General features: G+C 36.2%; 5 protein-coding genes, 1 non-coding gene and 1 pseudogene across 8 annotated transcripts in view; 4 read left to right on the forward strand and 3 right to left on the reverse strand.

Moving 5' to 3' along the window:
- The first annotated feature begins 56,499 nt into the window (after positions 1-56,499).
- LOC149078941 (transient receptor potential-gamma protein-like) lies at positions 56,500-197,240 on the forward strand. The gene is made up of 18 exons (XM_089240470.1): positions 56,500-56,808; positions 116,797-117,072; positions 134,706-134,940; positions 135,083-135,427; positions 143,337-143,507; positions 145,177-145,411; positions 147,600-147,752; positions 149,862-150,001; positions 158,206-158,321; positions 158,971-159,228; positions 159,395-159,590; positions 159,698-159,892; positions 160,724-160,765; positions 169,418-169,601; positions 171,820-172,712; positions 178,944-179,064; positions 181,409-181,899; positions 196,374-197,240. Exons 2-18 carry the CDS (start codon positions 116,870-116,872, stop codon positions 197,046-197,048), a joined length of 4,653 nt encoding a protein of 1,550 aa, XP_089096596.1. The 5' UTR covers positions 56,500-56,808; positions 116,797-116,869; the 3' UTR covers positions 197,049-197,240.
- On the forward strand, positions 90,715-90,786 carry TRNAV-GAC (transfer RNA valine (anticodon GAC)). Its single transcript has one exon. It is a non-coding gene; the product is annotated as a tRNA-Val (tRNA).
- Positions 197,241-201,034: 3,794 nt separating the features above from the next.
- On the reverse strand, positions 201,035-201,589 carry LOC149078943 (dual specificity protein phosphatase 3 pseudogene; annotated as a pseudogene).
- Positions 201,590-205,397: 3,808 nt separating this feature from the next.
- On the forward strand, positions 205,398-217,605 carry LOC149078944 (major facilitator superfamily domain-containing protein 6-like). Its single transcript, XM_089240525.1, has 4 exons — positions 205,398-205,505; positions 208,045-208,189; positions 210,765-212,243; positions 217,275-217,605. The coding sequence occupies exons 2-4, from the start codon at positions 208,072-208,074 to the stop codon at positions 217,418-217,420; spliced, it is 1,743 nt and encodes a 580-aa protein (XP_089096651.1). The 5' UTR covers positions 205,398-205,505; positions 208,045-208,071; the 3' UTR covers positions 217,421-217,605.
- A 3,784-nt stretch (positions 217,606-221,389) lies between these two features.
- On the forward strand, positions 221,390-229,828 carry LOC149078945 (uncharacterized). The gene is made up of 4 exons (XM_089241165.1): positions 221,390-221,622; positions 223,112-223,264; positions 223,344-224,987; positions 229,384-229,828. The coding sequence occupies exons 2-4, from the start codon at positions 223,171-223,173 to the stop codon at positions 229,614-229,616; spliced, it is 1,971 nt and encodes a 656-aa protein (XP_089097291.1). The 5' UTR covers positions 221,390-221,622; positions 223,112-223,170; the 3' UTR covers positions 229,617-229,828.
- Positions 229,829-233,804: 3,976 nt separating this feature from the next.
- On the reverse strand, positions 233,805-234,386 carry LOC149078946 (dual specificity protein phosphatase 3-like). The gene has a single exon (XM_089240471.1). The coding sequence runs from the start codon at positions 234,384-234,386 to the stop codon at positions 233,805-233,807; it is 582 nt and encodes a 193-aa protein (XP_089096597.1).
- Positions 234,387-246,088: 11,702 nt separating this feature from the next.
- LOC149078947 (major facilitator superfamily domain-containing protein 6-like) overlaps positions 246,089-255,214 on the reverse strand; it is an 11,876-nt gene continuing 2,750 nt past the window's right edge. Inside the window, exons 2-4 of one of the 3 annotated variants that reach the window (XM_089241166.1) lie at positions 251,011-251,126; positions 248,417-249,877; positions 246,089-246,750 (exon numbers count right to left, since the gene is read on the reverse strand). In XM_089241166.1, coding sequence (XP_089097292.1) covers positions 246,608-246,750; positions 248,417-249,877; positions 251,011-251,126 — 1,720 coding nt within the window. In that variant the 3' untranslated portion in view covers positions 246,089-246,607. The remainder of the gene's footprint in view (positions 246,751-248,416; positions 249,878-251,010; positions 251,127-255,214) is intronic. The other 2 variants (XM_089241167.1, XM_089241168.1) reach the window with 2 other exon arrangements.

Consider the following 255,214-nt stretch of genomic DNA (forward strand, 5'->3'; position numbering starts at 1 on the left):
CTGCTACACCACATATGCACCCCGCCCACAACCCCCCCCCCGCGGAACCCCCAACGAATCGGTACATGCGGGAATGTGCGTGTACGTGTAGTGAAACCTGACGTGAAGTTTTTTGTTTCTCTGTAATGCTTGTTATGTGTAGTGCTGCCATCTGCCACCAGTTTTTCAAACTATGAGTGAAGTGTTATAATTGAATGATTTATCGTTGTAGGACTGTTGCTCTCTGTGGCGAGACTTTTTAACGGGGATATCGGCTCGCATTTGTGCCTTGAAGTTGGGAACCACAGAAAACCACCTTCAGCCGATCACCACTGTGGGGTTCGAACCCGGATCCTCGCATCGCGAATCCCATTGGCTTCCTCTCTATTCTGTTTTTTCCAGTCCATGAACGGCAGACATGAGATTTGGAAAAATAAAGATAACGGAACAAAAAAAAAAAAAAAAATAGAGAAAAGTTAGAATGAGTATTTTTTCATCTTTTCTGCTTTTTCTGTCTTATCTATTTCTTTTGCCATTGTTATTATTATTTTTTCGCTTCGGATTCATTTAAGTACCCCCGCTATACCTTTTTCTCCTCTCCACTTTTTCGAAACAATAGCTTCCAGAAACCTCTTTTATTTTATATATTTTTTTCTTTGTTTCTTATGATAGCTTAAGAAAGTGGCTCTTTTGACGGGTAATGTGTTTTGGAGCAGAGCCTTAACAATTATCGTTGCAATGATCAGATCCCATATCCTTTCAAAACTAATGCTACAGAAAAACATCAATTAAATATACGTGTCATCTCTATACCGTTCCTGACCGGATTAAAACTGGAATAGTTGCACTTTTTACGTATTAAAGGCGACAATTTCTAATAAAAGAGATAAACTAAGTTTATTGTACACCATCAAATTTGGGTAATGGGATTTTTCTCCTTCAGTATGCAAAATGGAAGCCTTCATTAACAAATGAAATAGTTTTTTGTTTCTACTGCAGTTATGCAATACTTGATTAGCATTATCTATCATTACGTAATTACAGGATGCTCCAAAATACATGGGCGCATTTGAGAAATGAATAAAAAGTCAAGAGGAAGCTGTAGAAATTTCTGTGTTAGCGACTTGCATTTTATTTGTGAAAAAATTGTAAGTACATTTTCGGTCGGAACAACACATAGTACGCATTTTTGCAACAGATGGCGTTTTACTATGAGGAAAACTTTAAGTTTGATATTTTCAAAATGCCCACCATTTGCAGCAACAACATTGGCACTTTGTGACACTCTGTAGTCAGAATGAATAAGTATCAAAATTTAAGTATTATTTTTAATGTTTTCAGTTTGTGTGCCAGATATTCACGCATTCATGATACGAAATTATTACAGTCGAATCCCGTTATAACTAACTAACTAACTCCAAGAGACCGGAGAAATTACTTCGTTATAAAGGAATTCAATGTTTTTGCATTATTCGTATGTAAACTTATCTGGGGATTAGAAAAGTGTTAGTTGAAGTTTCGCTATAGCGTATTTTTTACAACGGCGTTCGACTGTAGTCTCGAAAAACATTCACTTACTGTTTTTTTGTTTACTCACTTTCTGGGCCAAGAGAGCGGATTCATTTACACGGAAAAAAAATGTGTTATAAAGCTCCAAGTTTCCTTCCATATCGGCCCAGGTCGATAAGATACTCTCCTAAAGTGCCAAAGGATGTTTGGGATTAGTCCTTGTCAGAAACTTTCCTGACACAGGGGCACAACAGAAACGGTGACACGACCACAGAAAAAGATTGGTATCGCAGAGAGTCCCACATCAAGGGGTTAGCGCACCATCCTCTCGTCAAGTATTAAAAAAAGCTGCCGTTCGGAATCGCCAATAAACTGTAGGTCCCGGCCTACCTCATGTGCAGGAAATGTCCGCGGTGCGACAAAAATGATCAAATGATCCTTCCCATTTCGTACTGCTAAACTTCAGATAAAAGTATTCTCTAATGTCAGCACGCTTCTAAAAGTCTCTTCTCTCTGTAATGTCTTCCTTGACCTACAAATCGTATTCTGGGCTATCGAAGGAAAATAGCTGTTGCAAAGTTTCATCGTAGGACAGGAAACGATTGTCTCCGTACCATTTGTTTAGCGGACTATTCTGGAATCAACCTGTCGGTTACCTTAGACGACAGACAACAACAGATGGTATCTGGTCAACTCGACACGAACATTACACTCAAGAACCTTGAAAATTGACAGCGAGAAATTGGAAAGCCAAGCGAGATGGCCGATGACTGCACTATTCCTTGTCATTTTATTCGTGAGGATACATGTTTTCCTATTAAATCAGATAGATAGAGAGATAGAACCGCTCACACACACAACCCCTGATTTATTGCTATTGTGTTGCTGTATTTAGACTATGACAATCATATTTTCATGGGGCTTTTTCCATTATTATTCAGTGTTTACATTGATGTTTCTCATTTTTTTTCCTTTTTAATTTTTTTCCAGCCTACCCCCGGATAATTTGTCTAATGCGGCCTCTGATTTTGTTTTTAGATTTGATTATATGAATGTGTTTGTAAATTTACTCTCCTGAAAGTTTAGAAGGTTCAATAGATACTTTACCACCGTGCTTCAGCGTTATTGAAATAACTGGTTATAATTCCCGACAATATTCCAAGCTCGAAAGGCTTCAATGACTGAAAAACCACTTTGACGGAGATTTTATACCAAGGCATTATTAAAATTTTATCATATCTAATTATAACGGTAGTCAACGAAAAAACGCTGTCGTACTCATTTTCCACTCGTGTACCTGCCTCCATATCTGTCCACGAAATATCCCGGTTATACATCCTTATTTATAGAATGAAAACGGATGTCTTCATGCTATCCCAGCAGCAGTTTATTAAAACATTCCGCGCTCATCGCATAGCTTTCTTTGGACAATTTGTCCGGGAGAGGAAAACGAAAATTATATTAAAAGGGGGGAAAAAAGGACCAGGAGAGATAATTGTGTTTAACGTGGAATTTATTTTTATTTCCAGTTTCATATCTTGTTTTCGCCGACAAAAAGGAGAGCCAGGAAAGCGCTCTCTTCAAGGCGATAACTTTACCCGACTGACTGACTTCTATTCAATGTGGAAAATATTTTCTGGTTCATCGGCGGCGAAGTTCGTAAAGTAATCAAAAAAGGCTTCGAAATGGAATAAAACGGAAGCGCTCTCTTTCTTTCTCTGAACTTTTACTATCTTCCATGAAGCTAAATTAAAGAAGGAGAAAGATCGTATAAATAAGAATGGATAAATAGTTAGAATATTGCTGCAGCATTCGGAGATATTATTTCCCCCCGTTAAAATGAGAAATATTTTCTGATTTGGAAATAATTAAGCTATTGGAAATGGATCTTAAATTAGTTTTAGTAAAAGAGGAAAAGTCAGTGGAACGATTGGTATTTAGAACAGTGTTTCTCTACCTTTTTGAATCCAGGAACAGTAAAATGTTTCGACGGACCACTATGAGTCCATTGCTGATTTTATTTTTTGTAATCACAGGACCCGCAATAAACGGGACGTTCCCGCATATTTGGTTACACCGACATTTCATATAATTGTACCGTTTTTTTAACGAAGTATTTTTTTGCCATAGTCGTGGACTACCTCTGATCCACGGACCATAGGTTGAGAAACACTGATTTAGAATATTCGTGAAGCAAAACATTTTCATTTCTAGACAAGGGGATGTTCGCTATAAATTCTCTAAAATTACAATTCTCGTTTGAAATACATAAACGGTGTGTAAAAGAATTGTAGTTTGCAAAATTATAAATAAAGCTAATTTTCATATTTTATAAACTATGTTTTGATGATAATGACTAGAAATATGAATATTCATCTCATATTCCACATGGAGTTTTTTTCCTTCCCCGGGAAGTACTTTGCAATGCGCCCAGCAGCCCTTTATTTACTCCCCGATTGAAACCATTAATCACTTTCAAGCAGTTTAAACAATAATTGGTGATTTTGCCATCTTAAGGCAATGTTTTTGGTGACAACTAGTGATGTACCATGTTTTGCCACATTTAAGATCTCAATTTTCCGTATTTTACCATATTTAGAATTCCAATTTCCCGTATTTTGTTATACACTCATTGCCATAAAAATTTGCGCACCCAGAAGAAGTCATCAAAATGAAACGAAATTTTACACACGTAAGTACTACGTTGATATAAGTAAGTGATTAGAAAATCCAAGAAAAAGGATCATTTATTGCAGAAAAAAGTACAGATGAACAGAAGTTTTAGTACTCTGTTGGACCCCCCTCTAGCGCGAATGCACGATGCGATACGAACGGGCATTGAGGTATACAAGTTCCGTATGATGTCCTGAGACATCTCGTTCCACAGTTGCTGTAAATGCGCCTCTAGTTCGACCAACCTCGTAGGGTGTCCAACTTGCCGTCCCAAATGATCCCAGATATGCTCGATTGGTGACAAATCTGGGGATAGAGCAGGTCAGGGAAGGGTGGTAATGTGGCGGAGGCAGTCTTGTGACATCCTTGCTGTGTGTGGCCTAGCATTGTCTTGTTGAAAAATGGCTCCTGGGAGCTCTGCCATGAGTGGCAACACATGTGGCTGAAGGATGTTATGGACGCACCGCTGGGCTGTCATTGTGCCATGGATCAATATTAGGGGTGACCGTGTATCGTAAGCAATGGCACCCCATACCATGACACCAGCTGTGGGAGCGGTGTGTCGCTGTAAAGCGAAGGCAGGATTGAAGCGTTCACCACGGGGCCTCCCCACACGAACACGATTGTCATCACTGCTCAAGTTGAATCTCGATTCGTCGCTGAAGACGACCGGGTTCCATTCCGTTGCAGTCCAATCCCGTCGTGCTCGACACCACTCCAAACGGAGGCGTTGGTGGGTAGGTGTCATTGGCAGCACACGTAATGGCAAAGCCGCTTGTAAGTTTAACTCCATCATTAACTGCATTAACTCCATCTTAGAGCTACTACCACTACTTAACCGTACTTGCACCTGGTACTCATTCCCCTACGGAATTTCTAATTTGTGTTCCACAAAATGTGATCAAATGCCAATTAAACCACGTTTGAATTCCATGTATTTAGCGTATCTTCAATTCAATAGGTGTTTAATCGGAAATATAGGCAACTTTTTTGGACCACACTGGTATAATTTGTCAACTATGGGATAATGTGTGATTGCATTTTGACGTTAACATGCGTATGCGGCATATAAGCAATAGCATCAAAATAGTGTGAGATGAAATATACCCTTAAAATAAATGTTTTATTGCTTTCTATTGAATGATGCTTCTTCAGGGAATTGGTGCACGCAAATTTTCTATGAAATACTTTTTTGAATTCTTCAATTTTCAAATACTATAAAGTTTTCTGCGTCTAACTATGTCCGAGATTTTTTTCTACCTGAATTGGAAGTATTTTTAAAGTATTTCAATATAAACTGCCGGCAGGCATTATACTGTACTGCATGTATATACTAATGTTTTCCATTAATATACTGAGGTTTTTCGTCAGACAAGGAACATTTTTTCAAACATCACTTTCTCAAATGTCTTCAAACTCTGTGTGATTCTCGACCCTGAAGTGTTACATACTTTAACAGGAGGATTTCTCATTATAATGATTTGGAAAAAAAAAAAATTACGGCGCGAAGTAGCAGTAAATATCAGTGATTTTCGAAAAATCTTCATGTTGTGGAAGTTAAAACTCAAGAAAAAATAATTAACAAAGAAAATCCCGAATGAGCTTGTACAAAAATATCCATAGTATTTGAGAAAAAAAAAACCCGAGTGCCTAAAATGAACAGAAAGTTTTTTTTAAATGTTCCATAAAAAGGGATTTTTCCCCATAAGAAAGCATGAGAAGCCAAGATCGTGCACTAACCCCCTATAAGTAGAGATACTCTTAATTTTTATAAATCTAAAAATTTATTTTCTATGTTGAGTAGAAAGTAATCTAGTGCCTCTTTAAACGTAACTTAGTATTTCAGAGCATTCCTTCTATAACCATAATGAAAATTCCAGTAAACACAATAGAAATTTCGGAATTCATGCATCGAATCTAATGGATTAGAATCAGAGAAAGAAACCATACAATAGTTTAATTAGAATTCTGAAAAAGCCATAGAAAGAAGAGGTTATTAAACCACAACAGTAAAAAAAAAGTTTTTTTCCCTCTGGGAATTCCTACGGTTTCTTCTTTTAATTTTAAACTTTTACTCGGATACAAATTAGGCTGGCATTATACTAGACATTTTGTATATTCAAAAACGGTTTGTTAGTTGCGTAGCATTTTTTAATTAGCCTTCATCTCCCGTTCAGAGAATTATAATTCGGATAATGCACACACGTACACAAAAAGACTTTTTTATTTATTATAATTTCTTGAGTTTTTCATTGAAATACGTTTTTTTTTTCAACATTATCTTGGCATAAAATCTGATGGAAATTTATTCATCACTTTATAGATATTTCATTATACATTCAGAAAACTATGAAACAGATTTTACTATGGTTTTAGAAAGTGTTTATAAATGTATTTTTTCCTCCCATCTTTCCCTAAAAAACATGAATAATCTCAGTCATTAAAATTCTCATATAGAAAAGCCGGAAGAGTGAAACAAAAAAGACTTCAACATGAATTGCGTAGCAATTTTTAAAGAAGTATAAATAACTTAACAGAATTTCCTAGGATGACCATACATTCTGTGTACCATAGGAGACTTTTTTACTTCTATTTTGATTGTAGAGTGCATGTCACTTAATGTGATCACATAGGGACCCGTTGTTTCTGATAACAAAAATCAATGCATAATTACATCCGAAAAAAAAAATCCCTGTTGTAAGTACGTTGACCACATGTCACGTTTGATCGAACAAGACGTATAAAAACAGGACAACTCCATTTTTCTTTCTCACATAATACTCCCAGAAATCTTCATGTGAACACTCCCAGAAATCTTGTTGTCCGCCATGGACCTCATTTATAACAGCAGAAACTGCACCCATCTAACAGCGAGAATGTTCTCGAATAATGGAGAACACTTCATCCACTAACTAGTAAATATGATGTGATAGCAAAGCCATCTACAGGACTACTAAAGAACCAAAATAGTTAGAACAACGTTTCGTACTCCTATCGAAAGATGTCACCACAAGTACAATTTTTGTCCAATTATATAACAATGTTACTACTGCAGTCTACCAACGTTGCCACGGTCCTCTCTCTTTTGTACGTTAATTTAATTGAAACTTTTTTTTTTTAACTAAATTATATTATTTATTTATTTTTCTAACTTAGCATTCGTTTTTTTTTTTACAATTCCACAACTGGGCCGTGGACCCTTGGGGGTCCGGGTACCTCCATTTGGGAACCGCTGATATGCAGTATGTTCCATAGATTCCTTTGTGAAAGTTAAGCCGAGGAAATGTGTATGTGGTCAGTTGAAAAAAACTGACAATGAACTGAATGCAAGACCTTTTATTTCATTTTATTCATTACTTCAATATAGGGGCCAGCCATTGCAAAAGCAGCGCTACACGTAAATGGGTCATAGTGGCAATTGCGGCTCGATTAAGGCATCGTGAACTTAATACAGAGATTTTTGTTAATAAGGAAGCCCTCTGACATTGTCTTGCAAATTGATAACAATAACTTAAAGAGAAAATGACTCTGGTCTACAATCTTAGCTTCAAAACGTGCATGCAGATAAAAGAAAAAAAAATTATAATGAACTGTAATCCTTATAACAACAAATGAATTTTTTCCATGTTATGATATTGGTCCGTTCCATACTTTGCGAAAGCGATAACAATGCCCGAATGACAACATTATCCGTCCGTTGTCTTCTATACTAATGAAAGGTAATTTCACGTACTGATGGTCATTATGCAAGGATGACGTCCCTCCCCGCTACCATAAGAAGGTTTTTAACAACTGTCTGTTGCGAAGATGAATTTTTTTTTGTAAAGAGAGAAAATTCAACTGCCTTTGCGGGAATTGAACCCACGTCCTTTCACTTTTCGGGTGATTGCCTTACACTACAAAGGCAATGAATGATGGTCATTGTCGCCATAATTGCTCTCCATAATTGACGACTGTTAAAGAGAATTGGCTTGATGTCTATGAAATATGGCAACCAATATTTCTTGATTTCATGGGCTTGCTGACGCAGAGGGATGTGGAGTGGGACGAGGGTTAGCGACTAATGCCCCCCTATTCAACGGAATCAAAAGTAATTTCACAAATCCCAGGCGCCAGGTCAGCAAGGCGACTAAAATATTGGTATTGGCGCCTAAATTTTCTATGTGTGATTACTGAACAGAAAGTCTTCGGACAAAACAAGACTTTCGGAATTTATATTAGCATGTCTCTCGACTTCGAAAGGAGAGATCGAGTCCCTGAAAAGTGGGAAAATAATATTATTTTTACCATTGTTGGCGACAAAACATTATTGGCTCCTAAGAAATTGGACTGGCATTTGAACTTTATTACGATTTGTCAAGCCCTGACGTACATACCGTATTATGGAAACGAACGCATACATGATACACGTGCAAATGAAATGAATTATAAATAAAGTGTATGCAAGCCTATTTTCCAGTCATTCACTTTTTTGCAAGCATACAAATGAATCTGATATTGCTATATATATATAAATGCTTCTTCTAAATAAAATCTTCTATTGCTATAAATGCTATTTTTTGAATTTTGTCATTCCCGAAAACTTGGACTTAAAGGGAGAAAACTTCGAGTTAATTGAAAATTTTAACACTAAAACACAGAAAAAGTTCTGGGGGTGAGTGAAAACTTCAACTTAAACAGATGTTCGAGTTAACGGAGTTTGACTTATAGCGAATTGACTGTAATTGATTTTGAAACTTCTTATATGGTTCTATATCACGCATATTATTTCGTCTGAAGTGTGTTTAATTTTAAAATTTCCTTGTATATGGATTCTAATGAAGAGTGCCATCATTGCAATTGGGAAGTCTGCGAACGGTGTTTAAAGCTGACATGTTTGATACGCGGTAGTGCATGTGACGTCGGAGGTTTACGGTACCTAATTCAATCCTTCAATTACGTTGAAGGCTCCTTGAGACGCAGTTTATCAGCTTCAGTTGTGTCTATAATTAGCGGAAGGCCAATTTCACGGGCCAACAAAACTCAATTAATTCATGGGCATGAGTTGGGCAATAACTCAAATCGACTGATACCACTTCACGAAAATTGCGCAAAATTAAAATAGGGCGAATCTAGAAGTTGTAATCAAAACTATGCCTAACTAACTCAAAATTTAATTTAAAAAATCAATTCATGTTTTAGACATATTTCCACACTGTAACCAATTCATTGCAAACAAACATTCCTACTAATTCATTAGAAGTTCCCAGAGGAATGTGTACGAGGTGCATGTGTGGTTAAAGTAGTAGTAGACATATTTTCACGTATGAAAGTTTTTTGGAGAGTCACTATAAAGCATGCTCAACCCATGGCTCGCGAGACAGACGTGACCCTCGAAGGCAACTGATGTGGCTCGGGACACCGAACCTAATTTTGCAAAAAAATTAAATAAGTGGCATATTTTCATATTAGTTAAATGACCCGAGGTGTAGTTTCACATCACTTAAGTGGCCTGCGGTAATTTCCAAATTACTTGAGTGACTCGTGGCACATTTACAAATCATTTGAATGACTTGGGACACAGTTACAGAACACTTCATTGTCCCGCGACACATTTTCAGACCACTCAAGTGACCCATGGCTATTTACAGATCACTTAGTGTTCCGCGGCGCAGTTCCAGAGCACCTAATAGACCTGCGTCATATTCTACAGATCACTTAAGTGACTCTCGGTACAGTTTCAGTTCATTCAAGCGGCTCACGCAAATTTCAGACCATTGAGTGTTCTGCGGCACATTTCCCATCACTTAACCGTTTCACTCCCACCGACACATATTTGTTCAATACAGGCTCTAAAATTGGCAGTGAAAGGGTTAAATAAATCGCGGCGTATTTAGAGAGTGACCTGCGGCACATTTACAGATCACTTGATTAAGTGGTCACGATACGTTCACTAATCAGTGCAGTGTCCCCGCGCTCTCCTAAAGGTTGAACATCCTTGCTATAAAGCATAATGCTTTGCATCGTACAATACACAAGTGTATCATGAACGTGAATATTTATTTGACACTGACTTTTTTAATCACAACAGAAGATGCGATTCTCCGATGGCCTTCAAATACAAATTTTTATTATTTTGTGAAATGGAATTTACGAAAAATTACGCTTGTGAATGGATTCCCATAAAGTAGACGGCATCTTCTCTTTATTACGCGAGAGTAAAAACGAAGAATCGCCAATTCCCTAATCGAATGACTGTAGATATAGAATAGCTTAGGGATCTGTGGCAAATGAAATTTTCTCGTTCACACAAACGAGCTAGAAGAACATTTTTAGTCTGAAAACGAAAAATTGCAGCCTCAGGGTATATAAATGTATATATTATTGTTACTTTTGTTTTGCGGAGAATGTACTACAAAGTTTTGGTGGAGTTTCTTCCTGTTTATGGTGAAATGTATTTTTTTTTATGTAGTGGAAATTTCATTTGTTTCTCAATATATATTTATTACAATAGAAAATAGTCTGCTTCTTTATGCAAAATTTTCAATAAAATATAGTAATATTAAATTAGAAATTTAATAATTAAAACAAATTACCTACCTATAAAATGAGCTTCTATTTGAGAATATATTTGTCAAAAAAAAAAAAAAAAAACCATGGCACACAGATGTATTTAACCTCAGCATATCACGATACTGAGTTGCTTTACATTCATGTGTGCGAGCCAATTTTAGTACGTATGTGCATCACCGAAGCGATGTACATTCGCGTGTCTACGAATACATATCGCGTTAATACACGATGCATACAGTTATACAGTATTATGCATACTCCATTCATGCTTCATGGAAGACCCAAAACTACTGCCAAAATAACTATATTTCATGTGTTGCTGTTCAAATCGAGATTGTTACATGCATCCGCGAGTTTTGGTTAACAAATATGGCATATTGTGGATATGTTGGAAGTATTGCTGTTGTAAAAAAAGACAACCACGCATACACACCCCCTTCAGACTACTACAAATCATACATGAACCTCGTCCATATTTCTCTATGAAATTTTTAAGGAATGAGTACATATGAAGTACAGGTGACTGGACACCAAGCGAAGATAATTGGGAAGAAAAGTCACATTCCTCTGTTGGGGAATCAAACCACCAACCTTGCACTTTCCGGGCTCTGCCATTAAGCTAAGGAGGACAGACACATTCTTTCCTAAGAATAACTATGTTGACTTTAGGCTGAATGGTACTGCGCAATAGACAGTCTCCTAACTCAGCTCGTAATGAAGTTATCTCCCAGAGATAGCGACATAGAACGAAACGATGAACCTCTCCGCTTGGTATCCAGATGACTGGATACGTGTATGCGTTGTGAACTTAACGTAGAATTTGTTTCTTTGAAACACTTGTTATGTCTTCAGATAGTGCTGCCATCTGTCTTCAAAAAATTCGGAATCAGACAACTTGGCAGATTAAGTTTAGTTTGTTGTGTCCTGCGTGCATTTTTAAATGTTGTGGTGTGGATTGGTCTCGGTGTGTGGTGACTATTTAAAATTTGAGATCGGCTCACATTCACGTCTGTGTTGTAAACCTAACGTGAAGTTTGTTTCTGTATAATAATTGTTATATGCTGCTTGTGAAGTCCTGACATCTACTTTCCGAATTCGGAAGCAGATAAATTGGCTGGTTGTTTTCTGATTGTGGCATGCTGTTCCGTAGAAGAATATGGGTGAGGTGCATGTATGGTTTACTGCAGTATTAATCCGGGTAGAAAAATTGATGGCAGCACTACACATAACAAGCATTGCACAGAAAAAAATTTCACGTTAGATTCACATTCCAACATGCAGCACCAACTTGTCAGAAGTTCCGCAGAAGAATATGAAGGAGGTGCATGTGTGGTTTAGTAGTAGTGGTAATCCGGGGGCTTGGGATGACTCTTGTCATTATTTATTTTTTCACACTGTAAATTCACTATGGAGGGGTGCCCCCCCGTGAAAAATTTAGGGGACCGCAAAAGACCCGTAGTATACACAATACAAACGAATTAGTATATAAATGATGAATAACGACACAAAATAACTGTGACCTTCTTTCGAGATTGATGACCAAATGATCTTTCATCACCCGGTTTTTCTGACTTGCCCCAGAAATGTTTTTCTGTCCAATACAGTAGTTCGGTAATCCTCGACAACTACCGTCGAATATTAAAACATAGAAATACAAGTGCAGAAAAATGTATTACACGCTGACGCCTATCAGTAAGAAAATGTTCTTTGTCTTTGGTCGCAGTTTTTTCAGACACAATGAGGAATCGGTAGGCGTAAACTACGGGCCTTCATTAGCCTGATGTACGGAGCCAGCAGATGAGTTGATAAATCGCTTCCCGACGTCTCATACGAAACGTACGTTGTGTAGACAAATGTGCTTGTCCCGGACAGAGAATGAAGTTTTACCTCCCCCTCATTTTTCCTGTTTTTTTTCCCTCTTCTTCGAATTCTTCTCAAACTACCGACATCTTGAGAAGCGAGCGAGCGACCGACTGCGACGACGATGAGAGTCGTTGACACTGGGAATACTTCCAGCAACGTAATATGGTGTAAAAGAAAATTCCTTGAGAAAATAGGAAAAAAAATAATACACACACATACACATATATACACGTGTATACTTGAACGACAACGGGCAGAAGAGAAATTGTTCGAAACACGCCGGGAATCAAAGTACTGTATTTCGATATTTTGGAGTAACGTAACATATAGTATGTAGTCACTCTTTTTCAAAGTGGGATTTCTTGTATTCCTTTTTTATTTCTTTGTTTTGAAAGAAATAAACGTTAGATGGATGACCAGTAGAGAGAGAGAGAGTCATTTTTCGTTGTTGTTGTAGACCATATCCGTAAATATATGTATGTATACAACACATCTCACGGCAATATGAACAAACATATATCTTGTAGCTCTCTCAGCTATATCTAGATTTACTCTGTATTTTCTTCTATCCATAAACATTATGTAAAGAAGAATATTTTATTTTTTGTAAATATCTTTCAAATCTTTGAAACTTTCAATATTCACTTTGCTTGGTATATTCCTGTATTTTCTTCATGGACAGTCTTCAAAGAGATTTCATGCGTATGACATTTTAATTTCAGTTATATAAAGTCACAGTTATATCTTGCAATTATTCCAATTGTATTTCACACAATATACTACTTCAGATTACGCTAATGCTCAAAAATTAAGCAACGAAATTAAAAATGCTTATAAAAGCAAATGTTTTAGTTATTTTTTTGTTGTAGTTTACGCAGATCATAGGGTCAGAAGCAAAGGACACTCTCTGGTGAAATTACAATGGAAATAGAGAAAATCCAAAATCAAAAATAACTGGCGTAAAGAACAATCATATATTGAGCCGCAAAACTTCCATTGTAGGAGGTCGGCCCATATGGGATATGACCACCTATGCTGGATGCACAGGCTCGACAACGTCGATCCACAATAATAATAAGATTAATAATGGTGTTTTGAGGTTTCAGGGTCCATTTAAACGAAAGACTTGTTCGCAGAATACTGAGGCTTTGGGAAGGGTCTTGGAGAGCAGTTCAATGTTTTCCATGGATTTATTATACATTCTCTATTGAGTTCAAGTCAAAAAAATGACTGACTATTCCATACGAGTCAGCTTTTCAGACTGAACGTAATGCTCGACAACACAAACAGTGTTACCTTTTGTATTATTGTCCATAAACATGGCATCAGGTCCCGCGACAGAATGAAATGGTGCGAGCATATGGTGTAAGGATGTTATCTCAATAGCTCACTACCGTCTTTGAACCTCTAATGAAGACATGAAGGTCGATGAAGGCACCAATAGCAATTTCGTTAGCATACCGTTACAATGAAGAATTAGTCTGATGATTAACATTTGAGCATGAGTGTATCATTGTTTTCTTAATATAAATAAAGTTATAGTTATACCCTGCAATTATCCAAAAAAATATTATTCACGTTGTACGCTCGCGAATTATTATTATTTTCTATAAAAATAAAGTCAGTTATAGACCGATTGATAGTTTCAACTATCACTAAAATTTTTATTTCGTATTATACACTCGTATTACGGTCGAAACTCATCATAAGGTCAAGAAATACGGAATTGTTTTTTTTTTGTAAGGAAAAACCGGTAGAAAAATAAAAGTTATAGAAATCAAAATTATAGCTTGCGAGTAGCTTGAAAATTTAAGTTTGTGTGTGTCAAGTCATATCCTCATATACCTTTTATTTTTTGACCTGTTGGTGATAGAAACATACTTCCAGTTGGAAGAAATATCCAAATAACGTGTCCATTTTAATTTACATGTTTCATTAATTTTACTAAGAGCCGTACATGTACTAAGATACAAAGTTTAATTTTTTATACGGACTCCCTGTGTCCTCTAACTTTTAATAAAACAGCCTGCCCTGTATCTAGTGAGTTCAGTAAAAGAATTTTCATGTTTCTAAGTGCAATATTCGCTCAGATATTGCCGATTACAGGTTAAGAGGACATCGCAGAATTTAGAAAATATTTTTAATTTACGGCAACTGCAAAAGAATGTTTCGAATTTCTTCTCGAGTTTACCTCTTTATTTTTATGCTGTTCTTTCAATAACTTCCAGCTATTTTTGAATCCAAATATCTCAACCAATAGTGGACAGCCATCTTACTTATCATCGTTGAAGAATGCACAGCACCATGTATCCTCCACACATGGTATTTACCTTCCAAATGCAGGGGTTAGAGCCAGGGCCGTAACTAGAGGGTGGAGTGGGGGCAGGGGGCAAATATCCCGGTTGGTGGTTTTAGGTGGGAACAAAGAACGCAATTACAAAATTATAGAATTTTAAAGCTGTGGGGTTGGCAAAAATCCTAGTTACGGCCCTGGTTAAAACGCGTTCTTGCTTGGCTTGTCAAGAAATAAGAGACATGCGTATCTTTGAGTCATTCTGTCGGTGATTATAGAAACTTCATAAATAGCTCACAAGTGAAAATCGAATGTTTAGAAGTTGCTTAGAAGTATCAATGCCGAAACGAGCTTAAAATATACACAATGCCTTTATTTGAAAATATAAACTCATGTTATGCTTGAGAGCAACACTGCCAAATGAAGGGTAAAATAAGAATGAAGTCACAGTTGCCTCAAGAATTATAATTTACTATCTATAATCCACGGCTCTGCCCGGGTTTTCTTCAATTACTGGGATGATTGAAAAAAGTGACAAAAACCTTATAAAGGAATAAACTTTTATACATGTACTGGCAGCATTTAAGAAGTGACAAACCATTCTAAAGATATATACATGTCTGAAACGCAATATTTGGGAATCACGGTGGCCATAAGTAAACATTCGAAAAGTCATTTTTGAGGCCCAAAAAAAAATTTTTTGATCGATAGTTTTTTTGCTCATTTCGGGCATTCGCCCTGCTCTGACGAACTTTTAGAGTAGCCAATCGTTCAAGTCGTATTCTGTTTCGCATATATGTAAAATTTAGCGACGATCGGCTTAAAATTGTAGATTTTTATAGAGAACACACACACAGAAATCAATTTTATAGATATTGCATATACTCGTATTATTACGTATACGTGTAATGAATGTTCAACACACGTAAATGCTTTGAATACAAGATATAAATGAAAACACTGACATCAGCAGGCGTTCATTGAACTCTGAAGGTTAGATCAGAATCTAAAACAGGTGACGTCCATCTTTGTCAAATATCTCTGCCAGGTAATTATTTATGTGAGTGTCACATTGTTTCATCGGAGACCTTCGGTGGTTGCCAGACAAATGAGGTGTGGAAAAAAAATAGTAGAGAATATTCCCGAAATAGATTCTGAATGAATATTAATTTATATTTACCATAGTTATTCTATTTTTTAAAACATATATACCGTATATTTTTGTAAAAATCTTTAAAGAATGAAGGATATAATTTGAAAAATTGACACAGTCCCACGCCAATTAATATGATCACAAAGGGCCTCAGTCATTCTTATAGCAATAACCGAATGATAACTATATCCGAAAAGTCCCCGTTTGCAAATAGGGTGACCAAACATCCCGTTTAGATGAATGGTACGTATGGTAAACTGGTATTGGCAAAACGGGATAACACTTTTTCCCCCACATAATGGGTTGCAAAATGTTCAATCGTTAAAATTCTTTTCCTAGTTTAAAAAAAGACTTTTCACGAATTACGATATTCTTTTTTAAATGTAGAACATGTTTCAGATTCCCTTCAGAAACTCTCTCGGGAAAAAAAATGAATCTGGTTAATGAAAGAGACTGATTAAGAATTGAAGGGAAGGCTTATTTTTGCCATACATTTGATTTCACTATAGGAAGGCTATTGCAAAAGCATCTCCACACTCTCCACAGCGAATACTACGGATTGATTACGACATGAAGTACGAAATATTTGTCAACGTGGGGAGAATACCTTGTAGTTTCCTGCATAATATTGCAGCCTGACAACGATAACTTACAGGAAAATGAATAAGTTTGGTTCTTTCCTTAGCTTCAGTATGCGCAAAAAAAAAAAAACTTTCAACGGAAAAATGATAACATTATAATAAGTTCTGATTATGAATGAATTTTTCCTATGCTATGATATTGGCCTTTCCAAAAGTGATAACAATACACCCGAATTATAGCACATATCATCCGTGTGCATCACTTATAATAATCACATTATCTGTGATTATAATAAGCGGTGCCGATTGCAGTATATATTGGATTTTTTTTTGTTATTTCGATCAAGAAAAAAATGACTACAAAATGAAATGAAATGATTGTGTGAGCGTCAAAAGAAATAAAAATGCGGATGTGTTGGAGTATTTTCGCTGAACGTATTGTACGGGTGAAGGTATGCGATAGAGAAGAGCTGAACGAGCAGGATGCCTTTCATTCTAAGCCTCAAGCCCTTTTTACGACCCCTAAATAAATTACGTTATATCCTTTCAGATTCCGGTTCTTGATCCGGAAGAGAAGTTGGGACTCGTCCACTGGAATGTGATCACGAAAGGTTTATTTTTATTTCGCTGATTTTTTTGATAGTACATTTATTTATGATTTTAGGATGATAGAAAATGACTTCAAAACTGTATTATATTTGCGTTATTATAATAACAAAATAATTGAACTATTGTAATTTTTTTCCACATATCTCGGAAATAAAGATATTTCTTTTTCCACATATACTTTTATATATTTTTCTCATATGTACCACAATTCATCGATTACAGCTGGGAATTCTTCGTAATTACTGGTAAAAGTGATAATTGTTTTAGTATTTATCAAATTTACCAACGAGAGACTTTGGTATTATATACCATATCATAATCGCCGGTAAAAATGGCAAATTTTAACTTACCTAGATAATTGACAATTATGCATAACACGTATATACATGTTACGGTAAATGTGATAAATCGGTTATTATACATAATAACCAGTTATTTTGTATATATACCAAACGTCTTAGTAATTCTGATAAATTTATCACTTTTATCGGCAGATATGCATGATATTCAAGCGTCGTTAGTAAATTTGATAAATAATGAAAACAATCATTTTTACTACTGATCATGCATAAATAAACAAGCGATTTCGGTGAAATTTCCGGAATGTGATGCACATGATTATCATGTTAAGGCTGCTATCAGTGTTTTAATTGAACAGCAGTGAGAAATACGTTTGTGTCCCGTATTTAGTTTTTTAAATTTTCCATCCACTTCACATTCCAAGCTTTACACATTCAGAGGCGGATTTATGGTTTTGCCGCGTGTGGGCTGTACAAATTCTGCCCCTATTGACACACTTGCACGCAGTTTTGGTTATTCGCATGCTTGCAAGGCTCTCTAGGTCAGGCTTACTTTGGAGGCTCACGTCCCCGGTTAATTTTTCTTTGTGAGTGGAAGGCCCGGGCATACACACGACTAATAGAAGATAAATGGGGAAAAAGTCAAACATCGAATCACTCACGGCCTGGTACCGGGTCACAGCCAAGCGGTTTCTCTAGGTCATTTTTTTTGTCACTCAGTGACTTGGTCTCTCGCTCTCCAGGTTCTCTGTTTCTGCCGCTCACATGCTTATAAACTCTCTAGGTCACTCATTGACTTACGGCGCGCACATAGTGAGGCAACCAAGGGGTACGAGAATGCAGAATAGAGATTAGCGTCGAAAACAGGTGTACTATATTGTTTTGTTATACACCGCACATACTTGAGAAGCGAGACAGAGGACAGAAAGAGGCAACACTCTCCACGAAGTGCGCGACTAGAACAAACAAGTTTGTTTTCGTCTCCAACCTCTACCTGCTGATTGGTCTTTTTTCCCCCCCTCCCTCGTTTTTTTTCTCTATGTTTAAAAAGCTCTTCTGTGGAGGGATCGTCATCATCATCACACTCTTACATTTCAGAACCCCTCCGGTAATTTTCCCTATTCTTCTCCTCCTGACTATGTGCTGATATCTTTTCCTCCATCCCTATGCGATTTTTTCTGACTAGTCGCAATTCTCGTTGCCCATACTTCTTCGTCCCAGTATGTGCGTCGCCTTAGATTTTCGTTCTTCTGTCAGAGGTGGATTCATGGTGCGTTATACAAATTTTACCGGCTTCTCCCATTCTACTAATTTTTTTCACCACTCATTCGTCAAATTTGCCGCTTTTCCTAAATTGCCGCCTTAGGCAAAATTCCACTAAGCCCTTCTGCAAATACGCCTAAGTGTCTATTGCGTATAACAAAAAATAAACAAAACACAAATATTCCATTAAATGTCGATGAATCAAACCTATTCTTATAATGGACAGTCAAAAAAGATTGCGTAAAAGACGAATCTTGCTGAAACAATTGGAAAAAACACATAAACAACACGTAATATGGCATCTATACAAAAATAAAACGAGTCTTCAATCTTAAGATTGCATAAATACACACACATCTTTTAGCATTACGGTCTATTCTTTGAAAATCGTTTCCTTAAATCCTTTCTTCTTTACGCGCTGGAGTTGAAACATAAGGAACAGTAATTTCATTCTAGTGCCTCCTTAAATTTACTTTTTATTATTATGATTTTTTTCCTTTCTGTTCTCTTTACTCAGGCGTTCAAGTAATTGGATTGAAGCCATAAAAGCAGTTTGCCAGCAAAAGACCATCGGATTTCTTTCCTTTTTTTTTGTAAAAAGAAAACAAGGGAAAAAAACTGGATAACAGCGGCAAGTTCTACAATATAGAAGAATGTAACTTCTCTCATCCGCAAACTCTTTTTTTTTCTCGGTTTGTTTGCTCTATTAAAGGATTCATCCTTCTCGATATTCTCAACAAAGTGGCGTGTTGTATACTTCATTTTTTGTTTCTCCCTGATCGAAATAATATCATGTGAAAATAATTTGACGCATTTCTTACGAACATTATATTTTGTTTATGTTCGACATGATTTTGGCGTGAATACGTCCTTTAAATCGTCCGACGATACTGGGAGCATTCGCAAAAAGTTGCGTGACGAAATTCTTTAAACGCTCATATATCGGAAAGTACTTAACGCAATTCAAAAGCAATGATATCGTCAGATAGGCGTGGCAAAGGTGCGCCGAATGATATCACTCCGGTTTCAATATCTCTTCCCGTCTGGGCACTAGGCCCGCTGCCCTAATTCGTAACAAATATTTTTCCGCTATATTTCGAGCAGTTAATAACGAAAGTACACGACATTGGTGCCGTTTGCTAGCTATTCAAAATATAGATACCCTTTACGTTAGAGGTTCCGTAAGCCAACTTGTTGGGCATTTTGCCTGTTGTAGCGTTGTATTTGTAAGAAATATTAACGTGGATATCTGTCCGGTGGTTCAAGCTATTCAAAATACAAAGCCGATGATTACGACATAATTTCATTATGTTAGTGCCTAACACGCACAAAAAACGTATTCACGAAAGAACTTGTGAACTCACGTCTACGACACCGCCTACCCCCATTTTTTTTCGTTCGTGAAATTTTCTTATCTGCACTACCCCCTCATATCACACCCCCTCCCCCATCATGCCAAAAGTATGAATGTGTAAATTTTCACGTCTTTGGTTTGTCAGCTGGTTGGATATCTTATTTGGCTATCTATGTTTTGTCAGAAACGCAAAATTTTAAATCCTATTGAAATGCATGTTGCAAAGGTTTTTTAGGGAAATGACACTCATAGAGTAACGTGAGTAGAGTAAACATTCAAACGTCATTTCCCATGCTATGGAAATTTGCACATTCATGTTTATGGCATGGGGGGGGGGGAAATATAAATACAATGGCCACAACAGGCAAATTGCTCATTCATGTGGCGGAAAAAACTATGCTCATAAAAAATATGGATGTCAAATAACCAAAATAAAGCAACCGAATGTAAAAGCATGCATCACCAAAAAAAAACAATGTGGTTCATGACTAATAATAATAGTAAAACTAATTGAACAATATAGTAATCATAAGATAATTGAATAATAATAATCATAAAATAATTAAACAATAATAATCACAAAAATAATTGACTAATAATAAACAAAATAATTAAATAATAATAATCATAAAATAATTAAATAATAATAATCATAAAATAATTAAATAATAATAATCACAAAAATAATTGACTAATAATAACTAAAAATCATTTTACAAGTATATCTTCATATTCACTCTAAACTCACACACACATACAAACAAACAAGCACGGCTTCATTATTTTAAATTCAAATATTACAAGAAATAATTTCCAAGGTAAATTTTCTTGGACATCTTCTACAAATTCCTTACTGCAAATTTTATTGAAAATTCTGATATACTTGAACACATTCTGTATTTTAATAAATGCCGAGAGAGAAGCAAAACGTGATTTATACGGTACATGCATGTATGTTTAACGGAGTGTGAGAAGATGCGTCTCGTTAATGAGGGATTTTATTTCACTTAATTGCAAAAGTTTGCAAATTCCGTTAACTGTGTGGGAGATATCTAGAAATTTCAAGATAATGATACAAAATTTTGAATAGCCGGCCTCAAAGAATGTGAAATTTCAAAACTTGAATCCGGTTTGAGCTAAAATTTGTGTGAAGCAACGAATAAAAGTTTTTATGTCGCAGTAAAATATGATAAATCAGTGATATACCTGTTACGGTATATGTGATAAATCAAGTTATTATACATGGTAACCGCTTGTTAAGTATAATATCCGAGCACTTCGGTAAGTTTGACATATTTCCCTAAATTTATCACTTTTACCCGCGATTATGCATAGTACTCAAGCATCGTTGATAAATTTAATAAGTACTAAAAAAATTATAACTTTTACCGGCGGTTATGCGTAATACCTAGCGTCGTGTCGTTGCTAAACATGATAAATCTTACTAAATGATATGCTATACACGATAATTCACACATGTATCGTATCATTGTATCGGGGCACGATCGAAAAATTTGCTTTCATTATAACGGGGGTCCGATTATATTCATCATATACATTAGACTCACGTGGTATATTTTTCACATTTATCAAATTCACCAATTACACTAGAGTATTATGCATAATCACAGGCAGAGGCGACAAATTTCAAGTATTTATCTAATTTACCAACGGTTACTACGCATAATCACCGGTAAAAGTGATGAATCTATCAAACTTTCCAAGGTGATTGGTAAGTATGCATAATACCAGATGGTATGTACAATAACCGATTTATCACATTTATTGTAAGTATAATAAATGTATCACTTTTACTGGCGACTGTGGTAGGGTATATAATACCCAAGTGTGTGTTGTTGGTAAATTTGATAAATACTAAAAATTATCACTTCTACCGGTGATTATGCATAATACTTTAGTGTAATTGATGAATTCTGAATATGAGAAAAATCCCAAGCAAATATGAGAAAATTCCCAAATGAGTACCCCGATATAACAAACTCTTATTCAATGAATTTCACGATATAATGATTTTTTTTCGTATCTTGTTCGTGTGCGAGTCTGTTATTTCCGAAAATTTGTTAAATTGAGGAATTTATTAAATGGGAATTCTTAATATTTGGGTACGATCGTGAAATTTGTATGAGATCGTTATATCGTGGTCCGATTGTAGAATTCGTTAACTAGGAGTTTGTTATATTGGGGTTCTATTGTATACGTTACAAAGTTCAAAAATTCATTAAATCAAATAATTTGTTAGATGAGAGTTCGTTATATCCGGGTACGATCGTTAAATTTCTGAATAGGAGTTCATCATACCGAAATGTGATCGCAAAATATGTTAAATAAGAGATAATTACGTTGGGGGGTGATCGTTAAATTTGTTAAATATAATATCGGTGAGTGATCGTAAAATTTTAAAATGAGCATTCATTATATCGTGGAACGATTTCAGAATTCGTCGACCAACAGTCGGTTATTGGAGTTATTTCGGGGATATTAGGAAAATTTCGTTAAATCATTAAATCAGAATTCATTATATCCGGTTCAGACCTGTTTTTACCACTACGGAATGTCGATTATGTATAATAACCGGCAAAGGTGATGAATTCAGTTCCATCTTATCGTTTACCAACGACGCTTGGATATTGCCCATATCATCGGTAAAAGCGATAATATTTTAGTATTATTAAAGTTACCCATGGCGTTTGGGTAATATGCATAATCGCGCCGGTAAAAGTGACAAATTCAAAAAGAGATTTACCAAATCTAGCAAAATTGTCAGTGATTATGCATAATAACCGATTGTTATGTATATTAACCAGATTTATCACATTACCAGAGAGAGAAAGAGGGAGAGAGAGAGATACACACGCAGGGTGTCCTGTAACTACTAATGCGGCCTTTATCTCATCAACCGTACATCGTAGAGGTATGATTCCAGTTTAAAAATGTTCAAAAGGCGTTAAAAAATTACCCGGTACCAGTTTTGAGAGTGAAAATAGAGTGTGCAAAAAAAAAAAAATCTAAATTTTTATACATTCCCCCGTGCTATAACTTCCAATTAGAAAGTTGTTACCCTGTCTTTCCTGATGCTATCAGAAAAAATTCTATGTTTCTGAGTGCAATATTCAGTTAGATATTTGAATTCAAAAATCGCTGAAAAGTTATGAAAGAACAGCAAAAACTAACGGAAAACGCCCCTTTCTCTCATTTATGCTGTGCTGTCTTTTCCCAACTTTTCTTGTATTTTGAATTCGAATATCTCAGCGAATATTGCCCTTAAGAAACTCTGCGTTTTTATTACCTCAGGTGAGACAGGGCAACAACTTTCTAATTAGATAGATAGATAGAACCGCTCACAACCCCGGACTGATGAAAAGCACCTTACTTCCGTTACCTCAAAAGAGGCAGAGTTGTGTCGGAAAGTTAGTAAAGATTTATAGCGGTGGCTCCCCTTGCCCCGTGCTGGCAAGTTTCGAATTATTCGCGTCGTTCTCCCCATGAAGACAGCCATAAACTCGATGCAACGTACAAGCCATTTGACAAAAATGGGTGACTGAATCCAATGACTAGGAAGAAAAATTGCACGTGCGCCCAGTGGCACATAATGGCCGGAGACCGCAGCCTCAGATTTCGAAAGAAGTGTGGAAAAGACTTGTGAGCAAGAAAGAAGAAGCTGACATGTTGAAGTGGGAGAGATTTGAGAATGGTCTAAATACACAATGAATACAAAATATATATATATACAGCGCCTCGACTGTGACAGTAAACGAAGAAACAAGGCGTCCGTCCACAGTGCTAGGCAGTTTTGTTTCCCTTTCCTTTTACAGAATATGCAATATACACACACAGAAAACACACAGATCCTGCACTGCGACGGGAATAATCAAACAGGGCCGCCGTTGACAGTGCTGGACATTCACATTTGAATTACACGCATATACAATATTTACATTAAAAAAACTTCCCTTTTTATACTATTGGGAATGCACATAAACATTACTATGAAAGCAGTATTGGGTGCAAATATTACCATGAGCTGCTCATACAAATATATATTCAAGGTTACAAAATTACTATAATACTATAAAAGTGGGGCGGGAATAATCAAACACAGCCTCCGTTCACAGTACTGGGTGACAGCGATCACATTTGAATTACCCACACATATTTACATAATATATACGCTTTCTGATTAGAAGTTGCAGGACAAAGAAGCCGTATAAAAATTTAGGTTTTTATTATATGTCGTTACCCAATATATTTTCAATCTCAATCCTGTTTCAGGGTGATTTCTGAAATCATTTAGAGCGTTTTTCAAATTGAAACTACACCTCGACGACGGACGGTTGATGAGATAAAGCCCGCCTTAGCACTTACAGGACACCCTGTATATTGATACTAATTTGATATTCATTATTCAAGAAGCAGTGATAAATCATTGGTTAAATAAAAAAAAAGTTGGTGCTGCCAAAAAATGGTAACACGTTGGAAATCTGGTATACATACTTCGTCGTGTGTATACTGTATCCCCTTGCAGAAAGAAAATGCATCTCTCATTTTTAAGGTTCAGTGTCTCGAGATATAGAAGTGATTTCTTTCTCGGAAGTGATGAATGTACACTGAAAATTTCTTTCTATTTTTTGTTTGCTATTCGTCGTCGGTTTATGTTTTGGCAAACTCTATATGTGTCAAAATTCTGTCAGCTGGAGGAGCAGCAGCAGAAGGGCTTTAAAATTGACTGTAGGGAAGAGTTTTAAAAATCAGGATGATGTTACGATACGTATACACGTATATGCTAGAGAAAGGGGATTTTTCGGTGTTATAAGTTTTATTTTAGTTGATATAAAGTGTCAGCCAGCCAGTTTATAATGCACTGGACAAAGATTCACCGTTGTTCAGATATTAAATAATTTAAGGATCAGATGGCTCTCATAGAATCCTCGTTTCGTGTTTGTTGTGTTCGAAGTATTAGATGTTAGTAGAAATATGAGAGATAAATGGAAAGGCGAGAAATAAACAGAAGCATCTATATTTTTAAGAAATTTTTCAAGATGTTATCAGTAGGTGAAGAGAAAGAAGAAGTTATGAGCTTCCATATTACACCATGCATAAAATAAGTGACGCATATGCGAGAGACATTAATATGTTTGGTACTTAGTTTACTTCAATTATTTCTTCTTCACCTCTACTCTTTCCTTATGCATTCAATATGTGCTGCTTTATTTTATCACCGGATCTCATTAATTCAGATTGTTTTATGCCTTCACCGGGGTTATTTCGCAGATATATGCAGTTTATTCAGCAGTTCAGCGCTTAGAGGCATAGCATATAAAAGAGGCTATAGCTCAGAGTGTGGTTAATGTGTATGGGCAGGAAAATTTGGGTAATAGATAGCGAAGAAAACTAAAATGGGAAGGGAGAAAATTTGTATGGCTCACAGGTGGCATTAATCCAGCATTTCCATAAATCAGCTTAGCACTTTAATGTATGATTTTTTTTTCGAGCTGATTTTTTTCATAAATGCTGACACAAATAGAAAGCCGGAAAAATCATTAACATATCTATTTCGAATCTATTTTACCGCCTATGCAGGGCCTTAAAGAGGACGTACAGAGCCTCAAAAATTTCATATCAAATAAATGTATTTTGTGAAGTAATATTACTGTCCAAATATATATACAGTATAACTTTGAGATTCAAACTATAGTAAGAAAAAAAATTCGGATTGTAAACTTTACGGTAAAAAGAAAATGCAAGGAACATTTTAACAAATTAGATAAATCCCACCACACATGCTCTGCATCAAAAAAAGTGTTGTGGTCGTTAGTTGGGGGCATTTACCAGCAAATTGAAGATTTCAGATGGAAAGAATATGGCGTCATTTTAAGTGCAAAGGCGATTCTCTGAATTTTTATCTGCAAACTGGTTGCAGTAATGAATGTTTAAGGTCGTTTAACCTGCCTTAAAATCACGAACAAATTTGATTCACACAATTTCACAAAAATCTTTGAAATCTATTTTATGTGTTCATTTGAAAGGGCAGTTAATCTAGAATTCCAAACTGCTTCATTTTTGTCTCTACGATAACTAGAAGCAAAGGCCGATTAAGTAAAACGAACATAATATGATCTAAATCCGATAATGAAATCTTTGATAGCGTTTTCTGAAAACTTGTGTGTTTTAGGCTTTTTTACTTTACGAAAAAAACTCCATAGTTTAAACATTTTTCCAAAAATATCTTTATGAAACTTTCTTACTGTATTTTAGATAACTCAGGCTAAGCTATGAAATAAAAACTAAACAATATGTTTGAAACTTTCAGATTTACGTGGTTTTGAATTGAGAATATAAAATATTTTCAAAGAAAAATGTGTATTTTTCTCGTAAAAATCAAAAAATTTTTACAGTACACTGAAACTTTTGATTCATTTCACAGGAAAACGTCAGAGCAATAATCTGTGTGAGGAACATATTGATAAAAAGCAGTAGATTTTAGTGTACTATGTCTATATATATAGCAGAAGTGCTAAAAATATGATAATTTTACATATAAAATTGGTAATAAATTTTTTTGCCAAAATGTTGCAGAAGTAACATTTATTTTCTCAATTTTATACCATATCCACACAAAAACCGCATGCGTTTTATCCCAAATGACTTTTTTTTTAAAAAAAAGGTATCCCAAAATCAGGCAGTCACCCTAAAATACCCTTTGCACATAGGCAAAGGCATTCATTGAAGGGTCAAGTCTTAGCTTTATGTGTTTCATCTAAATTTACCATAATAACCATCAAACACAAAGTTAGATAGAATTTTTTTCCCGATGATATATATGAATTTTTTCAATAGTTCTATGTCATTTTAACAAGTTGGGGGTGGGGGTTTCAAATTCAAGGAATTAACTGCCCAAAAAAAAAATCATTTTCCCCAGGAAATTTTAGTGGTTTTAGGGTATAATGGGGCTGCTGATTTCAAAACTGGTGTTGACACTGAAATTTAATTCATTGAAATCAGCGCCCCAAAAACACCCTAAAATCACTGAAACTGTTTTGGGAACAAAATTCAATGTTGAGCAGTGTGTTACAAATGTTTCCCTACTTATTAATAATGATATCTCCTCCCAAAGCATTCAGAATTCCGTGTGTAATGGAGTATCAACACCATCTTGTACTTTCAGCGCCATTTGTTTCAGTAAGAAATGACGCTTTGAATTAATTCAAACGAGAAATTGACCAACAGTTAAGCGAGAAAAAAGCTTCATAAAAGTTACAACCTCCAGTGCGTTAAATTGTGAAACTTTTCATGCGAAAATATCACGGCAGTAGCATACTGCATATTTGCACTTGACTTGATAGGCAGATGGTATATGACATTCATGATGATATAAAGTTGCACACGTTCTACCAGTGATGCGTTTGGCATCACAAAAACGTATTTTGCGCTGAACTGACACTTTCTAAAATATAAAATTAGGTTTGAAGAAATGAACGCAAGTATAACGAGAGTGAGACACGAAAACTTCCAACGTAACATATTGAAACACGTTCACTGCGGGACTTAAATTGTTTGTCGAGTCCGTGGGGCGCATTTTTTTTTATAAATTGGTTCATTTTAATGTATAAAACACAATATTTAAGTTAAATTTGTATTATTTTAAATATTTCAATAAAAAATCGTGACGCATGGTGGCGTCACGAGCCCTGGCGAACAAGTTTGCAAATTTAGCTATGCAAAACCCGCAACACTTGAGAAAGAAATATATCTGTAGGTATCTGTAGGGTATTTGATTCACACACACACACCGTGTCCAGAAAATTCACCGCCAGCAATTCACCGACAACAATTCACCGCCCTGCAAGCTTTTGTAGCTAAGATTAAAACTAATTTTCTACATGATGCCACTATGGCGTCATGAGCCCCCTATTACAAGTCCTTCATGACTCCACTATGGCGTCATTAGCAGTGAACGTGTTAAGTAACAATATTGAAGTAAATAATAATGAAAGTAAATAATATTGAAGGTAATGATTATTTATTTGATCCGAAAATCGAGTATTTAAATAAGTACACAGCATTTTAAAAAATTGGAGATAATAAATTAAACTTCTTAAAGGCTTTTGGTTCATCGCAAACAGGATTATTCGTCTTTGAGTTTTCTAGTTAATTAAGTATTGAGATGTCATGGTGTTATTTAGTCAGCTTAATCTCTGCCACAAGTGACAAATTTGGAAATATATCCACATGAAAAAGTTTGTCTTTTACGAAGCAATCAAAAACTTGAAATATTACATAAATATCAACGTCCTTTCCGACTAAGAGATCGACGCACAGTCTCATCTAATGAATAATAACTTCAAACTCGTTGATGACTCCCGGAGAACATGATTAACGAACTGTTTCGAACGGAATGTTGCCGGGGAGCGACAAAAGAGGATTACATTCCATGCGTGTACAGTATTGTATGCGTATAACGTACAGCCTTTCTCTTAATTCCATCAACTTAATGAGTGAGCGACTGCTCTATTAATCATTTACGCTACTCGGTCTGATCTCTGTGTGGTCAGATACCGAAAACCATATCTGTGATGTTATGACTCGTAATCCATCTAGATAAAACCTTGACCGCAGGGTTAAGAACCAATGCATAGGACCACTGTTGCGATAGAGGAAACGATGAAAGATAATATATATTGATACGAACTAGTAAAGCCCAGATATTAGATTACAGAATATCCAAGACTGTATACATATCCATATTTCTACAACATTTAAAAACTCATGCATGGCACAACAAGCAAAACGTAACATGCTGAGTCGTCTGCTTCTGAATTCGGAAGAGAGATGATAGCACTACATGAACACACAACAAGTGTTTCTAAGAGACAAACTTCAAGTTAGGTTCACTACACACACACGCACATTCCATCATGCACTCATTCATGGGAAATTCCATGGAGTAATATGGTGGTGCATGTGTGGTTTAGTAGTAACAGTAGAGACTATCCGAGGGAATCGAGATCAAATTGAGTCGCGATTACGGGAGTAATCGCAGAAAAAAGTTTGCACAATGATCAAATAATTAGGAGTTTATCATAATCGATTAATTTGTTCCGTATGTCTAGTGATATTCTTATTCTGAATGAGAATAAAGTCTACAACTTAAACTATAATGGAGTTATGAAACTACAGGGTGTTTCAAAAAGAATCACCCGATTTCAAATGCGTATATTACGAAAAATATTGAACACATAGACAATTCAGCTTAATTTATATAACATGGCTAATCATAATTTATTTTTACAAACCAAATTAAAGGTGCTCAATATCTCCACCCTGGGATGCACGGCATATGTCTATACGGTAGTCAAATTCATCCCAAAATTTTGCGAGCATGTCTGCATCCACTGCTGCTGTTATGGGTATCTTCAGTTCGGCTAATGTAGATGGAAGAGAGGCACATAAAAGTAGTCTTTTATAAACCCTCCACAAGAAGAAATCGCACACTGTGAGGTCCGGCGATCTTCGATGCCAGTGATGTTTAGCTGAATCGTCAGGTCCCGAGCGGCCGATCCATCGTTCCAAGCTCCAGTGTGGTGGTGCCCCGTCCTGCTGGAAAATGAAGTCATCCGAATCGGTTTCTAACTGTGAGAAAAGCTTATATTAACGAACACTGAAGTGGCGGCCAAAGGAAGAGCATTAGCGCTACCTGTCGGCAACTGCGTGAAACTCGAGATTTCCCTCTTTCTACCTATATATTATTCGATCAGAACGGATTAAAAGCTGAATAGTTACGATTTTCTTTTAAATCGGATGATTCTTTTTGAGACACCCTGTATTTTGTAGAGCACTATATATATAAAAATTTACCTTCAAAGTCTTCAACCATTTGTATTTTATGCGTCGTGAATGTCTTTTGTCCCTTCCATCGACAGAATTTCCCAATAAGAGAATATGATTTAAATCAATCGGAATGAGGAAATGATGGGAAATGTCCCAATTCTTTTCTCTCCTTGTGGAGATATTACTCAGGCCGTGCACATAAGGAAAAAAACCCGTCTAAATATTGGCATGTAAGGCACTTGGGAATGATGCGATACCAATATATTTTTGCCCTTTTCTCGATTCCCAGATGCTACATTTCGCTTAGGACGAGGCTTTTCAATCTGAGCTCCCATGACTCTTCGTTTTCCGATATTAGTTGCCCGTATCTTAGCGATACTGGGATTATTCTTCTCCAGTGGGAATTCAGAATTGAAAATAAAGTATGAAAAAAATATATATATCGCGCATACCATGTGCACAAAAATCGGATTTTGTCAAGGCCATGTTGCAGTAAATGGGGGAATTATGGTGATTTTTTTTTTTAACATTATGCAAATTTCTTTTATGATTTACGAGATTTATTCTATCATTTTTCCAAAATCACTACCATTTTATGTATATAAGAGAGCTGATTAAACTAGACCTACGATTATAGTAGTGATTTAGGAATGACTGTTCTTAAAAATGCTACTAATCAAGTAAATAGTGCACTAAACACTATATGTGGGTACTTTCTGAGGTAGACACATGCTTGTTTAGACGTAGGTGGCATATTATTTTCACATGTTGAAATAGTATCTTTCTGACAAAAAATATTCTGATGGGACAAATAATGCAATCAGTTTGGATAACAAAAAAATGACTTGGCAATTAGAATATCATCACTAGACGTTAGCAAATTTTGTTTTAGTAACAGTCACGTAATCTTCACGTATTCAAGAGATCCGCATCACCTGTCCAGGGTATTCGATAATGTTTGTAGACATACATGCCCGAACCAGGTTTCGAACACAGACCTGCAGAGCCGAAAGTTAGAACGATAACCACTACTACAGCAGTCTTGCGCGTACACGCGACTTTCTGTCAATCGTAGTAACTTCCAGTAGATGAGCAGCCTTATAGTAATATAAAACCATTAAACATATTTTTATTTCTACAAGTATAACGCAGAATAACTATGCATTTTATCCATATATGCCTAAATACGTTCCTACCTACATTATTGCTACTTTTGTGTACCATATATTAATGCTAATATTTGCGCCATTATTTTAATATATTCTATTTCTTTATATAATTCGCATTAAAAAAGTACTCATTATATTATTTTTTCTGTAACATTTGTATTTTTATCTTTGTAATTTTACTCTGTTTCAAGCCCCAACAGCGCATGTTTCAAAGTACCCTTTGTTCTACATTGGAACATTTTTGTCTTTTCTAAAATCCATATTTTATGATTACAGTAAGAAAAGCAATTTAAAATTTCTACGATGTATGTGTTACGATGTTGCAAACAGTATACAGATACCAAAAATGAATTTAATGAAATTTTTACGGTAAAAATTTACTGAGCAAAAAACTTCGAAAAATAGTATGCCAAGGTGATAACATTCAACCCATATAAATTGAATGATTCATTTCGAAATTCAAATTAAGTATGAAAATGAGAAGTTTAGGAAACAAAATTGTTGCAACATTAAAAAAAATCAATATTTGACAGTAACTTTGATATTTAACAGTAATTTCAATATTTCCCATTCCAAAGGAGTTCAAACATCATAACAAAATTTTCTTCTTATTTTTCATATTCCATTTGATGTTTAAAACGAACCGTTGATATCTTATTCCTTTAGTGACTGATGACAACTAAACACATACCCGCGAATTACGTACATAAAATTTTTGTCACTAATTAACTAAGTTTCTTTCAAATTGAAATAATGTGTAGATGTAAAGAAATTACTTTATATATATAGTTCGAAGAGTTTTTCAAATTTAGCAAAGTATGATAATGGTGATGGAACTTCTAGGTCTTTCCTTTATTAGGGTTTCCGAACTTGAGGCGATAACAGGAGATAAAAAACGGATCCTATTTCCCAAGACATCCGTTAGATGAACAAGAAGATAAAAAAAAAGATAGGATTTTGCTTCTCTCCTGTGGTGATTCTCTTCATTGGTTTCCAGGAATCATATCAAGGGATCGCAATCAAAGGACGGATTCATCAGTAGCGATCAGCTTTTTACGGCCCCGAGAGGAGAAAAAGACTCTCTCTCTTGTAATCGCGGTGGATCCGCCATTTGCTTTTTCTTTTTTTTTTGCGCATGGTTTATTTTCTTGTATCGGAAAAGAACCAGAGAGAGAGAGAGAAAGTGAGCTCATGTGTGCGTGTGGTTCGTTCCTTTGAATATTGACTACACCTCGATACTTTTTCCGTGGACAAAAATTAAGTTTAGTGTCTTTGGGATCAGGAAAAGTTCGAAATCGTTAGACTATTCCCTAGGAGATTGAATAGATGGAGTTCTCAGGGTTATATAGAATTTATGCATTTTCTGAATCAGATAGATTTTACCTCTGCATTACAGTTATGAAAGTTTCTAACCTTAACGAGAGAAGAAATGTCTTTTGTCTAATGAGAAGAAACATGAATCTCCAGTGATGTTTGATATCACTGTTACCTGCGGCCAATTTCCCTCTATAGACTACGAGTTCTAGCTATAACCAGTGTTCCCAAATATTCCAACACGTTATATCCCGAGGGCATGAGAACTGGAGGGAAGTTTTCCAAGATGAATGTCTTACTCTCTCAGAATACGATGTAATGTTGAATTCAGATTGTGGAAATATTTTCAATGAAAATAATATTTCATCGTTGAACATTGGAAATATTTAAAGTGTGTTTTCAAGGGCTTAGTCCTTATTTTGACAGTGGCTCCCGCTCTCTCTCTCTCTTCAAAGGAGATGTTAGCGCTTGAAAGATTAGTGCGAGGCTATGAACAAAACAGGAAGTTTCTTGAAACAATATGGTGCTCATCAGTTTTCCTAAGCTGTCTCCAGTAATAGTTATTATCCTCCGCAGGTAGCAGGCAGACCTACAACAGGATACTTTATAACATGAAAATTCAAGCATTTACCATCTTTATCCCAAAATAGAACAACACGAAACAATCACAATTCTGACAACATAAACATGTTAGGGCCAAAAATTCACATACACTGAAAACACACATTCCGGCATGTACCGATTCGTTAGAAATTCCGCAAAAGAATGTGTATGGATAAGTAGTAGTAGTTATCACCCTGTTGGCCTTACAGTAGTGGTAATTCGAAAAGTCACTCCACAGAAAGCAGGTAGACCTTCAACACTATAGTTAAGTAACACGAACAATTCAGGCATCTGCCATTTTCAGTTCAAAATATAGAAGACAGAGGGCACCATCACTAGAACATGAAAAACGCATAACTCTGACAGCATAAATGCGTCACGGTCACACATATACACACGCAACATAACGTTCCGGCATGTATCAATTTGTTAGAAATCTCCCTGAAGAATGTTTACGAGGTTCGTTTATGAGGTTCGGCCGATCGCCTACAAAATCTGAAGTTGGAACTCCCAACGTGTTCCTTCAATAGGTCGATTGCCCTCAGAATAATAAAGGGTTTACTTGTAATTCTTAAAAATTTGGGTGAGGGCGAACGACTCGCGAGGCAATCGAACTACACACGCGCGTACGGTAAAGTAGCCGTAATTATCCAGCATAAATTAATAAGAACGTTTTACTAAAGGCATTGTAAAGAAATTGAAAAAACTGAATTTACCACTAAAGGGCACATCAAAGTTTTATACAGGAGTTCACGTTAACCCTTAAACTGGTCTCGTCGCTTTCAGATGATGAGCCCGAGCAGGAGATTGTTGCTATAATCTTCTGCAATTAGTGATATCTTTGCTTTCTTGAGAGCGAAATTCTGGAAATGCCTTATAGATGACGCGTGAATATTATATGTTTTAGTTCGTTCTTACTGTTTCCCTATTCTTTGACAGGTTTGCTTTTTTGTACTGCATCCTCTCCCTCTTTTTTTATCCTACTGGATCTATATAATGTGTGAATTTGAGTGCCATCTATCTTCCACAAAAGAAAAATAGATGAATTATTCGCTTGCGCAAAGGGAAAAGCACATCTTCAACTATTTGCACAGTTAAAGTGTTAAACAACAGTGCTGATTTCTGCAATCAGGGCAAAACATGCTCAGTATAATGGCCGCCGTTTCGGAGTTGGTATCAAAAATTTTAAAATAGCTTATTCACAATAATAGAGCAGTGAATGCCTTGAAACGCTGCACCCGTAACGTACACAATTATGTTATCTTACAGATGTGACTAATATTTTACGCTTTCACCAGGTCCTCTAAATATGCCGCACAGCCAAAAGACACTTGAATCAAGTTATGGAGATCGGGGATGACTGAAATTAGGATCAATTTCGTCTGAAAAAAAATTTCCAGTCAGAGCTTTACTTATAGAAGAGCATTATAAATGTAATTTTAACGGCTAGTGTTTGCGAAATTTACTTCATTTTAGAGGGAATTGTAACTATATGGCTACTTTTCTTTCGTGATTCTTAGTTGGTTTGGGGTCAAGAGATTCGTCCATTTGTCATTTCTTACCTTTCTGTAAATTCGATATGTAAATACGTACATTTTATTTTTTTTCTCTGTTGAGCTAATAGAGGACGCTGACTTTCTTCTAGTGAAAAGTAAAAATCTCAGGTATTAAATTAAATTAAATATAATTTTCATTTCATATTTGATGTCTGATTCATTTGAGAAGCTTCATTAATATTGATTCTTCATCAGTATTCAATACACAAACTATACTAACGTTGTGAAATGTCGATTAAATTGTTCCCTGCATAATCGGATATTGTGTGCTATAGTCGTTGATATCTGGTTAAGTGGGACCGACAGTATTTAGACACATTAAGTGACCATAATCATATTTAATTACTGTTTCTTTGCGTAATTATGCATCTGCGCTATTTATTTCGAAAGTGCACTTGAAATACAGAATACGTAGCCCTCATTCATCCTGAAATTCATCAGCAATCATTCATAATTTCGAAGAGAACATTAGTGTCCCTTAAAATTTGGAGTTTTGTGGAATGAAATCGTTAGAATGTTCTTTTTTAAATGAAAGAGGCTGTTATAGAAATTCATAATTTACTTCGAAGCCAAAGTTCGTTGAACTTCGCCTCCCTCGTTAAGATGGCGATTTCAAAGGAAATGAGGCGAAGATGATGGTTATTAATTCCTTGGACGAGTAACGCGAGAATGTTCGAGAGACATGTCAACTGAGATAGATGGACGACGAGTGGATGCAGACAGTGTCATTGAAGCTCGAAAAGAGTCGTTCTCGTCGTTTCTTCTCTCTTAAGAAATCGGTTTTCCCCTTCGGCAAGGACGAGATCATCCGTCAGAATCGATTTGTTCATTGTCACCCATCGTTGATTATTTGGTTTTCTGTAGATAGAGACTATTCGGTAATCGAGCAGTTGGATATTCAGCCGTAGTGTTTGCGGATCGACACACATACACGAAAAGAACACGATAACACTGCATTAACGATTTCCCAAGACACTGCAAGATAAATACACCACAAGAGGCACTTATTGGGTTCTGCTAATGAGAAAACCAAAGCTTTTAATTAGTATGATTAAGCATGCTATGCATTCGAAGAAACATATTGTCCTCCATAAACCAAAGTGTTAGAGAAAGAGGGTTGATGTTGAAGGATTCTCCGGGGTTGCGAAGACTCTGTTTTGGCGGAAAATGTTTTTTTTTTATCGCCAAGCCGTTTCTTCTGATTACTCAGTTTTGTTCTGTCTTGACATTTGGCACCACAAGCCAATTTTATACGAGAGTGTCGCTGCAGTGTTGAACGTTTGTTTTGGGCTGCCACGATTATTGCCAAACACGAGGGCAGGAAAAAAAAAACAAAAACGAGGAGTAGCAATCACCGCTTCTTTGTTGGGGATATTTGGGGAGTGTAACCTGCTTTTCCATAATCTTTTGCGTGGCGAATTGATCCAGCCGATCAACGTGATCTCTGACGACATCTGAAAAATGGGGTTCAAATGCCGGTCCATGTAAACGGGTTTTTTTGAAAATTCTTTTTTCATTTCCCCATGTAAACGGTGCTACTGGGTCCGAAAGGATTGAAAGATATATTCAACAACTGATCCATGAAGATGGCGCTGTGAGTATTTTGATTGACCAGTGCGTGTCGTCAATACTTTACGACCAGTTTCATGCTAGCATCAACATCGAAAGGTCTCAAATGTGTTTTTTATTGACAAACACTGGCCCATCCAGAGAAAAACGAAGCTTTAGATAAAAGCTCCTTACAACCTGGATGGGAAAAACCAAAAAAAAAAAGAGCAAATAAAAGGCCATGTTACGAGACAAAAAAGGAAGTAGTCGGAAATGGTGAAGGGACAAAAAGAATTAAGTGCATCCTTCTCGTGGATGTTTTCCTAGATTAATAGCTAGAAAGCAGCACACGATTTTATGGCAGCGAAGAAATAGAGGAAAATATGAAAGAAGCAGGAAAATGATATCGTAAGGGGAGACTCTGGAACATTTGATCCGTCAAGTCAACATTAATGGACACTCAGAGATCATTACAACATGGAATTGCATGTCGATCGGTAAAGTAGTACAAGAAAATAGCAAAATTATTTGCGTGGGTGTATTTACGAGAAATGGACATTCGAGTAGTTTGAACACGATCTCATTATGGTTTCACGAACTAATGTATGATCATCATATTATCTTCACTCGCACCAAGTCACCTCCCCACTCCGCTACATGACCCTCGATCCCCGCTTGCCATGGACATGTCCCTTCATTCCTCAGTAAATTAGGACCCGTAATGGTGATTCACGTTAGGTATGGATCAAATCGCCGTGACATTATAAGTCATGTGCAAAAGAAAATACATTTTTCTGACTTTTGTTCCATATGCGATTCGTAATGGCAAAAAATGTCTCATTACTCTCTTATACTTAAGGAGGAGTATTCTTAAGAGAAGTATGTGTAACATAGAATATTTTTCTCACGTAATAAATCTACTCCAATCAATTGAAATGTTTCACTCATTATCGACAATAATCTAAGTATAACAAGTAATTTTTAAATTTATGTTAGTATGATTTAGAGGGCAATAGAGGGTGTCCCATAAATTCGTTAATAGTTTAGAAATTCATAACAATCGAAGAATTGGTATATTTGAATGCGATTTGGAAAAAAATTATTTTCACGAAGGAGGATCTTTTGGTACAGAATGCTTTACGAACGTTTCAAATACAGAAGGAATTGAAGAAAGGTTCGGATTCAATCACTCCGTTGGACTCGTCCAGCGCCCTCTATCGACAAAGCTTTGGACTAAGTTTTATCCCGAAGCAAAAAAAAATCTCTCTTACTGAGAATAACTTTTTGCGGAAATCGTATTCATATGTACCGATTCCTTCAATTTTTAAACTATTTACGAATTTATGTGACAACTGAAAATCGAAAAAAATTTAATGTTTCAAAATTTTTTTTTACTCTAAAAATATTCCACTTCTCGTTGAGATTATTTGAGAATTGTGTTTTGAGAATTGTGAATTTGAGAATGTGAGACAAAACAAATTTTATTACATGAAAGCAGAATAAGGGGCTATGAGCTGTTAGAGTCTCATCTACGGTACCCCTATATACGAGTGAAGGTTCAAGGAAGGTTCTATAAAGTTCCACTTACGTGATTGACCATTAATATTTTGAAAAAAAATTGGATTCGAATTTTTAAAGTTCACCATTTTTTAAATTTTTTGCATTCATTTAATCCAGAAAAAATGGTTGGACATCCTAAATCGGGAAACATGTTGCGTGAACATTCTAGGAAAATTTCAGCAATTTTGGTGGTGTAATATAAAGGCCACAACACAGGCAAATTGCCCAACGAGATGGCTTAAAAAAAGAGACAATAAATATGCACAAAAACTGAATGGGACCACGGGAGTTCCTCAACTTCTTAAGACTACTCAGATATTGTATTAAATGCACGGCGCTACTAGTGAATATCTGAAGCTCACAATAATATAAATACCAAAATAGTGTGCTCTGCGGGCCTTATCGAACTTTTTCAATTTAATCGTCTTCCAATATTTGTAGATATTTTCTAAAAAGTGTTTGGCGGCTCATGGCAAAATGCTCCGAGGATACGAGTGTCCCGCGGGCCATGCGTTAGAGAACCCTATTATAATTAGTTCCAGTCTCAATAGTTACCAGGAGTACTCCCGTCTTAGACATTTTTGGTGTCTAAATATGATTGAAAATCTCTCTCTTTTCAATATTTTATCTTTTCATAAGAGCAACAAATCTTTAACATGGTGATTATATTCAATATTTAATTTTAGTATAAATAAAAAGGAATTAAAGGAACTGAATTCTTGTAAAATAAAGGGAATAAATAAAAATAAGAAATTGAGCAAGGAAGGAATAAAATTTAGGGTTGATAGAGACAAGAGAAGACAATGTCCCTGCAAGGAGAATTGTTTAAATAAATTTAAAAGAAACTCAACTTTATAGAATGCAGCTCACACACACACAAGAAAAAGAGGATATAATAGAAAAGCTGAAACACGTATAACCAGATAGAATAGGGCCTGAAGGTTCAAAAAGAAGCTTACGCAATCTCCTACTAAACGCATCACCAACCATCTTCACGGCAAATCGAAGCTTCGAAGCGTTGCTGGAATGGGCGTCTTGGAGAAAACCGTAGACCTATTATATAAGAAAATTCAAAGAATGTACTCTTCGGAAAAAGTCAATGCACCGATCCAAGTTAAAATATTAAAGATTGAAAAAAATAACCCAGATAGATAAAAACATTTTTTATTGTTGTGGAAAATTCAAGAGATTTAATCTCGTTACCAACTACTAACTCAATTATTTTGCTTTCAAACTTCATACACGGGTTGTATATACCAAGAAGTAAAAGATTAAAATTTCGGCGGATCAATAATTATTCTAGACTTTAAATGGTAAATAATTAAATGTAGTAATTAATGTGCTGAAGTGTAAGATGTTATTTTAGTTTTCTCAACCCATTATCAGATTAGTAATCGTATAAACATTCGAGTGAAAAAAATAAGGTATAGGATTTAATGTACGATATCAGAAAATTCGATGAGTTAAAATCTGATTAGAAATTCGAATAGAAATCAGATTAGAAAATTTATTCACGGTGTTGCCTCAAAATAAACATTAAGGTGCTTCCACTTTCCGTTTTTTATCGTAATTTTCGAGGCCTATACCTCTCTCCGTATGCGACATATATGTAAATATTTATTGTAAAACAAGTACAGTTCAAAAGTAAACTATCTGAAAATATTAATACTACTCATAAGAGAAGAACGTACTCTTTCGCGGCCATCGAAAATAAAATTCCATTCTAAATTTCCGTGGTCTGGAAAAATGTACATTTTCCGAACGCCTTGTTTACACCTCTGGAAGTCATTGTTATTGGGACGGAAAATTCATCACTGCCCCCACGGGGACTCTCTCAGCGAGAGACTGGAGTTCGAGTCCCGTGGGGGCAGTGATGAATTTTCTTCCTTGTAATCTTCATCTCCACAAATAACCGATCTATCAATGAATCTTGTATTGACAAGTGGAGAGGACGTTTCTAATTGCAAGTATGTGAGTGACCAAAACAATGTGTAAATCTGTGAGTGATGGAAACATTGGGCAAAGCATGTGAATAAACAAACTAGTGCGAAAGCATGTGAGGGCCCAAGACAATGTGCAAGCATGTGAATGTCTAAAAGAATGACTTTAGAGAAATGTGACTCGGAGGGCAACAGATTTGCAGGAGTGGGAGGGGGCGGTTGTAAGACAGAGCAGGTTGTATCATAGGGTGGCGAATTCGAGGAGAGTAGTCAAGAAAATTAGATGAAAATAGGATAAGGGCGGCAAAATTCGTGTAGCCCACAGGCGGAAAAACCATAAACGCGTCTCTGGTCATGTGTGTGTATATATATATACAGTCGAATCCCGTTATAACTAAACTCAAGTGACAGCAAAAATCACTTCGTTATAACCAAATTTCGTTATAAAGGAACTCCAGGTTTTTGCATTGTTCCCATGTAATCTTATCTGGGGGGGGGATTAGAAAAGTGTTCGTTAATACGCGATTTTCGCTATAACGGTATTCGTTAAAACGGGATTCAGCTGTGTGTAAAAACCGTATATTTTAAATAAAAGTACCTCAAAGCGGTGGTAGTGAGTACCTGTTAATTTTATTTCGAGGTACACAGTAATAAAACTAAGAAGGAAATAGTCGATAACAGTAGATTCAAGCCATCTATCACATACATTTTTGGAGTATTCAGCCAACTTTAAATACTCTATTGTTCCAGAAATTCATTTTACACTTTGATAAAGTAATAATAATAAGGAATAGACGATGTTTCTCCATAAACCAGGCACATTAAATCTTTCCAAGTATACCATTAAACGCAAAACTCCTTTGCAACATATTTTTTCGGTATAAAAATGGAATGATTCCGAAGTTGAAACTTGTATTCTACGTTAAATATTGACATAATCGAAACACGAGATTTTAAAATCTTTGAGAGAATGAGAAATAAATTTTTAAGTGCTGTGTGGGGGGGAAGGGGATAAATACGGATTCTTGTGTCGCCATAAAATGTGTGATTTTGTTTTATTCCGGGTAAGAATTTGTGCTTCAACGAATGTAAAAAGTAAATAAAGTTTATTACAATATTTCTTTTTTCGAATAAAGGAAAGTATTTTTTCAAAACTAGGGGAGACACATTTCTCTCATGGCGCACATACATGTAAACATCAGTAGACGGGATACTTCACGAAGAGTTACAAATATTGATAAATATTTGACAAATATATATGACAAATATTTTATTTATTTTATGCGAAGGTAAACTCGGAAAGAAAAGTCATGTGGTCTCTCCGCCGGGATTCTAACCCAGGCCTTCTCGCATTCCGGGCAAAACATGCTACCATGCACACCACTGTAGGCACGACCCTGCCCTTCTTATTTCACGCACTGTGAATTGAGGCGCTGAAGTAGAGGAATTAGTAGCTCTCTTAACTTTAGAAAATGGCTGTCAGGTGGGACGGTAGAGATAGACGGCTTTTTTCTCTGCCCAATATATCAAGGAAACATATTTTCTGGATTTGAAGCCGAGGTGAACTCAGAAAGGAAAGTCGTCTAGTCTCCACCGGGAATCGAACCCAGGCCTTCTCGCATTCCGGGCAAAACATGCTACCATGCACACCACTGTAGGCACGACCCTGCCCTTCTTATTTCACGCACTGTGAATTGAGGCGCTGAAGTAGAGGAATTAGTAGCTCTCTTAACTTTAGAAAATGGCTGTCAGGTGGGACGGTAGAGATAGACGGCTTTTTTCTCTGCCCAATATATCAAGGAAACATATTTTCTGGATTTGAAGCCGAGGTGAACTCAGAAAGGAAAGTCGTCTAGTCTCCACCGGGAATCGAACCCAGGCCCTCTTGCATTCCGGACAAGTATGCTACCAAGCAAGTTAACAGAGGCTACAAAAGCCTCTACTTCAGAGCCTTACGCCACAGTGCGTGAAATAAGGAAGGCAGGGTCCCATCTCCAGCGGTGTAGATGGTAGTATACTTGACCGGAATGCGAGAGGGCCTGGGTTAATTATAGTTAATTTATCCTAGAGTCCCGGCGAAGATCAGATGATTTTTCGATACCGATGATTAAAACTCTTGATTTTTTCCACTTTTTACAACTTTTCGCATTATTTTTTAGAAAACATACAGGGTGCATAAGAAGTTACATTTATCCTGAAATAACTCGCGAACCATTAATCATAGAAGCATACTTTTAATTATGGAAACTATCCAAATAATGTATAGCCTCAAATACGTCGTTCATATTGCCACTCTGTCTCAAAAAAACCCCCAGCCTCTCCTGAGTCCAAAAAAATTGTAAGTGCAATATTCACTGAGCTATTTGAATTCGGAAAACGTTTAAAAAGAGGGAAAAGAATAGCGTATGAAGCGTAAAATGAGAATGGCCGTTAGTTCTCATGGCCTTTCTGTCATTTTCAAAGATTTTTGAATACAAATATCTAAGTGAATATTGCACTTAAAAACGTGAAATTTTGTTTGTTGTGCTCAGGAGAGACAGGACAGCAACTTTCTAATTATATTTTTTAGGACAGTGTGTTGTGTCCGAATAAAACGTTTTTATTTTATTTCAAAACTCTACAACCATTTTCAATGACAATCATACGAATGACGTATCTGTGAGGCATATTTCCAATATGGGATTATGTGAGTAGATGAATAATTATAATCGGGGCCCGGACGTTGATGACATTTGAATTTTTTTGAATTTTTTGCATTTTCCTACGTATTTAAAGAAATTTTTCAGTTTTTAATACATTTTTTTGGCATTTTTAGGATATTTTTTCACTTTTACAATTTTTCAAAATAAAAAGTAGGTAAAAAATTTTTTAAACAAAAAAAATCCCTTACTTTCTTAACTTAAACTTGTATCTTCGTTTATAGATGACAAACAAAGTTTAGAGCAAATTCCAGATAAATTTTAGTTATTTAGTAAAAATTCCAAGAGCTGGCTACACTTAACCAAACAATAAATGAAAGTAAATTCAAGAAACTCTAATCCTATGTGGTATGTTGAGGGAGACGAATTTTTATTATAGTATAAAAGGGAACTGGTATAGTACTTGCGTGCACTGCAGAGGAAATTTTGAAATTGGCAAATTCATTTTGAATGATTTTGATCCGTAAGAATGCTGCTTGCAGTAAGATTTAGTAAGCTTCGTTTTGCCTTGAGAATATTGAAGAATCGATGGCGTGCATTAGATAAAAGTATGGAGCCTATTGATGCTATGGATAAAGTCAGTGTGCTAAAAGTGGGGCAGGCCTATTTATCATCATGAAAATTGTAAAAAATTATGGAAAAAAAAGCAGACTTATTGCCTGCAGAAAAATATTTGATGTCTTTACGGGAACGTCTAGAAGTTTTGAAATTGAAGAGAAATTAACACGGTGAGTGTAGTCCCAGATTCCCTTTTCCTCCAAATATCTTGAATAACATCTGTTGATGTTGGGAGAAGTTTCTATTGTCTTTCAGAACTTTCAATTTTGTCTTAGATTTCACAACCCACTCATAAATTATGAATTGCTTATTTAAAACATTCCACTGGCAATTTTTGGTGAAATCTAATTTTGAGAATGAATGTGATTTTCAATAGATATACTATAAGAATTTTCTTTTATTTACATGCGGAATGACTGGTTCAGTTTCTAAAGAAATTTGATTTGTTATAAAAATAGCGTTTTTTGACATTTTTGGGAAATTTTTCTTTAGTTTTTAAGGCATTTTTTCGAGTTATTTTCTTTTATCGTAATTTTTCGGGATTGTTTAGGTCTACAACATCTGTACCTTGATGGTAGTATACATATATAGGGTGATTCAAAACTCAATGGACAGACTTTTAGGGAAGGTAGAAAGCACAAAAGCAAAACAAAATCACATTGGAATGCATGATCGGAAGCCCCAACCAGATCAGCTGAAGGATAAACGAAGATGCAGAAATGACAAGCCAATAATGGATTCAAAATCCGCTCTCCAATGGATAACAGCGCCCTCAAGCGTGCATAACTGTGGATGGTAAGAACTTTTAGCACTTGTGAAACTTATCTTGCACACATACTGTCCTCGTGTAAAGTACCGTTAAATAAAGAGCTTTTTCACCCATTATTGGCTTGTCATTTTCTACATCTTCCTTTCTGCTCCAGCTGATCAGGGTAGGGTTTCAGGTCATGCTTTACTATGTGATTCTGTTTTGGTTTTGTGTTTTCTACCTGCCCTAAAAGTTTGTACGTTGAGTTTTGAACCACCCTGTCTGTATACAGCGTATATGCGTGTGTATAGATCATTCAAATAACTGTCACTAAGGAAATGTCATCAGCCACGAATCTCCCCAGAAACGTGTCCACTTGCAATCTCAATCCGCCTCACTTGAGAAGGGAGTATTTGAACGGATTCACTTGAATGGCTTGTTACCGTACGATATGTTTGGGAATCATGAATGAAGGTATGATGAGTTAGTTGCGTGATTGATTAGTATAAATGAACAGTGTAATCTTGCTCCAATGTATCGGCATGATTGGGGGTTGTTTGCAGAATCGTATTGAGAAGTTTAAATTGGTTTTTAAATAAGACAGTAATACCGATAATGATTTCATCATTTAATTACAAGTATTGGTACTGAAAAAAAAGTAGTGAATTACAATTTTTTTTGATCGGCTGGAAATTTTTTTATGGGAAAAACCGGTTAAGAAAAATTGCTTATATTTTGGTTCAATGGATGCCTTTTACAATCTGTGTTAGAAAACGAGTTGAGCATGTTTTTAATATTTGTCAAAGGAAATTATTAAAATAATTAAAAAATGATTTGCAGAAACATTTAAATTTTAATGATTCAAAAAATAAAATAGAGGGATTACGCTTTTGATATACAGGGTGATTATAAAAAAACTATCCCGACATATGGGCCCCTAACTATCATACCATTCACAGAAACTGAATGAAATTTTGGCATAAGGTATTTTGATGTATGCGCTCAAGAATGATATGGAAAACAACAGTGTCACTCTAACAGTTACGGTTACAGTGAGAAAATTTCGAAAATATCGAATGGCAACACCAAGTTTTTTGTATTGGAATGTGATCTCCATTGTGAAAAACCCTAAATAGCGTTCGAACGGCAACTGCAGCATGAAAATCAGAGGCGGTAGATAGGCTAAAAGTGAGGACAACCAATAAGGACAGAGAAGCAGCATAAAATAAAGCATTTTATTGTGTTTCACAAATTTTCCACATGATCTTGTGGAGGACTAATCAGGCTGGGATCTCAGCCGAAGAAACGGTGTGACGAATGAAACGAACATTAATGCTGTGGTGCACGGCAAAGTCCTTTTTACTTTTTCCTTGCCTAGCTCCGGGGATTTTCGTGCTACAGGTGCCATTCCAACAGTATGGAGATCGCATTCCAATACAAAAAACTTGGTGTTGCCATTTAATATTTTCGAAACTTTCTCACTGTAACCGTAACTGTTAGAGTGACACTGTTGTTTTCCATATCATTCTTGAGCGCATACCTCAAAATACCTTATGCCAAAATTTCATTCAGTTTCTGTGAATGGTATGATAGTTAGGGGCCCATATGTCGGGATAGTTTTTTTATAATCACCCCGTACTTTGACTGCACTTTTGTTACTTTTGATACAACCTCATTTGTGATTATTTTTGTCACATCACGGTTATTAGTCTAACGAGAGCTAATTAGACTTACAATTTATTGCCGATTTCGAACACGGCAGCCTTTTTTATACTCACCGAGAGGGTGCTGCGCTAACCCCTTCGTGTGGGACTCTCTGCAGTAGCAATCTTTTTCCGTGGTGATATCAATGTTTGTGATGTACTTCTGCGTCAGGAAAGGTTCTGACAAAGACGAACCGGGTATCAAACTCGCGACACCTCTACACATCATTCGGTACTTCAGGCGAGTATCTTATCGACCTGGCCTACAACGTTCATGGAAACCCTTAGATATAACGATACTTTGCGGATGCAGAAAAAACTATCGTTTTGAGCAATGGCTCTCAAAGTGTGCGCCGCGTCTCCTTGAGGCGCCGCCAATCGTTGTCATGGGCTTCACGATGAGCTATTCGCATAAGGTGAGCCTATTCAATACTATGAAGCGGTTCTTTGTTAGACTAATCTGGGGAGTCGCGGATACATGTCATCTAAGGCAAGGGAGTTGTGGGAGACAAAAGTTTGAGAACCACTGTTCTAGAGGGATTAACGAACATCATCACGTGCCACCAAATTTACGCTGTTATTGAAAATTTTCAAAATCTGCGTTATTAATACCACCAGTAGTACTCTTTGTATTTATTAGCATCAAATATAATTATTATTAACTAGTTGATTAATAAAATTCAGTTTAGATGCATCGCCCTTTAGAGAGCATTGAATTTTTATATTTTACACAGAAAATAGCAACATTAATAACTTCATAAACACCTTCGATGATAATGTGGCACAAAACACCGATGTCATAAAATGCCCTCGGAAGAATGAATACAAGTGACGAAGAATGATAAGTGACGAAGTTGAAATTAAATTCACGATGATTTTAAGCGAAATAAAAAATAGCTTTGTATTAGTTTCACAATCTCTCAAAAACTGTTCTGCAGACAAATTTATCGCGATAAATTCGAGAAACAATAGAGAGGAGCTGAACATTAAACTACCAACAATCCCCATTAATTTGAAGAAATACTTATCATTAAATTGGTTATCGATGCAGCGAGATTTTTCACTTATACAGTCGACGTCGCTTAGAATCACGGATAATGTTATCATTCGAGTACTGTGATCTGTATACTGTACTGTTATCACTTTTGCAAGGAACGGAAAGGACAAATATCATAACATGGAAAAAAAATAGTTTATATTTATCGGGACTTCGGATAATGTTATCTTTTTTCTGTGGAAAGTTTTTTGCGCATGCTGAAGCTAACATTTAACTAAACTTAATTAGTCTTCGTTATCAGGCTGCAAGACTGTAGGAGCCTAGAAGGTGTTTTCTACTCCAACCTCCCATGTTGGCAGACAGTTCCGTACTTTATTTCGTAAGTTAATTAATTAGTCCCTAGTATTTGCTGTGGTCTCCATATATGTGTGGAGCTGCTTTTGCGAAAGTGAAAGAAAATTTATGACAAAGAAAAAAAGAGCTTTCCTTCAGTTCTTGATCAGTTTCTTTCAGTTGCCCAGATTCAAATTTCTTTTCTCGAGAAACTTTCTCAAGAGATCTATGAAATATATTGTGCAAATTTAAAACAAATGTGATTAATTTAGTGACAGTTCCATTTTCCAACGCCTCACATTGGCTAAATAACATAAATGCAAAAAAGAGAGTTAACATAAATGCAAATGGTTAGGGAACTAGCTTCTCACTGAACAGGTCTGGGTTCGAATCCCGGTTCGGGCATGGATGTTTACAAACACTAACAAATTCCCTGGACGAATCATGCTGATCCCTTGGGAATACGTGTGGATCACGTTATTATTATTATTATTAAAAGAAAAAAGGGGGGAAGAAAGTCCCGTTTTATAGAGCAGAATAAAAATGGAAGCGATTGAACATTTTGCAAGCAACAGGGCGGATACCATACATTCGATAAGAACTCAAAATTTTCTCTTTAAGAAATTCATTGCGACCCACCCTCTAAGCCAGCTATCTTCAACCTTTTGTTAGCGTGCACCAAGAGTGCTCGGTGCTCGTGTCTGATTTCATGCTCGTGAGCACTTGATCAACGCGCTTCGATTGAACACAAAAATTTCATTCACAGATTACAATTTCGTAGATTTCAGACGTACCTATGTCAAAGCTGCCGTTTAATGATGGGCATATGCAACTCTCGCGACTCAAGAAAGGTTGAAGTCCCTGCTCTAAGGCCGGGATTACATTATAAAAGTTTGATAAAAGCTCTTTTATAGAACTTGAAAAATGCAACTAATAATCGTACCGGTTACATTCGCGCAAATGCAACCGATAGTTTTATTGGCTGCATTTTAAGTTTTATAAAAGAACTTTTATGAAACTTTTACAGTGTAATCCCGGCCTAAGCTATTTATGTAAACCCATGGCCCATGCACGAGATGTCGCCCTCTTCCTCTCAAACCTAACTTTGGGAAAATGAACTAAGTGGCACATTTTCAGATCACCAAAGTGACCCATGGCACAATTCCAGAGTATTTAACCGACCCGTGGCACATTCACAGATCACTTGAGTGACCAGCGACGCAGTTCCATTCCAGAACACTTAAGTGGCCCGTGGCACATTCACAGATCCCTTTAAGTGACACGTGGCATAGTTTTAGAGCACTTAAGTGGCCTGTAGTGAAGTTCTACATCACCCAAGTTACACGCGGCGCTTTCCTAGACAACTTAAGCTATCCGTGGCATAAATACAGAATCACTTGAGTGACGCGGCACAGTTCCAGAGCTTAAGCGGCCCACGACACATTTCTAAAACATTTCAGCCCTGACACATTTCCAGGTCACTAGGAAGCGTTTAGGGATAGCTAAAGTGGCTCTATAGAGGACCTATCAACAGGGAGAATGTTTCTCTCGTTTTTGACACACCGAGTAAGACGCCATTAAGAATATTTCATATTTTTATAAAGTGTGGTCGTTGACGTAGCATCATTCAACCCCCCCTCTCCCCCTTGTCATCGAAAGTCAGCAAACTCGAACCCCCCCCCCCCAACCCCATAAATGCTGACGTAATACTTGAATGACGCCCCCCCCCCCCCCGTACTGAAAAAAAGGTCTTTGTATGCACCCGTAAAAGATTCAGCTGACAGGAATATTCAACGGGCGATCGGCGAAATGGATTGGGACGTCTGCGAAAGGGTTATCATTGATTTCAACGATCGGATGACTGCCTGCAGAGAGAGAAAGTGGACACACATATGCTCGATATCATTTTTCATTATTAAATCGAAGTATATGTCCAATGAAAATTAAATAAAAATTATTTTGAATTTTGCTTTCCCATTTTGGCTGATTTATTGCATTTTTAAAAAAACTGCGTATTTTATGAAACACCCTTCATTCATTCCAGATATCACCATTTTTGTGTGAATTTACGTTAGTAGAAAGGGGTCAACAAACTGCTTTCATACAATTTTAATGAGAGCTTTTCGTATTCAGCATTTGGGCGGTGTATGTGAACATTAATAAGACCGACTGCGTTGCGAATTAAGCTGACAGATGGCTCGCATATATTTGACAGCATATTTAGAACTTGGTGGCGAGCACACATATATATACACAGTAAAGTTACTCCCTTTTCTCTCAGCTCGTCGTTGATCCGTCGTGTCATTTGCTAATTGCGTTTCGTCTTTTCGACGACACAAACAGGGCTATTACATCTCGGAAGAGAGCACTCATGTTATTGTTTAATGGTCTTTTGAAGAGAAAATTTTCAGAATATAGGACGAGACCATGGTTATCGTATTCTGAATACATTTCCGGTACATTGAAGACAAAAATGGTGAATGAAGCCTATCTAGAGGTTTTTCTCTCCCATCACGTGTCTGGTATCAAAATACACAGTGATTCGAATATCGAAAAACCTTTTAAAAAGCTATATTTCAGTAAATAGTAATGATATTGTGATGAAACAAGCCCAGGCATCATAAAACGCCGAGATGTGTTTCATTTGAAACCGAGATGAAAATTAATTGAAACTGAATCCATCAGATATGGAATTAACGGACTAAATTCGCGCTACGAAGGTTTTAACAACTGGCTGATGAGATGAATTCGGGAAAGAAAATTCAACTGCCTCTACGGAGAATCTAACCCATGTCCCCTCACATACCGGATGATCGCGCTAGACCACTACGTTATGAAAGCGACGAACTTCTTTCCTTAGAGCTTGTATGCACTGAACGGGACCGCACACTGACCGAGACCTAACACTTAGCCAACTCATGCAGCTCACGTTCCTAAATTAATCTTCGCATCGGATAGTTCATTAAAACCTTTGTGTGATGGTGGAGAGAGTGACATCCTCTTCTGTGCCATCTAGTGGAAGAATGGCAGTGTGTGTGATCTGTTGGCTGAGTTAGGCCTGATTATCCATGTACGATCTCGTTCAGTGCATACAATCTCTGAGGAAAGAAGTTTATTACTTTTATAGTGTAGTGGTCTAGCACGCTCACCTGGAATGTGAGAGGACGTGGATTCGATTCCCCGTAGAGACAGCTAAATTTTCTTTCCTGAGTTCATCATCTCATCAGCCAGTTGTTGAAACCTCCGTTTGAATTGCGGAGAGTTACATCATCTTCATAACATATGCAAATTGTAAAAGCTGAAAAATTTCATGTCCTCCAAAACTTTCTAAGGGTGTAGCGTCATCTGTAGATGTGATTTGAACTTTTTTATGTTAAAAAGAAAAACACCACACACTGGTGTGTGCGCACATACAGGTGTCATACCACACCTATTTGTAACTTATTCCGATGTTTTTTTATATAAATTATTATTATTTTCTAAAGTATAGCGTTTTTTTAAAAAAAATACTTTTTTTCCATCGAAGTAATAGATATTCATAGTGATTATTATTTGTATAGTCATAGTATTATATGGTAATAGTATTATTATTGTAAATTAAACTTACATTTAGGCAATAAAATTGTAGAGTTTTAATTATGTTCGCTTCATAAAAGTGAAAAAAATCTTGTAATTTTGCTAGCTTAGTGAATGATAAAACATTTTCTATGTTGAGTGTAATCAAGAGTTATTTTCGATATGAAATACAAACAGAATATATAATAATATGCTCTTAAATAAATACTCAATAAAAAACGAAAAAATCGATACATTTATAATTTAAAAATGTTTTAATAATCTTTCTGTGTCTCAAGAATGAAACATTTTTTTAGATCGCAAAATCCTCTGAATGATCGAAATTTCACGAACAAGGATATAATATATTCATTAAATTTATTATTCATTAAATCCTTGGATTTGTTGACTCATCTTGATCTCTCACTTTTTTATTCAGCATTCGGTTCTAGTGAATTACGAATCTCATTATCTGCTTAAATCATGAGATTCGTAGATCATGTTTAGCAAAACAGTTTGAAAAAAAAAGTGTCTGTTAAAACAAAACTTTCAATGCGATGTAAATATTCCAAACAAGAATTTCCGTTGAGATAACGTATTTTCAAATATATATTGTTGAGTCGCATTATTGTGACCACCTCTTATTTTTATTGTCTATAGCTAATAAATGACACATTGTCCAAGTTCACCGATGCTTCTGGAAGCCATTTTCCATTGTTATGATTATAAATTCACCCTTGAAGATTGCGTATATCAATAAATGTTTATTGCCTTTCCCGGGGTGCATTGAATCTTCAAGATCGGAAACATGACGTACCACGTGATTCTGAAATATCTGAACACTATACAAAGAGTCTCTCAATTTTCCAAACTTGAACCCAATTCAGCACATCTTGGACCACACTCGATTATTATCGTGTCCGGAAAATTCAACGCCAGCAATTCACCGACAACAGTTCACCACCGGAAAATTCACCGCTAGGTACCGCCACGCACCATTCAGCAATCATTGAACGGACAATCCAAGCAGAACTTAGATCTGAGTCTGCTGAAGTTAACAGCAACATAAATGAGTTAAGGGTTACTAATACATTCAGAACGAATATTCCGGCATGTACCGATTCGTTAGCAATTCCGCAGAGGAATGTGTTCGAGGTGCATTAGCAACCGTACAAGTAATAGTCTGCTTCGATCTAGGTAGATGTAGGAATCTTTCAACATGCAGTTTTGTCATTTCCATAATATCTTGATTCGGCTAGGATTGCAGAAATTCGTCTTATTGAATATAATCTGATGGTCATTTATGGTTACATTAGACACCTGATGGTCACATTAGTGCGACTTGACTATATACATCCATTAAAATATTTTATGCTTGTTTCTAAAACATATTTCTATATGAAAATAAACTTGGAAAATTTATTTGAAAGAAAGTATAAATTTTATTTACTGGCAAATTTATTTGAAAAACATACGCATGAATTCCAACATACGCGAAGCTGTAGAATTTTGGACACTGGTTGTAAAATTTTGAAAATTTTCATGAATGTTCATTAACGTTCCACTTATTTTACACACACATACTCTCATTGTAATTGTGTATATACTTCGCTCATCTTCAAAAACATCCTGAGAATAAAAGTGATTAAGGGAAACGGGAAAAATTATTATGATACGCTTAGATCATGTTCATACGTAACTAGAAGAGGAGAAATGGGGCTGTCACTGAATATTGCGCACGCACACACTATCATTCATAAAGTCATGTCTCCACCCTGCACAAGTAATAACAGCGATAATTTGTATGATGATTTAAGCTGAAAATAAGCACTATTGTTTCCTTGATGCGAATTTTGTACGTTGATGTATCCTTGATGCGGATGTGTTCAAAATAGAGGTTTTAGACTCTTCCCAGTTAATACGCCTGATCGTTCAAATAAACATTTTCAGAAATTCAAAATGTTTTGGAACAACTGCTTGCGTCAAGAAAAGGAGCGCAAAACTAGTTTTGACACAAGGTAAGTCTTTAAGAAAAATAATCAAAGTGCTTGATTCATTGTTGATCTAAAATTGACCTCGGCGATATAGAGAAGAGAGATAGAGAGAAAGAGGGAGAAGAGAGAGAGAGAGAGAGAGAGAGAGAAGAGAGAGAGAGAGAGAGAGAAGAGAGAGAGAGAGAGAGAGAGAAGAGAGAGAGAGAGAGAGAGAGAGAGAATATGTCTCCCGCAGAATGATATCTCTTCTCTTTTCTCTCAAAATATGTTTTCATAGTTTAATGTATTTTTGGATTTTTATTTCTATCATGACCTCAGATAACATTAGGTCAGGGTCTTCAACGCATGGGGCCGAGAGTCAATTGTGACCGAACTCTACGAAGAAGCCCGCTGATTAGCTTTAGCAAATGACTGAAAAAACATTTGAAATCGATTAAAATTTAAAAAATGAAGATAAATCGATGAAGCTTGCATTCAACTACCATTAACACTGCAGCGTGACTTGAGTTGTGAGTGACAGAAATAGTTTCATAATTACTGAAAAAAATAATTTCGGAAATACGGGGAGTAATATTTTCTGAATTAGTAACGAAAATAATTTCATAATTCGTAGCAGAAATAATATCAGAAGTAGTTTCAGAATAAGTGACATAAATAATTTCAGAGTTACTGAAACAAATAATTTCAGAATTAATGAAATAAATAATGTATCAGAGAATTATCTAAATTAATTTTAGAATTATAAAAAGAAATAATTGATATAAAAAATGATTTTCAGAAAGTGGTAAAATAAAAGCATTCTGAACAAATAAAAATCTTCAATTAGGTTTGAAACCCTTGTTTGTAATCCATACCGTGTTTGGCCGATCTGTTAAGTCACCAATGCACATTACAAGTTCTTGTTAATGGATTCTGTCTTACAATTACGAATACCGCTGTACTTAATATGTTATCCCGCGGGCTTTATGGAAATTCAGAAATTGCCGCAACGTCTGAAAGGTTGAAGACCCCTGCATCAAGTTATACCAAAGCGGCTCATCTGAAATGTGTGGTAACTTCTGAGTAAGTACTAAAATACTTTTACAACGTATACAGAAATCTTAAAAATATATTTTTATGTAATACACATGATTCCTCTGAAATGAATATATTTTTAAGCCTCCAGAACTCATAGTGTTAAATGAAGCCCCAAAAAGCCCTCATTAATTTTTTCTCCATGAAATCGTTCATATAACTTTGATGAACCTCTAGTAAATGCAGTTGCCTTGTTCGTAGAAAACCTTTAAAACGTAGAGGTCTACGAAAACCGATTCTTTGTGGCCCATAAACCGAAAAACAAAAGTTCTATTGAAATATAATAGATGTCTGAAACTATTTCATTATACTATTTAAAAACATTACGTCATATGCAATTTGTGTATATCAATTGATATGTTGTCATGCATACGATTCTGCACTAATCATAATACGCATGTTTAAATTTATTTTACTAGTCTCTTTCATGCATATTAACTTTTAGTAGAAGTACGTAATTTAGCCCCTATATGCCTACGTTGAGCATAAGGTAATCCTGGACGAAATATGGCCTTGAAGTAAAGTTTGTAAATCGATGCCTAAAAATTTTGAATCGATTTACCGTTGCTAGTTGGTGCGGAGATTAATTTGAATCGATTATCATAGACCAACAAAAATAATAACAAAATATCTCAACTTACGAATAATTATGAAATCTCCGGAAAAAGAAGTACGATAAAATTTGAAAAATAGAATTTTAGACAGATATCATATGTACGTATACAAGGTGTCCCATGAATTCGTAAATAGCTTAAAACATTATGAATATTCTGAATTTTAATTCATAAAAATTGAAGGAATTTGAACATTTTAACGCCGGCTTGCGAAAAAGTTATTTTCAAGAACAAGATTTTCTTTTTTAATACAGCAAAAAATGGTTAAAATGTTTGTCGATAGAGGACTCCGCACGGAAGCCAATACCTGGAAATATGCAAATCAGAGTTCTACATAGTGTACGCGATTAACAGCTCAGTTCTGAATTTTCCTGTTAATGGCGCTTACGTAAGGTTTTCATTTTGATGTTGAAGATTGGTGGATAAAGCATTTTATTTTATGTTTTATTTTATTTGCATACAATAAATACGGCGCGGACCCATAAAGTCATGCTCAGCAGGCACAATACAAAACTTCCATTTTTACAGAGATGACTTGGCACAGCATATTCTGTGAAAAAATCAAATCAATAAAATGGTCGTGCGATGAAAAATATATGAAAACGTATGCATTTTAAACCTTTGATTAACCTTTTAACTGTAACTGCCGTTATCCGCAAAAAAGAGGTTCTACTGTATTGCTCTTGTCAACTTTGAATATCCATTGTCCCTGTTTCTGATATGTTGTCTCTTTATTTATAATTTTTTCATCAGTATTTTTTAATTTGCTTGGACAAATTTTAATTTTTAAGAAAATGTCTTCTTCCTGGCTGTCTACAGCTCATTTTTAAAATGAAAATTTTCTATCTTAAAACAAAAATAAATCGTTAATTTTAATTATATGTATTTTTAAGACCAGTATACCTTCATATTTCATTCCTTTATATAATTTTAAATGTATTTTATCCGTGGTTTATAGCCAAATGAAATATTTTCCAGTTTTTTTCCCATTTGTGACATTTGAAAAACACAGGTGGCAACTGGTACTGGAGGAATTGAACCAACCAAATTTTTTACTGAAAAGGTAGAAAACAATGTAGGCATCCTTTGAATTCTCATTCAAATCAAGTAGAATTGAAATTACTTTACGAATTAGATTTATTGCAGAAAAAAGTGGCAAGTGTTTTCATAATATGTACATCTGATTACTTTTTTTGTGGGAAATATATATTTGAAAATTATTTCCACTCTTTACCACATGCTCTAGTAACTTCTAGTATTGCTGAAAAGTACATGTTTTCAACATGAATAGTCTTTTATCGGTCTTGAAAAAACATAAAAATGCCGTTTTACTTTCATTAGGTAGCCAGAAAGAAGGTTTGGTAATAAGTTATAGGGAATAAAAATTAAAAAAAATCCAGATTTCTCTCTCTCTTGGCTACAGTATCAAGCTGAAGTAATGTTTTCTCCGAAAACTCTTTGTGCTATGTCAGTGCCTCTCATACTCTAGCACAGTGATTCCCAACGTGGGAGTTATCGCCCCCTGGGGGGATATGGAATGTTCCAGGGGGGGGGGCGGTAGAAGCTATGGGTATAATAAATAAATAAAAAGTATGAGCGGAAATTGCATGAAACTCGTGGCAAAGGATCCTTGGGAAAAAAAAGCAAACCCGGAAAATAGGATCCTATGAGTTAGATTGCGTTGGGGTGCGATGGGAGAAAATAATTTCTGAAGAAGGGGGCGATGCGACAAAAAAGGTTGGGGAACTATGCTCTAGCACAGTGGTTCTCAACCGGTGCTCCTTGTGCACTCTCCAGGAGCTCCGCGGCCGCTTGAGGAAAATAAAAAAAATAACAATGGAATTAAAAAAATAATAATTATAAATATTTTTAAATAGAGTAAAAATAAATCAGTAACTTTGATGAATAATTAAGAAATGGGCCTACGGGGCTCCGTCATAGAATTTTTTTTTACTCAAAAGGGCTCCACACGAGTCAAAAAAAAGTTGAGAACCGCTGCTCTAGCAGAACGAATGTCTCCATAAAATTGACGAAAAAAAAGTCACGATAAGCACAGATAAAAAGAGAAATAAAATGTAGTTGAGAAATTTTTCGGAGTATTCTTGTCCAAGTTGAAAATGTGCTGCCAAAATAGATGTTGAATTTTAATTATTTTTACTATAACCATTTAATTTATCAGCAGATAAAAAAGTGCCTCTAAGAATTTATTGATTGACATTTGTTTTTGATAATTTTTTGCTCATTTTTGTGCGATCTCGGGAGAATGACCAAAGTACAAAATAATAGCAAATTGCTTCTTTTTTTTTTTTTTACGCTATACGAATAAATTCTAAAGTCGTTTGTTTTCCCACAAAAATAAATAAATAAAAAGTATGAGCGGAAATTGCATGAAACGCGTGGCAAAGGATCCTCGGGAAAAAAAGAAAAGCAAACCCGGAAAATTCATCGGTTTAGGAGTGAGATGGCGCTGGAAGCTGAGGTTTTGATTCTTAGAGGCGGAGGAGGAGGATCGTGTTGTTTGCTCTTGGGACTCCTCGTGCGAGCTAAACTAAAGAAAAAAGCCAGTGTGTGCGTGCGGGGAACAGAATCCTTCCAAGAAGTTTCACTCTCTCACGACACATCATGATGAAACACACCAACTAAATATGATAATAATAACAACTATATAATAATAATAATAGGAGAAGAAAAATTGTTCCTTTCGGCTCGTATGTTACAAATCTGTTTATCGCACGCTTTCCATCACTTACACAGGATAATATACAGACAATATGATTGATGCCTCGGATACATATAATATCATATTCTCATCTTGCATTTGCTACAAAATGGTTTGAATGAACCAGTTTTTTTTGAGACCTGTTTGATGGTAAGTGGATATATAAATATTTTTGCATTTTTATGTATTGTATATCATTTTGAGTTGTTTAATTACATTTTTAATTGTCTAAGAGGAGAAGTTTTTGTTTACAAAATGTATGAACATTTCACGGGGGAATTTTGCTAATCAACATGTGCTTCTTGTTATATACGAATCCACATGACTACTAAATGAATCTACATGACTACTAAATGAATCTACATGACTACTAAATGAATCTACATGACTACTAAATGAATCTACATGACTACTAAATGAATCTACATGACTACTAAATGAATCTACATGACTACATATCTATATGCATGGCTAAGTATTTTCCGAGAAAGATTTCAAATAAAATTTAATAGACTGCATTTATTCTTCAATAACAATAGTTATTTCGAAACTGTAAAAATAACGTATCATTTACAAATTTTGTATAAATAAAATTTCCGATATAAAATCTCGTGCTTAAAAAAAATCTTCTAATTTGTATAATATATATAGGATGTCTGGCACCGTGGGAATAATTAACAGGCCACTGGTAACAGGACTTTTTTTTCATAGTGCAATGCGTTGCTTACTTTTCAAAATTAAATTGTGTTCACTAATGTCGTTCGTAAAGTATTGAATCGCTTATGGAAATATGACATTTAGTTTATTTGTTGATTAGTTATGATCGACGGAAAAGCACCTATGTAATCGGTATATTTATATATTACAGTAAATGTGATTAAACGTTTTGTAAGTTTGATAAATAAATGCGAAGTAAAATTACATTTGCCGGTGATTATGTATAATCGACTACCTCATATTTGTGGACGTGATAACTCGTCAAAGAACTATTTAAAGCTTCCGGATTCCATTTGTTTCCATTAATTACACTATGTTTATGCATTCAGTATTCTATATTTCTAATTCAGTCTAGGATGGCGAATTTGATCGGTAATGTTACATTTACAAATGTTGATGAAAAGGTCAACATTAACAAGACTAATAAAATGTTTTTACTTTTCAAGCTTCTTCACACTTATTTGAATTTAATTTTTTATGAAAAAATGTGTAATGCATGCATCCAGCGCGGTCAAACCGATAAGTTGTTAAAAATTAAAGTGATATTTCTATATTTTTTCTATATTTACCACAACTTCCTTAGAGAATTTTGCAAAATCACCGGTGAAAGTGATAAATGTATAATTACCAATTCATTACTTCACGTAATATATATACCATTGGTACATTATACACATGTACATATTTATTACTTAATATAAACTTATTTAGTTTAGTGGCTAAATGCCTGTTTTGTGATAAAGAAAGTTAAAAGTAGTTTAAATGAAAGTTTTTATAATGCATACATGCTTTAACAGAAATCTGTCTATATTTATTAGAAATACCATCGTAACTAGCAGAAAAAATTAGATTCTTCAAAAACAAATTTCAAGTTGAAAGTATCGATTACTGTTGTTATTAAATTGCAAGGAACAAAATATATCACTGCGCATAGTGAAACCCATGTCGGATGGAAAAAAATAGTTTCTACATAAGATTATTAAGAGCTGTATGAAACAACACGAACCATTTTATAGCTTAAAGAAAGCTGCTTTTCTATGAAAAAATTGTTTTAAAATATTTTTACTGAAAATCACCACTATATGCAGGGTGATTACTAAATTCCTCTTGCCGCATTACATTTTACTGGCGAAGCGTTGATCCTAGAAACATAGTTCCAATTGGAAAAATTATCCAAATATCGTACAACATTCGCAAAGATATTAGAATTCAAAAATCGGTGGGAAAGTTGGGAAAGAAACGTTGTCCGTTAGTTTTTGTTGTTCTTTTCCAACTTTCTCCGATTTTGGAAATCAAATATCTCAGTGAATATCGCTCTTAGAAACGTGGAATTTTCTTTGTTTGCCCCAGGAGAGACACGGCAACAACTTTCTGATTGGGTTTTTGAGGACAGGGTGTCCGTATGAAAAGATTTATGAACTATACAATTCTTCGCAACAAGAACGACGTATCTGAGTTCTGTACGTTTATTGGGTAATATTTCTAATTGAAAGTAGGGTGCGGTTGCCCAAGTCGATAAGATGCTCGCCTTAAGTACCAAAGGATGTTTACAGGTGTCGAGAGTTCGATACCCGATTCGTCCTTGTCTGAGAAACTTCCTGACACTGGGGTACAACAAAAAAGGGCGACATGACTGCAGGAAAAATATGCTATCACAAGGAGTCCCCCATCGAGGGGTTAGCGCACCAACCCTTCGATGAGTATAAAACAAGCCTGCCGTTCGGAATCGGCAACAAATTGTAGGCCCCCTGTCTAATTAGCCCTTGTGTGCAGAAAATGACCGTGGGGCGACTCAAATCATCTAATTGGAAATATGCCTCTAGGATCGCGCTGCCAGTAAAATGCGGTAAGAGAAGTATTCACCCTGTGTATTTAAACTTATTTAAACGTTTTTCCGTATGAATTATATACATTAATTGCAGTGTAATATTACTTTAGTGAATACTTATACGTTTTTTTAATATATTTTAATGTGCGCGCGTACGATACTTGGAGAATAAACTAATTTCAGTGTGGGAAATTTTTGATATACGAAAAGTTTCTCGGAAATAGCTCTAAAAAAACGAAACGACAACTCGCAGATAGCTGAAGTCTATCCCTACATGGAAACAGGGTTCCCATCGATTTCAGAATAGTTCGCCATCTCTCTATATATATCCAGAATCAATGGAGACCCAGGTGGTCTGTTGAGCCGATCTCATTGTGTTTCATATTGACCTTTTTTTGTCAATTAAGAAACACTGTGCATTGAAATATCTAACTATTTATATTCAGTGCAAATCTTGAACCTTCACTCGTATATTGGGGTAGATGAGACATATATATATTTGGTTCAAATTTCAGTTTCTTAATTGAGATTAGTAGTATTTTAACAGATAGACCCTGAATATATACAATATTTACACAAGCACGAAAATTCAGTCATACTTTAAATTCAAATATGAAAAAGAGATGGCAGCACTTCTCGAACACTTAAAAATCTAACGTCATAACTACGTTAAATGTATACACATACACGCACACAAAATCTCCTGAATGCGCAAATTCGTCAGAAATGTTCCAGAGAAAACCATTTCATACTCGCATTAATGTTGTTTTTTCCAACTTTCCTCCGTTTGTCGAATTCGAATATCTCAGTGAATATCGCATTTAGATACGCGTATTTTATTTTGTTGGCATCGGGAAAGACAGGGCAACAACTTTCTAATTGAGTTTTTGGGCACACGCGGGGACGGTATAAAAAGTTAATTTTTTTTATTTTAATAGCCATACAACCCCTCGAAACATGAATGCTACATCTGAGTACAACACGTTGTTTAGATACTTTTTCTTATTGCATTTATGCCTCTAGGACCAACGGGGTTCTCCAGTGAAATCCAATACGCCCTGTTATCTATGCACCCTGTATACCTAGAATTAATTTATACATAGTTAATGCTAGTATAGTTCTCTTATAGATAGTGTTTCGATTTTGCTCGGCTCCTCGCTGTTTTTTCGTTTACTCGATTTATCGTTTACTCGTTTTTGCGGCCGGAAGTCGACGCTTTTAATTTTCCATCAAGCTACCGGTGGATTCGTATTAACGGATTCGAGTTGATAATCGTGTCTTGAGTTGGTGGTAAGACTGCTTCGGCCGGTGATGCCAAGAACGTCCATCTTTCTGGCATGTCAATCTCGCCGGAGGCGAGAAGATCGTTTGCACAGCGGATATCTCTCCAACCGTTGACTTTGGAAACATATTTTCAATTCCAGAAAGTTTTCAAATGACGGCCGGTAACTCAAAATGTCTGAAGAGGGTGGATGCGCGCAACTTTGCCAAAATATCCATTTTTTTTAGTTTTTCAATTTTTAAATTCTATAAAATTTTCTGCGTTTGATTCAAGTTCTACCTGCACTAGAAGCATTTTTGAAATATTTTAACAAAACCCTGATGGCTGGCATTATACAGGGTATTCTGTTAATGGACTGGAAAACTCAAAGGGTTGTTAGTAGGCATCAAGAGGAACAAAAATTGCAATGGAACATGGTGTCGCAAACCAGGTTGAGAGGGTGAGTCCAGAGAAGACGAAACTTGGATGTCAGTTGATCGCTAATTGCGTTCATCAATCCAAGTGATTTTTTCCTATGAGGTCACTTTAAATCACTCGTTCACGCGACGCCTATGGGCACATCGGAGGATCTCATAGCGCGGATTGTCGTCGCTGCGGCAGACATCAAAAGCATACCTGGTATCTTCGAGCCCGTCCGGGAATCGTTTTTACGTCGTTGTAGACTGTGCAATGACGTTAGCGGCCGCCACTTTCCAACAACTCTTGTAATAATTAGTCAAATAAATCTTTTTGTAGTTATCATTGTAGGCCTACTTTATGTCGTTCCAGCGTGACGTCGAAACCTGCATTAACCTGCGTCGAAACCGTCCGCGATTTTAACCCTCTCAACGTGGTTTGTGAAACCATGTTCCATGCAATTTTTGTTCCTCTTGATGCCTAGTAACAACCCTCTGAGTTTGTCGGTCCATTAACAGAACACCCTGTATATGCTAATATTTTCCACAAAAAATACTCTTTTCTCTAAACTGTTTTTAGTCAGATAAGGAAGATTTTCTCAAACACAACTAGTTGAAATGTCTTGAAACTTAAGTGTCTCTGTGAGTGCTATTTCAACTGAATTCAGTTTCAATTTTCAATTTTGTTCATCACATTAACAAAACGTATATTACGCAAACAAAAAATCCATCCAAGCGATCGTTGTCGATCCATACTGGTGAACACAATTATTGTTGAGTTAATTCAAATAATGACATGTTAAAATGTCATGCAGCACAATGTTGCAAAGCATGTTATGCTTTAACACGAGTGTTTCTTAACAAAATGATTTAAAAAACAATTATCACACAACATTTGGGTAAATTTTGGTGATTTTCGAAAAGTTAGTTACTTTTTTTAAGTTAAAATATCAAAATACACTAAAAAAAAGATAAAAAGAACCATCAACTAGAATAATAAAAACTTTCTTTAGGAAAATAGTAAAATAGGCGCTGTATATATCTGAGTATTATCAGCTTATTTGTAACCACACTGTATGTTTCTAAAGTGATGACGGCTGTACAAATAATTTGGGACAGCATGTATAGGAGGAACTAGTTTATAGTTTGAAATTAAGCAATGCAATATCACTTTTTGGATAAAATTGATTACAGCACGAGTGAAGCAAGGAAGGGGTTGCGCTTCAAAAAAAGTTTGGCAACCGTGAATTGCAGAGTTACAAAAATATATTTATGAAGTTTCAGAAATTCATGGGCTTATAAATCCTATGAATTAATTCTTCTATCAAATTTTTAATAAGAATCAAGTTTCTTCATTCGAAGAAACTTCGAAGCTTGGTTTATTTATTGATAAAATGTCCCAATTTCCGGAAACTTTAAATCGAATAACGATTTCTGAGACGACATCGCAGAGATGACAAATTTCTTTCCGAATGTGAAACGAATCGATTTTTACAGAGAAGCGCAGAAATGATATCCATAGAATATCAGTAGATAAACGTCAAATCAATGGATCAATCTATCGGATCAGTCTTTCGTGAAATTCCCGTAAAGATGAATTGGATCAGCAATTTCACGGCACGCTGACTGTCGAAAGTGTGCCAATACAGTCTCAAAACTACACCAGTTCCCAGACATTACTAGTAATTATAACTCGGGGAGAAAACTCAATTTTTTCTTTCTTTTTGATTGACTTTGCAAGTTAACAGGTTCAAAATTAATTGAATTTATTGTTGGATAGTTTCGTAAACTCCGTTGACCCCCCCCCCATTAAAATGGAAATAAGTTCAAATTTCTCTAGAGAAAATTTATGTAGGTTTGAGTGAGGAAAAATTGAATTGAGATTTTTCTGTTTAAAAACCAAAAAAAAACTTTTCTTCGTAAAAACGAGATTTATGGTGATTAAATTTATTCTTTAATGTCATAAGTTTTTTGTGTGTGGTATATAAAAAACTTAAAGCTTTTAGTGGGTTTTAAGAAGTTTTCGAAATGAGGTGGAAACTAAAATTTAATGGAAATTCCTGATTTCGTGAGCTGAAATCATTATTGTGAAAGCCATGCGGTTTTTACCTGCGCTAATCTTTCAACGTCTGAGTTTCGAATCGAATAATCATTTTTTTAATGGTATTTACTAGGAAAAAAAAACTTTTGAATGTTTATATGGGGGGTGTTTCACGAAGGGTGTCCGAAAGGACTGAAATGAAGTTATGAAAAGATATAAAAGAAGGAATTTTGATTCAAAAATGAATATTTTTTTTTATTCCGATCCCTATAAAAAATGTCAAAAAGTAATTCTTTTTTTACAAAACCGAAATAAATTTATCTCGTGGAATTTATTTCCGAGATGTCGATGATTGAAATTCTTGATTTTTGCACTTTTATGTTTCCGTATTCCATTTTTCATTGCAATTAGAGTGACAGAGTTGCGAAAATGAAGAATTTCCATCCCCGAATATTTCGACTAATTTTTATTCTAATGTTTCGGAATAAATTTCATTCAGAAAAAAAAGAAATGCATAGATTTTACTAAATTTTGATGGTGTTTTGATCTGAGGCAATATTAAAATATTAAATTTTCTTTACTTCTTTCTCTATTTTTATTTCATAGGAGGAGAACTATCATAGCTCAATATAATTATTTTACCTCTTCTTTTTTCGTATTTTATTTTATTTTCAGAATCATCCATTGTAATATTGTGCATTTTCATTGGCACAATTTTCATAAAATACTTTTTTTAAAATACCATTTCTTACACTAAAGTGGCCTAAATTAGGATTTTTTATTAGCGGTATGATATTGTTACTTCTCCATTTGAATACTTCGATTCGGGGGGACAGTATTTTCGGTTGGGTATGGATTTTTATGAAAGTATAGTGTGTTGTAAATCTGTGTGCTTCCTTTGAGAGACTTTTCTAAATGAGAGACAAGCTTGCATTTTCGCCTCGAAAACCAACTTTAGCTGACAACCAGTTTGTCGCCTGCGGGATCAGGGTCCTCGCTATCGGGTAGCTAAACGAGATTTGAAAACTTTTATACCAATCATGCTCAGCTTATGATCCGCGGGCAAATATGGAACTCGCAGAAATCTGATGTGCCCTGCGACCTCAAGCTCATTTTGAAAAAATGAATTAAATGGCATTTACAGATCACTGAAGTGATCCGCAGCGCTTTTACAAATCATTTAAGTGACCCATGGCACAGTGTTGAAGCACTCGAGTGACCCGCCACACATTTGCAAATTACTCAAGTAACCTACGGAACAGTTTCACAGAAATTAATGACCCACGGTACAGTTCCATATAACTTAAGTAACCTGCGGCACATTCCCAGATTATTTGAAGACCCACGAGTTAGTTTCCAGTTTTTACATATGGGGGAATATTTTCAGATTATTCTCCGTTCTCCGAAAATATTCCCGCCTCGCACATCTCTACACATGACACATTTAAAGATAATTTAATTGATCCGTGGCACATTTACAGATGACTTAAGTGACCTGCAGTGCTTTTGCAGATCACTCAAGTGTCCCGCGACACATTTTCAAACCAATGAAGTGGCCCGCACTCTCCTAAAGGTTGATCAACCTTGCTCTATACCAACAGTGCTCAACCTTTTATAAAGTGCAAGCAGTTTCATTGGTTTAGAAGCGTAGCGTTGGCCACTTAAGATACCTGGAAATGTGCTTCGAGTCATTCAGGTGATCTGGAAATGTGCTGCTGACCACTTGAGTGATCTGGAAGTGTGCCGCGGGAAATCCAAGTGATTTGGAAATGCGCTTGAGTCATTTAAACGATTAGGAAATGTGCCGAGAGCCACCGAATTGATGTATTAAAATGATGACGGCCGCTTAAGTGAACTAAAATATTTCGTAAGTCGTTTAAGTTATACACGTGAGTGTGCCGCGAGACCCGCAAGTGATGTGGAAGTGTGTCGTGGGCCCCACTCGAGTCATCTAGAAATGCGCCGCCATATACTTAATTAATCTGCAAATGTGCCGAAAACCACTCAAATATTCTGAAAATGTACAACGAGCCATTTTTGAGAAAATTGGAGGTGTGCCGCGGGTCGCGCTCAATTAATTTGGAATTGTGCTTGGGGTCGCTTAAATTATCTAGATATGTTCCATTTGTAGCTTAAACCTTAAACAATCTAGAAATATGCCACGAGCCACTTAAGTAATATATTCCATCTTTCTTGGGGAACTCGCATGATTTTGTAATTTATCGCTGCCACATTCGATGATTCTGATAGCCACATTTGGCCCGTGGAACGCCCATGACCTCAGCATGTATGCTTCTTACTGCACATGTATTGAATGTCGGGGCAGTGTTGCGGGCTATACACATGACGCACGGAGAAAAGTCTGGCCATAGACTTCCTCCACTCAAAAAATGACTACAGCTAAGAATGCCAAGGAAACTTCATTGCGAAATTCAGCCCGATTTTATAATTAACGAATATGCATATCTAGTTAACGAATTAACATCTTCATGGCCATCGAACTGACAATAATAATAGATGAACAGCGTTTTCTCAGGTGATTACTTATATGATTATACTTTCGAGACGCAATCATGATCTTTTTCTACAAAAATGTTGTAGAATAATATCGTGTTCAAACAATCCCCCTCCCTTTCCCTACAGAGAGTCTCGTAATTGAATAACGGGAAATAAGTTTTTCCAATTTCGCGACTGTTTTCAGAAGTTTTCTGCCGGGACTGAAAAATAATTGGTTATATGTTTTGTTATATATATAATGTGAAGATTGGTTTCATAGAAATTCTTGAGCCTGACATGGTCGTAGAAATAATTGGATTGTTGAAGAGAATCATCAGCAGTTATGAAACTAACGAACGCGTGGGTTTCGAGTTCTCGAAATTTTTGAATCTAAAAAGAATATCACTGTGTGTTGAATGATTTTTAGTCAAAGTACACAAATACTTGCCGTTTGAATCACTAAAAAAGGATGTGCACCCCTGTTGTAGAGTCCATGGGTCAGATATTTGTTGTTTTTTCTGTCGTTCATGGTCTAGAAATTGTGATACGGTACCAACCGCTAGTAACATCATCGGTCAATAAAATCAGCCACTTTATAAATTCAAATCCCAAAAACAAAATCAAATCAGTACCGATAACATGATAAAAATTATTTCTATGTTATGAAATCAGCACCACCGCTTTTGACAAAATCAGAAATATTTTTTTAAATGACTTTTATACAAATAGAAATTGTATTAAGTAAGTAACGCAGTTAAGTATTTGTAAAGCATACATGTTCAACCCATGGCCCGTGGGCTAAATGTGGCCCTCTGAGTAATCTGTGATCTCCACTTCAAACCTAATTTTGTAAAAATGAACTAAGGAGCACATTTTCCTAGATAGCTTATGTGACTCTCGGCACATTTCCAGTTCACTTGAGTGACCCGCGGAACATTTCTAGATCATTTGAGGGACCCGCCACACATTTAAAGGTCACTTACTTGGGTGAACTTCGGCACAGTTCCAATCACTTAATGGATGTGTTTAGAGTAGTAGTTTTTGAGAAAACTATTCTCTCTCTCTCTCTCTATCTCTCTACACACACACGCGCGCACGCACACACACAGCGGGAACTTTAATTATAATCGCCCTTTACTTCTGTGATAAAAATGTAGTGACATAATTAGTGTATGACGAGTATAATAACTCTATCGGAAATTTATAATGTTATTTAGTCTGGAAATTAGACCAATATGCAAATACAAGGCCAGAACATATGCAAAATGCCCAACAAGATGGCAGGTGGCTGATAAAAAGATGTCCATAACAAATGTGGATAAACATATTTTTGAAATTGAAGATTGGAATAAAAAAAGGCTGTAAGTGCCAAAATGTAAATTCTGAGGAGTATCGGTATAAAGGGGTAATTTATACATCTCCCGACACATCAAGCGCTACTCTAGTGGGAGCCACAACAAACTAACCAATCGTCCGGGAACTTTCAGCCTTATTTCATTGCATTGAATGGGTGCTTACCCAAAAGTGTGGGGCGCGGTAGCCCGGTCGATAAGATACTCGCCTAAAGTACCAAAGGATGTTTAAAGGTGTCGCGAGTTCGATACCCGGTTCGTCCTTGTCAGAAAACTTTCCTGACACAGGGGTACAACAAAAAAACGGCGACTTGACCGCAGCAAAAAATTGCTACCGCCGGGAGTCCCCCATCGAGGGGTTAGCGCACCAACCTCTCGACGAGTATAAAAAACAAGCCTGCCGTTCGGAATCGGCAATAAATTGTAGGTCCCGGTCTAATTAGCCCTCGTGTGCAGAAAATGACCGTGGTGCGACAAAAATGATCAAATGACCCAAAAGTGTACCTTCACCAAAGAATTTTTGACTTGGAGCACCTACATAACGGAGAACCACAAATTTGAAAATGTCATGACAATTATTTTTGGGAACTAAAACGTGAAGCTAAAGTGTGTGTGGGTGTAAAGATGGATCTCATAATTTTTTAAATTTAAAATATTATTTTAACTCTAATTTTATTCTCCGGGAAGCGTCCAGGTGCTTATCCAAGAAGTCGTTCAATTCTAAAATTAATATCAGTATAACAATAGATTTTTACGTTTTTATACAGACTTTAAGTAGTATTTTTCTCTTCTGTGAATATTATCAGAATGATTATTTTGTTGGAAGTTTTTTCCCGGTTTTCCAGAAAAGAAGTCTTTTTCAGAAGTGTTTTCCAGAAAAGCCCAGTTGCAGTATGTGATTCCATTTTGATTCCACTTACAGTATATGAGGGTCCCATGACGTATCCTGGGCTGCTAACTATTAGGACCGTGAAATATATATCGAAATACGTTGACTAAAAAATCATCATTGTTGCCAAAGGAAGCCTTTCTGGGGATTTTCACGAATGTGTAAGAAATATTTGGATCATTGTCGATGAAAATAATTAAAAAACGAAAATGTTAATTTTTTTATTGCTTGCGTTGGTCATGTGGTCGAAAAAAGAAAAAAATACATGCCCGGGCATGTCCGGTAATAGATTGACCAGCCCTGCTGTACAGTGGTATAGAATAATCCCTCATAACGGACACCCACCACGGTCAGCTCTCTTTTACGTCCAAATAATAATTTCCCCTTGTGAAATAAAAATATGCATTTGAAACCTCTGGTTAACGGCCACCCCTCTTTTACGTATGAATTTTTTTCGTCCCGTCGGTGTCCGCAAAAGAGAGGTTTTACTGTATTTTTCTTTTAAAAAAATCACGATTTCTTTATAAAAATGCTGCACGTATTCTTTAGTTACTTTTTAGAAGAGCTCTTTTCCGATCTTTTATTTTTCGTATATGTTGGGTTTCTTTTTTTTGCTTCACGAATAGATATGGACTTTGTGGAGACGGGAATATTTTCTTACAGCACCCGTGGGTCTCATGTTTCTTCGAGAAATAACATTTTGCGCACCACGGACAGTGGCTAGTCACATCTTCCAGGAAAAGGCGAGGAAAATATATTACGATACGCCGAAAAACCGTAAACCCTATGAATAGAAGCTCTAAAAAGCGTGATTTATATTTTCCTCTTTTACCATAGATAGCAGCATCGTATGAACTAGATATCAGTTTCTTGATAGCACGAGTCGTTAGGCAAGACGTGCGAATTTAAGGAAAGAATCACTTTCATTAGCAATTATCTGATAAGCCCCTCGATGGTTAACAGTGAAAATTGGTGTAATGGAAATACGGTATTATCTTGTATGATTAAATCGTTGAATCGTTGTTGGAAAGATACCGGTATCGATTCATTAATGATTAACGAAATTAAGAAATACACGTAAAACTCTTTTGTAATTAATTTTTCTCTGCTGATTTTTTTTTTCTGTAAGGTATCCGTAGTATAGTCGTTTCCCCTTTATAAATATGTGAATCGATTCTTGTAATTAAGATTAGAAGTTTATTCATTATATGAGCAAGAATTTGGCGCTTATGTTGAAGCTATACAGGGTCACCTGTAAGTTCTTATTCGGCCTTTATCTCATCAACCGTTCGTCGTAGAGGTACGGTTCCAGTTTAGAAAAAAATTCTTGAAATGTATTCAAGAATCATCCTGCACTTGTTTAGCGAGTAAACATATAGTGTCACACAGGTTGCTTTTTATTAAATGCAGAAAATATTTTTTTTACCTGTGACTTGACGTTTTTTGTAACCTTTATGATAATGGTTGGTATGCGCAGAGAAAATATCACAAACTGAGCCTTTGAGAGGAAATCTTAACAGTCAAAAAAGAGCCCCTGTGCGGTAGTGTGGGTATTGTAGATATTTCACGTCGCGAAAATCCGGGTTTGAACCCATAAAAAAATTTCCGCAGTAGTTGGTTGAATTTAGCTTTCCAACTTCAAGGCGCAAATTAAAAAAAAAAAATCTCTTCATAGCAAGTATATATAACAGACCTTTTATACATTCATTACTCAAGTAACCATTCTGTGATAAACAATAATTAAGTGCCATTTTTTCATTTTTCCAGTTTGGTGAGTGGATACAAACACGTAAGTTATACTGTACTTCAAAATCAAATCTATCCATTTCATATAGACAGAAAAATTTGAATGAATTCACGAGGACCATATTTGTCATTCAGAGGGCATTCCTCCACAAATAGATGATTGAAAAATTAGATTATAATTAAGGAATAAAAAAAATAAACGGAAACAAAAAAACGAACACATACAACATAAGGACAAAATTATTATTGCTAAATAAGAAATAAACAAAGGAAAAAAACACATACGCACACAACACAAAAAAATTATGATGTATGATGAAAAAATTAAATTAAACAAAACAAAGTAAAACAAATATATAAAAAAAATATAAAGCAAAACACATACATATACAACACAACACAAAAAACAAGAGCAACTTTTTTCTGACTTATAAAGCATACATAATTGTGAAACGGTCTTGCTTCTCCTAAATGCTGAAATAAGTCTACATCTTCTATTGAAATGAATAATTTGAATAATGCTTTCATAAATGCTACGTATGTGGGGCATGTTCTACATTTCCAGTGGTAATATTAAATATATAATACATAAATTATATACATATATATATATATATATATATATATATATATATATATATATACTTCATTCACGTAAATGCACAGTCAGGTTCCCCAATAAACAATTCTGACATCAATTATGGCGATAAACTGGGCTTTTTTTGTATAGTGAGTATATCACTCTTACGGAGACGCTTAAAAGGACTAATGCTATAATTTGTGTCTGATCGTAGTGCGTCATTAGACACTACACACTCTCACTTGAAGAATCACAACAAAGGACCCGTGAAAATTGAGACAGAAAATGTCTGGCGAATGATTGATGATGTCGATTTTATTTCTTTAGCAATGAAAAATTACTAGGATGAAAGCTGTGGTACATTAAGAGCCATCAATTATTATCACTTATGTAGACATAGGGGGTCATCGATGTACTATTAAGTATTTTTTTAAGAAGATACCTCTTCATTTATTAAATTTTATGAAGTTAGATGCTTAGTGAACAATAGAAATATTTCTACCATACATATTTGACAAGTTTACATAAGCTTTCACCCTTTCACCGTTTTTTAATCACTGATTTTGACAAATATCCATGTGCTGCATGTCCTTGAAGCAGGTTAGTTTTTAAAACCAATTGTAACTTATACAAATAGTTAGATACTATCGAATGCCCAATAATTACACACGTGAATTCTTATGAAAAACTAATACCAGAAAGTGTTTTCCTTTTTCTTGGGATTTTGACCAAAAATTATGGAGTTATAACACTTTTGAAATGGATTACGTCACTTTTAAAAATTCACCGAAAGCATAACTTGACGCTTTTGAAGCTAATAACAATGCTACAATCTTGAGAGAAATTCAACCCCAAGAAAGCTATAGATTGTAAACCTGTAAACCAGTTTTTATTACTTGCACTTTCCCTTAAAAGATTTGTCTTCACAGGAAGGAGAGAGAAATTATCACATTTTGGCAAAAAAGTGCTGATTTTGGGAAAAAAAAAATTCAGAAAGTTCTCATTTGACTAATACTTTACAAATCTGGAGATAAATTTGCCAATATAGCATAGCGAACGAAAGTAATACACACACAACGTGCAGTAAAACCTGTCTTCAACGGAATCACAAGGGACCGAGATTTTTTTCCGTTAAACACAGGTTTCCACTTAATAAAGGTTCAATTGATATAATATGTAGAATTATGTAACGATCTCGTGTGTGATTGAAATAAAATTTAAAAAAATTAATCGAAGATAAAGTAAATAATTTAAATATAGATAAAATAAATAAGTAATTAGTCTATAGTTACTTAATACTGTATTTAGATTTTTGACAGCATCTGTATAAAATTCCGACCTACACTGTTTTTCTTCTAAAATAATGACATTTACGTGCTTTTTAACTTCCTCAAAAATTTTCAATTAGGGTGTTAATATCTGTCGTGTTAGGTTCTGTTTGTACGTTATTGTCTATGTTTATGTAATCCTCAGCATCAGGGCTGTAACTAAGAATTTTGCGAGGGAAGAGAGAGAGAGAACAACATGACTTTGGTGCCCCTACCACTGTAAAATTCAATGATTTTATAACGGTGTCGCCACCTAAAATTTTCCACCCTCTGAATTTTGCCGCCAGGACAGTTGTCCTTTGCCTCTCTAATTAACTCCGGCCCTGCTCATCCTTGCGATAACGGAATTTGCACAGCTTGCACACAATTTTGTAAGTCTTCCCTATCATTTGGAAATTCAACATTTACTCTGATTTCTCCCGTGGAAAAGCGTGCTTTTCCGAAAAAGTTTGTTACAATTTCAGAAAGCAACTGCTTTACTATGTACGTATGGCTTATCAAAACCACAGCATCAAGTACAGAAACGAACTCACATTTGCAAGCATAGATTTGCGTAAATAATTTCGGTGTACCACTTTTTAACATTTTGTACGATCAAACAAACGGAAATTTCCTTTTAACGGAAGCATAATTTTCCTTTCCGTTTCCGCGTTAGATTTCTGTTCAATTCAGGTTTTCTAGTATGTATTTTGGCATTGAAATCACGGGACCACGATTTTTTTCCGTTGAAGACAGGTTTCCGCTTATACCGATTAGGTTAAAGACAGGGTTTACTGTACTACTTCACGAAGAGTAAAAGCGCCAATCGCGAGAGAAGATGGGCGATCTTGACGTCTAACGGGATTGAATATTTCAGTTCATTTTCAAAAAGTTGCAATCCTTGTTGGGGGAAAAAATTCACTTTCGTTGGTCGTTTGGTGCGTAACAACCATTACAAAAGCACGTCACAAACGTTAAAACGTTATAACTCCGGAAATATTCGTCCGATCTTAAAACGGAAAGCATTTTTCTATATTGTTTTTCGCAGAGAGTCACATGCGTAATTATTGCTCGGTAGATGGTATATCCACCCCGTAAACCATCTCTCACGTGGTAGGAATTTTAGGCTACCGAGATTTCTACGATGGAGCGATGGTCTAACTCAGGGCCGTCATTTCAACTTTTTCCAGGGGTGGGGTGGGGGGAATTTTGCCGGGGGGGGGGGCAAAGAGCATGTACTAAAGGTACGCATATATATATATATATATTTGTATGTATATATATACCATTTGTAGTGTATTTTCAAAAGCCGGGGAGGGGGAGGCAATGGCCCCTCCGCCTCCCCCCCTAAATGACGGGCCTGGTCTAACTTACATAATGTAAATACAATGAGAGATGAAATTGAAAAATAATTTAGGTTCTTATTTCTATGATGATACGAATAAATATTGAAAGCTGTTGAGTGAAATCTAATAATGATTATAGTAAAAGCAATAAATATTAATTACACTATCAAAAATTCATCAACTTTCAAAGGCAGTATTGAGATTCGACTCGGGAATCGATTTTATAATCAACATTTCATTAAGATCCGAGGATGGACTTGAATCTATATTGACGGTGAAAACTTTTCGCTTCGTTACGATTTGATTTTTCTTTCTCTTATAGCTCCATCAAATTGCGAAATCATTGGAAATTATAAATCTTTGACTGTAAGTTAAGATGAATAAGGTTCAATGAAAAAAATATAGAAAAAACAATATTTTTTAAAATGGGTGAATCATATTTTCAATGATTGTGAGACAAATCTTTGGATGATGGATGTAATCTTTCGTAATAAAAACATGTTATCAATTTATAACATTAAAACGACCATGCGTTATTGCGATAGTTTCATTATAACGACTACTTTACCACACACCAACTTCGGTTTATATCGCCATGCGGCGATTTCCAACTATTGGAGTTGGGTGGAAATGAAGACGCCATCTATCCGTGGTCACCCCAGGCTCGGTAGGTCATAACAACGACTGGTATAAGTCCCCAATGTTTTTTATCCTTTCCATGTTATTTTCCATCTAATGAAACTACCTACAAAGACCATTCAATCAAATAAATCACGCGAACTCGAAATTAGTTTTGCAAAGAAATGGTTGAAACACAGTGAAATAGCGATATAATGATATCGATATACTCTTCGGGCCAAGATAAAATATCGTTATAGAAGTTAAATATATTGTATCATTTTCGATACAACGACCTCCCAATACAACGCTCGTTTTCGATGGGGTAATGGAGTCGTTTTTTATGAATGTCGACTGTGTCGACATAAATATATTTAGGACTTGTTGTGGACTGACTGATTCTTTACTACTATTTAACCGTACTTGGACCTCGTAAACATTACTCTAGAATTTCTAAGCAATTGGTGTAAGCCAGAACGTATTGCGTGAGTATATGCATGGCCTATCGTATTTATGATGGTCAGAGTTACGTTTGTGTTATGTTCGTGAAGTTCAGCCATCTATCTTCCACATAAGAAGTAGAAAGGGCAGATGTCTGAATTTTCACGAGTCAACTAAGATATTAAAAAAATAATTTATTTTGTTGAATAATATAACACTTTTAACGGCCAATGTCCCCAATTGGAAACATCGGTTTTATTAATTAGAAAAAAAAATATTTTTCTTACATGAAAGCACTTGATTTTTTTCCCCGAAAGTGTGAGATTACAAAATTAATTTACAAAACAAAAATTTCATTTATTTCAGCACTTATTCCATAAATTTAATTATTTTAAATTTGTGGAAGAATATTATATAGAAATATATAGAAATTATTTCAAGCAAGAATAAAGTTAATTTCTTTTGTTTTTAATTCTAATGTTATTTCTATATACATTGACAGGTCCAGAAAAAATTAGGGAAAATGTTTTCCCCATAAATTTTCAATGATTGATATCTTTAAACTAAAAGAATAAAAAGCGGGAATAACAGTAAAAAATGAAGAAAAATCAAATCTTAATTCGGCTGGTAAAAGGTTAAACAATTTTTTTTGAAGAAAACGTAAGAAAACATGTGATGATATAATTTGAAAATAATATTTTTAAAAAACATTTCGTCAAATTCAACATTATGCTCTTCACATTCACATTTAATTAACTATTCACAGAGTATTTTATGATTGTCCGGTTGAATGTAATCTAAAATAGAATGACTAATTTAAAGTGTCATATGTAAATATTATGAAAAAAATTTAATTTATCTCTCCGTATTTTGTCTTATAATTACAAAAATGATTGTCGAAGTAGAAAAAAAACCAATTTTTTAATTATTTTTTCAAATACAGTTGAATCCCGTTTCAACGAATACCGTTATGGCGAAAATCTCGTTCTAATGAACACTTTTCTAATTCTCCCAGCTAATTTTACATAGGAACAATGCAAAAACTTAGAATTCATTTAGAACAAAATTTCGTTATAACGAAGATTTCTCCGGTCTTTAGGAGTTCGTTACAACGGCATTCGACTGCATAAGCAACTGATAATTTAAAAAAATAGTGCCATATAATTGTACATTCCTGGACAGTTGATCTATTGTTGGCTCTATTATATTATCATATATTATATATCATATTCATCATTCTCTATCACATTATCATATTCACCATTCTCTATCATATTATAATATTCATCATGTTTTACTTATTAGTTTCGAATTTCAGTGATAACGAGAATGAGCACATTCGATACGATTTTTAATTAAACCTATCTGTTCGAAAGAATTAAAAAGAGAAAATTTGCATAAACAAAAATTGAACGAAACAAAAGTCTACTAGAATCTTTCTTAGTTTAGAAAATTTGCATTTTCTTTTCTATTTTCGTGTTTCCCCAATGATCGTGTCATTTGAATGAGTAAAAATCTAACCTTTTTTCTTTTTGGTCTCTAACGACAAGATGAATGCATTTAATTGAACCTTGTATTGTAATTAAAAAAATGTCCGACTTTTCTTCAATTTAAAGAATTGTATTATCAATTCATGGATTTCTTTTCATCGTATTAATTGATTTTTTTTAATTATCAAGACTGGATTTTTTTTTTGGCGCAAGGATCTACATAGATCATGTTGCGCCAAGTCAAATAGATTTAAGATAAACATAGAGTAATAATAGTATATATATCTTTAGTCTATGAGGGTAAAGTTTAAGTTGCCTTGTATCGATATCGGTACTAATAACTCTACGCGAAAATTTTCACTTTCTTCCTTTGGTTTGTCACTTTGTCGGCGAATCTTCCAGCGTGGTAATGTCACGTCCGTGAATTGCGTGGCGAGGAATTTTCCACAAACGCTTGAATTAAATGATTTTAACTCTGTCCGTTCTCCACATTTTAGGGTTTCGGTTAGAAAAATGTAGAAACTTCACCAATATGTAGAGGCAAAACATTAATTGCATACATAAAAGCACAACACAAATACATAAAAAATCACAATAGAAACACATAAAAACGCAAATGTATTACAACACAATAGTTAATTTATCGGCGGCTGACACGTTACTTCTTTATGAAATTCGCTTGTGCTAGACATAAGGACCATCATTTACAATATCCCTACAGTATTCAGCCAGTATCAGGTTGATAATTTTCCCTAATAATAACTGTCGCAAAGTACTTTTTGGCTGTTGACATGGTAAAGCAAGTTCAAAAGCAAGACCAATAAAACGTTTTCATGGTGACATTCGTGTTCAGCAAGCTACAATAATTCAGGGAATTGTATTTTTAAAACATTTTCAAAAAAACATAATCCTCACGTATTCCCAAGAGATCCGTAAGATCTGTCCAGAGAATTTGTTCTGGTAGACATCCATGCTCGAACCGGGATTCGAACCTAGACCTGCACAGTTAGAGACTAGCTCCCAAACCACTGGATTGCCAATTCAGTGCATTTATACACAAATTTTCCATGCTCTAACTGTATCGGTGCACTAACCCCTCGGAGGGGAGCTTCCGGAGGCAGAAATGTGATCTGCGCTGGTTGTTTTTTGAAATTCCATTGCTCCGTATCTGCGAGAGCTAAGTTTTTGTTTTCTCTTCATTCTCAAGCGCATACTTTGAAACAGCTATACCTCGAATTTTGTTCGCATTCATTGCTTTCGGCGGCCGATAGTTCTTGTACATCGGGAAAATTATTTTATGATCACCCTGTATGTGCATATAAGTATTATGTTAAAAAAAAATAAAAAAAAGTTAATACTTGAGTTCAGAACTCCTGCTTCCTGGCATTCGGAGATATCGATTTTGCTACATAGAAATTTCTTACGAAGTCCCTCTAGGATAAGATAGAAGCAATATATCACCAGCTATATTTGGGGAAAATAAGAAAACGGTGCTTAGATAGTTACGATGTGGTTATCATCCAATATAATTTTCTTTTCCGTTGGCTTTCAAAAAAGTCTTGCGTTCTATAGATTCAAACGCACAGATACATCTAAAGAAAGCAACCTAAGAAAAATCAAAAGATCATCCATCATTATCACATTGAGAGATTTGCATAATATTAAGCATTAAAGCCAATAAATAACAACTGGTGTCTTCTATCTTTAATGTCTCGACTTGCCTGCCCAAGTGCTGTCTATCGTATCAACCAAAAAGAAATTTCACACAGAATTAAGATGAATTGGAAATTTTCTTGAATTAACAAAGAAACTCCAAAGTCCAAAATAGTAATAATATAAAAATCTCATTAATTACAGGATGAAAATTCCAACTGCTGTGAAAGTTGACAATAATAACTAAGAACAATGAAGCTCAAATACAGGGTGTCCCATAAATTCGTAAATAGTTTAAAAATTTCTAGTGTTTGTGTATCATTTTTTTTCTATGGAAATATTTGAGCTGAAAAAATGTCTACACTATCAAAATCATTCTGTTGACAAAACGCTGATGATATCATTTGAATAATATTTAAAACTTATATCCTATTAAATCGTTCGAAAATTCATAAAAATTGAAGGGATGCAGTTTACGTGAAGTTATTCTCACGAAGGTTGATTGTTTTTGGTACATGAAAAATTTCATTCAAATTTTTGTCGTTAGAATTCGATAGAAACCAATCCGGCATGAGTGATTGAACCTGAACCTTTCTTCAATTGGTGTCCGAAAAGATCGTAAAGTTTCAGCTGGGGACTCGTGACTGAGGTAAAACAACTTCACCAACGGTGTTTTATCCACCAATGTCAACGTCACAATGTAAACCTTATGTAAGCACCAAGAGCAGGGAAATTCAGAAATAAGCTGATAATAAGCATATAATAAATAATAATATATAATATGATAGTACACCCTGCACATTATAGCAGTGTTTCTCAACCGCCGGGCCTTGACATCAGTCAAACCGGGCCGTGAATCGCTCACTGATTCATTTTTACAAATTTATACCCCCATTAGGCGCGCGTCTGACCGCGCCCTCCACTCACCTAAAATAAATCAACCTTGGTTGAGAACCACTGCATTATAGGACGCTAATTTGCGTTTCCAGTGACTTGCTTTTGTGAAGCGCCCTCTATCAACAAAAATTCCAACTAATTGTTTTTCCTGCACCAAAAAAGGTCCCACTTCGTGAGGATAACTTTTTCGCAAATTGCATTCAAATATACCAATTCCTTCACTTTTTATGGATTTTTAAACTTTACGAATTTATGAGATACCCTGTATATGAGAGTTTATTCCCATATGTTACTTATTCTCGTAAAGATTTTTTCTTTCCTGGTCGCCAGTTCATATCTTCATGGAGAGAATGACTCGAGTGATCCGATACTTGCGATACTTCACGGTGCGAGGGGAGCCATCACTATAAATCTCTGCTAACTTTTCCGACACAACTCTGACTCTTTTGAGGTAACGGAAGTAAGGTGCTTTGCATCAGTCCGGGGTTGGGAGCGGCTGCATCTATCGATCTATCCTATTCTCCCATTCATGTATATTTTCAATTCTAACACTCTGTTAAAATGAATTTTTTTATTTATATAGTATATATAGAAAAATGAGATACGGAATCAGAAAAAAATTCCTTCAAACGACATTTTCTCGCGTAGTCCACCAAATATTTTTTACTTCGGAGAATTATCAACGTAAGAATAGAAATGTAATTCAATAACGGGCGGTAGATTTGATTTAATCTATTCATGCGTTTTCACATAATCTATCTTTTGGGTATTTAAAAAAAAAATTCATAACCGGATTGTATATAACATTTTTTTCTAAATAACCGTTTCATCGTGCATGAATAGAAACTTAAATCTCCGCCTTGAAGCAATAGAAAAGAAAATAATAAGATAAGAAATGACAATCAACAGAAAAATCAAGAACAAGAAGGTTTTTATCAACTATTTTATATGTTTTATATCATTTCTGAACTGAAAAACCAGAATTGCATTCTTTTAATAGACATGCGGTGCATACCTCGGCCAACGAAGATAGTTCGTTCCGCAATCACGTTCGCAAGCCGAAAAGCGATTTTCCGTAGGTTTCTATGGAAAAATCGTTAATTTCGTTCCAGAAACAGCCCAAAATTTGAAAGTAACCTTTATAAAACACTATGATGCACTGTAAAAGGACAAATTTACAATGAATGAAGGAAGATAAAAGAAAAAGAGAAAAACTGAACAGATTTTTTTATTTCACACTATGTACGCTATGCACTTGGGTTCGTGAGCCATAGTGAAATAAAAGTGTGTGAAGGACTGTGGGGTGGCATCCATCAGCCAAAGTTGTAACTAATATCACAACGCAGTGTATTCAAAATTTCGGGCCTGTCCATTAAACGAATTACTTGTTTAATCTTTCTATACTGTTAACCTGTTAGGGTCTTCTTCAACACTATATATAGACGTATATATGTTACGGCCAAAGTCTGAAGAGCGGCCAGTTCACGAAGTGTCTTTCTGAAGTCCGATTTTCAGAAATGACTAATGATTTTGGGCTTTGGACAGTTCACGAAGTGGAGATCCCTAGTTAAAGTTCAATGTGCTGATGTGAGACGAACTGGCAGGCGCAAAATAAATTTTTTTTCCATCGCCAACGTGTGATTACATGGATAAATATAGTAGCTATATTTTTTGGATTAGTTCCATGTGACGTGAGAAAAAAAGAAATAAAAATTTGGTAGGAAAATAAACTATTTATGTAATAAGAGACATATAGTTTTTTTGTCAAATTTTGAAGAAAAAAAAATGATATTACCGCAGACATGATATGATGGGTTGCCATAGCTAACACGTGGCCAAAATTATCACGAAAAAATACTCCATCTTGGCAATGACCCCGAATCATCTTTTCTTCTCGTGAACTGACTGTCCAAAGCCCGAAGTTCGGGCATTGACCGTGTCAATTTACAACGTAATTGGCCAATTCGCAAATTAGACGATTTCGGACTTTGACCGTAACACATACATAAGCCTAGTAATAGTCGTAAAAATGTTCAGTATTCAATATATTTATATTTATTTTTGTTTTCAAATAATGCGATTTCAAACTTAAGGAATCCTTTATGAAACACTTTGTACAAACAATGATTAAATCTTTTAATACTAGCAAAAAATAACACTTCACTAATATTCTCCATTATCTACAATTTTTAATAAATCTAAACAGGTGAAGCAGCATAAGCAGTGATATCGGTACTAAGAATCCTTAATTTTTGAAATAGAAGTTGTTTTATGCATAGTGGAATGATATATATAGCCTATATTTTTGCTTCCGTAATAAGTTATTGCACGAAATAAAATATCTTATCTTTTTTTTTAGTACAATTCTTTTATGGCTGTTTCATTTTATATCCGAAATGATGTATGGATAACCATGAAATCATGTTTAAAGAATTCGAACTGACACATAAAAATAGATAAGATATAAGCAATGTAAGTTTTCAAACCACAAAACCATGCAGTATATAATTCAAACCATTAATGCAATCACTTTTATTACCATGATTGAAAGATAAAAAAGTATTTATTTTTATATAAACCATTAACGTAACTTGTTTTCTCTGATCAGTACGGTAACCATGTTTGAAATGACTCTCTTGATCCACCTTCAGTTTTCGAAATCGATTCCGAATATATTATGATTTTATTTTTCTCGAATTAAATTCTCCACGTCTACTCAAAATAAATACATTACAATTCCGTGGACAGGAACATCAAAAACAACGGGGCAAAATAGCCTCGTTTCTATCTCATTCCCTTTTTTTTTTCCTGCATAAATGATTCGGGATCACCGAAATTCCATGCAGTTCACGCGCTTTGCATTTTAAATGCGCTTTCGGTACTACCGTCTTTTTTTGAATTTAGAAGAAAAAGTCTTATTAAAAGCGTTGGGACTTTCCTTTTACTTTCGGAGCCCCCGAAGTAACAAGATTTTTATTATAGATAAACTCCATCTCTTTCACTTTGAATTTTTTTTCGGAAACTGAGCATTTCGGCCATTTTGGCACGACCGATATTTCATCGTGAATACAGGACACGGATTCGTGAAATGGATATGCATAGAAGAATATAAATAAGGGGAAAAATGAATTTGTGAGCAGTGGAATGGGTGTTTTGTAGACAGGATATCGATTGACGTAAGAGCGGGTAAAAAAATAACAATAATCTCTACGTCAACAGAATATGCATATTTGACACTAGAATGTTGCGGAAATTCGATATTATAGGCAAAATGGTGCGATTGATATTTTTCATATGAAATAATTTATTCAGGAAAAGTTTTTCACTACTTACGGAAAATATGTCTAAAAATTGTTCTTTTCTCATAAGTTCTATAGAATATTGAGATTTATTTATCACTAGAATTAAATAGACTAGAATCTTTATTTCTTGATTCAAGACCATTGGCAAAAGAACCATGGGGCAAAACTCCGAAACTATTTAGAGTGCACATTCATAAATTTCGCATATTAGACCCATTATATACAAATACAAATTAATTTAGTACAAAGAATATATACAAATCGCATACATGCTCCGACGCTAACAAATACACGTACCAGTAAAACACAATTTACACAAATCAATTCTCTCAAACCTCAAATAAATTTGTAAATTTTAGAAGATCCGAAAAAAGAAGAAACTTTTTTCGTAATTAGTTTCATAGTGTTTAAGAAAATCTGTCACTGTTAATCAATGGGAATTTAAATCAAAATACTTTAATCTATAGAAGTTATAAGGGTCTCGGTGAAGAAGAAGTTTCAATAACATTTTCATTGCATAACGTACATGTCATTAGAAAGTAGTTCACTGTCTTACCACTAATGTAGATATTGTCCAAGCCTATTCTCAAATGCGCATATATTCTCTTAAGTTTTAATTTTTTATGAAGTAATAAATAATTATCAATGCCGAAATCTTGTTTAAGAATTTTGTATTGAGGAAAATCAATATGTCTGCTATTAACAAAAGCCTTATTAGAACATTTGAGACTTTCCTTCCCCGTTTTTTTATTATTACTTTCGAAGCTCCGAAGTAACAACATTTTTATTATAGGTAAACTCCATGTCTTTCACGTTGAATTTTCTTCGGAAACTGGGTATTTCGGTCATTTTGGCACGACCAATATTTCATCGTGAATATAGGACACGGATTCGTGAAATTGAGAGATATGCATAGAGGAATATAAATAAGAGAGGGAAAATTGCATTTGTAAGAACATGGTTGAAGCGGAATGGGTGTGTTGTAGACAGATATCGATTGACGTAAGAGCGGGTAAAAAGAACAATAATCTCTATGTCAACAGAATATGCATATTTGTTACGAAAATTCGATATTCGGCAGAGTGGTGCGATTGAAATGTTTCATATTAGATAATTCATTCAGGAAAAGTTTTTCACCTTTGACGGAAATTATATCTAAAAAACTTTTTCTCTCATAAGTTCCGTAGAATATTCAGATTTATTTATCGCTATCGATCAGTATAACATTCTAATATGTAGAATAAATAAATTAAAAAAATTAAAATTTTTTACAGGAATAGTACTTCAATATTTACTTTGAGTAATATGCATATTCGCCGGTAAAATTGATATATTTATGCAACTTACTAAGATGATTGGTAAGTATGCATAATAACCGAATATTATTTGTAATAATCGATTTGTCACTTTTACCATAACATATATATATTTATTGTTTTAATTTTTTACATAAATACAAGATGAGACAAAAAAAAATCAGCCAGGGGTCTAGAGACCCATACTGGATGATACATTACAAGTTTATAATGAATAATAAGGAACACAGTTGCTTACTAGTGAACAATATCAACAAACTAAAACGAAAAAACTAAATATTAGAAAAACACACACACAGTTTTACGAAAAGGGGGATTTCAAAAAAAAAAAAAAAAATCAAATGTCAAAACAAAACTTTCGCATAATTTGTAGTATTTTTGGCAACAGCAAGGAGTAAAATTATACGAAATACACATTGCATGATTTTCAGATAAGTACAAATAACAAAAATAATGTTGCAATGCTCAAGATCAAATAGATTCATAATTTAACTGATTGAGGAGCATAAGGCAAATCAAAAGAAACTTCCGATGTCACTGATTGAAAAGAGATATTGCTTCATGTGGCTTTTGAAAGGTAATAAATTAGTAATATTAAGGATATCAGTTGGGGTAAAGATCTACAAAATTTCGGGATGAGGTAAATAAAATGCTTCTTCAGAAGAGTTTTGTGGATAAATGGTAGAGAGTATATATTATTCAATCTATTTGAGAAACGGGAACTGTTCAACGGTAAAGCAAATTGTCGTTTAAAAATAATTACAGTAAATTTACAGAAATAAAGCTGACGTAGGGGAAGGATTCCAAGACTGTGAAAAAGTTGTTTTGAAGGAGTCAAATAGTCACTTGTGATGAGTCTTATTGCTCTTTTTTGGAGTTTCATTATTGGTGTAAGATTTGAAACGAAATCGCCACTCCAGATATCCAAACCATATAATAGAAGAGAATGGAATAATGAGTAATAAAGTGTTAACATGAACGAGTGATCTATATATGGTTTTAGGTAATATAGTTTGTAAATTACGTAACGAAATTTATTTCGCCAATATTTTACATGAGTTTTCCATCTGAGGTTATGATAAATATTAATATTCAATTATTTATATGTATATTAATTGCCCTTTTCTTTTATTTCTGGATCTTGGTAATTGTAATTGGCACCAAAACGTCAATTTTAACGTCGTCTTTTATTCGAAACTCACCTCAATAGGGACGATTCCAAGGATAATTTTTGGTTTTTTCTAGTAGATCTTGCATTAACGCTAACAAATACGTAATTTGAGAGGAAAAAATACCGCTTAAATCAATAACGTAAGAACCAAAAAGAGATAATTCGAATGGACATGAATTGGATTGAATGGACACTCTCAGCTCGTTCATGCTGTTATAAGTTGATTTCATTCACTACTTACTGCTGAGTACTAAAAAAAATGAATGCAAGGAAGAAAGAAAGGAATGAATATGAAGGAAGATGAACAAGTACATGTGTGTGTCATTCAAAGATTTTGCAGCGTGGCCGTAACGAAACCTTTCGTCTTCGGTTTTTGCTTCATTCTGTGGAATCGCTTCGATCAGCAGATTTCCACACGAACCCATTTTGTTTTTCATATTGGTTGCTAACCCTAGGGATTTTGTAATGATAAACGCACTTATTATACCTGTATTGTACTTTATCCAGATTTATAACCATACGATAAAAAAATTATTTTCTTTCAGCGAAAGATAATTTTCTTTTGTATAGGATGTTTCATAAATATTCACAACGTGATGAGGACCAATGACATTTTATAACATACCGACATATGTTTCGGCACTCATGGGTGCCGTTATTCAGATGGAAAAACACGTTCTGTCCCAACGAGAAAATGTGGTCAGAATGAATGACTGGTCAGAGTTGTTTCCTTCACTTCAGTATTTTTATTACAGTCAAATCCCGTTATAACGAACTCCAAGATATCGAACTAATCACTTCGTTATAACGAAGTTTCGTTATAAAGGAATTTCAGGTTTTTGCATCGTTCCTATTTAAACTTATCTGAAGGGATTAGAAAAGTGTTCGTCAAAACGAGATTTTCGCTACAACAGTATTCGTTAAAACGGGATTCGACTGTATCAGTTTTGATGTCACAGTTGTTGCCTTCTGCCGTTAGTCCAGCCATATGTCCAGCTTGGTCCCTTTGTATATACTTTAAATGTTTTTCAAAATGAGTTGTTCTTGAAAAGCCTTCATGTAAGTACCCTCAAAGAAGTCGAAAAGAAATGGTGATCGCGCGAGAACTGTTTTAGCCACTGGAAAATTGAATTTGTGATCTTCATCACTCGAGCAGTGTGGAACTATTGTGGACTTGTGGACCTAAGTCCACAATATAGCTGTGTTTTCGCACCTTGATAACGGAACCCATGAGTGCCGAAACATATGTCGGTGTGTTATAAAATGCCATTCGTTCTCATCACGTTGAGGGTAAATGACTATTTTTGATAGTTTCGGGCAAAGTGATTCTTTTGATTAATGTTCCATAAATTCGTAAGTAATTCAAAAATTCATTAGAATCGGACTCGGAAAAGATGAAAAAAAAAGTGAAAAAATGAAATTGTGATTTGCTTTCTTGTTTAGCGGCCTCATGAGAAATTTCTTTTTCTTCGAAAAAAAACCTTCGTGAGTGAAACTTTTCCGCAAACCGCATTAAAAAAACACAATTACTTCAATTTTTACACTATTTACAAATTTGTGAGACACATTGTATCCTGAATGTGATGAAAAGAAAAAAAAATTGAGAATTTCAAAATTTTATTCTAATACAAATACCAGGCCACACAACAAGCAAACTACTCAACGAGGTGGCTGAAACCTCTGTCAATGATATGATAGCTTTTGTAAATTTAGCGACAAAAATGCTGATATTTTTCGGAAAAAATAGTTTCTGCTTGGAGTTACCTATATGACAAAAGACTTATCCATTCTATCTTAAAGTATGACCGGAAGCATTTCATTATATTTTAAAATGAATTCTGATTGATTTTTTGAATTTATGTGAATGAAAGCAATATTTTTTTTCGTTCAAGCTATTTCCGATTGTTACGAAAGAAATTTTACTTAATATTACGTCTGTAAATGCTCGATAATACAAAACGCTCGCCAATTATTATTTTTTTTTTGTACTTTCATAAATTCCTTATATATATATGTGTGTGTGTGCAGTATATGAAAACTTGGCAGGTTTACAAAAGTCGAACTAGTATTTGGACCGAAAGAAAAGCTATCTCAGACTAATGTATATCTATTGTCTAATACCTTTCAATGCATTTAAATCTTAATTACATCAGTTATCTTGATTGTATAATAATAATTCCATTAGATATATCTGTTGAAGCTAATTTATATGTGAATGGTTTTTTTTTGAGATAATTATTTTATCAACGTACTGGTTGTTTCACGAAGAATACCCGAAAAGAATTAAAATCCTATTGTTCATTCTAAAATTAAAATAAATTATTAAAAAGTATCAGTAAAAGGGAGAGATAAACTGAGTTGTGTGTGTGTGTGTGTGTGCGATAGCTCTATACTACCATAGTCTGATATAAAAATTTAATAATTTTTAAAATAAAAATTATATTAAACCATAGTTTAATAATATAAAAAATTAATTTCATAAAATTTAATAATGAGAGTTAAAATTTAATTAATCATTTTTGATTCATTTTTATTATTCATATTGAATTTATTATTCGCTATCCATCTCAATATGAATAATAATGAATATGAATATGAATACGAATAATAATGAATATGAATATGAATACGAATAATAATGAATATGAATATGAATACGAATAATAATGAATATGAATATGAATACGAATAATAATGAATATGAATATGAATACGAATAATAATGAATATGAATATGAATACGAATAATAATGAATATGAATATGAATAATAATAGCTTCGCTATCCATACACTTGGATGAAAGCCACCATCCATACTTTTTGTAGGCAGTGCATTATATTTTTCTCATAGTTGTAGTTTTTTGGTGATAACTGCTCTTATTCTGAGTTGCAGATTTCTAAATTAATTTTATATTTTTATAGGCACCTGGTTTCAGCTCCTCCCGAATTTGGCAGTTTGTTTGTTGTGTCCATTTGTTTTTCTATTTGTATAAATGCCAATTAGTAAATATATATATAAAATTTTAGTTTTTTTTTCTTCTCTCTCATCTCTATACCCCTATCTGTACCTTTTCTCTATAAGAATTCGATCGTAAACAAAAAAGAAATATAAAATGTACTCAGTAAAATTTGGATGAAAACCCATCTAGATCAAAAATCAGAAATTTAAACTATTGTTATCTATAAAGAATTTTATCCTATAGTTGGAGACTGTTAAACCTTGGCATATTATTTTTCAAACTTTTTCCCTTCGTCAATTTTTACGGTAAAATTTCACTAAATTCATTTTTAGTAATTGCATACTGTATGAAACAATACAAATTTTAAATTACCCTTTTTTCTTATTGTAATCATGAAATATAGATTTTTAAAAAGTCAAAAATGTTCCACGGTACAACAAGGGGTCTGGTACCTTGAAGCACGCATGCACTGTTGTACCTTAAAACCGGGGGAAAATTACAAGTTACAAAGAAAAATTATAAGATAAAAAAATACAAATGCTACAAGAAAAAGTATTTTCCTTTTTAAATATAAATCACATACATTGAAATAGAAGCTATTAAAATAATTACACGAATATGGTTATTAATATACATATAAACAAAAGAACAATAATAGAGGTAGGAACGTATTTATATAGATGAATTGCATAATTATTCTTTATTGTACTTGTAGAAGGAAATGTTTCTAAATCTTTGGTTCTGTCAGCTTCTTTGATACTAGGTGATTGCATTAGAGATATACAATATCCGAGATGTCAACATTTGCTGTATTTGGCACTGATAAAACAATAAAATATTTTTCGACCACTTTTCTTAAGGTCGTTATCCGTTATCACACTATAAAAGTTTTGTAAAAGTTCTTTGGTAAAACTTGAAAAATGCAGCCAATAAGCGTATCGGTTACATTCGAGCGAATGTACACAATGGGATTATTGGTTGTTTTTCGTTTTCTAAAAGATCTTTTATCAAACTTTTATAGTGTAATCTCATCCTAAGGAAATTCATTTGGGAGAAGTTTTTGTTAGACGTCTCCGTCTACAGTAAACTTCATGTTTTTCACCAACAAATTTGACAAGGGAATAACCGAAAGGTGGAATGGAAGAGAAGAAATGGATGTACTGAAGTTTTCATGGGGAAAAGAGTATGGAATTAAAATTTAAAATATAAACTGTATTTAAAAGCAAAAAAAGAAGTATTTAAAATCAGTGTAGTTGGGAATTCCGAAGCAAACTAGAAAAATTTCAAGTGTTATACTGTTCCGTGGTACATGGCCTTTTTTTTTCAAGGTGCATGATGCTCTATCATTTGTGAAAAATCTTAATACATTTTTTCATGATGCTTGGTATCATTGAGCACCTTCAATGTTAGCATCAACAGGATAATTCCTTTCGGACACTGTTTGTGAAACACTCCGTATATTTTCCACGAAAACTTGTTATGCGTTGTTATTATCAAAGGATTAGTTTATTCCTATACGCTCATAACTTATATCTCTCTCTCCCTAGTTTGCCAAAGGGCGATAAATTATAATGGTCAAAATAACCATTATAGGTTGCATTACAAGCATTCAACTGCTTAGAGTTCATTTCCACTGGCCATAACGGTCAGCTCAGTTGATCAATATATGAGTATAACATTAATTACGAGTACTACATACATATGACCCATCCTATTTTACGCCATATGAGAATATACGAGTAATACAGTCAAAATCGGTTGTATTGATACCGAGTTATATTACGTTTATAATTTTCGGTTCGGGCTGATTCCTTCATAGAATAATGTAAATAAATCTTGTTTATAACTTCGAAGAAAATGCCACGACCTCGGATGTAACAACATATTTCTCATCGCTTCTGCTTCAGTTTTTATGATGTTTTCCAGAGTTTTATCACATTGAGGCAATGTTTGTCTGTTGCTCTATTGACGCGTCAGTGTTGAAAAAAAGATTTATTAAATTTTTACGTTGAAATTTCTTCCGTATTTTTCCGTAACTGTACCCTTCCCGACGTTTTTTCGTCACCAAAACGTCTCGTTTTTTCAGTGGTTCCTTAATTCACAATCTTCACTAGAATTGGGGTTGAAAATAATATACATGGCTTGTACAAATTGTGCTAAAATAAATATGATTATAAATTAAAATATCATCTCACAGATTTGTCGTGTTTTAATTTTTTTGTTTTCGTGAAATGCATTTTGAATCCATGCGGTAACACTTTACTTCTCCCCAAGAGTTGTTTTCTAAACAATACTTAATCATTCAACCGAAAATTAGCAACATTTTTGTCGAGAAAAATGGCTATATCCTGTATTTATGATCACTATACTGTATATACAGGGTGCATAGCTAACAGCTGGCTCTATAATTTATTGGCGAATCGTTGATCCTAGAGGCACACACCCAATTGGAAGAAGTATCCAAATTACGTGTGAATCCCAGGTACGTTATTCTTGTTGCAAGGGGTCAAAAAGTCATCAAACTAAAAAAAAAATCTAAATTTTTATGCGGACACCTCGCGCTCAAAAACCTAATTGGAATGTTGTTGCCCTGTCTCTCCTGAGGCCAATAAAAGAAATTTTATATTTCTAAGTGCAATATTCGCTGAGATATAATTATTCAAAAATGGAGAAAAATTGTGCAAAAAAACAGTATAAACTAACGTAAAATGCTTCCCCGCTCATTTATACCGGGTTATTTTACAACTTTTCTTTTTTTTTGATTGCTTATATTTCTGTGAATATTGCATCTAAAAACGTGTTTTTTGCTTCTCGGGAGAAACGGCGCAACAACTTTTTAACTGGGTTTTTGAGACCATTTTTATATTAATAACTATACAACCCTTTGCCGCATGAATAGCATATATGAGGTCCACACGTTATTTGTAAACTTTTCTGATTGGAAGTATGCGTCCGGAATCAACGGTTCTCCAGTAAATTGTGGTACTAGCTGTAAGCTATACACCCTGTATATATATTTCCCGTATTAATTTTTCGATCAAATGTGGTCACTCGAATCATTATGAAAAGCAATTTCATGCACAATATTTGATCCCATATGGTTACATTTTTCATAAAAAGAGTGTTGATAGCTTCAACCTCGGAGAAAACGACAAAATTGCACGGAAATCTTCTATGTCGTTATAACTGAGTTTGACCGTATATTTCATATGTCCAGTGACCACACGCTTGAAAACCGATTAACAAAACTCTTATTTTGATAATTAATCAATCACGCGCTTTTCATGATTACAAAAATTTGAGAATTCATTCTAGTAAAAATGTGAAATTTTCTCCTCGCATACAAAATATTCTCGGATCAGCAGTAACACACACATTTTCGAAAGGTTTTTCCTTAAGTAGTTTATTACAGATTTATGGTCGATGACCACTTCCATTAACCAAAAAGAATAGCTATATTACCGGTTATTGAATCGCGTTTGAAGTATCATAAGTATTTATCAGTAAAAATGGTAGAGGCGTTGAAGAGTATAATATAAAAATTGCATGTACGGAGACAGCTCGTTGCAGAATACAATAAATCTGGTTCCGTTAAAAAAAAAGGGACAGAATCTCGTAAAGTTCCATTAATCATGTTTCGCTCCGTTCAAAGTGGAAGATCGAAGTGAAAGAATAATAATAATAAAAAAGAAGTAATAAATACATTGTTGATAACGTTTCTTGTTGAAAGAACGTTTTACTTTATGATGGATGAGCTTTGATACCACGGACAATTTTTTTTTACGAAACTTTACCACGATAATAACGCATATATACCGCGGTATCTATATTTTCTTTTATGCTCCTAACATAAAAGTCTTGAGAATTTCAATGTATTACACCGTATTATAGTTTCTGATATCATTGGATTGGATGCGATCATTGCCCTTAATGTTACAAGAAGCATTAAGAAAATTAGCCAAATGATTTATAAGAAACGAAAATCACAGTAGTGGTTTTAGGATCAGCTGCTGCCGTTTATGCGACTTACCATTTTCTTCTGATTTTGTTTATGATTTTATTTGAATAAAATAAACTTGGACTTTTATTCGAAACTGAAAAAACTGGTATTAAATTTATTAGGGACACTTACCATGCATTTAATCAAGAATTCAATCAACTACCTCCGTTTATACAAGATATACAGAAGCGCATACATATATACGCTCTAGCGAAGAAAAATCTCTATCTCCTCTGTAGCTTAGTGGTCAGAGCACTCGTCCGACAATCGAGGGACCCGGGTTCGACTCCCGGTAGAGGCAGAGAAGAGTTTTTTCCTTCCTTAAAAAATTAACATCTCAATTACTAAATATCTTCACAACATCCAGTCTTCTGTATATCTTGTATTAACAAGTGGAGAGCGACATTCATGTCATACCTCCGTTTAATTTCAGAAATGAAATTAAAAATTCGGAAACAAAGCTTCATATCGATTTTTTCCCCGCATCATATTCCATCTACACGTACGGAGGCTAATCCGGTTTATAGTCGTTTTTCAAACGACGTTTTTTCAAAAATTTGGTATATTACAGGTCTATTTCCCGACATGCCTGGGGCATGTCAGAATTTTGACCGGGCATGTATTTTTTTTTTCACCATATACCAAAGTGCTGCACCCAAAGAGCAGCATTTTCATTTTCTTAAATTTTCTTATCAACGGTGATGCTTATTGTTATCAGATACGAAAAGTTAGAAAGAATTACGCCTGCGCACACTCATGCTGATGTCTTTTTCTCCAACTTTCACAATAGATGGCGCCATTAAATGGACGAAAAACAACCACCACTACCATAATAGCTTTTCCTCACTAAAGCAGAAGCTATATAAAAAAAGAATAAGAAAAAATAAGAGTAAATAGCGACCCGTGTCTCCGTACACTTTTTTATGAATTTTCCCAACCATGTGTGTGTGTGTGTGGTCAGTTTCATCGCTTTGCCTGGGACAAGGTGAGAGGCTTTTTGTGGCGAAGAACCTTGTCTTTTGTTACATTCATTGGCATTTTTGAAAGCTTTCATAGTCTTTTTAAGCTCTACTCTGAACACTCATTCCCCCCCCCCCCCTTCAGTACTGGGCATTAGCTCTTGATGAAACAATGGTATTCCCAAAATGGGTTTTGTGGCTTTCTTCTTGCAGAGCTGTTTTTCTGACTGCTATCACTATAATACTCAGGAGCAAGCTACGCCGTTGGTTAGAATAGCATCTGCCCTGCTAAAAGACAATGTGTGGAATAAAACACACTCAAACAGTCATATCAATGAAGAGATATACTACTCCGTTCAAAAGGTTCTGAGACTTATTTTATTACGGAAGAAGGGATACAGATATAACCTGTTTATTTAGTGTTTTCTTCGACGTAACCAACCTGAGCAATTTCGGATTTTGTCCATTGTTCATACAAAGATGTATACGCGGATTGAGAGCTTTCTTTTTTTTATTGTCACAATTCCCCTGTGCCTTCATTGCTGCTCACTGCACTTCTCCAAAACCTGAGGATCATTGCCTCTCAAGAAAATTCTTTATCCGAGGAAAAAGTCCTATGAGGCAATATCAGATTAATAAGCTGGCTGTGAAAGTACCCGAATGTGATGTTTTGACAGGTAATCTGACACCAGGAGGAACCTGAGAGTCCAAAATACAAAATACAAATACAACGCCACAACAGGCAAAATGCCCAACGAGGTGGCTGAGAAAAAGATGCCCATAAAAATATGGATGTCATATATTTCAAAAATACAGCAACCCAATTAAAAATGCAATTAACAAAAATTATAAACGTTTACAAGATTCGATGAGAAGCAAGCGACCAGACCTTTTGAAGGCCAAGTAGTGGGTATTTAATCCTAACAGTGCGCCGGCTCACAGGTTCCCCTCCCCCCCGGTTTCAGGTTACCTGTCAAAACATCTCATTCACATACTTCTTCATCCAGCTCATTTCCCTGATCTTGCTCCATGTGACTTTTTCCTCGGATTAAGAATTTGTTTAGGGAACAACGATTCTCAGGTTCCGAAGAAGTGCAGCGAGCAGCAACGAAGGCACTGGACGCTGTGACAAAAAAGGTTGCAATCCGCATTTACATTTTTATATGAACAATGGCAAAAATGCATAATTGAATTTCGAAGGAAACACTGAATGAACAGATTCTATCTGTATTCCTTTCCGTAATAAAATAAGTCTCGAAACCATTTAAACGTAGTAATATGTTTCAGAGAACAAAAAAAAGGAATATTTATATAAGGGAATTATATAAAGGAATATAAAAAATAATAATAATAATTCCGGAAATCTGAAAAGGAAGACAAAACGGCGAATTTTCCAAGACGTAGGAGGACGCTTGGAATGATCGAAATGATCGAAAAGGAGGACGTCTAGTAACCCTAATGATGCTACTATACACATGCATGAAATTTCACGGAAATGCTTTCTTTGGCAGTCATGATGCAAATAAGTAGTCAACGTATTTTGACGTGCTTTCACATTCGTAATATTTAGCATCCCGGTGAGAGAGAGATTATGGACTATCATTTTCTGCAACTGGGCTGTTCTGGTAAACCTCACTTCAAGCGAAATAGCATATTCTAATGGTATTCATGGAAAAATAGAAAATACTTCTTTGTTTGCACAAAAACGTAAAATATAATAGGAAAAAAAAAAAAAAAAAAAAAAAAATATATATATATATATATATATATGTGTGTGTGTGTGTGTGTATTATGTGGCCTTATTATAGGCCTACAGGTTTTTGTGTCCGAAAGGTATAAATTTTTTTTATTGATTCTAAAAATTGTATAAAATATTTATGCCGCATTTATCTTCTACAATTTAAAGCATGCTCTCAAAACAGCAACATAATTTGGATTTTATTCGGATTACACACAAGTACGTGATAGCTTAAAATATTTAACTTTTTTGTTGTTGTTCACAAAAACGTTAACTCAAATTACCTTGAGCTTTAGATAATTGGACAGGTTTTTTTTTCTGAAACATATTTCATACTGTATAACCAGCAACTACTAGTCAAAAATGACTAAATCAGATTTGGAAGATTTACTTGTTCTAAAATTATAAAATGAAATACTAAAATGTTTTAAATTTCAGTTGTTTCGTGAATAAAAAAAATAATAAACTTCCTGAATGAAACAGGACGGGAAATGAATGGTCTTGAAGACTTTTATCAGCGCGGAAGCTTCACCATTAAACGCAAACTAACTACTGCTTTTTGAAGTAAACGAAAGCGATGGGTTTTACGATACTTGGCCTGCAGCCAGCGAAAAACTCAGATGCACCTGATAGGGTTTTAAAGGTTAAAATGTTTTCACACGGTCTTTTGTTATCATCTCAGTGAAAACTAACGGCATTTAAACTGGAATCGTCGTCGTGCGAATTTTAAGCTTTGAAAGATGAACATGCTCGCCTTGAAATTGAATACTGTAATCTGTTCGTTTATATTTTCGCTTTTGCTGGTTAAATTGAGTGTTTAGCCTTTAGACAATCAAGACCTATCAAATAAAAGTAGAAAAATCATGATTTATAGTTTAGCTCTTCGCTGAGAAATACTTCTATACTTTTTTCTCCTTCGCTTTATTATCATTAATGAGTCAAAATACAGAAAATAAACGAAATAAATTTAACTGAAATGAGTTTTTTTCGGTAAAAATTAAGGGTGTAAGTCGAATTGCTCTCACACTTAATCGTTTTCCAGAAAAAATGAGTGGATTGCCCTCACCTCAATTTCAGAAAGACTGGTCTTTTGCCCTCGTGTCTCGATTTTTTAACGTGACACATGGTAAATATTCACTCTTCACTCAAATTATTTTTAGACAGATCATTCTTACTCGGACGGCAGGCGAAACATCGTTCATCCTGCTTTTTTTGTATTATATATAATATGTGACAGTCGATAAAGATACAAAGTTAGTCGACCAAATTTCATCAAAGATATTTTTTTGTTATTTCTCGGAGCCCTACTTATACCATAAAAAATACTGCGGTTTTATTCATCTTCATTTCTATGGATATAGAGTTTCATTTCCAGTAAACACGGGGGAAAAGATTATGCTCTATATTTATTATAAATTTATAAATGTAGCAAAATTGACAAATACATTAATTCGAGATATTCAAATGAAAAATTCACGCCGATGAAAAGGGTACAACAATTTTTCAACTCGGAATTGGCTCATAACTATGTAGCTCATAAATGGCCCAGACAAGAATAAGAAACAGTACTGGTTTCAACATACAAGGTTCCATTCCAACACCCCTTCCTAACTAAGACTTACAACCGCATATTGTCCCTCTACTGTCGTTCTATAGTTTTCCGATGACAAGCAGTGACAGAAAAATTTTAAGCAAAATAGATTGTGAAAATAGTCGAAATTTTTATAAAAGAAATAGACAGTTTTGAGTTATGGACGTAATTTCTTGTATAAAGGAAACGAAGATAAATCCGAAAAAGCTGTTTCTATATATTTTAGCGAGGAAAAAAAAAATCTTCGGCTGGCATGGGCGGTATTAAACAGTACTTTCATGTATCTTTATATCAAGATAACATGACGTAACGCTATTGTGAAGCGGCTACAGTATTGACATACAAGCTTCATACACCATTCATCGTAAGTATCAACCGTAAAGGAAAACAAAATCCGGGTATTAAAAAAAGTTATGAAACGATGTTTATTGTCCGGGCATTTTTGTATATTCAAGGATAAACACGAAACTTTACTTGAAATTTTCGAGATGCATTCTATTTAGTAGAGCGAACATTCATATATATAGTAAGATGGAAAGGAAAAAAAATGTGAAAATACGTGATTTCAGAGTTTATTTTTCTCTCCTTTTGATAACAGTTATAATAAATCTAAAAAAGAAAAAAAAGTCAAGAAACTTTATATTTTCTTCATCTTTTCATACCAGGTTCCCGAGAAAGTTTTCCATTTTCCTTTTTTTCCCCCCTCAAAGGGGGTTCCCCTTTGTTATATGATATTTCATTTTCACACCGCACCTTGCCAGGAAAAAGACTTGGTTCTTTTCTTCTGTTTTCATTTTATTTTCACAGAAAACTTTCGCAAGAAAAATGTAAATGAAAGATTTCCGAAATCTTATTTCTTTTCTTTTACTATTCATGAATATAAGTGAGCTCGAAACTCAAAGAAATATGAATCAACACACGAACAATTGCACATACATACATACATATACGCACACTCTAGTGTTGGTGTTTACTTTGGCTCGAGTTCAACGAATATTGATGAATATTTCACGGAAATTTTTCAAACATATAGTTTGAATAGAAATTTTCTGAAATAGGTATTACTTTAGAAATTCGATAAGAAAACTTCCATTAGAGTAAGTTTTTCGATTGTCACTCTTCGGAGTTATTCTTTGTCGAATAGTTTTAGAGAACTGGAAGGTCACGGAGATCACTGGAATGTCTTGATTATACCTCTTCAAAAAAATAACTTTTGGTTGTGTATGACATCTCTGTTTCACAACCTCTCAAATTTATTTGTTCCAACGCCCCTTTTCTCAGAACTTTTGCTCTTATTGTTCCTATAAATTCAGTTACATATAATGCATTCTATATACAGAGAAATTGAAACCAAAATTTTACCATATAGTATACACATTGCTCACCAGTACGCATCTAGACGCGTGATTCACGCAACAAAATTCAATTTCCCAAATTCGAATTTGGTTGAGAAGTAAAAATACTACTTCAAAAATTTTAGGTTTTTTTTAATAGTGTGATTTCTCACTGATTAAAATAAATACCCCCTTAAAATTTTGGAGAGGAGTTAAATTACTCTCCAAAATTATATTTTCGAATAACACTGCTCGCGTATAAGCCGACCCTTCACTTCAGCACCACCAAAATCACAATAAATTGAAAACCCGTGAATAAGCCGACCCCCCAAAAATCAGAACATTTTAAGGGGGTAAAAATCTTATGTTTTCATGTAGTTTTCAGTTTCGTCTATCGCTTTTTAGAAAATTTGATGATGATTTCGGTGGAAACAGAATTCCACGTCCCGTGAACATTGCACACTAAGCCAACGTCGGGTTTCGTTAAGGCACCACTTTTTGCTGTTTTTTTTAATCTTCGAAACTCATCCATTCGGTTAGTAAATTTCTTAAATAATCTTTAAAATATCTTTTAAAAGATTTCTGATTATTAGCTTATCTATAGCAACCAAAAATTACTCCACTGATTTTGTGACGCCATCTAAAGTAGGCTTACTCCGAAGACGTCGTGAATCTTCAAGCTAGATGTGCGGAGGCAGGCCATGTAGCTATAGGCCATATAGATTTTGCTAAGGGGGTGGGTGTCAATATTTTCTCCTCGAAAAATGGCCCATGTATAAGTCGACCCCCCCCACGAGCATATAACCTTCGGTACTTACATACATGATAAACTAATTTGGAACAAAAATCAAGTCTGATGTTAAATAACTCGCAAGATCCAATATTGTGACTCATATCTTAACATCTTAACATATAAGACGTGGCCTGAACGTATTTATGTTGTCAGCATCATGTTTATTTCGTGTTATGCTGCTGCTGACATCTGGCTTTCATATTTTGAAGTGAAAATGGCAAGTGCTTGAAATGTCGTGCAACCGTGTTTAAGGCCTTCCTGCTCTCTGCGGAGAGACTTCTTCAAATGGTAGTACGACAATTACTGTACGGCAACTACGACTATTGCGTTTTTTTCCAACTGAATTGCACGTTTTGGACAATAGAGCTATAAATAATACAGAACTATAAATAAACCCATTATGCGCCGTAAACGTTATGCGAAATTTTTATTGACCTGCTGGATGGCAGTAGTCCATAGAGGTGACAAAGTGTTTGTATTTGTGCATGTTTCTTCGTAATTGTTGTTATTGTAATGTATGTATTATGTGAATAATTTGAAAATTAAAAAAAAAAAGTACCGACCACAGAATTCAGTTCGAATCCGAATTCTTTACCTCCTTGGAATGGCTGCTCAGTGAGAACTTTATTCGCCCATTTACTCAAAAATTTAGATCCAAATCTTTGAAATAGTTCTGTTTGTTCACTGATTCTCCACGAAAATAATGACCATGAATAATGCTCATAATTTAAGTGCTACAAAAACTTTCTTCAGTTCTAATAGCCGAATATCGTCTCGTCTCTTCTATGAAGTCAGATACAAATGGCGTTTTTTCAACAATTCGATTACATATCTATTCAAACAAAGTGCCGGAGACTACCAATATACTACCATACCTAGTGCCGAAGATATACTTAATATATATATTACTTGACCCTACATGCACCTCGTACATATTCCTCTGCAGAATTTCTTATGCATTGACACATGCCGACCACCACTGTGGGGTTCGAACCCCACAGTGGTGGTCGGCTGAAGTTGGTTTTCTGTGGTTCCCAACTTCAAGGCGCAAATGCGAGCCGATCTCCCCGTTAAAAAGTCTCGCCACAGAGAGCAACAGTCCTACAACAATAAATCATTCAATCATAACACTTCACTCATAGTTAGAAAAACTAGTGGCAGATGGCAGCACTACACATAACAAACATTACAGAAAAACAACAAAACTTCACGTCAAGTTTCACTACACGCACATGCACATTCCCGCATGTACCGATTCGTTGGGGGGTTCCGGTGTAGTAGTAGGTAGGGCCTCCAAAAAATGGCTCGGGGATCCATGATGTTCTTAAGTCAGCCACCTCGTTGGGCAATTTGCCTGTTGTGGCTTTGTATTTGTATGTTGGAATGTGCGTGTACATGTTGCGAACTAGCTTGAGGTCTGCATCTTGCGGATGCTGCCATCTGTCTTCCACATTCCAAACCGAAGATGCTAAATGCCTGAATTATCATGTTGGTCTGCTCACTCTCTGTGGAGAGGCTTTTTCGAATGGGACAATGGGTCGCATTCTCGTCTCAAAGTCGGAAAACGCAGAAAACCAATTTCAGCTGACCGCTACTGTGCGTCACTACCAACGTGGTAAGTATGAAACACTAGATGCAAAGTGGAGATGAAGATTAACTTCGGAAAGGAAACTAACTAATCTTCATCTCCGCTTGGTATCAAGTCTTTTTACTCTGTATGAACAGCAGAGAGACACATCGCACGCGCGTTTTCCCTCCCCGTATCAATTTATACAGGGTGATTACTTAATTTTCCTTGCCTCATTTTACTGGCGAACTATTGATCTTAGAGACATACTTCCAATAAAAAAAAATCATCCAAATAACTTGCAGGACTCAGATACGCCATTTATATTGCAAGGGGTTGTATAGTTATTTAAATAAAAAAATTAACTTTTTACAGTCTCCGTGTCCCCAAGAACCCAGTTAGAAAGTTGTTGCTCTAACTCTTCTTAGGCAAACAAAAATAATCCCACGTTTCTAATTGCAATGTTTGCAGAGGTATTTTAATTCAAAAATCGGGAGAAGTTGGGGAAAAAAAATAGCTTAAAGTAACTGACAACGCTCCTTTCTCTGACAGGCTGTTCCTTCCCAGCTTTCATCCAACTTTGAACTCAAATATCTCAGCAAACATTCCACGTTGAAGTGTGGAACTTTTTTGGTTGGGCTCAGGAAAGACTGGACAACAACTTTCTAACTGGGTTTTTGAGGACAGGATGCCCGTATAAAAGGTTATTTATTTTATTTAATAACTAAACAACCCGTTGCAGCATGAATGATGTATCTGAGTTCTACACGTTATTTGGATAATTTTCTTAATTGGATTTATGCCTCTAGGATCAACTGCTCGCCAGAAAAATGCGCCAAGAGGAATTACGTAATCACCCTATATTATGACCGACCTCGGCACGCACATGGCCAAGTTCATATGACGTCAGAAGTATAACTCACGCATAATAACGGGTTGTAGCTTATGTAGCAGGCCAAACAGAAAGAAATATGAACTCCCCGGTACACAAACACTAAAACAAAAGAAGTATCAAGCGAGATTTCTGTGGGAAATTCTTCCAGTAATGCATTATTCATTTGGAGGCAAACTTCGTACTGAATCCCCGAAGAGAAAACACATACACTGGTATTTTTTGAGAGTTTTAATATAAAATAAGGGGAAGAAAACCAAAACACACAAAATGTTGGTCAAATTCAAAAATGTTGTTTTTCAAAATTTTTATTGATGCTGCCTTTTTTCCTTCGTCTTCTGGAAAACAAAACTCACAAAATTTGTTCCAACTTTGGGAGGCTTAATTTACATCGGTAGGAAATCTCATATGCATTTCGTTCATTCATATTGATGATATAGTCTTTATTTCCTTAAAATACCCTTTCTATACGGAAACGTGAAAGAAAACCTCGAACTGAAGAACCTTAAAAAAAAAACTTCTGCCCTTGATATGCGAATGAATAACGAGATGTAATATGCGGAATGTCTGTGCGGTGTACGCTGAAAGGAACGAGTAGTGCTATCTGGAATTTAGAGAACGTTCATTCATGAATGGAATTGTTTCAATCCTAGTATAAAACTCGAATGGCTTATTTTCGAGGAGAGATATGGCTGGAATCGGATGCTAAATCGAAAAGAAAGAAAATATTTCTTTCTTTATTCAAAATATCGTCGAGGGATTCGGTTTTCTCAATTTTCTCGAATTTTCTATTTTCAAGCCATTGATCAATAGTTTTTTTTTCTCCCATTCACTAAAGTTCACAGTGAATTATCATTTATTTAAATATTACATCATTGTTGAAATAAAGTAATTATTGATTATTTTTTGTATTAGATGCGAACTTTAATTAAAAATTGTCAGTGTTTTTCAAGTTATAATTCAAAGTTCAAATTTCAGCAATTGTTGTTTTTGAACTATGTACGATAACACGGGGAGGATACATAATTTTCTATTTACGAAATCGATGCGATAAATCCGATATTTTCCATTTTCGATGAATAAATACGAAAATTTGATGTCTACCACTTCCCGCGAAATCTTAAGTTTTGAAGCGAAAAAAAGGTGCTAATTTTGCTGAGCACTTGAACTCTAAAACATTACAGTGCATTAATACTTGGCTTCGGAATTGAATCATTAAAAAAAAAAAGTTGTATCGTTAGTTTAGTTCGTGTTTGCGGTTGAATGAAAAATTTTTTAATTGGAAAATATTTTTGTGAATGTGTGCAAAATTTTTGATTCGAATTTTATTTTTTGGAATAAAAGAAATACATTTTTTTGCTTCAAAAATATTTTTGTGGATGAATGCTAAATTTTTCATTTCAGAAATATTTTTGTGAATAAATGCGAAATTTTTGATTTTGAATATTTTTTTTTCGAAAATGGATGAAATATCTTTGATTTGAAAAATATTTTTTTTTTGTGGATGAACGCGAAATTTTTGAGCAAACAAATTTTTTTGAATGAATACAAAATTCATACACTTTTTTTAATACAAAATTCATACACTTTTTTTAATACAAAATTCATACACTTTTTTTAATACAAAATTCATACACTTTTTTTAATACAAAATTCATATAACTCGAATTTTTTTTTTTTTACATTTATTTTTGATAATGAATGTGAAATTTTGGATTTGAAATTTTTTTCTGTGACTGTGAAATTCACGTATCTCTAACGATAACTCACCCTCCAATTTTATGACGATACGTTGCTGGACCTGACATTCCCGCTTTTTCACGGTACTTAAATTGATTGGAAAAAAAGTTTCATAGGAACTTGAAAAATATTTGAATTCTTTTGTAGATGAAAATGAAATATTTAAAAGAGATAGACCTTATTTTTCTATACATCGATGAAATTCTCTCTCTCTCTCTCTTGCCTACACGTTCATAAATCTCAAGAAACTTCATCAGGAATTGGCAAGACGCATTCATGACGACGACACATTTATCACGCCGAAGTGGGAAGTCAGACTGAGAACAGAATGTCTTCAAAAGTCGTAAAATTTTGTGAAATATTTCCTGTCAGATGCATTTTACTCATTCCGGAAACTTTCTTTCTCTCTCTCTATCCGAAAATAGTGGAAAGCATAAGAAGAAAAAGAAAATGGTCATTCCAATATCCTAATAGAATTTTTTTTTTTACAATTGAATCTTTGTGGGGGGGGGGGGGAGAGGAGGAGCGATTTTCTTCGGCCCAATAAAACATGTCCAAAGGAATCCCCGATTCAATACTCCTAGAAGATTTGGGACAGCAAATAAATATGTCTCCTATCCAAGCGGAGATCTACTGATCTGGACAAGCGAAACACATTTCAACTGCAGTTCGTGAGCGAAATCAAATATAATAACTACATGAGTTATCCGGACAGAATCGACACATCACTTCATATCTGCGATCTGGTGCTCGGAATTGAATATAAATACAGTAGATATACTGTACGTACATATTTCGGGTAGATATCCGCAAAGAGAAATGTCTTAAAAACAAAGAATGGTAAGAAAAAAAAATGAGCATTGCCATGTTTACGGAGTAAATCTTCAATCCCAAGCGTGAGGTGACATGAAAATGGTCTAGTTTTCTGGAATCGACTCTTTTAAGAAACCATAGAAAACTTTAATCTGACTCGTTTCGTATGCCGCATCACGTATCTCGTTAAAATGCGCGGAAGTTTTTGGCGTTCGGATTCACGAGGATTTACAAAATATAAAATATGATTCCATGGATGTGTTCGAAATTCAATATTTTTTTCGAAATAATTCGATTATCACTACATCATTGAAATTCACTGTTGTTATGTGTGTCTATAGGAGGCTATCTGTTTTTCTTTTTAGGGAATCATGCAATTCTGCTTGGTTTCAAAATATGTAGATAGTTATTTCCGAAATATTATCTTTGTATTTATCGCATTTGAAATATTGTATAATACTCATCTGTATGTGTGTTTCTTCTACTGAACTGTACATTTTTTCCCAAATTGTTTGCACAGCCGATATCTCCGAAACCATTGACTTTAGGAAACATACTTTCAGCTACAAAAGTTTCCAAATTACATGTTAATATTTGAAATGTCTTAAATTTTCCAAGGGGGTCGTATCATGAAAAAATAAAAATAAATAAACCTCTTACGTGATTCCTGTGTGCTGAACCAATTAGTGAAATATAAATGCAGCTCTGAGAAGGCAGTTTTTTGTAAGTCATTTACAAAAAATTTGAAATTTTTAAAAGCAATATTAGTGGAGATATTTCACTTCGAAGTTTCCAACATTTATCACCAAATGACTCATGGTGGGGTTCACAAATTTCGAAACGTAAATTAAATTCAAAGTTGTGAAAATTTTGTAATTGTCAAAATAAATGTAAAAAAACGTAATCATTATTTATTGGGAATAAGAAAAGTGGTCAAGTTTCATTCTATTTTTGTACAATCCCTAAAAATGGCATCTTTGCACCAATAAAAATTTGTTAACACAATGATAGATTGCCAAAACGTATATTTTCATACATTTGAAATCTCGATAAATATTGCATTTCAAAATGTCAAATTTCTTGCTAATAACTTTTTAGAGCGGGCTTTACATTTAAATAATCAGAACTTTTAGCACACGGGGACTGTATAAAAAGTTAATTAATTTTTTTTATGTATACGATCCCTTAAACAAATTTTGAAATTTGAAGTATCTGCACGTTACGGTTTGGTCCGAAATTGATACTTCTTATTTGATTCTTCATAACATGAAAATTGCTATAAAGATAAATCTATATACCTCAGCTCAAATAGAACACATTTTCAGTTTCAAAGCACTATTTTTATCTTCTTTTTTTGTTATTTGCAACACCATCCAGCTTTTCGGCCTGGATAGATGGACCAAGCTCGTGAAGTCGTCAAATTCTAAATCCACAGGCATTGTCCACAATACTTGATCTTTCCGAATGTGGTTTGTCATCATTTGAAACAAGGCCATTCACCTTCTTTCTGTGTGCTGAAATAATCTATTTTGTTCCCTTGAATAGTTCGCAATTGACAGAGAGTATCAATCAAAGTTGAATGTTTCCAGCGCGGAGGAATTGCATACCTTTATTTCATACCCAAATCCATGTTTCATGTCATTTTTTTGTAAGCAATACTTCTGATGCTTTATATGTCGGATATGAACTTCCTGTATTTTTATATGAAGATACAAACTTGAATGAAATGTCTTGAAAATCTCTCTTTGATATCATGGTGAATACAGTTAAATAAGAAGTTTTCATTTTGGACGAACTAAGTCCTATTGAATTTTCCTCTCGAATAACGATTCGTGAGGATTGTTATGTAAATGCGAACATTGAAATTAAAAAATGTCACGCGTATACATTGCCTAATAACTTGGGAATCTTAAAGATTGAAGATTCTATATTATATACCATTTCATTAAGGCTGTTAATAATGAGAACTAATGTACGAACTTTAATTATTAAAATCGAATTTCACTGGAAAAAATTAAGTTTATCTGTCTTATTCACAAGACATATTCTTACATTCACTGTATACGTGCAAAATTTGTATTATTCAACAACTGGTCATGGTATCAATACAATCGCAATGAAAGTTACAAGTTATTTTACTGAAGAAAATTTAAATTATGTGGTTGATTCTAAAATAAAATAAATCAGTATGAAGAGTGTGATTGTGATACCTTCGTTATGTATAATAATTAAAGGTAGAAAATCAGCAAATATTAAAAAAATTAAAATTAAATTAACAAATTTAAATTAAACAAATTTATTACCCTTGCTCGAAAAGAATTCTAATTAGTAAAATTTTGAAAATTCCACATTTTGCGAAAGAAATTTAATCCGTGACACTTGAATAAGATTTCGTTGAGATTCGCGGTGCTCGAAATTCTTGATTTTTGCCACTATTTCATTTTTCGGTGATTCAAACCATCAAATAACAATATAAGTGCCAACTAATACGGAATTTCCGTAGTTTCTACGGTTTCCTACAAGAAAATACGGAAGTACGGGGAATCATGAAAAACTACAGGAGTCTTTATTTTTTTGTTCAAGAGTTTCTTTGAATTCCATTATCCTATCGAGTACAAAATGATGTCACGCAATGACCGCATCTCCAAAGAATAAATATCAACTCAAGCAAATATTGTTGATATTTATTCAGCAGTAGTTATAATAAGAAAAAGTAGTTATATACATAACTACCTTCTTTGTGACTCAAACTATAGTAAGAAAATACTTTAATAAAAACTTTATATGCATTATTATTATACTAATAAATAATTATTATATTAATAAATTACTTTATATATATAAAGTAATATTACTTCAATACATTTATTTATATGTGATTTTTAAGGCTTTTTGCGTCCTCTCTGAGGTCCTGTTTAAGCACAATTGCAATTACAATAGTACAATTTATTTATACAATATTATTGGCCCTGTAGGCCGATGCAAGGGAATGCCGTTGAATGTGAAATAGATGCATGATATTATACAAAAAACTAGTGATAGTGAGGGAGTCGACAATAGAACTGTGGAGTTTGTTCCATTCACCAATGGTATAAGGAAAGATGTCGTATTTAAAGCAGTCAATATAGAAGCAGAAATAGGTTTTAGTTTAAGGGAATGGTCGAGTCTTCTGGAGATGTAGGATGGCTTAGCTAGAATGCTAGAAGTATCAAAGTTGGGATGAAAATCTTATGAAACTGGGTTAGTCGAAAATAAGACGAAGAGTAGAGAGAGGGAGGAGATTAAGTTCATTTTCAAGTTCGGACACGGAAATTAAAGGTGACTAGCAGTCGTGGTGAATTTATTTTGGATTGATTCGAGTTTGTCTATATTACTGGAGGTATAGAAAAGTACTGGAGACATGAGTTTGGTAGCAGAGTGGAATGTTTAAAATTGCGGCGGAGGAACAAAAGTTTTGTTGAGACATTTCTGGAAGACGTAATTAGCATGTCTGTTCCAACATAGGCCAGTTGAGATTATGACGCCGAGGTATTTAATTTGAGAAACTTGGGATATTATTCAATTATTGACTCAATTATTCCTCTTGTGAATACTGTTACTCAATTGAGTAAGAATATTGATTGAATAAGAGTATTCAAGAGGAAGTAATTTACGGGTAACTCCCATGAGAACTGTTTTGAAATATTGATAGGCATCTGCCATGATGAACACCAGTCAGAGATAGAAGCTAGATTATGTTGGAGAAGTTCTTGATTGGACTCTTGGTGAATGATGAGGTAAATTACGCAGCCACCTGCAAAGAATCTAGTGGTATCTATAGCACTATCTAACAATAGTACAAAAAGGTACAACTACAAACAGATTTTTTTAAATGGCAGCTAAATTTAAGAATTGAAAGTTTTCGGCTTTCTATGCATGTCCGTAATTACTTATAGAATCAGGATTTCATGTAAAAATATCATCAAAGTTTTTTTTTCCTTTTAGCGCTATGCGTCCATAAAATGAAATCTCGAAATAACCCTTCCTCCGGCCACTTCTCCATATTCATTGTTAAACATTTGCAGAGACTATGTGGCGTTGAACTCGAGAAGCGGGCACCGTATAACGCATGACATTGTCTCATGTTGTTGCTTGCAACGCGCTTCTAGCGGATGGACACAACAACGGCTGACAGGGACACACTAACGCAGTAATTTATTCGCCTCTAGTTTACCCTCTCGCTACAACGATTTGCAGCATTTAACGAGAAATGGGAGGAAACCCAATCGACAGAACACAGTAAATGTTTGGCGGGAACGAAAATAGAATCGATGCCCTCAAACAGCGCTTTCTCGACCACTTCGATGGTTTCCCGGGCCACGATAAATTATCTCGACTGCGGAAGTCGGTGACATCTTATGTAAAGACAACGGTATATTTTTTCTGAGAACGGTACGCTCTTTTCTGGGAAGAATTTTTATAGGACACTAATAACTTTTGACCATGTTTACAATCACCAAACGGAAAAACAAATTACCTATACAATTCGATTCCATAGAAAAACACTAAATGCGCATTGTCAATAACAGTGGACTCACATTCACATGATGGATATCATATACCGTTTTGTGTTTTGAAGTGAGAGGGCAAAGAGAACTACAAGAACACTGCATAACCGCATAAATTTTGCAACTAAATATTAAAACAATTTATTATTATATTATTTGATTATTTTCAAATCTGACTTGTTTAATTCCAATTGTAATGTGTAAAAGCCGTCCATTTGTGAGAGTTTGTTGCGTGAAAACGCTTGTTGTCATGTTTCGAACATCGTTTGGGAGGTTTTAGCAAGAAAATAGCATGAAGTATTTTCCCATACATCCATACCAACCGGGAAAAGTTCAGGCTAATTCACCTTTATTTGTAATATCCACCTTTGCTTCTGCGCAGTAGCTGGACAGTCACGGGTGACATCCATTCTATAGACCAGTGGTTCGCAAAATGCGCGACGTGGCTACTAGGGGCGTCGTCGATACTGATGTGTGACGGTCCGGTGCTTTGAAGCGATTTTTTATTAAACTGTTGTGGGGAGCATGGAGCCTTGGACACACACACACAATCACACATTTATTATTAAATATTCCTGCCCTATAAAAATACGGAAAATTGGGGTAAAAGGTGCGGGAAATCCAGAATTGTCGCCAAAAATAATACCAAAGTTATCATTTATTGGTGAAATCACTTTGAAATTGTCAATGGGAAATTTTATGGGAAATGAAGCACTACTTGTAAATTGCAGTGGATTAAAATAAATTCAGTAGTGAAAAAAAAGAAGAAGATAAAACGTCTGTATATATGCACACAGGCTGGAAAAGCGTAAGCTGAGATCATTGGTCAGTTAGCTGTTGAAAGGTGTTGGATTTTCAGCAGAAAACGAATCTTCGAATTATAGATCAAGTTACGACAGCTCCTGATGATGCCAACCATTGGTATTGGGGAAACGTTGAGTAAAATGAACGATGACGACGGCTTTTTTTGCCCTGAAAAACCTCTCTTCCAATCTATCTTTGCTGGATGTATTACATCGATTAAATCTTTTTCGTTCATCAGGCGTAAAACACATCCTCTCGACCTCTTGCCCAGACAAATTAATTTCTAATAGAAAGTTCAATTTTCATAAGCTCATGAGCAATACGTACAGAAAACGAGCTCATTATTCATCGCCGAGTCCTTCGGTCGCTTATTAGTATCACGCCCATTAGCGGTGTAACATGAAATTAAACACTACAGTCTCTCCATTTCCCGATATGACAACGCTGCAGGCAGGCAGAGCAAAACTTCAAACTAATTGCGATATAAAGAGGTTTTCTAGGGATTTTCCCCGATAAATGACCATTAATATGCTGTTACCGGAGCTGCTCCGTTTAACTCCGTCATCTTCATATCCAGCGTTAAGTAAATAAGCTAGGCGACATTTACATTCTCTCTCTCCGGAATTCCACTTCCACTATTTCGTATATTTTCAGTACTTAATAATGAGGGAAGGAGTAAAAAGAGAGTCTTTGGAAGATCACTCTGCGATAATTTATCACGCTCTTATGAAGATTTTATGCGGCTTCGAATTTCGTGCCGATGCTAAAGCATTATTTTAAAGACGGCGGTATTTTGTAACGGGAGAACTCTCTCTGCTCTTATCTTCCTAATCTTTTCTCTTCTACCACCAGCAGATGATATTGAGCATCGAAATTAGTTTGGCTTTATGACAACTTTATGGACACTGGGTATGAAACCAGAACCAATTTATATGATATATCCCAGTAGCAATGGTAACTTGCCAAGTTGTGATAAGAAATAGTTATACGAAAGACATTCAATAATTCTCTCCATGCTCTTCAATTTGTTTTGGAGATTCTAATAAATGATCGGGATATGTTTAAATATCGATTTAAGTATAAAGATATATGGATCAAAAGCATTATTATTGCAATATCTTATTCGTAAGGGGGAAAATGAAAACTGAAATGTAAATTCAGGTTTTTATTGAGAGTTACTGAATCAGAATCGGAAAGAGCATACCTTATGAACCGTGAATAGTGCAGGCCACACGTGTACTTCGTCCACATTCATCTGCGGAATTTCTAACGCATTGGTACGTGTTGGAATGTGCGTATACTTGTTGTGAACCTAACGTGAAGCTTGTTACTGTGTAATGCTGCCATTAATTTTTCTATGAGTGAAGTGCTATAATTGAATAATTGTACCGTTGTAGGTCTGTTGTTCTCTGTGGCGAAACTTCTAAAAAGGGGGATCGGCTCGCATTCACACCTCGAAGTTGGGAACAGTGCAGGCTGCATCACCTATTGTTAATATTAGCTGTTGTCCCTGTACAGGTGCTGGATTTTATCAGAAGTTCATTTCAAAAAATTAAAAGAGGCATGACTGTGTGCCATCGCTGGGTGCTGAAAATATTGTACCGTAAACGCTGTCTACTTTGACCGAAAACGAAAAAAAAAAAAAAAAAAAAAGAACGATTGAAACATGCGTGTTACTAGCTGATTGCTTCAGGTTTGCCTAGCAGTCGGCGATTGCGTATCACTAGTTAGTCAAGCCCACCTTCAATAGAGTTCTAATATTCACCACACTAGGTTGCAGCAATGTTGTTTCCCATTAAATACTCGTGTTTTATTTTTGTCTAACTTCCGTTTGTGCAAGGAATTCAGTACAGCATATGTTTTAGTTTAGGTAAGTAGGCCTACCAATAAAATTATTTTGTTGAACTATCAAGGTTGGTAAAATGCATAGATCAAAAAATATTACTGGTATTCTCCAAAAAATGGGTTATTTTGTCCCAAAACAAAGAGAGAGGTTTGAACTATCTGAAAATTACCTCAAATCTCAGAATTTGTTTTATTCGTTATTTTCTACCATAAGATTAAACAAAAAGTTTTATAATAGTGGACCAAAGTATAAAACCCTTGTTACGGCACCGTATTTTAGCCTTTCTCTTCTTCGCGGAGAGTACATTTTAAAATATATAGTTTTCCCTTTGGGGGAGGGGGGGGGGGGGCTCACACTAAATTTTGCGTCGCTTACATTACCTCTTAGCGGCCGTTCAAGTATTACGTAAGAAAATTTTTATCCATTTTTGACCCCCCCCCCCCCCCCTTGTCAGCAAAATTTCGTCATCAGCTCTGCCCCTCTGAATCCTAACTCATATTTTCATAAAGGGTGATTGCCCCTCTTGTCATCAAAAATCAGCAAATCGGAAACCCCCCCCCCCCCATCGACGATGATGTAATACTTGAACGGCCCCTTATGTGTGGGAAAACCCGATAGTCAATAAATAGACTATGAACCAGACATTTTCTAACAATTATTTGTTCGTGGAATACTAGAAAACAGCGATTTGAATGAAAAGTAAAAATGCTAATTTCATCCTGAAAAATGTGCGGCACTTACGTTGAACAATTTTTGGCTTTTTCATGGGCTTTTTTCCCGTTTGTGGTGCCTATGCGGCGGATAGGTCAAGAAATTCAGTAAATGATCATTGTAAACTGTATACGGTTTCACACAAGAATGAAACTATTGATCCCTCCTTGATGTCTGTATGATGACTGTGATCTATACGGCGCCTTTTAGGTAGGCAACATTGTTCTGCGGCTCTTCAAATGGATCTTGGTTCTTTTTATGTTGACTCTGTTCATTGGCTCCTACGTTTCATGAGGAAAGTGTACTACTACTACCTTACCGTGCATGTCACTTGTACATAGAAAGTGTATTTTAAATGAATTCACGAATAGTTCTAGAATCCATAGATGACAAACCAAGTTGTATCTGTTATTGTTGAATTGTAGGCATGGTATATCCACCTTTGATTCATCAACCTCGACAGTTATACATTAAATATGAAAGATACTAAATCGGTCGGGCATCTTGATACGTCCAAATTGGATATAACATAGTTCTGATTTTTCTAAATTCCACAATAATTGTGAATGGAATCGTATTGTTCACCTTCCAAGCTTATCCGAAAGGTGGGACGTGATGTTTTTATGGCTCTGCTGCTCGAGGAATACTCATTTTTCAGTTTATTTTCAATCCATTGAACAATCTTGGACGTGCATCTTCACCAATAACAGTATTTTTACAATCTCATCTGATGTTGAGAAGTGGTGAGAGTCAACCCTATACTTGATATTTTGCAGCACAGTGGAATGGGGAATCGGAAACTCGAAGCTTCATCGATTTTAATAGAAATTAGCGTCTTACGGCAAGTTAATTAAGAAGTTAATGTTCTTTCCGATGGTTTTACCTAATACAGGAAATAAGTCATAAAACAAACGAACGCATTTCTAATAAAAAAAGGAAACTTTATCTCGAACTCCCACATTTAACAGCCGCAATGGGTGTAACGAACAAAAGAGAAAGCCAACCATTAACACAACTTCACACCCAGACTCATTATACCGATACATTAATTATCCACCAACGCTAATTAATAGAAAATTTTAATTTGCCCCAGTTTATTTATTTTTCTTCTTTCATTTCTTCGATTACTTTGATAGTTAAAATAGCAAATATAGCTGCTTTTATGACCGTTTTATATCCTGCTTGGTAAATTAAAACTTATCCACACGTGAAACTAGCGTTCAACAGGACGCAGAGCCGCCCTTAGGGGTTTGCGACAGGTGCGGTCTCACTTCGCCCAGTGGTTTGAGGGTACTCGCACTTATGGTAATAAAAATGAAAAATGTTTTAGTTAGCAATTTACTGTATCTGAACCTCAACTGATTCAATTTTGGAATTTTCATCGGTTCTGAACTTTCATCGATTCTGTAACAATTTCTTTCATCGGTTCAGAATTTTCATCAATGCTGGAATTATTTCTTTCATTATTCCCAAATTTTCATCAACTCAGGGATTTTTCTTCATCACAGAGTCTTGCCACAGAGAGCAATAGGCCTACAACGGTACAAGTATTCAATCATTAAACTTCGCGCACAATTTGAATCATAGATGGCAGCACTGAAACATATAAAACACTAGATACACACTCAGATTGCTCAGTCAGGTACATACAGTTTGCTCCAGACTCTGCCACTAAGCTGTGCTGGAATTGATCTCGGCAACGGGATAAGTCAGGTGGAAGAGCCCTTCATTCATTGGCTCCAAGGCCAAGGTTAATCAGATGCGGTCGCTTAGGAAGGGTGAGATCGCACCGGGCCGCTATATTTTTGGAGCCCACAAAAAGGGATAAAATATTTTGATCATTATTTATTTATTATGTTTGCATTATTCATTTATATTTTATCTTAAAATTCAGTTTAAAATACTGTACCTCTAACATTCAGACATTGAACCATGTGGTCTAGGGTTTTGACAAACTCTCTGCCCCCAAGCTAAGAAGGGTGGTGCCGGTGTATCTGGTGCCCTTAGGGGTGATGGACCAGAGTGCCGGGGGGGGGACTAAATTTTTCTTTTAACCACTTATTCAAAAGTACACGAAGGAGGTATAAAGCATGCTTGCCCAGGAAAAAAGACCATCCAGTTGAGGCCCTAGACAGATAATCGGTTTTCTAGCCCCTTTACAGCCTCATCAACATTTGAGTGCCTGCACTTGCAATTTTTTCCTCTGGGCAGCGGACACTATTGTCCATATGTATTGCCGATTGTTTTTTTTATGACCATAAAATAGTAGTTGGATAGTCATTCCCGTGTGCACATGTTAACCTAGCGTGCACCAAATTACCCATAACACTAGGCACCATGTTCAACGCCGCAAAGCTTTTTTTTTTTCACCGAAGCACAAAATACTTAAACACGTTGCCTGATTGGCTCTCTCAGAATATCCCAGTACCATAAGGGGGGTCCACATGGGTTCCAGGTTAAGAAGCACAGATCTATACCCAAATATGTCGCAAATAAAGCAATATGTTGCCTACGAGAATGTTTTTATGGCAGGAATTGTTGAAATCGGATTGCCGTTATCGGAAGAACTGAAGTGGTCTTTTGTCATTCTTGTCGAAGAAATAAAGAGTAGAATAGAATTCAGTTTTTTTAGAGAGCAAAGGAGAAAAGGCACGAAGTTTAATCGATTCACCACCAAAGTTGAGCCTCAATTCTATATCTAGGACATTGACCCACAGCCCGCACCATGTCTCTCGTATCTCTTCTCTTTTCTCCCTGCAACTTCTTGTCCCGGATATCTCGGAAAATCGGGAAAAATATAGATGACAGTCTTAAAAGGAACGAATTCCGGTTCGAGTAATGGTCAGGAAATTTTCTTTAAAAACCCTCGATTTGATGAAGATATAATTTTCGCATTAGGAGCACAAAAGCCGCGTGCGTTTAGGGATGAGACTGGAATGTATTCGATTGATAGGATCAATTACGAGTACGTACTTTGAAGGAAAAAAAAAATTTTTGACCACAATGTGTAAACATTTTGAATTTTTCTAATTTTTTTAAAATCTTTTTTTAGTTCTTTAATTCGATATCGATTTTTTTTATTAATCCTTTTACTAATCTAATTTTTAATGACTTTCAATCCGATTATTAACTTGGTTCTTATTAGTTTTCTGATTATTTTTCTTTTTTGGTTTCTATAGTTTTGATTTTTGAAAACCTACCAATTTTCTTTCGATTTTCACCTTTCAAGTTTTTTCTAATTTTATACGTTCTGATTTTTCTTAATTTTATCCTTTTAATTACTTCCAATTTCATCCTTTTTATTATTCTCAATATTATTTTTTTTCAGATTTTTTTTGAATTTTATCTTTTTTCGACTTTTTTTAAATTTTATCTTTTTTCGATTTTTTTTAATTTTATCCTTTTCATTATTCTTAATTTTATCCTTTATGTGACTTCTCTTAATTTTATCTTTTTGATTTCTCTTAAGTTTATCTTTTTGATTTCTCTTAATTTTATCTTTTTGATTTCTCTTAATTTTATCTTTTTGATTCCTCTTAATTTTATTTTTTTGATTTTTCTTAATTTTATCCTTTTAATTATTCCTAATATTTCATCCTTTTAACTATTCCTAATTTCATCATTTTAACTATTCTTAAATTTATCCTTTTGATTATTCTTAAATTTATCCTTTTGATTATTCTTAAATTTATCCTTTTGATTATACTTAAATTTAATCCTTTTGATTATACTTAAATTTAATCCTTTTGATTATTCTTAATTTTAATCCTTTTGATTATTCTTAATTTTAATCCTTTTGATTATTCTTAATTTTAATCCTTTTGATTATTCTTAATTTTAATCCTTTTGATTATTCTTAATTTTAATCCTTTATGTGACTTTTAATTTTATCCTTTATGTGAATTCTTTTAATTTTATCGTTTATGTGACTTTTAATTTTATCGTTTATGTGACTTTTAATTTTATCGTTTATGTGACTTTTAATTTTATCCTTTATGTGAATTCTTTTAATTTTATCGTTTATGTGACTTCTTAATTTTTTCCATTTTGATTTTTCTCAACTTTATCCGTTTTGATTTTTCTTAACTTTATCCGTTTTGATTTTTCCTAACTTTTAATTTTTCTTAATTATTTTTAATTTTTGATTTTTTAAATCATTTTTAATTTTTGATTTTTTAAATCATTTTTAATGTTTCTTAATTTTATTATTTGTAATTTTCCTAATTTGCTATTTTTATTATTATTAAAGTTTTTACTATTTGAAATTAATAAAACAAGTCTTGTCCAACTGGATTGCAAAAATAGTATATTTTACTGCTTTACAAAACAAATGACTCGAAATCTATAAGTTTAGGTTGAACTTGCATGTATAGTAGTAAACGTAAGGTAAAATAGTCTATAAAGGAAAACTTGACTTTGATCCAGTTTATCAATTCTCCTGATGATGCCAACCACTAGTGTTGGGGAAACGTTGAGAACAAACTCAAACGGACGACGGTCTTCGAACCCGAAAAAACAATTTTTATTTTATGTAAGGTAAAATGTTAAATATTTTGATTAATTGTCCATAACTGCCGGTTATCAAGCATAATCACCAATCATGTCAGTAAGTTTCTTAAAATTTCGCACATTCGTAACTTTTACCAGTGATTATGCATAACTCCCTAATGAAATTGGTAAGTATGATAACTATGAAAGAAATCATGCGTACTCCCATGATGCGTGCACTCTAAATATTTCGCCATGAAATTAAATGAAATGAAAGTAAGTATTATAAGGAAAAAAAAGTATATATTATTATGTCTCTTAACTTTAATTTTCTTAACATTTTTAAACATAATTATCACCGATCGAAGTTTGAACAAAATGTAGATTTCATTGATTAGATTTTAGTAGATCCATTCATATTGGCCGGTGTATTTCATTGACGACTTATCATATTTACCAATACAAGCTAGGAATTATGCATAATCACCGATACATGCGGTAAATTCACAAAATTTATCAAACTTTCCAAAATGGTCGGTGATTATGAGATTTTTTTATTTTCGAATGCTAAACCCTAAATTACAGTAAAACTCCTCTTGACGGACACCCCTCTTTTACTGCCAAATAATAATGTTCCCTAGCAAAAACTATTCATTTCAAACTCCGGATTAACGGCCACCCTTCTTTTACGGACGAACCTTTTTGTCCCACCGGTGTCCGCAAAAGAGGAATCTTACTGTATTTCCATAGTATTTTAGGTTCTATTTGCGATGGAAAAGCATTATCCCTGTCATACTGTGAATGACATTCGAGATACAGACGCTTCTTTCCAAGAGATATACAAAAAATCAATACGGTTTTTCTTTTCTGAAACTCTTCTTTTGCTTTTTTCTCGTTTGATGCCTAATCGGCTCTTTAGGCTATATTCTATATCGTCAAAGACGATAAAGATATAGCAATCATTCACTTATAAGGGAAAAAAAATCAAGAAGTCCGATACGATCAAAAGTGAAGAAAATAGATCATAAAATTTTTGGTATTCATATATCATTTATTCCTACTATAAATCTGTATATAAATCGACTGGATTCTTCTTTCATATTTTGAAAAATATTCTTCGGTAAAGCTTACTTTAGTTCAAATCAGAAAGCCAGTCTTCTGATTTCTCGGGGAATTTTTCACAAGTGCATATTTTCATTATAACGCTCGTGCAACTGATATCGTTGTCTAAAAAACGAGTTCTGTGCGATGCGAATTATTTGTAGCCACTGCATATTATAGCAATCATTGTGTAAAGTGCGTCTCAAAGTGTAAAGAATAATTTTTAAAAAAAGAAATGAGCGAAAGCGACATATCCAAAAAAGTTTTATAGCTATTATAAAACTTATTAAAATATATCTTCTTAAAATATGTTCAATAATTTTGATATGAATAACAATTTGAGGAACTGCGGGTATTATATGGAATAGTCGGATAATATGGAATACCGGGTTTTCTCAGCCTTCAAGCATGGTCGAAGTGAAGCAGTAATACAGAACTTCGAAAATGTCCCCGTTATGCCAGAGTCAGTGTCGCTCGGCTGTCGTCATCATAACGGCTGCTATAGCAAAATGCAGTGTTTGTTTTTCCACTTCTAGAAATGTACTTAAACAAGTTTTCAAAAGTGTTTATGAAATACTGCAAATGTGTCCAACAATTTGAAACTAAGTACAATAAGCATCATAAGTGTTTTATTTTATTGCACTGTGCTCATTTTTAGCTAGTGCTTCTCTCCGGTTAGATGGAGCGCTATTTTTTCACAGATGGTGTGTCGGGTAAATGAAATACTATACGGATTATCTGAATTGGGTTAGAATACCTCTTCACAAGATGGAAAGTTTGGAAAATAGAAAAGGAAAAAGGTCTAGAGAGAGAGAGAAATAGTATGTGTCCTGTTCGTTTTGTGGGCCTCCTACCCTGACTGTTTTTACGACGATGTACGTGTCAATGCAAAGACAAGAATCTAAATTTTATAGAAAAGCCAGTTTCAAGTTTCTATAATGTTTTAAATTGGAATTTATCGAAGAAATAAAAGTGGTGCTCCATTTTACTCGAACTTCCTATTTGAAGATTAACAAATTTGCATAAAGTTGGATTTCACAGACCAACTTTACAAACGAATTGCTGTCCGTGTGTGATCCAACTTTATGCAAATTTGTAAAACTTCTTTGGGAAATCACTATTTTACAGATTTTTTTCTATACTTTTGAGAAAACATTTTTTAAACGCTCACATTTATAACTGAAATTGTAATTTTGTTATTCATGTCAAAATTATTGCGACGGCGCATGTTAATTAGTTCTATGATCATGTATCAATACTTTTTTTTGGATGTTACTTTCGTTCATATTTCATTCAAAAAATACTCGTTATATATACTTTTAAAACACACTACATTTCGTAAGCTATAATTTCAATAGTTATTGATGGTTTCGGTTTGAATTTGTAGGATAACTACCGATGAGAATGTTTGCAACGATGATGACGGATACATAGGTTGCTGCGGTAGCCATAGAGACAGGATGGAAAAAGAAGACGCAGTGGGAGATGAGGAAGCGGCAATTGGCGACTGTTTGAATGGACACTGCCCTCCCCAGATGGCGATGGCCGGTGAGGAGGACGTCTTACAGTTGTTACCAGCCTCCAGATCTCACGGACAACTGACGTATGATGAGAAAAAATTCCTAATATCTGTAGAGAGGGGAGACTTGGCCACCGTCAGAAGGTGAGTCTCGAACCAGAAGAAAACAAAATAAATATAGGTGACTATTTTCCTTAGCTGCATATTTGGAATCACTTCCGACGAAACATCTTGACAGCAAAAGGATCCTGCAGCGAGTCATGAAGTCAATAAAACTCGTCATATTCTGTATGAAGCTTAATAACAAAATAACCCCAACTCGTCATTATTACATCTTTGGGCAAATGGCTATAGACTATTCAGTATAAATATTATGCGCACACAACCAATGTATTTCACGAACTTAAAAATACAGTATTTCGATATCCTTTCAGTCTTAAATATACATTTCCAGAGGTTTACTTTGTACCTCATATAGTACATGCTACCATAATTGGAAATACAGTGATATTCACAAAAAATATGTCTCGATATGTTAACTTAATTCATTATATAACCTCCAATTTTTTTTTAATGAAATTCGTTTTTTTCTTCCCCCCTCCCCATGCAAGGATTCCCCTAAAAGGAAACTTTAATGAAATGGGTAGGTAAAAATGACGTGTTCGTATATTATGGCTATTCAGACGACTGCGACAAAAATAGCATTGGTTTGTTCATGATATTCCATTATGCCATATTACATTTGAGTTGAAGTAACATGTTAGAATACTGGTGACATGACATTAAAAAACTTAAAACAACAATAATACTGCATACCGAAAAGTTAAGAATTAATAGAGAACTCGAATTTAAAAAGTAGTAAGAAACTGGAAGTTAAAATAAGCATAAAATGCACTTTAAACTCAGAAATTGATAATAAGAAATTCGCAATTGATGAAACAGTATTTCTGGTCGAGTTCTGAGTGTAATGTCTTATGGTCACAACTATTAATGCACGTCATAATCAGCCCTCCCAAATGGCGTGTTTGTCTATGTCTCGTTATTTGGGGGCTGCTGCCGGAAAGAGGAATTGACTGAATTAGCAGGCTGCCCATACGCAGTCCCATTCGGCGCAAATATACGCTGTAATGGAAGAGAATGTCGGTCATTTATAGCTCAATAGTAGAGCACTCACCCAGATTTTAATTGTTTGGTTGTTCGATTACCCTCAGAGGCATATGATATTCTTTCCGAGCTTCATCCATCTCTGCTTGGCATCCAGACTTTCGTGTATATCTATCATAATTCATCAATTTACTATTTTCTATCATAGTTTAATACTTTCTATCATAATTGTAGTAAAAATATTTCTAAGAATTTCAACAGATTGAAAGAAACACACGATATCAAATCTTCACCACATCTAATCAGTCGAATGACAAATTGTTGAGAGATCAAGGCAACATCCCTTTAATGTTTACCAACGTCAATGATCCAAAAGAATAACAACACGGAAAAAGACAATCCTTTTTTTTTCCTACGATTCCCGGAGCTGCGTTAAATATTGACTTATCTTAAAGAACAAAGAAAAACAAAAACCTCAGAAACACAAGAGAGAGATTATTCATCCTATATATATGTATTGAAAAAAAAATATATAGAAAAGAATAATTGTAGCGATGGAGTATGTTTTGATATAGCGTTCAGTGCTATATGGAGTCATTGCCTTCAATTCAATGAACGGTTCACAGGAGCGCATAGCGGAACAACAACAAATAGCGTAAAAAGGACGGAAGCTGGAATTCTTTCCATTTTTTTACTTGTTTCCGGGAATCATCCTAAACATTTAGCGTATCGATCTCATTTCCTTTTTCTTCAGATCCAGTAGAAAATCCTCCTGGACATTTTCCAAAGAATCCTCTCTCTCTCTCTCTCTCTCTTTCTCTTCCATCAAAGTGAATCGAGTCCTTTTCTTGAAAAATCGAGCTATTTCTTGTTAGAGAATAACTGCAATAGAAACCCTTCCTAGAAATTCGTGAAAAATTCAAAAAATTAAAAAATAAATAAATAAAAAATAAAATTGTATTTTTTTTCGTTTTTTCCTTCACTTATAGATAGATAGAAGAGCACGAACTATTAAAGCGCTTTCTAAGGGTTTAATTAAATTTCGGTTGAAGAGTGAAAGTGTGAAAGTGTAGAAGAGAGAAAGTGAGAGAGAGACGGAGCTTTTTCTCATCTCTGTGTATTTCAATGGAAAATTTTTCTCGTTAGTTCTTGATCTTAAATCGCATTCACGCTTTTCCCGAGAATCGTCTTTTTAAGCAGTATCCGCGAAAATAATTTTTTTGGCCTACTTCACGATGAATGGCCAGTTAACTAGGCTGTTAATGACACTATTATCTTTCATTTTAAGAAGAAACACAATGAAGCGAAGGCAGTTTTTTTTAAGACAGCTATACAGTGAACGCCGCTTAATGTGGTCACATTGGGACTAAAGGTTTCTGATACCAATAATCAATTGATAATTATATCCGAAAAAATCACGATTGTAAGCATGATGAGCATATATATAATGAGATATATATGGTTGAACGATACAAATGTAAACGGGGACAACTCCGTTTTCTCTTTCCCACATAACAGATTTCTAAATTTTAAATTGTGAATTTTTCAATTGTTTTAAAAGAAATTTTTTTTTTGGTTTAAGCTAAAATCCTCTCCTTTTCTTTTTAATTCAGGAATTGGGGGGAATCAGAATGCGAAAATATTGATGTGCATCACGAATTACGATTCTTTTTTTAATTCACGGTACATTTAATTAAATCACAAAAAGCAAATCATGATGCACTTACATCGTGACGCAGTTAATAATCAAAATGTGTTAATAGTTCTATAGATTTTATAAGTCTTCTGGCCGAAAAACTGCGAATGACGGAAATTTCTGTCAATAAAAGAGACTTCTGATGTCTCACATTGACTTGTATATTGATAACAAAAACTTACAGGAAAAAATTAATCTAGTAAAACCTTCAAAATATGTAAAAGGGAAAAAGAAAACTTTCGATGAAAAAAAAGAATAACGTAAACCAGATAAATGAATCTTTTCCCCATACTATGTCATTCCTCCGTTCCGTACATGGTTAAATTCATAACAATACCCAAATGATAACATTAACCGTGATTTTAATAAGCGGCGTTTACTGTATCTCTTTTTTTTTTTTGCTTGGTGCTATTGACTCTAAAATAGAATTTATATATCTATTTTAGATAAATTTAGTCTTCACATCCATTGTGTATTGGATATAATATAGATAAAGACTAATAATCAAAAATAGATAAAGATCTATTTTTTTCACTAAAGATAAATCTATTTATTTTTTAAATAGTTATATAGACATTATCTGTATAATTAATATATATGACATTAATATATAAAAATATATATATTTTTATTGATTATATTAAAGAGATCTAGATTCGTAAAAAAAATATATATTTTTCTACGATTTTTTTTGCACATTTTGTACAGCTGTATTAAAATTTAAAATCTTCACATTTATAATTGAATAAGAACACAAGAGTACTTGCTTTTTAACGGCATTTAAAATTAAAACGGGTGAAAGTTTTCTTGGAATTCTCTCCTTACCATACGGCAATTAGATTCTCGTTTTCGAAGAATTTTACGTTTCTTAAATGATATTTCAATGTAAGTGAATCTAGAAAAATCAATGCTAACGACGTACATTTCAAGAGTTCGATTTTCATTAAAAGAGATCTAGATTCTAGTTCAGACAGTTTTATTCGAGATTTCTTCTATTTATTTTTTATTTTTTAAGAACACTAATCTATAGACTTGCTAAGCCAAAATCACTGGGACCGAATGTAATAAAAAAGTCGGAATTAAAACTAAAAAAATGATTTTGGTCGATGGGATATATTAAAAAAATAATAATAATAAAAATGATTGAAAATGGCATAAATTAGTTCAACATTGTTGATGAATTTAAGTGTAATATTTCCTGAAATATTTAGATTCAAAAATCGAAAAATTGGGACAGAACAGCATAAATGAGGGGAAAAAAGCATTTTTATATATATATACTGTTCTTCCCCAATCTTTCTCAACTCAAATATTTCAACGCATTTAAATATTTCATATATCTCAACTTTTTTTGAACTCAAATATTTCATCGAATATTGCAGTTAGAAACGTGGAATTTTTTTTTTGTTTTCCTCAGAAAAACCGGGCAAAATTTTTCTGATTGGGTTTTTGAGCACACTGTATAAAAAGTTGATTTCTTTATTTTTCTATGTACACGATCTCTCAAACAAATGATTTTGAGTATCTGCATGTCATTTGAAAACTTTTGAAATTGAAAGTATGTTCCTGAAGTAAACGGTTGCACAGAGATATCTGCTGTGCAAATAATTTTTGGGCCAGCCTGTATAGTCATATACTCATATCAAAGAAAAAGATCAGTTTTATTCTTGAAATTTTGTCTGAATTAACTAATATTCATATGTGCATTTCTACGGAAATCTGTACCCCGACTTGCGTGTTTTCATCTTACTGGTCGTCACTGGTCCTACCTATCACATAACTTCGTCTAGTACTGTAATTATTCCTGGTCTGGAAAAAATTCTTGCATTTCATCAGTTACTTATTTGCAACTCAGTGAACGTTCAAAAATAATATCTCTTTAAACTAAATTAATTTTAGCTTTTATAAAATATTTGAAACGTGTTGGCGCATATTTTAACGAAGTTTATGAAGCAAATACTTTGTATACAAAAAAAATCGTCATAAAAAGTGAAAGTTTTTTTAAGCTTTAAAGCAAACTTTTTTAAGCAAACTTTAATTGGGAAACTTTTTTGAGATATGAGGAATAAAAAAGAGGAAAGTTATATATGCGTCAATAAAAAATTAGATTTTAATAGCAATAAAAATTCTCATAATTTTAGGTCTTGCTCGATCTCATCTTTTAGGGAGAGGTTTTTTTATGAGCAAATTAAAGTTAGAAAGATTTAGATTTCTCAGTGAAAATGTGGCAAACTACAACGTGATAGTCGTCACCGTAATGACGATATTCGTTCAAACTTGAATTTCAATTTCATTTCGTATCTGTTTTTTTAATTGTAGGCTTTCAATTTCTGTATTGGGATAAATTCGTCATTGATACTTCACGTGAAACTTCACATTGAATTTTCACGTTCTTAATGGAAACTGATACCATGCTCATGATGAACCGTCATCCCGCACAGAATCAACACAGGCTGTTCAAAATTGTTTTCACCGCAGTTACCTCTGCAACCATGGACTTCAGAAATATATATTCGATTACAAAAAGCTTTCAAATGACCTACGGTAACCCAGAATATCTTAAATTTCCCAAGGGATCCTATGCAAAATAATAAAAAAAAATTAACTTTCTTTGTAGACCCTGTGTTTTAAAACTTTCAGTCATTGAAATGTAAATGCGGCTGTGAGAATTCTACATAAAAAGTTAATTAATTTAATTTTATTATGTGTACGACCCCTTGGGGAATTTAAGACATTTTGAGTAACCGCAGCTGATTTGAAAGCTTTTTTCTTAATTGAAAACATATTACTGAAGTCAACGGCTGCAGAGATAAGCACCATGCAAAAAATTTGGAACAGCCGATATTGATTCTGTTTGTCATGACGAGTTTTGTCATGAGCAAGTGATTACTTTTCATAAAGAACGTGAAAGTTTATTGTGAATGTTCACGTGAAGTATGTATGATGTATTTCCTAAGTACAAAAATTACAAGCCGACAGTTAAAAAACAGATAAGAAATGATATTGAAATTTAAGTTCAAACAAATAACGTCATCAAAAAAAATTTCATATTTTTGAATGCAATATTATCGGAGACATTTGACTTTGATATTTTCTAGTATTAATTACCAATGCTTGAAGGTGCGGCCTACAAATAGCGAGACATAAATTAAGGGGTCTCCTAGCTTTTAAAATGGTAAAAAACTTTCTTATCTAGCAATATCATTAAAAATATTAATTATTCATTGATTTATTTCAAATTTTTCTCACGTATATTTGATTGAGTATGCTAGCCAACGAAAAATTTGACATATCTCTACTTTTTACAAATTTTCAAAAAAAATCCATTAAAAACAGCTGGCATGCATGATAAAATTGCATGAAATAAATGTAATTGAATAAAAAATTATTCAAAAAAACTGTTGAGTTCATAAAATGATGAAAAAGATTGAGATTTTATCTACTCAATCTTATTCAAATTCAAATTTTAAATTTTAAAATAAAAATATATAATCTAAGTATTTACGAATGAATCTCACATCTTTTTCATCATTTAATGAACTCAACAGTTTTCTTTATTTTGAATAATTTTTTATTGAATTTGATTTCATGTAATTTTATCATGCGTGCAAGCTGTTTTAATGCGTTTTTTCGAAAATTTGTAAAACATTGAGTATTAGAGATATGTAAAATTTTACATTGGTGTAGGATAGCACACTCAATCAAAAATATGTGATAAAAATTTGAAATAAATCAATGGATAATTATTATTTTTAATAGTATTTCTGCATGACAACATTTTTTGCCAAGTTAAAAGGTAGGAATCCCCTTAATTTCAAAGTTGTAAAAATTTTGAAACTGCCAAAATAATTGTCAAAAAATTTAATTGTTATTTATTGTGAATAAAAAAAATAAAATGGTTGAGTTCATTCTATGTGTATAGAGGCCCTAAAAATAGCAACTTTTGAGCCAATGAAAACTTGCCAACACAGAATAAGTTTCAAAAAAGAGTGATGTTATGCATTAAATACCTCTATAAATATTGCATTTAAAAATATGAAATGTTTTGTATAAGCGGGCTCTACATTTCAGTAATTAGAAGCTTTATCACACGGGGGCTGCATGAAAAGTTAATTTCTTCATTGTTTTATGTATACGATCCTTAAACAAATTTTGAGATGTCAAGTAATTTCGCGTCATTTGAAAACTTTTTGTTACTGAAAGTGTATTTCTAAAGTCAACGGTTGCAGAGACATTTGTTATGCAAACAATTTGGGACAGCCTGTATAGCTCTGCGGCGGATGGAATACTGCAAACGCAAATATAGCGCATGCACCGCTACAGCTCTGATGAGCGCTAGAAGTTTTAATCTCTTGTTAAAATCCCAATTCTCCTTTAACATCCGATTCGACGAAAAAAATCTAATGCTGAAAAGGAAGATGCTCATTGATTTTCATTCACCATAATGCCGATGCTCACATGAATTTTTGACACATAATTAAATACTCGCTCTTGACGCGTTGTCGTGTTAATCCGGTACACTATGTAATTGAAATTTCCTCTCTTGTCAAATATCTTAAGTACCCTACCTAGAAATCCTCCATAATGGAATTCCCGTGTAAATACCTCTTCATTATTATTACTACAAACATCACATCTTCCTCGGTAAACAAACTGTCGTCATAAGATCGAGGCATGAAGATCCACTTGAATGATCATTCTCGCAATATTCACCATCGCCATAGTTTGGGCTATACGATGAATTGAGGACTATAAATATTCACAATTTTCAATTAAGCTTCCAAATGGAATGAGAGCATAATGATCAGCAGAGAATTTATATCATTAATTTTTTTTAAACATATATTTGGTTTCTTCATAAATTGAACACAGTCGAGGACACTTATAACGTGCTCTGGATGTGACATGCGATTCTTATATTCCCGATTTTTTATCCATTCACTTCCCTAAATGTTTGCTTCTGCTATTACATACTCCCCGCTTAAAACATATACTGTGTGTGTGAGTGGATATATTATACCAAAAACATTCTCTTAACCTAGAAAATAGAGAGTTTGGATATAACATACTCTGTAAACAAAAACCTGGAAAGATGGAGTAAAAAAACTGACATATCTGTGCAACATGTAGTGTATGCAGGTGATATCTTGGTGTTATTATTTATTTTGTTTGGTGCTTTTTTTTGCATAAAATGCCGTGAGAAGTTTTATTATCTTGAAAAATTTAATACTAAAATAAAATTACATCAACTGCATCAGCACTGTGATGGTCTACAGCATAGTCTCCCAAACTTTTTGTTTCATCGCCCCCTTCATCAGAAATGTTTTCCTCTCATCGCCCCCCAACTCAAGTAAACCCATAAGATCCTATGTTAAATCAGTAGGTTCTATCGCCCCCTTGGACCATTCCATCTCCCACTTTGGGAAACACTGGTCTACAGGTAAGCGCCACCTGTTGGTAATAAATATAGTTATTCTAACAGTAAATTAAAAAAATTGTGTTAGTTTGAAAATTTTCTATGTATTTCCTAAGCTTTCAGTGAAAACTGCAAGAATTATGGTCTTCAGATTATTAACTGTTCACTATTTTCTCTTACTTTTTGGATCACTTGATAGATGGCAGTATTGTGATAGGTAAAAGCAGAAATTGCACTAGTTATATCCGGAAAATAACTGTTTCCTAGAAATTGCACTGTTTTACGAATTATGTAAAAGCATGATTAATGAGAGAGAGAGAGAGAAGTAGAATTCCCAAACATTAGTTGCTTCTTTTTTACTGCAGAAATACTCACAGAATGCCTGTTTGAATGAAAACAATTAGCATAAACTCAAATAATACCAGTGAAATAAATTAAATAGAAAAAAAATGTATGCATGTTCTATATAGTATATCCTGTATATGTAATGTATTCCAATAAATTTTCCAAATTCCTCAAGAGATATCAACCAAAAATATTTATTCAGTATTGAATTTAATTACGTGCTGCATAAATTTATTTCGTCCGAGAAAATCTCAATAATGGGGTTTTGCATACATACAGCTATATAAGCTAATTTCGAGGCCTTGCGTATAGCATACACTTCTTGAATCACCAATGGGTTATGTTATAGACGAAGTCGACTGTACTTAAGAAAATGATATTTAAAGTGCGGAAAATGTGCAAATACCATAGCAATTAAAACCTAATTTTCGAAGAAAAGTGTGATCTCTCGAGAATCTCAAGTGGAATAATATGCCACGTAAGCCAATTAAAAGCTTTGCCTTCACGGTTTCCGTCGACACTTGTGCATATTGCCGAGTAATTATTCTCAAGCTTTCAAAAAATGAAGTTTAAATATAGCATAGAGAGTGGAAAACGCATTTCCTGTGTTACAAATGAATGTTTTTTTTTTCCTTTTCTACAAACGTCATTGACATCTCACCGCAGATTTTGGAGTCATTTCAAATTAGACTTTGTTTTGACAGAAAAACACTTTTTCAAGGACTATATCATAACTGTATGTGTTATGTATCCAATTAAAAAGGGAAAAACTATTGCTACCATATTAAATTGAATTTAACTTTTTTGATTCAGGGGTAACGCCAAATATATATTTCCTTAGAATACCATTTTCCTGTTTTTACGTCTAAGATATCTGATGTTTTACTGACGTAAAATTACTTAAAATTATTGAAACACTAGTGCGAGGTGAATTACTGCTACTATATACATTTACAAATGTTTAAAAATGTCATAAAAAAGTAACCATTTCAATCTGAAGTTACAGTAATCTGGAATACTGTTTAGAATAATTTTCACAAAATTTCAAAATTGATAAAAATTTTCATCAATTCTGGAATTCTGTGAAAATTTTGATCAATTCTGGAATTCTGTGAAAATTTTGATCAATTTTGAAATTCTATGAAAATTTTGATCAATTTTGAAATTCTATGAAAATTTTGATCAATTCTGGAATTCTGTGAAAATTGTCATCAATTCTGGAATTCTGTGAAAATTGTCATCAATTCTGGAATTCTGTGAAAATTGTCATCAATTTCGAAACTATTTCTTTCACATTTATTCTGAATTTTCATCACAATTGTAAAATTCTGAATTTTTTATCGATTCTGGAATTTTGAGGTTTCATCAGATTTTTTAAAATCTATCAACTCCATGCCCGTTGTCACTTATTTCTGTATATTATATGTATACGGATTTATTTATTTTTTCCTGTTATTATTTGTACCGATAAACGTATAACAATCATTATTTTTCGGGGCTCACAAGCTAACTTAACCCTAAAATGCTTTGTATAAGTCTGACTTTTAACTGAATAAACAAATTATCTTATCTATATTGAAATATTTCTATCTTCATTAAACAATCACTTGGCATTCTGCCAGTTTGTAGTAAATGAATGGCTTGAGGCAGCTGGTGATACTCAAAGATTTAATTTATGAGAGTCTTCTTATTAGTTTATTGGAAAGAATGAGTTGGCCATTTAATGTTCTCGCTATGTGTCGTGTGTATGGAACTGATATAGTTTCAATTGCCTGACGATATAAGTATTTATTTAGTATAAAAAAATGGACTCATTCTTCCTCTAGGATGGAATTCAAGGTTAAATATCTATTTGCTCCAACTCACTATTAACCTAAATCATTATTTATCCCTTATGGCTGCAAATAAATAATAACGAATGTCAAGTTATTCGCAGATACACACCGAATAATACAATACGTATTTTGTGTCGAGCTCTAGATCACATATTTTTTATCTACTTTACTGATTGCGAAGGATATTACATCACCACCTTGCTTGTCATTCTAATAAAAACTTTATGAGTAATGTACTATTGATGTCAGGGCCATAAGTGCTAATACAGTAGGATACTGCTACTATTAGTTTTTATGTGAAAATTACAATTCTTTTCCATTTGGAGTAGCGATAATCCTTTGCTTGATATTAACAGAATGAAGAAGAAACTGTAAAAAATGACAAAGGTAAATAACAAGGAAAAGCCATGAATTCCTAACGCGTTCCGACATACTTTTCCACTTGAAAGAAACATGACTACTTACTCTGACAAGGCGAATGTTTTTCCATCAAATTTTAACAATACGGCTTTTTTTGTGAAAGAAGGAGTCAACATTTCGTTTGATTCTTACTTCTCTTATAACTGATTCTCCTGATTTCAACTAGAAAATTTCGAAATTTCTACTTTTATCTTACCATTATAATAGACCTGAATTGCTATACTTACGTGGCCATCTAGCGACAGTAAAGCCTTCGATAGATCAGGAGACTTGAAAATACATATAATGTAGAATAAATGTTTTATGCAGTTGTTGCACTAAGAAGACAAATATTTTCTCATCAAAATTATTTAGTACTGCCATAAATAACCCACAATATTTTCTTATTATAATTTTTTATAGAGCATAACAACACTATCGGAAATTTATAGTGTTATTTAGTCTTGAAATAATACCATTATACAAATACAAATCCAAGGCCACAATGCCCAACGAGGTGGCTGAGAAAAAGATGCCCATAACAAATATGAATGTCATCTATTTCAAAAATACTTCAACCAAATTAAAAAAGCAATCATAAAACCTAAAAACTATATATTATATATCATAAAATATTCTACAATGCCCATAAAAAATATTTGTGGGTGTCTTATTCTAAGTATGGATAGAGCGTCTCGATATACCCCAACATGTTTATCGTATTCCTTTTTAAACGTGTTAGTTGTGTTAGAATTTACTACCCCGGGGTAAGCTATTCCATTTATTAACAACCCTACTAGAGAAAAATTCCTTGCACACTGCAACCTAGACTTTTCCCTTACCAATCGATACTGGTGTTTCCTTCTCAAAGCAGTCGATTGAAGACATATATTTAATTCGCGGTCCATTCAATTTCCATCCCGTTGAAAATTTTGAACACTTTGATCATATCCCTTCCAACACCTGCGTTCTTACAATGTAAACATCTTTAATGAAGTTTCTCTTCGTAACTCAAGCCCCGTGTACCATGGACACGCGTGGCTCTCCTCTGCAACCCCTCAACCAAGTCTATGTCTCTCTGTAGGTATGGTTCCCAAAACCTTACAGCATACTCCAGTCTAGGATGAACTAAGCCTCGGGAAAACGGAAGAATGACTTTAGGAGAACGCGGAGGTGTAGAACGCGAATACAAACATTTGTAAGGATGAAACCGCGCGCGAACATTATATTCACTATTTTGACCACCGTTGTACAATGTTCAGGAAACCCAAGCCGCTCGTCAATGAGAATATTCCCAAACCGGTGACCCTAGTTGCATCCGGGATAGTGACACCATTCAACTCGTAAGAGAAACGTAGGTTGTTCGAATCAAAATGAGGAGTCTAAACCGATAACTGAAGCTGGAAAATAAGAGACCATGCACTTGTCAACGCTAAACGCCATGCTCCATTCATTTGCCCATGCGGCAATCCTGTTTAACTTGGTCTGGAGCTACTCACTATCGCTTTGATTCCCGACTACCCCTATTAGCTTCATGACTTATTGAACGACTAAGAAAGATAAACACTTCAAAATGATATTAGCTGAGAAACCCATGAAATGTTGCGTCAGATATTCTACTATCTGATGAAACAGTTAGCCCCTAAGTGAATATCCCTAATGTAAGATAGAAGCTATTTATTATTTTTACGTATATATATAATTTATAGGGGTAAAAGAAATTGATATTTTTTTTCTGCCTTCGTTTCCTGAAAAAACATTTCAGTCAATTGAGGTCCGTTCCCTATTTATGGACGTAGAAAGGGCGTTTCGGTAATGTTTTTTCTTCCATAAATCGGTAAGATCTAGAAAGTAACACTTGAATGGATATCGTGCGGGCGGGCGGGTGAGGATATTAGCCTAAAAAGGACATTAACAGCGTTCGAGTTGAGAGAGATTGCTCCATTTAATACTTTCTTCGCATTGGCGGAAAAACAAATTCATTTTCACTCTTAAATTGAGGTATTAGATGGTGTTACAAACCCTCACAGTAGACATTGATTTCATTAGAGTGAATATTTATCATTAAATACATTTACCCCAGTGTTTTATTTTTGTTTCCTCCTCGGGAAAATAGAATCGAAAAATTATTTTCGAAAGTTTTTACACAAAAATTTACGATTCAGAAAATTTACGATATATATCTAGGTTTATAAGATTTCGAAACTTAGTAATAAAGACGCACCTCTTTGCTACATCGCTTTCACATGTTTACAGATGGCGCCTCTATAACAACAAAGAACAATTATTCTCTAACGAAAACAGCTTCTTTTAATACGTACAGAAAATTTTTTAAGGGACATTTCTTAACGGAAGGTACACTAATGCTTAAAAGTTAAGCAACAAAGTCAAAAATGCTTATCAAAGCAAATGTTTTAATTATTATTTTTTTTTTGTTGAAGTTTACACAGATCATATGATGGGGCAAAGAACATACTCTGGTGAAATTACAAAGAAAATATAAAATCGAAAATCGAATAATTGGCGAATAAGAAAACAACAATCATATATTGAGCCACAAAAAGTTCAATGGAGAAGGCCAATATGAGATATGACCGCCTATGCTGGATGCATCCAGCATGAGTACCAATAATGAGATTATCAATGACGTTTTGCGGTATCAGGGTACATTTAAGGGAGAGATTTGTTCGTAGCTGACCAACAGGCTTTAGGAAGAGTTACGGAGAACAGTGTTGAATGTTTTCCCATGGATGTCTAATATATTCGCTATTGAGTTTAAGTAAAAAAATAAATAGGTGGGTATTCCATACACCATATGGCCTGAGTTAGATTCGACCGTCCATGTACGGTTCCGTTCATATCACACGAATTCAAAGGAAAGAGCGATGCTCGTTGCCTTTATAGTCTAGTGGTCTAGGGCACTCACCCGGTGAGTGAGAGGACGTGTACTCAATTACCATCAGGTCCCGTGACAGAATGAAATGGTACGAGTATATGGTGCAAGAATGTCATCTCGATAGTGCACTACCGTCTCTGCGGTAATTTCTGTCCAGATCATCATACCATTGAGATAGAGAATCATCAGTTTGTTGCTTAACTTTTGAGCACGAGTGTATTTATTAAGAAATCGAGCATTCAGTGTTGTTTCACCCATTTTGTTTATTATTGAATAGAAAAGGAAGAGGCAAATCTGGTCGGTCTGAACGCATGAGCTCACCCGGGCACCATTCCATGATGAGAATTGGTGCTAAAGGTACATTTCTTAACGGAAGGTACACTAATGCTCAAAAGTTAAGCAACAAAGCTTAAGTTGTTATAGTGGCGCCATCTGTAAACAACAAAGCTTTGCTAAGCAACAAAAATGCTTATAAAAGAAAATGTTTTAATTATTATTTTTTTTTGTTCAAGTTGATTTTGAAAAGTATGTAAATTGGTTGTTTGCTATTTCTAGCCAAGTAGAAGTCCCCTTTCCATGGAATATAACTTTGGCCACGGCCCATGAGGCTTTTGAGATGGCCCAGGGTAACCAACTCCCCAGTGCACAGCATTAGTTCTTCATAAGTGAACAATGGTTTTCTCAAAACGGATATTGTGGTTTTCTTCTTCCAGAGCAGTTTTCAAGTTGACTTCTTCATACTAGTACCATATAATGGAGACCTTGGTTAGAAAATAATTTGTCCTGTTAGGAGACAACTTAGGCTCTCGAATATCGACGATGATTGATCAAAGCGTGTAAATATGTGGAAGGAAGAAACATGAGATCACCAAACTGATGAAGCAATAATGTTCTGCTTTAAAATTTAATTTTCCTAAAAAAGGAAAAATAGTTCCGGAAACATTAAAATGAGAAATTTCAAAAACGTATGAGGACGTTCGAAATTACATAAAAATTGAGGACACATTCTCATAAGTCTGAGTACATCTGGTAATAAAGCTATTCCCCATTAGGGGATAGCTATTATCCCTGAGGAGATAAAGCTATTCCCCCATACATCCAATTATTTTACAGTGTTTCTACATCGTAAACCTTGACATTGACTGTTATAATTTAGTAACTCGTTGACGTAAGCGACCGTTTTCTGATTACATCGTGGAGTCTACGGCGAACGATGAAAATAAATAAACAGCCGAAGCTTCAAAACGTTCAAAATACACGCTAAACTAAAAATAACTTGAATGAGAAAAACAAGCAATAGAGTTGATATGGCTTCTGGCCTCCACAAGACTGTCTAAAGAGACTTTACTTTTTAAAGACCCTTTAAAAACAACGATAACAAGAACCAGACCTTAAAAAGCATGCATAAATAAAGAGGAAAGAAATGGAAATACTGACGTCGCGTATTTTTTGTTTGCTTTTTCTTAACTTCAAATTACGTCTGCACTTTCCGCAACATTCATTACAGGGAATTTACAGCAAAAAACGGCCATTGTAAACGAGTGTTTTATTTTTACGTAAATCAATCAATAAGGCCGAAGTTTTCTCAACAAACATGAATTTCCTCACACCATTTAGAAAATGACTGATCGTTTTCGGAGGGAATTAATTTCCTCTTTTCAAAATAATTTCATTTGATAACTTCTTCTTTTTTGTTATTGAGCGAGACTCGGGCAATTATGTTATTCCCTTTGGGAGAAGATAAGAACCGTCATTTTGAAGAAAGTTTCAGCATTACACATAAGAGATGTATTCTGAATCGTTTCCAGCCTGTATTTAATGGATACATTTTATGAAAGCTTTAGGATTTTCAGAAAACTCGAAATCACAAGAGGAGCAGTCAATGCGTATTCTCTCGTTTCCGCCTCTACATCATTAAGTTCTTTACAAACGGTAGCACGTGATGATAAATGTGGATTCCTCAAAAACGCTTAATCATAACTTCAACGTAAATTCTTTGGATTTCTACTCGAGAGGTTTGAAATTTCCGCATGATGTAGTCTATTTATTTAAAACCGGAAAAGCTTTTAATGGTCGGCTAGTAATCATCAGTATCTTCAGCTTAACTTAAGCTGAAGGCTGTAATTTCAAATAGTGAACATTCATTTCCAAAATGAAATGCTATAGAAATACCTGTTATTAATTTACGAGTGGAATTTTTTGTTCAACCGCCTGTCCTGAAGAAATAAAAAATAAAATGAACTAAAGAATTTGCACATAAAATGTAGGTATGACTCATTTTTCTACGCAACCGGACATTTTGATGAAGGCATTTATCATATCTTGACATACATCCCCAAAGAAAAAGTAACTGATTTTATCCTGGAATGCATAATTTTTTTTTCGAGCTGATAATTTTTTTTTCATAATTGATGACACGTGTAGAAAGCAGGAAAATTATTTTAAAAAATCTATTTGGAATGACACTGTTCATACTCAAGCCTTAAAGAGGACGTATAGCCTAAAAAATTGCATATAAAATAGCTATATGAAGCTATATTACTTTTCACATAATATGACTTACCTTGTTTGTGATTCAAACTATAGTAGCATAAAAATTCCGACTGTAAACTTCAAGATAAAAAAAAAAAAAAGGAAACAAAAAAATTTTAACAAATTATTGAAACCACAGCTAAACATGCTCTGCAGCAAACAAATAGTGGTTGTCGTTGATTCGGGCATCTACTAAGAAATTCAAAATATGAAATGAAAATATTAAGCGCTCACCTTATGTGCAAAGACGATTCTAAATTTTTATCTTCAAACAAGCTGTAGTAATGAACGTTTAAAGGACTATTTGCACACAAGCAAAGCTATGCATTTAAGGGTTAAGCTCGTTCCATATTGCAGAGTGGACGCGAGAACTTCTCCACCAAGTTCAAATGATAGTAGCCCCAAAGACATCCATTTGTGTACATTAGAGATTATAATTTGGTATCACGTATCGCAGAATTAGGACCCATTTCACTAAACACCAAAGGAACCCCCCCCCCCCCACTTGCTTTATCAAAAGGAAAAATATTGGAGGAGTCTGAGAGAGATATTATTTTGGACAAACTGATATCCTCTGCTTAGTTTCTCAGAATAACATCCATTGCAGTGTTTCATTCAACAGTGGTTCCCAAAGTGGGTAATATCGCTCACTAGGGGCTGATGGAATGCTCACAGAGCCGATCATTCACTTTGGTTCATTCTGAAGCGACTAACCTATCAACTGCAGCTTCGTTTGTCCGGACAAGTTGAATATCAGTAGGAACGATTTAGTGTTCCCATTGATTTTCTATTCGTACACCGATTGAACTATTTGGGGGATGTTTCCACTGGTCCCATTCGAACTTGTGAAGGAGTCCCTATATCTGTGCTGCAGTGAGTATGAGTACTGCTTGATTACTGCATGGGTACAAGCTTGTTTATGGAAGAAGACAACATCCCTCTTTTTTTGTTCAGTATAAACATTGGCGGCAACTTCTTCGGGAAAGTGTGCTAAAATATGATAAATGCCTTGATGGAAATGGTAATATGTAAAAATATGTGTATAGCAGAAAGTTAGAACTACATTTTGTCCAAAATAAAGTTATTAAGTTTACTTACTTTACTTTTAATTCCCTTTACAGGAATAAAAACACCTTCGAATTAACAAAAAATACAATTCTTTTATTTATTACAAATACAAATACAACGCCACAACAGGCAAATTGCCCAACGAGGTGGCTGACTTAAGAACATCATGGATCCCCGCCATTTTTTGGAGGCCCTACCTACTACTGCTACACCACACATACATGCACCCCGCCCACCCCCCCCCCCCGCGGAACCCCCAACGAATCGGTACATGCGGGAATGTGCGTGTACGTGTAGTGAGATGAGTGAGTGAGTACTTATGATATATTATTACATGTAACAACCAAGAAAAATTGACGGCTTTTGCTACTAGGCTTCAACTTTGGGATAAACATGAATGATCAAAAACACTGTATATTTTGAATCTGGAATTTAAATGATTAAAACCGGAACTAAATCATACATGTTTGTTTGATCTGTTTTTAGAACGCTGCAGAATAGGCACCAGACATGCTTGAACATAAACTGCGTGGATCCTTTGGGAAGATCAGCCCTTCTCATGGCCATAGACAACGAGAACTTGGAGATGGTGGAGTTGCTCATCGAAAACAGGGTCGAGACAAAAGATGCTCTGCTTCACGCCATAAGCGAAGAATACGTGGAAGCCGTCGAAGTGTTGTTAGAACACGAGGAGGCCACACATACCCCCGGAGAGCCGCACGTAATGCCAAGAGCCATAATTCAATTCATTTCATATTTATTCTCATTTTATAAACTTTTTGTTTATTATTTCACCCCTTATATTAACATATGGATGGGGGAATTGATAATAATAATACATATTCTCAAATGTCTTCTCGCAGAGCTGGGAAGCCATCGACCGAGATACGGCCACATTTACTCCAGACGTGACTCCTCTCATACTTGCAGCTCACCGTGATAATTACGAGATCATAAAGATCCTCTTGGACCGAGGTGCGACCCTCCCAGCCCCGCACGATATCAGATGTGCATGTTGCGATTGTGTCAAATCAAGTTCAGAGGATTCTCTCAGGCATTCGAGATCCAGGATAAACTCTTACAGGGCTTTGGCTTCGCCTTCACTCATCGCACTGTCTTCCAAGGATCCCATCCTGACAGCGTTCGAACTGGGATTTGAGTTACGGCGACTGAGCTTCCTGGAACACGAATTCAAGTGTGAATACCAGGTAAAACAAAATAAAAAATATATATATATATATGTTACAGTAAATGTAATAAATCCAGCTAACAATAATTAACCTACATAATAACTGATTATTATGAATAATCGTCGAGCATTTTGGTAAGTTTGATAAATTTCGGTGATTATGCATAGTACGCAAGCGTCGTTGTTAAATTTAATAAGTACTAAAAAATTATAATTTTTACTGGTGATTATGCATAATACCAAGTGTCGCGTCGTTGGTAAATATGATAAATAGTAGGGTAGACCGTGGAAGGTTTACACACTTTTTAAACTACTGTTTTTCTTCTTTTAGCCATTACACAAATTTTCTCATTTTTATTACTAATTAATTAGTTAGGCCTTAAGATACATTGGGCATAATTTTATTTGTCTTAAAATATTCAATTTTTTAATTAAATTATTTTCTTTACTATGATGTCACCTGTGTAAATTTGCGCCGTGACCGGGGCAAGATTACACAAAACCTGGGGTACATTTACACACCACTGAAAATGATGAAATATGAGGCTTACTGTGAATAAAATACAACAAATTAATCCCAAAGAAACTCAAAAGTACGTAGTAAGATTACCATAAGCGTACGCAGAATTCTCTGGGGGGGGGGGGTCAATTTTTTTTCTTCTCAGGGAGGGGGGGGGGGCTTTACGGTTTTTCCTGCAAAATAACACTATAATCTCGGTTTGGGAAGGGGGTATAGAACCCTAAACACCCCCCCCCCCCCCACCTTTGCGCACGCTAATGACGATTACAAACATTAATTATGGTGAATCCTTATCTGTTTCGAATTCGCTTTCACAATTTATACAAACAAAAAATTTTGAATTCCCTGTGGTAATACAATCCTCATGTGCCCGCTTCTTATATTGGGTCCATTGTACCCACTGTTCGGCAGGTTTTGAATTTTTGTGTAATCTTAAACAGTAAATGCACTCACAGTTTTCATCGTCATGCTCGTCATCACAGTCAAATGCTTCATTGGTTTTTTTGTTTCTTTTTGTGCTTGACATTTTCTACTTGCTGATTTGCTTCAACATTTCATTCCTGAGCTGCGAGGTTGTCCTCTCATCTTGTCACAGCTCCGGAAGACAGCACACCAGGTGTGCTAGACTCATTTGGATTTTTTTTTTATATTCATCAAATTTAACAACGAAACTTGATTATTATGCATAATCACCGGTAAAAGTGATAATGTTTTCAGGTATTTATAAAATTTACCAACGACTTTTGTGTGGGAATTATGCATACTCACCGGTAAATGTGATAAATTTATGGAACTTACCAAGACGATTGGCAAGTATGTATAATAACCAATTTATCACATTTACCGTATACACACATACATTCCTTCTAATATTTATTAAAATATATATACAGTAGTTACAATAACTATTTCAGTCTGTCTGTTCTACCAGTGAAACAGCGTGCCATATAATTATAATTTTAATGTAAACGAAAACATGGTGTTTTAAAAACGCATAATAATAACCAATTTATCACATTCACCGTATACACACATGCAAGTCTTCTAATATTTATTAAACTATACAGTAGTTATAATAACTATTTCAGTCTGTCTGTCTGTTCTACCAATGAAACAACGTACCATATAATAATAATTTTGATGTAAACGAAAACATGGTGTTTCGAAAACAAAAGGCGAAACCAAAATTTAAAAAAAAAAAGAGTATTTGTATATGAACCCCCCGTGTGTTAAAAAAACGGCAATATTTAATCTCGCGGTCTTCAACGCAGGGTCCCATGAAGCCACGTCTAGCATTCAAAGCTTCTTGCCATTGGTATTTTTAGAAAAAATAGCCCCCGAAAATTTTTCGAAACGGCTAAAAAATTGAAAGATCACCGGTAAAATTAAATTAGAAAAATAATTTAAGTCCGTGGACCACTGAGAGTTATACTGAAATCGTATAAATTGAAAGAGTGGCATAGAAATATGAAATGATTTCGTGATTCATCAGTAACGCTTTGTATTTGATATAGTACCAGAACTCTGGGGAAGTGGGGGGGGGGGGAGAGGTCCCGAGGCCCAAATGTAACGCCCGAGAAAGTAACGCTGTATATTTGATACATTACCAGGACTGTCTTGACAAGTTGGAGTGGGGGGGGGGGAAGTAACGCTGTGTATTTGATACATTACCAGGGCTGTCTTGGCAAGATGGGGGGGGGGGGATCTCAAGACTCAAACTTAACGCTAAAGGAAGTGACGCTGTATATTTGATACATTACCAGGGCTGTCTTGACAAGTTGGAGGAGGAGGAGGGGGGGGGGGTTTCGAAGCTCAAACAAATTTTTTGAGCGCATTATTTTTAATTTTCTTTTCAGAACTCAGAAGTCGGCATAAAAAAAAGTATACCTAATAGCGGAAATTATTATTGCAGAAATGTTTAAAAACATCTTAACGGGATGGGAGGGGGGAATCTGAATTTTTTTGAAATAAATAATTCCAAAATTTCTGAAATCAATTCATAATTGATAAAACTTCTAATATACATATTCTGAAACTATTCTAGAAAAATGATTCCAGAATAATGCATAAAGAAATCATTTTTAAAACAAATAGTTTAAAAGTCGATGAAAGAAATAAAAAAGAATCAATGAAAAAAATAATAATTAAGAAAACAATAAAAAGGAATCATTTTACGACGTATTACCCCCCTGCGTTAGAGGTTGTTGTGTTTTTAGTTTTAAAATTAAATTACCCGATCCGAAATCATACGTCACTAATATTCATATCTTTATTTGTGACTTTTCCCGAACACGGAAGGGAAATCGCATTATAGCTCGTTTATTGATCGAAATCCATAAAAAAAAGTTTATTAGATATCACTTATATACTCGTGCTTCAAATTTATGATCCATGGATTTTGAAATGTGTTTCAATTTTAATTCCTGTTAGTCATTCGAGACTGATTCATAATTGGAAGAATAAAAAAAGAGTAATTAACAACAGAAAAAATGTTAATGAATCACCTAACTGTTCCACTAATTAATGAAGATAAGAAGTAAACAGTGATTAATATAAGTGTACATTAATCGTGTCGTACTCATCGTTAAAACAGGAGTATTCGTAGATTGGAGAGGAGAATTAATGACGGGGATCAATGAATAACAATAATAATCACCAAAAACTTTCCTCTGGAGACACATTGCCATGTTAATTAAAAACGGGAGCTTTGGTAATGACGGTAATGGTGATAATAGTAATAATAATAATACATCTCTCCCCGAAACTTAATGCAACGATGGTATCGAGACCCTCGAATGATGGAGTGGATGCAGTCTCGAGCACAATCACCGTACGCTTGTGTTAATTCCATTTTCGTAATTGTGAAAAGTTATCGCCATTCAATTAAGTCATTTTGGGAATTTGCGATAGTTGTGTAGAAACGGATTCTCTAATTATTTTCACTAATTAAGGATCTGGTTTATAGTAAATCAGTTAAAATGATCAATTAAATAATGTAGTTTGTTTTAGACTCGTCAAGAATAATAATAGAAGATACGTCTTCTTCAGTTTGGGTTGAAACAAAGGAAAAGGGTGGAAAAAAAATAAATACAAACTTGTATGGGAGGTGGCTGTGCTTAGTACAGTATTCTCAATTGTCTAGCACATAGTTTCCCAACCTTTTTTGTCCCATCGCCCCCTTCTTCAGAAATTTTTTCTCCCATCGCCCCCCAACGCAATCTAACCCATAGGATCCTATGTTAAACCCGTAGCTTCTACCGCCCCCCTGGAACATTCCATCGCCCCCCAGGGGGGGTTAACGCCCACGTTGGGAATCACTGGTCTAGCACAAGCAATTTTTTTTTATTGAATTGTTGATCAGTGGCTACCAATAACCTGTCGAACAGAACCTCTTGAGTCATGGTGCATTTCTTAACTTGGCTATACCAACGCCATCTACAGATAGACTGTAGGAGGTATAGCTGTAGTTATAGGTGTTTGCTGTACTGACAATGACAAAGGGCAAAGAAATAGAGCATACGAATCTTCTGTGTTAACAGCAATGAGTAGTGCCCGGATTATATGCAGTAAAAAGTATATGCTAAACATTAAATGGTACAGCCACCTCGTTGGGCATTTTGCCTGTTGTGGCGTTGTATTTGTATTTGTATATATTTTTACATAGTACATATAAAAAAGAAATATGACCTAAAAATATGCAAATATGTACTTAAAAATACCCAAAAATGCACTAAAAATGTCAAAATATGCATTAAAATCTCCAAAATATGAACTAAAAATCATGAAAAAGTTAAAAATTACATAAGTATGTGTATTTAAAAGTGAGAAAATACTCGTATATGAGTTAAAAAATTCACCATGCAAAAAAAAAAAAAGAAAAAAAAAAGGCAAACATAATTTTAAAATGCATATTTTCTATACCTTAGTGCATTATTCATTCGCAAAAAATATCCTCGCACAGGGGCAACGGAAGTGTTTCGAAAATGGGGGTGCTCGTCTTTGATTTTAAATAGAAATTTTTGATTTTGGAATGGATTCTGGAATTGCTCGGACCCATGCTACAAATTACTGAGGGTGCTCGGGCACTCACGGCACTCCCAGCTCCGACGTCGCTGTCCTCACAGATGTACATAACATGAAAATAGCTTCTACATTTTTTTCCCAAGTATTTCTAATTTCTAGTTAGTTGCAGCTGCTGAGTAACGAAATGCCAGTAAATAATATGTTACTGGTATTATTTCTAGAAATAGCGTCACAAAAGTGGTAAATTTTTGTTCACCTCATATTTAACCTTTGACATTTGACTCAAAGAAAGAGAGAGAGACTGAATCCTACCTGCTTGAAAAAAAAAACCCCGACGTTATGAAAATATTATCAGCAATATTCGTTTCAGAAACTTTAAAAAAAAGTAATTAAGTGTAAAAAGTAATTAATTATTGTTGTGTAAGAAATGTGCACTTATTCTTTAAAAATTCTTTGATTTTATGCATTAATCATAAAAAAGTTAAAATATTCAAATTCATAGCCAATTTTTAAACGAAATCATTCATATCGTGATAAAGAAAATGATTACAAAGGCTATAATAAACAGTTAAAAAGAAATTAAAAGTTGCAAAGAAAGTGGATGCTTTTTACTGTAATAAATTTATAAACTGTGGTAAGAACGTCAAGAAACAGTGGAAAGTTACTAATAATATCATAAATCGAAAAATAAATAAAATAGTTGCTCCAATACTGACTCTAAAACATTAGTTGATGAAATGAATGCATTTTTTATTAATTCTGTAATAACTGAAGATTTTGAATTAATAGATGAAATAGAGCTTTTAGTACCAAACCAGTAATTCTATATTCGTTACTGAGATAGAGGAAAGGAATGTAAAGAATTTAATAAATAAATTTGAAAATAATAAGCGGTGGCTTATGATGGAATTACACCAAAAATGTAAAATACTGTCAGTAAATACCATTTAATGTTAGTAACCCCCATTATAAACTCTTCAATTCTCAGTGAAGCTTTCATTGATAATTTAAAGTGTGCTCTTGTCAGGTGAATGATACACATAATCAGGTAATGTGCACGAATTCAAGAAGTGTCGTCTGATCTCGATCTCGCCTATTTTTTCGAAAATTTCGGAAAAAATAATGAAGCACAAAATTATAAATTTTCTAAATAAATTTAATTTTTTTTTCGAGAAAGCAATTCGATTTCCTTGAAAACAAGAATACCGAAATGGCAATTTTGAAATTTTCAGAAAAAGTATTAATGCCAGCAATAGAATCCTTGCTATATTTTTAGACTTGAAAAAGCCTTTGATAGTGCCGATCATCCGATTATCATTCATAAGAGGCAACACTTATCACTAATTTAAAAGTTATTTGTCAAATAGAATGCAAGCGGTTAAAATAAATGATACAATGGGTACATATAGGATTATTAAAAATGGTATCCTTGTGTGGGATCCACAGGGTTCTGTTCTTGGACCAATTTCATTTCTAATCTTCGTTAATGAGATCAATAATCTGGATCTACATGGTGATTTGATTAACTATGCCGATGTCACAGCTATTGTTTTGTCAGAACCAGCATGCTGAAATCTGATACTGAAGAAGATTTAACATAAATTAACATTTGGTTGAGGCATAATATACGTTAACCTTGAATCTCAACGAAACTAAATATATAAATTTTCAATTATACAATAGAAATATTGAAACACTTATAATTCGATGTCATGAGTTTGGATGTTCTGGTGACCGATGTTTCTGCTCGATTGTTTTGGAAACTGAATTAAATATTTAGAAGTCACTATAAACAAAAATTTTAAATGGAACTGTCATGTAACTGTAATCAATAAGAATATAAAGCACACCAATGTTCGTTTATATTGCTTGAAAAATATTATATCTCCTCAATTTTTTCATTTATACACTTTATTTTGCTTGATTCTATTAAGTTATTCAGTATACTATAAATGTGTTTGGAGAGGTGATTATGAGTTAACTTGAATGTTATATTATAAGTGCCCTGAAAAAAAACTATAAATATTATTTCCTTTCATAACTATACCATCTGCCTATAATTATAAATCAGTCTACAGATTTAATATTGAAAAACTATACATATACCGAAGTCTGATGTTTATTTATAAAATAAACTACTTGGTTTGAAATCAGACAATGCCCAACAAACACACGTCTTCGTCGAGGTTATCAATATCTTTGCATGCAATATTTTTTATACAACCTGAAGAAACATTAACCCAAAAGCAAGTCATATATTTGGCCCCATTATATTTTAATAACCTGCCAAATGAAACAAAATATGAAAATGAATGCTGCCTGGCAGTTGAGTGGTTAGGGAACTGGCTTCTCACTGTGCAGGTCTGGGTTCGAATTCCGGTTCGGGCATTGATATTTATTAACACTAACAAATCCCCTGGACGGATCATGCTGATCCCTTGGGAATACGTGAGGATCACATTATTATTCAATTAAGAGCTTTCAAAAACTAATAATTAATTACGTTTGTCTTTTACTGCAATAAGAAAGTGCTTCTCGGCCACCAGTATACAGTGTTGTCACACAAAAGCCTCTATGATATTTGTGTTTATTTGTATATTTTGTTTAGTACTTGATATTATGAGTGTTTGCCACCGCGGAAAAATTTAAGTTGTATACTGTGGACGGATCAAGCGATCCCTTGAGTAGGACAATGTGTGCATACAGTCGAATCCCGTTTTAACGAATACCGTTATAGCGAAAATCTCGTTTTAACGAACATTCCCTAAATATCTTCTCTCTAATCCCTTAAATAAGTTTACATAGGAACAATGCAAAAACCTGAAATTCCTTTATAACGGAATTTCGTTTTGGTTTCATTAAACGAAAGTTTTATTTGGTCAGAATATGATGATGATAAGTATGTTGCTAGTTTTCTTTCATTTCTGCGTTTCATAAACACACTTTTGGGAACGGGTTTCCGACAGCTCAACAAAAAAAAAAATTCTTAATGAGGAGGGGGAATTAGGCAGACACAGCAAAGAAAATTTCTTAACTCATTTTCTCGAGTTATAAAATTTGTGCTGTGCACGAAGTAGAGGCAAATGTTTCAACGGTATATACGGTATTTGTGTATAATCCTGCTTCACTTGAACGCAATCCAAGAATCAATGGGATAATCTTTTTTTGATGCAAAGGTTCTTTTTCTGTCTGATCATTTTGTGAAATGTACTCAAGACTTGAATGTCGATTATTTCAAGTGCCGTGTATTGTTTTTTTAGGTTTGAACTGAAAATTCACTTCTCACTTTGCGCCCTAAGGAGAACTTTAAAATTTTCTATTCTTCTTGCCCCTGTGTTTCTGATAATACACATGTCTAATGCATAAATTGCAATATATCTTCCAGGATTTGCGCAAGCAATGTCAGGAATTCGCGACTGCTCTCCTGGATCATACCAGAAGTTCCTACGAACTAGAAGTGCTCTTGAACTACGACCCGACGGGCCCTGCGTTCGAACACGGCGATCGCATGCATCTCAGCAGGTTGAAATTGGCCATAAAGCACAAGCAAAAGAAAGTGAGTAGACTGACTATTTTAACTAACTTCGATGCTCTCAAAATCTTCAAAATAATATCGTGAGTTGTTGCAAATGAAATTGCCGTTGAAGATACGTCAGGTTTCTGCTGGTTGCAAAAGAAAACAGGCGTTGACGTATATGCAATAATTTTTATGCTATAGGACAGTCGCACGCGGGTATGCACATATATGTTTTGTTCACCGAGCATTGAATATTAAATAGTACCGATATCAAGTCAATTATACTTATAGAACCCACACCATTAAAAATGCTATGTACAGTAGGTAGAGTTCACATTGGAGAAATGTGCAGCAGAAAAAAAAAAAGATTTTACAACTTTGGGAGGAGCACATGCAAGCCGGTCTCCTCGCAGACCTTGAACATGAACATTCAAGCATTTACCATCTTCAATTCAAAATGTAGATGGTAGCACAAGCAAAATTCTGACAACATATAAATACGTTATAGCTACACATACACTCAGAGCAAATATTCTGGCATGTAGTATTAGCACTAATTAACGCTCAATTAATGTACAAATAAGTTGCCGTTGCTAGTTGGTGTGAAGTACCGAGTATTGAGATCTCGTCTTCTTTACTTAATGGAGATATTTAACAGTCAATGGCAAAATGGTTGCTTTAAAACAACCATCTCAGTATTTCATATAAATCAACCAGAACAAAATTTAATTTATTTCGTCGTTTTTCAGCCCAACGAGGTTGTCTGACGACTTACAAATAGCCTTTCTGAGGCGTTGTGAAGGACAAAGGCAAGTTTGTATATGCATGTGTAAAGCATGAGTGTCTGATTGTGTAAACTAAAATCCAGTCCAACGTCATTCAAACATGCCAGTTTCTTCAATTTTTATGAATTTTTAGACTGTTTACGAAATTATTAATATGTAGTCGAATGTATGTCAATCGAAGTAATGTGAAACAATGTAGGAAATTTTAATTTTAAAAATGTATGTTTAGGAATGTTCACAGAATAAGTTTTGGATTTAACTCTTTTAGACCCTGATGCCACAAATGTGTGGGTTACTTTTTTTCTCACTGTAGAATTTTGTCATTTGCAAATCAGGAACTTATGTCCTGACTTAAAGGATTGTGTAAGTTTTGAGTTAGAAATATGGTGAATATAAGCTTTCATCAGAGGACAACATTTAAAATTGAACTTTCAGGGGTTTTTTAGATGACATCCACACATGAGAAAGTACCTCCGGAAAAAGTGTGATTTATTGCATAAAATTTAGTAATAAAATTTTTGGAAAAAGTTGTATGTGATGAATATACCCTGCTTCATCTCGGTTGAAAAAAATCGAACGATGTGACTTATTTCTAAACAAAATTTTTTTTTTAATTTTAAAATTTGAAAAAGACAAATATTTGCTTACATTTATGCTTTTAATGCGTTTTTGAGTATCAAAAATGCGAAAACATTTCGAAAATTCCAAAAAAATGAATTCTTGGTTCTGAAAGGGTTATTCTATGAATCACACAAGTGCGTGATGGGTTTGTAAATGTCATACTACTCGATATTTCATTTCAAAATTACAGTCACTATTTTCATGTTTTGGAATGGTTCGGAACGGGTGAAGAAAAAAACGAAGTCAACTGGCGTTGAGATTTTCATTGCAATTTTTTATTTGATTATTTTTTTCTTCTTCAGTTCTGCGCGCATCCAAACGTCCAGCAACTCTTAGCTTCCATATGGTACGATGGACTACCGGGATTCCGGCGTAAGAACATAGTACTACAAACTCTAGAGATCTGCCGCATCGGAGCTCTGTTCCCTCTGTATTCAGTGGCTTACATCTTAGCACCTCATTCGACAGCTGGAAGAACATTACGAAAACCTTTCATCAAATTCATTTGTCATTCTGCGTCTTACGTGACTTTTTTATGTAAGATTTTGATGTATTTCTTAAAGCACACATTAAAGATTAAACATTCCTTTGCGGCATGAGTGCAACCACGAGTCCGCGGGAAAAATGCAGCTCCCCAAAGGGGTTCCATCCGGTCCTAAGGTCTTCTGGTAGAAAAATATCAATATATACACACACATACAATACGATAAATACTTAGATAAATACCATATTTCTTTCACAAAAATACGAGAAATCAAGATCCATTCACAATATCGCCAATAATAATCAAAACATTGTCAAATGCAAGTAAGATTGAAAATAATAGTACAAAAAAATTGTTTAAAAAAAACAAGTAAAGTTTACAACCAAAAAAATTGTCAAACGCTAGTAAAGTTGCCAATTACAGACAAAAAATGAGGAAATTCTAGTTAAGTTGCAAACTATCGCTAAAAAGTGCTAAAAATGGCAAATGGAAGGCTACTGCAAGTTACAGTGGGTAAAAATTTAGTTCACCAAAAATATTGAAATACTGTATTTGAAAAATATGTGGGATGAATATATTTATATGGGAATAATATATTAATTATGACAGAGTCATAATATAATTAAGAGCCATGAAAATAATCTTAATTCCTGATTAATTTCAAAAATATAAGAGCTCTTCGTTTAAAATAAGGGAAAAAACGGAACATTTTGTGAAAAAGTTAGTACTGCCAATATTACGGGAATGGCCTGTAAAATTCAGGGTCACAAATGGTCGCCCCATATATTGTTTTACATACAGGGTAACCCGACCGCCCAATATTCATACACGTGGTTCCTCATGAAAACTAATATGGAGAGGCAATTTTCGTTTTTTAGGATCAGATGAATATTTATTGACTTGTAACGTTTTGAATTTTTGTGACGGTCAGTTATGACGGAAGAATTCTCCACTCTTTGTTCTCTAAATATGGTTTTGATTATTGTTTTATATACACTCATAACATAAATGAGATGCCGTAAAAATTGTAAACTGTGTTTGTTAGACTTGATCGTGACAATTTGTAACTGTGATCGATTCCATTCAACAAGCTCAATCATGATTACAATCAAAAGCCGTAGCGCAACCATGCCCCTTGGCTAGAGCCCTATCAGCCCCACCCAAGGGCGACGTAAGCTAAATCTTTCCCATTTGTTTTGCAGTATATTAAATGACTAAAGGGGAAATGGATGACTTCAATGACGTCACGAGCTTTGCGCGGAGGCTTTCTGCTATTGAAGGTGTTGGTTAAGAGGACTGCATGGATTCAACATGTAAATCTTCGGAACTTCTAAATTGGAAGTGGAAAAAAAATCTCATCTGGAAGTTGTTAGTGATACTAAATTCATTTAAACGAAACAAATCAAATGAACACAGGCGTTGCTCAGAGCAAAAACATTTTTAATTTAGGGTATAACGAGATCGCGTAAAAATTTGGAAGTGTGAAAGTGCACGCACACAGAAAGAAAAAAAATGGTTTCCGAGTTTCTTTTTAGGGTTATATCGAATTGTTATCCAGTTAAAAAATGCAAAGTTGTATGTTTAGTGTACGTTCGGGGAATTTGGCAGGATTTTGAAGCAGCGTCATTAATTTTCAAAGCATTATAACTCATTAATTATGGGTCACATCAAAAAACTGAAAACACTTTCCATATTAGTTTTTCACAAAGAATCTTCCTTTTTCCTTTTTTTCAAACCGAGCACAATTCAGGTCTATCGCACGGGCAATTTACTGCCTAGTAAGTTGTGCCGGAAGTGTAAATGTGTACCTAACAGTCTGAGTGCGTATCCAGTATTGTGTCTGATTTTTTCAGCGCTGCCATCTATTCGTCGGAAGTGAAGTGAGTGAAGTGTAATAATTGGATATTTGTATCGCGTTTGTAGGCCTGTTGCTTTCTGTGGCGAGACCTTTTAACGGAGAGATTGACTCTCATTCGCGTCTGGAACCACAGAAAATCACGTTTGTAATTATTGGGTGGGTGATAGTTACCATCATGTATACAACGCTTCTGGCCCTCGAGCTGCAGAAATACCGCATATCTGTAACGTGGACTAAAAATGTACTGCTTTACAGTCTTGAACCTTAAACACCGTCGTGGAGCACGTAGATCTTCCTGGCTAATTTCATGTTCAAAAAAAAATTAGTTTTCATTTTTAAAAACCATTTTACCTCTGACGTGAGATTTTATACTTACATTGCAGGTTTGCTCATTCTTGCGTCCCAGAGGATAGAATCGGTGATCATGGAATGGTTTGGAACGGATGACTTGAAGAAAAAAATCAAGTCGACCGTCACCACAAAGAGAGGAGCCCCACCAAGTATCGTGGAATGGATGATACTAGCTTGGGTAGTTGGTGAGTCTCACATTCTTCATCTCCAAAAATAGCCATCGGAGATTGTGAAGATTTAAATTATGATAATCACGCAATCAGCGATCGACAGCTTCCGGGGGCCAATACGTTTTAGCAAATTTTATACATTATTTTCAGTCCTTACAGAGTTTTAAGAAATAATAACTTAGTATGTTTTCTGTATATTACAGTCACAAAAAAAGTTCCAGGATAACAATATTACTCCCGTGAATACCTACTCATACCTACAGAGGGATATAGACTTGGTTGAATGGCTGCAGAGACGAGCTACGCATGTTTTTGTTGGCACGCGGGCTTGAGTTATGAAGAGGGACTTCTTTTTTTAAAGGTGTTTACATTGGAAGAACGCAGGTGTTGGGGGGGGGGGGATATGATCGAATTGTTCAGAATTTTCAACAGGATGAATAGGATTGACCATGAATTATTAATACGCCGTGAGTCGACGGCTTTGATAAGGGAGACCCAGTATCGATTGGTAATGCACAATTCTAAGTTGTGGTGTCGCAGGGAAATTTTCTCTAATAGGGATGCTAATTTATGGAATAGCTTACCCCCCCCCCCCTTCCTTCTGATTTTTCCTTCTGATAAATTTCAAAAGTTAGAAATTATTTTCCCTCATAATTGGGGGAAAATGTCATCTGCACTATATCATCAAAATTTCGACAAAACACTTAAGAAGCAATATAAATAGCGTTAGGAATTCCCAGGATAATATGGATTGGACGAGATGGATCCTTGTTATGGCCACCTCGATTTCCAGAATTAACCACCTTTGATTTGTTATTGTGGGAATGTCAAAGACAAGTTTACGCTTCACGCGTAACCAAAATCGAGGAACTAGAGAAAAGAATCACGGAATTGTTCGAGCCTCTTCCGTAACCCATGCTAGCAGATACGTGGGTTCAAATTAAGGATCATTTAGATCAGTGTACCCCAACCCTTTTTAGACCATGCCCCACCAAAGCATCTCCGACCCCTAGTAGAACATTTGTGAGGTGGGTAACCCCGCTCCCGTGAAGCTTCATAATTTCAACAATAACGATTTTTTTTTGTTACGTAAAAATAATTTTTTATTTCGCAACCCGGGGGTTTTGTCCCCTCCCTCTCAATTTCTGTCTCTTAAGAGAGTTATTGTTACTTTGAGCTATTATTACCTGTAATAATACCTCACTATAAAATTTTCTGCGTCTGACTGTGTTCAAGTGTTTGTTCTGCATGTACTTAAAAAATATTTTCAAAGTATTTTTAACATAAACTGCTACAGGCAGTATATATATATGCTAATATGTTTTCCACTAAAATTCTCTTTTCTCAAAACACCACTCATTCAAATGAAAAACTTGAAACGTTTTCTCTCCCAACACTATGATGTTACATACTTTAACAAGAGAATTTTTAATTAAAATCATTTAAAAAAAATTTATGACAAAAAATATGGGTAAATTTTTGGGGATTTTCGAAAAAATATTTATCTTGTTTTGAAGTTAAAATTACAGAAAAAAAAATACCCAATGATTATAAAATCCTAAATGCTCGTGTTAAATTGTATAAAAAAATATCCGTAGTATTTGCGGGAAAACAAACGAGTTCAAACAAGCGAATGTAAATTTCTAAATGTTCTTTAAAAGAAGGAGATTTTTCCCCATAGGAAAGCATGGGAAGCCAAGATCGTGCACCAACCCCCTTAAAGCGTTAAGAGCATCAACTCCTACTGAGGATGACCGTTTTCACCCGGACACTCTCTTTCAATAGACGGAAGTCACCAAAATCTTATCAGTTCCTTGACTCATCATAATTTGTTTTCACGGTATGGTATTCAGTATAGCATCATTACAGCTAATACGCAAAATAAAAAAGGTGCTAAAAAGTCAACGAACTCATGAAACCACAGATCCTGAAAAAAATGAAATAAAATCTCGAATGCATTGAGTGTTTTTCCCGATTTGTAAATACAGACGTGCTTGTGTTTCCTCATGTACAGAAGCATCCGTCGTCCCCTGCTCAAATATTCATGCTATATTCACTTTTGTTGTTTGCTTCTGCTGATCCTCGCTGTGTTTGTATGGTCATGTTATTCCATGGATCTCGTAGGATTAATCTGGAGCGAAATCAAAGAGCTGTGGGAGCTCGGCTTGATGGAATACGTGGCCGACATGTGGAATATCATCGACTTCATCACGAATTCCTTGTACGTGGCAACCATAGCTCTCAGGGTGGTCGCTTATTTCCAGGTATACATACGCTCTATATGCCTTTTCCTTTGGTGCTTACTTTTCATCTTTCGCGCTTTGCTTAGTGTAATAGAGTTTCTAGTGTTACTGAGATATTTTTCCTGTTTGATATTTCTCAGTATATTTATATCTTGTAGCAAATAAAATAACCTGATGAAGGGAAGATGGTGCGTATACAGGGTGCGCCATAAATTCGTAAATGGTTTAAAAATTCATAAAAATTAAAGAAATTGATATATTTGAAAGCGGTTTGTGACGAAGTTTTATTTTCACGGAGGGGGATTTATATGGTACAGAATGAAAGTTATAACTTTTGTCGAAAGAGGGAGCTGCATGGAAGAAGATCACCGGAAATATGCAAATCTGTCCCATAAAACTCGGGGGTGTACGATTAAATTCTGTATTTCCCTCTTACTGGCGCTTACATAATGCTTTCATTGTGATATTGGAATTTCTGGGCAAAGCACTATTGGTGAAATTATGTTACTTCAGCCACGAATCTCCGGCTGAACCTTTGCGAGTATTTCAGTCACAGAAGAGATTGAAGAAATGTTCTGGTCAAAAATTCTGTTATTTGCTTTTGTACAGCGTCCTTTACCGACAAAAATTTGAACCAATATGTTTCTGTACAAAAAAGAAATTTCTCTTCGTGAGAATAAATTTTTCGCAAAAATCGCATTCAAATGTGCAAATTCTTTCAATTTTTATACATTCTTTTTTTTTTATTAATAATTCAAAACAGCACACATAAATACATGGACACAGATATACAAAATAAAATAAAGACAACAGAACAAAAAACAAAACATACACTATGCAGCTCTTAGGGACCCATTTGGTCCGTCCTAGAGCTTAATAAATATTATATATAATAAACGGCACGCTCGATTTATATTTATTTCATTTCATTCATTTTTTTTTTCTAGATATTTCAAATTTTTCCTTGGTTACCTATTTATATTTTCAATAAACCTTTCAAAAATTCGTTATAGAGTTTGAGAATGTGAAGATTTCTTTCTTGAGATGTTTATTTATTCTAAGGTCTGATAATTTTTTTCAGAATTTGTTACAAATAGTTGGTCCTAGGTAATTTATACTTTTTTGAACAAGGTATTTGTTTGTTTTTGGAGTTATATACAAGAAGTTGTATCTATTTGAGGTTCTATCGTTATTAGTTTTAAGAAATAAATTATGGTTTTTAGTCATAAAAATTATCATTTTATACACATAAATTTGTCTTAGATCAAGTATTAAAATTTCTGATTTCATAGATCTGGATTATTAAATAACATTACCTTACGTTTTATGCGATTATAGATGTTATTTAAGTTCTTAATATTGTCGTGATAGGCACCTCCCCACACTGTAATAGCGTAAGTTACTATTGATTGGATCCAGGCGTAGAAAATTGTTTTAAGGAGTTCCGGACTTACAATGTTTCTTAATCTATATAAAGCTGCAATTTGTTTTCTTATCGTATTACAAACATTGTTAGAATGGCTATTCCATTTTAGGTCGTCTTGTATAACTACACCTAAATAACTATATTCTCTTACTCTTTCTATGTGACTGCAAGAACAAATTTGGGAGGGGTATTTACAAACGTGTAATCTTAGTGATATTGGAGTTTCTGGTTTAATATCTCTAACTTTTAGACAGATGAATTTTGTTTTTTCTACGTTTGGAAGTAATTTATTTTTTGTTAGCCATGTGTTAATCTGTCTAAGGTCATCTTCAACTTCAGTTATCAAATGAGAAATATTTTTACCTTCAACATATAATACGGTGCCATCCGCGAAAGACACTATTCTACCATGCAAATTTAGAAGGCATAATTCATTTATATATATCAGAAAAAGTGTGGGGCCAAGTACTGTTCCCTGAGGTATTCCTTTTTTTTATTTCAAGGTAATCACTTTTTTCATTTTCTATATAGACTGCCTGTATTCGTCCATAACAGTACATCTCGAACCACCGCAATAGTTCACCACGAATTCCGGCATTCTCCATCTTATGTAATAACAGAGATGGATCTACATTATCAAAAGCTCTTTTTAAATCGATAAAAACTGCTATTGAATACTTTTTTAAACTATTTACGAATTTATATGGCAACTTGCACATGTACTCATAGAAAAATTCCGAAACAAGATTTTTCAACGTTCATCTCATGGAAGATGGACGGTATACTAGAAATTTGGAAAAAAAACATAAAATTTGTCTTTTAAAAAATTTTATTATTCATTTTTGTTATCATGAAGGCAGTTGCAATGATAACTTAGTAGATTAGGAAACAAAAAAAATTGAAATTTCCAATGCAGTACGTATATTCGGGATAAATACGGTGTTTTTGTGAGTATATTATTGTAATCAAAAAACTGCTGTATTGGCCGGAACCTAAAACAAACGCGAAATGTTCTATTTGAATACGGTTACCGCTCGCTGTAACGACCATTTGTTATACCGACCGTCTCATTTCAACGACCGACATGGTAGGTATCGAATATTTTCATTTCATTCCATGTTATTTATTATCCAGTCTAACAACTTGAAAGAATCATTCAATCTATTACGACATCCGAAATCAGCTCTTACCCACTCCCTGTATTTTGCGAAGAAATCAACGAAATATTGGAAAAATTCAAGTGGAAAATTTCGTTTTGGTTTTTTAGGTTTTTACCAAATATGGTGTTTTTGTGTGCGTGCAATGTACATACAGTATTGTGAATTTAAATTACCGTATATCATTTGCCAGATTATCATTACAACTGCTTTCCTTATAACAACAATGAATTATATTGTATAATTTTTATTCCGTTCCGAATATGGAATTATGTTTACAAAAAAAAAAACTTAACTTCATGATTTATTTTCAAACTTCCAAGATAACGACCACTCTATAGAACGTATGTGCGCCACATAGGGAATCATTATAACGGGATCTACTGTATTTCTAATATTTTGTTGATTTCGTGACATAAGATGGGATGGGAAAGAACCTGATTTCGGACGTGCGTCGTAATGGATTTACGATTCTTCCAGGTCGTTTTACAGTGAAACATCGCTACAACGATACTCGATAAACGATAAAACTCTTTAAAATGGTATTTTTTCCAATCTTGTTTGGAATTGCCTAAAGTCTAACGCTAAACTCCTATCAATACAATAATACCCTTTACTGCGATAAATCCCTCTATAAGGTTATTAATTTTTAGGGCATTTTGAAATCACTACAACGATACTTTTGATGTTTCGCTCAAAATCACCTTCAATATGTTTTTAAATTTCTCACCAATTTTTGTTCTTTGGAGGGTGTTTGATAACATCGACATTTCGCACTAGCATCGTCCTTCCAAAAGTATTAATGAAATTATCAAAAATCGACTTTCTGTGTAGTATATGGAAGTGTGATGCAGGAAACTGCTTTACACAAGGGTGGAATAACTGGCAATTTTATTCATGAACTAATAAATTAGAATTTTTTGCTGCGAATAAATACTTATGAATACATTTTATCATGGTACTACGACAATTCATAAGAGATGCCACATAAATTTGGTGGTGCCTAATGATAATGCTATCTCTCGATGTAACGATAACCCTTCTGAAATGATATTTTTTCTTGGTACGTAAAGCACCGTTATATCGATGTTTCACTGTATTGGATGAAAAAGAAACGTGGAATGAATAGAAAAACATTCCGGACGTATATCGCGTCGATCGTTTTAATGGGATGGAGCGATCGGTATAAAACACGGTCATTATAATGAGCGTACGACCACATTTTTTTTTCATTATTACTGCATTCAAAAACACACGAATTTATTTAATTTTTTTAATTTTGAAAACAAAAATGTTGCATAAAATCAAAATTTTCCAGTACACATGGAATTCCCACAAGTTGCACTATACATAGACCGCTCTTTAACACATACTCATTCAGCAAAATCATTTCTTGAACCAACTTCATCAATCTCATTTAAGTAGAGCGATTTCTATGATTAGAGTCGACATTGCCTAATTGAAATGTATACACCCATAAATAAGATCTTCCATCCAATATAAATTCATAGCTTGAATCTTGAAAGGTCCAAATAGAAAAGAAATGTTTTTCATGAAGAAATCAACTTATATTTGGCCAAAAAAAAGAAAAAAAGACAAACAAAGGAGCGATTCGTGTATCCTTTCCTTTAGATTCGATTCAATTCCCGAGTCAATTTATAGGAAATTCTTTTTCAGATAATACAGTATATACTCGACAGTTTTGTAACTTACTAGTTGAATGGCTTTTATTTTCTCGTCACTTCTACTTAATAGCTTGAATGAGGTTATATCGAAGAGGGATACGGCCATACGGCCATTTGTCTTTATCACATTACCATTCTCTGGGCACTTTTTACTCTTTTCTTCCGGGAAAAGCTGGAAAAAGTAAAGAACAATGGGAGAAATCTATAGGTTTGTCGTTAATATAGTTCAATACCCCCTTTTCTTGACAATTTCTCAATGATAAGCGAATTAAAAAAAAAAGTTTTTTTTCTGTCTCTCTCTCTCTCTCTCTCAAAGTAAGACAAATAAATATAATATGTACACATCAATAGTGCTCGATCGTTAGGAGAGTGCACTAGGCTACTCTTCATTGATTTGAAAACCTGTCGCGGGCCGCTTAAGTGATCTGTAAATGAGCTGGGGATCAGTGAAGACTTTAGTGATCTAGAAATGTATCGCGGGCCGCTTGAGTGCCCTGGAACTGTGCCGCTGGTCACTTTGGCGATGAGGGAAATAAGCCATGGGCCACTTGAGCGATGTAGAACAGCGCCGCTGGCCCCTTAGATGCTCTGGAACTGTGGCATACTTGACTTAAATGATCTGTAAATATGCCGCAGGCCACTTGAGGGATGTAGAACTTTCAACTGACCTGTTGATGTGCCGTGGGTCACAGAAATGAACTGGAACTGCATGGTGGGTCGCTTAAGTGCTCTGGAACTGCATGGTGGGCCGCTTAAGTGCTCTGGAACTGCATGGTGGGCTGCTTAAGTGCTCTGGAACTGCATGGTGGGCCGCTTAAGTGCAGGGCATCAATCAAGTGATCTGTAAGGTATGTCACGAGTCAGTTGAGTGATGTGTAACTTATGCCACTGGCCGCTTAAGAGCTCTGTAAATGTACCACGGGTCATTTAAGTGCTTTGTAAATGCGCCGTTTAAATCTGGAACTGTGCGACGGGTCACTTAAGTGACATGTAAATGTCCCACACTTTGGTTCATATTTACAAAATTTAGTTTGGCGTAGAGGGTCACATCAAACGAGTCCGAGGACCACATTTGGTCCTCGGTTGAGCCATTGGTTGAGCATATATGATGTACATTGTGCAGTTTTTAATTTCTACATTCCGTCTCAAAAGTTTATATATTATAGATTTTTAACTTGGCCACGGATACACTTTCTCAAATTTCACTTGTGATTAGACTTGGTTTTTGTCGAGAGAAATAAGTTATATATAAATTCTTTAAGAATTCAAAAATTTCAAAAAATACCTGACTCAAAAGTTTAGAAAAACTTCCGATTATATGAAAATTGCGTCTATATGACGTATCAGGGATGTGATAGTATAAAAAAGGAAAGCGCTGCCGACAGGTTTTTATTCAAAGAAAAAATACCGAAGATATTAATATCGCATATTCCGCGTATGATGGAATCATTTGAATATTTTCCCCGAAAGCAAAAAGAAATGCAATAAAAGACATACCAATTGCTATTGATAGCAGCACCGAAAAATCAGACACAACACTATATGTGAGGCTTCAACCCGTTGCTCGCGAGCACCACGGTGCTCCCTGAAGCACCGAGAGTGCCCGATTTTCATGTCATATTTCGTGCTCGCGAGTAAATGATCAACGTTCAAGTAAACAACTTGTACAAATAGCATTGTGGGTGCTCTTCTTTTGATGATGAGTAAAGGCAGTGCTCGTGACCAAAAGAAGGTTGAAGACCTCTGCTATACGTACTCAGACTGTTAGGTACACACACTCATAGTTCCGGCACAATTCACTCGGTAGTAACTTGGCAATAGACCGGAGTTGGTCTCGGATTGAAAGAAATGAAGATGCTCTGAGCATGTCGAAATACAGTGTTTATCGTGTACCGTAAACGCGTGCTACTTTGACCGTACTACTTTGGGACCCTTCTTTGGCTCGAAACGATAAAAATAATAAAACGTACCCTAAATACTGTAAAAAAAAAAATTTGGAACTCGTTTTTGAAGTTTTTGCTAACAGGCGGTACTAACCAAGGCATCTGAGTGCATTGGCCGACTAGACAGCAACAGTGGTGGTTGTCTATGATGTGAGAGATGCATGTAGTTTTCTCATCTCTCAAACTTTCATCTGTAACCCAGCTTTGTCAAGTTAAGTAGGTGCCTGATTAGAAACACACTATAATGCTTTTAACTGTAGTATGATTGTAACTTTGTTTAATCTTTTCATTTTTTCCGAAAAAAAGTAATTCAAAATTTGAGATCTGGTAACTCCAAAAATACGGCCTGCTTTGTCCTACCATTTTGATGGGAGGAAAGTAGGTAATATTTTATAAATCCTTGGTAGTTTCATTGTGAGTACACTTGAAAGTATAATTATGCATCGAACAATTATGTTTATTTTTTTAAATGTCCATCCTATTTCATGATTTGTTCCGGGACTCGAAAGATGGCGTGTAAATACAAACGTTAGCCTCAAAGCCGAAGTTATGCACACACTACGGCAATGACCACCTTCAGAACTGTTTAGATGCAATTAGATCTGTTGAAATACACCAAAGGCAAGCTGCAGATAACTTTAAACCATACTTCAGAGCACCATTAAAAAACAAACGTATTTTCTAGCAAACCAGGTCATTCCGAGGTTTTTAGTACCGACGAACTGCTAGCATTTGCTAGTCACTTTGATAAAATGTGTGATTATGCGTTCCTAGTAATTAACTTTCAATGTCTGTTAAAAGAGGACTTTTTTGGTCAATTTGTGAAAAATAAGATTGTTAAATAAAAAGAAGAGAAAAAATTTTAAATATTACTATTTTTATGATCAATGCAAATTTAAATAGGCGTTTTCTTTCAAAAATTGAAGTTTTATTAAGAGTCCAGGTTCAAGAAATACCCTAATTTTTCATTTAATGCTTAAAGATTAACATACAAGGGCACAAAAAGTTATTTTTAGTTAGCTTAAGATGAAAAAAATCTGTTTTTTGTTCACATATACATAATATAACATATCGATACACAAAAAAATTAACAGAACACAAAATTAGTAATGATTGAGATCATTGGAAACTATTTTTTGTTTTTAAATTGACAAGCTAGCGTTCACGTTATTGACTCAACGCGTATCCCAAAAGCTGAATCCTCGTCATGTAGACAACGCAATACAAATTTACGCGAATATACAACAGTTCGAAGTATATCGGAACTTCAATATAACCTTGTATATAATTACAAAAGCTGCTGACGTAAAAATTTCAAAAGATATGGTTCATAAAAAAGATTAAAGAAACTGGATATTTGATTAATAAAATTCAAAATAAAAGAAAAAAATAATCAATTATAGTGCTAATGTATACAAGAAAAAACGCTTTATACGCGATTTTGTCAGATTGATTTCATCGGTAAAGAAAAAACTACTGCACTTCAAATTCTAAAAATTTTCCGAAATGTTTATTCACGTATTAATAAAATGAATCTCCGATTGAGCAATAGACTAATGGTAGGTATAGTATTTTAAAAAAAATGTTGAGTTCAGATTTTTCAACTTTTTTAGGGTATTTTTCCTAGAAGTCAAATAACTTGTGTTTTCTGCGTTTTTATAACCACTTTAATTAGTAATTAGTAACGCTTTAATTAGCAAATAACAAGTATAAATCTTGAGCAACGAAAAAATAAAAATCAAAAGAAAATGTCACACTTTCTATATAAAATAGTTTTTTCAAAACTTTTTAGAACGATGTTCTTATCCTCTAACTTTCTTTAAAAGTTTAGAAGAAATCAAAATTTTATGATGTCGTGTGTCTTATATAAAGCGTTAGTTTTATTCGAGGTAAGTCTCCTAAATCGTCTCGATTTTTTCGGCGAGAAACTAATCGAAGTCTTTCTCTGTGTTCATTTGGTACTATTACTCCATGTTTTCCGTCTATAAAGACTTATTTTTATTGTTATTTTTAGGTGAGAAAAGAGATGATGTTAAACACGGGAACAGCATACCTTCCAAGAGAGAAATGGGACGCCTGGGACCCCATTCTCATCGCCGAAGGACTTTTCGCCGCTGCAAATATATTTAGGTGAGCGACCAGAGACTCGTTTCATTTTATATCTTTGTCCCCAGACCAATTCCTGAGAAACTTTATGATGAGATCAGAGTACATGAAATTGCGTCAAATTTTTCACGGAAATACGGTGAAAGAAATCCTTTTTCGTTTTTTTTTATCAATTGACAAGCATTGTCACTTACATTGTGTTGCAGGAGGAATACAATCGATCCCGTTTATAAGGTCCCACTTACAACGTTTTCCCGCTTAGTAAGACTTTACTATGTAATAAGACAATAAATTTTAAGTGGGTCGCAGTGCTCCAAAATATTCTCTTGACTAGAAATAATCATTATAGAGTATTTTGGGGGGTGCAAGGTATCTCGCTCTCTCTCGTACTTTGCACTAATATTTAAAAAATATATATATTTGTTTTTTCGTTTTTTGTAATGTGATATTTTTTATGGCAACAGTCCTGTTCTCACATTATTTTGGAACATACCATTATTTTCAAAAATCATTTTGCATATTTACTATGAATGGCATGAGTTTTTTTCCTATAAGCTCTCAAAAAACGGTGCAAAGTAGCCCCCCCCCCCCCGTACGGAACTATTTTTGATATTACTGTCTTACATACAAATGTGCCTATTTTTTTAAATTATCTCGTTTCTTCCAATGGTAGCTCTCTGAAACTTGTGTACATTTTCTCCGTAAATCCACATTTGGGGCCCCTACAGATCTGCCTTGGAAGAATGGTGATCGATATCGTGAAATTTTTCTTCGTTTACACCTTGGTGCTATTCGCATTTGCATGCGGTATGAATCAGTTGCTCTGGTACTATGCGGACATGGAGAAACAGTTATGCTTCTCGTCCAAAGAAACGCACAACATAATGAAGGCAGACTCTAGCGCTTGCCACACTTGGCGAAGGTTTTCGAAGTAAGAAAATATATATTGATGAGAACAAATCTTACTTTCATATGTGTCGTATCAATGCCATTTGCTTTTTTTACTATTAATTTCGTCTGAAATTCTTGAATCGTTGCGATCCATTATCTCCTGTTTTATAGTTAAAGTATATCTATGCCGTCTCTGATTCTTCTAGCCTTTTCGAATCTTCACAAACACTGTTCTGGGCGAGCTTCGGTCTGATAGATCTGGACAATTTCGAGTTATCAGGAATACAGAGTTATACTAGGTTTTGGGGATTGCTAATGTTCGGGTCTTACTGCGTCATCAATGTGGTCGTGCTTCTGAATCTCTTGATTGCGATGATGAATCACTCGTACCAGATGATTTCCGTAAGTTTATTGATCTCAGTATCTCCAGCATAAATTAATATCCTCCTGGTAATAGGTCTATACGATTTCTTTGATTCTCTAACTAAATTTTTTTTACCGTTGCTCAGGAACGAGCCGATATCGAATGGAAATTCGCCAGATGTAAACTGTGGATGAGCTACTTCGAAGATGGCGCTACTGTACCTCCTCCCTTGAATATTATTCCTACACCAAAAAGCGTTTATTACCTGCTAAGGTGGGGCTTTCGGAAGCTTTATGGAAACTCCAGAACCGCGAGGAAAGAGCATTTGAAAACTATTAGGGTGAGAATGCCTCATTCTCTATATACATGAATGATATTAGATATTGGCTGGGAGTGACATGCTTCCCGTATGCAAAAAAAGATGTCTAAATGTTCAGCTGTACTGTAATTACAAAATTTAAGCATAGCTATATTTTTGTACTCTACTTATCTTTACTCATACGGTGAGCAAAAATACATGCGCTGTATCGGGCAAAATTCCCAACGAGGTATGTAGAAAAGCCCATAAAAATATAAATATCAAATATATCTAAAAACACAGCAACCCAAAATAAAAGCAATTTTGATGAAATATACTGGTATGAGAAATATACTGCTCTCTCATAAAAATTACGATTGTCTTTAGTGGATACTTTCCCATGACTGAAGTTCCTCCATTCCCGAGACCTAAGCTTTCGAGTTAGGAGCACCAGCTCTGCCCAACAAGACGAAATGAGCTCGAATATGGCAATTTTGACATTCACACAAACTCAAATCAGCACGATGCCATTAATTGAAAGAAACTCGAACTTGCTCGATTGGGTTGTCGATCTGATATCCCGCGGGTACGAAATCAGGCACAAACACCTAGCTAGGGTACTTGAGTGAACACTGCTGGGATTTCGAGAAATAAGTTGAAGATGCCCACTGTAATAAGAATTTTTACGCAAACTCTGCTTAACTTTTTGCTCATCAATTAGGTAGGGGAATCACAATCAATCTAAATTTTGATTAAACATAAAAATCTCGATACTTATCTAATCTTAAAGGTGTGGAAATTCCTTAAAATATATTTTCATATTATTTATTGAAAATCCTTATGATTGTATACAAAGTTCTGTTTTTATTTTAGCGAAGAGCAAAACATGCCAGTGAACGAGATTTCCGTTATCAGGTACGTTTCAATTTCTTTCTTTCAATTTTGAATTCATTAATTAATTTTGTGGCACAAATTATGAATAAACAGATAGCTAAAAATGTGCATGAATCATAAAAATCTTTCATGACGATACATAACAATTAAAATATAATCTAACATGAACTTAGTCAAACTTGGTTGTAACAACACTTAGGCTGTAACGTCAATAACTGGCGGTCCGGAATGATTTCCATAGAAAATAATGTTGATATACCTTGCTTATAACGTGAATCAAAAGCAACCACCTCAGCTATTACGACGAATTTTTTGCCAACGACGTTTTTCCGAGAAACTGCTAATATTAGAGCGATCACATCCACGGAATGGCTGTCAGTTTTTACATTAATACCTTAAAAAGGATTGATTACATGTTTGAAGCTCCAAGAATTCCTCAATGACATGACCATTATACAAAAAATTTCCATATCTTGCCCTTCATGATATTTTTTTATGAAATGTGCCATTCTTTCAACGAAGTTTGCTTTAATTCCTAATTATTACTATAATCAGAGATGAAGTTAATTTGCAAAATTTATTAATTGTGTTGCAATGAATATGACTAAATGTTCATCTCACGTATTTGAATAGTTCTTTTTTCCCCCGTGAAATATATTTTAGCAGACTAGGTGTAGCACTGCATTTCCCGTCAACGGTTATTTATAAGCAATATTTGGCAATTTTGCGAACGTTTGGCGATATGTTAAGCGAGAATCGACGATGTCTTGTAATAATTATCACAATCACGAGTAATTTCCTTGATCAAATATGGTCAGACTGAACATAAGGAAATAAAATCTTCATGCACAGTATTTGATTGCCTCTGATTATATTTTTGGACAAAAAAAAATAATTAAAAACTTCAAACCGATAGCAGTTTGTGGTCCGCGGACGGTAACCATTTCTTATATCCGACCAGCATCTTGCACAACCATGCTTATTTTGCCCATGCTTTAGCCATTTGATACGATGAAAAAACGTTTTAATGCTGTCTCTTAAAGGGAAAAAAATATTTGAGAGGATTTTATATAAAAACATTTTGTTCCGCTAACTATAAAAAAAAAAAAAAAACAACAAAAAGCACTTTTATATATCTTAGAAATATACAGTGTTTTCTTCCAAAATATGTCCAATTTTTTGAGTTGCCTTATACACGGGTTTCCGATTTTCTGTCGTTTTGGTGGTCCTCAAGTTGTGGGTTTGGCTTATACACGAGCAAAGGGGGAGGGGGGGGGGGGTTAGGGTTCTAACCCCCCCCCCTCCCCTTCCCTCAAGCCAAGATGTGTTATTTTGCAAGTAAAAACGTAACCCCCCAATGAGAATAAAAAAAAATTGAAACACCCCTCTTGAGAAAATTCTGCGTACGCTTATGTGCACGAGTATATACGGTAGTAATTTAAATATATTTTTTTTTATTCTAAACCTGACACATAAATTATTCATCATTTGAAAAAACAATATTTTTACAATAAAATGTTGCGTTGTTGTTTTTTATTTTTTAGAACCAATATCGAATACCTGTACTAAAAAAAATATATATAAATTTGATATTTACAACGAACATCTCGCAAACTTTTGAACTTTACCGAAAATTCAGTTTATAAATTATGCAGAATTTTTTTTTAAGTTAAATATTTCGGTAAGTCATTCGATGTATATTCGGCCTGTAAGGTTGTTTTATCAAGATTCCTTAAAAAAAAAAATCTTTCGGAGAATCCATTTACTCTAAAGATTATTCTACGGACACAAAAAAAAAAAATTCCATTCCAGAAAGGGTAGAAAAGTCGCGTTTTAGGATTTAGCATTTATTATTTACTGCTAAAACCTGTTCGAGAAAATTCTTATCGGATAAAGACACCTGAACCGATGTTAAGACTCGATGTCCATTTGTATGAACGGAATAGAACTTATGACTCCAAATAAAAAGACATCAATGTGATAAAATGATTCGATATACGTTTCGTTAAAAATTAACTTTCTATTAATTCTATGGAATATCCGTTTATAGGATTTTTTAATGTAAAATCGAGCCTTTATATGCACACAATTCATGGAGCAGAATAGACTTTTCATAAGAAATGGGATTTTGTTTCGATTCTTCAAAGAATATTGCTTCCATCTGAGATCTTCGTGATTTATAAATTGGGTTACAATGAACATAACATGGCATCTTACACATATTTGCCATGTTCCTTTTTTTCTCCCGTGAAATAAATATTAGCGGTCATTCTGTATCACTATTTTCCTCAACAAGGGCAATTTATAAGTGATATTTCGCAATTACGCAGGAAATAGGTACGAGTAACATGTTTATCGAAAATCGGTCACGTCCGTTGTTGGTGATTCCAATTCACCGAATTTTTTTGATCAAATATAGTCATCGGTTATAACGAGAGAGGATATTACACGGAATCTTCTATATCCTTATAATAGTCTGACTTACTTACCGAACACGGCCAGCCCGTCACCTGAGCAATTTAAGCACATTTCTCCGGAGGGTGTGGCTATGTCGGAAAGATTCGATTCATTCTTACGATCTACAAACAACATGAATGAACATAGATAAGATACATAGATAATTTACATTACATTATTTGCGAATGCCAGGTTGGCACTTACATCACAAACAGGAAAAGACACAATATATATATATACTAGGGGGGCTCTGCCCCCCTGCCGCCTTTGGCGTCCAACCCCCCCCCCCCCCACTTCTCTCCCGGACATATCTTGTTTATTTCGTCCCACTTCATCAGCGTGCTATGGAAAAGGGGAAAGGGACGTGTGAAAGCACCAGCCTACTGAAGAAGCGAATTTTAATGAAAATAATAATAAAGCAACAAAAAACAAATGAGATTCATCAAGTATCCCCAGAAAACTTCCCCCATGGGGGTCCCCAGATTCAATTCGCTGAATTTCAGTGGGGCCCCACACTGGATATATCTTGGGCTACCGATGTGTTGCAAATTTTACAATGTTAAACCACAAAAATCAATGAGATACATTCAGGGGCACCGAATTACAACCTGCCAACATTTCCATGAAGCCCTGACCTGCAAGCTTGTCGGACACCCCCCTGTGAGAATTTTTCATTTTTATCAATTTTACAACGAATAAAATCCAGGGCCCCACATCCAGTAGCGGGGACACAATACGCAGATTTTTAGTGGGGCCCCAGACTGGCTATATCTCGGGTTTCGGCTGTGGCAAATTCTACAACAGAAAAGAATGAGATTCATCCAGGGCCCCCAAAATCAAACCTGTAAACATGGGGCCCCTCGACTTGGAAGCTTGTTGGTCATCCCCCGGTGCGAGTGCCATGAAAAATTTTCATTTGTATTCGTTTTACCAACGAATAAAATCCAGGGCCCCAAAATGAAACCTGTAAACATGGGGCCCCCGACTTGGAAGCTTGTCGGTCATCCCCCGGTGCGAGTGCCATGAAAAATTTTCATTTGTATTCGTTTTACGAACGAATAAAATCCAGGGCCCCCAAACAATTACCCGGGACACCAATTCGCATACTTTTGGTGGGGGCCCCAGACTGTCTTTATCTCGGGCTTTTGCTGTTGCAAATTCTACAACAGAAAAGAATGAGATTCATCCAGGGCCCCCAAACAATTACCCGGGACACCAATTCGCATACTTTTGGTGGGGGGCCCCAGACTGTCTTTATCTCGGGCTTTTGCTGTTGCAAATTCTACAACAGAAAAGTATGAGATTCATCCAGGGCCCCCAAAATGAAACCTGTAAACATGGGGGCCCCCGACTTGGAAGCTTGTCGGTCATCCCACGGAGCGAGTGCCATGAAAAATTTTCAATTGTATTCGTTTTACCAACGAATAAAATCCAGGGCCCCCAACCAATTACCCGGGACACCAATTCGCATACTTTTGGTGGGGCCCCAGACTGGCTTTATCTCGGGCTTCCGCTGTTGCGAATTCTACAACAGAAAAGAATGAGATTCGTCCAGGGCCCCAAAATGAAACCTGTAAACTTGGGGCCCCCGACTTGGAAGCTTGTCGGTCATCCCCCGGTGCGAGTGCTATGAAAAATTTTCATTTGTATTCGTTTTACCAACAAATAAAATCCAGGGCACCCAAAATGAAACCTGTAAACATGGGCCCCGACTTGGAAGCTTGTCGGCCATCCCACGGAGCGAGTACCATGAAAAATTTTCATTTGTATTCGTTTTACCAACGAATAAAATCCAGGACCCCCCAACCAATTACCCGGGACACCAATTCGCATACTTTTGGTGGGGCCCCAGACTGGCTTTATCTCGGGCTTCGGCTGTTGCAAATTCTACAACAGAAAAGAATGAGATTCATCCAGGGCCCCCAAAATGAAACCTGTAAACATAGGGCCTCCGACTTGGAAGCTTGTCGGTCATCCCCCGGAGCGAGTGCCATGAAAAATTTTCATTTGTATTCGTTTTACCAACGAATAAAATCCAGGGCCCCCAAAATGAAACCTGTAAACATAGGGCCCCCGACTTGGAAGCTTGTCGGTCATCCCCCGGAGCGAGTGCCATGAAAAATTTTCATTTGTATTCGTTTTACCAACGAATGAAATCCAGGGCCCCCAAAATGAAACCTGTAAACATGGGGGCCCCGGACTTGGAAGCTTGTCGGTCATCCCCCGGAGCGAGTGCCATGAAAAATTTCCATTTGTATTCGTTTTACCAACGAATAAAATCCAGGGCCCCCAACCAATTACCCGGGACACCAATTCGCATACTTTTGGTGGGGGCCCCAGACTGTCTTTATCTCGGGCTTTTGCTGTTGCAAATTCTACAACAGAAAAGAATGAGATTCATCCAGGGCCCCCAAAATGAAACCTGTAAACATGGGGGCCCCCGACTTGGAAGCTTGTCGGTCATCCCCCGGAGCGAGTGCCATGAAAAATTTCCATTTGTATTCGTTTTACCAACGAATAAAATCCAGGGCCCCCAACCAATTACCCGGGACACCAATTCGCATACTTTTGGTGGGGGCCCCAGACTGTCTTTATCTCGGGCTTTTGCTGTTGCGAATTCTACAACAGAAAAGAATGAGATTCGTCCAGGGCCCCAAAATGAAACCTGTAAACATGGGGGCCCCCGACTTGGAAGCTTGTCGGTCATCCCCCGGTGCGAGTGCTATGAAAAATTTTCATTTGTATTCGTTTTACCAACAAATAAAATCCAGGGCACCCAAAATGAAACCTGTAAACATGGGCCCCGACTTGGAAGCTTGTCGGCCATCCCACGGAGCGAGTACCATGAAAAATTTTCATTTGTATTCGTTTTACCAACGAATAAAATCCAGGACCCCCCAACCAATTACCCGGGACACCAATTCGCATACTTTTGGTGGGGCCCCAGACTGGATATATCTTTTGCTTCCGCTATCGAAATTTTTCAACGTTAAAGCAGCAAGAAAACAATGAGATCCATCAAGGGCCCCTGGAAATGAAAACTTTTTACTTATACGTGAAATCTTCCCCGGGTACCCCGACCTTGTGTTGGGAGCACTGCTGTTGTGTGTGTATATTATACATATATATACCTCTCGGCATGGACCTCCCCCCCCCCACAAAGGAAGGGCTGACAGGGGCCACAACGATTCTTATCACTTTTTGATTTTTCACACTATAAATTAATCACAGAGGGGCCCCTGAAAAGCTGGTTTGGGGGCTCGAAATCTAAATTCCAGCCTAAGGGCTCTGCTGTAGGATGTAGGAGCCTCTTGGTACATGCACATAACATGGTCCCGATGGGTCAAATAGGTCCCGATATGTGAATATCGACCCAATATCGATATATGATATCATATCGATATATGAATATACGATATATGAATGTGAATATCGATATATGAATCGAACCCACTTCCGTAACAGAGTTTCCGTCACTCAAAAATTTCACCCACTTCCGTCACTCGGTTGCTTAGCAACAGGCCCTTTTCGAGTTTGTTTGTGATTTTATATTATAGAATAGATATATGAATGACAAACAAAGACGAACGAACGAAATAGAATAAACAAGCAAGTAGAATAAAAAAAATTCTGAAATTATTAAAAGAGGTGCATGTAAAACGAAAATTACGTAAGACAAATGCAATATGATAAGATAAAACCACAACTACACAACAGCAGCTGGCTCAGAAATGATAAAAACAGTGAAAATAAAAAAGCCTATCATCGAAGATGTGGAGACAGTTATGTTTTTTAAGGCGGCCTTTAAATGAAATAATGATGCATATACATATAAAATCAAAAAAAATTGCGAAATGCCATGAATCATCAAACAGAGTTTGACTGTACCTTCGTTGCTCCCAGAAAAGTCCTCATACGCATAACTATAACCACCGTGAAGGCTACTGTCAGATATGCAAGTTCTTTCCCTTTCGGCACCTTCGTTTCGGTCCCACTTCGATCTGCCCTTCTGTATAGCGATTGGACCGCAGTTAGTGTGCAGAAAAATAATAGTATTGTACATTTATAAGCCCTTGCTGTATTCAAAGACTCTTACGCTCCTGTAAAATCAAATATTATGCGCTTTCATAAAAACTATTTGAATATTTGTAGTAAATGAAGAAAACTTATCGGTAGAATTAGTATATATATTGTCAAATAAGTTATTTTTTCCTCAGCAGAGAAAAAAAAAAAGTACAAACACTCATCGATAGGTAGTGCGACCATCAATAATTACGCTGCATATGTAATTGCAAGTTGGTGATCAGAGACTGAGCGTCAGATACCATGGCAACTCATTGGACGAGGGAGCCGCGGGTCACAAAAGTTTCAGAACCGCTGACGTAATGGAAAGAGAACGTTACAATTGGATGAAAGTGTGGAATTTTAGCTATACATTCATATCTTAATACATCTTCATATCTTAAATTAGAAACAGAAAAAAAGGCGCCTTTCTCCCAATTTCGCTTCCCCACTGACAAAAACCTATCTACGCCACTGATTCGAAACATATCTTTGCAATCGCAATAAATCAAAACTTTTTTATACCTTCCAGATAATATATATATATATTAACTCAGCAATACCTCAGTGAATATTGCACTTAGAAACATAGATATCGAGGTTTTTCCGTTTTTTGATTGCATGGAGTATGGTGCCAGTTTAAATTGAAATGCTTTCATCCTATTAACACATTGCTGCTGTTGGTTGTTTTAGAACATAATGCGCAATTTGGCGCGACGTTATGCCATCGGAGAGAGATGAAAACGAAAATATACAGTAAACACAAAACAATGCAAAAATTAAACATCTGGTAAGTAGAATGGTCAAAACCGAATGGGCAACAAGTATCAATAGTGTCATGGTCACTTTTGATGGTGCATCTCCTGCTAATATAAATATTCATATTTCAATGTCATGATTAAATTTCATTCAAAAATTAAAATAGAGAGGAATTTACTTCATTATATGAATTTATTTTTTCATTGATCATTAATTAATTATTAGTGTTGACTTTTACATTTCTATTCACAATACCAGGAACTAGTGTGAGTCATAGCTAGGACTCACCTGGGGAGGCTCCACAGTCATTATTGCTGAGGGGGCACGATGATGAAGATGTCAATTCATATATACATTAGATCAGTCGACTCCACCTTTGACGCACCCCGTATCTCCGCCATGCCTCCCCCTGCCCATGGGCTTTACTCCCATATACATATACGGGAGGAAGCACAACTTTCAGTTCCGTGTTTTCTTCATGTCGGTCCCTCTCCTGTGAGTCTTAAGACCGGGATTACACTAGAAAAGTTTGATAAAAGTTTTTATAAAACATGAAAAATGCAATCAATGCGAATGTAACTAATAGACTTATTGATTGTTTTTTTTTTCAAGTCTCGTAAAAGATATATTGTCAAACTTTTATAGTGTAAGGTTAAGTGGTCCCCCCCCCCCCCTTCCGAACGAAATTTCTGGCTACGGGCCTGAATGCCGCCTAAAATAATTTTTTTTCAAATAATTCCCGTGATTTCATTTATTTGGAGGAACGTTCAGTGCTGCCATCTAACGAAGAAATTGAAAAACAATTTTCGTTTCGATGGTAATTTTACTTGTAAAACATTTTTATAGAACAAAATTCAACCTCTGGCCGGAACAGCAGAAATCACTAAAACTCTTTTGAAAAATGCCATATCTTTTATCTAAATGAATTAGGCTTTCTTCCGATTTTCAGTAGGCTATACTAGGAGGTATAGGGGAAAAGTTTTTCATATTGAGAAATCAACTTCACAAAATATCTAGGCTTGTTTGTATCAAACCTAAAATAAAATTTCTTGACCGGATATATGCGGCCTGCCCCCGTGGTCCCCACATCCTGAAGCGGGGCCCCTAGGCTGGTATATTTTACGGGCCCCCCTGGTCAGACTTTTCACGGGCCCCTTCTGTAGTTAATTTATAGCGTGAAAAAGCAAAAAATGATAAGAACTACCTCGGGCCCCAGGGCTAGAGCCCTGTCAGCCTCCCCCCCCCCTCCTTGTGAGAGCCATGCCTTTCCCGTTGAAGGTACGAGTACCGTTATATCGAGGTTTTGCCGTATCTTGATTGTATGAAGCATGGTGTCAGTTTAAATATTGAAATTCTTTCACACTATTAATCCATTGTTGCTATTGGTTGTTTTAGAATATTATGCGTAATTTGGTGCGACGCTATGTCACCGGAGAGCAAAGGAAAGCTGATAACCAAGGTGTGACGGAAGATGACGTTAATGAGATTAAACAAGACATCTCGTCGTTCCGTTACGAACTCATCGAAGTGCTAAAAAACAGCGGCTTCAACACTTCCGCGTCAACGGGCCAGGCGCAAGGTGAGTGCTGCGCATTGAAACACTAACACTAAAAGGTTAAATACCGCCATTTTCAAAGTTTAAGTATAATTTAACCGCTTTTCTCGCGAGTTAACTCGTCTTAATTTATTGATTAGTTGATGATACGATATACAGGGGGCCCCTGAACGCATGGGCCAAACTTTAAGAGAAGGTGAAATAGACATAAAGAAGCATTTTTTTTTGTATTGCAATGTGGGGTCGGAAATGAAAGTGTTAGCGGAAAAACTCTCATTGGAAAACTTTCAGTCGCTGCTGCAACTGTTGGTAAAACGCCTGGAATCTTCTCGAAAGGGTAGCCAATCACTTGCTAAAAAAAAGAGACGTTGCAAGGCTAGTATCGATGTTGCGCATTTGATCACTTATTGTGATTATTAATGTAAATATAACGCTTTCGTCATTTCCCCAGTATTTTTCCGCCAACACTTTTCATTTCTGACCCCACATTGCTATACAAAAAAAATGCTTTCTTATGTGTATTTTACCTGCCCTTAAAGTTTGACTCATGAGTTCGAGGACACCCTGTATGTATATTCGGGAGAGACAGAGCGCGATGTTAATCAGTAATCATTTTGCTCGTGCTCAGCTTATTCAGCCCGAAACTATGTAAAATAACAAATACCCATCGAGAGAATTTTATTTCTCCCCCCTCTTCTTTTTTTTTTTCAAACCATAGGCGGAGATAGACTTGAAAGTCTGGGGGGGGGGGGAACACGATGATTGTTGGGGGACGTGATTGATGATGTGTGTGATGTCAGTTAATATATACGCAAATACATTATATCATTCGGCTTTACCTTCGACGCTGCGGGGGCATTACCCCCCCCCCCAGCCATGAACCCCTACCCGTTATCTCCACCCATGTTTCAAACGAACCTCACATTCAAACAAAAATGACCAAGTTTCCCCGTAAGATGCCGGTAACAGTGAAACCTGTTAAAGACGGACACTGTATGAGACGGAAAAGTGTCTTAAACGGAACCCAAATCTAGTCTCTTCAATTAGTGCTTTTACTTGCACCTATATAGACCGGAATGTTATTTCAGTCTGTTGACGTTCCATTTCGTACAGGTTTCACTATGTATATATCGTCATGCTATTACGTGGGAAAATCAATCCACGAAAATCTATATACATGGTGTCCTGAAAGTTCTAATTCGGCCTTCTCATCAACCGTTCGTCGTAGAGGCGTGGTTCTAATTTAAAAAATGCTCAAAATTTGTTCAAGAATCACTCTGTACCAGTTTCGAGAGTTAAAGTACAGTGTCTCATAAAATAAAATAAAAAGTCTAAATTTCTATACGGTTCGTCTGTCCTTCAACGTCCAATTGAGAAATTGTTGCCTTGTGTCTCCCGAGGCCAACAAAAATATCTCCACGTTTCTAAGTGCAATATTCGCTAAGATATTTGAATTTAAAATCGGAGAAAAAGTGGGAAAGAACGGCTTGAACTAACGGACAATGTTTTTTCCCTTAGTTATGCTGTTTTTCCCCCTCCAAACTTTCCTCCGATTTTTGAATTTAAATACCTCAACGAATATTGCCCTTAGAAACATGGAATTTTTTTTGTTGGAATTTACAGGAGAGACAGGGCAACAACTTTTTAATTGGAAGATGGAGCAAGAGGGCGTATAGATATTTCGATTTTTTATTTTGCTACACATTGTACTTTCACTGCCGAAATTGAAGTGATTTCTGAACGCATTCTGAGAATTTTTAAATTAGAACTACACCTCTACGATAAACGGTTCTTGAGATAAAGGTCAAATTAGGACTTACAGAGCACCCTTCATATAGAATTTATTTTCTGTGTGTTTGTGTGCTCTCTCTACGCAAATCTACAATTTTAGACAGATCGTTGTCAAATTTTGTTTACATACGAAACAGGTCCCGACTTGAACGATAGGCTACTTTAAAAGTTTGTCAGAGCAGAGCAAATGCCCGAAATAGGTGAACATCGTCACGCAACAGGGTTCGTGGGCCTTAACAATGACTTTCAGAATGTTTACTTTGATAACCGTGGTTCCTTAGTTATACGTCTCGGACATTTTTATTCCTTTACAATGGCTTGCACTTCTTCAATGCTTCCATTATGTTGAGAGAACCCGGACAGCGCCAAGTATTATAGCTAGTATTAATTTTTTTCTTTTTTGCTTTAATCTATATATTAATAGCTGGTTTTTTCCCCTGCTTCTCCTTAGGTGCAGGAGGAAGGAAAGGGCGTCAAAGAGAACGTCGTCTAATGAAAGGATTTGACATAGGGCTGGTTGAAAGTTCGATACAGACTACGCCGGACCTGAGCTTCGACGAATCCTACAGGCCTTCCCCCGGCAAGAAGTTGGCTAGAATCGCCAAACTTGCTGCCAGGAAGGCTAAGAGGGGTAGATGGAGCAACCTGGTCGAAGCGACGAGAAACGCAAGGGCAGCTTTCGCGAGAAGTCGCAGCGAGGACTCACTCAGCAGCCAAGGGAGTTCCGGAAGGCAGAGTCGAATGGGTTGCTCCAGTCGGAACGGTTCGAGTAGCAGCTCGTTGGACGCACCTTCCGAGGGCAAACCAAAGCAACAGGACTTGCCGGTCATAAAACGATCTGCATTCGCGAGAAAACTCGGTAATCTGGCCTTGAGCACGTCCAGGCTCAGGTTAGTTTTCATGGACTCGTCGGAGAAATCCTCCAACCTCGAGAAGAACAAAAACGAAGGGTCGGCGGGTGCCAGAGATCAGGCACAGAGGACTAAGAGCGCGCCTTTCGGGCAGTGGCTTATGGCGAAAAGCACGTCGTTGGATCACATCAGTATGCCCATGTCTGGCAGTGGACGATGCCTGACTCCTGCGAGAAGCCTTTCGCCGATACCGAGCTGCGCGAGCTCGAACGTACCCACTCCGAGAAGTTCCATCACTGGTCAGCCTGATATGTCCAACAGGGACGATCCGGTTTCCATTTCCTTACGTGACGAAAACGCGGCCATTTCCCCTCAAGGATCCGTCCGTTCCGATCATGAGATTCTGCCGCTTCCCGAGTCCGCAGCGAAAACCGTCATCCCGGATAGTCTGGGAATCGAACCCGTAACTTACCCGAATTCCACTGGTTGGATATGAGAGGGTCGGGCGAAATTATTTTATGCGCGATTCGGAATATCATTGAATCCTTCCGAAATACTATATCAGTATCATTTAGGTTAGATTCGCGAAATGTTTATAGGTTCATACCATTTTTTTCGAGGGTATCTCTGGAGTCATTTTTCCAGTTGAAGCTTCTACATAGATTACAGATTTTTCGTAATTCCACAAACACAATAAAAGTTCCTAAAATCAATATCACAATCCTTCAATAGGCCCTGGGCAAAAACAGGAATTTGGATTGGGGAGAGATTTACTAGGGTAAAAGATGTTTGATTAGTTAAGTGCAGTTTTCCAAACTTTTTGTTCCATCGCCCCCTAACTCAAGCGAACCCATAGGATCCTGTGTTATTCTTGAAGCTTCTATCTCCCCCACCCCAGACCATTCCATCGCGCACCAGGGGGCGATATTGCCCACTTTGGGAAACACTGAGTAAGTGAATATATTTTAATTCAATTTTGGGGCCTCCAAAATCATAGGGCCCTGGACAGATGCCCCACTTATAGGTCTTTTTTTCGGGAAGGGAATGTAACATCGAAGTGCGAATGCGAGCCGACCTCCAAATTACAAAGTTTCGCCACAGAGTGCTACAGGCCTACAACGATACAAATATTCAATCATTACACTTCATTCTAGTTCGAAAAATGGATGGCAGCACTTTAACAAGTATTACATGAAAAAAACTTCGTGTTAGGTTCAGAACACATACACGCACTTTTCCAGCACGGTCCAGGTCTTTGACTACCAGCTTATATATTTCTTCCTTGAGAGAGAGAGCGGTGGACCATGATCTGGTTAGGAGAAGGAAGGGAATACCTGTTATTAGCGAATGCCACGGAATGGTTTCTTCATGTTAGTCCAAAGCCTCGAATAGGGGTATGGGAAGCCTTGGGAATATTTATTGTAAGGGCCGAGGTCACAGGGGCTTAATTCCGGAGAGAATGTACGGATGATAAAACACTTTTCAACCCCAGCGATTGTAGCTTCAACTCTAGCTGATTTACCCATTCTCGAGGTTTTGTTGAAGCTTTTTACCCATCCTGTTCCTCAAGCTAGTGTGTGAACGCAGCACCTCCTAGAGATAGAAGGACTCCGCACGGGTTGCCAAGTTCATCTGAAGGTCATGAGAGTAGTCTGGTAAGACTACCTAGCAGGTTTGTGACATTTTGAACCACGACATCCTATTTCGTTTCTTCTTTTTATGACGTAGAATCTTCCGGGTCGGCTCAGAAATACCGCATGGTGATTGGATGTGGAGCATAGAAATAGCCAATTCTGTGCCCCATAGTTTCTTTTCCGCATTACGATGATGCACGCCATCACGTGCAGCGGAATTTTTTTCTCTGAATATTATGAGTGAGGATGGACTTGCGTGACGTCACGAACAACACGTGTGGAGGCCTTCTATCTCTAGGAGGTGTTGGAGGTGGTCCTCAGTGAAACTGTTATGCTGAATTATCTCTAAAAGAATTAAACTTTTAACCAAATCTCCTGCTTATGGGTTGAAAATATCATGGCTGTACTACATTAGACCGCCCGCTGACAATACTCTTTATTCTGGTCGTCATTGCTCGTGGGAATAGGAAGAGAAATTCCATTTTCTCCAAGGAAGGGTAGGTACTTACCACCGTTGTTTGGACTAGTTTTGGTCATGCCAAATCCCTTTCGACTATATTTTCTTCTTGTGCCCCTCACCCCCCGTCTTAACCAGGGCCTTCACATCCAAGAGGGGGACCCTTTCATATTGATTTATGGGTAAATTTATGCTGGTAAAAAATATAATTATGCCAATCTCTGGATCCTCGAGTTAGTGCCCTGTCAACTTCCTTGTGAGAATTCTACTGAAGTTTTCTAACTTTTTTCCCGAACAATATTTTTATCTGCTTTATTGCTTCTTTGACAGTCTGTGTGCCATCCTTAATCTTCTATCATGACTCGATTACTGTTTTGTTTTCCCACGTAGTTCCTTTAGAATATTCAGGGACCCAAGGCAGGTTGAACACAAATGATGTAAACTAGATTGTCAGGATCTGTTACGTGACGTCTCTATATAGCAGCCGTAGCGTTGCTGCTATTAAAAATCAAGAATCGTGAAACATCCACAAAAACTTCAACTTCAATCATATCAGTGAATATCATTTCCAGCAACCCGTCACTCATCAAAAAAATCAATGAACTCGATTATATTTCCAAAGCTCCCGCTACAGTTCACACAACCGGACATCATCTCCATGCTTGAATAACACAAGAGTAATTTCATGGTAATTTTATTAGTACAGCGATCTATTTATACATAGGGTCAGCCTTCACAAAAGTCCCGATTCTGTCATGTCCGGTTCGTATTTTTTTTCTTCTCCCCCATATGGGTTCAGGCACTAACTTATTAAACTCTGCGTGACCGGGTCCCAGCTCTGGTGTAACTAATAACGATGAACTCACTCCTTTCATTCCGAAGGCACTTGAATGAAAGAAGAAGAATGACCAGACACACAAAGAGAGAGAGAGAGATCCCGTTTTCTATAATGGAAAAACTCGAACTTTAAAGAAGAAGAAGAGAATTGATGAAGAGTCGACCTCTCTTGATGGAATCCAAGGCAGCACACACACAGGCTGAGTTTTAGTTCCTTTTTTTCTCCCAAACAAGCTGAATCCATTACTGAATTTACCTCATTTCCAAACCTGTTTGCGAGGGGGCGACATCTTTTTCTTATATATCTATCTCACAGAAAAGAATTTCACGGCAGGTTAATTATCGGACGTGATGATCGCCGAGAATCTTGTTTGTTCAGTGAAAAACCCGATCATTTATCTCTTCTCGAATTTCCTTATGGAATGCATTAATGGAATTAATCGATCAATTACTCAAGGTTCATTCAGGTTGATGCACAGAGAGATTTTAATTTTACGTAGCGTATAAAATACAGGCTACACACGAATGAAATAGACGCTTCTAACATTTTATAGGAAAACGAATACAGTAAAACCCCTTATTTACGGCATCGGTGGGACAAAAAAAATTCGTCCGTAAAGGAGGAGTGATAGACAAAAAGTGGGTTCTTTTTATAAAATAAATTTTAATTGTCATCTGGCCGTAAAAGTGGGGCTACCGTTAAGAGAGGTCTCATCGCATTACAAAAAAAAAAAAAAAAAAAATGGTTTGCTGTAATTACTGGAAGAAACACCGAGTTACCGTGTATATGCGTAACAAAAACTTTGCGCATAGAACATTTATAATTTACTCCTAAAAACTTGAAAAAAATATTTGAAGTGCTTTGGCAGCAAATATGCGTGCTAACTTACTCATGAAAGTATTGTAATTGCTCGTAATAAAACCACATCTTGCATAGCGCGAAAAGGCGAAAATTAAACGTTAATTTTTAGCTCTTGCTGCAAATTGAAAGCCATGATATAACCACTTTTATTCTTTCTGGATTTTTATAAAAATCTTATTTTTATTTTTTTTATTAAATACAGTTAAAAAAAGTAATTTGTTACTCCAGGAGAATGTCCAATATTTAAAAAATGGGGTTTTTTTTTGCAAAATTCACAAAGAAAACTTATTTTCCGTAAGTTCAAAAAACAAGAGATTTAGTTTTATTCAAATTTTAGCAATTTTCAATTCTTGAATGAAAATTACGTTCAGCTTGAATGAAGCTGCGGCTCATGAGAAGCTACGATGTTTGTACAAAAACTTTTCTTCAGTCATATTTCTAGATGCATCCCAGTAGTTTATTCACCGTATAATAACTGTATAAATAAGTGACACGAAGGGCTCACCCGAGTCACGAAGCCCAGAAGTGTAGATATGATCCAGGACCTGGCTTGGCCACAGTAAACAACAAAGGGCTATAAGCTTACTAGGGCTATAAAGCCATAGACATAAATTTTGTATACTGGGAAAAATTTTCTAATTCTAACTTTTTAAATCTGTATCCACTTTTTTTTAAATGTGTTTTATATTCGGGTATTATATATGCATAATAAAGTACCTGAAACCACCCAACCCCTCATCCAGGGCAGTGGTTGAAATTGACAATGGTCGATAGAGCCTGGATGGTGCACGGTATGAAATAAAATGAATAAATAGCTTAGTTACCGCATAAACTAATACCATAAAACTTATTTAACGAATACCACCGCTATTTATCTAGAATTCCACGTACTCAGGCTCATTTACCGTGAGTTATAGTATTTTTATGTACGCATTTTTGTAACTCCTTGGTATTTTCCTATGAAATGTTGAAAGTGTCTATATTTTTATTTGCGCGCCCTCGTTGTTTAAGATAATTAAACATTTTAATCGTGTCATGAAGAATCAACTCATATTGTTATGTAACGATTTTTTTAATAACTTTGACAATTTTTCTATATAATTTAAGATTTTTTTCCCCACAAATTTGCAGTCTTGAGATACTACAGCATAAAGAAATAAAGTATTAACTGAATTCTTGTAAATGTACAACGTTTATGTAAATTTCTGTTGTCAAATTTTATGGTGGACTGTGCGAATTGCATAAGCATTGTATGAGTACAGGATAAATGGAAAGCTTCTGGAAGCATTATCTATTGTACTTATGAAGAAATTGCACCTATGAGAGAATCAAACAAAGTGATCAAAAAAGCTTTATGTAGGCTGTTTTTAGACACAGGATATTAAGAACAACGAATGTTTATAGACATGTAAAATTGTAATAAGTCTTTATACTGATCAAATCATGATGAAAATTATAGATAGCTTGCTAGTAAACGGCCATATTGTCACCAATATATAATAAAAATATTTATACGTTTTATTGAAGTCACATTTTGTGTGGTTCTTTTCTCCCCTAATTTTTTGAAGTCAATTTTTCACGTTGTATGTGACGTCATGTTTCTACCCAAGTCAAAACGAATCCATGAAAATTAAATGAAATGTTTTTAATGGCTTCCGTTACTATTCTGTCTTGATATATTTTTAAAAAATAAATTTTAAAATTTTCTTCCATAGATGATGCGTACACTCGAACACACGAGTTTTATCCCAAGAGTGGCGTGCTAGAGTTATTTAGAAGACACCAACGAATAAGGTAAATACACAAAAAATAATAAAAGAAAAGTATTTGCCTTATTCGTTGGTGTCTTCTAAATATTCTTGGGCAAAGTGGATCAACTCTTCTAGAGTTATTTGTATTTAAATATTCGTTATATATATACATAAGTGAATATATATTTTTGAAATTAGGTTAAGGGGGCATAATCTTTATACCAAGCAGGTGACGACGGTTTTTGACGTTTGAGAAAGAAAAATGTGGTGAATTCCTGAATCTAGAACAATCAAGATTTCTAAAAATGTGGTTATAAATTGATAAAACAATCAAAGTGAATGATATATGTGACATTAACGTTGGTATATTGCCGTAAAAGAAGTGGACTGAGAACTTATACTAGATAGACAATGGACAAGTTGCCTTTTCTTACCTATGTTGCAGTGGTGCCACTGATGTGCCAACCATCGCTTTGCTCGTCTAATTCCAGCTGCAACTCGCTTATCTTTGTTCGTACAGTAATCGGTTCTAAATTGTACGACCTATTCTAACAACCCCGTCCAATTGTGTGAACGTGGCTGAGGTAAATAAATACATTTTCTATTCAAAGTTCAATTTTTTTTTTCTAATTTATTCCTATTTATACTGTACTACTGTACTTTTGAAAAATCGCTTACACATACGGTATCCTATTAAGACCGTGCAACATGCGCAACAACGTACTGAGAATTGGAAAATTTGAGGGACAACAAACTTTCAGTTAGATAAAAACAACTACACCCTTCATTAAATCGTGTAAAGCCAAAAATCTACACTCAATTACTTATTCCATTCAATTAGAAAAATGAATTTTTAAAAGAAGATAGAAAAGATTTTGAGGACAACCGAAAAACAACCATGTTTTAAAAACTTGTGTTTGTAGATATATAAAAGTTTTAGCGTAATAATTGAAAGTAGAGCTAAATATTTCCAAATGCAAATAACTTTGATGGGTGCTGCGCTTTTTCTGAAAAAAATTGTTGAAATTACAGTAAAAGGCTAAACCTGGGAAAAAGTATAAGGACACGCGTGTTTTTTCTCTGCCGTTGAAGAAAGAAATTAGCATTTTTCTCATCTTGGAGTAACAGTCGAGGCTGTTTAATAACGGTCATGCGCTGTTGAAATCAAATTTTTTTCTGAAAGTATGAAGATGTCGAAGACAGCATATTTATTGGAGATTGGAGGTGCGAAAAGCTTGCTCTCAGAGAAAACATGATGCCTAGTCATGAAATGGCAAGAAGAATTACAAGATTGAAGACTGTTGGTTAGTTTTATAAATGGACTGAAAGACGAGAAGTATGGGCTTTATGATACTAAAGAAGCTTTCACAAGAAAGCTTCTTTTTCTTACCATACGTCCGAAAAAGACAATTATTCACGGTATTTACGGGAAAAAATTCTCTGATGTAATTCAGAAGAAATAAAACTTGCCTTGTGCACGTCGAACTGTGAATAACTTGATGCAAAACTCAAATGCCTAGCATGCAAAATCGAAATGCAAACTCCCTCCCCCCATAAAACAGCACAAACAAAAGCGACGTGAATTGCCCATAAAGCGTGTATTTTTCGACGCCTAGTGAAATGATGTTTTCGTTGATGACAAACAATTTAGATTGACTTGAGTATTAAATATTACTGACCTGCCTGTCCAATAACAAAGACATATTTTGAAAATATAGGCATGTCAAGACCATTTCGGCAGAACTTTTATTTTCTGAGGCACCTCTCAATACTAATACAAATACAAATACAACGCCACAACAGACAAAATGCCCAAAGAGGTGACTGATAAAGTTTACCAAAAATACTTTTGTATAGTTTCTGTTTCAACAAGACAATGGGCCCGTACATGTTTCAATGACTAAAAGGTGTTGATTTAGAGCCAAGTCAGTGGAACCTCTCGAGTAGTCATTGAGAAGTCCTTTTCTTAATTCTGTAGAGCACTTGCGTTGCATTTTAACTCATGAAGGGTATAGAAATGGTACGAAGTACAAAAACAAACATAATCCGAGGATGATGTCATTCTCCGCTATCCATAAGGTGAGCTTTGGTCTGAGTTAGGTCCGACCGTCCATGTACGGTCCCGTTCAGTGCACACGAGCTCCAAGGAAAGATTGAGATATTCGTTGCCTTTGTAGTCTAATGGTCTAGGGTGTTACCTGGAAAGGAAAATGACGGGGTTCGATTCTTCCCGAAATGGCTATTGAATTTCTTCGCATCAGCCAGCTGTTGAAAACCTTCCTACAAACATAATCTCTTATTGCAGAAGCTTGGAAGACAATTACATGACTGTTTATCTCTATCAATGACATCCCCGAAAAATAAAGATTATAAAGGGGAAAAAATGTCTCTTTACTGATTAAAACAAAATTTTTACCTATACTTTTTAATTGTCTTTATATATTTTTTCCAGGTTTTGACCTTTAGTATAATTTAAAAAAAAATTCCTGAAGAGCCGCGTGGCGCAGCACTCATCTAAATTATTTTTACAGGAAAAAGTATATTTCCAATTGTAGTAATCTCTAAAACTTTCATACATCTGCAAGCACAAGTTTTCAAGATAGGGCAGTTTTTAGATTGTTTTGTTAACCTTTTTCCACCACCTTAACTATTTTCAAGACAATAAAAACAAATGCGTCAAATTTTAAATTCACAACATGTTAAAAAAATATTATAAATTACCATGGCAAAAACATGGTTAAAAGCGGGGAATTTTGAATTGCAAAATGAAAATTCGTGCATTATTCGTAAATTATAAAATGAAAATCCGTTAAGCCCGATGCGATTTCAAGGATAGACATGTGGGTGCGGGGACATAAAATATCTCTATACGCATGTAGTATATGAGATCCTATAAAACTGGCCTGCCTACGCGTAATTACATTTTTAAAATTTCCCAACCTACATGGAATCGAAAAGCTTCAACATGTTTGGCTCAGCTAAGAAAAAAAAAAAAAAATAGAATGGAAAAATGAAAAATGCACAATAAATAAATAAATGATAAATAATGTTTGAAACCGGTCCTTTAAAAGAAACGGGAACGAGATTGCGACCCACTTCAACGAACGACCATCAGGGAGGCACCAAATAACCAGAAGAAGAATTTCTTTTTTGTTCACTGATGAACCGGCCTAGGCCGGCCAAAACAGCTTTTTCATATATGGCATTTTATGTTATGGTGAAGGGAATTGAGATCCCGCTAATCGTCGTTCATCGAAGCGAATACTCACTTCACTTACGTTGCACACAAGAAAAAAATAAATAAATAAATTGGCGTTTATTCTAAATCCGTTTCCCCAGAACTAATCTTTTCGTGTTCTTTCCTTGACGCCTGACTGACTGACTGACTGCCTTCGAATTGCCTGATATCATTGACGCAATCCCTCCCTGTGGTGAAGTCGTGCTTGATACAAGATATACCGGTTTGCACAATCAAAACCGTCGGAAAAATCTCTTCGAGAAAAGAATGTATTGAAGGCAACTCGTCGATCATCGATGACTTGTGATTCAGGAAACAAGACGTGTAATGGAGATTCTACCCGTTGGCGCGGTGATGGCAAGATGCGACGGTGATTCTCTGAGATTGACAGTCCTGAACTACTTGGTGAGTTGGACGATATTATAACGCGAGAGAAATGATCCAAACGCCGCCGCCTAAACTGATGCTTCTGTCAACCTTGAAGGATTCCCACGTGGATCTCGAAGATGTGATGCCCAAGATTAAGACCGGTACCACATTTCAACCTTTCCGGAAGTCGGTTTTTACTTTCCTGATGTTCTGCCTGGTGCTGTTCAATATCGCTTTCCTGTTCAGAGGATTCATTCTCCTACCGACTTATGCCGCCGCGACCGGCAAACTCTGTAGGTCCAGCTTCGACGACTCGTCGTCGCCTTTCGCCGTCATCCACGTCGCTTTCTTCGCCAAGTACGCCTATCGTAACATGAAGGTGATGCGAGGTATAGACAGGACTATAAGCAGCATTCTAGCCAATACTGGGAACCCGTTGCATTTTCATGTCATTCTGGATAAGCCTAGTAAGAAAAGAGTCTACAGGGTTCTCAGGAAAGTCACTAGTTTATACCAGAGGAGAAAACTCAATGTGAGTATATTTAATCACTTAATGCTGTTCAGATTTTTTAAAAAAGTAATTGCAAAAAATCTATAACTGTCTTTTGATCTCTAGTATAGCCTATGTTTTACCCTTTCAATGCATTATGAAGTGCGGGAGGTCAATAATTAGAATATTCTGAGCTGTCTACTTTACCGCACACAAACTGTCGCCATACGGCAATTTCCAACTAGTGGAGTTGGGTGGGAAACGAAGGCGCCATCTATCAGCGGTCGCCCCAGGTTCGATCGGTAAAGAAATGCGCCATTCGGACACATTCTGAGCTCTCTACAGCCGTAACTAATCACCAGACATCAATTTTTTTTTTTGCGATGAGAATTTTTAAGACCGTAAATTTCCGAAAATATTCTAGTCAGGAAGCACCATGTTAATATAAAGGACTTTCTCTAAGGGGCCGTTCAAGTATTACGTAAGCAAATTTTTAGAAATTTGTGACCCCCTCACCCCCTTGTCAAGAAAAGTCAGCAAAACGTCAGCCCCTCCCCTTTGTCAGCAAAATTTCGTGATCAGCTCCGCCCCTATGAATCCTAACTCATATTTTCATAAGGGGGGGTGGTTGATTACGTAAGCATTATCCAAGCCCCCCCCTCCCCCCTTGTCATCAAACGTCAGTAAATCGGAAACCCCCTCCTCCCCCATCGATGATGACGTAATACTTGAACGGCCCCTAACCCTTTCAGACCCTGGTGGCACAAATGTGTTGGTTCCTTTTTCGCACTGCAGAACTTTTTTCTTTTGACCTCAAGGAGTCAAGTCATGACTTATAGGATTATGTGTAAGTTTTGTGTTACAAATATGGTGAATATGAACTTTGGGAACTTTCACCAGAAAGCAGCACTTGAAGTTGTAGTTTCATGGGTTTTTTGAGATGGCTTTCAGGAGATAGTTCCTCCGGGAAAAGAAAAAACTTCATAAAATTTAGCAATAAAATTCTGGAGAAAATTTCTATGTGAAGATGAATGTACCAGTGCATCATCTTGGCTGAAAAAATGTGAACAAAGTGAATCATTTTTCACAAAATAAAGATTTTCTGACATTTGTTTTTGATGCATATTTTGAGTATCAAAAATGAAAAAAAGAACAACTTGAAAATTCCAAAAATTGAATGTTTGAGTCCGAAATGAATAAACTCTGAAAGCGAAGCACGTTCTTGTAAATGACATACTCACATGAGTGAATAAATTCTAATGGAAACATTCTCCTCTGGAGATTTTCAGATGCCCTGTCATGAAGTGATACAAGTGATGCTGGGTCACATGGTTGCAAGAAATTGCATGTATGCAACTATTAGCATAAGGGATTGTCCCTCTAGAGGGTTACGTCGGAACTGATTTTATTTACTCGTTTCCGCAAAAGAAACTATCAAACCCACTGTAAAATGTCATATTTTTTTAATGAAAGTAGGCTTGCTTTCTTCTGATTTCCAGCAAGTACAACGATGGAAGACAGATGAAAGCACTGATATTTTTACAGTGCCTTCATTACCAACCCATATTACATTAGTAAATTGTAATATAGTGATATGGGCAGAGTTGGTGTTTGGTAAAGTAGTAGTAGATGACAGTACCAGCAAGAACACGAAACAAAACTGTGATAATATAAATAGGTTAGGGTTACACATACACTCAAAACACACAGTCCGGCTTTTACGAACTGATTCGTTAGAAATTCCGCAGAGGAATGTGTACGAGGTGCATATACAGTTAAGTGGTAGTAATAGTAGTAGCAGGGTGTGTATATATACAGTATAAAGTAAAGGGTAGAGCGTACTTATAAATAAAATTGTACCATTGAAAAAAAAAATCAAGTTTATAAGATACCTGGGCTTGTCAATGCTACAATCAAAGGCTTTTAACAAGGCGAGATATCTCTCGTAAATGCCGGTTAGAATCTTTCCCATCTCTTCATTAGAAAATTTCCAGTTTCTTGGGAAAAATAACGACAAGAGACACCTCAAAACAAGAGCACTTTAGTTATAGACACAATCAACTGAGAGCATGAATTTCAGAGAATTTAATACAATTATTTCTGTACAAAAAGAATACACAATACTGCCATGGCACAGACAGCTGGAAAGAATGTGGGGAGATGAATTTTTAGAAGAAAAACTTTTGGAACAATTTTTTAAAGCAAAGTCTTACGGATTTTTTCAAGAAATCGGGCCACCGCTCCCAAGAATCCGAGTGATTGCGTTAGATCACTACGCTCTACTGAAGCACCGATTATTTGCCTTCCTTAAAATGAAAATACACTGAATGAAGCGGCACAATGGCAGCCGGACTGAACCAACACCATCTATAGCAGGCCTCCGCGTGAAGCTCGTGACGTCACTGAAGAAGGTCATCTCACCTATGGGCATTGGATATACTACAAAAAAGGGTGAATATGGAGCATGCGGGCTTCTTCTTCTTCCTTTGGCTATAGGTGAGATAAACTTTTCAGTGTAGTCACGAGCTTGGTGTGGAGGCCTTCTGCTATAGATGGTGTTTATTAAATTCAGGTAATAGCTTATGATCAATGACATTGACAATTTATCGATTCCCTGTACAGCCTGTTGATATTTTCCTATCTAAAATTCATCTTCGCATTGTGTCCATTTTCCTGAATCTTATATGAATGGCGGAGAATAATATCATGTATGTTTTGAATGCTGTATTATGAATGGCATTTCAAATGTTATCAATGCGGGGACATTGGCAGCATCTAAGGCAGAGCTTTATTTCTTTTTTTTATGCTTTCCAGACCCCGTGTGTCAATAAGACGGAGGCCACAGATTCCTGTGCCATTCAAATAAAGGCCGCGGACCCCTTTATAGAATAGTATTCGGTATGGAATAATGTAAAAACAAAAAGTTAATTGCTGTGTCAACCAAACTCACGGATCGATCCCCCCCCCCTCCCAAACCTCTGCAGGGACCCCATGTTGAGAACCACTGTTCTAAAGATTCTCTATACAAAATTCTAATTACTAACCGATATCACGAATAGCCGTAATTTTGGCCAGATAAAGCATAGAAGTATACAAAATTTTATTTTCATGTACTTTTTTACACGGGTGAAAGAAAAATGACAGTGCCTTTTAATGTTTTCGATAACGAAAAATACATTCAGCCAATTTGTAAGACTGGAAATTAGAGGTGTAACGCGCGGTAAATGTGATGAATCCGGTTATCATGCATAATTCGGTAAATTTGATGAATTTCCCTAAATTTGTCACTTTTACTTGGGATTATGTAGAGTGCCCAAGCATCGTGTCCTTGGTAAACATGATAAATCGCACTTCATAATAATTCATACATGTATTTATTGCATTGCTATGTCGGGGTGCAACTGTAAAATTTATCAGTGTATCGGGGTCCGACTATATTCATCACACATGCTGGATTCATTTTTTCATATTTATCAAATTTGCCTATTGCAGTAGCCTATTATGCATAATCACAGATAACTGCGATAAATTTCAAGTATTTATAGAATTTGCCCACGACGAATGGGTATAATGCATAATCTCCGGTAAAAAAAAAAGTAATAAATTTATCAAACTTATCAAGAGACGATTGGTAAGTAAGTATGTGTAATAACCTGCTATTATGTATAATAACCGATTTATGAAATTTACTGTTACAGCAGCACCTATTAAACGCACATAATTACTGTATATTCCTATCCATAAATCACAATTGAATCTAGGTTCTATAAGCCGCTAACAATCGGCTTCCGAGAGGATAGAAGTGATAATATCAGTGTTGAACTAGAAAAACCTGCATATATAACTTGGTTATTTCCCTTGTTTTATATATGAAAAGTATTGGGGAAATTTTTAAGATGGTAATAAAATGTGATTTCGATTTTTTTTATCACTATTATTATCCACATAAAGGCTGTTTGTGTGCCTCTGGCTGTCTGCCATCTCTTCCATTGAATCGTATCGCAATTTATATATGGTTTTATTTTTTCCCTTGTGAAAGTATTAAAAAAAAAAATGAATGAATGAAAAGGGAAGAAAATACTATTTTTTATTTTGAATAATTCATAGGGAAAATTTTTTCGATGAGGCTCGTGAGGTTTTTGGGTGAAGCCGTATTTCTGCCAAAGGCGTTTCTCTTTTTACCTTTCTTTGAAGAAATTGACCGAATTGTCGCCGTCCGTCAAAATCTGGTACTCGTACACTCGAACAGCCCAAAGTCACTGGAAAAAACTTTGAATTATTCAATTAATCTATCCTGGAGAGATTCTTAATCATCAACTTATTCACATAGGACAATAATTATCGATTATTAAAATTCCATCATCAGTTACGAAGAAGTTTTCCAAATTTTACTAATTTATAATTATACAATATATATCAGGGTGCACTGTACGCGGCCTTTATCTCATCAACCATCCGTTGTAGAGGCATGATTCCAATTTTTAAAAAAAAATGCTCAACAGGCTTTCAAAAATTACCCTGTACCAGTTTTGAGAGTGAAAATACAGTGTGTAACAACAAAAAAACTTAATTTTTTTTGTAGTTGTTTATCCCCCGTGCTCTAACTTTCAATTAAAAAGTTGTTGCCCTGTCGCTCCCAATGCCAACAAAAGAAATTCTATGTTTCTAAGTTCAATATTCACAGAGATATTCGAATTCGAAAAACGGAGGTAATTTGGGAAAGAACAGCGTTAAATGCGGAAAAAAACGTTTTACTTGCATCAGTTGAGTATATTAGAGAGGGCCGGGGGGGGGGGGTCTTTTGTCTTTTTCCCCAGTTATTTTAATAAAGTCTCTCCACAGAGAGCAGCAGACCATCATTAAACGCGAAACGTTGATTGTCACCGAAGCTCCGTGCACGGTGTAGTAGTAATAGTAATTGAATTGTAATTACTACAAACGAGATTGACAAATGAAGGCTTTTACGGCTGGTATCATGATGGTCTGTAGCTGAGGAGCGCTGGTAAAGCTATATTCGGTCAAGTAGAATTTGAACATCCAGACCATAGTTTTTCAAACATTTGATTCCATCGCCCCCTTCTTTTTCCCCCCTCTCACCGCCCCCTAACTCAAGCGAACCCATAGGATCCTATATAAAATCCGGAGCTTCTATCGCGCCCATGGACTATTCCATCGCCCACTTTGGGAAACACTGATCCAGACGATAGATAGCGAAGGAGGATGAGAGTAGTGAAAGACGGCTGAGCAAAATAAAGCAGGGCCACTCAGTCTCCGTCAGCATTAAACACAGAATCAATATTTCAAATGCCCGTATAAACTTTCTGACTTATTACACTGTATTTCATATTTATACATCGCTGGTGGTCGGCTAAAGCTGGTTTTCTGTGGTTCCTATCTTCGAGGTGCGAAGGCGAGTTGATCTCCCCTTTAGTCTCGCCACAGAGAGCAACAGACCTACAAGCATTACAAATATAATTCAACCGATGGCGCGGTAGCCCATGTCGATAAGATACTCGCCTAAAGTACCAAAGGATGTTTAGAGGTGTCGCGAGTTCGATACCCGGTTCGTCCTTGTCAGAAAACTTTCCTGACACAAGGTACAACAAAAACGGCGACTTGACCGCAGCAAAAAATTGCTACCGCAAGGAGTCCCCCCCATCGAGGTGTTAGCGCACCAACCTCTTGATGAGTGAAAAAAAACAAGCATGCCGTTCGGAATCGGCAATAAATTGTAAATCCTGGTCTAATTAGCCCTCGCGTGCAAAAAAAATGACTGTGGTGCGCAAAAATGATCAAATAATCAAATGTAATTCAATCATAACGCGCGCGCAACACTCACTTCACTTCTGAAATATAGATAGATAGATAGATAGAACCGCTCACAGCCCCGGACTGATGCAAAGCACCTTACTTCCGTTACCTCAAAAGAGGCAGAGTTGTGTCGGAAAAGTTAGCAAAGATTTATAGTGGTGGCTCCCCTTGTCCCGTGCTCGCAAGTTTCGAATTACTCGCGTCGTTCTCGCCATGAAGACAGCCATCAACTCGATGCAACGTACAAGCCATTTGACTAAAATGGGTGACTGAATCCAATGACTAGGGAGAAAAATTGCACGTGCGCCCAGTGGCACATAAGGGCCGGAGACCGCAGCCTGGGATTTCAAAAGAAGGGTGGAAAAGACTTGTGGACAAGAAAGAAGAAAAAGAAGCTGGCATGTTGAAGTGGGAGAGATTTGAGAATGGTCTAAATACACAATGCATACAAATTACATATATACAGCGCCTGGACTGTGACGGGAAACGAAGAAACAAAGCCTCCGTCCACAGCGCTGAACAGTGTGTTCTGCTCGCTCTTCCCCTCACAAAACATGCAATATATACACACACAGAATACACACATAGCCCGCACTGCGACGGGAACAATCAAACAGAGCCTCCGTTGACAGTGCTGGGCATTCACATTTGAATTACATGCATACATTATTTACTTTACAAAAATTTCCCTTTTTTATACTATTGGGAATGCACATTAACATTACTATGAAGGTAGTATTGGGTACAAATATCACCCTGAGCTCATACAAATATATATTCAAGGTTACAAAATTACTATCATACTATAAAAGTGCGGCGGGAACAATCAAACACAGCCCCCGTTCACAGTGCTGGGTGGCAGCGATCACATTTGAATTTCCCATACATATCTATTCTATAATATAAAATCACAAACAAACTCGAAAAGGGCCTGTTGCTAAGCAACCGAGTGACGGAAGTGGGTGAAATTTTTGAGTGACGGAAATCTGTTACGGAAGTCGGTTTCGATTCATATATCGATATTCACATTCATATATCGTACATTCATATTCATATATCGATATGATATCATATATCATATATCGATATTGGGTCGATATTCACATATCGGGACCCATTTGACCCATCGGGACCATGTTATGTGCATGTACCAAGAGGCTCCTACATCCTACAGCAGAGCCCTTAGGCTGGAATTTAGATTTCGAGCCCCCAAACCAGCTTTTCAGGGGCCCCTCTGTGATTAATTTATAGTGTGAAAAATCAAAAAGTGATAAGAATCGTTGTGGCCCCTGTCAGCCCTTCCTTTGTGGGGGGGGGGGAGGTCCATGCCGAGAGGTATATGTATAATATACACACACAACAGCAGTGCTCCCAACACAGGGTCGGGGTACCCGGGGAAGATTTCACGTATAAGTAAAAAGTTTTCATTTCCAGGGGCCCTTGATGGATCTCATTGTTTTCTTGCTGCTTTAACGTTGAAAAATTTCGATAGCGGAAGCAAAAGATATATCCAGTCTGGGGCCCCACCAAAAGTATGCGAATTGGTGTCCCGGGTAATTGGTTGGGGGGGTCCTGGATTTTACGAATACAAATGAAAATTTTTCATGGTACTCGCTCCGTGGGATGGCCGACAAGCTTCCAAGTCGGGGCCCATGTTTACAGGTTTCATTTTGGGGCCCTGGACGAATCTCATTCTTTTCTGTTGTAGAATTCGCAACAGCGGAAGCCCGAGATAAAGCCAGTCCGGGGCCCCACCAAAAGTATGCGAATTGGTGTCCCGGGTAATTGGTTGGGGGCCCTGGATTTTATTCGTTGGTAAAACGAATACAAATGAAAATTTTTCATGGCACTCGCTCCGGGGGATGACCGACAAGCTTCCAAGTCGGGGCCCATGTTTACAGGTTTCATTTTGGGGGCCCTGGATGAATCTCATTCTTTTCTGTTGTAGAATTTGCAACAGCGGAACTCCGAGATAAAGCCAGTCTGGGGCCCCACCAAAAGTATGCGAATTGGTGTCCCGGGTAATTGTTTGGGGGCCCTGGATTTTATTCGTTCGTAAAACGAATACAAATGAAAATTTTTCATGGCACTCGCACCGGGGGATGACCGACAAGCTTCCAAGTCGGGGGCCCTATGTTTACAGGTTTCATTTTGGGGCCCTGGATTTTATTCGTTGGTAAAACGAATACAAATGAAAATTTTTCATGGCACTCGCACCGGGGGATGACCAACAAGCTTCCAAGTCGGGGGCCCTATGTTTACAGGTTTCATTTTGGGGCCCTGGATTTTATTCGTTGGTAAAACGAATACAAATGAAAATTTTTCATGGCACTCGCACCGGGGGATGACCAACAAGCTTCCAAGTCGAGGGGCCCCATGTTTACAGGTTTGATTTTGGGGGCCCTGGATGAATCTCATTCTTTTCTGTTGTAGAATTTGCCACAGCCGAAACCCGAGATATAGCCAGTCTGGGGCCCCACTAAAAATCTGCGTATTGTGTCCTCGCTACTGGATGTGGGGCCCTGGATTTTATTCGTTGTAAAATTGATAAAAATGAAAAATTCTCACAGGGGGGTGTCCGACAAGCTTGCAGGTCAGGGCTTCATGGAAATGTTGGCAGGTTGTAATTCGGTGCCCCTGAATGTATCTCATTGATTTTTGTGGTTTAACATTGTAAAATTTGCAACACATCGGTAGCCCAAGATATATCCAGTGTGGGGCCCCACTGAAATTCAGCGAATTGAATCTGGGGACCCCCATGGGGAAGTTTTCTGGGGATACTTGATGAATCTCATTTGTTTTTTGTTGCTTTATTATTATTTTCATTAAAATTCGCTTCTTCAGTAGGCTGGTGCTTTCACACGTCCCTTTCCCCTTTTCCATAGCACGCTGATGAAGTGGGACGAAATAAACAAGATATGTCCGGGAGAGAAGTGGGGGGGGGGGTTGGCCGCCAAAGGCGGCAGGGGGGCAGAGCCCCCCTAGTATTTACATAATATATTTATATAATATACACTATTTACATAATATAAATTTCCATTTTTATATAATTGTTGATACACATTTCTGAAATATACATGGCAGCACTGAAAAATCAAACCCAACACTATACATGCTCACTCAGACTGTTAGGTACACACACAGTTACTCTTCCGGCACAACTCACTAGGTAGTAAATCGCCTATAGGTGGTGATAGACCTGAGTTGTACTCGGTTTGAAAGAAAGAAAATATTTATACTTCGCTGTTATATAAATGCGAGAAATTACGTCAAGCTGAGAACGCTGCTGTCACGTATTGAATAAAAACAAAACTATTTGTTACAATTCTTAAAATAAAATGGTTGTTGGTTTTGAACAAATGTGCAAAATGAAAATGAACATATATTGTATAAAACTTTACCACACTAGTGCAAATTTTATGAACCAAAATACCGGTTGCTGTATTCACAAAAGTAATTTGTCGGCAAACATAAAAACGTGTTAACCGGTGTTTTAACGCATAAAGTTTATACCAGTATTCAGCATAAAATAAATAATAGGTGGTAATACAACATATTTTGTTCCTGTTCATGCTGCTACCGGTTTGAATTTAACACAACCAACTTCAAAAATTATAAGAGAGAGTTTCGATATTATTTAATACTAGCTGATACCCGGCGACGTTGCCCGCCCTGTAAAAAATTTACATATATATAGCTTATTAATTATTTCTTAATCAAATATTTCTGCATTAAGTAAAAAAAATTACTTTAATTTTTAAATATTTTAATTAAAAACTTCAGGCAATCGCTTGTGGATACACAATATTTTTGTTTGTCCATCTGGTGTGTAGACGTAAAAATTTTTAGGATTACCAACACGCGAACAGGTGACGAAAAGGTGTCTGCTCCGACTTTGAGGGTCAAGTTATGTGGTGGCACACCCGGAATATCCAAAGAGTTCAGAAATTCTGCAGGATACAGAACTGTCTGCGCTGTGTCTGTGACAGTGTCAACCGATTTGTAAGATGTGGAGTCTCCCGAAATAATTTTTAGGATTTTTCCGTTGATCTTGTTCACACTGCCATTTTTCGGTGCCAGAATCGCACTCTCACAAAGCCACTCATGGTTTCGGTGATTTTGTTGAATGTTTGGGAAAACGTGGTCTGCAAGTTCTTGAACTGAGTTTATATATATAATTATAATATGAAAATGATTATTAAGGCCAGTCGTTAGCAGTGGCAGGTATCAACCTACTTGAGCCCTGTTTTTCAAACCTTTTCGTCGCCTGTTCGCGTGTTGGTAACAGCAAAAATTTGTACATCTACACACCAGATGGAAAAAGAAAAAATATTGTGTATCTACAAGCGATTGCCTGAAGATTTTAATTAAAATATTTAAAAATAAAAGTAATTTTCTCTTACTTGATGCAGAAATTTTTTTGATTAAGAAGTAATAAATAAGCTATACATATATAAATTTTTTACGGGGCGGGCAACGTCACCGGGTATCAGCTAGCTGATACCCGGCGACGTTGCCCGCCCTGTAAAAAATTTACATATATATAGCTTATTAATTATTTCTTAATCAAATATTTCTGCATTAAGTAAAAAAAATTACTTTAATTTTTAAATATTTTAATTAAAAACTTCAGGCAATCGCTTGTGGATACACAATATTTTTGTTTGTCCATCTGGTGTGTAGACGTAAAAATTTTTAGGATTACCAACACGCGAACAGGTGACGAAAAGGTGTCTGCTCCGACTTTGAGGGTCAAGTTATGTGGTGGCACACCCGGAATATCCAAAGAGTTCAGAAATTCTGCAGGATACAGAACTGTCTGCGCTGTGTCTGTGACAGTGTCAACCGATTTGTAAGATGTGGAGTCTCCCGAAATAATTTTTAGGATTTTTCCGTTGATCTTGTTCACACTGCCATTTTTCGGTGCCAGAATCGCACTCTCACAAAGCCACTCATGGTTTCGGTGATTTTGTTGAATGTTTGGGAAAACGTGGTCTGCAAGTTCTTGAACTGAGTTTATATATATAATTATAATATGAAAATGATTATTAAGGCCAGTCGTTAGCAGTGGCAGGTATCAACCTACTTGAGCCCTGTTTTTCAAACCTTTTCGTCGCCTGTTCGCGTGTTGGTAACAGCAAAAATTTGTACATCTACACACCAGATGGAAAAAGAAAAAATATTGTGTATCTACAAGCGATTGCCTGAAGATTTTAATTAAAATATTTAAAAATAAAAGTAATTTTCTCTTACTTGATGCAGAAATTTTTTTGATTAAGAAGTAATAAATAAGCTATACATATATAAATTTTTTACGGGGCGGGCAACGTCACCGGGTATCAGCTAGCTGATACCCGGCGACGTTGCCCGCCCCGTAAAAAATTTATATATGTATAGCTTATTAATTACTTCTTAATCAAAAAAATTTCTGCATCAAGTAAGAGAAAATTACTTTCACATTTTTAAATATTTTAATTAAAATCTTCAGGCAATCGCTTGTGAATGCACAATATTTTTTCTTTTTCCATCTGGTGTGTAGATGTACAAATTTTTTCTATTACCACACGCGAACAGGTGACGAAAAGGTGTCCGTGTGAAAAACAGGGCTCAAGTAGGTTGATACCTGCCACTGCTAACGACTGGCCTTGCGCTTTGTTGATTGTCATGGCAAAAGCTAAGCGAATCGGGAACTGTAATCGCTTGAAAGTGAATGGCATTTCTTCGGTGATGATTGGGATACGTGGAATGAAGACTTCTTTTTCTTTGTAACATCCAGTTAGAATCGTTGCTTCAAAGATGCAATTGTGCAATTTCTTCACGCAGAGTCTGTTGCCATAGCAGAGTATCGGTGTCTCCAAATTTCTTAAAAGCATTACAGGTGCTCCGACTTTGAGGGTCAAATTGTGTGGTGGCACAGCCGGAATATCCAAAGAGTTCAGAAATTCTGCAGGATACAGAACTGTCTGCGCTGTGTCTGTGACAGTGTCAACCGATTTGTAAGATGTGGAGTCTCCCGGAATAATTTTTAGGATTTTTCCGTTGATCTTGTTCACACTCATTTTTCGGTTCCGGAATCGCACTCTCACAAAGCCACTCATGGTTTCGGTGATTTTGTTGAATGTTTGGGAAGACTTTGTCTGCAAGTTCTTGAACTGAGTTTATATATATAATAACTGGCAAAATCCATTTGGGAACGTTATCAGTCCAGTGCTTGGGTCTACAGGAATTCTTCCATTGCCAAGTTTGATCAGCTGATGTGAAAATGATAGCAGTGCTGAGTCATTTTGCAGTTGAACTCGCATGTTGGTGGATAATGATAATTTTTTAGCTTCGTGCCAGAGTGTTGATGTCCTAACAAACTCGAGGCGACCACCGATAGACAGCACACCACCTTCACTTCCAACCCATCTCACTAATGGCAGTAAATTGCAATGTAGCGATATGGCCAGAGTTGGTGTTTGGTGAAGTAGAGTGCTGATGATTTGAGGCAAGCATTGAGTTCATCAGCTGGCGTTGAACATTTTTATTCCCTGTTTTATCGTCGTAGTTGTTGTTCTCCGTTGTTAGTGACGTCAGATGTCCAGCTTCTGCAGCGAATATTATTCAAACTCCTTTTAAGCACTTTTTAAATTGAAACTATACCTCAACGATGGGTGGTTGATGAGATAAAGGCCACATTAGCACTTACAGGACACCCTGTATACATGCAAGCAAAAATATCTGGCGCTTCCAGGGTTTTTTTTTAATTACTGTGAGTATTGGAAAAGAGCCAAACCATTATAAAGGAATAAACTGTAATGATGGCAGTGTTAAAGATGTGACAAACCATTGTAAAGGCATATATTCACGTCTGAAACGCATTGTTGGAAACCACGGTAACCAAAGTAAACGTTCCGAAAGTGATTGTTGAGGCCCCCAAAACCATTGTTGCCCGACAGTTTTTCGCCCATTTCGGGCATTTGCCCAGCTCTGACGAACTTTTAAAGTAGCCTACGGCTCAATCCCGGTCCTGTTTGGTATATATGCAAAATCTGGCGACGATCGGTCTAAAACTGTAGATTTGTATAAAGAGCATACATACATACATACATACATACATACTTTCACATTTATATATAAAGATGTGACAGAAAAAGGAGAGGTTCCATATTTTTGTGATGCATATTTTCCCGATATTTATGCGTTAAGAAAAATGTGCGTAAATATTTTCTGCAATTTTATAATCAACCGCACAATTTTCATCCCTGTCGAGCCCTTCATTTTCTGTAGGGTCGTATGATATATACAGTCGAACTTGGTTAATTTGAAGTCCAAAGTCACTGAAGAAAGTTCGAATTTTCCAAAATTTCAATTATCTAATCAATCTATCTTGGATCAGTAAAATGATTATAAATTGCAACGTAATCATCAACATTCACATATGATAATAATTATCAATTATTAAAATTCAATCATAAGTTGCGAAACTGTTTCCTAAATTTCAATAATTTATAATTACAGTTATTGTTCCTAGCTGTAACGTTATTCCACTGTTCTAGAATCAGCATCACTGTAGAATTTCTTGACTATGTTCGAAGCCTGATTCACGGAAATAGTTCATGATCACCAGATACAAAACTGTTTCCCAAATTTTGCTTGTCATTTTTATGATATCAAGGAAATGTATTTCCATTAACGCATTACAATCTGAACTTGCCGATACTTTCAATGTCGTCTTAATGACGACAGACAGATTCAGATTAAGTAGTATAAGTAATACACATTCACGGTGCACTCCAGCTGAGCAATATTGAATTGCATATAGAAACGTCCTCTTCACTTGTCAATACAAGATTCATCGAAAGACTGGTTATTTGTGGAGATGAAAATTACAAGGGAGAAAATTCATCACTGCCCACACGGGGACTCGAACCCCAGTCTCTCGCTACCAAATGGTAGAGCACTAGTCCGACAAGCGAGAGACCGGGGTCTGAGTCCCCGTGGGGGCAGTGATGAATTTTCTTCCTTGTAATCTTCATCTCCACAAATAACCAGTCTTTCGATGAATCTTGTATTGAATTGGGTGTTAAATTATGATTAAAAAAGTGAACAAAAATTTTGAAATTTTTATTTGTTTTTGCAAATTTGTTATTCAAAAACTTGATCTAGAAAATAAAAGTGATTTCTTGTAGAAATTTTCCAAACTAAACTTGCTTAAAAAAATTGAATTCAACAAGAAATTATAACACGTGAAGTGAGGTTTTCCTTCTCTCAGAACGGCCAAGTTGCAATATATGAGGGCCCATGACCGTACCGGGCTGCTAAATATTAGGACCGTGAAAATAGGTCAAAATACGTTGACTACACATTGGCATCATAGCTGCCAAAGAAAGCATGTCTGTGGAATTTCAAGCATGTGTGTAAGAAAGCCTGCATCATCGTCAATGGAAAAATTTAAAAAAAAAATTGAAGTGTTTCAATTCCTTTTTTCTTCTGCCCACGTTAGGCATGTGGTAAAAAAAATACATGCCCGGTGGGAATTTTTAGGCAATAGATTTGCCCAGCTTTGATTGAAGATACCCACCGTACATGTGAACGATACGTCTGAAAACTCAAATTTCACAAGACCATGGCTTCCTGGCCAGGGACTATCTTCTAATAATTGAGGTTATTGAAAATAATTAATGATCGTAATTTAATGTTTTTTTCTTTTCTTGTCACTCCAGGCGACGTATTATGATGTCTACCAGATGTCAAAGAACCACAGTCAAGAAATCGAGATGATCAGGAGTCATTTCTTCAGCAAGGACGTCGGTCGATACAACGACGACATATTTTTCATGTCTCAGATATTCCACCGCTCGTTCCCGACATCGATCAAGAGACTCGTTTTCCTCGACATGGACTTGAAATTTTTAATTGACATACGCGAACTCTGGATCGAATTCGACAAGTTCGAAGCCACGAACGTCATCGGTATAGCTCCGGATCTGCAGCCTCAGTACCGCATGGATTTCGCCAGGTTCAGGCTGAAGAACCCGGAAACTCTCGTCGGTTCCCAAAGACCCGGAAAACAAGGATTCAACACCGGAGTCACTCTATTCGATCTCGAAAAAATGCGGAAATCAACACTGTACAATACGTTATTGAACGACACTGTCATCGGCGAGCTCTGTGATAAGTATCAGTTCAGAGGTTACTTGGGACACCAGGACTTCTTCACGTTGACCGGGATGGAACACCCGGAACTATATTACGAGCTGGATTGTACCTGGAACCGGCAACTGGACACCGGGTGGTCCCAGACTTTTCAACAGTCTGTCTTCGATCTCTATCACACCTGCAAAGGCGATATAAAAATCTATCATGGAAACGGGGATGCAAACATCCCCGAAGATTAATTAGGGCAACGGAAAAACATTTAAAATTTATAACATGTTTCATGAAATTTGTGAATGACTGTGATACTAAATATAGGAAATATCATGCGCTAAAATGCTTAAGGTATATTATTACTGTGTATGTTTTCGTCCTCAGAGATGTTCCTATTTTAAATGTCTGTGCAAAAATAAAGACTACATTCTCTCTAGAAATGATTTTTTTGAACGTTTTTTACCCTTTAAGCCAGGCGTGCCCAACCGCCGACCCGTCAAGGGTTTCCATCTGGCCTACGAAAGGTGTTCCGATAGAAAAGTATCAATATTCACACAACACGATAAACTGTCCACATTTCACTCATTAAAATACAAGAAATTGGGATTCATACGGGATATTACCAATTATCACTAAAACAATTGTGAAGCAAAATTGCCAATTACTGCCTAAAAAATTGTCAAAGGAAAGTAAAGTTGTCAATTTTACCAAAAATTGTCAAAAGTCAGTGAAATTTCTAATCATATCCGAAAAATTGCCAAATGCAAATAAAGTTGCTAATTAGAGCCAAAAATTGTTTATGGTAACTAAATCTGTCATTTAAGCCAAAATATTTTCAAAGGCAAGTGCAATTGCCAGTTTTAGCCAAAAGAATTGTCAGTCAAGTAATTCACCAAAAAACGAATATGTTTGACATATACATGTGAGATGAATATATTTATTTCACTGTAATTAATTATGGTATTAATTATCTATCAATAATTATGATAGAGTGAATATAACATAAGTAAATAACATAATTTATAAGTCACGAAGATAATCTCAATTTTCTTGATTTCAAAAACTCAAGTGGAGCCGATTTGAAAATAATAGAAAAAACGTGTAATTTTATAAAAAAAAAATTTGGGACGGTGAGATAGCGAGAATGTCCCGTGTAATACTAGTCATATGATCACCCCCCATATATATACACGTTTCTGTCCCGCGAGCGGCAGAAATACCAAATATCTTACCCGCGGGCTGAAAAGGTTGTGCTCCCCGCTCTTTAAACGGTTTTTAAAATTTTTCTGATTTACATTATAACTACCACAGTAAAAATAACTGAAGCCTCTGCAAAATGCCACACATTTTCTCAAGAAGAATATTTTTCTACTATTTCATGTAGGTGGTAAGTGTTTTTCCCCGCAACACCGAGAGTAACAATAATAAAAACAAGGAAGAGAAATACTCTATCTTTAGACCATTTGACCAATTTGACGATTAGACCATTTTGACGTCACATTGAACAAAAAACTGTCCCCCCCCCCCCGAAGGCTCCGCTGGGGAATTTTCAAGGCGTCTTACGCATATGTACACATAATCCATATGTAAGACGCCTTGAAAAATCCCTAGCGGACTCATCGATGGTGAAAAAAATAGTTTTCAGATCAATGTGACGTCAAAATGACGTCTAAATCATTAAAAAAGCGGCATAGTTTGCTTCTAGATGGGTGGGTCTAAGTAAGATGAAAGCCACGAGGAGAAAAAAAAATGGTCCGAAAAGGGAGCCACGGGCAAAAATAAGGTTAAGAAACACTACTCAAGATGGCAGTAATGCAGTTTTGATATCGTAACAATGGCTATTGCCTAGACAAGAAAGCATGGGTACACACAGAATTTAGACTGCTGGACGGATATGCGAGGTGGCAACAGTTCGCTTGGCACAAACTGGTGTACTTATCATGTTGTGCTGGTCGACACTGATTTTGGAAACGTCTTTCACGGAGGGTAGTCTTAATGCTTGCACTCACAAGAAACCAGTATTGCATGCACAAGAATGGTTTCTTGATGCATGCGGGGCCTTAAATGTTTTTGCATAGCAAAGCATTGACTTTGTTAAACTTGTAGGAGCGTCTCGGTGAATCGCTTTGCCCACGAACAACATAATTTTCTAAGCCGAGGCAACACTCGTGTCCAGAATGGCCCAATACGTTTCAAAATTAGTAATGGGCGAGTAGTACGGCCGCTCCACCATTAGCAATGATCGTCAAATGTTGGAGGCTGGAAGATATTGGAAAGCTTGTCGAATGGCCAGGACCTTCTGCCCCCGCACCCCACGTCAAAAGAGCCGCCGTCCTTCCCGATCTGCCAAACCGTTTGACCACCCATTGGTCGAAGAACGCCAGCAGTCACAACACGCGTAGGGATAATAAATTGTTCTTCCAGTAATAATTCCAGTAAAATATTCCCCAAGTAATATCTGGCCAGGGTGGAACATTTCCAACCTATGCCGCTGGTGCTTCGTTGCAGCAGGAGAAGGTAACACTGGAAGCAATAAATATTTGCAAATGGCTATTGGATTAGGCTGGACATGATTGTGGGCCCTTAGTTTCAGTATGGTTGCTCACTAGTTCGCTGCTGTCTGCCTCCACTTCAAAAAACTCTGTCCCCATGGTAAGAAACATATCTACTCTCACACCATACATTCAGTGCTAGTTAGTCTATATTGATTTGGAACACAGAGTGCAGCATATCCACCTCATCAACGCAAAATGTCACATTCAAAACAAGTTGTTTAATCCTTTAAGCCTTTAAGCGGCACTTACGAGGTATCTCGTCTCCTTAAAAGCCTCTTATTTTAGAGATATTTTCAGAGAAGCCTAAATATTTCGTGAAGTTGATTCCTCAGTAAAACACCTTTCCCTGTAGCCCTTAGTGTACACCTGTTGAAAATACTCTTTTCACCCTCACTCTATGTGTGTATGTTATCTTTTGCTCTTACATGTAAATGTTGCTGCCAAAACCGGAAATGCGGCCAATTGGCGAAATGGCAGAAAGGTTTCGCCAAAGTGCGATGTGATTATTATGTAAGACGGTCCAGTAGGCCCTAATTCCATTTTCTTTTTTCATTGCCAGTGGAACACGGGTATATATAGTAGCTGTATTGAATATTAGCTCCATGTGAGGAAAGAGAAATTTGAGAGAAAAAAAACTATTAATAATATAAACATATATAGTTTTTTCTGTCAAATTTTGAAGGAAAAAAAATTATCACATCGTGACTGCAGTTCGATTGGTTTTCATAGATAACGTGGACATATTTTATTAGCACGATGATGCTTAAAGTCTTAGCGTCCCCACCCCTCGAGGCATACGCTGGCCAACTTGGCAATGACCTCGAATTATGTCTTTTGTTATCGGACTTGGCCAGGGATCTACGGCCACTTCACGAACTGGCTGACCAAAGCCCGAAAATTGGACATTGGTCGGGTAAATATTCAACGAAATCGACCAATTCGTGAACTGGCTAATTTCGGGCTTTAGCAGTAACATATATAGTAGAAAGATACATTATGTATGGGAGGGATTCACTAACAGAAATATAGAAAAAAACGGGGAGGAAAAAGAAACAACTTCGATTCATAGGATTGCAATAAAGCTTCGCGATGGGGAGGAGAGAGAGAAAGAAATCACAGGGAAAAATGTGTTCAATATATTTATTCTACTTACTTTACCACACACCAACTCCAGTAGTGGAAGACGAGAATCTTACCACTGCGTCACTCGGGCGTTAATTTATTCTACTGGTGTTTGGACGAAATATTTCGTCCTTGACCGTAAAGAGGTTTAAAAAGATATGACATTTCGAGGGGAGATTAGTAATTTATGCTGTGCCGTTTAAAGTGTTAATAACGTGTGAAAAATGTTCTTCATGTAGGAACATCGAGTGAAATGTACTAATTACGTCAGTTTCACGAATGGAATCAAATAGTCTTAATATTAAAGTTACGCTTTCCGTAATTTCGTGATTACGCATTTAGGTTAGCTCTCTTCAAAAATGCGTTGGCTAATATAAGCAGAGTCCATCTTAGCTACGAGCCCACTCTAATAGAGACTAATGACAAATAAGGGTTCTCCTTTATTGAAGATTTTCATATCTGAATCTGAATTAAAGATTGTTATATTCCGACAGATTTATGGATCTGAAATATGTGTCTTTTTTTTGTTTGTTTGTTTGACCTCCTTCTGGTGCTATTCACGACTTGTTGCCCAACATCAAGCGGTCGTTGAGGTCGCATAACTGCTGGAGGAATCCGGGATTGGGGCAGATCGCCCTGCGAGACCGAATGAGATCCAGAGCCTGGCCAACGTTGTACCGCCTCTTGATCATGAGGTAAGCGGCGACGATCGTGGCCGATCTGCTTACGCCCATGACGCAGTGGACGAGAACTCGCCCGTCATTCCTTAGGGCCCTGTCGATGAAATCGGAAGCGACCCTGAACCATTGGTAGATCGGGCAGTGGACGTTATCCTCGATCTGCAGGCCGAGGAAGTTGATGCCGTGCCTTTCGTAGGCCGACCGGCCAAATTTCGTCACGTAACTGCCGTAAGCCGCGTTCACCACGTTGTTTATGCCGATTTTTCTCAGCCCGGACAGGTTGTCGGCTATTTCGGCGTCTCCCAAGAACAAGTCCGGATAGATCTCGTCCATCGACCTCGTGGGTGGGTATTCGAAATAACGGAGTTTCCTCTCGAGTTCTTTCACGGTAAAATGGCGTTGAGAACTTGTGGCAGCTTTAGAATTTGACATGTCTCGTAAAAAGCTAGGCATGCAGAAGAAAGTAGAGACAGGTAATATATAAAATGCAAAGATAGATACACATACACATTGAAAGGTGCAATCATGCAATTTTTTTTTACTAAACGTTGTCATCTTGACAAATCCATTTCTTAGACCATTGTTTTTCAATTTGTGGTCCGGGAAGGGGTGTCCGCGGTATCATTTCATTTACTACCATTGCAAAATGAATGCGCTATGAAACTAATTTATTCAATTACAACTATATGAAAATGCGTTTAAAAAAATACATTTTGCAATTGTATTACATACTTCTGACTCTACAGGGTAACCGCGGAGCATTGATATTTACTACGGGCGGTCCAAGGAGCATTCACTTTCACTTACCTTCACGTCCGCAACATCAAAAACGTAGGGAAACAATTAGATACCACAATCTGATCGAATTATTTACGGTGGAACCTCCTCTAACGGACACACCCCGTTAACGGACCCCCTTTCTGATCCTCGTTCCCGTGGAATAGGGCTTTAATGTATTTCACTCCCCGTTAGCGGACACTCTCGATAGCGGACAGTAAAATCTAAGGCAAACTCTAATTTAATAATTTTTGGTCATGAACAGAGAATTTATCATATAAATATAACCAGTCTTCCGAGGAATCTTGTATCATAAATTAATTACTTAATTAACTGAACATAACTATGGCTCAGGATGATGAATTCGAATGTTAAGGTGTTGATTTTGTTTGTATTTGTCGATGCGTGTGAAGAAAACCAACATTACAAGACTGATAATGTTGAAATTAATGTTTTTTCTCACTTATTTTAATTTAATTTAATTTTTATTGCAAAAGATGTGAAGTGCACGCATCATGTAAAGGTAAAAAATAATTATTTGTTTTAATGAAGAGAAGAAAGATTATAAATTTTCCACTAAATGTTTACCGGACTTTCCAACTTTATTTGGGATAATCAACTTTCTGCATAATCGCCGATAAAAGTTGTAAATGTAGTGAAAAACTCTCTTTATCGAGACGATTGGTGATTATGCATAATCACAATCTTGCCTTGAGCCTGGCACGCCCCTGCACTACGCCACATGCTGTCCAGAAACGATGCCCTTTCACTTCTGTTCGCCGGCTGCCCATTTACACAGACCATGGATGCTTGGCATACTACGTCGAGAAGAATCAAAGGAAAAGATAAGAAAAATGGTGAAATTCCTTGAGGAACATCCCGAGAAGTTAAGGGATCCGTCTCCTCCAGCTCCTGCAACTCCGGTACCAGCGCCGGTAAGGAGATCGCCGCGTCTTCACCCTGACAGTGCGCTGGTGGCACTGTTTGCGAGCGAGGAGCAGAATGAATCCCAAACCTAATTAATGACGTCTCGGAGAAATTAGACTGACTGTATTGAACTGCCGGAGTGCAATGAGATGCTCTGCCCTTCTTGTCATTTGATTCAATCCTTGATCACTCAAATTTATGATTGCGCTTTTTGCGATAGGATTTTTATACGACTTTCCATGACTATTTATTATCCGTGCCCGTTGCACTTTACTTTAACTTGATTAATTTGATTCTTCGATTTACATAATTTTTGATTTCCTTTCACTATATGTAATCTTTGACGAATCAATAAATTTTGGTTTTACCGGAGATGCCCTGTTCCCCCCCTCGGGGGGGGGGGGCAAAGTGCTTGCGTTGCTTCTTGCGACAGAGCCTGGGTGTCTCGCGGTTTCTCCAGTTTCTCCAATCACCGTGTATCACTTTTGTAGAGTAACATATAAATTTTAACTTTAAAATGCATAGAGAGAGAGAGGAACCAATTGCGACCGAAGCCAAACGTCCCATATATGTGAAAGTTGTATAAACGAAGTTCCACTGTATATCGTACCTCCCCATAAGCGGGCACTCCCGTTAGCGGACAAAATTTTTGGTCCAATGGGTGTCCGTTATCGGGACTGTACTATCAAAATTGGCCAGATGGAAAACGCGACAAAAATAAATATTATGCACATACCTACTACAAAAGCGTCGACCAAATAAATTCCTCGTTTGTCCTAGTCCATATTTTATGTTCGAAGAATTTTGCTGCAACTGTTCGCCGTATCGAGTGGTCAGCTCAGCCTTATACTAAAAAAAGAGTCTAAAATTTAAATTTTAGGACACAACAATACTCAGCATAACAGAGAATGACTTCATTATCTCCTCTTTTTACAGTGTAGCGCAATCCATAAGAATAGCAAGCTCTACGCGGAAATTAAATATTGTCTCAAGACAATGGTTCTCAATCTTTTCAAACCTCGAATATTCCTAGGAAACGAGTAGTAGACATACTTATCCTTAGAAATGCGTTCGTGCAGGGGCCGTCTTAACAGTATCGTAGCAGCCCTTGCTAAGTCATGTTTAGGGATTCCAGCTCGAAAAGTTCCTGTGTTTTCCCTTTTCCTTACTTATTCTCCAGAATCGTAGCAACAAATATCATTACCACGAGCCCCCTACACACTTAAGGTCCCCGAACTGTGCCCGGGTGGGACCATGTTGGTGGGGCCTTGAACCAACACACGGTGCTGCGTTTAAGGTATAATACCCCCCTTGGAAAGCGGGGAAAGCTTGCGTACTTCTAGGAATGCGTAGGTATGCGTACCCGGTGAAATGTGTTGAGCATGGTAGCTCCTGCCCACCAAGGGGGTTCCATTAGGCCAGCAACATTCGTTCCAGTAGAAAAATTATCAATACACACCAACTAAATACTCGATAAATACCTAAGCTGACCATATTTCCTACGGGAAATGGGAAATTGGGATCTATACATAGAGTATTACCAGTATAATCACCATAAAAACTGTCAAATGCAAGTAAAGTTGCCGATTAAGGCCAAAAACTGTGAAATGCAAGTAAAGTTGCCAATTGCAGCCAAAAAACTAAAATGCGAGTGCAATCACCAATCATAGACAAAATAAATAGTCGAAGGCAAGGGAAGTTGCCGATTACAGCTAAAAAAATAGTCAAAGATAAGTAAAATTGCCGATCACATTTCCAAAAAACTGTCAAAGACAAGTAAAGTTGCCAAGTTAACTTTCACTAAAATTGCTGAAAAATCACCAATGCTGGGAAATAGAAAGCTACTGCTATCTGTCGGGCATGTGTTTAAAAAATATATGTACGTGTGGTCCAAAACTTTTTACGTGCATGGGCATGCCGGGTAATATATTCGTCCACACAGCCCCGGTATAGTACCCTACGAAATACCCATATTTTAGTTTTAAATAGCTGATTCACCGAACTATTTTATATACAGATACAAATTCAAAATCAGAAGCGCCAAAAGGCAAATTGCCTAAAACGGTGTCTGAAAAAAAACATTGATAAAAGGTAAAAAAAATAAATAAATAAAAATAAGAAAAATCAATATTAAAAAAAATCAATATAAAAAAATTATTAATACTTATTGCAAAAGTATGGTTTTTATACAGTTTTAATGAATTTATTTGGAAATTTCAGGTATCACCCAAAGAATCGTTTGTGATCATTATCTCATTCCGTTATCTGGTGAAAATGATGATGCAAATTATCAATAAAAAAGTTACTTTTGGAGAAGAATGAATAGTCAGTAACGTGCACGTGATCGTGCGTCGTTGTCCCCCCCCCCGGTCATTATTTTATGTGTAAGTGCAAACTCCAAAATGTATTTTTTGCACACAATTTGGAGGTAAAAAGTATTTTCCTCACAAACAAAAAAAAACTTTGTTATCGTTTAACACGATAAGATCACAAACTGATATTTCATTTTTACGTAATCTGTCAACTTTTTAATGGCGAAATTTCTAGTTATAGTAACACTGAAGAGAACGAAAATAACTTCTGAGGTATTATGGGACTGGCGAATAGGTCACATGCATTCTAAGTTTGTTCCCGGATCGAAACAGTGAGTTATTATTATTATTGTTTTGCTATGACAGCCAAGTATTTCATAATCACTTCTTGTAGGTGCCAATCCATTTTGTCGTTCACAGGCAGGATTACCAGATATCCAAATTTTGACGGCCGTGTCATACCATTATTTTATAAAATACTGAAACGTTCCTATATAATATATGTCATATACCTCTTCACACCTGAGAGAGCCAAAACTGACAATTAAAATTATTTATTTATTTGTGTTTATTTGTACGTCAAAATGTCTTTTAAAAAGAAAAACTAAATATATAATTAATTAGGGTCGATATCTTTATCAGGACCATTTGAGTTGGTATGCATGTTCGAAAGCGAAGAGGGTACAGTAGGCCTACGCATAAAAAACTATTCCGAATGAGAATGAAATTGAACTGTAGTAAAAAAATATATACAGGGTATCCTGTAAGTTCTAATTCTGCATTTATCTATAAGGACGGTATTAACTGTAAAAGTTTGATAAAATCCCTTTTATAAAACTTGAAAAATCTAACCAATAAGGTTATTGGTTACATTCTAGAAAATGCAATCGGTGACATTATTGGCTGCATTTTTCAAGTTTTATAAAAGGACTTTTACCAAACTTTTATAGTGTAATACCGGCCTAAGGCAGATACATGATTCTAATATGAAGAATGTTTAAAAAGTGTTCAGAAATCACTCTGTACCGGCTTCAAGAGTGAGAATAAAATAATTGTGTCGTAAAATAAAAAAATATATCAATTTTTTTTACGGTTCTCCCTCTTGTCGTCAGATTTTCAATTAGAAAGTTGTTGCCATGTCGCTCTTTTATTTCAAAATTTGAGAAATGTTGGGAAAGAACAGCATGAGCTAACGGGCAAAGCTCCTTTCTCTCATTTTTTTCTTTTCAACTTTTCTCCGTTTTTTGAATTCAAATATCTCTGCGCACTTAGAAATGTTTTTTTTAAGATAATTGACAACAACTTTCAAATTTTCGGTTGGACGACAACGTGTCCATATAAAAATTTAGATCTTTTTTTAAATTTATGACTCACCGTATTTTCTCTCCCGAAACTGGTAGAGAGTGATTTTTTGAACATATTTGGAGCATTCTTTCAAATTAGAAACATACTTCTACGATGAGTGGTTGATGAGATAAAAGCCGAATTAGGATTTACAGTATACTCTGTACATAATGTTGTATGTATGACACAAAGCCGAGCTAAGAAAGGCTTTCACTTGATTATTCGCCTTGTTTGACCATTTCTCTAGTTTTCAGTTTCATTTTCGGCCGCTAGTGTGGTTTCGTCCCGAAAATAATAACAATAATAATAGTTCGTGATTACAGTTTGTAAAAAGGAAAGTAGGTTCACCTTTTCTCATTCAATTTGAAATTTTTACGGCACTGACAGATTTCTTTAAAATACGAGACATCCAGAAACCTTAAGGGAGTGAGATTAGTAGTCTTAATACTGTCACGTGTTAGCAGAAGATCCGAGAAAGAGTGTGTAATTCAGTGAATTATCCTAAGGACTGCGTATTTCGTTGGAGGAACATTTTTCAAATACGCAGGTATTAAATCCATTTGCAAACTAAATACAATAAATGACACAAGCTATTTTCTGCGTATTCTGTGTAGACTGTAGTATTTTGCGTATTCTCTAAGACCTACACAGAAGTTTAAATAAATAAATAAACTCTAAGTGTTTATTAACACTTAGAGTTTATTTATTTGAACTTAGTGATGGAACTTAAGTCACATGGTGATGACAAATTTAAGCATTTGAATTTATATATTGATTTCTTATATTCTTCACTTGAGTATACAGGGTAGTAAAGAAAGTCCCTAGGCCACATTTTACTGGCAAACCGTTGATTCTAGAGGCATGCTTTCAATTAGAAACGGTTTCCAAATAACATGTAAACCTCAGATATACGTCATTCATATTGCAAGGGGTTGTATAGCTATCAAAATATAAGAATTAACTTTTTAATACCGACATCCTGTCCTCGAAAATCCCATTTACAAAGTTGTTACCCTTCTCTCCCGAGACCAACAAAAGAAATCCCACGTTTCTAAAGGCAATATTCATTGAGATATTTGAATTCAAATATTGGGAAAGAACACAAAACTCTAAAGGACAACGCTTCTTTCTCTTATATATATGCTGTTCTTCCCGAATTTTCAAGCAATTTTTGATTTAAAATAGCTCAGCGAATATTTCACTTGAAACTTGGAATTTCTTTTTTTTTCGGCTCAGGAGAGATAGGGCAACAACTTTCTAATTTGGTTGTTGAGGACAGGGGGGAGGGTGCGTATAGAAAGTTAATTCTTATATTATGATAACTATACAACTCCTCGCAATATGAATGATGTATCTGAGTTCTACACGTTATTTGGATACTTTATTTACTTCAATGCACGCCTCTATGATCAACGATTCACCAGTAACAGGTGGCACAGGGAAACCCTTACACAACCCCGTATACAATTTTCACACACGTGTTTAGTAAATTTGTTAAATTATTTTCATTCAACATCTCATTGCAAGACAAGCAGCTTTACAACTCCCATCACCATGGATGGTTCAGGTGAACACAAGGAGATAAATGAAGTCGAGAAGTCGTGCTGTGCCCCATCATGCATCGACTGGAAGCTCTTACCCATTAAATTGCACTTTTTCTTATTTTACGGAGGTAAGTATTATATTCAAGTTTTAGAAAGAATTTATAAAATATATATATATATATAAATTGAAAAAAATAAATGGTAAGTACTCTAAAATTAATTTAGAGTATGTATAAATACACATGCATGGTATAAATCAATATTTCACTAATTTGATCAAGAATTTCAGGATTTTTGATTCCTTTCAAGCAAATATTTTCGACGATTTCAAAAACTAATGAGCGAAATAAGAAGGCAGAGGGATGTGATTCAAAGCTTCCCATGATAATAAATCGATACATATACCATTCCTTCATTATTATACCTTAGTTTTTAAGGGATTTACCGTATTTTCTTGTGTGTAATCCGTGGATTATACGTCAAAAATATGTCTTAGTGCGAATTATACAGGCTGTCCCAAAATGTTTTCACAACGGATATCGTTGCAATGTCTGACTTTATGCTGTTCACAAATAGCAAAACTTAAATCAAATTCAAAATATTGAAAATTCTGTAATTGTCAAAATGATCGGCAAAAAATGTAACTCTTATTTATTGTGAATAAAAAACTAAAATGGTTGAATTCATTCTATTTGTCTACAGTCCCTAAAAATGGCAACTTTTGAGCAAATGAAAAATTGTCACCACAGTCATAAGTTGCCACAATATAGTGTTTTTACATTTAACCCCTATTCTTACAAGGTAATGGCAAGAAATTCGTATTTGACGAATGGGCGATAAATATGGTAACCTTGCTCTAACTCAATCACACGTCAGAAAAAAAAACAAAGTGTAGGAAAAGGAAGGAAAAAAAAACAAATGGAAGGAACACAGTATAATAGATAAAAACAGATAATAGAGAAGATAGAGATAAGAGAGTAGGTATACGAAGTAAATTTCTCTTTTCAACCGCACCTTACCTGTTCTCTGTCGCTCTTATATGCAAATAGTTGAAAGATACATCATATAAGGGAAGAAAAACACTAAAAATTCTACAGAAATAAAAGGAATGGAAAAAAAAACAACATCGTAGAGTTAAAACAAAGCCTCGCGATGATGAGGAGAGAGGAAAGAAAACAGAGAGAGCTTGTTTGAATTTCTCGTTGTTGTGGAAGTAATAGTCCGACGATCGTAAAGTGTTGAATATCTCGATAAATATTTTTTGCAAAAGACTTTTCGGAGTGAGATCTGCATGTCAATAACTGAAACTTTTAGCACAGGAAGACTGTATAAAAAGTTATTTATTTTTTCATGTATTACTTTCCCTCAAACAAATTTAGAGATTTCAAGTAACTGCGTGTTATTTTAAAACTTTTGGTAATTGAAAGTGTGCTTCTAAAGTCAATGGTTGCAGAGATATTTTCTGAGAAAACAGTTTAGGAAAGCCCATACACCATTGTATATTTTCTGCAGATTTTTTTTCTCTGTGATTCGAATGGAAATAAATATTTCAAATAATTAGTAAAAACTAATTTTTTTAATGGTTTATAGATGGCATACGATTGTGAATGAGACAAATCGGAGTTTTTCCGAAAAAAAATATGACAAACCCCCTTTTGTTCTTTAAGCCCTTCGCGTACAAGTTTTTGGCAAAAAAAATTTGGATAATCTCTCGACGTTTGCGGTGATAAATCTGGTAACCTTGTCCTAACCTAAGCGCACCTTAGAAAAAAGGAGGAAGAAGGGGAAACAGGAAAAAATAGAAGAAAAGGAAAGAAAAAATAAAATGAGATAAATAGATAAGAGAGTAGGTATAAAGTATATTCCTCTTTTCACCGTGAAACTACGTGTTCTTTTTCACTCCTACACGTGTATATAGACAGATACATTTATAGATGATATGTGATATCATCTCAATTTACAGCATTTTATTTTCAAATACAAATACAAATACAACGCCACATCAGGCAAATTGCCCAACGAGGTGGCTGACTTAAGAACATCATGGATCCCCGAGCCATTTTTTGGAGGCCCTACCTACTACTGCTACACCACACATGCACCCCCCTCCCCCTCCCTCCCCCGCGGAACCCCCAACGAATCGGTTCATGCGGGAATGTGCGTGTACGTGTAGTGAAACCTGACGTGAAGTTTTTTGTTTCTCTGTAATGCTTGTTATGTGTAGTGCTGCCAAGCATTACAGAGAAACAAAGATAGATCAATCGATTTGGTCGCTCAGGGCAGGACGATATCCATCTTTGGCCGCTCATGGCACAGGTCGCACCATGCACAGTCGCACAGGGCACGACACCGATACATTATATGTGGGGGGGGGGGAAAGCGCAGGGGTATAGAAAGAACGCAGCAAAAAAAAAAAAAAACAACTTCCGCTCGTAAGAATCGCTAAGGTTCACGATGGTGAAGAGAGAGGAAAGAAAACACAGGGAACTTGATGGAATTTATTTCACTGGCCTTTGGACGAAATATTTCGTTCGTGATCGTAAAGGAAGTTAAAATTTCATTATTGTGATGGAAGAAATTTTCATGTGCAGATTATACGCAATAAATTATGGTTTCTGAAATTCTTTCAAAATCTGTGACATTTTGTAGAATGTAATGAAATTACTAATTAATTCAAACTTTCTATTTCTTTTTTTTTGACAGCCACAGGTTGCGTCATAACGTACATTCAACTACTTGCAAAGCAGATCGGACTCAGTGCTACAGCCGTTGGTGTCGCATACACAGTTCAGCCGTTTCTCATATTATTTTCGAAGCCTATATTTGGAACGATCGTCGATCATTTCAAGAATCTCAAGGCAGTCATGGCTGTACTCATCATCCTGACATCAGTGTCGTACTTGGTAGTCCCATTCATTCCTCCCGTTGGTTCCAAGAGCAAACCGGATACGGGGAATGCGAGTTTCGCCGTACTGAAGTGCTTCGGATCAGTATGTCGCATTTCCGACCTGTCTTCGGAGTATGACAGAGACTGCTTAGAGCAATCTCTTACGGCAGCTGAGAGTCACGTTTGCCATTCTGTGCATCAGGAGCATGATGTTCTGGTAAATGACTCGTGTGATTGCTTAGAAGCTTGTGATGTTACAACGACTGACGATTCTAAACATTTCCGAACAAATATTTCACTCCGTAAAGATGGGATCGTTTTAGACATGCAAAGTGTAACACGTGCTTCATTACTGAACACTGATATTCATTGCCGATCAAGCTCGAGTTTCAACAGCGTTGAAAAATTATATTTAAACGACAATTATACGATATGTCAGTGCTCAGAATTCACGGTATCTCTCCGTGATTGCAATCCCGGTCTTGGCACTTGCTCGAACTCATCCAATGACAGTGTCGTCAACATATACACGACGTATCAGTTCTGGACTTTCTCAGTGTTCGCCACGATCGCAGGCACCACGTCAGCTACGATGTTCTGCCTGAGCGACGCGGCCTGTTGCGAAGCGCTCGGTGGCGACACCGAGAAGTTCGGTAAACAGAGGATGTGGGCGACTTTGAGTTGGGGATCGATTTCATTCTTGACAGGATATCTGAACGATGTAGCTTCCAAAGGTTCCGATAAAATAAACTATTTTCCAGGATTCTACTTGATGGTTGCGTTGACGTGTTTGGATCTCATCGTGTTATGTTTCATCAAAATCACCAGCGTCAATTTTTCGACCTCTATTTGGAGAGATGTCGGCCGGATTTTCGCTTCCACCGAAATCGTGTGCTTCGCGATGGGTGTCTTCATCGTCGGTGGGCTCACTGGAATGCTCTGGAACTATAAATTCTGGTACCTGCAGGATCTGGGTGCGTCGCAGCTCCTTCTCGGGTTGACGGTTGGCGTGCAGTGCTTGTGTGCCGAAATGCCTTTCTTTTTCCTGTCGGGGTATCTCATCAAGACTTTTGGTCACTTCAACTGTCTCATTGGATCTTTCACTGCCTTCACGTTGAGATTTAGCTTGTACGCACTCTTGCAAAATCCGTGGTATACTCTACCAATAGAGCTACTTCATGGGTTGACGTATGCAGTTTTCTACGCGAGTATGACGTCATATGCGAAGACAAATGCGCCGCCTGGCACGGAAGTCACAATGCTGGGCATACTGGGAGGGCTCTTCGAAGGTCTTGGTGAGTGGCTGCGAACATATATGTTTGTTTTTTTCACGAATCAGGGTGATATTCACCGACATGGTCACAATTTTTGCATAGGATATCAACGCGGATTGGTTAAAAATCTGAATTTTAAACCAATCCCTGTTGACTTCCCATCCAAAAATTAAGACCATATTTCAAACCATGTCGGTGACACCCTCAGTGAACTAGAAATAACTTGGTCAACTCAAGTATTCAAAAGTTTCTCAATGCAGTAAAACCTCTCTAAAAAGGACATTTCGGGGTTCCCCTCTTCCCCGCTCACTAATAAAGTTTGACTAACGTATGGTGAGAAAGCAAGGGCGTAGCGAGGGGGGGGGGGACTTGGGGGTCTGGTCCCCCCCCCCCCGAAATGTGAGAAAATGACCGAAAAAAGGGAAAAAGATGGCCAAATCCATTGTTCTGTCACTTTGGTCCCCCCCCCCCAAAATGAAAGTGGTCCCCCTCCGAACGAAATTTCTGGCTACGCCCCTGTGAGAAAGAAATTCCTTTCTAAGGAAAAAATGCCTGAGATTCAGCTTCCGAGGACCTTATGAGAACATGCCCTAGGGTAGTGATTCCCGAACTGTAGATCACGACCTCTTAGATTTTTAAGATAGGACGCCCTAAAATCATTCAGTTTTCATTATTGTCAGAGAGAGGTTGACGTCTGATACACATATACAAGCACGTACACTGACGTATCTTGATCAAAATGTCCGTTTTTCAAAAAATTTGACAAGTGAAGAGTTGATTATGTATAAGAAGTTGAGTAAAAGTATAAAACTTTATGAATAGTGTACTCCGTTTTTGAAAAAGTAAGCCCAAGTACGTGGACCAAAGTAAAACTCGACTTGCGGGTTTATACTGGTCGGCTGGAGTATGTTGCACATGTTTCCACCTTCGAATGGTAAATGCAAGACGACCTCTCTTTCGGTAAGTCTCGAACCTGCCCAGACCATGTTCGCTCATATGTATATACTTGATCTGTCATTTTATGTACAATAAAATGGGGGAAGTGTGGGTGCAGGGGATGGAAATTGTGGGGGGGAGTCCTGCTGGTGGTTGGCTTGTTTCTGTCTGGCCTGGTGCGGGCGGTTTTCCTGTGTTGCACGTCGTTGGATTTTCCCACCGTGGCCCACGTCTCCTGAGACGGACCAGCTTATATAGGCGACCAACGATAGATGGAGAATTCGTTTCCCACCCAACTCCCGTGGTTGGAAATCGCCGTATGGTGATATATGACCGGAGTTCGTGTGTGGTAAAGTAGCTGATCTCCCTCAGAGGGGCGGAGCTGGGGTCACGGTTTGTCTGATGGTGATGACCAGTTTAACTCGGTCTTCAAACGAGTGAGAGCACTCAATGCTACCGCAATATTGCACATGTAAATGGGGCTATGGTGAGCATTTTACTACCTTTTTGCTCCCTTGCGGGAATGAGTGAGATGGCCGGAGGGATTTGTGTCTGTACTTAATAGCTTAAATGTGCGCGTATTTAATGTTGTGTATGAAGTTGATTCTGCCATCTATATTTCCAATCTGTAGTGAAGTGCGATGATTGAATATTTGTACCATTGTAGGATTAGTCGCTCTCTGTAACGCGACATTTTAACCGTGAGATCAGTTCACATTCACGCTTTGAAGTGAAGATGCCAATTGAGGTTGATAATACCTAGGCTAGCTAAGAGGCAATGCCTCCAATGCCTTAACAGGCTAGGTAATAATGTCTTAAATAGTTTTGGTATTGCGTTGGCGACTTTTACTCACTCCATTTTGATTGTGATAACGACGAGTAATTTAGACTTACTTTCGGTGCCAATAGGCGATTATTGGCTTAACGTCCCGTTATTGTGTGAATGAAGTATGGTAAGCCAAGATGGCCCTTCAGAGAGGTTAATAACATAATAACAATAGGCATTGACCTTATTCTGTATCGTTTCTAGAATTCGATTTGAGTGCCATATTTTTTTAATTCAGTCATTCACACACACACAAAAAAAAAAAAAATCTGTTATCTGATAAAGAAGACAATGAGGAACGAAATGTCAAAAATATCACATCTTCAAAAAATAATAATAATAAAATAAAATAAATAAAATAAAGTTCTGGAAAGAAATTTTTCCTTCGATCTGATAATAATAATAATTACGAAGTTGCAGGTTTATTTACTAACAACCAACAATTCCGTGATAAAGAAAAGAAAAAGATACCTTTTTTATTTTTTAACCTGATATTACATGAGTAAAATCTTTGTGTGTGTGTTTGGATAAAAAATAGCATCCCCGAGAAAGGTGTCTAGACTTGAAGTTCGTGTCTTCTCAGCTGTGTACGGTCTCGACTATCCATCACAAAATTATTAAGTTTTAAGAAAATATAGCAAAAAGACATGAAATATTCCCCAAATTTTTCTCTTTCAAAGACTAAACTCCCTCAAAGCTACTTCAGCGCACACCAACTGCGGTCATATCGCCATTCAGCAATTTCACTACCGATAGAGTTAGGTCGAAGACGAAGGCACCATCTATCGGTAGTCCCTTTAGTTTCATCGGAAAAGAACTCGTTACCTTATATTCTTTACCCAGGATCGAACATGCGGAAATGACGGAAACCTTCATGGTGGAAGAGGAGCATCTTGCCAAGGGCCCGATAAGTCCAAAGCTACTGGTGCGGAATCATCGCATTTGTAAAAAAAAAAGTTTTGTCTGAAGATGATATCAATCTCCAGCATTCATACGGAGGCGGCTTAACAAGCTCGCTGATGCGGAGATGAATTCAGAAAAGGAAATTCGACTGCTCTTATGGAGAATCGAACCAATGTCCTCTCGCATGCCGGCCGAGTTCACTTGCCGCTACAGAAGTAACGATTCTATTTCCGTAGGTTCGACTGTACATGTACAGTCCCGTTCAGCGCATATAAGCTCTAAAGAAAGAGGGCCCTTGCTTCTGTAGCGTAGTGGTCTAATACGTTGACCCAATATGCGAGATGCACAGAAATATATACAGTTGGACCCCAATACGTTTTTTTCTGAAATTCTGGTGAATATAGAGGTCAAACCCCTATTTAACGAACTCCGATTCCACAAATTCCTCGATTTAACGAATTTTTTCTGCAATTCTAATGAATATAGAGGTTAAAACCCCTATTAAAACCACCTCGTTGGGCAATTTGCCTGTTGTGGCGTTGTATTTGTATTTGTATTCAACGAATTTAAAACATCGATGCAACGAATATTTTTTGAACTATATAAATGTATATATATCCTTAATTTTTTTTTTTTTATTTTTATTTCTCGTCCTTTAAAAACCACAATCGGAAAATTTGACTTCCCAGGAATTGACCGTCAACCCTTCTTTAGAGATAGGGGGTGGGGCAATAGGAATCTGTTTCTTTTTTAGTAAAGAAGATAATAAGGTAATTCTTTCAATGGGATGCACGTGGGAAAGTTTCAGAAATTGGAGTAACACCAACACTGACGACGTGCACCTCCTCACATATAAAAATTTGTATTTGCGGCCAGTACTGGCCGACAACGCCCGAGTGGCGTGATGGTAAGATGCTTGTCTACTACCGTGAAGGTTGCTGTTATGGTCCTGGGTTGGAACCCGAGGGTGGATGTAGATACGATGTTTTCCAGCCCATCTCATTAATGGCAGTAAATTGCGATATGCCGGAGTTGGTGTTTGGTGAAGTAAAAAAGTGATGTCCGACGATGTAATTTTAATATTCAATAAATCTACGGAGGTACTCCAGTTCCTATGGGACAATGTTCTTAAATCACCCTGTGTGATAGAGACTGGGTGTGTCTCGGTTCTTTCGGTGTAACACCAATACTTTGCGCTGTCCGCATGTTTAGATTTTAGTAAAAAAAATCAAGCTACTTCAAGTTTGACCTCTGTCTTGAGAAGTAAAGAATGGCGGGTCATCTCAAGAGAAAGCATTGTTCGGTACCCGAAAAAAATGACAATTTAGACAGAATTTAATAAAACTGTTGGTCGTATCAAACAAACGTCTATGAAGAAACTTTTTTGATGCATCCTGATTTTATTCTGAAGTTTATGCATTTTCTTTTCAATTGTTGTCAGAAATAAGTTGTAATGGCGACCCCAAAGTAAGTAGCTTTTAACATTCGCTGTTTCGAGTATGTTTATGCTCCTAATCAATGTGACCCCGATTTAACGATTTCCTCGATATAACGAATAAATCTGTCGATTTCTTGCGATTCGTTAAATCGGGGTTCGATTGTATAAAAAAACTAGTAGAATTATTATTGGTCACTCAAAAAAAATTAAATATTAACATTTTTAACCTTAATAAAGGCCAAGATTGAATTTGGCCAGTTTCAAACAACGCATGATCACAGGTTAGAACCCCTATAAAATACCTTTAAATACGCCTTAGATCAGGTACAGCACAGAAAAAGAAAGGGGAAAAAAGTAGAGCTAGAGAGTGTGTAAAGAAAAAGTGAAAAGAAACTTTTTACAAATGTCGCCACAAGAGGCGCCAGAGGCGATGAGTACGCGACTATTGTCATTTTTAGTAATTTTTTGTGGCTTTAATAATTGCAGTGCACCACTAATTCTTTTAATTTTACGTGTTTCTGAGTGAGATGAATGTACTTAAATTTTTTTAATAATTTATTGAGGATGACACCTTGGGACCCTTTCCTTGTCAGCCTTTAGCAAAAAAAAAAAAAAAAATGCACACGGTTCTGCTGAAGATTTTTGTCACAAGTTTGCAAAAAATCAACGTGTGTACTATAATTTACATAAAAACACCTTCTAGTGGTGAATGTCCGAAATGTTTCTTTCGCTCTCAATTTATATTTTCCATTCCTTCATTAGGATGCTCCGAAATGAATGAATCTTGAATCTTTATCTTTCTGATAGATATTCAAGACTACAGACAACTCGGAACACTCCAACTTTAATTATAGACACCATATATTTAACGTTTAAAAGCATCTCACTGGAGAAATTTATAGTCATTTTGATGATGTGTCACGTGTTTTAATGGCGTTAATCTTTTTAGGAGTTGCCGTAGGAAGTCTATTAACTGGAGTTGGTTACGATGAAGTCAGTGGAAGGTTCACTTTCTTTGCGGCTTCAGTTGTGAGTGGCTTATGTGCTGTTTCGTTCATACTTATCAGGATAACGATTCAGCTAGCGCAGCGGTGACACGCTGGTCTAGGAAAATAAATCAATGGAAATGTTCTCATAACATCTTCCATACAATATTGCAATCAGCATTTCTCATACAAGAAGAAATATCAAATGAGTTAGGTGAACTATGTATGCTCCGTTGAACTTATTTAAGAACTAAACCTAAATGTAGAATTCTGAAATAAAATTCAACCATATCTACAGAGAGAGTTTCAATTATTGTTTATTTCGATGCTAGGAGCATACCTAAGTAAGTTTCAAAACAAATAAATATTAAAACCGGGTTGTATGAATTTTCAAATCATCTAACCCCAATTTTGATAAATAAGTCTTTATAATTTGCAACCTAACATATAATCATGCTTAAAACTGGAAAACGAAACTTTAACAGAACGTTTTATCAATAGTGCCCGGAAGTTTAGGCACTACGAATGATCAAGAAAGATAGGCAGACCGAAACGGCACTAAAAATTTCTTAAATATAAGCACTAAAAAAACATTTATAATTATGGAGCAAAGGGAAAGTAACCAAAAGCTACGATATTAACTGTCTAAAAATTGGCTAATAAAATCAACTTCACTCACTTAATCTACTGTTTCAATAATAGATTATAATATTTTCATTGTTAGCTTAGTTGATATTATTATGCCAAAAAAATATTTAGTGATCCTTCAAGGTTAGGTCGGAGAGAGTTCGAATTAATAGAATATTTAATATTTAATTTCTTGACATGCAGAATAATGCCAGCTGAAATTAAAGAAATAATTACGTAAAAACTATAACGTTTTCGTACGGAATTATTTAAGAAACAATTAAAAAAAACACTTATGCTTCTCAAATTTTTTTAAATGTTGAGTTTTGTATTCGGTTCGCCTCAATTTGAAAAAATGATCTCTACATACTGGAAATATGATTTTTACATGTCTAAAATAACTTGCCAGTGTTGTTTGTAATGCATTTATTTATGGTGCAAAAAAATAAAATCAAAATAACATGGCCTCCAGTGCTAGTGCTCTATCAGCCCCCATCCCTCCCCGTTGGAATCATGGCGTTAACTGATGAGCTATTGGGACAGTCATCGGTCAGCTATTCATCTACAATGCTACGCAATGTGTGAGCAAGACATGTTATGTGAAGCTTATGGAGAAACAAAATTTCTAATTTATCCTCAGCTTTTCTTATACACAATGATGGGTTGCTTTCATATAAAACTCATACGATCTTGATGTGAATTCGATGGTATCAAATCAAATTTATTCATTTCCAACATACAGAGATTTAGATTAGTTTAAAAAAAAACATATTTATCATCCAGAGGCTGTGATGCCTGTACGGATGATTGAAAATTTACTTGATAATTAATGAATAAAACATATAAAGCATACGACATGAACAGAAACATTAAAAAAAAAAGACACATATACAACATAAGAGACAAAATTATCACAAAATTATCACAAAATTATAATTTCGGAGCTAAATAATAAAAATATTCACGAAAAATTTCTTTCCTAAAAGTAGAAATACGGTAAATCATATGAGTTCTTCGCTCGGAAACATTATCTTTTAAATTGCAGAAGCCTTTATTACGGTTTAAGAAAAGAATAATACGAAAAAGAGCATTATGGCGTAAAGGAAGTAGATTAAGATTTCTAAAAATCGTAGAAGAATGAGACTGACCCCGATTCAAAATTTTCAAAACTCTTTTTTGTATTGAAAATAAAGGCAATAAATTAGTTTTATAATAAAATATGTTGATAGTTTTCTCAAAGCCACCATGTATGGCAGAGTATATAAATATGTCTTTGTTACTTCTATGCCTAACACCAATTTTCCTGTCTCTCAGACACTTGCGTATATTTGCATTAAAATGAATAGTGAATTTACTGATAAGAATTAATACTGGGAATAGGTCGATTGCCCTCACGCTCAATTTTTTTTCTTCAAAAATGAGTCGATTGCCTTCACCTGAATTTGAGAAAGACAGGTCTTTTCCCCCAAACCTCTTGATTTTTCACGTGGCAGGTAAACACTTCATCTAAATTATTATTAGACAGATTATCCTATACTCGGACAGCACACAAGCGAAACGTCGTTTATCTCTATTTTTACTACTATAGCATGGACCGTTGATGAAAGTGCAAAGTGACCAGAGAATAAGTTTCATCTTATAAATAAGGTATTTTTTAATAATAAGAAAAGTTTTATATACTTGTACCATAAAAAAAAACATACTGCATTTTTATTTACCTGGGAAATGGCGTTCGTTCCCAGTAAGCACGGCAAAAAAAATCACGCTGAATTTTAATTATAAATTTATAAATATCACAAAACGATCGGATGCATTAATTAGAGACGTACCAATGGAAAATCCGCGACAATCAAAATGGTACGAGAAATTTCCACTCAAAATCTGAGGTTCGAGCTTCCAATGTCTTCTCCCCTCAGAAAATTGCAGGGTTTACTTGTAATTCTGCAAAATTGGAGGGGGGGGGGGCAAACGAGAAGCCGGAATTAAATCTCAACGTCGTCACAGTGGTGGTCGGCTGGAGTTGGTTATCCGTGGTTTCCAACTTCGAGACGCAAATGCGAGCCGATATCCCGGTTAAAAAGTCTCGCCACAAAGAACAACAAAAGATACCCTTAAAAATAAAAACTACGAAAACACGCATACATTTCAATGGGTATCAAGTTTTTTTAATGGCTCTGGCTCATTAAGGCAGATGAAACATCGTATTAACCAATATTTCACCGTATCCGATTATTTAATAAGTGGGCACAACTTACAAAAATGATCCATTATTTCGTAAATTATTCAAAAACTGATTTTTTGGATAAAAGTAACGATACAAAGTTTGAAAAAAAAAAAAATCTGGTCAAAATTTGTCTAAAATTAGAAAATAATATTCAAGGTCAAAGATAGATGGCGCTAAAAACAAAACTAATTTATTTTAAGACACAAAATCGAAACTCAAACTGTCTTTAAAGAGAATAAAATTCGTCCACTACAACAAAATAAAACAAATGTATTAACCGATATTTTGACTGCGTATAATTTTTCTATAATTGATCTTAACTTTTAATGTTATACATTAAAATAAATTATAACAACAGCATTTTTTTCAAAAAAAGAGATAAAGATATTCCTAAAGTATATGAATATGTGTAATGACTTGTGTGGCTCATCATACTAAAGATTCGCTTCAACCGTTGCTGACTTTGACCTTGCTCCGTTTACAAAGTGTTTCCCCTTCTAAACTTTGTCTTGTTTGTATGTTTTTATCCGCTGCTTTATATGCCTTCTGGTGCTTTACTAAATAAAATAAAATATCAATTTATATATTAATGTTGAAATCAACAACAGAGGACGCTAGTGAAAACGTTTCCTCTCGAACATGCGTCAACAAATTTTTTATTGCTCTTCCAATTTCTTAACCGAATCACACATAATTTTTACATGTGATTACTGATTACTTAAAGAACTTTCTAGAAGTTTCGATTTCCCCCCTTGACGTAAAATGACGGTAATCAGACTAAAGGCACCTAAAGTGCTCATGCAGTTTTGTAGGACCAGACCGGCTGTGTACTACACTTTCGCAAAAGCAGGTCTCTCCTTTATTACTTACGCCAATGTCAAAAAGCGTACGGCACAGGTAAAAAAGTCAGTATTCTTTCAGTTACATCAGTTATTATATCAGTTATATACATTAGTTATTCTATGGAGAAAAAAAAAACTTAGTTCAAAAACACGTATTCGCATAACAATTTGCAGAGTCAAATGACTTGGTTTTACACAAGTGCAAGTAATAAAAATGGCTATTTAATGACTTTTATCGCTTCCTCTCTTTTATTTTATGTCTTTTTTGGTTTCGGTCTAGGAGGAAGGAAATGAGATATACGTATTATATGTATATACTAAGCGCAATAGATCTATAAAGATAGAAAACAAAGAGATCCTTTTCCTTCCTTTAAAATTTAGACTCAGACTGCTTCTGTGAAACATTTGGGACGCATCCAAATGTTCCCGAGGTGCCCTTGTAGCTCATTCAGCAACAAAACTCTTTTTTTTTTACTTTCTTCCAAGAGAAATACCACATGAATATCGCCCAACTCCGTGATGGGAATTCGTGACCGATATTGAGCCATCAAGTTAAAAAATGGATTATTATGCTAAGAGTATAGGTATTTACTGCTCTTCACACGCTTCTCTTGAAAGGTAAGGTTCCTATTTAATATCGACTATGACACTCTTCTTAAATATTGAATATTGTTGGAAATGTAAACAATATTTTTTTGTGTATAATAGTGATTTTTTATTTTTAAAAAGAGTGGAATTTCTTATTTTGAATTATACTCAACTGCATACACCATATGCAGCTAATTTTCGTAAGCGCTGGAGTAGAAATAAATATTTTAAATATTGATTCATAATATATATACAGGTTGATTCAAAAAAGATGGGAAAAACTTTAAGATGTGATAGTACACACTAATACAAACAATTGTCATCAAAGAATGCATGGTCTAACATGAAACGCAAGCGCGTTTCGAAACTGTCGCTCCGCAAACGTTAAAACGACATTCCTGTTGAAATTTATCGGGAGAAAAAGAACACCATGCATGCAAATGTAAACTGGGGAAGAAGAAGAAGAAACTGTATGCAAATCTGCGTCACAGTGAATAAAAGGCGCGGACGCCAGCACTGTGAAGTTATTCCAGCGTGCAACCGCGCGTTCTAGCAGTTGTAACGTACGGGATAATGGCGCACCCTGTAGCACGTTTGCATTTAATTTTAGACCATGCATTCTTTGATAAAAATTGTTTGTTTTTGTATGCACTACCACCTCTAAAAAGTTTTCCCATCTTTTTTTTCAATCACCCTGTATACATGTATATTTTAGGTTTGTGAATGGTGTTTAAACGGGTAGAAAAACTAGCATTTTTCCTGCAAAAAAAAAGTGTTAAACAATATCTATTTTTAAGATTTCATTATTTATTAATGAAACTCTTGTTTGCGGATTATACGCCAGTGTGGATTGCACGTAGGAAGTCAAGCTTTTTGTTTTCATTAAATTAAATGAGGAGATTAATCACATTTGGATCCAGTAATGATTGGATCCACAAAAAAAGTATTAAATAATTCAGATCCTTATTCGTCTCACTAAAGTTATGCTATGTAGCCTACAGTTTCAATAAAAAAATCATTTTAATCAGTATACTTATCTGTACAGGGTGTTTCCCGAAAAAGCGATCAAAAGGAATAAAAATTCTATGGTTGATTTTCTAAAATAGAAATAAAATTATAAAAAATGTCAGCAAAAATGTAGAAAAATTTATCTGTAATATTTCCTTTCTCGTAAAATGATAATGCCTATTATACTGAAAGAAATTTATCCTATAATATTTAAAGGGAAATTAGTCGAGACGTCAATAATTGAATTCTTGATCTTGTTTTTGATCAGAACAAGTGGATCCTTACAATAAAGATCGAAAATTTTATCATTGTCTATGAATCGTTAAAATTTTTTATTGAAATATAATAATTTCTTTCTGTGTGACAAAAAAAAACCGTAAATTACTATTCGACAATTTTATGATAAAAATTAAATTTTAATATTTCCCCTCTTTAATTTACGGGAATGAAATTCACCTGGGTAATTTTTTACGTTTCATTTCAATTTTATAACAATGGTTTTTTTTTTCAGACAAACTTTGTGAAACACCCTGCAGATAATACGTATGTTACAGAAAACTTCCGGCCACGATGCAAGTAGACGAAGCGTCCGGTGAACGGAAAATATGTCGGATCAATTACGAAATGCTTCCTTACAAAATCCATTTCTTCTTTCTTGAAGGAGGTAAAAATTTAGAAATTTATGTGTAAATTTTAAAGCTATTCATTTATTCAAATTATTTATGTTATCATTATTATTTCAGTTTCTGCTGGAATAAGGTCAATGCTGATGGCCTCTTTGATGTTCAAACACCAGATTTCAGGAACGACGACAGTCATCATTTTCGTAGTGGCAAGGTTATTCACTGTATTCACGATGCCGGCCATCTCCATCATGACGGACTACTTCAACAAGATGAAGCTTGTAATTATAGTTTTGATAGCGTTGGAAACTTTATTCATGTCTTCTTTGGCTACCATTAGAATTTCTGGCAACGACGGCGACGATCCGAAAGAGGATAATAATCGGTTCTCGACATCGTTCACGATCAAATGTGATTCCGTCAACCGAAGTATGAGCGGGAACGACAAACTACAATCTAACGAAACTTTGTGTCACGTCAGAGAGTCGATATGCCGTTCACGCTTCCTCCTAAATCAAACTGAACCGATGGACCTCGTTGAAGGAAAACTCGACAGAACCCGGACTTGCAACGAAAACGGTTTCCACTGCTGTCAGAACGATAGCCAATATTCACCGCAATCGATGCGACAAGATTCCCTCCGATGCTTCCGACATATTTCTATACACTACGGATTCAGTCACACAAGCTATTGTTTCCCATTTACTCTAAACGAATATGATAATCGTACTGAAAAATTACAAGGACGCTTTTTTGGTAAAAAAATAAAGAGCATTTCGAATGTACACAGAACAAATTCCCTTTGCCTTCCTGTTAAAAGACCCGATCAAGCTTTTACCATAGGAAATAGAACTGAATTTTCACTGTTTTTAACTAGCAAGGGGAGAGGTTCTTTCTCGTGCTACAGAAGCCAGTTCGATTGTGGTGCACTTGAAGATTTGCTATCCAAACCCGAAAAAGAACATACTTCTTGTCAAGACGATTCCAAGCCACAAAAAGAGCATGATATTTTGCTGTTCGGTATTTTATGGATAAGCGCTGTTGTTTGTTTCAGCAGTATAGCTACACTTTCCGATGCGATATGCCACGAGGCTTCACATAAATACGGGCAAGAGTACGGGAAACAACGCCTTTGGGGCTCGATTGGTCGAGGCATCATGTCATTGTTAGAAATATCTCTCTACCTGTGCCCTAATGAAACATCGGAAAGCACGGGCTTTGTTATTGCAGGCTTGATCGTCCTGTGCTTTTCAGGATTTTTAGAAATCGCTAATCTAATGAGAATGGATCTCCGCAAGCCGAAACCTGGTAGTGGTGGATTTTGGCAAGTTTGTAAACTTTTTGGGAAAGTAGAATTCGTTGTGTTCGACATCAGCGTCATCGCCGTGGGATTTTTCGTAGGTGTCAACTTGAGGTTATTATCATCGTACACAAGGAGTATCGGTGGCACGTACCTTCTCATGGAATTGATATACGCGACGCGATCTCTAGTCGGTGAATTGCCCCTCATGTATTTCTCTGCTTCAATCATAAATAAGATCGGGTATACCTACGTACTAGTGATAGTATTCTTTGGTTACGCGGCCAAGTTCTTGTGGTACAGTTTTTTGCCTAACCTATGGTTGGTTCTACCCATAGAGATTATTCACGGGTTCTGTTTCGGCGTTTTCTACGTGGCCATGACAACTTTCGCCAAGTCTGTAGCTCCTCAGGGTATGGAAGCCACCACACAGTCAATTCTGAGTTGCAATTATGCTGGTGTAGGTAAGAACATGAATTTTATTATTATTAACGCATTTTTTCTTGCCTCATTTCACTACATAAGATTAGTCAACCCTTCAAGCAGTTTTTAACCTTTTACTGATCGACATTATAACTGCTACACTGGAAATCCCTAAACCTTCTAGAAACCGCCACATATTTCCAAGAGATATTTTTCTCGATTGCAAGTAAATGCCAGGCCCCAAACACAAAATGATGATAATAATAATAATAAAACATAAAAAGGGAAAAATTACCACTTCCTGTTATTATTTATGCTGTAAACAATAACACTATACTACCTCGAAGGAAAAAGAAAACATCGTCTCTCTCTCCCCCCCCCCCTTCTGTTATCAGCCTTCGAACAAAAGCTGACTCCGTCAGTTTATTAACAGGACGGCGGGGGGACATGTTATCAGGGGAAGAAAGTTTCAACGATATATGCACTCTAGTTTGCCGTTTTGAGAGAGTTTTAAGGACCCGAGATATTTTGGTTTTGCCACGTAAGGGTTAAAATATATTTATATTAACATCCGAGCCTCCACGAAACAGCCGGCAACTTCATCCATTTCCGAAAGTTCCACCACGTCACGACATAAGCAGATAATACAGGTTCCTCGAATGGATGGGGGGGGGGAGATCACCGAGGATATAAATAGCGAATGAGGGGTGGAGAAATTTCCAACCCCGGGCGTCCGCGTATGCCAATGAATCGTTCATAGGGAGGGGGCGATCGTCCCTATCGCCTTCCTCCTGTATCCGCCTATACTTTACAGAGACGGTAGACTTGGAACGTAGAACTGGATTCACACCAGTTCTACGATTTTTGTGTAGCAGAATTCCGCAACACAAAAGCCGGTTTTGAGGTATTTTTTGCACAGCGCCGGTAATTTAATTGGTCACGATTTAGCCACACCGCAAAAACCGGTTTTTGCGCTGTGGAATTCTGCAGATTTCTGCTGGTGTGGAACCAACTTTACATACAGGGTATTCTATTAATGAAGCGACAAACTCAGAGGGTTGTTAGTAGACATCAAGAGGAAGAAAAATTGCAATGGAACGGGGTGGCGCAAACCACGTTGAGAGGGTAAAAATCGCGAAAAACTCATGCAGGTTTCGACGTCACGCTCGAACGACAAAAAGTACAATAATAACTACAAAAAGATATTTATTTGATTAATTATTACAAGAGTTGTTGGAAGTGGTAGTCACTGACGTCATTGAACAGTCTACAACAACGTAAAAACGATTCCCGGACGCTCTCGAAGATACCCAAGTATGCTTTTGATGTCTGCCGCAGCGACGACAATCCGTGCTATGAGATCTTCCGGTGACGTAAGCGACGCCGCTTACGTCAGATATGGTGAGCTAACCCACGAACGTATTCAGCGATCAAGTGACATCCACCTTTCATCTCCTCTGGACTTAGAGCCTGCAAGCGTTTTTCGCGATTTTTACCCTCTCAACGTGATTTGCGACACCATGTTCCATTGCAATTTCTGTTCCTCTTGATGCCTACTAACAACCCTCTGAGTTTGTCGGTCCATTAACAGAACACCCTGTATACAGACACATTGGCGAGAAAAAGCTTGTTATTATATTGTTTATGTTAATTGTAATATTACAGGCTACCCCATATTGCTTGCATAGCAGATACTCTGCAACCGTTGACCTTTAGAAACATAATTTGAATTGCAAAAAGTTTTCAAATGACACTTGCAGTCATTCAAAATCTCAAAATTTGTTTTTTTGAGAAACACACATACACAAAATTGACTTTCTATGCAGTCTCGGTGTGCTTCCAATTGTTGAAATATAGATTCCACTTTGGAAAGTCATTTGCAAAAAATTGCGTAATTTTGAATGCAATATCTTATCGAGACACTATGTTTTGACAACGTATTACTGTGTTGGCAAGTTTTCATTAGCTCAAAAGTTGCCATTTGTAGAGACTGCACACAAACTGAATTAACTCAACCATAATTTTTACAACCTTGAACTTGATTTAGGTTTCTTAGTTTGTGAACCACACCCGCAATCATTGGCGACAAATGCTGAAAACTTCAAAGTCAAATATCTCCGTTAATACAGTATTGCCTTCAAAAATGTGATTTTTGAAAAATATATATAAATATTCAAATGTCTTCCCAGAGCCTCATTTACATTTCACTAATCGGAAGCATTAGGTAACAGTGTTTTAATGAAAAGTAAATTTTTTTCTATTTTCTCATGCGTGTGACCCCTTTTTTATTTGAAATTCAAGACATTTTCTTAAAGCTTCACGTCATTTGAAAACATTTCGTACGATCGAAAGTGTGTTTTAAAGTCAATGGTTGTAAAGATTTCCGCTGTGCAAATAATTTGGAACAGCCTGTATGCATCAAATTTTGAATACAGTTACAAGAAAGGTATTAGTGTCCTCTACCTGTACAATTACTGAAAATGATCAGAATGGTTGTTGTTAGACGTGAGGCTATTAGCAGTTACTTGATTAACATTAGTCAAAGTGCTGATGAGGTTGTCTTTTTTGAAAAAAAAAAAAATTTAAATCCTATGTAACGATACCCTTTACGACAACATTCACCTTTGTAACGATATTTTTCATAGTGTTTATATATTCCATCTCTGTGATAATGATAATTTCATTATAACGACGTTTCTCCGGTACTTTCAGCATCGTTTTATAAGTGTTTCACTATTTAGTATCATTGAAGGAAAAGCTATCGTTATCATACCATATCTTTGCACAAACGTTTCGCGTGAACAGTTTTATGCATTTTATAGGTCAACAAACGATGAATTCAGACAGTTTTATTCCAATCTACGAGTCATTTTTTTTTTCAATAGAATCGTCTCGCACAGAGTATTATTGAAGAAAAATCTATCACTTGTGTCATAGTTTGACACTTTGAAGTTTTGGACAGTAAAGAACAGCCTTCAAAAAATTTAAGGCAGTTTTTTCCCTCCGCTAGGTGGGGATTATAGTACGTTTAGCATCATCGAAGAAAAATATATTGGTTTTTATGTCATATTTTGATAGTTTTCGGGACGATATTTGTGATAGTTAGGGAAAAAAGATTTTGGTGACTTAAAGGCAATTTTCATCTCTATTGTGTGAGAAAGAATCAATAGAAAATCTGTGATTAAAATTATCCTTTGAGGGTTTTTTTAGGTTTGGGACAGTTTTGAAAGAGTTCTGGTCAGTTTGTCACAGTAAAATCTACATGCCCTGTCCGAAAACTTAACTATGATACATTTGCCGCTAAATTAAGAATAAAGTCAGGGGCAATTTTACAACTAGGTGTACCTAGGCTATCTCTCAAGAGTACCGAAATATTAGAGGTGCTTGTTTATTGGTAAAACTTACCTTTTCGTTCACGTACCTGAGCCAGCCTCTAGGGTGATGAAAAACGTAAAAATTTAAACTTGTCTATATTTATCAGTCATTTTCACGTTTAAACGAGTAATTGTAAAAATATTACCGAGTCTTATATGTTAATGTTTAGTGCAATTTAAAAAAAAAATTTAATACTGTTGGTGAATTGAAAAGTCAATGTCATTTTTTATTAGAAATTTGTTTATCCATGTTATGATTGGTCATGCATGTGAATATGTAATTGCAGTGAAACCCCGTTATAGCCCCCCCCCCCCATGATGTAGTAGGCAACCCCGCTTAACGTCAGAAACTTTCAGTGAACATGAGAATTTATGAGTGAATTTATCAGTGAACATATCTTCCATGCATGCAGATAATACAGGTTGTCGTCGATAAAACTCTACTCGAGCCCCAAACTCGTTGTGGGCTTAAAAAAAACCCGGAAAATAAATAATGACGTTAAATCAGAGTTTGACTGTCCATATTGGTAATGGGTACGTACTTTTTCTCGTTACCTAGGATAGGGGTCGTCACCTTTCAGATATGGCGGCCAAATTGAAACATTTCTTTCAATAATTAGGCAATTATTCTTTTATTGATAGTGAAATAATTTCTATCAGAAACTACGAAATTATTTTTTTCTCATTGATTTATAAGTTATTTTTTCACTAATTCTGAAATTATTTACATAAAAAATTCTAAAATTATTTCTTTCTTTATAATTCTGTAATTCTTTCTTTCATTTATTCTAAAATTATTTCTTTGATTTATTCTAGAATAAATCGTTTTACAATGTTTTCAACCATTTCCAAAAATTGACAACTATAAACGTGATAAAAAAAATGCTCCGGGGCCAAATGTGGCACACGGGCCATGCGTTCAAGACCCCTGGGCACTCCCGCAGCGGGACCAAATAAAGTGTTGTTTTTTGTTTTCCTTTTGTCCGTTTCAAGTGAATATAAAGTTTCTTTGACTGATTTTTATGTGCGTATAAAAATATTGAATCCATTAAACGCTTTACAGGGGTAGGACTCGGATTCATAGTAACAGATATAGTAGGACTAAATCCCGACCTCATGGATATAAGGAAGATATTCCTGAATTGTTCATTCCTTGGTGTAGCTGCAGCTGCCGTTCAATGCTGCATTTCTCGACGGATAGTGATCCGAGCAAAATCAGAAAGAACTCAATCCAAGTCCAGAAACCCGAATAATGAGATTGCTGCGGATGATGAAACTCAGAGATCGACAACGTAGCATATTTTTGCAGCTTGAATGAAGCAAGAAGATCATTTAATCACAGTATGAATGGTACATAAAATTACATATCTTCCATAACTTTGTTATTTCAATTTCAAATTATGTCATGTTGTATAAACGCTGTGATTTTCAAAATTATATTTTTTTTCGTTCTTTGTAACTTTTTTTTTTTAATTTTGTGTACTTATTTAAAAAAAGGGAAAACGTTTACGTGTTCTTATTGGTGCATTTCTTCGAGAAAAAAAAATTGAAGATTTGAAGAGAGGCACACGTATATCTTATATGACGTTTTAAGTGGTATTGGCCAACACCATCTATAGAATAAGGCCTCCGCACGAAACTCGTGACGTCACTGAAGAAGGCCACCTTACCTACAGCCATTGGATATAGCAAGATGACGCATGCGCCATCTCTACCTTTTTTGTAATATATCCAATGGCTGTAGGTGAGATGTTGACCTTCTTCAGTGACGACACAAGCTTCGTGTGGAGGCCTTCTTTCTATGGAGATATCTCGCCTCCTTAGAATTCTTATTTTACTAGTGACAAGCCCAGGTATGTTGTAATGTTGATATTTCTAAATGGAACACTTTTCCCCTATACTCCCTAACTTTGCACCTGCTGAAAATTGAAAAAGGCATGGCACTTTATAGAGGGCACTTTATTTCTACTCCTCCTCCTAACCAGATCATGGACAGATCCTGTCTCAGCGAAGAGATATAAGCGAAGTGGTCCAAGTAAACCTGAGCCATGTTAAAAGCTGTGGGTGTGTGTGTACCTAACGTGAAGTTTTTTATTGTGTAATGCTTGTTATATAGGGTTCTAAACCTATGGGTCGCAATTATGACCCCATACCCTGGAGCAGGACCCCCCAGGCTACTTTAACACACACGCACACCAACTCCGGTCATATAGTGCTATACGGCAATTTCCAACCAATGGAGTTGGTTGGGAAATGAAGGTGTCATCTGTCAGTGGTCACCCCAGCTTCAGTAGGTAAGGAACTTGTTTCTTATGTTCTTCCCTGGATTCGAACCCGTGGACCTTGACGGTAACCTTCACGGCGGAAGACGAACATCTTGCCACTGTACCACCCGGGCGCCACTCACTGCACCTAGGCTGGGATCTTTTGCGGGCCCCTTTATAATGAATTTATAGCGTGAGAAAACAAAAATGATGAGAATCGTCCCGGGTCGGGGGCCATGGTCACAACCCAAACTTGATTCGCAGGGATCTTTCACATCGATCCTCAATGATTCTTACGAGAGAATCCACTTAGTCCTTTTGTAAATGCACTTATATTGCGTCACTGGTTTCAATAATTTTGAGGGGCAAACAGTTGCAAAACTTATTTTGTTGTTGATTTTGGGTCGCGGTTAAGAACCCCTGTTTAGGACAGGGTGTGGAGCACCATTATAAGGGAAGAATGACAATCAGAGGGTTTTAATAAACAATAATTTATTTTGTACGGACACATAGAAACAGGACCTCACATACACGTGGTTTCTTGCCATCTGATCAAAAACATTCGATTTTTTATCGCAGCTTGCGTTACTAGATTGCAATCATTTGCAAAGGAATAATCAATAATTTCGAGGGGCAAACAGTTGCAAAACTTATTTTGTTGTTGATTTTGGGTTGCGGTTAAGAACCCCTGTTTAGGACAGGGTGTGGAGCACCATTATAAGGGAAGAATGACAATCAGAGGGTTTTAATAAACAATAATTTATTTTGTACGGACACATAGAAACAGGACCTCACATACACGTGGTTTCTTGCCATCTGATCAAAAACATTCGATTTTTTATCGCAGCTTGCGTTACTAGATTGCAATCATTTGCAAAGGAAAAATGCGAATCGTGATGTCACACGCATCGTCTACGATAGGTAAAGGTTTTACTAGAGGTCGCGATCACTACACCTTGACATATATACAGTCATAATATAATATAACTACTAGAAAGTACAGATAATTCGATACAAATACTACAAATACAACGCCACAACAGGCAAACTGCCCAACGAGGTGGCTGACTTAAGAACATCATGGATCTCCGAGCCAGTTTTTGGAGGCCCTACCTACTACCCACACATGCACCCCGCCCACTACCCCTCCCCCCCGCGGAACCCCCAACGAATCGGTACATGCGGGAATGTGCGTGTACGTGTAGTGAAACCTGACGGGAAGTTTTTTTGTTTCTCTGTAATGCTTGTTATGTGTAGTGCTGCCATCTGCCACCAGTTTTTCTAACTATGAGTGAAGTGTTATGATTGAAAGATTTATCGTTGTAGGACTGTTGCTCTCTGTGGTGAGACTTTTTAACGGGGAGATCGGCTCGCATTTGTGCCTTGAAGTTGGGAACCACAGAAAACCAACTTCAGCCGACCACCACTGCGGGGTTCGAACCCGAATCCTCGCATCGCGAGTCCGCCACTATAACCACTCGACCACCACAGCGGCAACCATACCAAGCGAAGAATTGGAAAGAACAGTCACATTCCTCTGTGGAGAATTGAGCCACCAACTTCGTACTTCCTGGGAGTGTGCTCTACCATTAAGCTACAGAGGATGAACATTTTCTTTCCGAAGAGAAAACTGTGTTCTTTCACCGGAAAGAAAACGTCTGTCCTCTGTAGCTTAATGGTCAACCACACACGCGTGGAAAGTGCGAGGTTGGTGGTTCGGTTCCCCACAGAGGAATGTGACTGACTTTTTTTTCAAACTTATATCTTCGCTTATTGTCCAGTCACCTGTAATTCGAATTATTAGCGGTGAGGTTCGTCGTTTCGTTCTATAACTACTAGATAGCGAATGCAGTGTTGCTTTGTGTTTCCTGCATCTAATCACGTGACGAGTGAAAACTTTTAATGAGTGGGAAGAAGAAACTCCTTGTAATTGCAAAATGGCCACTCTTTGGGTGGATCGCTTAATGCTGAAAAAATAGTCCGAAACGACAAAATACCAATGTGCTATTGGAAGCGATTGAAAATTCATCAAAGGTGTCAACCTCATTGTGCATTTCTCTCTTTCTCGAATATACATTAATTTTTCATCAATTAAATGTTTCACTACTATATTCTTCGCTCGATAGTTTGTTTTTAAAGAGTACGTTCCTTGCCTTTTAATGGCTAGAAATGAATCGTTCATGTAAATTAGAATGTTCATCACCTATTGTGCTTCATTTCAACTTAATACAATTCCGATTAATATTTTTAAAATTGATTATTCGGAGAGAGAATTCTTTGAGTAAATATGACTTTGGCGCCATCTTTTCAGAATGAAAAATGTCCAACTCATACACTTTCAAAAACTAATTTTATGAGAAATAGTTTTGTAAATATCCAATTAAATTGTGTACGATTTATGAATGCACTGTGTATTTTTGTTAGTTTTCAAACTTATTTATTGCAAATAATTTTAAGTTATTTAAAATTTATGTGAAGAGGGAAACTATGGGAACTATAACCTTGCGCAAAAACAGACGACCTCTTCTCACAAAAATTTGCTTATTAAATTAAAAGAATGTCATTCTGAGTAGAGAATATTTGTGAATCTAAAAACTATTCCCAAAAACGCAGATTACGATAAGAGTATTTGAGTATATGATACGAATATAAAAGTTCTGTTGAGCTAAATAGAAGACGTTCAAAACAAAAAGAAAACCATATTATAAAATCCTATACTTGAATCTTTGCCTACTCAACCCTGGAGTAAAAGAGTAAATAGAAATTTATCAAGCAAAAAAATATTTACGTCACAAATTTTGATTAGAAATCTCGAATCTCATCAAAAGTTAGACACCGTAAAATTACTTGTTCTTGCGTTTCCCGTTCTGCAACGTAACCATACATATAAAATGCGATTTATATCCAATTTAAATAAAGCCACAAATAACAAATCTATATTTTCTCCCTTTCGTACATTACAAGAAAGGTGTCGCCAAGTACCGAGTTAGAGCGCCAAGTTATGAAGACCATGCTCCTGTTATTTAACTCGTCACGTGAGTTGTGTGAGCTTTAAATAAAAGAAGGAAAAACCATGCAAAATAAGACAAGCAGTCTTTGTAATCTCATGTCTATGCATATAGTATGTGATGAAGTGGAGGAATGAAGACGTATCGTTTCTTATCATAGAATTTATTAGATCGGAACTAGAAGTGTAGTCTAGTCTCTGTACTCTGGTCTACTATACGACGGATTGTCTGCGCGGCAGTCTTGACAAATTCTCTTGCAGTTGGCAGAGCCTCGCCAAAAATCCACGATTGGGCAAAATCGGCCTCACGAGAGCTATCCTCGCTAAAGCAGCGCCCACCTTATAACCTTGGCAAATCATCATGTAAGCGGCCATGAGCGCCGCCGAACGGCTTACGCCTACCGCGCAGTGGATGAGCACTTTACCTCGATCTATAGCCAATGCCTTGTCTATGAAGTCCGCGACCGGAAAGAAGTAGTAGTCGATCGGAGCATTGCTAGCGTCATCCATAGTTATCCCCATAAAGCTGATGTTCACCCTGCCGTACTCGGACTGGTCGAACCTCGTGTCGTAGGTGCGGTAAGCGGCGTTCACCACGTGGGTGATACCGCGGCGCCGCAATTCGGGTATATCTTCGGCCGCGTGCTTGTCACCAATGTATAGGCCGGGCAATACTTCGTCCATACAGTTGATCCTGTAAACTCCTTGGTGGAAATCGGATAAGTAAGCTTCCAGCTCCCGCGGATCCGTCACGTAGGATATAGGTCGACCTGAATCGAATCTTTTTCTCTCCATCCTACACTAAAAAATAAGGTAATTATTCATGAGGCAATAAACAAAATTGAAATCATTTAAAACTCAATTGGATCACATCATACCGTACCCCAATATATGCTCAACCCATTAGCCGCGGGCAAAATGTGGCCCTCGGAGTCATTTGATGTTGGCCACGACCTTAAACTAAATATCGTAAAAATGAACTAAAATCACATTTATACATCACTTATGACACCCGCGGTGCAGTTCCACGTCACTCGCGTGGACCTCGGTACATTCCCATAGCACTCAAGTGACCAGCAGTGTATTTACAGGTCGCTTAAGTGACCCACGGAGCAGTTTCAGAGAGATCACCTCAGTCTCCTACAAAATAGTTCCAGATCACCTAAGTGATTCACGGCACTATTCCACATTACTTAGGTGCCCCACGGCACATTTCCAGATCAGTAAAGTGGCTCGAGACATGTTTTCAAACTAGTAAACTGGCCCACCCTCTCCAAAAGGTTGAGCACCCTCTCTATACCTAGTATATTATATTGCTGAATTTAATGCTAAGTGGTGACGGTAGCGCAATTGACTCCGTATGAATGAGACGTACTTGTAGATACATTATCTTTAATTATGGTGCTATATAGAAGATATTATTTACATGGTACATATATTAAGAGAGAGAAAGACGACGTAGGTGCATCTCGTGTGAGAGCTGGAGCTGAACTGATGTTCTCACCAGAGTTGCCAGGTCCTTAAAAAATTTCCAGCCAAAATCCTCTTCAAAAGTAGCCAAAAAGTAGCCCAAAATATAAGAGCTTGTGCTGCCATCTATGAAGCAATGATCGAGCTACAGTTTGACGATATTCTAGCCTGCAACGATGTGGCTTATAGCTATTCTTGTGTTTTTATAGTCAGTAACTCCTCCCCCCCCCCACCCCCACCCAACTTTTCACTTTTTCGTAAAAAATATGTTTTTTTTTTTTAACGAATAAATTGATTTCTTTGAAAAGTTGCGAAAGTCAGGGCTACACATTCTCTCTCCTGGAAAAACGGCCAAGAGATGGCCTGGAGTCGGGCCGTTCTCAAAACATCATGGACCCCCGGGCAAATTGATGTTGCTCAGCTCTCTATCCAGACTGCGAATACCTCATTACCAATTCACATGCTTAATCTCGCAAATCTTAACCATATCTCACCATATCTCATTTTTTATCCCTCCCCGCCCTTCATTCAAGGCCTCCGTGACGTGCCCGGGTTGGCCCATGCGTCAAGACGGCACTGCCTCAAATTGTGCATAGGTGCCTACGAAATTTGGTGCAATGATTTTAAAAATTAGGTATGGGTCCCAGACCAGATTTTTCACAGTCTATATAGTAAACAAAAATTTAAGATCTCTTCTGGGTTCCTGTCAGGGCCGTTTTAAGAGCATCATGGGCCCCGAGAGTCAAGTGATTTTTCTGATGCCCTACATGGAAAATCCCCTAAAAATACAACTGCCTCTCGTTTTTCTGAGGCCCTCGGGCCATGCCCGGTTGGGCTCAAGAACTAGTGCCCAGGCACTAGTTCTTGAGCCCTGCCATGCTAGCTCCACGCTTGTGGAGGCTACGGTTTCTTTTACAGGCTTCTGTGGTCTAGATACTATGTTTCCCAACCGTCGGGCCGGAGCAACACCTATAGAAGAAGGCCTCCGCGCGAAGATGGTGACGTCACTGAAGTCTCCCATTTCCCTTATAGTTATTGGATTTACTCATGGCCCCCACAAGGGATGGGCTGACAAGGCTCCAGCCCTGGAACCCAGGGCAATTTTCACAATTTTTTTTTTTTTTTTTGCTTTTTCAAGCTATAAATTCATCATGAAGGGGCCCCGTGAAAGTCTGCTCAGGGGCACGCAAAAGATCAGAGCCTAGGGCCCTGCTTCAGGATGTGGGGCCTTAGATATACTACTTCCCTTATACTACATTGGATATATTATAACCGACCGGCCGCGGTATCATAAAGGTTGAAAACCACTGATCTAGAGCCTAGGACAGTTTCTCAAGTTTTTGTGTTATGGCCCCTTCAATTATTGGGTGGCAAAGGCATTATGGTTGAAAGTTCTGGCTTTCCATAGTTGGCCGAGATGCCCTCCACCCCTTCTGCCTTGTCAGGAAGAAAACACAACATGAGGTTGGGGACTGAAATGAAAAAGAAAAACTTTTTTGCTCGCGCAAGCAAAGAAAAATAAAGGAAAATAGGGAAAAATTAGCCATGAACACAATTTTGGAAAAACCGCCCAAGAAACCGCCACCCGCCAAAGCCAAAAATTTCCCGCCGAACCGTTTTCAAACCAGCCCAATTTGGCGGGAAAACCGCCAATCTGGCAACTCTGGTTCTCACACACATGGCCCTTCGGACCCTCCGAAGGGGCATCCGGTCACGTGATCATCTCGTGTTTCAGTACAGAATGTACTGAGATTCTTTCACGTGACCAGAGCGTGCTTGTTAAGAAAGAGAGCCAATGTGCAAAGTATAATAATAATAATACATATAAGAATATATATTGAGGCTCTACAATATCGTATACATCTGGAAAGTTTTGATTCATATTATCTTTACGATAATTTTTTTTGTCTAGCAATTATATTTTCTAACAAAATAGATCAATCCTCTTACACTGGTTATCTGTGTGTGTCTCGTTGCATAAGTTCTCAACACCACTACCAGTTCGCCAACACCTACCATTTGTTTTTTCTTATTGGGGGGGGGGGGGTTACGTTTTTTCCTGCAAAATAGCACTTTGATCTCGGCTTGGAGGAAGGGTGTAGGGTTCTAACCTTAACCTAATAGAGGAGAGGAAGGTGGGGGGGGGGGGGAAAGAAATTGAAAAAAGACGTTTAAAAGATATCGCCAAGAAACACGAGAGACGATGTGTAGCCAACTGTGGCCATTTTTAATCATTTTTTGCGGCTTTGATAATTGTATACCGCGGCTACTTTTTTTTCATGTATTTCTGGGTGAGATGAATGTGCTTGTGACTTTTTTCATAACTTTTTGAGGACGGCACCTTGGGACCCTTTCCTTGTAAGATCAGAACCAGTTTTAAACATTGTCCTTGACTTTGCTGTCGGAATAAAAACGACGACCCTTCTAAGTCTTTTTCAGCGGACTGAAAATGTGAAAGTCCCATAGCGATATATTCCGGGATATACGATGGCTGTTTTAACACTTTCCACCGAAACTTCGCTGAAGTTTTCCGTGAAGCGTTGCAGAGTATTGCAGGGTACTGCATGATGCATGACAACGAGCGACACTGCTCTTACACAGAACACGTAGGTGAAAATTCGGTGGACAGTGTAGGAACACTCACTATTTAGCTCGGATCTATCGCCATGTGACTTTCACATTTTTGGTCCGCTGAAAAAGTAGACTGAAGGGTCGTCGTTTTTATACTCGGACAGCAAAATCATAGACAATGTTGGAAACTGGTTCTGATCTCACGAGGAAAGGATCCCAAGGTGTCGTCCTCAAAAAATTATGGAAAAATTTTAAGTACATTCATCTCATCCAAAAACACATTAAAAAATAATAATAATAAATAGCGGTGAAAGGCGATAAACCAACACCTTCTATAGCAGAAAGTCTCCGCGTGAAGCTTTGACGTCACTAAAATTGTTCATTTCCCCTGTAGCCATTGGATATAGCAGTCCGATATATACGAAATCTTTACCTTTTTTTTGCAGTTTATTCAATGACTATGGGTGAAATGGACGACATCAGTGACGTCACGAGCTTCGCACGGAGGCTTTCTGCTATAGAAGGTGTTGAATAAACTCATCGTCTCTCGCGCGTCTTGGCGATATCTGTAAAAAGCTTCTTTTCTCTTTTTCGCACATCCAGCCGTCCTTTTTCTTTCCTTTTACTTTGTCTCTGCTGTTAGGAAGCTTAGAAATGCTAGAGGGCTCGTCACTAAGAGTGACAAACATTGTGAGCGCAATGGCTGACGATGCCTCGGAAATCATAAAAAAAAAGAGAAAACGTTTGAATTTCACTTACTTCACAAAGACCAGAATATCTAGCAGGCGTCCACTTACCAATATTAAAAATAGAAAATAATAACTCGAAAACTAAGAAATAATGGTTTAGAATAGCTTATGTATAACAACGACATTACCGAGCACTGTGATGTCAGCATACTCAGCATTATCGCATGATGAGTCAGTCTGCCAGGGTCTTTAGACCCTGATCATTTGTTGTTTGAATGACGTTACTTCAAAATTCAAGGGTTGCGGGACTTTTAAATTCCTTCTTTGCTTCTATTGGCGATCAAAATAATATTCCCAGTTTTTTGAGTAATTCCGCCGGTTTTTTTGTATTTTTGTGCATATGTAAGTGAGTAGAATCAGCGGCAATTTTTCAAACCTTTTTGGAAACGTCACCTTGGACCCTTTCCTTGTCAGCCAAAATATTTCTACGAGCAGGACATTCACCACTGAGTGAAACAGTGGGACACACAACTGCATGTGTAACTTTGGAGATTATTGCGTTTGAAATAAACTATGTCATTTTTTATTCTGTGGCTCCTGTTCCGTGTTTTCGTTTGATCCACTCTTATAGATAAGCAGATTTTACATCCTAAACATATTTTGGAATTTTAACATTTCTTCCAAATGTTCTTTAGCTGCTTTTTTTAAATAAAAATTTCCACGATAAGGAGAAAATAATGAAATTTATCAGATGGACTGAAATAGAAAACATTTTTTTATATCATCAAAAGTTTTTCTATCGATCTATCGGTATAATTTAGGTGCATTCTACAGTATATAACTGAAATGATTTTAACTAGGTTAAGCACATTCCATCTAGGAAATATACGGGACATCACCAGTTGTTGTGCCAAAAATAAAAGTCCCCCAGCGAGCGGGAAAGAAGAGTTACTGCAAATTGCAGTGGATTTGAATGTATTTGACGAAAAAACTTGAATGTGTATAGACAAATACATGTGAGATGAATATCCATACAAAGGGTGATTCTAAATTCACCGGACAAACTTAAGAGGTTAATATAAGGCACCCCCTTCCCTAAAAAAGCATTTTTGGCCATATAATGTGCGGCTGCATCGCAATCGCGAAGATTACAGAGTGCACAACAGCATTTCATCGGAAACAAATATAATGCTTTTCCATCAAATATGCTGCGATATGAGCTATCAACCATGCGAGGGTGCATATACACCTTCAGATGGGATTGGACTTTGTTTTTATTGGTGCACCGAGCTTGTGCCAAGGTTGTATCGAGCCACACAATGGTCAAGCGGTATAATGACTTGCGGTAGAATTTGCATTACCCAAGTTGTACCATGAGAAGGCCTAACACATTACACTACCTTGTACCCCTCATTGCAGCAAATCCGTCAGAAAAATGTGATATTTGCTAATGGTGAAGTGCTGTTTGCAGAGAGTGCATTCTCTAAAAACATGCTCTACCGCTTTTGCTGTTGTGATTCGGTCTCGCATTCTATGACCAAAAATGTTTGTTTAGGAGTCTTATATCATCTCTTAAAGTTTGTCCCGTGAATTTAGCATCACCCTGTATTATTACGATGATTACCCTGCTATAACTTTTTTTTATGTACGAAAATTATCTTCATCCAGTGGAGGTTGCAAATTTAAGTAAGTACTACGACACCAACTCTGGCCATATCGCTATATTGCAATTTACTGACATTAATGAGATGGGTAGGAAATGAAGGAGCAGTCTATCGGTGGTCGCCTCAAGCCGTTAGGGAAAACATCTTATCTATATCCTCCCCCGGGACCATGACAGCAACCTTTATGGTGGTAGACGAGCATCTTACCACCACGCCACTCGGGCACAAATTTAAGTAAGTGTCATTGAGATACGGAAAAACTGGGCATTCCTAAGAAAAAGACGGGACGGTTAAAAATGAAGAAAAATAAGCCATATGGTCACCCTAATTATAACTTAAATTCTTTACTCACCTGAATAATTTACCGATAATTGAAAAATGAATCCATTCCTTTGCTCTGTGTAATTTCAAGGCTTAACTAAATAAATTTTATGCAATCCACCTAATTTTGCAACTAACTATAAAATTACATGGCTACAAAGTGGATATCAGAAGAAAAATTTTTACATGGAATTATCGCATAGTTATGCATCGCAAAAATGCCAACAAAAGAGATTGTTGAGCCAACAATGTACGTATCGTTATCTATGGGTGTGTGTATGTACGCGCTTAATCTTGCCTATACTCATGATCACGAGAGACCCCCCCCCCCGGCGCACTTGAAGCCCCCCGAGAAATGTCCAGTTGGGCCCATGTGTCATACGGTCTGTAATGTGATATTGTGACTGTATGAAGATTCTTCTTCTAGACTATCATTAATAAAAAGCAATGGTGCTCAACCTTTTGGAAAGCTCGGGCCACTTCATTAATATGAAAATGCGTCGCTGGTCACTTAAGTGATCTGGCAGTGTGCCACGGGCAGCTCAAATGCTCTGGAACTGTCCCAAGGGTCACTTAAGTAATGCGGAATCGAACCAGAGGGCACTTCAGTTATTTGAAATTGCGCCGCGGGCCGTTTATGTGCTCTGGAACTGCGTAGCGAGTCACTCGAGTGATCTTTAAAAGTACTGTGGGCCACTAAAGTTATATGGAACTGCCCCGCGAATCACTCAAGTGATCCGGTAATGTACCGATTAGTTCATTTTTGCGAAGAGGTCACGGCCTATATCACATGACGCCAAGAGCCGTATTTGGCCCGCAAGCCATGAGTTGAACTATTATGATGCGAGCACGTATATATCATACGTGCTTCTGATCCCAAATATCAAAGCTTTTGCTTCCAAATTGTGTTTTCCAAGATATAAGGTCACCGAGTTTTCACTCATTTCGCTTCGCTCATCTTCAGAGGTGCTTGAAACCCGATACACAGCCCCAAAACTCTAAACACTACATTATTTTGGACTGTTGATCTATGTCTTCAATGTCTAAACAATACCGGACGGCATCAATCTCGAGAATCAAACGAACAAACAAGAGTAAATAAAGAAGACTCAAACCTTGAAAATATAAGCCTCGTAAAAAGTAACACTGTATAAATATAACATTCATTTCTTCAAATCCACTACAAACTTATCACTGCCAATTGGTCGAGATTTCCTTGATTTTCATTATGATTTGGCTCCTCGGATACCAAATTTCATCGGCTGGGTGTATGCCACGAGTAAAATTTGCCAGTTTTCTTCGTGTCCCTTAAACATGCCTCTCCCAATATGATCAAAATTGGTGAGCGTCAACCACCCCGCTTCCGCACGCACTTGCGAACCATTTCTGGAACGATAAAAAATAACAAACTAATGAAGAAAAGGCAAAAACGCCGAAAAAACGGGTGGCACAAAGTTGCCACCTCAATCCTCATTTTTTTAATCCTGCTGAGGTAAAACTACTTCATCAGCAGTGCTTTATACACCAATGTCAACATCCGAATAAAAACCTTATGCAAGCAGCAGTAACAAGAAAATTCAGGAATGAGCTGTTAATCCTGTTGCATCCTGAATTTTATAGGACTGTGGTTTACTTATTTCCTGTGTTTTGCTTACATTTAGTGCCCTTTATCGACAAAAGTTTGAGCCGAATTCTTTTCTCTGTATTAAAGATAAAATCCCTCTTCGTGAGAGAGAATAACTTTTTTTCGCAAACCGCATTCAAGTACATTCGGCCCCGCTCAAAACGGATGAAATCCTCCTGCACCAAAATTTCTCCCATAGAGAGATAGTTAAATTTCCCAGCTTAATAAGATAATTTCAACTAAATCGAAAAAAAAAATATTCCGCTTCATACTTCAACTTTTAAGGCGATCACGCCACTAGTAATCCCCATGAAGATGTAGGCTTTTTAACTGATATTATATTAGGTCTGGCGCTCTGATTGACCGAGGTAGATGTATTTTCTCAGGACGTAATGAGTCTATAGACTCCCGTGCAAGCAGGGTTATTTTATTTTTGTTCTCTGTTGAGTCAATAGAGAGCGCTAATTTTACTAATAAAATGTAAAAATCTTAGATAATGGATCATTGTAATTAAATTTCAATTTTATTTTTAATGCGTGATTTATTTCAAAAGCTTTAATAATATTGATCCTTCATCAATTTTCAAGATACAAACTGCACTAGCGTTGTAAAATGTTAATTGAATTTCTTCTCACATACAAATACAAATACAACGCCACAACAGGCAAATTGCCCAACGAGGTGGCTGACTTAAGAACATCATGGATGATCCCCGAGCCATTTTTTAGAGGCCCTACCTACTACTGCTACACCACACATGCACCCCACCCACACCCCCCCCCCGCGGAATCCCCAACGAATCGGTACATGCGGGAATGTGCGTGTATGTGTAGTGAAACCTGACGTGAAGTTTTTTTTGTTTCTCTGTAATGCTTGTTATGTGTAGTGCTGCCATCTGCCACCAGTTTTTCTAACTATGAGTGAAGTGTTATGATTGAATGTTTTTTGATTCTGTTGCTCTCTGTGGCGAGACTTTTTAACGGGGAGATCGGCTCGCATTTGCGCCTTGAAGTTGGGAACCACAGAAAACCAACTTCAGCCGACCACTCATAATCTCATGCCCTACTTAGGGCGGTATTCGCCGGCGTGGTTTAAACTAGTCACAATTTTTTGATAAGAGATCGAGAAGGATTAGTTAAAAATTCAGGTTTTTAATCAATCTATGTTGATCTCTTATCCAAAAATTGTGACTACAGTTTAAAACATGTTGGTGAATACGGCCCTTAATCGAATATTGTGCTGGAATCGTTGTTGGATTTAGCGGAGTCGACTATATATCAATTCCTTCAACTTTTATAAATTTATAAACTGTTCACGAACTTATGGGACACATTGTAAGTCATAATTATCATTACGGTTCGGTTTTTTTATGACATGTCATATGTCATTACAAGACATATTTTAGGCATTTTCAATCTTTGGTCATATTTTTAGCAGTTTTGTGCGATCGGTCATATTTAAGGAACTATCAAGCAATATGTACTGTAGATCTTTTTTCTGGTTATTTTATCAAATTAGGCTACAAATAATCTGTAGCCCTTTCTCTTCACAGGTATGGTGTGCTCTCTTGCAATGGATTCTTCTCTTTCTTTTTCTTTTGCATTTTTTTTCCCGGGATGTCGCTTCTTTGTTCTCGGAGGATCCTCTTCCTATGCTTCTCAAGGGAAACTTTGAATGGGGCTCTCCAAGCACGTGCGAAAGATATTATTCATTTGGACCCTCGAAATCTTCGCGTTCAATACATTTTCATCAATCCTAAGCCCAGGGATTTTTTTGTCAGGAGGGGCAGACTTGGTTTCGTCACCCCTCCCCGTCACTGTAAAGTAATTTTTTTTTTTACACCAAAAATTACAACCATCTCAAGTTTGGTATCCACTAAATTCTTTCTGTCCCGAAAGTACTCCGAAATTACGGATCATATGGTCACATCATATTTGGTACGTCTTCAATTTTGTTGAAATTATCCCATGGGCGGAGATATGAGGGGGGTGCCCCCAGTCAGTGCTGTCTTAACGCATGGGCCCACCCGGCACGGCCCGGGGGCCTCCAGACAAAAGGGGTCTCCCAAAAATGAAATGTGATTGGAATTTCTGAGAATTTACCACGTAGGGCCTTAGAAGAATCATTTGGCCCGGGGGCCCATGATGCTCTTAAGACGACCCTGCCCCCAGTGTCAAAGGTGGAGTCGACTGATATGTATATATGAATTGACATCAAAATCATCGTGCCCCCCCCCCCGACTTCTAAGTCTATCTCCGCCTATGAATTATACCATTTTGAAGAAAAAATTTTTAAGAAACGATTTTTTTTTTTATTAGCGCTTAGTTAATATTGGGAACGTGTGATATAAGTTATTCAATGCTTTTAACTAGATGGCAGCACCATCTCTCAATCATAAGTGAAACTTTTACTAGGGTTTTCAACCATCCGGTGCCGCCTTAAGGCATGGACCCACCCGGGCACGGCCTCACCAAAATGAGATCTAGTCGAAATTTTCGAGAATTTGTTTGGTAGGGCCTCAGAAAAATCAATTGGCCCGGGGACCCATAATACTCTTAAGACGGCCCTGCAGCCATCCTACATGTCCTCCTTGTTTTGGGGGGGGGGGGGAAGAAAGCATGTCTTCGGCATGTGAACATGGCCTAACTTTTACATGGGGAAGCAGCGCCGTCTTAACGCTTGGGCCCACCCGGGCACGGCCTGGGGGCCTCAGGAGAAAAGGGGCCTCACAAAAATGAGATTCGGTTGAAATTTTCTAGAATTTAGGAGGTAGGGCCTCAGGAAAACCAATTGGCCCGGGGGTCCATGATGCTCTTTAGACGGCCCTGTGGGGAAGCCCTGTGAATACTTCTTTCTTTCAGCCGAGCGTAACACCGGTCTATCGCCATGGACAGTTTACGACCGAGTGAGCTGTGCCGAAAGTGTGTAGGGCAGGGCCGTCTAAAAAGCATCATGGGTCCCCCCCAGGGCAAGAGGTTTTTCTGAGGCCCTACCAGGTAAATTCTACAAATTTCATCCGGATCTCACTTTTGTGGGGTCACTCTTCTGCTTGAAACCCCCGGGCTGTGCCCGTGTAGCCATGCGTCAAGACAGCACTGGTGTAGGGTTACCAACCGTCCTCCTGTTTGATGCCATTTCAAGCGTCCTTCTACGCTTAAGAAAAAATTCGCCCTTTTGTCCTCCTTTTTATGTTTCCGGAATTATATTTCTTTTTTTCTGGGGAAAATTCTTTTCCCCACTTTGAAACATATATTTCTTCAGTGATATGAGTGTTTTTGTGTGTTTTTTCCCACACGCATTCAACTCTATAGCCGTCGAAATTCCCAGAATTTTTTCTGTTTTTCTGCTTTTTTTTAGCATTTCCGTTTTAGAGTTAGGAATGGTGGTGGTGCTCCCTATTGATAAAAATTGGAAATATTGATGTAAGGGTGCTCGCCGTCCTCCTTTCTCAGTTTTTCGAATCGAAAACCTCGGTTCTGTTTTAATTAGGAAAAATTATTATGGTGTCTGGTTTCTTTTTTTTTGGAAGGAAAGTGACGCAATCTGTTGTGCAAGTTGGTGTAAATAACGTCATCAAGGGTGTGCGCAGGCGTCCCCCTTTCTCATGTTTCAAAGTGGGAAAAAAATTTCCCAAAAAAAAAATAATTCGAAAGCCTGAGAAGACAAAAAAGGGCGAATTTTCCGAACCGTAGGAAGTTCCTTGAAAAGACATCAAAAGGATGTCTCCTCTCCTAAAGGAGAAGGGTTGGTAATCTGGGTTACCATATTCAAAAACTGAGAAAGGAGGACGCCTGCAAGCGCAGCCACTGACGTTAATTTTTACAATTTCCACAACAGATAGCGCAACTATTCTGATTAATAAAACTGGTCACAACAATAATTTTTCCCAACTAAAACAGAACCGCTGTAAAAAAAGCAAACACAGCTGCCCCGGCTGACAAAACATGCGGTCGTGGGTGAGATAAAGTGAACAATTTCGCGGACCAACAAAAAAAAAAATTGGAGGAAAATTTCTTGATTCTCCCCCCCCCCCTTTTTCCAACTTGATATCGGACACTGCTGCCACCTATGAAATAAAAACAAACCGATTGCTATAATTCTTCAAGTAAAATTGATTGTTGTCCTAAACCGGTATACAGCGTGAAAATAAAAAGTATAGGGTGTGATACCAAGTTTCTTTTTTTTTCATGCAACATATAGGAGTAATAATTTTATAATACGTTGATATCAGCAATACTACAGGTTGCTACATTTTTAGGTTTACTACAAAATGATTTCGCGACAAACAAACAAATGTGGTAACCGGTATCATGGCGCATAAGATTTACATTGGAATGAAGCCTAAAAATAAACAATAGATGTTATCATAACAAGTACTATTCTCATTAAATGGGGGGGGGGGGCAGCAAGGATCGCAGAGCAAAGTTTCTCTATTTCAATATAAAAAAACGAAATTTCCGGAAATGTAATTTCCAACATGGTACTAAAAACGTTTTAATATATCACCATATAATAATTTTAGTGAATATCAATATGATAATTCACAAAAAATGGCGTTGAATGAATCCTCCGAATGACGATTGCAGACCATGGTTAATTTAGTGCTGAATGGACAAATTTTTTTTTTCCCCTCCTCAAATTTTTGATCTCAAAACTGTCTACATTCCTCTGATCAGCTTATATCGATTTTCTCAAACTCAGCTTGATGGAGAAAAACATCACGGTGAAGACTCCGCTTATGATGGCAGCCATGAGGAAAGTATAGCGGCCAGATAGGTAATCGAATCCAATTCCGCTCAAAATGTTACCAATAGCAAGGCCTGGAAGAGAAACAAAGACAATCGAATAACAACTTTAAAAAAAGAGCAATTTTAGCCATTTTTTTTCTACGTTCTACACCTTGATTATTATTTATTTATTTTTTCGTGATTCCCCTATATATTCATGATAAATTATTAAACATCATTTAGGAATATGAGGCTCTTGGAAAATATTCTCTGGAACCAGGCACGGATCCAGGGCTATACAGGGTGTCCGTGGTAAAGATATAAAAGAAGAATTAAACTGAGACGCTTTTCAAAGCAGAAGTGCGCTGACTGCCAATCAACGTGTAGTTTTGGAAAATCTCTCCGCAGAGATCGGGCAGACCTGCAACATTCATACGTAGGCTCATTCATACTACACAAGAGCGTATCGGGAAGGGGGGACCTGGGGTCTGGTCCTCCCCCCCCCCCGAAATGTGAGAAAATGACCGAAAAAAAGGAAAAAGATGGACAAATTTATTGTTCTATCACTTTGCCCCCCCCCCCCCCACGAACGAAATCTCTGGTTACGCCCCTGGGCCTACGCAACATGAAAATCCAGGCATTTGCCATTTTCAGTTCAAAATGCGGAAAACTGGTGGCAACCGCAGAAGACAACTCTGACAACATTAACAAATTAGATGACACACATACCGGTATATACCAATTCGTTGTAAATTCCACAGTGGAATGTATACAAGGTGCCAGTACGGTTAAGAGAAGAAGAAGTCAACATTTTGATGCAACATGTGGTCCAGTATACATGTTTTTATTATTATTATTATTATTGGTAATTTTGTATTACTATTTTTTTATTTATTTTTCTCTCTCCCTGTTGTCTTGCTTAAATGGCCGGACTGTCAGCTGGAGTTTTTCCCGGCACGATTGTGCCCTCCGAGCAGTGGCGTCGGAGCCGGGGGTGCTTGAGCACCCATAGTAATTTGTGGCATGGATACGAGCACCCCCAGAATTGATACAGAAATTAAAATTTCCCATATAAAACTAAAGACGAGCACCCACAGTTTAAAAACACTTCCGACGCCCCTGCCTCCGAGGCAATGAGGTTCTATCGTTGGTGCGACAGAGCTTGGTCGTGTTCGACTAATTCCTTTTATTTCAGTGCATGCTTTTTTCGCTCGCTACATTTAAATCAGTGACGCGTGTTAAACGCCGCGTACGAACCAAGCAGAATGTCGAATATCCCCACGTGATTTAAACTGTGCATCTGTACAGCAGTTGATTTAATAACACCTCATATGCTACTATGCAAACATTTGAGAAGAGATTGAATACCCTTTGGACGGCAGCAGAGCGACTAATGGTGCGCACATTGGAGTTTATTAACCTGCAAATAAACTTGTGAAGTTTCCCTCTTCAATGCAACTTGAATTTATAAGCAATCATGTGAGGATACTTTTAGTCCGAACATCCTGTATATCGGGGAGGGTACATTACAGGAAATAAAAGGAGTATGGTGAACATGAGTCCCGTATTTTACAGAATAAAATCATTATTTTTCATTGTATTTCTGGCTCTTGGGAGGGGCAAACAACCGCATCGCCACGTCTCTGAATCCATGCCTGTCTTGGCAACAATCGGAAATTTTTTATTAATTCCAAAAAAATTCAGATTGTTTTAATGGCAGTTTTTTAATTCAAAATATCTGTAATAATTTTACGCTTACCGAGTCCTTCGAATAGTCCGCCCATGACACCGATCATAGTGGCTTCAGTACCAGCAGGAGCCCTTATCTTAGCATATGACGTCATAGTAGCATAAAACACCCCGAACGTCTGTCCGTGGAGTACCTCGATCGGTAGAGTAAGCCAAGGGTCCTTCAAGAAAAAATACAGGCAGTACCTCAAGCTGAACGCACCGAAGCTCGCTATTATGCAATTGAAGTGTCCGAACGTCCTTATGATGTATCCGGATATGAAAAACATAGGTACTTCTGCGATCAGACACTGGACAGCCACGGTAAGACCGAGTAAAAGTTGATTCGCCCCTAAATCTTGTAGGTACCAGAATTGGTAACTCCAAAGCAATCCCGACAAAGCACCGATGACCGTCACGGCAATTCCAAAGCACACTATTTCACAAGACGAAAAAATACGGCTGACATCTTTGCAGATACTTCTGGAGAACGTCGATTTTTTCGGCGCGACGTGGTACAGAGCGAACAGGTCGAGGAAAGTCAAACCAAGCATGAGGTAGAAACCTGGTGCGTACGTCGTGACCGAATAAGCACTAGATGCCAGATCGTTCAAGTAGCCCGAAGAAAGCGTGCACAATCCCCAGCTAACCGTTGCCCACAACCTTTGTTTCCCGTAGAGCTCCGTGTTTTCGCCCAGTATTTCCATGCACGCTGCGTCACTGAGGCAAAACAGAGTTGCCGAACCTGTACCAGCTATTATAGACAGGATCGCGTACAGCCATAACTGGTAACTATCATACACTTTCTCCCAATGATCGTCATCCGTCTCTTTTCCAGAAGAGCAGTGGCGTAGTAGATTCGACCCGCAATTCACTGCGTAGACATCTCCAGTGTGGTTGCATGTCTCAGGGAACGTCGAATTTTCGGCATACCCGATGTTCGTTCTGGGGTGAGCTTCAACGAGAGACTCGACATGATTATCTGGATCCCCCGCAATTCGCAATATTGCTAGCTCGTCATCTCCTCGACGAAACGGGAATTCTGAAGATCCTCGCCAGAAATTCACTAAAAGGCTTGAATTCAGCGTGTCCGACAGGCCGGTGTGTGACGCATTCTCTAGTCTATCGACGAATTCAAGATCACACTGAGTCCCGTTACTGACCATCATTCTAACGCAAGTGACGTTGTAACCAGAAGGCGCACGAAAAACTAAAGAATCTTCTAAGCATAGAAAAGTGACGTCATTTCTATCGTGTGGCCGGGTGTTTATAGGTGGGATGAGAGTCACCAAGAAGAACGAAACGGTAGTCACAATCACCAGCGCGTACATGATAAGTCTCAAGTTCTGAAAATGGTCCGTAAGGACACCGAAACCAGGCTTCGAAAAGAGCACCACGAAAGGCACAATTGTATAAATGAAGCCGACAGCCGTGGCGTTTATTCCGAGCTCTTTTCCCACCACAGGCATGTAGGGCAAGGCGCACCCTATAGCTGGAAAGCAATAATTAATTGCGTTAGTGAGAAACATAATCAGAACCTTGAATTGATTAAATAAACACGTAAAATCAAAATCGAACAACAATTTGGGCGACCGTAATTTTGAATAAGCTGTAGGGCAAGGATCTTCAGCCTGTAGCTCGCAAGTTTCATCATGCACATGCAGTCATTTCACCAATCGCGCATTTCCGTGAGTCAATAGTGCCCCCCTCATAAAAGCCCCTCATTCTAAATGCATATATGCAATATATTTTATTCTCGTACATACCAAACTGAATGTGTGTAAATATATCACTGTTACATGCATTTCGCATTTCTGTGAATCAATGATGCCCCCTTAAAGGGAGGAGGCGTATTTGCTGTTTTAAAAATAAGTTTGCTCTTTCTCTTTCCCACATGCCAGTATGAATCTCTGTACCATTTTTAACATGCTGTTCAAATTTTATTCATAGTATTGCTGTTCAATTATATTCATTTTTATTGCACATATTTGTGGGCAAATACTGCCTTTCCCCCCCCCCCCCCATAAGACGTCTTGCGTGGTGGCTGATAGGAGCTCTACAAGAGTCGTGGTTCGAGGCGAGAAGGCAGTTTGGCATTTTGGAACTTTCTCCTGCGCAACCAAGCCCTCCGCGACGCTGTAAAATCGCAATAGTGAAAGAGCCTGAACGTACTCGGTTCGTTCAGTTCAGTCATTTCACCGCATTAGCACTGTGAATAGCATCCGTGGGGTCACAAATTAGAATAATTATCGTGAGTGTAGATGGACCCCCCCCCCCCGTTTTTTTATTTATTTTAAGAACACCTTCCGCGGACCGGGATATTGTACATCCTTGTTTACTTATGGCTCTAGTGGCTCTAGTTTTTCTTTGATCTTTTCGTACCTCGCGCGCGCGTCCTTGGTTTCACCTACAAACGCCCTACAGCACCTTTATGTTCTTGGTTTGGCAATATGACAAAGACATTATTGTTTTGGTGCTGATGAAGTGGCCGGCACTCTTCTTAAGAATGAACACCTTCGAATTATATAAACGAAAAAGACTAGCATCTGACGGTACGGCCCTGATTTCTAGTGAATATCAATAACATCTTCAAGTAAAAAACAACTCGATAGAAATTCCTCTCACCTCCGTAAAGTAGGAAGTAATGCACCTTCATTGGCAGAAGTTGCTTGTTGATGGTTATTTTTCGCAGACATGACAACGTCTCATCCGGCGAAGATCTTGATAATTGTCCTATCATCCTGTGTTACATGGAAATGATTATGCGTAAATATACATGAACTTCACAAAGATTTAAACTGCAAGCAAAGATTTAAGTTAGCGTATAATACAGCAGGGTTTTTTTGCCCCTGTCTTCAAAAATAAGTCCGAAATACGGGTTGTGCCTCATGCTATTCAACGACGCAATTCTTCCATTCCAAGATACCAATATGTGCAGAATAGGGAAGTACGTCACTTTCGAAACCGACGTTTCACAATGAATTATGTTGTGCTCCATTCTATACACCAAAAGTGGCCAACAGCTGGCACGCGAGGTGATTTTGTGCGCCTCCCCCCCCCCTCCGTCAACGAAAAAAATATCGTGTATCAAATTAAATTTGTGATCATTATATGAGCTATTAGTTCCAACCACCGACTTCCTGATTAATAAGCATTCATTACTTCTAGTGACGGAAATAATTTACTATGTTTCTAACGATACTGCCGAAAACGAGCACCTACTGGTTCGGAACACTTCCGACGCCCCTGATCACTAGGAAAACTAAATACATGTATCATACATCGGGTTTTGTCTATAGAGAATTCAAACTATAGAGAATGCATTGAATGGAATAATTCACACACAGGAGAAACTTCAGTTTTTCATGCATTGCATCCAGCTGAAAACACAACCAGATAAGTGGAAAGTTTATGAAAAAGAAGAGCAAAGTTAAGTCCTCTGAGCAAAAGTTAAACGACTAAATTGCCCGGGTTTTACCATAATAATCCATTAAGGCCGGTTGGTAAGAAAATTTGTCATTCGAAATTTTAAGTTCTTTGTTTGCCAATAAATGGTGGAAGTATTTTTGTTTTTAAAAAATCCAAGTCGTCGTTAATGGGTTAATAATAAGGTATACAAATCTACGAGGCGAGTTTTCCGGGTGCGGCTTATACGCCAGAGTGGTAACAGCAGTGTAGCTCGCGACGCTGCAGTTAACCAGTATGCTGGCCCTCGAACAGAGGAAAGTTGGTCACCCCCTGCTATATACTGTTCACGCCGCTTACTGTGACCACATCGGGACCCAAGATTTTCGGTAACAATAACCAAATGATAACTATATCCGAAAAAGACACGTTTGCAAGTACGGTGACCATACATCCCGTTTGTCGAACGGAACGAATGGTAAACAGGTGTTTACAGAATGGGACAACTGTTTTTCTTTGCCACATAATTGGTTGCAAAATGTTCACTCGTTACATTTTTTAATTTTATTTCTAAAACGGGACTTCTTTTTTTTTCTTTTAACTTAAAATGCTGCACTTTTTTTAGTAAGTCATTCTGATACTCTTCTGATACGCTAATTCCCATTCATGAGGTTGGTGTCCTATCTTTTGTTCTAGTGTATTTTTGTCATTTTGTCCGATTAATATTGTTCTTTCTGCAAAATAGAAATACCCCCCGTGCTTGTGACGGCTGTAGAAATTCAAGAGAAAATTCAATGCAAGAAATAGAGGAAATTTCTCAGAAATTGGCAAAGACTGCGTGAGAGAAACCTTGAAACAGTGGTGGTGATGATGAGAATTCAGAGGAGAATGAGAACTAGCCCAAGGAAAATATTTGTGAAGCAAGAATTAGTATTGATGATGGATATGTGAATCAGAATGAAATTAAACCTTCAACGGTGCCTCGGCTGATGCGAAATGAAATGACGCTACTGGAAATGATGAACGCAAATCACGTTGAAGCAGCAAATGAAAACAACCCTGGACCTACACCCAAACGTCAATTGATTTCCATAGATCTCAATATTATCCAGTCTATCGGTTGCGAAGAAAGTGCTACATATATATGTATGAAATATCGTGGCACCTTCCTCATCAATAGTACGTCAAGAATTCCAAATATTTTACGAGAAACTAATTGCTCACTGCTATTGATTTCACATCACTGGGGGAACTATGTGAATTTTTTGTGAATCGACAAGCTTGGTTGAAACCCTTCGGAAAGATCACCGTCAGGTGATTCCAACTGCGAAAAATAAATAAATAAGTAAAATAAAGCGAGATCACATGCGTTGATCCCATTCAAATAAGAAAATGAAGATCCTCCGTCCCGAGTTCCCTACGCACCAACGTACTATATCATGAGAGGTCGTTTTCACAGAATGCTTCAAAAACTAAATACAGTCGATCCCGCTTATAACGTTCCAGCTTATAACGACTAACTTTTGCGAATTTAATTTTTTTCCTGTATTAATAATGTTAATTTTCCCCGGATACAACGTTTGAATTTTTTTGCTGTTCCCGCTTACAACGTTCGAAAAATTCACATCGGGCTTTTTCCTCGCTTGAAAACAGCGTACATTCTCGTCTTTTTCCACAGGTAAAGAAACGAAAATGTTGTTTGTCTGTGTGCCAGCGATTAACTATTATGTGAATACTAGAAGTGGAGCTTTTTTTTTATTGCTCTTCAGAAGCCGGTTTTGTTTTCGGCATAAAAAGAATTAACAGAGAAGTACGTTTTTTTCCCATTTTTTCAAGGGTTTAGGCACAATAATAAGTTGAATATTTCTTTTTCTCTCAACTTTGTCCAGCAATAGTGTGCAGAGCACAAACTGCCCTTAACACTGTACACCAAAGCGTATTAAAGACCAAGCGTATTATTAATACGCTTTGCTGTACACATACGACTGGATGATCGAAGTCATGTCACTGAATAGGGAGATTAAACAGATAAGAATTAGAAAAAGTTCTCAGAAGGGGTTAATTTTTTTTTTCCTTTGCGGTCTTATTCAAATTTGCCGCATTAGATCGATTCCAAAAAAATGACATCCAAAAAATGATTCTCATAGTGGTGTTAGACGACGTCTGCATATAGCAAAGGAATAAAACGCTGGGTCTTCTCATCCACCTCTGAATCTATTGATACAAAATCAAGCCGCAAAACAGTGACATGGACACAAAACGTAAACAACTCGACAGATTATTAGACGCCAGCATCAAGTAGCATTTAAAGGCAGCTTTTTTTTTTCGGATTGAACAAAAGTCGGATTTTTCAACTGTACTCCTTGGAATTTAATTCTTCACAGAAAATACGATGTTTTCGGGACCTTTGAAATTTCGGAAAAATTAAGCAATAGCAACGTTAGATTTTGCCGAGCACAGTTCGAGTCAAAATGTTCCAGAGAAAGTTGAAAAGAAAAGCTCTAAGTGTAGAGGAAAAAATAAAAATTATTAAATTTGTAGATGATAGTTCTGTGCTTCCTAGAGTTACAACAGCAAAAAAATTCAATTTGCCTTCCGGCACCGTTAAACAATCAAAATGTATGTCCTACAAACTACATCCTGCATAATGCGCATAAATATTTATTGGAATAACAAATACATAATTCCTTCCTATTAAATTTCTATATGTACCGTAATGTTCGTTAATAAATTAAAAACACTACATAAAATAGCTATGGTCGGTGAAAAACTGTCTTATAATTCTTATAGACATTTCCCGCTTATAACGTTTTCAGTTGCGATTTTTGAAAAACGTTATAAGCGGGATCGACTGTAATAATAAAAAAAATAGATTAATAGATCAATTGTTTCGCACTTAATTCTTTGTGTTATAGCTCTATGCTACCTAAAAAAATATTGTACCATGATTTAGAATAGTGTTCCTCAACCTATGGTCCGCTTACCATAGTCAGCGACCATGGTATAGGTGATCTGCAAGCAGACTTGATAAAACTAATTCTAACTTCTAACAAAACTTACCTCACCTCTAACTGAATGAAAAATTATCCAACCTTTGTTATTGATATTAGTTTTTTCCATATGGGTTCAAATAAAAATTATATCTTCATACTTTGGTTCAACATGCGTACATCATTTTGGAAAATGTCGAGAATTGTGATCCTACGGGATACGATAAATACGGGGTATATCACTAAATTTAGTCAAAAAAAATTTAATTTGCTAATTTTTTAATTGCTGCAGGGTGGGGGGACATGAAGGGCTACTAAAAAACGCAGTGAACGAAAATTTATTTCACGGGAAACAATATTCAAATGATCTGATGACCATATTCCATTGAGAAAAATATGTTAAACAGGGTAAAAAATACAGGACATCGCCTATT

Source organism: Pholcus phalangioides, unplaced genomic scaffold (genome assembly GCF_987345545.1).
Source record: "Pholcus phalangioides strain wild (caught in Gottingen) unplaced genomic scaffold, Ppha-v1.0 ptg000013l_1, whole genome shotgun sequence".
Classification (NCBI taxonomy): Eukaryota; Metazoa; Arthropoda; class Arachnida; order Araneae; family Pholcidae; genus Pholcus; species Pholcus phalangioides.

Excerpts from the sequence above, each read along its gene's own strand:
- LOC149078941 (XM_089240470.1), top strand. The coding sequence starts at position 116,870 with ATGGAAAAAGAAGACGCAGTGGGAGATGAGGAAGCGGCAATTGGCGAC. Across the intron at positions 135,428-143,336 it reads AATTCAAGTGTGAATACCAG|GATTTGCGCAAGCAATGTCA; the intron begins GTAAAACAAAAT and ends TATATCTTCCAG. Across the intron at positions 181,900-196,373 it reads ACCAGAGGAGAAAACTCAAT|GCGACGTATTATGATGTCTA; the intron begins GTGAGTATATTT and ends TTGTCACTCCAG.
- LOC149078944 (XM_089240525.1), top strand. The coding sequence starts at position 208,072 with ATGGATGGTTCAGGTGAACACAAGGAGATAAATGAAGTCGAGAAGTCG. Across the intron at positions 208,190-210,764 it reads CTTTTTCTTATTTTACGGAG|CCACAGGTTGCGTCATAACG; the intron begins GTAAGTATTATA and ends TTTTTTTGACAG. Across the intron at positions 212,244-217,274 it reads AGGGCTCTTCGAAGGTCTTG|GAGTTGCCGTAGGAAGTCTA; the intron begins GTGAGTGGCTGC and ends TAATCTTTTTAG.
- LOC149078945 (XM_089241165.1), top strand. The coding sequence starts at position 223,171 with ATGCAAGTAGACGAAGCGTCCGGTGAACGGAAAATATGTCGGATCAAT. Across the intron at positions 223,265-223,343 it reads TTTCTTCTTTCTTGAAGGAG|TTTCTGCTGGAATAAGGTCA; the intron begins GTAAAAATTTAG and ends TTATTATTTCAG. Across the intron at positions 224,988-229,383 it reads TTGCAATTATGCTGGTGTAG|GGGTAGGACTCGGATTCATA; the intron begins GTAAGAACATGA and ends AACGCTTTACAG.
- LOC149078946 (XM_089240471.1), bottom strand. The coding sequence starts at position 234,386 with ATGGAGAGAAAAAGATTCGATTCAGGTCGACCTATATCCTACGTGACG.